Genomic DNA, 288,358 nt, shown 5'->3' on the forward strand with positions numbered 1-288,358 from the left:
TCCCTATTTTTCCTGCTGTTGTGTAGTGAAAATCTTTTTTTATTTGTTGAACTTTTTGCCACACAGCTATTCACCTCTCCTTCTGAACAACTCTAAGATGTTCCTTTTTTTTTTTTAAACACAACTCTTCTACTCATTAACCTCATTAGCAGTGAGATGTTTGACCAGTTTGAATGATTTTTGGTAATACGATTCTTCTGTTAAACTTACGCAGCATCCCAACTGAAGAAAAACATAACGGTGAGACTTTAACAGAGCCAGGCTTCCTGTTTCCAACACTTCTAGTCTGTGTGACCCTCTGCTGTTTGTGTACAAAGAATGAATCTAATCATCCACATGCTGCAGAGAGCCTGCTCCCATTTGGGTGGTAGCAGCTGCACAGTGAAGATCACCTCCTTTAACATGATTCAGCTGCTGAAAAAGAAGCTATAGGAAATCTCAGTAAACATGTTGACCAGCTCATACATCAATGACCACCTGACAGACAGGGTGCAGTATATAAGACTGTTGCTCTGTCTGCATTCCTGTTCACAGTGTACAGCTCAGATTTACAGTACTACTACGGGGTCGTGCCACCTACCTACAGTACTGACAGTTCTGCAGTGGTTGGTTGAATGTGTTAGTGGGGTGGAGGCACTAGTGGATGAGTTTGTGAAGTGGTTTGGAAAGAATCAGAGACAATCCATGTCTACCCCGGGGCAGGATCTTGATGTAATGGAGGAACGCAAGTGCGTCCACATCAACAACAGGCTGAAGGGGATAAGTGGTCTCTATTTCCTAAGAAAACCGAGATCCTTCAGAAGCCAACCCACACAACCCACAAGATCTGCTTCCTGTCCTGTATCCATGCCCTGAGGGGGCTCTACATATTATTAGGTTTTAAAGTTATAGCTTATTGGTTAATACTCCTTAATACTTTATCTGAGCTTGTGTTCTACAGTCATATTTAGGAGACGTCGTGTGGCACTACACTACACGCTAAACCACTTAATTTTTATTCAGCACACAAATGCACAGCATGAGCAGTCCTTTTGAAAAGAAAAAAAAATCTCTCATTAGTTTCCAGGCTACGTTGGTGTGATGTCAAAAAGGAAGTTTTCTCCCTCCGAGGCATTGATTCATGTGTCATCTCTGCACCAGCTAATAGATCTTAATCTGTAATTAACATTTTCCCCGTGAGCTGTCTCTTCCTGACTTCCAATGTGATGCTCTACCTGTAATTACAGCCAATAAAATCCCTCAATCACCGTGCTCTCTGCTCAGATCGGGGTCATCACAGTTAATCACAGGTTGAGACTTAATAATGGTCATTTGCTCATGCAGGGCAGATGACGTGCAGAGAGATGGAGAGCTTAAATGTTATTTTTTATTAGATACTTTGAGATCCACATTATCCAGCGAATGACTGAGTCTCTCTGATAAGACTTTATTTAGAAATTCTAAAATTCTATTCTGTCCACTCAGATCTATGAAACACAGAGAGGAGCCAGGTTCATTGCACAGGTGAGATGTTTTATTATTGCATGCCATTTTCCCATCACATCTTTAGGCCTCAAACATACAAACGCGCTGGCAAAAATGGCATCTGAAAATGAGAACATTACCTACCAAGCTTACACTGGCTCCAGGAAAAGAGCTGGAGAGTAAAACCATAAGGAGAAAAAAAATTTTTTTTAGCTGCTTTACTTTGTTTATCATGTAATAGAAAGGCACAGGAGCATTTCTAGAACACATTACTGAGCAGTTAAACACAATCAACCCTACTGAGTATAGTCTGGCTTAAGCATTCGCTGTAACTGCATCAAATAACGCTTTTTATTCTATGACAAATGTGAGCGTGTTTGAATTTAAAGTAAAGGTTACTGTTTACTGCAAAATTACCATGTCACTGCAGATCAACTGAAGCACACAATGTTGATATAAAGCAGGGGGGTCCATAAAAGAAAAAAAATATGTACTGCCTTGCTAAACAGCTCACATACGACTTGCTCCTGATGCTCTACCACAGATGATGTTTGGCACTCTTTAACTTCTCTTAAGCTCCAGAGAGCCCCTGTGATGTAGCCTGGACACATTCTGTGTGGCCTGGAACGTCTCACATTTTCACTTCTTTGACAACTTCAACTTCACATCACTAATAATATTCATTTGTAAGAGTTGTTTAGTTTTTATGCCATTGTTTTTGCTGAGTAAAGAGTACATCAAAAGAAAAAAAAACATGCACAACTCATCCCAGTCCCAGTACTGTATTCAATTGTGGGAAAAACACTCATTCTTTCACACACAAACAAAATGCTGAGCAGCAATAAAACAAATTAAACCTAAAACTGCAGAGAGAAGCGAGCTTCGCATCACACTCCTCTTAAACTAGGATGATGAGTCCCAAGTACGTCTTAGTATGGACTGATGGATCTTGAGGAAACTGCCTGAAGTATAGAGTGACTATGGGATGAGATGTTCTCACATTGATGGTATGTAGCGGTTGTGGTGAACATCACTGGCGTTAAACATCAGTGTTTGTTCCAGGTCGGGACTGCTATGGGACCTCTGGAAGACCTCTCCACCACTATCAGCTCATCTGGGTTGTCATGGGCTTTATAGTGGAACAGAAGATCCTGGATGGCCCGCTCTTCAATCTATAAAGACAGAAAATAACAAGGAAAAAACTGAAAAAAAACAACAACAAAAAACAAACTTCAATTGAGAGGGAAAAGAACAAAATGCTGACGCTGAAAGCTTAATGGTAATAAGTGTTTTACTTAATAGCAACCAGAAAACCTCACAGGGAAAAAGTGTTTTTGTGAAGGCTCTGACAGAAGTCTGGCAACCAGCTGGAGAGGAGAAGAATGTGCTGTCAAAGAGACAAACCTGGAGACACCTCATTTCTAACCAGCACTGTACAGAGTGCAATGCTGATTAGGTAAAAGTCAGTCAGATAAGGCAAGACAGGAGACACAAGAAGCATCTTCTGATGGACCACTGCCATGTTTTCCATACCGACGCTGTGCACAGAAGCTATCCAATCAGTGATGCCAAGGGTGTGTGTGCGTGCTTGTGACACACAGACACAATGTGTTACCTGGATGAGCGCCAGCGGCTTCTCTCGGCTGCGGATCAGCGCGGCTTCCTGCTGCTTCTCTTCCTCCACGATGGAAGCAAAGGTCACCAGGGAGGAGAGGGGAGGGCTGCCCACTGCACCCAGCACCCACGGCCTGAGGGGATAGATGGTTCACACACACACACACACGCACACACGTTGGTATCCAGTGCTGCAACAAGAGTCTGAGTCAGTGGACAAAGGTTGAGTCAACCACTACTGACAAGCTCCGGTGTGTGAATGGCCACCTGTCCACCCGGCTTTAACAAGCCTCTGCCACTACTGCACAACAGTACTGAAGTTAAAATGCTTTGCTGAAGACTTTAACATGATTGCTGCACATGCTACAATAAAAAGTCAAGCTACAACCCTTTCTGATCTCTGCTGCATTTGACACAGCACTCTTCCTAGGTGTGCTGTGTCAAATATCATGGTATTTATTTGGGTCTGGGTCAGGGACACAGGGATGGATGGGAAGAGACAGAGGACATAGCGACATTCCCAAGCCAGCCAGACAATAGACATAATCTCTCTGGGGTTTCCTGGGTCTGCCCCAGAGTCCTCTCTAAGTAGGATGTGCCTGAAACACCTGATCTAAAAGGGATTCAGGAGTTATATCCCTCAACCACCTCAGCTGGTTCATTTTAATGTAGAGGAGTGTCTGCTCTACTCTGAGCCACACCAAAATGACTGAGCTCCTCATCTCTGAGGGACAGCCTAGAAACCACTCGGAGGAACTTGTTTGTTCCTTCACTTGTATCTGCAATCCAGTTCTATCACTACCCACACCTCGAGGCCATAGGTGAGGGTAAGAATGTAGACTCACCAGTGAGATGATAACTTGGCTCTGATGTTTGGCCCTCACTTTACCAAAACAGACTTGGTAAAGCGTCTTCATTACTGCAGACCACATCATCCGCAAAAAACTTTTTGCAAATTCAATTTCAAATTTCTAGTTTCACCTCTTGGCTGAAACTAGAAATTCTGTTCATAAAGATATGAGCAGAATTGATGACGAGGGGCACAAACCACTGGAGTCTGACTTACTGCTGAAGTTTAAAAATACCAGCATATTCTAATGCTGCCTTGTGTAATGCATTTATAGAGTAAAGCTGTGTCAGAGTTTGCAGTTCTCACTGCACTCTCCCACTCATTCAGTCCCCCCCAAAGCTATTCTGATAGACCAAGTTAATAGCTACATGTTTCATTACATTCAGCAGCTCAGTGGGGTTTCTGATAGCATGCAGCACACTGTTCAGTCTGTTAATCTTCCCTTGTCAGAGGAATGAAGGTAAGAACAGTCACAAGCTATATCCATTTACACACCGAGGACATACACAGCAACATTTTTTGGGATTTGCGTTCGCAAACACATTGTTTAGACTTTTATATTCAGCATCCTTGTTGACTCTAAAAATTGTAGAAAAACAGACTCCAAAACGTGACGGCTCACACATCAGTGTCCAAATGGATTAGCCTAAAAATAAAATGCAGACCTTGCTCCAACAGTATAAGAAAAGTCACATCTGTTATCATTTGTAAACATGAGGCGAGTTACTGCAACAGCAGGAAAAAAAAAAGCTGTCAGAGGATTCAAAGTGTGCACAAAGGTTGACTGAAAGCCGACTTAAACCCCTTTCCTGCTGCTTATAGATGGTGTTTTTCCCTTGAAACACCATGTATATATATATTCACATTTCTAAATCCTCCTAAAATACTTGTACAACAACTTAGAGAAGAGGGTATAAATATATAATGTTTGTTAAAGAATACATCTATTCAACACAGTGGGTAAAATATGACCTGACTCATACAAATGAGCTACCTTTAGACTGATTTGTGTGTGCTTTAAGTGATTTTTTTTAGTTTGTAGGTCGTTTATATAGCGGGTTGTTACAAATCCTGCCAAAAACACTCCATTATGGCGCACGCTAATGTCGTATGGAAAGAGGGGCCTCCGTTTGTCTGATCGTTCATCTGGACGAGAGACAACGCTGGAAATATTTCCACAAGACATAAGCAGAGGAAAAAATGTCTGACATTCAATCACAGCGCAGATTATAAAGGCATCTCTATTAAATCTGATTTGGGATGTGGAAACTGTGTCCCAGAAGGCAGACACAAGAGCGTGCACGGCTGCTTCCTGAGCCTTGAACTCGTCCGTGTCTGCTCATCCAAATACCCGGGCGAACCTGAAACCTGCTCCCGTTTCTGTGTGATCTGCTGTGACACAAGGGCTGCCCTTATCAATTCTGATTAACATCACTGATTTCACTTGACTTACTTTCACAGCTGTTTAATATCTAGCAGTCTGCTCTTAACAGCATGAAGCATGGCCAAACATACAGCAGAGGAGGATGAAATCAGATAAGAGATGTGCTTACATACAGATAGACAAGATTAACTTGACTTTGCGGACGTGAAAGGAATTAAAAGCTGCAAAGGTGGCCAAACATAGAGGATTTCATTGCTTCCGAGCTACCCAACGTCAGAAAGAAGAGCACGCCACTTACTACAGCTAGGAATATCTTCTGTGCATGCCGTGTTTATCCAGCTGTTGAGGAACATTGTAAAGGTCAGGGTGACTCAGTCAAGGGCAGGTCAACCCAGCAGCACTGGGTCATTCAGAGCCGTTCACCTCACACAACAAAGAGCTTAATGCGTTTCTCAGGCTGTCAGCCTATCCAACTACAGCACATCTTATCAGTGCCCTGGCACTAGTTAGCGTTATGGTTAGTTACAATCACAGCTTTTATTTTTGCGTTTCCTGAACAATAAGTCTAAACAATCACTATCACTTCCTCTTTTATATGTCTTAGCTGCGAAACAGTGCCTGCTTGTGTTACGTATATACTGTCTTCCTGTTTTGGGGGCCAAGTTTGATGTTCAGGCTGCAGAAATTAGAAGTAAAAATAATGGGAGATTACTGCTAAGACAATTGGTTATCTACAGGGCTGCAGACTGCTGGAAAAAAAAAAACACAACAGCTGATACATGATGAAACCTCAATAGTGCCTCCAAGTGGAAATCAGCAGCACAAGTCAGAAACACTCAATCTTACTGCAGCAGCAACCTATAATATGTTTTATGTAACAGATGAGGTACTCTTTGGCCATCTCAAAATATTTGGCACAGATTCGAGTCTCAATTCAGGACTATTTCTATCTCCTTAAAAAGAGAGGCTATTTTGGCTCTACCTCCAGTGTGTAAGGAAGAAACCCTTACTCCTGTACGCTACACTTTGACTTCTGCTTACCCCGCGGGTCTCTCTGACTCGCTGCCTTCAGCACACTTGAATGTGACCCTTCTGGCAGCAGGTGCAGCAACGATGGGGGATCCCAGGGTGCTCTGGCCCCTTTGCGTTCCGGTTTGCCCTGCTCGGATCAAATGGTTCTCTTCCTCCTCCAGCAGAGCCCGAAATGAACACGAGGAGGGTGGGGACTGGACAGCAGTTACCCTGCAGGTGGAAAGAAATCATAGAAGGGAAGAAGAAGTTCACAATTAAAAGCAAAAGGTGGCTACCCTTTCTGTAGCTGCTGGTGCGTTTAAGACATTACATAGTGGCTCACAACTTTCTTCATCTTGTCCCTTTTTGAGTAATTTAACCACAGATTCAGGTTTCAAATGCCCAAGCTCAAAGGGGACCTATACTGTAAGCATGCCCAACTTTGAGGGTAAAAACAAATAAATAAATACTAAAATCATAGTGTAGGGTAGATCACAAGGCAGATGACTGTGGCACATCTTATAACCTGTTTCAGAAACAGAATGCAAATTGATCATATTGCTAGTATAGTTAGTGTTACCTAATCCAAGCACAGCAACAAATATCCACCACAAGTATTCTCCAAGCCTTTTAACTAAACACTGGATGCAACATAAGCCTTCTGCTGTCAAACCATCAACAAGCAGGCAAACAATCACAATGATGCATTTTCACTAAGCCAACTTTTATCTGTTGTACAATGTAAACAAATATTTTTCTTAATAAAGCAGATCTACTTTACAAATAGGAAATATAAAGCTTTTGTAGCTGTTTGTACTTGTATTAGCTGTAAACCTGCTTTGACACACACACACACACACACACACTTTCTGTGGAAGGGATTAACAGTAGCATTTTAGCTAAGAGGAGAAGGGAGATTTCCACTCTTGATATTTTCTACATGCTACACAATTTCACAAATACTTGTCCCATCCAGAGTAGGAATGTGTGGGCTCACTGCACAAAATGCATTTTGTCTCTTTTGAGATTTCCTGAAATATATCAGGAACACAAAGGTATTCCATGACAGTAGCGGTATTCGTATTTGGGCTCACTCACCAGGCCTTTCCACTGCTTTTGGATGGAGTGGCTGTGGGGGTTGGTTTGGATGCTGTGGACTCCGCACTGGCCTCCTTGTTAGCCATGGCCAGCATCTTCCTCTGTTTCTGGGACAGTTTAGTGGAAAGAGGGGAGTGCTTAATGCTGGTGCTGACACTGTGGACAGGTGGGAAAATAAGCAGAGCTCAAGTAAGCAACAGTTCTCATTTCCAGACAGTGGATTAAGAACTGAAAGATACATGTGTAATGTACAGATATTAGTCATTAATTAAACCCATCACTCCCTTCTATTGACTGGAATAAGTGGTATAAATCATTTTTTCATTGAAGATTTCTCAGTTAAACACTGTAGACCACCCGCCCACCTTCCAGGGCTTTTAGGAGTTGCTCCAAGAGTCTGCAGAGAGTTGGCTTCCATGTCCATGATGGTTCTCAGATCCAAGACTGGAGGTGCACGAGCAGGACTGCAAATTGAAAAAACAGAGTCAAACTTAATATGAAAGATATACTGCTCAGATTTCAGTGGTTATTCATTTATCAGGGCTGAAAATGCTTCCTTTCTGTTAACCACCCCCTCAACATAAAGTGGGTGGATATAAGGATAAAATGACATCCTCTCAAGATAGCCTTTGTTCAATCTTAAACCTGCATTTCTCAGCTGAGGAGATGTGGGAAAAACAAATTAATAAGACAACAAAAATGTTGATAAATTTCAGACCATCAAAGTTACCCTACCAGGGAAGGACCTTTGGGATGGTTTGCGGAGCAGAGTTGGGGGGAGTTGGGAGGCAGTTCTTAATAGATGTTGGGGTGCTGGGTGGGGTCTTCAGCCTCTGGCTAAAGGTTTTCTCATCCTGCAGATAAAAAAAATAATAAAACTCACAAACACTTCAACTCTAACTTAACAGTGTTAACTCGACCATCTTTGCAGTCTTGATTTTAATCTAGCAATTCATCTAATTATTTCACACTTCTAACTACACGCAATGTGCAACATATTAAAGATGTAAAATTAACCTCAGCTCTCTCATGGAAAACAGGTGACTGCATGTCTCTGGGACTGCCGACCCCCATGTAGCTGCCTTCAGAGTCTGATGTGAGGAGCTCCTGCAGAGACTCAGTCGAGTTCACCTTACCTGACTTCACCAGGCATGGGGAGACCACTGAGCAAAAAAAGAAGCATGTGTTAGGTAACGTCATAAATTCAATAACAACAAGATCCAACTTCACAAAGAAGCTGACAGCCACATACCAGCAGCAGGAGGGCTTTGGATGATATCAGAGAGAGTATAGCCCCCTGAGCTATCAGAGCGCCTCCTTGGTTTCTTCTTAGCCTTCATTTTAGCTTTTTTTAACAGGATTTCCCTGAAAAAGACAATGTGTGAAATTATTATCAGATTATTGTTAGGCTGACACACTGAAGACATTTAATAGACGTCTTTAAAGGTATCACAGATAATTCCCTGCCTTTTAGCTATAAACCGTTAGAAATTAACATAGTGATACTGTGTACCAAGTTAATACCATATTTGACTGTACCTGCAAGAGTGATCCAAATCTGCTTCTGGTTTAGGGCTGAATGTGGAGTCCAAATCCTCATCCTCATACATACTGAGGTCTGGTGCACCAGGATATGGTGTGATAACACGCTTCTGCATTGCTGGGATCTGAAATCAAATGGAGAAAAAGAAAGAAAAACTTATGAAAAACTCTATGCAATAGACAAATAAATCTAAGTATGGCTGTCTTAGAAAACATTACATCACCTACAGTTAATCAATGAATCAATCGACAAACATGTTTTCAGTCTGCAGAGGCAGGAGAAACTCTCTACAGCTCAATCTCTACATTGTGTAGATAATTTTAAGATTTATCAGTGAAAGTCAGAACAACAGGATGATTTCTGTGACAAAAGACTGGAAGTAAAAGGCAGATGTAGCGACATCACTTCAGACTAGGTGAAGCCCCACCTGTTGATAATAATGTACAAAGTGAACTTTATGTTGTGTTCAGTGTAACTTTAACCTAGCAACTGAGCCCATAAAGTCATCAGGAAACTGAAGCCAAGGGTTGCTCCCCTATAGGCTTTTATACAACTGCATGTCTTTCTACAACTACAAGAGCTGCCCCCTGCTGTTCACTTTAAAGAATTATTTTATTTCACTGGGGGGGAAAAGAAAAAAAAGAAATCAAGTTAAACAATGAGCATCTTTAAAAAGAAATTCTGACACAGACTGGGGTGTTTTTAAGGGTGGAAGGGGACTCACCATCTTCCTGTAGGCTGCAGAAAGCTCCACCAGCACTTCATCACTGAGAATATCCAGAGCTCTGAGGACACCAAAGTAACACAAAACAAAAACATATTGATTAGAAAACACTTCTCCTGTTTGCTCTGCTCTATGGATCCATATTTACATGCACACGTTCTACTAAACATATTCATGATCTTGAACACACCACTTTGAATCCAAAATGCTACACTGGCTTTAAGTTCTCACTTTGATTCCAGCAGAGCGGCCATGTTGAGCACAATGAACTGGAGGCAGGACAGTTTTAACTGTTCTGCATTGTACATGATGGCAAACTCCAGGAGCTCTGCAGCGTTCTTCAGAGTCACTGAGGGCAGAAAAGCAGCGGTTTGAAACGATGCAGCTGTGTGTGCTTATTGTTTTCATGAGTTCTATGTATAAAATTATTCAGAATCAAGATGACACGAGGACAATGTGAACTTAACTTTAAACAGATGCCCCAAGGCTAATGCTGAGAATTAGATACTCTAGATTAGATTTCAGTCCTGGATAGAGAGTGGACTAACAACATTCCATTCCTTCACACATAAAGGGACACTACAGAGTTTCCAGTCTTTACAAATAAGAAACGGCTTAAGACAAGTAGATTTCTTCAGGTTTCTTCAAATGAGGGATTACTTTAATAAACACTGCAATATCCCAAACCCAAATATGGTTGAGTCAGAAATTTTTAAGATAGTTAAATTAGCATATGATAGTTCTCTGAGAAAGGCAATCTCCAAACTATATGATGTGCTCCTTCAAGCAAGGAAGGATACTACTCAAAATGTTAAGATTAAATGGGAATTGGAATCGGGGATGGGTATAACAAACGAGAACTGGGAGAGGATTTGTAATTTTCATTGGTACTCAACAAGTTCTTTATCTTGGAGAGACCACTGTTGGAAGAACATTATTAGATTTTTCAAAACCCCTCATCAAACTAAATATAAAAATGGGACAGCAGAATGCTGGAGAAGATGTGGATCAGAAGAGGCACATCATTATCATATCTTTTGGGACTGCCCTAACTTAAAAAATTACTGGCTGGGAATCCATAAAACTTTGTGTGAGGTTTTTAAGATAAAATTTGACATCAATTTTGTAAATTTGTACTTGGGCTTGGTTGTTGACTCGGTCCGGGGAGGGGACACAAAACTCTTACAAGCGCTATTAGCGGCCAGCAAAAAAAAAAAAAAAAAAATCACTAACCAGAAAGTGGTTAAATCCAACTCCGCCAACACTTGAGGACTGGTTTAATGTGGTTTTCGAAATATTTAAAATGGAAAAACTGACATTCTTTTTAAAAATTCGGAAAGACAAATTCTACAAAATATGGAATAAATGGCAGGTTGACCCTCAACTTCATAATATGTACCTAATGTAGTTTTTGTAAATAAGTTAAACATGCTGCATTATGTAACACATTGTCAAGCCAATGAGTTAATTTTATTTTTTTGCTATCAGAATGTAAAACAAAAGGACTAAGAAAAAGGGTTGTTTTTTTTTTTCCTTTTCTCTTTTTTTTGACTAAATAATGTCAATGCACTTTATTGTAACAAGTCCTTTTTTTTTTTCTTCAATAAAAATATAATAAAAAAAAAAAAAAGAAGAGAGAATTAGATACTCTCAAATGAAGGGGGCTACTAAAAGAAAAAGAAAAGTGCAAGTGCAAGAAGTTATGTCACAAACTGGAGTAAGAGAACGTACGGTTCTCCGTGATGACGACCTCGCACATCTCCTTTAGCCGTGTGATGAGGAGCTGGTCAGCGACAACCAACACGTTGCAGACAAACTCTACATTCAGAGACTCTGGCAGGGAAAAGTGAGAGAACAGTATGATCAGTGTGGGGTTTTCCCCCACAGTCATCTAAATTTGGAGAGCACATGACCATAAAAAACAATTCAAAATGTGTTTTCATTAGGAAAAAAAACCCAAACTTGTTAGGTTACCTTTAATCGTGGGTGACTCATCTGTGTAAATGTACTCAAGAATGACCTGCAGGATCTCTGAGCTAGTGGGCATCTCAAGTGCAGAACAAGACGTGGCCTGAAGGGTTGCAAGACAATATTATCAGAGTACCAGTACGAAACTGTATGACTTTAGAGCTGTGACTGGTTTAAAAAAAAAAAAAAATTATATATATCACAACAGAAGGATGGGGGACTTGGCATACCTCAATCCAGGGGTTACCGAGCATACTGTTGAAGTACTCTGCAGAAGGACAGAAACAAGAGAACAATTGAAGTACATTTTTCCAAAAAAAAAGAAAGAAAAAAAAAAAGTGTTTCTAATCAACACTAAAATTTGGCTACTCACGTGAAGCGAACATTTACATAAAATACAGGTTTCAATTTTGGTCAAACTGGATGACTATCGAAAACATGTTACTAGGTTTTCTCACGTGTACTTCTGGAGAATATTGTCTCCAAAAAGGCCTACAATAATTAAGGAAGAACTGGATGTGGAACTGCCTCGATTGCATTTGCAGAATTTTGGGTTGGGGGATTTATTTATATAGACAGCTGATGTTGGGACAGAACATGGACCAATATTAAGTACCCTAGGAATGTCAGAACGGTTGGCTGCAAAACTGCAGCCAACCCCACAGTCTTCTAAGAAATACTGTTAATTACAATCCTACTGCTTGAACAGAAACTCTGCATTTACATTCAACTGGGTTTTTATCTTAAAAACAAACCCATTTTAAAACATCTGGTTCACTTTACAGGTATTGTATTTTGTGAGGTTCATTTTTTACACGCCTCTTTGTTACCTCAGCTAAGGAGAATATGGTGTACGGGATTACCGAAAAAGTCATTCTGGATCCAGGAGGGGGGTAGCATGTGTATCTAGATGACATGCATGATAAAAACTCATCTTTTCAGTAACAGTATTTGAACCTACAGACTACCTTTGCATGCTCTCTTACAGGCAAAAGGAAGGAAAACCAGTTGTGCTACAAAAGGTAATGAGTTACTTTCTTAAGCGGTTAGCCCTTTTAGAATTAAATGGTGCAAATGATATGTTATGCCATACACAGCTGTGCAAAACAAACTGAAGTTACAGTTTTTATTGATTTGAATGCTACCTGATTCATCTTACCTAGTCTGGCACAGAGGACACTTTTATGACAAGAAAACTCTTTCCCATCTTCAGATTTCAGAGTGACATCACAAAGATAAGAGCTGCACAGACATAGAAAGAACAAAATATACAAACAGTTAAGTTGTGTCTGACAAGTTTGCAGTTTATTCAGTAACTAAAGCTGATTATAGACACACATACGTACCATTTCTTCTGGTAGAATTTTGGTTTGTTGCCTGTTTTCTTGTTTGTAACATTAATTTTTCCATTTTCGTATTTGACACCATCCAGTCTGTGCAGAAATAAAAAAAAATGGATGAAAACAAAGGACACGAAATCTGTATTGCCCTTGAGCTTAAAGTGCGCTCGGCTTCTCACCGTGCCGACAGGCTGCCCAGGCCGAGTTTTTTTGCAACACCCTGTAAGGTTTTCACTGGGTTGGCACCTCCCTCGTTGGCTCCGGCCTTGTCACCTTTGCTTCCTTTCCCCTTTTTGCCAGGCTTGGAGCCTTTGCCCTTGGCCTTGTCACTGTTGCCTTTGGCTGCAGGTGGAAGGGAACGGTACACCTCGAGGGCTGAACGACCACTCAGACCCAAGTCCTGCAGGCTACTGATAAGCCTGCCCTCCTCTGAATCCTGGCCAAGGCAATGGATACAGCAGAAGACAGTCTTCATGAATCAACACAGCCGAGTCAGAGCTAACAGACCTCCCAGGTCAATGAAAATGAAATTATTGTGGAGTTAAAAATCAATGTAGCATAAAGAAAAAGCTACATTACAGTACAGCGTAATCAAGCACATATGATTTTCCTTTTTTTTCCCCCCTCACCTGGTTTGGGACTGTAATGACCCCCGACACTCTCGGCCTCGCCCCGTGTACCAGCAGCTCACAAGAGTCTGTGTAGATGAAGTGAAGAGCGTATTCCATCATGTCCGGTGGGATTTTTTCCAGAATGAGCAAATCGCACCCCACGGCATCTTCGCTCTTCCTCACTTCCTTATCGAGCTCCTCATCGACCCCACAGTGCTCAGACATGAACTGCTTCCGGAAGAACTCGGACCTCATGGACAGAATGTACTTGTGAGCCGGAAAAGTGCGATCACCAGCCTGAAGCGTCACATCGTGGATGCTGTCCATTTCGTCCGCCTCATCCAGAAGGCTCCCGAAGTGCTGGGAGAAGGATGACGGAGAAATGCTGGGAACCTCGTACAGGCTGGAGTACATATACACAGGGAACATGATTGAGGTTTAAATGATAAAAACTCATTCATTACAAACACACACACAAAAACCCAACTGGATTTAATCTTTCAAATCCAGTTTAATCAGAAATGATATAACATAGCTTTTGAATAACAAGAGAAGAATGATAGCAAGTAGCTTAGCCCTTAAAGAGACAAGAATCTTCCCAGCTGACTCCTAATAAAGCAATGAATGTAATGAGCAGAGAGGAGATCTAAAAATAAAAAATAAGGCACGAGCTGCTCAGAGAAACAGTCCACTCTCCTGATTCATGCCTAAGCAGCTGCAGTGTGAATCCAAAACACATCATTTAGTGACCTTTTTAAGTATGAAGGGGGGGGGGGGGGGGGACTTTAAAGTACCTCTTTTTAAGTATTTAACATTTAAGATTTTACCGAAGTGTGGATAGTAGGGCTGGGTATCGTCACTCATTTCTAGAATCGATTCGCTTCTGATTCACAAGGTCCCGAATCGATTTGATCCACAATTCGATTTAATTCGATTAGATTCAATTCAATTTGAATCTGGGAAATTTTGACAGTCAGAAATATTATAATTCAGATCAGTAGATTTACATATTTTTGTATCTATAAAAAGGAAGCTGACACTCGCAAGACTTTATCAAAGGTGTGAGCATCACAGCAGATGCCTTTGTGTCAAAGTAGCTGAAGATAAAACACAGAAAAACATGAAGGTGATTTTCCTGGCCTGGATTTTATAAAAATATTCTGCAGTACATCAAAAACGAAAGAAAATCATTAATCAACATATGAACATTACCTCTGACGTTACAGCGGTTTTATTAGAGACACGGCTAAGCGTTTTGCATTTTGCATAATTTTAAAAAGTTTAAATTTGTTCAGTATTGAACAGCAGAAATGAGGGTGGTTGTTGAAATTTTGTGAGGTTTAACCTGAGATTCTGGCATTTCGGGCAAAATAAATTTATATTTATATAAATTTATATTAAAGAAATCGATTCAGGATTTTAATGAATCGATTTCACGTTATCCAAGCCAGAATCGATTTTAATCGATAAATCGATTATAAAAACACACCCCTAGTGGATAGTTATAACCATGTTTTTATTGCGGATGGAAGAACTTATTACACTAGTGATTATTATTAGTAAAGATCAGAATATTAAACCTCTTCTTTTTACTTAAGTTTAGATATCATACTTCATAGACATAAAGAACTAAGATTTTAAGACTTTACTTCTTCATGTCAGTTGTTCCTTAGGTGTTAGTCATTTCATTATCTACGCCTTGTTCGCAGAGGCTGTGTTTAAGCTGCTTTCTTTCTCAAGCTTTAAGTGGATAACCGATCCAAAAGTGGCTCTCTAGGCAATAATAATTGAATTTTATCCAAAATGTTTAAGATAAAACTACCTTACAATCATTCTGGACAGTGTACCTTCTGGTGCTGCATTGTTGCCTTCATACTGGGAAGTAGTCTGTGCTCACTGGCACACACAAAAAACTTTTTCATGGCCATTTCACCTACAGTGGGTTACCTAACAGAGATGTATAAACTATTGCATGTGTGGGCTGCTGGATTAGGCAATTTTTTAGGTTTGTGTACCTTTATATAATATTTTGTTTTTTTTTGTACACGACATTTATTTTTTCTAATCCATCTCTAATTCACTTTTTCTTCCTGACCTTGTACTCCTGTAACAACTGTATTTTCCCAGCGTGGGATGAGCAAAGTCTCTATCTACAGCTCTACTAAAGTGTCCGTCCCTTATTGTAGTGCCTTTTCTTCACTTGAGGGTATGTGTACCTGGTTTTTGGGTCAGCCTGGAGAACTCCAAAATTCCGGCCCTTTGAGTCCATGGTAATGCTGACAGCTCTGTGGACATAGGGGAGTTTCTCCAGGCGGATTCGTTCATACAGTGTCCCAACATCCGAGTGGCCACACACCTCCACACTGCCCTCTGTAACACAGAAGGAAAACATTTACCACATACTGTAATAATCCATTTCAAGGCACTCCTCTTAACTTTCATTGAAATGTATTTTATAGATAGGCCACAATATAACAAAGTCTAATCCCAGCACGGATAAAAAAAGTGTGGAGGAAAAATAAATAAATCAATTGCCAACTTAACACACCTTTCTCCCCCCTAAATTCCTCACCTTTCTTTTCCCCGTACTTCTTATATTCTCCAGCCCACACACCACTGAAGCCCTCTCCATCCTGAGTCACAAACATCATGCTGTTCTTGCTGAGAGCGATGTCCGCCATGAAGACCTGACGCGCGTACGCCCACCGGCACTGTCTCACCGAGCTGCCAGTGGAACGCCAGCAAAACACCTGACAGAGACAAGAGAAAAACTAGTCTTACTCACCATTTTTATCTATAGGCTGTCACACAGGTAAGGCAGATTTTGGATTGTGTAACCGTGTAGCATAGGTTAGATAAGAATAGGAAAAGTAAAGTGATGATAAAAATAACAGGATGTATTTCTTTCCATGTACCAGAATTTAATAAGTGAAGCACAAGTGAACTACAGCTTTACTGTTGTACATCCCTCTTCTGTTGAAGATACAGGAACTAAATGGTGCTTGTCTTGTGGTTTTTAAAGCACCTCTAAAGTAGAACAAAAAGCACAGCGCTGCATAACAGTGCACTTACCCTCCCAGCTGTATCCAACGCCAGAATGACCACCTTTTCCGCTCCTCCCTCGTTCAAGATCTGTGGAGCTACTCGATGGTCCAGACTCCCCCCACTGACCAGGACCTTCCTGATGTTGAGCTGCCTGTAAGAGACCCATCAAAATCAATAATCGGAAAAGAAAGAAGAGCAGGAATGTATTTACAAATACATACATTTGTATGTACGACACTAAACTACAGAACTCACAGAATAGACAACTATTTCCAATCTAGGGGATGATATTTAATACAATAAAATCAAACTTCTAATAAAGCTGTTCTCAAATATTTTTTGTCAGACACAGAGCAGTGCCTGAAATGCAGTTCATTAAGACTACACGTTAAACAAGCAGCAACTTCTGAGCTGCAGTGAAAGAGACTTATATTTATAGAGAAAACAATCGCTCGAAAACAAAATAAATGAGAAAATTGCTGTGCTTGTAAAAAAATCTTCACATCTGGCTCTAACATAATGACAGATAAAAGCGCTGCGTTTTTTGCCAGAGTATGAGCAATTTTCAGTAGAAAAATATGAGAAGGTTGGAGCAAAGTGAAGACTGTCCATTAGTTATTTGATTCCAGATGGTATTGTTCTATCAAATTAAAAGATGGGCCATTTAACATAGCTTAATCTAAAAGCTATTTATTGATTCGGGTATAGGATTATGGTCTAGTCTAACACAATAATAATATGGCAATGTGAAACCTTTGAGTCTCTCATAGTGATGAACCGACAGAAAATTATCAGCCGATTCTGCAGCTACGCTTGGCTTTGCTACGAAGATCAATTTAACCCTTTAGCCAGCCAATTTTAACCCTTTTTTTTTTCAACTTTTGTTTAGCAGTGAGTATAAGCACAGAAACACAGTTAGCAAACCACTGCCAAACTGAGTATATCATCTAGCAATCAGGAGTCAGTGGAAACAACAGCGGCGAACAAAACCAAAGCTAAAGGAGACTGAATACTAGATGCAAGCTTGCCAAATAGCCAGACAGATGACTCAGAATAAGTTACTGCTCAATGTGTAAATGATTAATTATTTGATCACAACACCAATCTAAATGGGGATCATGATAATGTTGAGCTCATACTTTGTTTCTGCTGCCCCCACATGGCCCAAATATACATTTTTGCAGGTTTAAGAGCGCTAAACTTTAAGGTTGGCACGATATCCTACTGATTTATTCACCTTGAAGCCATCTTCTTGCATTGGTAGTCAGCTAAGAGGTACACATCCCCCTTCTCGGTCACAACTACCGTTGCACCATCACTAGCTGCTGCCATAGATATGGCTACATCCTTGTGGTACAGAGCTGACACCTGCCGGGGGGCTGTTACGCACTTTTCTCCATTTGGATCCAGCAAGTAACCTGGAAAAGAGGACAAAACATACCAGAAAGGAAGTGATTATTAAAGAGTTTTTTCAAAACATGGAATGATTTTATTTTATTTTTTAAATCTCCTTATTATCTTATTAATGGCATTTTACAAAAATAAAACGTCTCTCCTACAATAAGTAAACTGGAAATTGTGCAAAGCTACTTTTGCAATACAATCATTATTCATGAATTTGTGCTAAATATACTGGCTCTGTTCTCTGGCATGGTCACACATGACCCCTTGCTGTGTGTTTCATCTTAAACTGACTGATCTAAACTGTTAAATCATATCATGTAACTGAAAAGTGTTTATTTTTTTATTTTGTGGTAATATTTTGGCTGACTTTAAGGATGAGGACTTACCCAGTTGGCCTCCATTGAGTCCCATTGTATAGACAGCCTCCCTGGTCCACAGCACTGTGTGGAACCTTCCTGCTGCAACTCCAATCACAGTCCTACCTTTGAGCATCTTGGAGAAAACCTTTATGAAAAGCAAATATTACATCATAAAAAAACAAAAAACAAAACAGATAACATCAATTCATAAGGTCCTTTTATATACTAATAATGACCAAATTAATTAAAGGTAAGCCAAAGCTTGATTGATTCACTGCAAAACATCAGCAGCTCCCACTGCTACCGCCTACCTGTTTAGGTACAAATGCAGAGGCGGGAGGAGGAACTAGGCCCAGCTGGTGGAATGTGTTGAGACCAAACGTATAAACATAGCCTTCCTCTGTCAGGACCACTGTGTGGTCTTTAGCTGCTGCCACCTGGGAGCAGTGATGGGACATCAGGCCTTCTACCATTCCAGGAACCTGAAAAAAAGCAAAAAAAGGAATGAGACAAAAGAAATATAGCCAAAAATATAAAACAAGATAAAGAGAGAGAAGCAGAGGGTTTAACAACTGTTTCCAAGCCCATCTGAAGTACACGAAAGAAGTGTTAAATTCGTATCAGCAGAAGGCTGATACCACAGCTCTACATTTCATTGGTTAAACCATTAAAAGCTCAGAAAGCAAATGAGACTGTGCATTTAGCGTAACAGACTTAAAGACATTTCTGTACCGTATATCTGTGTAGTTGGGATCTTAAGTTACAGATGCGATACAAGCATCTCTCTCACTTACCATCCCCGTCTCCAAGTCCCACAGACAACCATAATCCTCTAGTGAACACAATTATTGTACTTCCTGTGGCTTTATTGAACACAAATTTTTCAGCATGTACTGAAAAGTGTCAACTTAAACAACAAAACAACTTAAACATAAACAATCACAAAGAAAGAACAATACAGTATCCACATCTGAACCAAAGAGTAAAACAGTGAAATGTGGATTATTAAATATTAGGTCTCTCTCCTCCAAGTCTCTGTTAGTACATGACTTAATAATTGATCAACAAATTGATTTACTCTGCCTTACAGAAACCTGGTTGCAGCAGGATGATTATGTTAGTTTAAATGAATCAACACCCCCGAGCCATTCTAACTACCAGAAATCTCGAAGCACAGGCCGAGGGGGCGGTGTGGCAGCAATTTTTCACACCAGCCTATTAATTAATGAAAGACCAAGACAGACTTTTAATTCATTTGAAAGCCTGATGCTTAACATTGTCCACCCCAGCTGTGAAACTCAGAAACCAGTCTTACTTGTTATCATCTATCGTCCACCTGGGCCTTACACAGAGTTTCTGTCTGATTTCTCAGACTTTATATCTAATTTAGTTCTGAGCTCAGATAAAATAATTATTGTGGGTGATTTTAACATCCATGTAGATGCTAAAAATGACAGCCTCAACATGGCATTTAATCTGTTATTAGACTCAATTGGTTTCTCTCAAAATGTAAAAGAACCCACCCACCACTTTAATCACACTCTAGATCTTGTTTTAACATATGGCATCGAACCTGAACATTTAACAGTGTTTCCTGAAAACCCTCTCCTGTCTGATCATTTCCTGATAACATTTACTTTTACAATAATTGATTACACAGCGGTGAAGAGTAGACTTTATCAAAGTAGATGTCTTTCTGAAAGCACTGTAACTAAGTTTAAGAATATAATCCACCCACTGTTATCATCTCCAATGCCCTGTACCAACACAGAGCAAAGCAGCTATCTGAACGCTACCCCAACAGAGGTCGATTATCTTGTTAATAATTTCACCTCCTCACTACGTACGACTCTGGATACTGTAGCTCCTGTGAAAACTAAGGCCTCAAATCAGAAGTACCTGACTCCGTGGTATAATTCTGAAACACGTACCCTAAAGCAGATGACTCGTAATCTGGAGAGGAAATGGCGTGTCACAAATTTAGAGGATCATCATTTAGCCTGGAGAAATAGTTTGCTGCTTTATAAGAAAGCCCTCCGCAAAGCCAGAACATCTTACTATTCATCACTGATTGAAGAAAATAAGAACAACCCCAGGTTTCTCTTCAGCACTGTAGCCAGGCTGACAAAAAGTCAGAGCTCTTTTGAGCCAACCATCCCTTTAACGTTAACTAGTAATGACTTCATGAACTTCTTCACAAATAAAATTTTTATCATTAGAGAAAAAATTACCAATAATCATCCCACAGATGTAATATTATCTACAGCTACTCTTAGTACCATTGATATTAAGTTAGACTCTTTTTCTCCAATTGATCTTTCTGAGTTAACTTCAATAATTACTTCCTCCAAACCCTCAACGTGTCTTTTAGACCCCATTCCTACAAAACTGCTCAAAGAAGTCCTGCCATTAATTAATTCTTCGATCTTAAATATGATCAACCTATCTCTAATAATCGGCTATGTACCACAGGCCTTCAAGCTGGCTGTAGTTAAACCTTTACTCAAAAAGCCATCTCTAGACCCAGCAGTCTTAGCTAATTATAGGCCAATCTCCAACCTTCCTTTCATATCAAAAATCCTTGAAAGAGTAGTTGTCAAACAGCTAACAGATCATCTGCAGAGGAATGGTTTATTTGAAGAGTTTCAGTCAGGTTTCAGAGCTCAGCACAGCACAGAAACAGCTTTAGTGAAGGTTACAAATGATCTTCTTATGGCCTCTGACAGTGGACTCATCTCTGTGCTTGTCCTGCTAGACCTCAGTGCAGCGTTCGATACTGTTGATCATAATATCCTATTAGAGCGATTAGAACATGCTGTAGGTATTACAAGTACTGCACTGCAGTGGTTTGTATCATATCTATCTAATAGACTCCAATTCGTGCATGTAAATGGAGAGTCCTCTTCACACACTGAGGTTAATTATGGAGTTCCACAGGGTTCAGTGCTAGGACCAATTCTGTTTACATTATACATGCTTCCCTTAGGCAGTATCATTAGAAGACATAGCATACATTTTCACTGCTATGCAGATGACACCCAGCTCTATCTGTCCATGAAGCCAGATAACACACACCAATTAGTTAAACTGCAGGAATGTCTTAAAGACATAAAGACCTGGATGGCCGCTAACTTTCTGCTTCTTAATTCAGATAAAACTGAGGTTATTGTACTCGGCCCTGAAAATCTTAGAAATATGGTATCTAATCAGATTCTTACTCTGGATGGCATTACCTTGGCCTCCAGTAACGCGGTGAGGAACCTTGGAGTCATTTTTGACCAGGACATGTCCTTCAATGCACATATTAAACAAATATGTAAGACTGCTTTCTTCCATTTGCGCAACATCTCTAAAATTAGAAATATCCTGTCTCAGAGTGACGCTGAAAAACTAGTTCATGCATTTATTACTTCCAGGCTGGACTACTGTAATTCATTATTATCAGGATGTCCAAAAAACTCACTGAAAAGCCTTCAGCTAATCCAAAATGCTGCAGCAAGAGTCCTGACAGGGACTAGAAAGAGAGAGCATATTTCTCCTGTTTTGGCTTCCCTTCATTGGCTTCCTGTTAAATCCAGAATTGAATTCAAAATCCTGCTCCTCACATACAAGGTCTTAAATAATCAGGCCCCATCTTATCTTAATGACCTTGTAGTACCATATCACCCTATTAGAGCGCTCCGCTCTCGCTCTGCAGGCCTACTTGTTGTTCCTAGAGTATTTAAAAGTAGAATGGGAGGGAGAGCCTTCAGTTTTCAGGCCCCTCTTCTGTGGAACCAGCTTCCAGTTTGGATTCGGGAGACAGACACTATCTCTACTTTTAAGATTAGGCTTAAAACTTTCCTTTTTTCTAAAGCATATAGTTAGGGCTGGACCAGGTGACCCTGAATCCTCCCTTTGTTATGCTGCAATAGATGTAGGCTGCCGGGGGATTCCCATGATGCATTGAGTTTTTCCTTTCCAGTCACCTTTCTCACTCACTATGTATTAATAGACCTCTCTGCATTGAATCATATCTGTTATTAACCTCTGTCTCTCTTCCACAGCATGTCTTTATCCTGTCTTCCTTCTCTCACCCCAACCGGTCGCAGCAGATGGCCGCCCCTCCCTGAGCCTGGTTCTGCCGGAGGTTTCTTCCTGTTAAAAGGGAGTTTTTCCTTCCCACTGTCGCCAAAGTGCTTGCTCATAGGGGGTCATATGATTGTTGGGTTTTTCTCTGTATCTATGAAGCGCCTTGAGGCGACTTTTGTTGTGATTTGGCGCTATATAAATAAAATTGAATTGAATTGAATTGAATTGAACTGAACAAAGTAAGTGAACCTTTGTGCTGACAGCTTTTAAAAATCTCCTTAAAATATGTGTTTTGAGTCAAGGAGATATTGAGCGCCCCTCCAGTTTGGCAACTGACAAAATCTGCTTTTCTACAGAAAAGAAAGGAAAAAAACGTTGGTGGGAATAATCACGTCACTAGAGTGATGTGGACACCCAAGATTGTGAACTCGAGGACGAAGTGGAGTGACAAAAATAACCCATCAGCCTTTTACGGCTGAAGAGTAAAAATAGAGGATTTTCAAGACTGTAGATGCTCACAAGATCAAACAACAATGTGATGTATGAAGTTAAGTTTTGTTAAGCTTTGTGCATTAAATCTCATGACTAATATTTAATTCTGCAGGATTAATCTAATTTTATTTTTAAAAATGCTACATTTTACTGACATTTTTGTATTATTTATATATTTTTTTAATCACTATTTTATAATCATCATCATCATCTAAAAACATTTCTGACTGGAGGAGGCACTCATAGGGATCATTTTGTATGTGAGCACACATGGAGACCAAAGCAGAAAGCTTGGCTTACCAGAGAAAGCTGATAACCACCGTTTAAGGTTTAAGGTTTTCCCAAGCCAGCAAGCACAAAGAAAACCTGGCTGTTTTGAACTTCATTTATAATAGATTAAAATAGATTGTGTTTGTCTAGAATTATGATTTAAATGAATATCAAATCCAGATCAAGTTTCAAAACCACTTTTTTTTTTTAACCTAAATTTTCTGTAACTGAAGCAATAAAATGCACAAGCACATGATTATGATTATAATGCATTGATATATTTGTTCATTAAAGAGGAAGGAATTCTTCATTTCGTTTTAAATATATTTTGACATGATGACCAGATCTCACCAGATAAGTCTGTTCATCTCCATGGCCAAGTCTGCCTCCCTGTCCATGCCCGCAGGTGAACACCTGGCCTTTCTGAGACAAGAACACAGAGTGGAACTTGCACAGCACCACCTGCAAAAAGAAGAAACAAACGTAATTGTGGTATCCCCTTGTTGCTTTCAGTTTTAATAGCCTGCATATCCCACTACAGGAAAATTACAAGGTGCTTGGTTGTGCTGATTAATGCTCTTGTCATTATAATTTTGACCTCACGTACGAGGCTGCAATGCATCTCTTTCCATGTCCCTGGGCCAACCCTTCTTGTAGCGATAGTAAAACACTACGGCAATAAAAGGCCAGGGCACAGGTGGAAAAGCAAACATCATTACTAATACATCGCTCCCCTCAAGCCTTCAATAGAGCACAGGGATGTCTCCTGAAGTATCGCATTGATGTGGACATCCACACACATGCGTACACATGAGTATAGCTCATTTAATTAAAAACATGTCATTGTGGAATTAATATTTAACCTCTGGCACCTGCTGGATTGGACTAGGTAGACAAAGACTACACTGAGTCTCACAGGGTCATGAAATGGTCATGAAATCAGATCCACCTGTCCTCGACTAGCTTTATGAAATGACTCCTGCAGGTTAGAGGAAAAAAAAGAAAAAGAACAACCCTCACACTTTCAGCTGTAAACAGCAATTACACAACATTGGGCACAGATAAATTATTAGTCAACAGATAAACAGAAAGTGAAAATATAGCAAACGCAGTCTTATCTTATTCCGACACCCATTGGGTACACAGACCACTGGGGGTAATTGAACTGGTTCCAGGAGCTATATTAATCACACTAAGAGCCTAGACATGACAAACGCATGAAATTGTAGCCTGGCTTGGCACAGTTTAGCTAGCAGGGGTTAACAATGTACAGACCAGCTCCACTAAGTCACAAATGAAGGTTGTACAAGAGATGGTAGACCACGCCTGATGATACAGAAACAATGCTGTATTAGACTCAAATAACATTACTGATCCAGCCACCTCCTAGATGAACCGGGAAATGAGGCCATGACTCACTACAATATGCCCCATTATAGTATGTAATATGCTTTAATGTATAACTTAATACATTTATCGCAGGTACAGTTTGAAGCTCTCCAGCATAAGCATTATTTCAGCTGCTGTGGACTAAACAGTACTGGACAGCTGAAAGGGGGAGGAAAAAAAAAAAAAAACATTGCAAATTTTCATGTGCCCTGAGGAGAAGGTGGTGTAATACAGGGCTCTGGGGATAGGAGTGTTTTACTGGTTTTACCCAAGTGATGTGGCTTATCTGAAACACCCATGTGCACTGGCTTTTTTCTTTTTTCTTTTTTTTTAATTTAATGTAATATCTTGGTACTCAGTCAAAACACGGAGCTATTACAGCATTCCTGGTGCTACAGGGATACACATGAGTTGGGTTTTGAGGGTGTGAGGTAGAAAAACACTTTCCCACTCCCTTGAGAAATGTTAAGACAGCAATGCGTTGTTAGCCTACCTGCTTGATGTAAACTCCAGTCCTGGCAAAGACATCGACAAGCTCAGGGTGCTGTCGGCTCTCCTGATTGCCATGACCGAGGCTGAAATTTGTATTGTTTCCCCACGTGTAAACTTCAGTTGGGTCTAAGGTGAAGAAAGAAACACTATTTCAAAAAAGAAAAAAAAAAAAAAGCCAAAACACTGTCTCCACCTAATGTTCGATTTAACTACAGAGGCCTGTAGTGCAAAACTGGATTTGGGGTTCAGTGAGACAGCACATATGCTGCAAACCTAGCCTGCTCTTGACAGACGGCCTAGGTTTGCAGCCTGCCAGTCCAGAGCAGTCCTAGGCTGCTCTGGACTGTTCTGTTCCACAAAGGAGATCAACGCATACCAATCAATTCCCTGGAAAATAACATAACTATTCCTAGAAAAGCCTGGAAACCTACTACATACACAATGAGGTCCACAATGCGCAGGTAGGAACTTTTGCAGACTTTTGAAGCCTCAATATAGCAATATGAAACTAAAGTGGAGAATTTTAGCTCTTGACTTGGTGATTTTGAATCAAATCGAGCACACTAAACATGGTTACTGGTTTAAATTCTGTTTTTGTAGTTTGCCATCACCAGTGTGTGAATGTGTGGATGACTGAATGTGTAAAGCGCTTTGGGGTCCTTAGGGACTAGTAAAGCGCTATACAAATACAGCCCATTTACCATTTTTATATTTATTCTTTATTTGTTTTCAGACCTTTTAAACACCGCAGGGGCTTCAGCTGCAAGAATAACACAAACACGTCACACAACACAGACTGTTTAACAGAAAACGCAATTGTAATTATATGTCTGAATCGCCTGTGTTCCAGTGATACAGCTATGATAATGATAAGTCTGTTACCTGACACAGTGAGCTTTTCTGGTCTCACTGAGCAAAGCTCAGAGTGCACTTAAACACATTTACACAGAGCTTTTCAACACTGAACTACTCTGCAGCACTTTGCCTATCACACACACTTGCATTTTGCTTATTTGACTGCAGCAGCCGTGTTGCTTTCAGCAGGTGGTTGTATTTTTGTACTATTACAATCTGATCATCATAAAATAGACTGCTCGGTTGCCATCGGACCTGTCCCTATTTGTGGTTAGTCATATGCTGCCAACACAGCCTCTTCAATGTGGGCTACATTTGACTGATCCAGCCGATAACCACTTGCCTATTACCAGTGATATGATAAGGGAAGGCAGAAAAGACAAAGATATCACATATATATTGAATCGTAGTATATGCCCAAGCTTTGTTCTTTTTTGAACAAGCGAAGTGACATATCTCCAAACCAAAGCATTAAAAGCAGCGTCTGAGGGGGTCGGCTTTTCTTACCAGTGTTTCTAAACAAGACATGTGATGGGCGGTCCTTCATGGTCAAGTCCAGGACTGAAAGACCCTCCTTGTCTTGGGTGGAGAGAAGTCCCCCATGCTGCAATTCAAAATTCAAATGTAGGTCAAAGTTTGAGTCTCTTCAGAATAAGGTTTGTCATTTTACAGTACTAAAAGCTTTGATTGGACTGTTTCTTCTTGGTAATAATTTGAATTTTGATGGCACTCCATCAACACACACCTTGACCAGTGATATGAGACAGTGGATCTGTCCATAGAAGGCGCTGCGGTGCAGAGCGGTCCAGCCGGACTCCTTATCTTTAAGCATCAGGTCAGCACTTTTGATTTCCAGCAGCCACTCCAGCAGGGCCTTCTTACCCAGTGAGGCTGCCAGGTGCAGGGCTGTACGACCGAAGGCATCCCGCAAAGTGGCTGCATTGTGGCAGTGTGAAGTCAGGAAAGCCCGGAGCTGCCCCTCAGAGCCGCTTGTTAGTGCAGCAACCACCTGGTCTGCATGCTGCTGTGAGCGGCATTTGGGGGTGCAGTCCAGCGGTGCCTGATTCATCCTGACCTCTGACAAATCTTCACAGTGAAGCCCTTGTCCTCTTGGCAAAGACCTTCTGCCAGCCCACCACCAATAATGGCAAACACACTCAAAAACAATGTAATGTGTGGCAACAAACAACAGAAACAATCGGGAAAAAAATAGGACAAAAATAAAACAGCCGAGGTAGATTGGAGTGCTAGAATTGTGCTTGTGTTGAGGTTCCACCGCACCCTAGCGACTCCAGAGCTCTGCGTGACTCGTTTCAGTCCACCATTTCGACCAAGGACCGCACACAAGGCTGGGTGCTCGCAGTGTACAATGGCATCAGGACTTTAATAAATACAAAACTTCTTTATGAATTTATACAAAAGAAATTGTACAACATCTGCAAAAATAGTCTTCCCTCTAATTATGTACAAAAGGCAACAACTTCACCAGCCCTCTGACCTTCTCCTCCTGCAGTCCCAACCATCAAATCTGAGGGGAAAGGCCACCTTCCCCCCCAAATTTTGACACCTCTTTTTCACAACTCCATAATTGTAGAGTGTACCTAAAGGAGAAAGTTGAAGCACACATTAGTGACAAAACAGCGTCCTCATTTTGATTACATGTAATCACGTGTGCAATAGTCAAATACAAAAGTGTAAACTTCAGAACAAGTCTGCCCTAAAATCAGTCTGAAGTAGCTCGAGTCAGCTGAGTTTACAAGGTTTAATGTTGACTAATCACCACGATTATGTAACAGGCTAACTTAGCTTAGCTTAATGTTAACTGCTGTTATTGTCCACTCACCATTTGGTCTCGCTAATGGTCAGCTAAAACACCCTTGATGTTAAGGCCTAGTGGCCCCATTTCTTTAATAGAAACAGTCGTATCTCCTTTATTGCTTATCTAACTTGCTGCAGAAGCAGGCTGTGCACAGCAGCTACTTCACCCAGTAATATTAGCTCATCCTGCCTAACAGGGTACTGCAACATAGATAATTTCAAAGCGGGATAAACGCACGGATTTGGACAAGTTTGAAAATCAGCCCAGTATAGTTAATTAAAGACAGTTACCTAATACTACTTTGATAGCTCCCTTAGCTGACACATCATCGCAAGCTAACGTTAGCAAGCTAACGTCGGGGTATTGCTTACCTTCCGCTAGTGAAAGAAAAAAGAGGACATGGAGAAAGTAGCATCAACGACGTAAATCCACTTTGTCATTACTACAAATGGAAAACGCAATGTATTTTTTCGCCGGTACGAATTTTGGACAGGTATGAGCCCCTGCAGGTTAGGTAAGAGAGCTTGCATCAATGTCAAGACTTCTGATTGGCCACGGCTCCTGCATCCTGATGTCCTATTGGCGGATTTTTGGGGCGGTCAGTCGCTCTGTGGGTGATGTCATAGGATGCGATTTTGACATTTAGTTTCCTATACCAAAATTATTCTGGTTAACTAACACAAAATGAAAAACTAAAACTGCATAAAAATTTTTTTTTAGGTAGCTACAATAAAAATAAAATATTCTGGGGAAAAAATAAAGCTAACTGAAACGATTTTGTGACCTCAAAATTAACTAAAATATAATAAAAAAAATATAGAGGAAAACCTTAGTTTTAGTATTTCTTAGTTTGATGAAAATAAAATAAATAATAATAACTATTATTATTATTATTATTATTATTATTATTATTATTATTATTATCATAGTTACAGTTTGGCTGATGACTCTGTGTGTCTACAAGACTGTTAAAAAATTTTAAAAGTTCAAAAAGTAAACTGAAACAAGAAAACCCAGTATGGAACCAAACTAAAACTAAACTGAATTAAAAACAAAAAGTCAAAAAGAAATAAAAACAAAAAATGATCAGAAAATACAAAACTCAAATAACTGTACCTTGTACATATGTTAATGAATAATAACATAATAAAAACAAAAAATGAAAACATAAATACCATAAATATTACATCTTAACAAGCTTGCAGATTAATCAAGAGAAAAGACAATAATAAGCGTTCCATAGAAGCAAGAATTCATTATTGAATATTTTTTAAATGACTAATGCTATTCACACTTAAATATAAACTTTGAGGATAAACTAATAGGATAGAAAAGGTTTTAAAAACCATCTCTGATCATTGTTTTGTTTCTTCAACGGTGAATAAAACTTATGTGATGATCAACATTTTGAGTTTACCACATTTAGCGTTAATATAACAAGAAGATGTAAAGTTTCTAGGTTCTCCAGAAAAGCATCATGTAGTTAGATATTCAGAATCCAGGTTTCATGGAATTACACAGATGACTGGCATATTTGCCAGGACTATAGCAGAGGGTCAAAGGAGGGTAAAGCTAAGATTACGCTCAGATACACACTAGGGGCTGCTCCCAAATATGCCATATTAATGAGCACTCCCTCCCTCACCGTTCAATCTTATGACTCTTGTTCAATTGCCCAGACGATGCTTCTACAAGGCCGCAGTCAGGTACAATTACAGCCAAACAGTTTTGCCATAATTAATGGGGATCAAAACCATGTTTAGAAATTACACATATAGTACTATATTAATACACAATATCCAGGCACTTTTTGTGTTTTCTTTACTGTTATTTAATTTAGTATTTCGCTGACATGTAATAAATCTTCACGGTGTTCCTCGTTTATCTTCATAGCTTCATCATGTAAGCAAACTGTCCCCAGTTTGAGACCAGGAGGAGACACACGAACCCAGACTCAGGAGGACACAAGCTGGTGTATTCCCAGTGCTGGTCCCAAGTCTGAGAAATTCGGATGAGTGGGTAAGCAAGGGCATCTGGTGACCCTTTGACATAAGAGACCACATGAAAGCGCCCTTTTCCTTTTAACTAAACAGTGCAAAATACTGATTTATGGTCTGTTGCTTAGTAAAAACTACAATTCATAAAAATGCAATAAGGACTGATAATCCTTTACCTTCCCTCCCTTTCCTCATGCAGGGTCACCTCCTCTTTTTGTAGAATATCAAGTACCGCTTCCGTTTTATTCATGAGTTATTAGAGCTTCATTACATTTATTTTTAACTTATGTTTGACAAGTCATTCAATCCAAACGCTACAGTTATTTATAAAAGGAAATCTAGACTCCTGTAGGGTAGAACAGTGACATATTAAAATTTAAAATATAAGAAAACTGAAGTGTGCATGAGCACAAAACCCTTCCATCTCTCTTCATAATGTCTTCACATCATAATACTAATAATGACAGTGCTGTGTCTCGTTCTTTCTAATATATAACACTTAATCCAACAGCCAGACTGGCTTGCTTCTTTAAATCTGTTCTTGATTTCTTTGAGACTATATAGAACATTTTATTATTTAATACAGAAAGTAACTGCGATTTTCAGGAATAAAATGAATGTTAACACTTCCACACTAAACTATCCATAAGCCCATGTCCCATTTAAGATGAACTATTCAGCCCTCTTCATACATACTGCGAGCCAATTTATGAATACTGCAAGAGTTTCAGGTTAGGTTTATAAAAAAAAATAAACCACTTATAAGCAAAAGCATAAGAAATAAAACTGAAGGCCGAAGAAAACTTGTGGGAGTTTTCTGTTCACCCCCTCTTTTCTTGAATAATGGTACGCTCCCTCCTTGCAATGGTCTGCACTGTGTTGCTGCGGTTGGTCTTTCCCTCTTGACGCGCAACGATTAGGAGGAGCGGAATGCTGGAAATACGTTTGTAATATATGGCACCTCTGGGAGAACGAGAGTTTTGTCTGTTTGGAAACCGGCAGCCGGAATAAGTAACTGGATGTAAAAAAAAAAAACGAAGAAGAAGAAAAAGAAGAAATAAATATTCTGGATTTGCTTGTTTTGCTAAGGAAAGGGGGGAAAATATCGTGTACCTCTAATGTTCCGAAAAGCCTGAGACTGGGAAGACAAAGAAACAGGATCGGAGAAGTTTGCCTGCTTCACTGAAATGTAGACTCATCCTAAACAAGGATGGTGTGGCGGTAGTTGTATGGAGTTGGAACTGGGGGCATTTTTCGAAAGGATAAACGTGGGAAACGGTGTTAGAAAAACTTTCCTTTGTTCCCCACACCGCGGACGAATAACGAAGCAGGGGTCGCACGCTTGGATTGTTTTAAAAACGATTTCCTTACGCACGCTCTGCGCACACTGATTTCCAAACTCCAAGAGGCGCATGTCAAGCACGTTGTGCGATAGTGACTGCGGAGGCACGCGAGGGAGACTCCGAAAGTCCGGCGTGATGTTTTTACTTTTCCTCCTCGCGATCGTGCCGTCCGGTCACGGGTGCCCGGAGGAATGCTTGTGCTCCTCACAAACTGTGAAATGCCAAAACAAGGACTTGGACAGGATCCCGCATTTCATACCAAACAACACCAAAATTCTATTTGTGTCAGGAAACAGCATTTCCCGTATTAGTGGGGACTCCTTCCCAACCCGCCTGGAGCTATTAACAGAGCTCCATCTCAGTGGGAATGAGCTGGAGTATGTGGATACAATGGCATTTAACAACTTGCCAAACCTTGTGTGGCTGGACTTGAGCAACAACACACTCCAGCATTTCAGTGAAAGCGCTTTCCCCAGTGACAATAAACTGCAACACTTGAACCTCAGTAGGTCTTTGCACAATCACTCCACCACAGATGAGCTTCTAAATTTCCTGCACAGCAGGAACCTCGTCCAGCTGACAGTCTTGGATCTGTCCAACAATGACCTTGTGATTCTTCCCAGTGATATATTCACTGGTCTTTCCAGCCTGGTCAGCCTCAGCCTGCAGAACAGCTCCATCATCAACATCCACAACGGGACTCTCAGAGTGCCCCCATTGCGTGACCTTGACCTGAGGAACAACAGCCTGAAAGATCTGTCCAGCATCATGATGGCAGAGTTCAGCCTTAAGCCCGACCTCCGCATCCAGCTGGCAGGGAACCCCTGGCATTGCAACTGCTTTATCGAGGACACGCTGATGTGGCTGAAGAACTCCACTCAGGTCGTCGACGTCCAGAACCTGACCTGCACGAACCCCAAGGACCTGAGACGCCAGCCACTTCTGCAGTTGGAGAAGTACGAGCTGAAGTGCTCGATGGAGATGAAGGGCGTGCTGGGGACTTCTTACGTGTTCCTGGGACTGGTGCTGGCCCTGATCGGTGTCATATTCCTGCTGGTGCTCTACCTGAACAGAAAGGGCATCAAACGGTGGATGTACAACATCCGGGATGCTTGTAGGGACCACATGGAGGGGTATCATTACAGGTATGAGATAAACTCTGACCCACGTTTGGCCAACCTGAGCATCAATTCAGATGTGTGAAGAGGGGGCGTACAGCGTGGCACCAGCCTGGGACCGTGTAGTGAGATAATAAATGACTTTATACTATTAAGATTTGCATGAAAGTCTTCCTCCCCCACACCCCATGATGATACTCAGACTTCGCACCTGTCGCCGCTCCTTTTTACCCACCCCTTAGTGACTTCCCCATCAGCCACTGCCGCATGTCCCGTACCAGTCACCTGGCAGCTGCAATGTCAGCAGCATTGTCTCTGTGTAACAGTGCATGGACAATGAGTCATGGGAAAGGTTTTTTTATGGACAGTTGCAAAGAGTGATATGTTCTATTTTTACTTTCCCCTAAAGGATAAACGAATGAAGGGAACTGACTTGTAACTAAAAGAATAGTTGGTGAAAACACACTGCCAGTCGTTGCATCCTTCTCGTAAAGCCTCAGCTGCAGACAAATGTTACACTGCTTGAGTTTGTTTTTTAAACGTGAACATGTGTAATACAGTATGCCTTCTTTTGAATGATTATAGTGCACACTGCATTAGCTCTTCGGATTTATTAGGTGGATGTGATTGCTCTTTTTTTTTTCTCCTGTGATGATATTGAGCTGAATAAAATGCCTCTGGATTGCTGGTATCTGTCTCGACTGAGGGCTTTTTAATTGTAAGACTGAGGAATGTGATCCCAAAGCTGTGATGAAGGAGTTCACGGGCACACACACACACTTACATTCCTGAGGCAGGGCCACAACTCGGCTAAAAACCACATGACAAACACTAAATCTCACTCCAGCTGTCAGCGAGCTCAGCAATGTGTGAAACTTTTGCCACTTATAGTATCTCCAGGGTAACAGTGTACGGCTGTGTTCTCATTAACAAGCAACTTTCTGTGGAAAGAAGTCAAATTCTGATGTTGAATAGAGGACACGTCCTGAATTCAAATGAGCTTCTGTCTGCGGGTTTAAAGGTGATGAGAGTAGCCCAACTGTTATCTCCGGTCCAATTTACTTCACGCTGTGTGTCTGATAAAGAACCACTGGCTCTGCTGTGACCCCGTCCCCTCCCAGAATAATGTCTGTGAGCCTGCACTGCAGCCAGAAGACTAATCTCACTACTAACAGCTCCTACCAGCGTTTACTGTAAGCATTTCAATATGCTCCAGCTGCAAAAACCCGGGAAAAAAATCAGTATTCGTGTCGCTCCATGGCACATGCAAATGAAGAAAAACCAAACCAGAGATGCTGGCGCTCATGGGGGCACACGGAGGTATTATGGAAATGAGCCCAAGCAGCTTTTCTTTTCATGTAACCCTTCTTTAGGTGAACTTGCATCCCTGGAAGTAAGTCATTAGTGTTTTTACTCATCTGTCAGTTGCTGTTGTATTGGGGGGAGGGTTATTTCTTTTTTTTCATGTTGTCCACTATAGTATGGATTAATAATTTAATAATGCGTGGTATTCCTTTGAAGGGATGCCATGCGTGTTGCCATCTAGCAGTACAAAATAATGATGTTTGTTGTGTCTGCATGCAGGAACAACTGTGAACTTCCTTGGCCTTTAAAAAAAGAAGAGATTACAGATAATCATCTCCCTATTCCTCAGTTTCTTTAATGAAGGGGCTCACGTTGCCCGCAGCATGCTATTTCCAGTGCACGCAGCGTGCCTCTTGCACAGATTTCCTTCACAGTTTTGCCAGGCCTGCGTGTTTCTGCACATCTGTGTGTTTCAGGGTAGGGGGGAAAAATAAGAGCTTTTGTCATCAGCTGCGGCTGCTGTAGTTGGGACTGTCTCTGGATGTGTCTGATTAGACTTGTTGGATATCAGAAAGGGAAGTCATGTGGAACGCTGTCTGTGTTATCTGGTGCTCCAGTTAGTGTTGATGCTTTGTGTGTCTCCTGCAGGTGCAGCAGGTAGTGCTGTGTGATACTGCAAATTTTGCTATCAATGTGATACCAAGTAAATACGGGGCCAGCGCTGATGATATCCATACCAATGCTTTTGACTTATTAAGGCTGCTTATGGAGGGGAGAGCAGTGTGTCATGATTTCTGAAATGAATCGTTATCAGGTTGCAAATTCTGAACACATTTCAGTGATCACTGAATCATTGCGATTTTTACTTTTCACAATAATAACACAACAAAACACACCTTTCAGCTTTGCAGAAAAAATAATGAATTTCATAGAATTCATAGAATAGGTTACATATTGAACTTGGTAGATAGAAACAAAGTGTCAATCCAGTCATGCTATTATCAATCTGATACCAATATCAGTGGTGTTATCTATACTATCGGTATCTTTAGCTTTGTGCGTACCACGTGGAACTCTTGCATCTCTCAAGACATTGGTTCAAACAACAGCTTTGCCAGTTTTAGAGATGGGGAGGGTACTTTTGTGTGTAATGTGTGTGTCCTCTAATTCAACAATGTCACCTTTGATTTATACCTTCCTCATGCACGCTTTAGCACTGAAGTTTTAGCCCATTAAACAAGCCCTTACCCAACTGTGCATTCGAAATTGTTGCCGGCTGATTTTTGAAAGCAGATGGTCTCATTCTACACGCACACTTTATTCCCCAAAGTGAGGCTTCTCACTTGGCCTTCCCAGGAGGGGCGTACAGGTGCAGGCTGCTTACAGCCTAATGTTTCCACAGAGACCATCAGTAAGTAGCTCTCCTCCTCGCACACTATCTGCAGATTCATATTAACAAGTGATTTTTGCCCAGCCACGCCTCAAGCTACGCTTGGCAGAGCAGGTGTAATTACAGTGAGAGAGAAAAGGGAGAGAATGAATGGCTGAAGGGGAAGCAGAATAAAATAGATGAGTGAGGGGAGGGCTTTCTTTTCTTTAAGCATGACGACACCGTCTCTGAACCCTTTGTGATCGTTAACTCTAGTCTCCAAGCAGCCTGGATGTCTAAATAGCTGGCCGCTGACTTGTGGTGTCAAGTGAGGTCCAGTGAGGAGGTGGTGTCTCGGGCAGCTCTCTGGACTCCCTCAGCAGTCTGTTAGGGCCGTCGGCTAAAGCTCATTTCCAGACAGGGGCAGGACTGATGGTTGTACTTGTTAGTAAGCAGATAATGTTACAGATATTGGCACCAGAGGCTCAACTGGTACATATATTACCTACTTGTTGCCTCTTGTATGAATACTTACCAACAAAGGTTTCTACTCAAACCTCTGTACGTGCTTGAGAGGTCATTTTTTAAATTAATATTAATTCTTTGTTATAAATGAGTGCTTTTCATGTTTAAGAACACATATATAAGAAACTATGTCTTTTTATACTTTGGTACTGTACAGATTGTATTTATGGTAATATGTTTAATTATGTTCAGTATGCTTAATTACTATGACCCACCCTTTAAAATGTGGTTTTCTTTTAGTTCCTTTCTACACAAGTGCCCATATTTATGTTATGTTACACAAATTTTGGTAGACAAATCAGGTAAACTTCTTCCCTAGAGACACATGTTCTAGGCCCAGGTCATATTTATTATAAAAACCATGGAGTATGTTTTATTTCTTTTTTTAAAATCTCCCTAGAATGGCACATGACCCAAAAATAATAGAGAAAAAAAAAACAAAAATCAGACAACCCCCTATGAGCAAGCACTTGGCAATAGTGGGAAGGAAAAACTCCCCTATAACAGCAAGAAATCTCCAGCAGAATCAGGGTGAGGAGAGAAAGACAGGACAAAAACAATGTGGAAGAGAGGCAGAGAATCATAACTAATTGTTAAATGCAGAGTGGTGTATAAACACACAGAAAGTGAAACGAGGTGAGTGAAGAACAAGTGCATCATGGAAAGCCCCCAGCAGCCTAGGCCTGCCAATGTGATTAAGGGATGGTTCGAGTTCACCAAGAGTGTTAACTTGCAATTTCCTAAATGTTAGTAAGTTGGGGATTGTTGCTAGCAATTAGAAAACTGAATGGTAACACTCACCTACCTCCTAAGTTATGACCTCATAACCTACAAAAAATGTCCTTTAATGTAAATAAGTTTCATCTGAGAACATTTAATAAACCATAAATTTACAAACCTAATAACAAACAGCCTGAGATGTTTTTTAAGTGTCTTCCTGTGAGCAGGAAGTGGAAGTTTAAGTGGGATTAAATAAATGTGCAAAAGTAGAGACTTTGTCCCATAATTAAACATGCAGAAATTATCTGTATGTAATTTCTCTGATAGCTCCAATTGCTTAGCAAGCCTTTTAAAGCATTAAAAGGGAATGTTGGTACCCTGCTCTCGAAGACCCCCACTTTATTCACCCAACACGCAGCTGAAGCCACATCTTAGCATTCAGCAAGACACAGAGCCACTATCACAGCTGATAATGGAGATCAAGGCTGCAGCTGATTATGTAACAGTCATCTTACCTGTCCTTTAGTGCTCACAGGAGACTTTTGTTCCCTGACTTTTGCTGTTAAGGTAGTGCATCCTTCTAGACAACAGACATAACTCCCAGGGGGCAAACCCAGCCTTGTGCATAAACCCGAGGAAGAAAAGTGCCTCCCTTGTTACTGTCAGCCATTCCCATAACCTGGGTGTACACAGTATAGCCTCCTAGCAAAGAGAAACTGAAGTTGCAATGCATTAGTTTTTATATATCAGAAGGTCTGAAATTTGTCAGTGTTTTGAGAACTGAATAATAAAACACCTACAGATGAAAACTCCTGAAAATCCGACAGAACACTTACCCCATTATACTGCCCACACACACACACACACACACACACACACACACACACACACACACACACACACACACACACACACACACACACACTGTTCCCTGTTTGTTAAGCCACATTTAATATGCCAGTGCACTTTCCTACTGTTGAGAGACAGGCTGGCAGGTTATCAGATTGCCAGAGTGCCGTAATTACATTCACCACACTGCACTGGTCTGCTGCTCCGCAAACACCTGGCATGTTGCCCCAGCTGCTGACCTTTCCCTTAGTAAAAAAACAGAAAAAATCAGACTATGTAAATGGCGGTTGTGAGTGTGGGGGCATGCTTTGTAGATATTTTAAACAAAGCAACACGAGGTACAGAAATCACCAACACTGATCCTCATCCTTAAAGGTTGTGTAGCAGTTTTTATGAGGTCTTTACGCGTACGTTGGGGCATTGCTGGTCCTGGAGTATTTGTTATCGGCCCAGCCTCTTTCCTTCCCCCTTACGATGTCTTGTCCTTCTCTAATGTGGATTTATGATGCCACGCTTGAGCCTCCCGCTGAGCCACACCAGGGCTTGACGACCACAAGCCTCCATAAATGAAGACGGATCTGAGCTGGCAGTGCCGCGGCCTTTTCCAGCAACCGGAAGCATCTGCCACATCTGCTTGAGGGACACAAATGCAGGGATGAGTGAGAAAAGGACACAAATGCTGTGAAGCTATCCGGCGGCTCCAAGAAAAATAAATATAAAAGGTGGAACTCAGTAGGATGCTTGTAAGATGCTAAAATGCATATTTGCAGTGACCTTTATGTGTAGATTAGCTGGGGTTATGTCATATGTCACTGGGTTTTTGGGTTTGTTTTTTTTATAGAAGCTTGGGTAACAGCATGATGGTTGCAAAATGTTAATAATAGTCTAGCCTTTCCTGTGACCTTTGTCTGTTTGGATGATGGATTTGATCTTCAATAGGTTTTTCATAGAACATCAAAAATTCACTCTTAAACACATCAGAAAGCTCTTGATATTCAACAAACGGGGCCAAGAACATTTGATTCTTATTGCACCCTGGTAGATCATATGCTCCTGTGTTTTTTCAAGTGATTTTTTTGTGGAAATTCTGCAGATAAACATGGTTTAGATGCCCCATGAGTAACCCTGGTTGCCTGGCTGTATTATTTCACATTTCAGTTTGATGAAGCTCACACCTCTGATGAGTCTACTGCAGGAATATCTTGACGTAAAAGTACTTCAGTGTCACCACCGCGGCTACGAAAACAGACTGATCCACGCACCGAACGCCTCCCGTGTAAAGATTTATTTAGCTGTGCAACTCTTTCTCACTCCGCTGAAAATTACCTGTGCGCCTAACAATCTATCAGGCGCACGTGGCTGATTCTCGTGTTGATTTCTCAGCGCTCAATAACATGGCTGATCAATGGGCCGGTCTCAAAAGGAGCCCCGTGTTTTTCCATCGATATGTTTTCTGTGAACTTGGACTTGAAAGCTGCCCGATTCTAGCAATGTCAGTAACTCAAAGGCAGCCTTTCCAACACTTAAAAAAACCCACCAGAAGCTGATTAATGTATGGCCTCAACCAAGTGCTTGAAAGTGACATGTTGGAGTGTTTTCACACTCATTTGTTTCTTGAATGAAGTGGTAGCAGGCAGACGTGTTTAAAAGGTGACAGGGGGTTTCTAAGAATCACCCCGCAGTTCTTCAGCTTGAGACACCTGAGTTAGAAAACACAAACACTGCAGCTGTCTTTCACTAGCGAGGGCAGTCATGGAACGCAAGACCTGCGTCTCATCACTGTCTGCGTGCTTTATTTATACTTTTCTGTGTGCTCCTCTCCCTTCAAACTGACTGTCTTCTGATTTCCTGCCCCTCTCAAACAAAAGGTTTCAGCAGAATGTGGGCGCATCGTGACCATCTATTATCACAGTTTCCCTGTTATTAAAAAGAGAAGTAAGAGTTCTCAAAAAAATCACAAACCTTTCAGATCAGGTGTCAGAATGGTGTCTAGGAAGAGTTATTAATGATCAAGAGACAATAGGACAACATATTGAGACATGTTGATGTTTTTATTTAAAACAAAATGAAGGGATTGTAAAATGAGTCTCATGATGACTTCACAGAGGGTCTGCCCTCAGGTGGTGCCACAATACTGAAGTTTAATGATAATCCAATTCTACATAGAGTAATACTGACGATTCTTTCTTATTTAGCTGCCATGAATTACTCTTTGATTCTCACCAACAGTGACAACGAGGTAGAAATAAAGGGATTTAAATTACCGCAGGAAGTGTTACCACCTGATTGGTAGTCTGGAAACCTGATCTGGACTAGGTAACACCCTTACACCTTTAGCCCTGAGCTCATGGAAACATGTTGCTCTACAGTCCACTTATACAAACAACATGTTTACACTGACTCGCAATCAGGACCTCACAGCTCCGAGTTGCTGTTGAAAGCATTAGGTGAAGCTGTATGAGCACAGTCTTGGCAAATAATGTGTGTTTTATAAATGTATTATAGAGATTTACAGAAATGCATGCCAGCTTTTTTTTTGTACTGTGATGTTTGAGATATTGTGTTCATAGATGGAATTAAAATGACGAATGTAAAATGTAGTTTGAGTTTGAAGTGAAATTTTGTGATTATAAAAATTAAAATCAGATTTTGACATCAGAGCTTTGGTTCAGTGTGGGATTATTTACCTTTTCTGCCATCTGGTGACTCACTCCTGTGGAGAATTTCAAGTGCATTCCTGTTCCTGACGATGAGACTAAAATCTCATTACAGAGAAAGCAGTCTGGAACTTTAGATCTTATCATGTAATCTGAACACAACTGTAAAAGTTCATGCTTTTTTTTCTCAGATTACAATCAGATTTCCTGGCAGAGACTGAAAGGAGGTCAAAAGTCCAATATTACCTTTTTAGGCAGCAGTTGGAAACAATAATCTCTACAAGCTCCATTATAGTGGTTTCAGTCACAGCATGCTATCAGCTTTTAAGCCGGGACTTCTCATTTCCACATGGACAAACTCCAACCACGTACACAAACGCGGTTAGGCAGAAAAATAAAGATTAAAACGAAACCCATTCACAATCTAATCTAAAGCAATATTTCCCTAATGTGCAAATACAGCACAACCTTTCTGAGGCACATTTGTGCTGTATGGTAAAGTAGTTCTTATGAAATCTTAGCTACAGTATGTACCATCTCAGAGCAAGAAATGAATCAAATTTAGAGAAGAGCAGGAAAAATAGGGGATTGTTAGATGGAAAGTCATCTTTTTTCTTCTTGTCTTTGTGCAGTTTCCAGTTTTGCAGTGGGGGGTGGAACTGAAGACAACAGGAGTGGAAAACAAATGCAAGCTCAGAATTGTTTGTTATGCTGGGCTGAACACATAACACCTCAGGAGGTAAAATGTGAAAAGGTTTTGATTGCATAGTGTGTGCATTTTCTCACATAAGGCGATCAATTGCTAATCAACCAGAATGTCAAACCAAAGTTGCGAAGCAAAACTTAAAAAAGTTTTGCAAGACACGAGAAGGATTTGCTGAGGAAAGAAGTACTGAAACTATCGTGATGATGTATTTAATTTGGCTTTTTGGTGCTTGTTTTGCGAGGCCACGCGTTCAACACGGAACAATATTAAACGCTTTGTAATATGATGTAGACCAGCAGAGGGTGTCACAATGAGTAATGACCTCAGCGGAACAGTAGCAAGCAACGGGAGCAGAGACAGCCAGAAGGAGCTTGATCGCGCCATCCAGTACTGCTTTTACAAGGTCATGTGGTGCAAAACCCATTTAAAAACATGTACGTTTCTTTCCGTATCCAAATTAGAGTGCTCAGCAGGCCTTGAAGAATCAGTATAACAAGGTCCGCACAGAATATGAAAACTGTGTTCCTGCCATTAATCTGCTGGTACAAGAGGTGCTAAAGTGGATGCTGTGTCAACTCCTCCAGCTACAGCACTTAGAGAAGAAACAAGAATTTATGCTGCCTAAAATTATCTTCTTTTTCATGGCTCTTTACACATGGCAGCCACATCGGATTAACTTGCACTTCTTTGCTCGTTTTATGCTTGGTTTAAAAACACATGCTCTTCCTGTTTACGATAATGTAAAAGTTGATCTTACACGATATTTCTGGCCGCCACAGGCGACTATTACACAGGATCAATTGCAAAACATCACAAAAACATCACAGAGGAGAACCGGTGCAGTATGGCCGCTGGATTATCACCTGGATTAAACTGTGTGCAGTGTGTAATACGGTTTTAGTATTTAGTAAGTTTAAAATTGATTGTGTCTTTGGAGTTAAATTTGTTCAAACTAGCTGCTGATCATTGTTACCATCTAAAATCACTGCTGCAAATATTGTATATGCTACTGCTGCTGCTACTTTTTAACTGCAGCAAATACAGGGGAATGGCTATATTAAAGATATAACATGTATAAAAGGGATAAAGATGCATTAAAATGAATAGATTTGTGTTTTCGATAATTTGGTGACTTTTGTACTTACATTATACTGCATATCTGCAAGAATTCCTAAACTTGATATGTTAAGTTGGACTGTTTTGAACACAGTGATAATTGTTTTTCAACCGAGTTACGTTAAAAGTTATTATTTTATTTCCTAATGTAGAGGAAATAAGTGCCAGTCTTGTTGCTTATGGCCACACATAAACAAAGCACGGGACCGTAATAGTTAAATTACATAATAATGCATATCCACAACAAATATATTTTATTTTTGTGACGCAATTGATAAAGTTCTGTAAGGTTATTTTTACCTAATTCAAAAGTTATTGTATAATTTTGTGTCTGAACATGAAACTGAACATTTTTTTATCTAATGTGATGCATTTTTACAAAGAAAAAATTAACCTTGTCCAACAAAAGTAATGTTTGGACATCCAATAATTTCCCAAGTGTATTCAGGAATATTTTACCCCCATACACATCACTCTGAGTGCTGCATGAGTACTATCATGTAGAATGATGCTGATATTAAAATAAAGGTGCTTCCAAGGAACTGTCCATGAAAAAAAACATACATTCCATGTTACTTTTAGACACCATTTTGAAAATTACAGTTTTTATAGCAGCATTCAGCTATAACTTGGACTTTTTCCTGCACTTTGTCAGTTTTAGTGCCCCACACCTTGTTAAAATTTCATACATGTGCATATTCAAGACATCAAGTGAAGCCTTTTCTCTCAGCAGCTTCAGTGCACGTGGAAATACTTACATTCACATTTCTCCTGTTACAATCTCTGCCCCCAGTTGTCAAGTGTGCCGTTCCGCCCCTTTGCACACCATCTTGTCATTTTCTATTCTCTGTATGAAATGAGACGAGTCTCCACACCAGAAAGGTCTGACAGCAGCGCTTGAGAATAATGAAACCGGCTTCAGATAGAGCCACAGACAGCCCCCACCCCGCCCGACAGATGACATGCAGCATTCTTAAAGTGCTGTGTAACATGAGCTTCATATGTAGACATCAGATAGTACTTGACGATGCCTCCATTACCATTCACAAGCCAACGCTTTGGGCAAGCTAGATTTCTCCGGTTACCCTTCTGTACACAAGCCAATCTGAGATGAGAAGGATAGAAACTCAATTAGCTTTTGTAAAGTGCTGATCGCTCACATACCTGCTGACATATTCCATACTATACTTGCTAAGCTACGACCTTTCTTATTTCCTTCTTGTCACTACTTTGCATTTTGAGATGAATTTCCAGGCCCCCCTCATAGCAGCAAAATTTCTAAATTCACTGGAGTTTACAAAAAGCACAGCTCAAGGAGGATTAATCCATCACACTCCCTCACAAATCCCTTTAACAATGTGAGGATAAACATGAACAGAATATTTGATCTGACAACTGGTCCTCCGGTTTATACGTCATTGAGTGGGCAGTCTAAAGAGGCGTCGGTTCAGTAACTATAAAGGTATGCGGCGAAGTCACGGCCTTCTTAGTCGTCAGAATGAAGGAGCTCAGACAAAAAGTAACGTTTCTCCTCATACTGTCTCCCTCCCCCTTATCTTTCCCTCAACTTCTATTTTCTCCTCGCCCCGCAGAGACACACTTTGTCAAAGATTCATTTATTTGAGATGAATCGTTGTAAATCAGAAATATGGGGATTGCAGCCAAAAAAGCAGACAAAGTTCTGAAATGATGTCTGTGGGGCATTGTAACTCCACAAATATCTCTTTGATTTGATGGAGAATATGTAAATTAATGAAATGAGGCGAGCTTCGTGTTAATGGTAAAAAAAAATAAAAATTCCTCTGCTCCAATCCAGCCAGGTCACATTGAGTTTAAAATGTGACTCACAATCTCCTGGCTTCCTAAAAACTCGTTTTCTCCCTTAAATCTTTTATATCTGCAAGTAATGAAGCTGCAACAGAAGCACGCTCGTTTACTGAAGTGCAGTAACACAATAATGTCACTTTATTCTTTTTCTAACAGAAATGTCCCTACTGAACTTTCAATTAAAACAAGGTCATAAAAAGAGCTGAGCGTTTATAGTTGGGCATTTATTTAACAAGGACAGTATGAACATTTATCACATCACACTTTGCATAAAAACACAATCAGTCAATACCATAGCTGAATGTATAAAATACATTATATGTACATGCATACAGGCCAAATCTTTTATATCTACTATAGATTTAATATAGACCTTTATCACTATGATGGTATATTAGGAGAGATAAGTATGATATGCATATAGCAAAAATCAGGTGAGGGAATAACTAAATCACTTTACCTTTAATGGATTTTATTTTATTTTGCTGGCTTTTGATTAGTTCTTTTACGGTTATTATCAGTTCAATGTTTTACTAAGAAATGCATTGTCCATTAATTTACTGTCGTAAACCATGATTGTGATCATTCAGATCATAATCAAAACAGGTTTGGTTTCCAAACAAAAAGTTCTACCAGCTCGTGTACACTATTGGTTCTCGACTGTAAATTAAAGCACAATTAAAATAGTTCAAACATGTTTTTTCCAAATATGATGTAGCATTTTTGCATGTCATTTTCTACAAGATTTACAACAATATTTACATTTTTAAATGTAAATCTAAATCGTAAATTAAATCTAAAATTATCAAAATTAAATCTAAAATTAATCATGTATTTTAAATATAAATGCTAAATATTAAAAATAAAATAGGACGTAAATGTGACAGGTAATTAGTAAATATGTATATTTACAGAGTTCAGTCAGCAGCATTATGATCTTGTTAGATCATAATGCTGATCAAAGCCCATAGAGTGCTTTGAGTACTCCAAGAAAGTAGAAAAGCACTTTTGTTTGGCAACAAAGTTTTCATAAAGCTTTCTTTTGATGCTTCTCTGATCAGCAGTTTAAATTTGTATAACAGATAATTATTTACTTTTAACCATGACATTTAGGTGTACTATTTAAATGTAACATTTAAAAAAAATTAGATTTGATATTTGTATTTAAAATTTAGATTTAAATTTTATATTTAAATATTAGTAGTGAGGTTCTGGATTTGAATTCACCGGCGCTGGTTTTGCGTGTTCTCTCCGTGGCTCCGTACGTTCTCTCCATGTCCTCTGACTTGTTAGGCTGAATGGTGAATGTAAAGTTGCTATAGGTGTGACTGTGAGTTTTGATTGATTTTCTGTCTCTCTGTATTAGATTTTTCATAGACTGGTGCTGGGACCTGTCCGGGGCCTTGCCTCTTGTTTCATGACAGGTTGGATATGCCCCAGGCCCCCCTGCCACCCTGAATCGGATAAGCAGAAGGGAATGTATGGATGGAGGATGAAAGCATTGTATAATATATATTATTTTATTTTAAATTATAAACCTAAACTTAACTTTTTCCCTTTTTTCTAAATTTTGGAGCTAAATGTAGTAACATGTTGCAATTAATTTGGAGCTTTGATTTACAATCTATGTCCTAAGTTAACCTATTTCCCAAAGTGTAACTGGTGAATGTAACATTTATCAGATAATCATAATACATGATGCGACACGTCTTGCTCCTTCATGAAACTCCAAAAATCTGTTTAATGAAATACATTTGAAGCTACAAATCATATTTGTAATTGTAAAGTAAGGTGCTATAAATTTAGAGTAGGATCTGAATCTCTCTCAACATAACCATTTATCATTTCCTTAACAGGAAGAAGACGGCCTTTAGAGCTGGCAATAGGGAGGAGGTGAGAACAGTTCAAAGTGAACTGAATACATCAATCAAGGAGGCTAAGGGCAATTACAGGAGGAAGCCGGAATACAAACTACAGTGGAACAATGCAAGGGAGGGCTGGAGGGGCATGAAGACCATCACTAGTTTCAGGACAACCAGCAGCAGTGGAGGTGAAGCCTGCGATCACCAACTACCTTCTGTTCCTTCTCTCCTCTTCACAGTCCTTGTGTCTGGAACTCAGGAGTGATGTCACTCCCAGGTTAGTGCATTCGGGGGGGAAAGTGAGGAGCTAGGTACAGCCATTCATGTCACTTACAAAGCCAAGAAAATATTGATTTTTGTGCTTAGAAATAGCACTGTAGAGCATTCATGGATAGAGCCTGGTCAGTAGTCTGTGTATGGTTTATTCAGTTAGTCACAAATACACAAAAAAATTCCCACAGCGAACTGAGAATTTCAGATTTAAGCCTACTGTTTCAAGCCTATTTCACACCTGCTCCCCAGGTTCCCAGATACATCGCACTCTCGACACTCTAGATCAGGACACCACCACTCTCTCCGCTCCAGCCACCTTCACTGTTGACTAAATTAGGAGACAGCTGTTAAGAAATCACTCAGGCAAGTCTGCGGGGCGTGACAACATGAGCCTTGGAGTTCTGGTTCTGTGCCCAACAACTTTGAGAACCAGGCAGATGAAAAAGCCTGAATATGCAAAAGAATCCCCATGATATCATATCCCAGTGGCCCTAAGGAATACAGAGCTGTGGCACTCACATCACGCATCACGGTGTGGAGAGACTCAACCTCTTTCTTATGGTTAGCCCACCGATAGATTCCACCCAGTTCAGGTTCAGACCTGTGGGCGTGTCTACACCCAACTGGATAAGCCAGTGTGCGCTGTGAGAGTCGTGTTTTTTGACTTCTTCAACACCATCAGAGTGTCTCTAGTAGGTGAACAACTCACAGTGATGCAGGTGGCTGCCTCTCTAGTGTGCACCTACAGCAACGTGTTTCAAACAGTGTGGTCAAAAACACAGGAGCCCTGCAGGAGATCATCATCTCTCCCTATCTCTTCACACCACGCAATTCAGCTACTGCAGAAAGACCTGCCACCTTCAGACGTTTTCTGATGACTCTGCAGTAGTGGGAGGAAGAGTACAGGGCTGTGGTGGACAACTTTGCTGTGTGGTGCGAGCAGAACCATCTGCAGTTTAACGTGGCAAAGACTAAGGAACTGCTTATAGACATGAGAGCAACCCGAACACCAGTGGCCAAGTGAGAACAGCCCATGATCATGATGTTTCATGAGTTAGTTACTATTGCTGTTGTTACATGTTACTGTCAGTATTGGACAGCTTCTATAGCTAATGCTGAATAGCCACAGAAGCACATTCAGCAAAAGACTAATTCCAACATGATGCACCACAGAACGCCATCAAACTGTCCAACTCTTCCTTATGACTTATGAAATATATTGTTTATACAGTACATCTTATTTTTTAACTTTTTATTAAAAATAAATTAATATTATTATGCAATAATATTAAAGTATTCTTATTCAGATAACCAGTTCATTTTGGCATTGGTCTCATTGTATCTCATTAAACCTTAAAATGTACATATAGCATATATAGCATTTTACAAGTGCTGTGTATATATGTAATTATATAATGATGGTGTTTTAATAAGCAACTTGAAAGGGAAGAACTGCAGACTGTGAGCTCATTTACCTTCACAGACTCAGGTAAACTCCATCTTTAATTAGTGAGAGAGAGAGAGACCAGATAGGTGTGGCTGTGTTTGCGTTTGTGTGTGTGTGCGAGCGCGTGCATGAGGGGTACAAAGTCAAACAGACAGCTGTTGAGAAAAAATGAAACGCTTCTTCCTTGTTGTTCCCATTAAGGGAGTTTTCAAACAGTTTCCTTTTATCAGCAGTGATCCTGAACAAGGCTGGCAGGGTTACGGCGAGGCCAAGGCTGCAGGCAATAATGCTGTGCTACACTGACATTACAAAGAGGAGCGTAAAATGTTAATGACAACAGATCGACTGGGCATGCACACACTCTGTAATCACATCATCCTCCCTATTGGCCAGTTAGTCAGCATCCTTAAGTAGGAGCTGCGCTTTCACCATGAACGCTGGTGAAGATGCCCTATAAGCTCCACAACCGTGTGACATAAGCCCAGTCCTCGAGGCCTGCCGCTCTCCTCCGCAGCGACTCTGAACTATGATGATGGGGCTGTTCGAGTGATAAAGGAGCTATTGGATAACAAGCACAGACGGGAAGATCAGAGGAAAAGGGCTGCTGTAATAACATCCCCTGCTTGAGACGCTGACATCCCTGAGAGGCATCATTTAGTGGTGTGAAAACAACAGAGATGCATGGCTCACAGACAAACGCTGCACATTAAGCTTAAGTTCAAACTGCTCTTTTGAAATGTTCCCAGGAATTAAAGTCCAGAAGAGCTGATTTTGGGTCAACTTACTTTCCTCTACCAGAACAACATTAATGCTAATTATACAGACGGGCAGAGGAAACTAAGGGGTGATTGTTACCTTTAAAATATACCATAAAGCATAAGAACAGAATAAGAAAAGTATCATTAATTTAAAAAAACTGTAGGGTGCTTTATTGTGTTTAAACTTTTCCTTTTCTTTTTCAGGTGGAATATATTCCAGGGCCTCTCGAAAGTTGTATAGAAACTCTTTAACAGTGTAATATAAACGAAAGTAAAGCATTTTTTCTTGTTGTTATGGCGGGCTGAGGGTAGAACATACAGGGCAGGCATCAAGCCTACATTATTCTTTGTATTCCCTTGTGCTGCAGCCAAACTTCCACCCAGAAGCAGCGCAGATAGGTCACAGTGCAGATCGCCCATCATAGATGTGGCATCATGTTCCTCACTCTTCTCATGCTAAGAACCGATGGCTCAAATCACCTTATGTGATGAATTAAATAAACAACCAGAATAATATAATATGATCCCAGCAACTAAAGAAACTATGTGATATTGTTTCAATTGTGCTACATGTGAGAGGCAAACTGTCTCATTTTCTTCTGTTTTCCCAACATAACCACGCTGAATATGCACTTGTTCTCTGACTGCTGCCAAAACACTGCTCATTCTGTTTCTGACTACTCCCTGAACAGATGCTGGAGCTGTTGCTTCTGCTTTCTTACAGCGTTTTTTTACACTAAGTCTCCTTTATACACACAGTATAAAGGGCAGCTCCTTATAGTTAATTTAAAGGTTGTTAAATCTATGTCGAGTCTATGACATAACATACTCAAGTACGTCCTTGAAAGATTGGAAGTGTGGAGTTTGGTATTATTATTGCCTAAAGTTTATGTTGAAAACCTGTAAGAATCAAAATCAGACATTTGGTGCTAGGTTTGACTCATTTCTTGTTGCTAATTGCAGTAAAATCATTCCCAGCATTTATACTTGTGCGTTATGTGCCTGTGTTGTTCTGCAGTTTCACCATCAACATCAAAGCTAGCAGCAGGCTTTCTCTGTTCAGCTTCATCCATTCTCTCCAGTCAATTTAGTAAAAAGTAATGACAGAAGAAGAAGCAGCAGGCAATAGGTAGGGGAAAAAATGATGCTACTGAACTGGAGCTGGCACTGATGCCACATGTAGTTGTATTTCTAGAGACATACGCGTACGTATATTATGGCGTACGTTACAGCACAGGGTTTCAGAAAGGTTGGAACAGCTTGAAGACTGAATGGGCAAGTGCCGTAGGTATTTCTCTCATATTTCAGGTTGGCTTTTTGTATTGTTTGGTTGGCCACAATGGATTTTGAGTTAGATGAGTTTGCCAGAAATCCTACATTACAGCAGCTAAATAAGTGTAGAAAAGTAGATTTGATGCTAATTGCAAATTCTGAAGCTTAGATTATGATGTGGCTAAGGCTACAGTGTTGGATGGTTATGAGTTGGTGCCTGAAGCATATGGACAGAAATTCCAAAATTGTGAAAAAAAAAGATCAACCTGGGTTGCTTTTTCATAAATGTTGTCAAGCTAGCAAAGTCAAGGATTTTGCAAAGCTGAAAGAACTAGTGCTTTTCGAAGCTTTTAAGAAATGCATGTGGTAGTCTATTTAAATGAACAAAAAGTTGAGTGTTTTGCAAACACTGATGTCCTAGCTGATGAGTTTGCCCTGACTCACAAGGGTGCTTTTTCATCTCCGACGTGGCATGACACTATGGTTTCACCTGGTGTGGATATAGCACGATCACCTCAGGTTTCCCAGTGGAACCTCATAGTGGCTGGAGGTGTTTCTATTGTCAGGAACTTGGTAATTTCTTTGCTTTTTGCCTGGTGCTAAGAAAGAAAGAAATGTTGAAGGATAAAACTTCTGCTGTAGGGTCAATCTACTGTTGATTAACATAAACCAGTGTCTGCCAGAGTGCCAGCAGTAGAGATAGATAAGGTGTTCAAGCCTTTTATGTCTAAAGGCTTTCTTTCACTGACTGGGAGTGAGGGGGACCAAGTTCCAGTCACAATTTTAAGGGATCCCAGTGCAAAGCATTCTGTGGCACGATGTGGTGTAGTGCCTTTTTCTGACCAGTCATACTGTGGCTCAGATTTGTTGGTGTGGGGAGTAAGAATGAATATGTTTGGCATGCCGCTTCATTCATTTACCCTATTTCCCCCCTTTCGGGTGCGAGTGGGGGTGCAAGATCAGCTGCCAGTTGCTGGTATTGATCTTATTCTTGGAAATGATTTGCCTCGGGGAAAGGGGTTTCCTGCCACACCCAAAGTCACTGAAAATCCTGCTGCAGATGTTTTCGTTCATACCCCCTCTGGGCTCAGTGTCTCTTCAGTTTTACCGGCATGCGTGGTTACTCGTGCCCAGGCCGTCACCTTGGTGATGTGGTGGACATTTCCAATAGGTTCTTGAAGTTTAAAACTGCTGTTAAGCTTTCTCCTGGGATAAAAAAAAATAAATCTAGATCATTTAATGTGCTACCAAATGACTTGTGTTTAGCAACAGACAGAGAGCAGTTCATTAAAACTCAGCAGTCTGATGCTACTTTGTCTGGGTCCCTGTCTGCTGCCAGGCAACAAGCGCATGTAACCCAACCTGTGTTGTACTATTTGACCACAGTGTATTGCTACGTAAGTGGTGGTCTCCGGTGTCTGGAAGAGGTGTGATGTGGTCACTAAGGCTGCGATGCCAAAAGATTACCAACTACAAGTTTTAGGCCTTGCCCATGATGATCCTCTATCTGGCTAGTTAGGAAATAAGGAAACTTATGACAGAGTTTGTCGCCTGCTTCCAAACAAGCTGTGCATTTAGCCCTGTACTTTGTGTTTAGCTGTGTGTTACTGAGTGTGATTATGGCTAGAACTAGATGGTTGTTTTTGTATATATTGTAAATAGTGTAACTAGACCGTTGTTGATTGATCTGGTAGCTGTAGGGGTGGGAAGCCTTTTTCTTTCAAAACTTTGTTTCTCCTGTTTAGGTTAGGGACACAGGTAAGAGGCCTGTGTTTCATTTCTAGAGCGTTTTATTGGTTGTTTTGTTCATGCCTACTGCTATAACCTCACGATAAAAATGCTTGGAAACTCAGGTGCCACTTTTAGGACGTTTACTGACCACTTTTAGAAACAACCACAGCTAGTCGCAACACATACAGGAATGTTTTTCACATAACATTCCAACAGGGAAAACCCTGAAAAACCTCTGAAGGTTCCGGGGTGCAACGCCCCCAAACATGCATTAACAACAACACGGTCTACAACACCCACCCTGACATTTCCTACCTTCAAAGAAAAATAAAATATTCGGTTGTAAAACTGCAAACTTTGTGGCATCATTGGTCCTTCCTTGGGAGCAAGGAGCAGGGGAGTTAGCTTTTTGTGTTCTTGGACTGTTTGTACGACACTATAGGCCATATCATTAAATGAATAATTAATTTTAAATGCTCCAAAAGGCACAAAGAGCACAAACAGAAATCCGGTTCAAGTGGCTGTTTGAGGAGCTACAGCTTTTGGTCCCTTTCACATTGGCTTACTTTTTCATCCTGAGGTATTACAGCTTGGTTCATTATGCTTGAAATTAAATACCAGTTCTTTTTGGATGATATCAGCGGTACTGCAAAAAAGCTGATAAAATCATCTGGGTTATTTCTTTACAAAGGTCAGTTAGAGTTGCATAGGACTGTTTCCACTGGCAGAACAGCATATCTTATAACTACAGGTCCTTTAAGACATACACTCTTCTCCATTAATCATAGAGCACCGTGGTTACTTTTCAATATTGCAAAATCTCATCCCTTTTAAAACTGAGCTAGGCATGTGTTTGTCAAGATTAGGTAAAAACATATTGCTTGTTTGTGACCTAATGCTGGAAAGAGGAAAACTTTAACAACTAGCTGATTATGAATTTAATTGGCCTTTTCTACTCAGTGTGGGTGACAAATGACATTCCTCCTACTTTCTTACAATGGTTCGATTTGTCAGTGTGCTAAAATGATCATTTTATAAAAATGTGCAGAGGCCACTGTATGGTACTGCCAAGGGTGACAGTCAAACCTGCTGTATAGTAATTATAAAGCCATCACTGTTGAAAAAGTCCCTGCTAACTGCTCTTGATAATAACGTGCACTGCAATTAAAGTAGATATAAAAACCTCTCCCTCGCCCTCTTTCCTCCACAAAAATTACATTAAATGCTGCGTGTCGTGGCCGTGATTCATTCACCGCATACAGCACAGTACAACGCATGTAGCCTTCAGCAAATTGAAGTGAATCATTTCTTACTTTGTTACAGGAGCTATTACAGTCGACACAATGCACTGCAAGATCCCCAGCCAGAGGCACAGCACGGACAGGCTCTCTTATAGATGAGAAGCAGTGGAGACAAGCAGGTCCAACATTCAAATGTGCTTTTTTTTCTTTGAGAGAACAATGCAAAGATATGCTCTGTGTCCAAAATGTAACAGGAATTGTTTTTCTCATGATTGTGGAATTACGAGGTTTTCTTTCGAGTGAAGCAACCTGCATTTTAACCATTACTAAAAACTTTAGAAGGGGCTAGTTAAGTCAAATCCCACATATCCTCTATGATTTCAAGGTCTTTCGCTTGAACTTCTGTCACCCTCCATTGCTGAAAATAGACAAAGAAAGGTAAGCACACTTAAAGAAATATTATACTCACGTTTTCTCTCTGGAAGGTATGAAAGTGTTGCAAAAGAAAAGGAAAGCGGCACTTTGACAGAGAGGAAATGAAATGACTTTCTCAACTTGTCAAACTGTCCTCCCCTCCAACTCAGTGGATACGAGGGTCGTTGTTCAGTCTCAGCGATAACCCCCCCCCCAACTGAATAAAGGCTTCTGTCTGATGTAGCAGGCCGCCTAGGGACACCTGCATGTGGAAGGTAGTATAATTTGGGAGAGGTACCAGGAAATGGGAATCTTGAACCTCAAAACATCAATGCCTCAAGAGGCTCATAATGTGCACAATCCTGGAACCATTCAGAAAACCGGACTCATCAAACTGAATGCCATCTAAAGATAGATTGTCGGAAATATATTGGAACAGACAAAAAGCCTCGCTTTGGCAAGAAGCAATGGGTAACACACAAACTGGCATGAAGGCACACACAGAAACCGTGGAGACCATCCTGGTTGGCCAGTGGGAATGTGTCTCTGCCTATTATTTGCTTTGGTTCCAGGTTTCCACTTTTCTTGGGTTCATCATGTGAAGGATGTGTTGCTGCAGGGTTTCAGAGGTCAGGTCTGCTACACAAACAGAAGGCCTCTTTATCCTGAGGCTAGAATCAGCTAAAACTCCTGGAGAAAAAGAGGGGGAGGACAGCAGAGAAATGTGCTGAGCAATATTGCAATTTCGTATGTGCCCTATTCTTTTCTTCTCTCCTTGGCTACAGATTTTCTGGTGTCCTAGAACTGCTGAAAAGATGAATGCTTCAATTTTGTCTACAGTTTTGTTTTGTTTGTTTTTTAAAAAAATATGTTTTAGTCAAGACTGAAATATCGAGGCTTATGGTTTTGGTTTTCATTGAAACATCTCCAGAACTATTGGGTGGAATTCCAATGAATTAAGTCGTTTCCCTGAGGCCTAATTATAATATCATTGATGTTCCTGACTTTTCAGCTAGAAGAGTCAAAGTACATGTAAATTTTTTTGTTTTGTTTTTGGAGTGAGGTCTGGGTTTAGATGAATTTGAAGGTTTTACATACCATAGGTTAATAATTTATTTTGGAAATTGCATTTTTGTTTATAAAAGTTGCATTAATTGTGGAGACTATCTGGCAAAATAGAACTACAAGGGTAATAAACATTTGTTTGCCAGGACTTATTTTCTGCAGTAATAAGGTATTAGCAATGCTAACTTTCAGATTGGCCCACAAAAAAGAGCCATTGCTGCAGCAGTGTATTTGTGTTTCTTGCCAAATGTTAGCAGGTTAGCATTAACCAATACCATAATCAATGTGGAGTGTGAGTAGCATTCATCTCAAGGAAGCAGACTTACCTATTTGGTCAAAATATGGTCATTTTTTCCTCGCTTATGGACAAGGAAAAAGTTGAGATAGTTGGTAGCTTACTATAAGGACAGTTCACTTGAACACAGTTATGTGAGGCAAACCTTTGCAAAGCTTTCTGTTTTGATCCCAACATCCCAGAAAAATTCCCTACTTATTTGTTGTCTATCATGAATAAAAAGACAAGATCAAATTTGTGGGCAGATTGGAACGTTTTAAGTCTGACAGATTGTTCTGTCATTATTGTCCCTCCCTCTGTTTCTTTCTGTTCTGCACCTCCTTCGTTCAGGTCCTCCCACCAGTTCACGTAGCTATCATTCTCATGCTCATCTTTACTAAATACAAGAATGAGTTCATTTAAGACCAGAAGTCTATTATCAGCCAAATGTGGTCTGGAACTAAACTCCATCGACATCCAGGAGCAACCTCTAAAAATAGTCATGTTTCGTTTTCATTTGTGTGAACCCTTGATTTTATGCCCTGTTTCTACCTGGTAAACAAACTCGTTCCTTTTGAATTGGGATTTTAGAGCACACTGTGCAGCTACCCCTGGAGTGCAGATTAGCAGCAACAGGAAACTTAACTGCTTATTTTACCATAATACATCTGAACATAACCACTGATAAGCATTTTGCCCCCGACAGTGAGGCAAAAGCTCCTCTGTCTCCAAACTGAGAAGCAACAGACGATTTATCTTCCCTCGGGCTGGAGGAGATATCAAGCTGCAGCGGCAGCAGAAGCAGCATCCTAACACCCCACTTCCAGCAGGGCTTCCATCTCCTCTGCCAGCTGTCAGCTCAAAATGTCTTCTGCCTGTCACACCACAGCTTTCAGCTCAATCTGTATCTGTCTGCCCACCTACCACCTCACTTTCTTTCCAAAGTTAGAAATGAGGTTTTGCATTATGGCTGAATATCAATGTGTATCCTGGAACCCCAACAACTGAAATATTGCTGATGCATTTGACAAGCGTCATTCTCACCACTGTATTCTCACTCTGGACCCACTGCTCATGACAGTAAGCACTTTTCCGTTTGTCATTGCGCTGTCACAAGCATTATAACTTCTAAAAGTGCTTTCTGTTTGTCTGTTTTGAGATGGGGTTTTTTTATGCTTGCTGAAGCAGCTGCATCCTTCTTCCCCGGGAGCATGTTGACTTTGTGGCCTTAGCCTGCTTTAAGGCTTGGTGTAGGCTTGCTCCAAGGTTAGCACTGAAGCTTGTTGAGACCGATGGACAAACTAATGAGCCCCTGAAGAGTCATGGATATGACCCAAGGTTTGATTAGATCACAGAGATGGGGAAGTTGCAGAGGGAGATGTATGGATGCAAAGGTTGGGTGGTTTATATGAATGGGGTCAGGAAAGCCAGAGGGAAAGACAGTTTGACTTTGAAATTAGGATCACAGAAACGACTAAGAAACGACAGTTATGCCAGTGGCTCTTTGTGGTCATTACTTAAGTGCAGCAGTGTTTGGAACACTAACATAAGATTACTGACATGCTCACAGTGACGGTAATTTTTTTGAGAACTATGAATTAGCATGCTAAGATACTAACACAAATGTATGAGCTAAGACTTAAAGTCTTGCAGGTATTTAGTTAGAAACCAAAAATACTGGAAAAATGTCACAGAAGTTAAACAGCTATAGCTGTCGAAACATTTTACTCAAATAAGTAAATTCAGCCTCATTGTAGCATATGAGGAAGATTAAACACCACACTAACATGTGCTATGGCATTCAGAAGTACTAATCCTGAAGACTACTTATATAAGAAAGCTACCTAACACAGTTCAGGCTGTGTTGAAGAAAATAAAGATAGTCATAATGTATACTGTATATCCATGTGTGTTTGTGCATGTTTCGATAAACTGCTGCACATATTTCCCATTTTCCTAGTACATTATAAAGAAATAAAGTGTTGTTATTGTGGTCGTCAAACACATTATCCTGCTAAAAGAGGCCACGGCCACCAGAGAATATCGTTTCTATGTAAGGGTCTAAACTAACATCCACATGGTTGGGAGAATTCAAGGTTTTCCAGCAGAACATTGCCAAAATATCACACTGCCTCAGCCAGCTTGCCTTCTTCCAATAATGCATTCTGATGCTGGGTGTTCCCCAGGTAAGCAACACATGCACCCAGCCATCCATGTAAGAAAATGTGATTCATTAGAGCAGGACACCTTCTTCCATTGGTCCTCCGTTCAGTTCCGATGTTCACTAGCTCACCGTTGGTGCTTTCAGCGGTAAACAGGGGTCACCATATTCACCCTGACTGCTCTGCAGCTATGCAGAGAAAAGCACTGTATATTCTGTTCTGTCAAAACCAGGATTAACTTTTTCTTTTCGGCATTTTGAACTGCAGTCGGCTGTCTGTTAAATGAGACCACATGGGCCTTTGGGACCACATGCATCAATGAGCCTTGGCCAGCCATGACCATGTTATTGTTGTTACTGTTCCTTCCTTGGACCACTTTTGGTAGATTTTGACCACTGCAGACTGGGAACACCCCACAAGAGCTGCAGTTCTGAACTCCTCACACTTGCCCATTTTTTCTGTTTCTAATTCTTTAGCTTTAAGGACTAAATATTCACTTGCTCCATAACATAGCCCACCTTCTTAAAGGTGCCACGATGAAGAGATAGTCAGTGTTATTCACCTCGAGTGTCCATGGTCATAATTTTATGCTTGATCGGTGGATATGAGTCTAAGTTCGCAGTTAAATGGTACTGCCTTCTGCAGTAGAGGATGAATGATCCAGTGGGTGATGTAGGGTCAAATTCTGTATTAGTGCAATATTTTCAAATCCAATAACAATCTGTCACCATCCCATTGGAATCCTATGAAAACTACAGATGGACATCACTTGACTGTTTCAAGATGTTTTTCTCTTTACTTGGTCACCTTCACAGTGACTCAGACAAAAAAGAGAGAGAGAGGAGAAGCAAAGCTTGTGTGATTCCTCTTTGGCAGAACAACTCCAAGATTCTCAGGATAGATGACCCATTAGGACTGGGTGACTAAAACGGGAACTCAATCTAATGCCTCATTGCCCCTCAGAGATGAGACAAGCTTTATGGCTTGAACTCTCCCAAAGGGATCTCTTTCTTTTTACACTGGTCATACTCTAATCTCACACATCGCTGTCTCGCTTAATCCGAAAATAATATCAACACCCATTAGCAGAGGCACAGACCTGGAAAATCCAATTTGAAATTCATACTGTGGTGTTTGCAGACCTGATGATTCCACACGTGTGATGTCACGTGTCAATTTACTGGACATTTATTCCGGACGGGTGAAGCAGTTCTGGACGAAGAAATGTATTAATTTCTACTTCTCAGTCCCAGTCTAAGAACATCAATGACTTTGATGAGCCTCTAACTTTTATTTAGTCCCACTGTCAGGTCAACATTTTCACTTATCTAGTAACAGGTCAATATCCAGATAGATTACCTCAAAACGGAAGACAAACACATAATTCTGAGACTGTGAATCTTCATCTTAATTAGTGATCCCAGACTTCTTCTCTAGCACCAGCCTGAGGTTGATATTTTTTATTTTCAGTGAAGTGTCTGGACAGCTATAGCCAATGAGCCCTTCTAGATAAATTCAGCACTACATTTTTATATATCGTAATCATCAGGCTAATTTGTTTTCTTGCTCACTACTGATGAATATTTGCAAAACTAATTCTATTTCTAATTAGCAAATATGTGTCATGGTCCGGGTGTGTGCCAGTGTGTCTCCCTCCGAGCCGGCATCTCCACCCCTGGGAGGGGCCTCGGTGTTCTGCTGATTGCTCACACCTGTGGGTAATTTAGCCGGGGACTCATAAGGCCAGCGCACTTAACCTCTCTTCGCCAGATTCTCAGCTAACTCTAGTTAGTGCAGGCCACCACTGTGATTTCGCACTTGCTTTGTGAATTACCTTGTCTCATTGTGTGTTTCTCTCATAGCCACACCAAGCTGCCAAACACTAATCTCTGCCGAAGAGCTCCAACCCGGACACTGGACCACCTGACAGTCCCACAGGCTGTTCACCCGAACCACCTCCCTGCCTCCACGCCAGGAATTTCGGACCACACACCCGGACCACTCACCCCTCCACGTCACCACCGGCCACCCGCGTGACTCTGACCCTTTCCCTGGACCTAGTCTGACTCTCCCTCCAGCCCAATCCCCGGAACTGCTGTTTCCACTGACCAAGACCAGATTGCTTACTTAGCCCAGGCTGCTTAAGACCCCTTTGATTCAGTTGTGGCACTTTGCACTTGTTAACCTCACTTTCCAGTTTATGAACACTTACTGAGTAAATAAACATCGTCTCTAAAACTACTTACATGCTGTTCGGCGTCCTGCATTTGAGTCCTTTCACCTTTGAGGCAGCCTCGGCCGTGACAATACGAGCATTTCCAGTGGTTGAAAAAAGACTTTGCTAGGATGATTGTTTTTGATTCCCTGCTGTGCAAAACACAGCCTAACCAAACCACTAGAACGCCTGAAGATGTTTATGAAGCATTTTACTATGATTTTATTTTATTTATTTTGGTCACATCGCTTCTCGGTGAGTCTGGCGCCCTTGAAATAATCAAAGCATCAGAGTGTGGACATATTGAGAGAAGTTCATAAATGTATTATAAAAGATTTGCACATAAAAACATCATGTGCTTATGCTATGCACCATCACTCACAAGGCACACTACCACAGCTAGCTCCCTGTTGCTAACTTTACTAACTCAATTACCACAGAGTGATTACTTACTGAAATAATCAGGTTTAGTTTTATGGACAGGACACATAAGCAGCTACTTTGGTTTCTCTGGACATTTTTGTAAGGTGATTAGTTTGGCCAGGAGCACCAATGGAGCATTTTAATAAACCAAATTTGATTGGTTGGCACTTGAAAAGTTCATTTTTACACCCCACAATACGATATTAACTTATCAAAATACTACATGATTGCGACTTTTAACATTATGTGAGTACTGCAATGAAATATTCCAATTTATCACAGTTTTTAAACTGCAATTTAAGTCCTCAAATGTTACATTTTGAGGACATAAATTGGGACGAATGATGTATCAGAATAATACAAAGTGACCGGTGTCAGTCAGTAACCTTCCTGTTCTGTATGAATATAACCAAAATACAGTCAGCTGGCAGCTAATTGACTTGAGCCCCTGGGAGATGTCCTTACTGATAAAGACTCATTTAGACTGATGGCAACATATTGGCAATCTGTCTGCAAAGCAATTATTTGTAAACTGATTGCAGTCGGTCCAAGTCAGACTGTGACTGTTTGCAGGACAGTTCCTATCACGCGATCTCTGTGTTGCCTTAATATCAAAAGTACAGCTTGAGGTGCAACAACCTCAAGCTCTGGGCAACCATTTAGTTACTCATGTGACTGAGCTGTTAGCTTGCTCTGATTTAAGAGTTTGCTTTGTCAAGCTAAGCATGTCCAGTGTTGGCTAACGTTATCTCAGGATAGTGGCACATGAGGTGAGCCCTCTTGTTCATAGTATTCCCAGAGTTTTCAGTTTATTTCATAAAATACTGATATTTGGTGTCCCTGCACCCATACAATACTGCTACGCAAAATATTTAGATACACTGCTGTATCATTACCCCCCACCCCTAATGCTGATTTTGATATTGTTTATATTAAAACCTGGTGACAGGTGGTTATAGTGCAATGTTCTGCTGGGGAATGGTGGGAATCAAGTGGATCTTACTCACAGAAACACTCGTACAGAGCAAGGCTGATCTCTGAAAATGTTTTAGTAACGTTCCAGTAAAACTGGTCAGTAAATTATCCTAAGATGCCACATGACTCCAACCCATCCAAGAAAACAAAAAGCGGTGGGGTCATGTGGGCTGCCCCGGGCTCTGTGGGGCTTGGCGATGCTGCTATCGGCCCCAGTCCGGATGGGCCTGGGCCCCCTGCTCTTGGTGGATTCCAGGAAATGGGGGTGCTCACGGAAGGGGTGCTTATCCACATGGGAAAATAAATCTGTTGGGCATTTTCTTGGCCTTCAATAATAACAATAATTCTGATTATACTGTGCCCAATGGGACAGGCAAAAAAAAGAAGAAGAATATTATGGGCATGGTAATATCAGTTGGGCTGTAATAATGACAGTGATATCTCTGCAAAGAGCCAGAACTATCCCACAGGAAAATTTTGCACCTGGAACAATGCACAACAATGTCAGTTTATTACAATCCTTGCCAGCTGCAGCTGAGTCTCGTCTTCTTTTCTTCCTTAAATCTACTGCACACGTAAAAGAAGAGCAACCATTAAAAAAAAAAAGCCCTCCAACATGGACATGTAATTAATTAGTCAGAATATGTAGTAGACCTTTGTTCAGGCTGATATTATTCATGGGATAACTGCCTGAAAAGGCTAATGAGCCACACAGTGTCAACAGACGGTGGTGTACTGGCCAAAAAAAACTTTTAATTTGACAGTTCTATTGTCTATCATCAAGAGGGGGGAAGACGGAGAATTCCTCAAGGCTTCTGGGTGACTGTGTCTGTTGGCATGTTCAAAACAGCGGCAGTAGCCAGTAATGTGGAGTAGCTCCGTCTGCTCAGCGGGCTTGAAACAAATGGGTTATTTAGAGCCTACTTCATTTGCACTTGTGGAGAAAGGGCAGAAAGGAAATGAGAACCCCTTGACGGTTCAGTGTTGGATGTATTTAATTAGCCAATTCACTCTCTGCTTTGCTGCCTCGGTGGGCACAATGCTTCTTTGTATTATAAAAAGTAATTGTCACTTGCCGCATCAGCATTAAGCAGATCCAGGCATGCAGTGAGGAGAAGGAAGGAGAAAAAGTCCCCTTGTCCTCACTAGGAGCCTGTAAAAATAGACGTGCAGGCAGATATTATGCTGCACTGTTGGTCGGAGATAACCTATGCACACTGGGTGCCATGTTCATGAGCCGTGAAGTAGAGGTGTGTGCATCACATGCTTCAGTGGTAATCTGTAATAGATCATTTTGCTTTACTCATCTGGCTGGCCTCTGGAGGCAGTTTTGCTCATAAGCAGGAAGGAAAAGTATTTCTCTCCTGATTTATGGGGCAAGTTCAAGCATTCAAATGCGACACTGATGACATGCTCTCCATACAACATTTGAAAATATGAATTAAATGTGTCAAATTAATAAATCACCTTTTTTTTCACAGGCAAAAAAAAAAGGAGTCGAGGGATGAACAGTGACTGGTAGTGATGACAGGTAGAATAACTGTTGGTGACACAGAGTGGGTACATGAGTTAAACTAGCGTCAACTTTGAGGTGAGCAGTTGAAGTGACAGCTAAGTGAAAGATATGGCTTTCTGACATTACATAAGGGAGAATATACAGCTAGGTCTATATGTTTTTGGACAAGGACAGTTTTTCTAGGTTTCTTATTCACAACACCACAGTGAATTTTAAATCAAGACAATCAAGACTTGGTTGGAGTGCAGTGTTTCAGTTTTAATTCATGGGGTCTAACAAAAGTTTTGCATTAAATGTTCAGGAGTTATAGATATATTTTATTTACAGTTAACCATTTTTAGAAGCTCAAATTTAATTGGACAGTTAACTGCTAAACAGTTTCATGGACAGGTGAGGCAGGTTCCCTTGTTATTCAGTAACAAATTAAGCAGACAAAAGAGCTTAAGTCGATTGCACATGTTGGACTTGTATTTCGTAGCTGTTCATTGGAGGTATCAAGAGGAGGCCCAACCTGACGTTGATGTAAATGACGGAGGACATCAAAACAAAACAAAACAAAACATAAAATCTAAATAAAAAAAGTAAGATGAAAGTGCCAAAAACTGCAGTTCCTTCACTGGCCACTTGACGCTGCATCAAAAAGAGAGTAAGTCCCCATAGACTGCCATGTTAAAATTCTGAACTTTACAGGATTAATAAACATGTTTTACAACCTAATAACAAATATGGTTCCAGCGTCTATGGACAGTTTTCCCTTTCATAACAACTGTATAGCTAGTTGCCAGTCGCAGGAACCCAAAACATGGTAGGTGTGTTTTATCATGATTCATATAATACTGATGATGGATTTTTAGGCTAATAGTTAGACTAACACACTTACCTCTCATCTTTTCTTTCCTCACAAAACCAATCGATCCTCCACTTCTTTAAAGTGTCTCCCAGCGCAATTCTTAGTATATTTTGGTTCCTGCAACTGGTCCATCGGGTTATTGTCTCCCCAGAAACACTTCCGTTGTGCTTTTGGAAATCTGTTTTTTCCTATTTCCGTTGTCATTTTTCCTATTTCCGTTGTGTTTTGTGTGCTTTTGCAGTGTTTTTCTTATTGCTGGTGTTTTCTTAAGTTGCAGTCCGTTTGGCCTCTCAGGGCCACCATACTTTGCCCTTGTCTCTCCTCATTTCTTGCAAGCTTGTGTCTTTGCTAAATAAAAATGAATGCAGCCAGTGAGGACTCCTTCTCACTGTCAGACCCTTCTATACTGTTTGCCTTCAGCGTGTAAAAGCTGGGCTATGGGAACTACTCCTCGCTTTGGCAAGTGAAGTGAATAACACTGATTATCTCTTCATCATCATGGCACCTGTTAGTCAGTGAGATATTTTAGGGCGCAAGTGAATATAAAAAAAATGGGCAAGTTTGACAAGGGCCAGATTGTGATGGCTAGACGACTGGGCCAGAGTGTCTGTTTCTGGTCTGCAGTGGTCAGTATCTATCAAAAGTGGTTAAAAGAAGGAACAGTGGTGAACCAGCAACAGGCTCATCCAACAGCCAAGTTGATACACACATAGAGAGAAGGCTAGCCTTTGTAGTCTCATCCAACAGACAAGCTACTGTAGCTCAGATTTCAGAAAAAGTTCATCCTGGCTCTGATAGAAAAGTGTCAGAATACACAGTGCATCACAGTTTTTTGTCTATGGGGGGCTTCATAGCTGCAGACCAGTCATGGTGTCCATGTTCACTCCTGTACACCTCCAAGAGCACCAACAATGAGCATGTGAGCATCAGAACTGGACAACAGAGAAATCACATTTTATGTACATCACATAGATGGCCTGGTGCATGGGCTCCACCATACCCAGGGAACATGTGACACCAGGATGCACTGTGGGAAGAAAGCAAGTTGGTGCAGGCAGTGTGTGTGAACCTTTAGGGGTTTAGTTGAGTCCATGCCTCAGTGGGTCAGGGCTGGGCAACAAAAGGGTGACCAACAGTGTTGGTCAAGTTACTTGAAAAAAGTAATCAGTAACTAATTACAAACAAAATGTAATCAAATGGAAAAAATCTTTTTTTAACTTGTTTTATCAGTTTTAATCTTTTAACTTTATGCATCAAGCAAAAATTTAATTATATCCAACATTCTCTGAGTTGAATAAATTAGTTTAACATTTAAACCTATTTTCTGCACATTCCAGCACATAAAATTAAATTTTTTTTGTGTTTACACTCAGTCTTTCAAATAGATGCAAGTAAAACACAGCAGAACATAAATAAAGTCAAAGACTCAGCGGTCCTGTTGCTCTATTTTCACCTATTAAGCAGCACTGCGGTAGGCGGAGGTTTACCCTGGTGCAGGTGTGCCGCGGTCAGTTGAAGAATCCGCGACTTTCTCTGTGAGTTTCCCATCATGTCATAGCGCACTCGGTACTTGCTTGGAAGTTTAGGGTTTTTTTTCACTGTAAAAAGAAGTTTTCTTCCCACGCACAACGGACACTAATGTAACGCGTTACTGCCCATCTCTGGTGACCAATACAATATTAGGCAGGTGTTAGTAAATCCCAAGTTAAATGTCATTCATGGAATCCCTGATTGTTACTTATCCTTACTTGACATGCCGACAACCTTTTAATTATGTTCAGCATCTTAATTTTAAAATGCTAGCATGTTAAGAGGAATGAGGTTTATGGGAGTGTTATTAGTTTTGAAGGCGTTTGATCATAAACCAAAATGATGGACATAACTAACACATGTCTAGGCTACATGGTAATCCTTGTGATAGTAAAACATTTTTGTCAAAGCTATAAACATCACACCATCTGTGGGACCACCAAAGATTTCTCTGTTGGAAATCCTGACCGTCTGCATGAATTTCCATCCATCTGGAAGTAGAGCAATTATTTCAAACGAAAAGGACCACTTTCAAAGTATAAACATCCTTTTTGACAATAATTCCTCATATTACGCACATTATATAAATACTATCAATAACTGGTACACACTCCCAAACAAACCCACAACAAGACAAAAAAAAAAAAAAAAAAAAAAAAAAATCACCTAGCTCCATGAGCTGTAATTACTCTCAAGTGGAAGATGTGCTGCTGTGCCCTGGGGCTGAAGTGTTCCCATAATAAGCCTTCATCAAGAGCCAACTGAAGAACAATGTCCCACATATCAACCAGCAGTCATCTCAGGGAGGTAAGACAAAAAAAGAGAGGTGATTCTTTTAGGCAAATGTTTATTCAGGTTCTTTGCTAAGAATTGTCAAAAAAAACAAACAAACCCAACACATATACACAGGCTTTTGTACCATTGTGATACATTTCAAGATCATTGGAACTACAAATGTAGTGTGCCATCATCCTGTTTCAACATGAATCTAAGTGCAGGTGATGACACACTAAAATATTCTGACAGAAGCAACCGCAATCCACAACTTGACGTGCTTAACAAGCTACAGCCTGCTTGGTGCACTTCTCCCCCTCCTGCAGTAAATTCCATTCCCATTCTCTCAGTGCACTGGGGGGATGTTAACTTAAAGAAACGGCACATGTAATCCTGGCTGTTCCCAGTAGTTCTTGAAATATGTAACCAAGAGTGATGAGTGGGAGTCCTGACCACCTAGCCTTCTGACCTGCGATCTCACAGCCTTAAGTACGCCACCTAGAAATGACAAGCACAAGTTTAGTAAAGAGTGAAAATCTATGCAGAAACTCACAACATGGAAAAATAAATGGAACTTCAGCATTTGGTCAAATTCCAGTTTGCAATGGGCAAGTGTACAGTTTTCTTTTTCTGTTGTTGGCCAAACCACAGATGTACTCAATCTCTACAGTCCACTGATCAGCTCAGGAGCACATTATCTGCAATTACTGTCTTCAAACAGCAAAAAAACAAAAAACACAGGTGGTAGAGATTTAATCAACTTCAAAAACACACATTCAGATAAACAAAGCCCAGAAAACAAATCAGCTCGCCCCATCCTCCCTCCATCTGCTATTCCTGGGTGTGTGCCTGCTGCAGACAATGGTTGTGCTCCACTGAGGGCTCTATATTGGGATGATAGATGAGGGCATTTGCCTCACTCAAGGCCCTGTCTTCTCCGTCCCTGTGCCAATGTCTGCTCACTGCTCAAGCGCATCAGTGGTAATTCATACAAATGATAAGAAATGGCAACGAGAGGTGAGCTGCTGCTGCTAAGTCCAAGAAAAAGGAGACGAAGCAGAGACAGACTTGTGATTGGAAGGGCGCCATCCCTCAGTGTGAGAAGCTGATTAAAACCACTGGTTTTCAGAACGTTTAAAGAAAAAGCTGCAGGTTTCTTCCCTTCTGCAACATTAAATTAAATGCTTAAATGTTTCCCCTGCTTGGACAAAACACGTACATTAACTTTTATTAATCTGTGAGATTCCTCATTTACTATTTGAGAAAATAACACATCTTTCAGAAAGACTCCACACATAATAGGAACCCTGAAATATGCAACCCACATGAAGAAAACAAACCTACCACATGCGTCAAATTCAGTCTGAGGGACTCAATGATTGCTCACATATAGATAACAAAGGTAAGCTGCCAGCATTACCAGTTTTCTGGCCCACAGCTTGTTGTTATTCATCTTTGGCATCAACTATGAAGTGGGTTGAAAACCTGGTAACCAAGTCGAGGTAAATAGATTTGACTTTTTCTTCCCCCTTTTAAAGTCACTTGTCTATATTGTTAGAATTTAAATTTTTATTATTAGAATTATTGGAATTTGAAAAACAAAAAGCTTCTCCAAAGTCTTTTGGGATGCTGACAGCAGATCTGCCTCATTAATATACTTAAGGGTGTTTTTGATCTATCAGAATTCAGATTTTATACATCATCGCACAGCAAATCCTTCAGAGTAATACACCTAGCTGTGGTGAGAGACCACCTTTTCTAGTTTTAGTTTTCATCTCTACACGACAGCTCTTTAGTTCAGCGGCTTTTACAGTTAAAGTGTGGGTATTAAAGGTAGTGAGACAATGACAGGAGCCTGGTTTAAGGAAGTCACTCGAGTAAACACGCTCTTTGATTCTTGGTGCCAGAGCTCTACTATCATAACACTCCAAACTTGGCCAGCAGCACTGAGGACATGTCTTTGCCTGTGAAGAACTGAAAGAGGTCTGGAAGAGTAGAAGGTGATGAAAGAAACACAGCGAGTTCCCAGCAGTTAAAACTGATAAATAAATAATAATGATGTGTTTTTCTTTATCGCTTCAGATTATAGCTGCTATCAAGTTATTACTAGCCCGAATACAGGATACTCTTAACCTGTCATAGAAAATGCCATTCATGAGTTACTAGAGAACTAAGGGATTTCATTAAAAAAAAGAAAAACTGGGGGGGGGGGGGGGGGGCATGTGAGGAAGTATAAGACAAAGCACTTCTTTAGAGTCTCATCTATTAGGTCTCCAATAAAGTTTGGAGGTAACCAACATATAATCAACTTTATTCATATCTTCATGTTTAGAACAGAGTCCAGTGATGTAAACATTTAACTGAGAACAGGGTCACACCCCCCGTGTGTTAATTAATTCCCTGTTCAATGAATCACTACGCGTGCAACTCGGATGAAGTCATTTCTTTCAAAGTGTGCAGCTGTGTTCCTGATGTGATGGCATGTGGACTGCAGAAACACTGCACGATCGATGGATCTTCCCGCTTCTCCATTGTTCAACACTGGATCACTTTTCTGTCTGAGCTACATGCCATCTCAGTGTGTGTGAGAGGGAGATTAATGAAGCAGAGGGGGAGGAGGGAGGCGTTGTCTGTTTGCAGGCTCAAGAGTGACACTCCGAGCTCGATCTACTTTACACCCCATTACGCTGGCAGGCCCAGGGACGCAAGGCGGGGAACCCAGCAGTCCACACATTCCACATGTAGCATAATAATGGGCACAGCTACGGTGCAGACTTTGATCTGGTCACACTGACTGAAATTAAACAAAGAAACTCAGATCTAGAAACACAACTGATTCAACACAGTTAGCTGCAAACAATGCTGTGGTAGTGATAAGAGGCTGTTGTGGTTGCTACTCATTCATATATGTTAAATGTAGGCCTGACTTGTTTTAATCCGATTGAACATTGTCTTTTCAGTCTGTAAAGAACGTTTCTTTTTTCATGGCACAGATTTTGGCATCATCACAGAAAAAAAAACAAAGGTGTAATTAATGACAATGGCCCTGTAAAAAGCTTTTTCACAGCGAACATTTTCACTTGTCATATCACAAGAAGTGCTGTCACTAATCACATTAACAATGGCTCAGTTCTATTCAAGTGTCCCAGTCAGCCTTGACAGGGTGACAGTGAGCCAACATGCACAATATCAGAACTTTGAAAGTGAGCTCAGTAAATGGAAGCCAGTGTAGGTAAAAGTTAGTAATCTGCTGAGAAGTTAAATGTAGGCACGACACATGAAAGAATGACTACTAACTTTAATGAAGTTTCAATTAAGCGTCGTGATAAGTCATTCCAAAGATCCAGCATGTGTACTCCCACAGTATATTCAGTAGTTACCTGTACTTGTACAACTATGACTTGCTGAAAAGGTCTTTTATTAGCTCCTAAGCTCAGCATGAGTGAATACATTGAGTTTTAAGAGCCATTATTATTTCCTATAGTCACACAAATGTAAGTACATGCTATGAGTCAGTAACTTGTAAAACCAACATTTAGCACTATTAACTTGCAGTGATGGTTTTCTGTATGACTTTATCAGTCTTGATTTTATCAATCATTGGGGAGTAATTTTGGTCCATTCTTCTTTACAACATTACTTTAGTCCATCACAGCATTTCAGTCAGGTTAAGGTCTGGACTTTGACTTGGTGACTGCGACCCCTTCATTCTTTTCTTTTTCAGAGGTTCTGTTGTAGATTTGCTGCTGCATGACCTAATTACAGCCAAGCTTTAGCTGTCAGGACAGACGACCTAACGTGGAATACTTTGGTATAGAGTTCATGGTTAACTAAGTGAGTGCTTCACTGAGTGCAGATCACGTGGCTGCACAACAAGCTCAAAAGACATCACCACTCCACCACTGTGCTTAACAGCTTAACAGGAGGTTCTTGTGCTGCTATGCTGGTGTTCAGTTTAAGGTAATTATACTCCATGTCATCTGTCCATTAGACACTGTTCCAGAAGTCTTGCAACTTTCTAAATCCAACCCATGCTACCATATTCTTTTTATAGACAAGGGACTTACTCCTTGAAACTCTTGCAAACATGCCGTACTTGTTCAGTCGTTTTCTAATTGTTCTGTCATGAACTTTAATATTTAACATGCTCACTGTGGCCTGTAGAGTCTGAGATGTAAATCTTTGGGTTTGTTGCAATTTCTCTGAGTATTGTACAACTTGGGGGTGAATTTGCTGGGAAGTCTACTCCTTTGGAAATACTGGCATTCTGTTAACACACTTAACACAATGCACCCATCTTCGTAGGACATGCATGCTTCAGACCAGTAAACTGCCAAAACTTCTGCCTTTATAGGCTTGCTTATCCTCTTACTTTCTATATAAAGAGTAGACGGAGCAAAAGTAGACTTAGTTTTTCTCAGAGCTACCTAAAGGCTTGTGAAATATCCATTTTTCAAATGACTACAGACTTTCATTTACATAAGTAACAGCAGGAAGTCAGACACAGGGACGGGACAAGAGAGAATCTGGTCAATTTTCAAAATAAAAGACCCAGTACAAACTACATCTCTGCTTCAAGATGTTGCTGTTACGATTAAAGCCATGCCATGAACGGAACACAGCTGCACTGGAAACAACATTACAGACACTACATATTATATGGTTTTGTAATATATTACCTGAAAAGTAGCCATTACATATACTGACCAAGATCATGAACACAACACAAAATTCACTTTATTTAATTTACTTTAAATATAGTCAAAATCTACTTTTGTCTGTCATAGCAGGTAGGTCCACATATGCAATACCATATCTGGCTGGAATTGAACCAGTGACCCTCCATTTGCCAAGTGTATGTTACTATAACTATAACAGTAAGCCTTTTACTCACTCAACAGTCTAAGCAGCAGAAATAATTCTTCAGATCATTGGTGGATGCCACACTACATGCTTTGATACTCTGTTGTGTTTTCAAACAGTGAGTCTCACATACTCTTCTCAGACAGTCTCCGGTAATTCTAGATAACCCTATGATCACATTACCTTCCCGTACTCTGCCGCCTGCAGCACAAGAGGCTCCTACTATCAGGAAATGTTTGAGTGTGTCAATTTATCACACTCTCTTTACTGTTACAACCGCTTCCACCACCAGACAGATACTGTGTCTCTTGTCTGGGTCGCTCTCTCTGCAACCTTCTCCATTTCAACAGGGCCCAATTTCCCTCCGCTCCACCCGCCGCTGTCATGTTGTTACCAGAGAAAGCAAAAATACTGCTCATTATTGTACCACAATATGTGTGTGTGTGTGTGTGTGCGCGCGCGCACCCGGGGGGGTGAGAGACAGAGCTGACCTTTTATTAGTGTCTCACCCTTAAGGATTGTGGCGAGACGGCAATTCCATAGTGAGGAATGTTTAAGCTTTAAAGACCACTACCCTCATAAGAAGGAAGAAGGAAAAGAGGCTTCATCTAAGTTTATCATTATGTTAGTGTTGATGTAAACTGGTGGACTTCAGTTTTTATGCGTGAGGAATGAAAGCAGACGAGTCAAATTCAGATCTTAGTCAAAATAATATAGCAGAGTCTTAAGATTTCCCTCCCAGCGCATTTCATTAGGGAGCCTGGGACAAACAGCAGCCATCAAAGAGAACAAAAGAGTGGGCTTCCTTATGCCTTAAGGGGATATCCTTATTATGGCATATGCCATAAGAGACTAGCACAAAATTGAAGAGCAGAGCTTGTGGAATCACTATAAAGTTTGGTAGCTAGTGAGGAGAAGTGGACAGGTAGCAGTTTAAACTAATCTTCATTTGAGGAAAGCAACTAGAGAACATATTAGTAGTAGCAAAGGAGGCTGGTAACTGACATAACAGAGTGTGGGGTACCTACAAACCCAGCGTCTGGGTTCCAGTAGTGCCCATGTATCAGCCACAAAGGGATAAGTGCTGAGCGGATTGTTTTATATGTGGATGATGGGAATTTAATGTGGTTTACATGGACAGGGCCAGAGAGCGATCTGGTCCTTTGCCATGGCATTTCCATTTCCTGAGCTAGGGGAAGAAAAAAAAAGTGTAAACATCCACTTGTAAATTCCCAAGTCTATTAGCTTATCTTAAAGTAGCGCTGAAATACCACAACCTATCACGTAGGCAATAAGCAGAGATTTGAGTGTGTGAAATTACAAGTTCCTAATTATATCTTCATCAGTGCTTATACTCAGTTCTTCAGTTCTCCACTGGTTCTCCAAGTCACAAATCAGTTGGTCATTGATGACTTTGATGATTATTTCTTTAAACCTTACCTTATCTGGGTCTCATCTTAATTATCAGGCTGTGTTAGAAATAAATGGAATATAAAGACGTTCACTTTCTTAGGTACACCTGTTCAACTGCTAATGAAAATATTTATTCAGCCAATCAAAGCATTCTGGCATTGAGGCATATATGCTTATAGTCACAGTAATCTGCTCAAGCTCAAACCAAGCATCAGAATGAGATTTAGAATGTGGATTTTGAGGCTCAAATCTAGCCTTTGTAATTTTTAGCAGACTTGTTTAAGAGGTAGGAGTCCCAAACTTTCTGAGAAGTAAGTGGAGGATAATGGCACTAATTACCCCATCACTGTTTAAAGCCTCAGAGAGAATAGACTTGTCAGCAAAGTTAACGCCTCCCGTTTTCTAGTCGCATGGCTTTCCTTGGCAACTCGGGCTAAATATACACATTTTGCACAATTACAGGTGTATAGGAGCTGAAATAAGGCTGACAAAAGAAAAGTCTTACATTTGACCCACATAATCCCTAAAGCGAGGCTGTTAACTGAAAGCTCTGAATCATGAAATTAATTAAGGCGGGATAAAAACACTGTCAAGCACTACTGAATAATGGAGAAACAAGGCGCTGTATGGAAAAAGGGGGAGCAGTAAGCAAGCGCTGTCAACTAAAACAAAGCCTGTGGTGCTGCTAATACAGCTTTTTACAAAAGGTAGAAAGCTAAAAGGTACATGAAGTTCCCTCTCTCTTTGCTTATGTAATAAAGATAAGCAACCAATGAATATGGCTTTACAATACATGGTAAACGTCTCACCTCATAGGACCTCATGCAACGCATCGACGCGGGAAGTGTTGAGTTGCTGTCATCCATCACTTGCAGCAGCTCCTCACACACCTTTAGTGGCAGCACCACAGGATGTCCTATGACACTGACCTCCCAACTAGTTACAGTGCTGAAAACACAGAGAGAAGCAATGATTTATTGTGACTGCCTTAGCATTTTACGACCAAAATGAAGTCCAGAAAAGCTACCGTAAATCTCAAGTTGAAGTGGTCGTCCTGCCATTTTAATTGACTAGTTTTAAACTGTAAACTGATAACCACATATCCAAACACATGGATTTATAACCTGTGTGAGCGCGTGTCGCTATATGTGTCTGTGAGGCTGATGAAGTGTGTGTTCAAGACAAGGACAAAAAGAAAGGGGAAGGGCTGAAGAGAGAAGAGGAAGAGTGATTGAGAGAACCAAGATTGATGGTCTGTCAGCGTGAGGTGCTGATCCAGTTTGTTTGGGTGACATTTAGCCGTCTGTGCAGTTTCTGAAAGGGTAAAGTCTCCTCAAAGTTTTGGCAGTTGTACTTAAGATGAAAGACAGTCAAAAAAAAAAAAAAAGGCAACTGTGGCTGTACTGAACCCCAACCAGCCAACATCATAACGCTTTGTAGGAGTTGATTAGACATTATGAACAAGTTGTGCATGTGTGTTTTTCATTAGACTCACTTTCCACATCTATTAGACCTCCTGTTTCTCTATTGTACCGGGACAGTGATGGTGCCTGCGACTTTCACTCAATTTATAATCAAATAACTGCCATTAGTGACAAGCCTAATCCACTTAGGCACTGGCTCACTGATTCTCTAGCCAATTATTGGCAGTTTTAACAACGCGTACTGCAACCACTGGCTGCACTCAACTGTAACCAGCTGTATCCTGAATAAGAGGGCCGTCATCCCGGGACTTCAGCTCCCCAGGCATAACATTTAATTTAAAAATGTCAGAGATGAGTGATGAAGGGTGAATGGTAAATTATGTGGGGGGGATGGAAGTGTGAGTCACACTGGCATTTAGCTTCGCTAAACTTCAAAAATTCAAATTGCAGAAATGGGTAAAATTCTAAAAAGCAGCCCACCAACGTGAAGCTTATTCTCTAAGAAGACGTGGAGTTCACGGCAGGATTAAACACAGAACAATTGAAAAGGGAAAAAAGAAAAATAAAGACAGACCCAAACTGGCTGGGCTGATGTTGCCCAATAGGTGACTGCAGTCAAAAATAAAGCATGTTTAAAACTGTTCAGATACAGTTTCACTATGATAAATAGTAGTTTCACAACCAGAGGGTTGTGACATGTTTACTTTAAGAACAAAATATCTTGTTTAGCCTATTTCTTGGCAAGTTTGCCACAACAAAAAAGATCCTTTTTAAAATAATCTTTATTTGTGATGGGTTCCTGTAATATCTGGTATCTGCTGAAGCCATGTTACATAAACAACATGTCAATAAAAAAGGAGTACGTGTGTGACACAATGAAACGCCTTGTCACTTTTGTTACCTTATTTTTTGTAATTAATATGGTGCACAAGCCACTTAATAAGCATAAAAATGAGAAACTGATGGATCAGCAGTAAGTATCGAGGTTTCTTTGGCGCTATATAAATAAAACTGAATTGAATTGAAAATCGCCATGTCCTCAAATGGCCACTTGAGGCATCTGCCAAAAGTGAGTAAAAACTGTGAGTAATAACTATTTCCCCATCTGTGACAACTCTAAGCGAGGTAAACTGTCGTATTAATTACCAGTTTCACTTGTGTTATATCCTAAATGTACAGAGTTTAGTGACATTAAGTGAAAAATGGCGGCAAATTTGCCGTGCTCACCACACTAACATAGCTAAGCAGTATGATGGTCCCTGCCTGAATCTGTAAAAGCATACGTGACTTACAACTCCACATTTTTGGGTGTCTCAGAATGTAGGAATTCAACTCTTAGCTGATGTACCTACTGGTCTAGGATGAAGCCTCTCTAGCTCACAACTCTTTCTCTCGGATATGGACTTCCTGTCGGCATGTGTATGCTTACTGATATCACTGAAGAAACTTGCTTTCTTGTTTACTCCCCTCTTCTACCCTTTTCTCAGGATATGGTTAAGTTTTGCTTCAAAGAAACAAAGACAGCAGCAGTCAAAATGGAGGCTTCAAAATGGAAGTCTATAAACCACTTAGTGATGTCACAGTGGCAGTGTTGATCTTTTATTTACAGTCTATGATTGCTACCTATAATTAGGTCTTAAAGTTAAGCGCCATTTTAAGACTGTGAGTGAGTAAATATAAATTGTGCTGACAAAGCGTGAGCTCTCCAACATGACTGCAATGTTATGAAAGGGTGTATTTTTAACTGAAACCGTGATCTTTTCCTAAAACAAAACAATCAGGACGTTGTCTAGACTTAACCACACCACTCTTCTTGTGAAAGGTTAGCTGTGTTTGTGCCTCAGCCTCCAACACTTGCTTTGTTTTTCTTTTGTTTTTTTAAATAAAGTGAATCACTAATATTTCTATTGAGGAGTGCTTACATGGGCTGTTTGAGAGAGTGTTATTTATTTGTAGGAGTTATTGGGTAAACTCGAGGTGGACAAAGTACAGCACAATAAAGAAAGGAGCAGATTGTTTTGAAAGTATGTCCTAGTCTCTCACTTCCCCTGAAGATGCATTCATAGCTTGTGTAAGAGGAATCAACTCTCTGTACCCATGCATCACTCAGCTTAACAGTACATTACAGTATTCCTCTTAACTCTTACTACTATGGCTGAGAAGACCAGCCTTATTTCTCCTTTGGGTTAGTGTTGTCTCTAATTATCGTTTCTCCATCATAACTTGTCAAAACGGATGAAACAACAAAACCTGTTCTGTTCTGCTTTCACTCTTCCCCGGCAGCGGGAATGAAAAAGGGAAGAAAGAGGAGGGTGGGGGGGGGGGGAAAAAACTGCTGAGCTCTGATTCTGTTGAAAATAATGAGGGTGGAAGGCTCTTCCAGTGGGGTGCTGCTGTACTGAGCATGGAGAACCACATGCAGCACATCCACCTACACTTCTCTAATGCATCACAGCAAGGCACACAGAGCCTCAATACAGTCAAAACAACATAACAACCCCTTATGCGTGCAACAAACATGCTGCTGACAACTTTGAGGCAGCTTTGATGGGAAGCTCATTCGCAGGATAACAGACAATTATATCCGAGCAGGGACCCTTAGAGCAACGTGTTCTATTAACACCTAGAGTCTGTTCACCAACAAAGTAGGCTTTCATCCCTCACAGTGAGCCAAGAGAGATGGTGATTGAGAAGGTGCGCAAGAGAGATGAAAGGATAAGATTAGGAGGAGGAAAACAAAGATTGAAGGGGAAGGGGGGGGGATATGTTAAGTGTCCTCTCTTACTCTCTCTGCTGGATGCCCGTGTCAGAGCAGGCTATGTAGAGGAGTTTCAGGGCTCTCGTAGCTCTGGGTGATGGACTGTGAAGAGCAGGGGAGCCATTGGACCTCTCAGTCCCGACACGTGTCTCCGGGACTGATGCTATGATGGAGTCGCTGTTCAAGAGCCAGAGCTGCAGGAGGAGCAGACAGGTCACTTAACACTTGAGACATATGGGTATATGTGATATGTGGGTGAGGAGTCACACATCACAAAGCAGAGAGATGATATACATTCATTAGTTTGATTTTCAGAAATAAAATGGTCTATTCTGGTACAGCTGATTCAACATGAAAGATGAAAATATTTCTTTATTCTGTAGGATAACACAGGTTTAAGTTCTATTCTCTAAGTTCAGTGTAAATCAAGGGTTACTACTGCAATATGATTCCTCATACTGATGTGTAATAATGGGAGAACAGAGGTGGAAACGTTGATTTTTCCAATCATTTTTTTCTCATTTGGAATATGCTCCTTTTCAGCCCAGTTTCACACAAGATTAATTATACTGTTACTGCCATCCTGAGTTTTACTGATGAGTTTTAATGTGCTGCTGTTTAATATCTGCCAAGAACACAACCAGAACACTGGAATAGTTTTTGGACATTTTTACTGTGAAAATGTTTCAACTCCAACATCAGGTAAAACTGAGAAAACAAAAACACAATTTTATGAATAAACCTGTTCACATGTCAGATACACATTTTCCACTGACATGATGCCTGATCTGGAACCAGCTGCACTCATTTCCACCAAACAAGACTATTAGAAGCTATGACAAGAAATTTACTAGCATAAGGAGTCTGTCCGCCACGATTTTCTTACAATGGATTAGGAACAAAATGATAGCACAACAGATATTATTCCAAAAACTAGAAGAATATTACAAAGACAGAACAGTGCATTGTTGGAGAAGAGCAAAATGCATCCTTGGGCAAGACAATAAACTGATTATAGCACCTTACTACTCAACTTGAGTATTCTGTGTTTTCTACTATAATCCTCATTCACAAAAATAAATAAATAACCCCAAAAACCTTATATAACCAAGCATTTTTATCTAAAATTTACTCACTCACTCTGTTGGACGCACCGGGGGAATGCTACACACGACACAATCACAGTCAATCTTTTTCCGTTTCTTAAATAATAGAGTACTTGATTTGTATTTAGAAGTCATTTATTTTTCTGATTATGCTGGGTGGTTCTTACCAACAGGAAGGCTTTTCCATCGGGAGTCTGGACAGAGAAGTGGTAGGTGCTCAATGAGTTTGACAGCTCCAGCAACCTAACAGCTACCGTCCTCTCCACAAACAGAGATCTGTCCAAGAGAGACACGATGTTCATTCACTTTACATATTCTGTCCTGAAAAGGCAACAGATTGGAGCAAACACTATCTTAGGAGATGATTCTGCCTGATCAAAGTTTACAAAAACAAACAAAAAAACAAAAATAAAATATGTCTGGTAAAAGTTGGTTTTTATGAGCCGGTTAATCAAATGATGAGGCCGTAGACGAGAAACGCTTATGTGCAGATTTTTGAATTATTCAGACTGGTGCAGTGGGAGATATGGTTATTAAAGTGTTTAATTCAGACCTAGACTGCAATCATTTTTGAAGAAGCCTGAACACAGTGCTGATATGCCTCATTCACCCCCAAGACCCAGTAAAATCCAATCAGCGGTGTGTCAGATACTTGAGAAAAACATACAAATGGACCTGAACTGATTTATAGTCATCGTACTGATTTTATTGTGAAGGGCTAAAAATATCCAACAGCAGTCATAATGATGAAACTATAGAGAAAGTAAAGCCTGACTAGAGCTTGTGTGACTCGACCCCCCCCCACCAAATAACCTGAAATGAAAAAAAAAAAAAAAAAAGGGATTATTTTCTATAAAATAGTGTAATTTAAAAGCAACAGATGCCTTCTTGTCATCTGTGGAATATGAGGTTCCATTTGTGCCAAGAATTCACATCCACACTGCACTGCAAACATTTTTCATGCTTTAAACACTAGTTCAGTTTTATACAGCATGGGACAATAACAAAGACAGTGCCTTCAGGGTGGCAATTGCAATAACGTAGCCAAAGAACGCACCGACACAAGATTCACAACAACGTGGATAAAATGAAAGGAAGCTCAGAAGTAAAGTTGCACTGGCATCAACAAATGTTCTGTCACGTGTTCAGTCGACATGTGCATGCGAACAGAATCTTTGGCACCGACAGTACCTCGTATGGATTTGAAAGGATAAAAAAAACAAAACAAAAACCTGCCTGTTCAGTGAAGCTTCTGGCTTTCTGTCTCCCACAGCAGGCTCCACCACCACCTGTGTGACGTACAGCTTCAGCGTTTCTGGAAGACACCACACGGGAGAGGGCTCGCACATGCTTGTTGAAATGCTGTTTATTTATAAAAACTTGCAACAATCATCCCCTACCTGGTGCGACGGCCTCTCCGAGCACTGACGAACAGCTCGCACAGGAGATGAGGGCCAGTCTGCGGCAAGGTTTCTGTGCACACCATAGATAGAGACATCCAGAAACGGATCACCACAAAGCAGCCACCTATAACTCAGCAGTTTTAAAATTTAGTAGCTGCTATAGCTAGGTTGGAAGACAGAAAAGGATGTGACACAGAGAGAGAATTACAGCAGCCCGATTGTTTTTCCTGCACTTTGTCTCTCAGCTTTAGTCATGCAGTTGTGCCTGTGTTGAGCGGGTTGTGTGGAGAATGACTAATGGACGAAGAGGGGGATCAATCTTCATCTGCACAGTCTGATTTTGCTTGGTCTAAGAAGAGAGTGTCTGGATGGATAGATGAATGGATGGAAAATCTACTGAAATCTTTTTGTACTAATTGCATAAACAGGAGCCATTTCTGTTGCACGTCCCTCACCTTTGGATCTTGGCTGTCCTGTGTGCCAACAGGACTCACTTCCTCAGTCAGAGTCTGCTCACAGCTGCCATCACGGGCTAACAGCACAAAGGAATCGCCCATTAAACAATCTTCTGCTCGGGGTAACAGTTTCTTGTTAGCAAACGGGTCTGGGTGACAACACCAGTCATCCACGATGGCGTTCCAGTTACCATTAGGGAGAGGAAGAACTCGCTTAAACACTCTGAAAAAGAGGAAAAATAATAAGAAAAAAAAGCAATTACAGTGTTTATTGTTCAGCAATATTTAAACACGGTGCTAATTGGTTCTTGTCTTAGTGAGAGGCGTTATCTCTCAATAAGCACAGAGATCCCAGAGAGCTGGCAAAAAATCAAAATACAGAAGAGTATAATTAGCTAAAAAAAAAAAAAAAATGATGATGATAGGTCATCCAACTACATTTTTTTTTCCCAGGAGTTTCTTAAATGTAGTCAATATCCTTCCTCAGAGCACAGGCACTTCCTGGTTGTAGCAGCATCTTCCAGTGGCAGCTCAAGGAATATGACAAAGACCCGAAAGAGCTGACCCAGGTTCCAAAGTCTCCAGATCCCACAGGGTGGCAAGAGGACAAGCTTGAGCCATGGAAATGGCTCAAAAGGAGGAAATATTTGGCCTTTAGTTGTAAAAAACTGGAACTACACCAGTTACTAACAATCAAACACTGGCTTTGGACTCTGCATATTATAATATTAATGTTGGTTTGGCCATATTTGGAAAGGGTGGCATGCCAAGTTAGCAGCTAAAGCATGGTAAACTGTAGGGGTTTAATGCACAAATAAATAATGGCTAATTAATAACAGACAAAAAAACAACAACATAAAAACACAATTTCACAAACCAAATTTAAGCCCAAACTTCTTGGGACAGCAAGTCATAATATTAGTCACATAATTCCAGCACAATAATCCAAAAGGCACAAACATCACAATCACAGCAGAAAGATGCAGTTGAGTGACTCGAATTAAGTGATGTGTAGCCTCGCGGAGAGCAATGTGCTCCACCTGTCACACACCCCCTGACTCCAGTAACCAGATGGCTTCATTTTGTAACTACAGAGTTTTCCAACTGGGGTAAATAAATGACAATGATTGTAAGCAACATTTACAGTAAATTGAGCACACATTACAGCTCATTGGATGAGTGGTGTTTACCTCGCCCTTTTCCTTTTTCCACTGTCCACTAACTTGTAAATTGCTGTTGGGTGCTGGAGTGGCAGGACCCAGAACTTTTGTTTTTCTGTTTGTTTGTTTTTTTTTTTAATAAATAAAAACACCTGGCAACTGCAACTGGAAAAAGACTGAAGCCAGCAGAGACGCTATGCACCCTAAACACCTAAAGCTACAAGATACTACTCTTTATTTTATTCCAGCCCAGTTTTATTACACAGAAGTCTTTTATGTGGCAAGTCCAGCCATTAATACCTGAGAGCAGACATATAAAATAGAACATTTTGTTACAAAGCACAATGAGCCATAATGCTGTGGAAATTATAACTTTTCATTTTGCACTGAGTTCTTCCCCTGATGTTTCAACCTTTGCTGACATCTTGTTGCAAAAAAAGAGAAAAAAAGTATATATATATGTTTTTGCCAACTTTTAGTGAGTTACAGCTGAGAAACATAGCCTGAGGGCAAGGGTCTCCATAATGCAGCTATTGCAATTTTCAGCATGTCACATTGCTGACCAGAGAAAGCTACAAGGCAATAAGAACAATACCGCTGTCCAGTCGAACCACCTCAAGGTAAGAAACACAATTGTGTTTTTAATGGCTAGCACAGACCTTTACATCACACAGACTCTATAACTCTAACCCAGTCAAGCTGTCAGCTGTGCTCTCCGCAGAGGCTCCCATCTAGGGCTGCCACGATTTGTCGACTAGTCACGATTACGTCGACTATCAAAATCGTCGACGACTGATTTAATAGTCGACGCGTCGTTTGAAACTTTGTACGATCACAAAAGACGCAGGAATAAGTGGCAGGATTTAAGAGTGTAATAACGGACTGAAACAGAAGATGGCAGCATTGCATGTACAAGGATGTCAGCTACCGTTAAACCCCGAAGAAGAAGAAGAAGAAGAAGCAGCTGTGTCCCAGAATTCATAGCGCGGCCCAGCGCAGTTTCCAACAATGGCGGCAGCTAGTTAGTTTTAATGTTACTCTTATTATTCTTTCTGGGTCACAAAATAAACGTTTAACATATTTTCAGGCGAGAATGTAGCTGTGTAAACCTCAAATATCTGCTCAGTTTATCAGGACACCACATATTTTCAAAAGCGCTCCGACGTTTTCGGAGACATCTGTTACCCACTAGCTCGTTAGCGAGCCGGGGGCTAGGCTCACTAGCGCCGTGAGAACACCGGACTCCCCGCAAATCGTTTTCAAACCCACCGCCGTCTTTTGCTACTCAGGTTAAATATATATGAGTCACTTAGATAACTTAAAATGTTATTGTTTGGCTTTTTTTTTAGTGTTTTATTTGTTCCTGAGTAAATCAGTTTGTCTGAGATTAAAGTTATAGTTTTTACACAGCTGAATAAACGTCAAGCAGACAGCTGATTATCAGAAGTGTGAGATGCTCCAGAATATACTCCAGTGTCCTGTTATATTTTAGATAGCAAGGAGTTTATTAAACTTCACCGAAACAATCTGCAAATTTCATTAAAATTTAATAAACTATCATCTTGTCTTTATTTTTAGTTAGCACAGACCTTAAACACTTAAAGCTGTAAGCTAATGATAGTTATATAAGAGCAGATGCTGCTGGTGCAATAAGCTGTAGTTTTACGTCTAATGGATGATGATCTGATTAGTCGACTAATCGCAAAAATAATCGGTGACTAGTCGACTATCAAAATAATCGTTTGTGGCAGCCCTACTCCCATCCATCAATTTTTCCCCTCTCTCTCCGACTATCACTCCTACAGCTGGGTCACGCCATCAATAAAGAATCACTCCTCTTCCTACACAGGAGGGAGTAAATAAAAACCCATTTCCACCAGTGCCCTTCCTCGTCCCGTCTTCTCCTCACCTGTCCTCGAGCAGCCTTGTCATGCAGCCTTGGCAGTAGAAACAATAAGCCTTTTTTGCCCGGAGCATCTTCATCATGCTGACAGAAGAATCTGTGGGAAGTGGGTGGGGAACGAAAGGCAAAAAACAAACAAACAAATGAGGCAGATTTGGTGAGAGGGTGGTAACCTTCTACGACTTGGCACAAAAATCGATGAAACACTGGGTGGTGAAGGTGGCTGGATAGAGAGCGGGCGATCAATCCGAGTTTGATTGGACTGTCACTGATGGGGCTTGGCTGTAAATTTCTGTTACAATGGCAAAAACAAACAGAACGCCAAAAGATGGGAGTTTGGGGATATTATGAAACGGCTTTGGGGTTTGCTTTAGATGAGTCCGTTCAAACCACTTAAAGGGAGCTTTCCTGGGCTGATGATTAGCTGCCTGTGTGCTGCTAAGGATCCTGAGAGGAAAATTTACACCTTCACTCTCTCAGATGACCAAGTGACTCAGCCCAATTAAATCAGAATAGACAGCAAGGCTCTAAATAGCTACCAAAAGACTTTGTTCTTGTCTTGGCACGTAGGAGCGCAGCTACTCAGAGGGAGGTCTCCCTGGGCATTACCTTCATCCATGCTTCGTTCCACGCTGATGCGCAGTCTGAAATGAAGCTCTTCTCCACACGATTCTCCCGCAGGTGTCGGAATGCAGGATCCCTGCTCGAAGGTGACTCCTGCTGGCAGAGTCAGGTACAGCACCCCTCTGGGAGTGCGGATGTGGAGGGATGAATCTCCACTTGTTATGGCCACATCTGCAGGCGTCTGGGCCACATCTTTCCTGAAGAGCAGATGGTTTGTAAGTGTAAATAAACACAAACTGTTTGGACTCCTGTAGAGGTTTTAAGGTAAAGACCCTACAATAACAGACAGACAACACAATCAAACAACCTCCTTTGAGAAAGCATGTGGTGACAGTGGGAAGGAAAAACTCCTTTTTACCAAGAAACCTCTGAGAGAACCGGACTCAGGGAAAGGCGGCCATCTGCTGTGACCAATCACATCTATAGCCCATATTACCATAATTAGTTAGCAACTTTGAAAAATTCATTTTCCAAGTAAAAATGATAACTATTTGGGATTTGGGGCTGTTGATAATATAACAGGCTTTCTTCACTTATTCTGACATTTTTAAAAGTCAAAGTAATCAAAACAATACTTTCATTAAGTCATGTACTATAATACATTTTCCTTGTATTTATGGTCACCGCATACCGCAACAAAAAGAAAAAAAAATAATTCTGGTGATCTTTCTTCAGGAGGGAGGCCAAATCATCTTTTGGAGCACCATTTGTCTTTTTTTTTTTTGAATGAAAGAAAAACTCCAAAGGCTGACTCCTTTTGTACTTTCTGTTCTTGTCACATAATGTGTACATAAAACAACCCATAAACTTCACACAATCCAGCATAAATTAATCTTTTTCCCTTGTTCAAAACATATGGACTCAGAATTAGCCTCACTCAGTGAGAAATGAGCGAGCCTTTGTTGCACAACAGAAATCAGGTACGTTAAATGATGAGAATTATATATGAAGTGGCACAGTTAGGAGCTATTACTATGAACACTACTGCAGTAATAAACACCAATAAAAACAGTTCAAAGTCAAAAGCCTGAGCATTTCCTGAGTCACATGGATATACAACCATTTTATGGACTTTTTTTCTTTAGAGGCAAACACTGGAGAGAGGGTAGCTCTGCTGTTACTGATCACAGGTCTGTACAGTGCTACATAATGTAGTTATATGTAAAACCACACAATTGAACAGCCTGTCAACCATTATTTGAATACTATGAAAGACAGCAAAGGACTAGGGCTCTTGTTGCTGAATTTCAAATCTCATTAGCCCCATCTAGTGGCTTTTGTAGTATATACTCAGGTGTATACCACCTCAAGGTAAGAAACACCACTTCTTAATACTCACCTCTTTTCACTGGCCATAGTATGACAGTTGGTTTTAATTTTTAATTATTTTATTGTAATTTTTTTATTTGCTTTTTCTGTGTTTTAAGCAGCATATAATTTTATTGTTTGATTTATGAATAATAATAATAATAATAATAATAATAATAATAATATTCTTTTTTTTTTTAAATTCTATTCTGTGTGTATAACACCAGTGGTGGAATTTGACGCTATCACTCATTAAATATAATATATTAAAACTTCAGTGTATTTGTGCTTTAAGTATTTCTATATTACACTGTCATCTATTTGTACTCCACAGTAACTTTAAATGTTATACTTGTTACCCTGAATCGCTAATCTGAAAGCTTTAGTATATACATATGGCAGCACAGTGGTACACTGTTGCCTCACAGGATCGAACCTCCTGGTTGGCTGGGGCATCTGTGTACAGGTTGCATGTTATCTCACTCCCTATGTTGGCTCTATCAAGGCACTCTGGCTTTTTCCATTAGTCCAAAAACATGCTACTTAGGTTAACTGTCTGCTACACCCTGGACACTCCTGTCCAGGTGTACCCTGCCTCTCGTGCTAGGACTGCTCAGACGGACTCCAGTGTCTGTACAACTCTAGGCCAGACAAACAGCTAAGAGAATGGAAGAAATGATAATGGATTATTCTAGATAACACTACCCAACATTATATAGGCAATTAAACTCATTCAGCCCATCTAACTAAAACATTAATGGATGGATGGATTATGATTCAATAATACATAATACAATTAACTATATTTTGATACTAAAATGTTTGCAGTTTTACTTAAATAAGATTATGAATTAGAGAACTATAGAAAACTGCAATAGAGTACCTTCTATAGAAGGTATAATAGAGTACCTTCTATAGAATAGAGTACCTTCTATAGAATAGAGTACCTTCTATAGAATAGAGTACCTTCTATAGAAGGTACTCTATTGCAATGTAACTGTAATGTAACACACGGATTTGTTACAGCACTTTTTCAGTTTCACTGGTTATTCAAAGTGTTAGACTTCAAGCCACATTTCTAACCACGCATTCATAGGGTTTTAGTCTAGACAACAACAATAAAGTTAATTCATTTTCAAAACACTATCTTACACGGGTGAGTTACTTTAAGCACTTACTTTAAAACGGCGTTTCACAGTACAATTTGCTACTTTCTACGATCGTTTCTTTTAAAGTTCTTGTTCTTTGTATTAATTTCAAATTCAAACATTAGTAAACGTTAGCGTATCTCGCTGAAACACTGAATTGCATTTAGCCTGCCTGCTCTCGGTGCTATGGTGAAGCTGTAGCATCACCTAAGTTAGCTAATGTTAGCTAGGCTTGCTTGTACTTGCCAAAGAAACATGCATTTCTGACTACTTGGTACTTACGATATCTGCTACATACTTACCCCACAATAAGCAGTCCACTCTGAAGCCTTCTCCTCAGCTCCAAGAAGACTCCAACTCCATGTGTCTTGGCTGGCACCTCGTTTGCCATTCGCTTTGTTTAGGAGGAATCCAGAAGAGATGACACGCTTATCGAAACACGAGCGTGGCTGGGTGACGCTAATCAGAAACACAGAATCCAAAGCAGAGTAAACACAAAACCCTATCTGCCTGATTTACCAAACTGAATGTACAGGGTTTTATGTTTATCCGCGGCGTGACGGCACCACGAGTACGTAAAACCAAGAGCAATAGAGTGACAAGGCAGGAACAACATCCTGTAAAGATTTCAAAATAAAGGTTAAGCGTTTTTAAAACACCACGCCCATAATGAACACCTTTTTTCGTGTAGTCTTTGGGTTTTAGGGTAAATTATCAGCTGTATGATTAGGAGATGATGTTTAAAGATTCTGTCTAATTCTTTTTATTTTTCGGCAGCCACAGTAGATCATCTGCCTCCCTCTCACCCTAGTCCTCTCACTACATTCATGAACCTCCTCTGAGGTCTTCCCCCTTTCTTCCTGCCTAGACGTTCCATCTTCAGCAGCCTTTGTGCAGTATACTTACTATGTAAGTATACTGCAGTGTTTGAAGAGTTTCAGTCAGGTTTCAGAGCTCAGCACAGCACAGAAACAGCTTTAGTGAAGGTTACAAATGATCTTCTTATGGCCTCTGACAGTGGACTCATCTCTGTGCTTGTCCTGCTAGACCTCAGTGCAGCGTTCGATACTGTTGATCATAATATCCTATTAGAGCGATTAGAACATGCTGTAGGTATTACAGGTACTGCACTGCAGTGGTTTGTATCATATCTATCTAATAGACTCCAATTCGTGCATGTAAATGGAGAGTCCTCTTCACACACTGAGGTTAATTATGGAGTTCCACAGGGTTCAGTGCTAGGACCAATTCTGTTTACATTATACATGCTTCCCTTAGGCAGCATCATTAGAAGACATAGCATACATTTTCACTGCTATGCAGATGACACCCAGCTCTATCTGTCCATGAAGCCAGATAACACACACCAATTAGTTAAACTGCAGGAATGTCTTAAAGACATAAAGACCTGGATGGCCGCTAACTTTCTGCTTCTTAATTCAGATAAAACTGAGGTTATTGTACTTGGCCCTGAAAATCTTAGAAATATGGTATCTAATCAGATTCTTACTCTGGATGGCATTACCTTGGCCTCCAGTAACGCTGTGAGGAACCTTGGAGTCATTTTTGACCAGGACATGTCCTTCAACGCACATATTAAACAAATATGTAAGACTGCTTTCTTCCATTTGCGCAACATCTCTAAAATTAGAAATATCCTGTCTCAGAGTGACGCTGAAAAACTAGTTCATGCATTTATTACTTCCAGGCTGGACTACTGTAATTCATTATTATCAGGATGTCCAAAAAACTCACTGAAAAGCCTTCAGCTAATCCAAAATGCTGCAGCAAGAGTCCTGACAGGGACTAGAAAGAGAGAGCATATTTCTCCTGTTTTGGCTTCCCTTCATTGGCTTCCTGTTAAATCCAGAATTGAATTCAAAATCCTGCTCCTCACATACAAGGTCTTAAATAATCAGGCCCCATCTTATCTTAATGACCTTGTAGTACCATATCACCCTATTAGAGCGCTCCGCTCTTGCTCTGCAGGCCTACTTGTTGTTCCTAGAGTATTTAAAAGTAGAATGGGAGGGAGAGCCTTCAGTTTTCAGGCCCCTCTTCTGTGGAACCAGCTTCCAGTTTGGATTCGGGAGACAGACACTATCTCTACTTTTAAGATTAGGCTTAAAACTTTCCTTTTTTCTAAAGCATATAGTTAGGGCTGGACCAGGTGACCCTGAATCCTCCCTTTGTTATGCTGCAATAGATGTAGGCTGCCGGGGGATTCCCATGATGCATTGAGTTTTTCCTTTCCAGTCACCTTTCTCACTCACTATGTATTAATAGACCTCTCTGCATTGAATCATATCTGTTATTAACCTCTGTCTCTCTTCCACAGCATGTCTTTATCCTGTCTTCCTTCTCTCACCCCAACCGGTCGCAGCAGATGGCCGCCCCTCCCTGAGCCTGGTTCTGCCGGAGGTTTCTTCCTGTTAAAAGGGAGTTTTTCCTTCCCACTGTCGCCAAAGTGCTTGCTCATAGGGGGTCATATGATTGTTGGGTTTTTCTCTGTATCTATGAAGCGCCTTGAGGCGACTTTTGTTGTGATTTGGCGCTATATAAATAAAATTGAATTGAATTGAATTGAATGTATGTTTCTGTTCTGCGTCCTGTTCTGTTTGTATATATGCTTTTATTCTGCTGCTGTTACAACCAAATTTCCCCTTGTGGGACAATTAAAGGATTATTCTATTCTATTCTATTACCCCAAACTGTACTCATTTCTAATCTTGTCCATCCTGGTCACTCTCCCAAGGAAAATCCTAGTATTTTCAGCTTTAGTGCCTCCAGCTCTGTCACAAATCACCTCTGACACTCACCTGAACCCACTCTACCCTGCCTGTACTCTTCTTCACCAAACTTTGTATTTCATTTAATTGAAATGAAACTTTTATTATTTCTATTTTTATTTATTTTACATTTCTTATCTTTCTATTCACGCAACACTGCCACTGCCCAATTCATTGTATCAATATGAATTAATGAGCAAAATCTAAATTTGGAGACGTGGTATAGTGTGAATTATAAATATTTTCCCTCCATTTTTAAACTTGCACTAGTGGAAATGTTTGTGTACAGTTATTAGAGGGAGAAAATGTGCTCTAAGGAGCTGTTTGGAAGTCAACGTAAGTTGTGTGTACTCTACATGCACAAATGCCATATACTTTGTTCAAATGATACAATACTACGCTTTTAATTTGAAAACAAAGCTTGCATACTTCCTGGATTTTTCGTCGTGACGGCTGGTGACTCCACAGAGCCGAGAGGCGGAAGATGTCCATGCGGAAGAGCAGTTGGACGCCCTGGGTTGGACGTACAGCTAATCTGCAGTGCAGTCTGGGAACTGTCAGTCGTTTAGCTTTGTATCTGTGGCTCTGGGAGCTCACCGATGCGCTCGCCGCTGTTATATTCACACAGCAACCCTAAGAGAAAAAAAAAGAATATGTAGAATATAATTGCCTATTGTCTGCTTCCAAAGCCATCTTGTCAACGGGTCTGATTTGTTGTTCGCATGAACGGCTGATACAGTAGCCGGGCCCATCATTTAAAACAACCTGCTACCAACATTAGCTAGCTTTCGACTCATTATTGATGCTGTCAGCTGGGTTTTCCTCGTTTAACGGGATACACGAATGAATGACAGTCGTTTGTCAGTGCCCTACAAAGGTAAGCTTCTTATGTGTTCTTCAATTTCAACGTTATAAAGTGTCACACGACCTGCGCTGGCTGAAATAACCTCACCTGGCTAATGACGTTGTGGCTGCAAGCAGGAATGTTACTGTAACAGGCAGTAACGGTACTGGGGTTAGTTATAATGTTTCGGGAATATTCCGTGTGTAAAAGGGTAGTTATTCAGGTAGCATTACGTTGTCATACTTTGGTAGCAGCAACCATCGCACAGGAGAGAGGTACTGCTCCACTGTGGGGGTGTTGTTGTTGTTTTCATTGCTGAAAGCTGTACTGAAGTCTGAGAGCACAGCTGCCAGGTTTCAGAGCTAGCTCCTTATCGTAACTTTACATTTCCCTGAAATTTAAACTACACAGCCACCTCAGCCCAAGTGAAAGTTTGCTTCTCCTAGGTGGAGAAAAACGGCTATACTTGGTTCGTTTTTTTACGGAGGGCATTTTGACGTGACGTCAGAAGAAACACAGGTGTGATTAATAACATTAATTAGTAATGACCGCATTGTGGAGGAAGGCTCACCGATACGCCTATATTGCTACTTGTGTCACGATCCCTCCTCTAACAAGACAAGAGGGCCTGGTCTAGAAAAAGTCTGTGGCTTTAAACCCACTATAGATGTAAATAAACAAGTGCAGATAGCCATATAGTACACATGTAATATGTGACTTGTCTAACATCAGTTTCTCCCACTGATTCCACTTGTCACTTTTAGCTGCTACACTACAAATTTCAGAGGAAAAAACACAGGATGTCACTCAGAAGATGAGTATTATTGCGCAGGTATTGGCATATTGCAGTGTTATTAGTGTATACAGCTTTGTCAGCATATGTATAAATGTGTATACTGACGACATTGTTGTTTTACATTTTTTCCAAACTATTCAGATTAGTTATATGATGAATGTGTGCGTCAGATGCATTCATATCCAAATTTAAGTAGAGTGTGATCAGCAGCTTTGGTGTATTCTAAGAAAGAGGGGATGCGCTTATTAATGTTGCGATGCATTTTGAATGTTATTAGGGTTTTTAGGAATTTTTATGTATAAAATGCCATATAAAGAGAAGGGAATTTTCCCCAGTCTAACAGTATTTATGGATTTAATGGTGGTTTGTCAGCCTGTATAGTGCTTTGTAACACAGGGAGCAGACCTGACAGCTGCTTGTGTGTAAACAAAAGGCCATTTCACGGTTAGGCCGTTACTCATAAATTTCTAGTCAGACTCATCCCTCTCCTGTTAACCAGCCTCAGGAATCTGCTTATTGGAACCCCATTCCTTTTAGACAATAGGATTTCTTGAACTATTGCCTTGTAGGACTCACAGCAGCAGCGTCATCTCCTTCTCTAAACTCTGCAGATGTTTGTGGGAAGGTCACCGTGTCTGCTGCCGTGTTTCATTCCTAAGAGTAAATACGATAATGGCTACTCATGTCAGACTGATTCGATAAAATGGCTCCAGCTCCACTCTGGAGCTATCTGAACATTTAATTGATACTGCAGGCTCAGGCTTCTTGTTTCATGATAAGGCACGCAGAGGATAACACTTTGGCTTAATATCACCATTCGTGTTGTCTTTCTTTTATTGCAGGTGTGATGTACATATGTGTGGCTGGTGTTTTACATTAGCATAACATTACCATCCAGGAGAATGAATGCAGAGGAACTGGAGCTGCTCGGTGACTCCAAGTACAGGAATTATGGCGCAGCAGTGGACAAGGCCCTCAAGAACTTTGAGTACTCCAGTGAGTGGGCAGACCTCATCTCTGCACTGGGCAAACTCAATAAGGTAAGAGTTCTATAGGCTCAGCTTCTTCTAAAGATTGCTTTGTTGCCTAACTGCATCTGTATAAGTAACAGTAATGCAGACAGGTCTGTACAATGGCCTTAGTTTCACTTGTTTTGGTTCTATGATTTGTACGGAAAAGCCTTCCAGCTGTCAGTTTTCAAATCCTGTCTCAGGTTCTGCAGAATAATGCAAAATACCAAGTGGTTCCTAAGAAGCTGACAATAGGCAAACGGTTGGCCCAATGCCTCCACCCTGCCCTACCTAGCGGGGTCCACCGCAAGGCCTTGGAGACCTATGAAGTCATCTTCAAGATCATAGGACCTAAGAGGCTGGCCAAAGACCTTTTTCTTTATAGGTAATACTGCACTGTCAGATCTCAAAAAGCAAGATAGTCACAAGGTTTTTAGGTGGGTAGCAATAAACATCTGCCGTTTCCCTCCACAGTGCTGGGCTTTTCCCTTTACTTTCCAATGCTGCTATGTCAGTGAAGCCTGTTCTACTGGGGCTGTATGAGACCTACTACCTGCCCCTGGGAAAGACCCTGAAGCCAGGCCTGCAGGGACTATTGACTGGGGTCCTACCTGGTCTGGAGGAGGGCTCTGAGTACTATGACAGGTGAGAATAGGAACACAAAAAGTAACACTTGGAATGATGGTGACGTGCACAGTAGCCCTTAACTAAACCATGAAATAACTGCCAGAAATCTTAAATTTTTTGATAATGGAGTGTTTGTTGAACCTTTTAGACAAACTATATGAAAATATGTTAAATTTCAATCTGCATATACAGTGGGGCAAAAAAGTATTTAGTCAGCCACCGATTGTGCAAGTTCCCCCACTTAAAATGATGACAGAGGTCAGTAATTTGCACCAGAGGTACACTTCAACTGTGAGAGACAGAATGTGAAAAAAAAATCCATGAATCCACATGGTAGGATTTGTAAAGAATTTATTCGTAAATCAGGGTGGAAAATAAGTATTTGGTCACCTCAAACAAGGAAAATCTCTGGCTCTCACAGACCTGTAACGTCTTCTGTAAGACGCTTTTCTGTCCCCCACTCGTTACCTGTATGAATGGCACCTGTTTGAACTCATCATCTGTATAAAAGACACCTGTCCACAGCCTCAAACAGTCAGACTCCAAACTCCGCCATGGCCAAGACCAAAGAGCTTTCGAAGGACACCAGGAAAAGTATTGTAGACCTGCACCAGACTGGGAAGAGTGAATCTACAATAGGCAAGCAGCTTGGTGTGAAAAAATCAACTGTGGGAGCAATCATCAGAAAATGGAAGACATACAAGACCACTGATAATCCCCCACGATCTGGGGCTCCACGCAAGATCTCATCTCGTGGGGTCAAAATGATCATGAGAACGGTGAGCAAAGATCCCAGAACCACACGGGGGGACCTGGTGAATGACCTGCAGAGAGCTGGGACCAAAGTAACAAAGGTCACCATCAGTAACACACTACAACGGCAGGGAATCAAATCCCGCAGTGCCAGACGTGTTCCGCTGCTGAAGCCAGTGCATGTCCAGGCCCGTCTGAAGTTTGCCAGAGAGCACATGGATGATACAGCAGAGGATTGGGAGAATGTCATGTGGTCAGATGAAACCAAAGTAGAACTTTTTGGTATAAACTCAACTCGTCGTGTTTGGAGGACGAAGAATACTGAGTTGCATCCCAAGAACACCATACCTACTGTGAAGCATGGGGGTGGAAACATCATGCTATGGGGCTGTTTTTCTGCCAAGGGGACAGGACGACTGATCCGTGTTAAGGACAGAATGAATGGGGCCATGTATCGTGAGATTTTGAGCCAAAACCTCCTTCCATCAGTGAGAACTTTGAAGATGAAACGAGGCTGGGTCTTCCAACATGACAATGATCCAAAACACACCGCCCGGGCAACAAAGGAGTGGCTCCGTAAGAAGCATTTGAAAGTCCTGGAGTGGCCTAGCCAGTCTCCAGACCTCAACCCCATAGAAAATCTGTGGCGGGAGTTGAAAGTCCGTGTTGCTCGGCGACAGCCCCAAAACATCACTGCTCTCGAGAAGATCTGCATGGAGGAATGGGCCAAAATACCAGCTACTGTGTGTGCAAACCTGGTAAAGACCTATAGTAAACGTTTGACCTCTGTTATTGCCAACAAAGGTTATGTTACAAAGTATTGAGTTGTATTTTTGTTATTGACCAAATACTTATTTTCCACCCTGATTTACGAATAAATTCTTTACAAATCTTACCATGTGAATTCATGGATTTTTTTTTCACATTCTGTCTCTCACAGTTGAAGTGTACCTCTGGTGCAAATTACTGACCTCTGTCATCATTTTAAGTGGGGGAACTTGCACAATCGGTGGCTGACTAAATACTTTTTTGCCCCACTGTATATGAGTTTTAATTTGTGTAACATTTGCTACACAAGGCATATTTTTGCAATTTAGTCATTAAAATGTGTCATGCAAATTATGTCATTTTTTTAGGGTACAAAAAAGTCACGCTGATGCTATAGAAGTCTCAAAAACTCTCAAAGACACACATATCAAATACGATACAGTGGGCTTTAAAGAGTTAAATTGTTGTGATAGCCCATTACAAGAATGCATTTTATTGCCTAATGTGGAAAGGAAGTGATAATAGATCATATGAATGATAAATGAGGTATGTGAGTCATTGCAACATCACTATTACTAACAGAGGATAGCCTGAGACTTGGTGTGGACTTTAGACCGATGTATTTTCATGTCTCATAATGATCACTGAAACAGTCTAAGATTGTCCTGAAAACTGAAAGTAGGCATCTATTCTTTTCATTTGTTCAATCAAATCAAAAGACTATCTTAGCATTTATTGGCAAATGATAGGCCAGGTAGTCAGAAATGTATTCATCCTGTGCAAAGTAAACCCTAGGGGGCGCTCCAGTTCCAGTTAAACTATGATGGTACTACTGGCCTACAGTATATATAGTAGACTTTCAGCATGCTCTAGTAGGAAACGCATAGGTGTTTCTAATGCAAACGGTGGTGCCATTTTGTTACAGTGTCTCAGTTAGTAATACCGTATGGAATTAATATTTGTGAATATAAATGTGCCTATTTATGGCATATCTGAATGTTGGCTGTCTTTTCAGCCTGTAATTGTATAGTAATTGTATATACATTATCATTGTGATTCCTTTCTGAACAGATTTTGCTTCTGTCAAATTACTTTTAAAAGGAGGTTGTTTTATGTGTTTATTTTTGTTGTTGTTTCAGTATTTTCTTTCTCATTCAAAGGACTTTCATGTTGCATTATAACCTAAGAACTAACTTATGTCTTATAAACCTTGTGTGCAAGGTTATTATAGTTAAATTATATTTTACCTAAAATTAAACAAAAAAATAATTTTTTTAAATGTTTTGGTTACCTGAAATAAAATAAAAAAAGCTTTCAAAATAAACAAAATTTACTGTAGTCATAACTTTAACATATCTTCATTCTTTGTTATTATGGTTAAATCTGTGAAAACAGATTTCACAGATTTATCAGTAGGCTATGGTGGATATATTTATGCATATAGTTTAAAAAAAAAGTTTTGTAAAGCAAAAAATAAGATATGCATCTTAATGTGGCTCTTACAATTCATATTTGTCTACATGATTATAAATTATTTCCACAGTGTTGTGTTGGCACTTTAATATTTATTCAGAACTTCATGTATCTTGCCCCTGATACATACCAGCTATTTTAGAATAATTAAAAAGACTAAAATCTAACAATGAGGCTGTTTTCAGCTACTCTAAAGAAATATTTTTTTCAGAGTACTTAACAATGTAATAACAATGAAAGCTAAACTGAACGATGCAAGCCGTAACATTTGAAACTAACTGAAACAAAACTGAAGTGAAACACAAACATACTGCCTTCTTGTTAGTTCAGTAGACGTTACACCACTATTGGGCCGTGTTATCTGCTGTGTCTCAGTGAATGCTCTCTTCAGAGAAGACTCGGTAATGACTAATAAATTATGATGGTTTGTTATTTAACTTGGATTGTTTCTCAGTTAAATCTTGTTGGAAAAATAGCAATAACATTATCAATACTACTATGTATATAGTTGCATTAGTAATACATATATCTTATTTCTTGATTGGCAATATGATAATTAAGGTGTAGTGTGAGAATGTGAACACTTGCTTTCTGGAGTTCTCAGATTCCTGGTTGTGGTGGATCTCATATAAACCCCCTTTACTTTGGGATTTTTAGATGCTCATGTAGACAAAGACTTTTACTTCTTAGTACCAGCTGTGCATTGTGGACTGTATCATTTCTAGCGCCAGGCCAGTTAGAGGTAAAGGTTGGTATGTGCTTACTAAGGCTGGTCCCTGTGACCCATCTGTGCTTCCTGTAGAACCAACACCCTGTTGGAAAAGGTGGCTGCAGCCGTGGAACAGTCGGCTTTCTACAGTGCCTTGTGGGGCAGCATCCTGACCAGCCCCTCTGTGCGTCTCCCCGGGGTATCCTTTGTACTTCTGCACCTCAACCGTAAGCTCTCCATGGAGGACCAGCTTTATGTCATGGGTAGTGACATCGAGCTCATGGTACGTGGCAGATAATTCCTCATGACAGCATTGCATGTCCTTCAATTAAAAATATAGGTCTTGACCCTTTCAGTGAGAGCACTAGTTAAAAAAATGCACTACAGCTTAGAGTGGATTGGGCTGGCTGGATAATATTCTGTTTCTGTTCTTGCCAGGTGGAAGCAGTCAGTACGTCAGTCCAGGACTCCAGTGTTTTAGTACAGAGGAGCACTCTGGACCTGATCCTCTTCTGCTTCCCCTTTCATATGAGCCAGGTAGGGGGAAGTAGCGTGGTCTGTGCAGTATGATAACAGTGTTTCCCTGAGTCTGCTTTAGACTGAAGTATCTATGGACTTCTCATAATAAGATATCCGTTGTAACATTAGTATTATTGTTCTTGTTTTTTGTTGTTTCAAATCTAAAGGTGTTTCTTTGGGTCTTTCTGTGCATCTGCACATGCATGCGTGTGTGTGTATCTGATCACAAGGAGGCTGTTTAGGCAGCTAGCTTGGTGACTGTTGCTGGCTGCTTGTTAAATTCTTCACCTCAAAAACATTTCTGGATCTGGCAGGGCTAGGATGGCCTTGATTGTCTTTGTGTTTGTGTGTAAAACCATATAATCTGTGCAAAAAGGACAAATACACAATGACAAATATTGTGGTCTGTTGTGTGTTGTGTTCAGGCAACTCGCCCTGACATGATCCGGATCCTGTCAGCAGCTTTGCATGTGGTTTTGAGAAGAGACATGTCCCTCAACCGCAGACTCTACGCCTGGCTCCTGGGTGCGAAATCCACGCTCAGACACAGTACTGACACTCGGATGCATCACTGTTTGTACTCATCATGTCAGTTGTGGAATATTGTAGAAATAAGGGGATATTTTCCAGATTTTCCTGTATTTGTCAAAGTGCGTGGTTCTTAAGAATTGGTTACTTTTACTATTTACTCTTAGCCTTAAATCCACTTTCATGTAAATACAAGAGGACTAACAGACAAGTTTCACAGACCGTGGCAGGAATCCTGAGACACAAAGCTTTAAACACACTCTCCTTCTGTGTGCACACTATGTTTCTGCTGTTTTTAACAAAATACATTAAGCTTGTATCTGCTTTGGCTGTTGTCTTACTTTATTTTTTCTTGTTTGCAACTTACTGCTGGCAAACACACTGGTAAGTATCAGCATGATTAAAAGGCGACACTAAGTGAATCTGCCCACTCTTTTTAAGTAAAGCACTGTGCAAGCTTACAATGTTAAATGCATTAAATACAAACATTTCTGAATGACAGAAATGATGAAGGAACAAATCAGGCTGAGAGTGTGATTAGTATTCAGTCAGCAGCACCTATGTTGTTTTGGTTTTATTATTCAGTCATTTTGGAGATTGACCCAGTCTAATCTAGTCACACTTAGTAAATCTTGATCTGCATTTGAGGCTGAAATATTACTAATGCTTGAGCAGCCACTAACTGTAAAAGAAGCTATAAAACACACAGGTTTATCTCAGCGAGAGACTCAACCTCTATTTGTTCCTCTTTTAACAAAGGGTTTACACCTTTTCCTGTGCTTGAGTGTTATAGAATTTTTTCTGAATGTTAATGTGAATCTAAGTATACGACTTTTTTCTTTAAAGGCTTTGACAACAATGGGGTGATAATAGGCCCCCGTAGCACTCGACAGAGCAACCCGGAGGAGCACGCTAGCCACTACTTCAACACCTTCTCTAAGGACATGCTGGTCCAGGTGAGCTTTCAGGCTGACTGCATAATCAGGTCACCAATGGAAAAATTGTTTTTTGTGTAAAACTGATTTTCGAAATATTCCCCAAACAATGTCTCTTGAGACTAGACATGTCTGCAGTATGGTGGGGGGGGGAAATCTTTTGTTGTTGTTTTTTGTGTGCTACACAGTTTTTTCAACCCCCTTTATCCTTATCCCACACCTCTCCCTAGCTGTGCAGATACTGTATGTCCTGCTACTATTCCCAGCAGCCAGCACTTTGAAGACAGCTCAGTTCTTGTGTAATCTGCCCTGCCATGCTAAAAACAACTCAGTGATGTGCTCACAGTGGGCACAGAGAGCAGCCAGCAGCAGTTTTATTTTTACATTTTATTTAATTTTTTTAATTTATTTTTTTGTCTCTTTTTTATATATATATATATATACATATACATATATATATACATATTTCCTCCTTCGCCATCTGCTCAGATAGTTAATCAGAGCTCCCTCCGTAGGGATACGGTCAGTACTACAGGGACCGTCTGTTCCACGGCTTTGCCAGTGATGTGGCAGACGAAGCGTGAAACACACACGTCACATACAGAAAGAGAAAAAAATGAGAGGGCGACACTGTGAAGACAAAATTGGTTCTGACAAACATAATGGAAAAAAAACAAATATGAAAATCAAATGAATATAAATTATATTTTATGATTCTTGCAGTAATAAAGTGTGTGTGTGTGTGTGTGTGGATGCGTGGGGTTATTTTTTCAGGCAATGGTGGGGATTTTGCAGGGTAAGGCTCGAGGCGGAGAGGAGGAGAGCATCCTCATGCATGACCTCAAGCCATTTCGCATCCTGATCAGTCTACTGGACAAACCAGAGCTTGGTAACCAGTTTATTAGTGTTGAGATAATAGAAGTCTAATTAGTGTCCTATATGCACTATGTGTTATATAAATAGTCTGATTTTTGAATGTGTCCACACACTCTGCTTGTGTGTCATCCAAGGGCCTGCTATCCTGGAAGACGTTCTGATCGAGGTGTTTCGAACTTTGCACACACAGTGCAGAACAGAGCTGGACCTCCAAAACCAGAGTCCCTTCAGCAAAGATCACACACACCTCAGCAGGTCTGTCTGATCCACTACTCGACCTTCTTTACTGTTGAGACATGAGGGATGATAAATAAAGCCTCATTTATTTGTCAGCTCATTTAACAGTGACGGTGGACTCTGGTATAGTGAAATATGGACTTACAATATAAAGCTTACGCAGCAAAAGTAGTACATTAAATACATAAATCACTTTAAACCATCCAGTCAGATACATTAGGTCAGACTGTTAATGGCAAGACAGTGACAGGAGCACATTAGTTAACTTTGGCTGAAAGGACTTTTGTCAGTGAGATCCCCTCTGTGAGTATACGGTATTTTTTTTTTTCCAAGCTGGACAATGAATGACAAATAGAATTTACTACAGAGCGTACTGGACCTTTTATTGAATATTCTTATTTGCGGAGTTAATACATTTACTCTAACACTGGCATGCTGTATTGTGCTGGAGCTGCATGATGATAATTTTGACTTCTTTCTCAGTAAACTGCGGGAGAACAAGAAGACGGCAGAACTGATTAAAACAGCCAATTTGCTGTTTAATTCGTTTGAGCCGTACTACATGTGGGACTACATTGCTCACTGGTTTGAGGAGTGCTGCAGGTTTGTATATTAAGATAAATGTTGACATACAAAATACAATTAAGGCAATTGAGGCACATCTTGCTGATATCAAAAAGTGTAAATCTGTTAAAAACTAAATTTGCTCTCTTGCTTTTGATGCTTCATTCTTGTTTGGTTTTCATTGTGGTGGTAAAGCTCTCTTCAGTCAGTAGTGGGAGCTAATTCAGTTCATAACAGCTGTTGTTTCAAGGTGCTTAATACTGGAGGATGTGCAATATTAGATTTAAAAAAACATTTATTTTTTTTTGGGGGGGGGGGAGTAAGCGCCCATAGCAGCATAACTAAGAGACGGTTCAGGGTCACCTACTCTCCAGTCCTAACTATATGCTTTATCAAAAAGCATTATCTTTAAATTAGAGAGGGTTTCTGTCTCCTAAATTCAAACTACAAGCTGGTTCAAAAGGAGAAAAGCCTAAAAAGAGCTCTTTAAGATATGATGAGATAAATCTGGTCATTCAGGACCAGTTAGGAAGTTCAATTTAAATTCAATTCTGGATTTCACAGGGAGCCAACAAAAAAAAGACTCTATCTCTCTTTCTCGTCCTCAATAGTACTCTCACTGTGACATTTTGGATCAGCACGAGTCTTTTTCAGGGTGTTTTATTAACTGAAACTAAAGGAACTACAGTCCAGTCTAAAAGTGACAAATGCTTTCTTAGTTTTTCAGCTTCACTCAGAGACAGGATGTTTCTCATTTTAGCAAAAAAATGTTCCTAACATTTAAGTAGATATGTTTCCCTGTTGCAGGCGGACAGTGAACAGCAGTGCAACTGCAACACGGCATGTTGCGAGTGCAGATCCTCCTGAGCTCTTATTGGTTGAGTTCTGTCAGCTGGTAGATTTTCTGCTGGATATTGTTTCCCTGGTGAGTCTGTCTTTCTTTCTTTCTTTCTTTCTTTCTTTCTTTCTTTCTTTCTTTCTTTCTTTCTTTCTTTCTTTCTTCACTCATTTCTAAGCATTTTCATGCTTTCTTATCAATTGTATTATTTTCTGTGTGCTACTTTGTCATTTACAGATTTATTTATTTAACACTACAAAACTTCAGTGATCTGAGGTTTTGTAGTCCGTACCAATATCATTGAAATTAAATGAGTGTTGACACCACATACAATTTCAAGGTTTTAATTTAAACAAATTTGTTAGTGACTTTGCTCTCTTAACGTTAGGAGCAGCACCCAGCTCATATTTGGAGCCGACTCTGATAGATGGCAGAAACATTGCAGTTTGAAGTGTGTCTTCCTTTTGTATAGAGTGTGTTCCTATTATTGCAGGTAGCAGCAGACCTGTAGCTGTACATGCATTTCTACATGTTATTTTCATTGTCCAGTATCTCCATTGTCTGCGTCATACTACAGCAGTGTTAGGTTCCTTTGACGCCCTGTGCTCTTCATGTTTTAGTTTCTGTCTTTAATAGGTTTTTTCTTTGGTGTTGCATCTCTAGCACAACCTGTCGTCTCTCTCCTACAGTACTTTGTCACCCTGCTGGGCTTTGAGTCTCAGTCTCTCTCTCTTGGCTCACATACTTTCTTTTTATCCAGTATGTCCCCTACAAGTACTTTCGCCATTAACAATTCTGCACTCATGTTGTCAGATTTGTCCTTCAGATCTGTTTCTGTAACATCCAGTCTGTGGGATGTTACGGCCACCACTCGGGTGTGTGCCTTCCTCCTGTCTGTTCTGTGTGTTTGTGTGCCATCACTGCACAGGTTCAAAAAGCCTGTGTGTTTCATTTTCCTGCCAAAACTATTGTTTGCATCTTTGTAAAATTATGCTTGTCTAGACTGAATTTCCAATCTGAATGGTTTGGAAATCCCACACTCTTTTATTACCCTGTTTAAAAGCTTGTGCGTGTGTGTGTGTGTGCGTGTGTGTACGCACGTGTGTGTGTGTGTGTGTGCGTGCGTGCGTGCGTGCGTGCGTGCGTGCGTGCGTGCGTGCGTGCGTGCGTGCGTGCGTGCGTACAGGTGTATTTGTATAAAGAGAGAATGTGAGAGTGCTGTGTTGCCCGTTCTCTGCTCGCTCCTGTCTGTTCAAACTATCTGCTCTTTCTCCTTGAAGCCTACTAGAAGCATGAGGGTAATCTGCCAGGTAAAGTACTGCTCTTTCCTGCTTTTTCACCTCACCCTGCTTCACTGAGGCTACGATAACATTTCTGCAACGTCCTGCCAACATCCCTCAGGCCGTCTTTGTTGCCTCCCTGCTTTGACTGATCATTTCAAATTGACTGACTTGTTGTCACTTAATGTCATTTTAATCCCAAATGAAATAAACATGATCCCAATGGATTATGACATACCATCACATGTGTTGCAAGCTTAACATGGCTGTTTGGTGTGGATCTTGTGAAAATGAAATCACTGCCCAGTGTGTATGTGCTTTTTTTTTTTTTTCTTAAGCATGCAAGCAGTTATATGCTACTGCAGTGCTGACATATTTATTAAGAAATATGACCCTTTTATTTTACTCTTTGAGTTAATGCTTGTGCTATAATATGTTTTGTTAGCCTTTTTTGTTTTATAAAATCTCTGTGTTGCATAGATTTAATACATTTAATGACAAAACTACAATTTTCTTCCATTTGAACTATTGAACTAAAGGTAAAGAAAAGAAAGTTAATAATAAGCAGCTCTTAAAACTGGGTAAATGTAATCTTAGATGAGTAAAATCTAACCCAAAATGCAGAAGCAAACAAAGTACCCATTTACTGTTTTTGCCATCAAAAGAACTATGATGGCGAAAACAGGGGTCTAGGGCTGGATGTCCCAGAAAATTGACAACAATGTCAGACCGTGCAGTGCTCAGAGAAACTGCAAAAAATTGCAAAAAACCCCCAAAACCACGCAGCACATATAATAAAAAACAAATACAGTGGTCCCTCACTATAACACGGTTCACCTTTAAAATAAAAAATAAAGTTGGCTGATTTGCGGATTTCACCTATCGCGGGTCATTTTTAGAACGCGATAAACGAGGGACCACTGTACAGCAAATCAGCAAAAACACCTCAAACCAACTTTCAACCACGATGGTGGAGGGGTGATGATTTGATTTTGCAGCTACAGGACCTGGACACCTTACAGTCATTGAGTCCACCATGAATTCCTCTGTATAACAAAGTATTCTTGAGTCAAACGTGAGTAACCAGCAATTTTTTCTGGCACAACTGCACCTACTTCCAAGGTGCATGGAGAATACAAATATCTGATGACGTGAAGACTCCAACGAAACTTAAATTATTAGTGAACAACTTTATTGGTTGACAAATGTGTTTCTGCTTTCGACCTTCATCAGGGTCATTACAAAATATCAAACAATTTGTGTTTAAATAAAAAAACAGGAAACAGAAGAAATCCAAGTGGACCAATCACACATTCACAAATAAACAAGCTGACCAATTAGCATTTAACAGGTTAAGCCAAGGCCAAACAGGCTCTGGACTAAACCACTACAGATTAAAAAAGGGGGTGGGGGGGATTTACCACGTCCTAAAGTAGTTCATATTCCAAATTACACAGAAAAATGCAAACGAGTTAAAATAAAAATAAAGTACACTCTGGAAAGTCAAATGTGAGGCCATCTGTCCGACAGCTAAAGCCTGACTGAAACTGGGGCATGTAATAGAATAATGATCCCCCCCCAAAATACAACAGACTGGCTGAAAAAGAAAAGAATCAAGGTGTTGCAATGGCCCGATCACAGTCTGATCTCAACCTGATTGAAATGCTTTTGCATGACTTTAAGAGAGCTGTACATAAATAGATGCCTCCAAACCTTAACAACCTAGGGCAACATTATGAATAAGAGTGGGCCAAATTCCTCCACATTTTGATAGACAGATGAGACAAAAAAATATTTCTTCATGTTTTTTCTTCTAAAGGGGACTAGCTTACAAGCTGTTAAAAATTAGAATATACTTTGGCTTTCACACTGCTTCTGTATTTTGGCTTATTTGCTTGTAAAATAAATAAATGACATCATGTGTTGTTCATATCCGGTTGTGTTTACCCAATTCTGTCCTGTTCTGATGTGTAAAAAAAAATTTAGAATTGATAGTTTTATTTTCTTATTTAGACTTTATATAAGATGCACACACATAAACAGATAAACAGTATCAAATAGCATTTTCCACTTCTTTCTTCTTTAGAATTAGCACATGGTCATTCACTGAAACGATACAACACTAAATTTATTGATTCAAGGTGTGATCATAAACAAATAGGAACATTCAAATTTTCTGGTCTAAAATGTTTTTTTTCCCTGCTCTTCCAGACTGTTTTTAGTGCTGCTGCTATTTTTAGGTCCCTCAGAGGAAGACCTGTTCTCTCCCTTTGCACTTGTGCCTCTGTGATGTACTGGATCTCCTCCAGTGTGTCAAAACAGTGATTTCTTGCCATAATGTGGCATGTAGTGCCAGTTGTGAGCGAAGATTGTGTTGCAGTGGTAAACAAACATTACGATGTGGTGGGTGGTTCCACTGAATGTCCCTTTTCAGATGTCTCAGGTCGGTAGTCAAACTCTAAATTAACAACAATCATAACAATCCTGCTCCTGGTTCCTGAATACTGCTCAGCTTAGCTCGATGTTTGACGTACACGGTCGTCATTATGGGATTTCCATACAGCCAATAAAAATAGCAGCAGCAGTGGAAGTGGTGCACAAGAAGATGAACGAGCTCAGACAAATTAAATCGGGTACTTTTTTTGATATTTGTGGGCCTGTAACTTTTTTTGGTCACACCTCATGTAAGTTAAAAAGAAAGCACACAAAAATTCCACTGACTTGCCCTTTGATACTCAGTCGTATATATGAATTTGTATTTAACAATATTTAATCAAGCAAACTGTCTTCTTTTAACAATTTTGTAGAGTTAAAGCCCAGCATCAGCATAGCTAACAGGCGTAATAACTTCATATCACGTTCCCCTCTAAGGCCTTCAAATGCACAGTAATTATATTCAGTTCCACAACTCAGTTCTGTTTTGGTCCCTTGCACCTTTTTAGGAGACGTACATAGAAATCCAGACAGAGCATCTCCCTCAACTGCTGTTGCGGATGGTAGCAGCCCTGACCTGTCACCTGCAGGCCCTGGGCCTCGGCGAGCTCACCCACTGCCTCCGTCTGTGCTCCAAGATTCTCAGCAAGGTGCAACCTCCACTGGTCTCCCCTCTGGCCCTGCCATCTGGCCCTCAAGCTCAGGGCCTCTCCAGCTCTATCGGCAAGCCATCAAACTCAGCAAGGGACAAAAACAGAGACACGGAGGACAAACAGGTGATTACAATGTCTCAAAATGTTTCAGGGGTGTAAAAGGGAGTTGGAGTTCCTGATAAAGGGAAAAAGATAATAATTGGAAAGTGTCGGGGTTAATGACAGTAAAGAGATTGAAAGTTAAAAATAAAGTACTAAAAGAGAAGTCAGTGTTCTGCCAAGCTCTGTTGATCATTTAGTTTAGTCTCTGATCCTTTAAAAAAAACAGACCCTGTTGCTGCCAAACACAAGGATCAAACCTTAATTTGACTGGCTTTCCCTACAAGTTATTGGCCAAAAACTCATCAGCTTAGGCTCTGATGGTGTGTCCTGGTCCATGAACAGGGCCTCTTGGTGCCTCCTGCCAGCCCTCTGGCCTGTGCTGTCTTTGGCTGGGTGGCCCTGCCATTCCACGCTCCCTCGACACAAGTCATTTGAAGATTATTCAGAACAAATGCTGCTTTCGGCTGTTGAGGTCCTTCTGGTCCCTGTCCAACAACCTGGTTGTTTTAAGTGTTTGTAAGTCTAGTGAGCCATGATTTAAAGTTCAGTCAGTCCAGTGCTCAGAGCTGGAGAGGGCCATGACTGTTGAGAGAGCGAGAGAGAAAGAGAGAGAGAGAGACCCATGAGGGGCTTGAAAGAGGACAAGTAGAAAGGCAGAAGATGGTTCCCCAACAGCTGAGCCCAGCTCGCTTTTTCCTCTGAGGAAGTAGAGGAATAAACTAGCTCGCGATGCCTCTGGGGTTTGCCATATCCATCAGAGTGGAAACATTCTGCATACATCCATTGAATACTGTTAACACCCCACCCCTACACCCACTCTGAGGGGCATATAGAGAACGTTCTAGCAAACATGCCATCTGAGTCCAAGCTCCATAATGTACACGCTACCTCACTCAAAATATATCCCAGGAAGCCTCGAGGCCCCCAAAGGTTGGCCGGAATAAAGAAATGTAAGAACTTCAGTCTGTCAGTCTCGCTGCAGCAGGATGCTCCCTCAGATCAGGCCCAGCAGCTGTGTACGCAGCCTTACTATATAAAGACCAGTGTAGTCATAAACTTTATGTGTCTGCTGCAAGGCTAACACTATTTTAACTAATAGCTAAGCACATAGTGATTATTTACTGAACAGAGTGCATATTTCTTATGGACAAAGGCTGTAAATTTCTGCTCAAGTCACTATATGAACGATACACTGCACTTCCTGGAAGTGTCTTCAGATTATATTATAGGTGGAGATTGAGTTACTTGAGCAGTGTTATATCAGTAATAAACCAAGTTATATCAGTAAGTTGCAAATGAGAAACAAATTCTGTAACTTGCAGCAAAAACTGCAACTTCAACAAATTTTGCCATATGGTGTCTTACCATTTCCTGCAATGCCTTATGGAGTAAAAAATGCTATTAGATAAATTTGTGATGTCCTATTTTAGATGTAATTTCTAATTATACTTCAAAGGGTCTGCTGTGACAGTGTCCATGATGATGCTTCAAAACATCTCTACACCCTTCATTCAGCTTAATACCTTTGTTTTGGTTTTGTATAGAAAAAAAAATCATTAATAAGAAATCTGAGAGTTTTTCAGAAAATAATCCACTTACAGATGGATAATGCCTGCATTTTTGCCGATCTTTCTTCCTTTGTCTTTTTTTTTTGATAGACTCTCCCTTCCACTCTGGAGGGCCCTGGCACTGAGGATGTCTTCGAGGATGTGGAAAACACTCCCAGCTGTCGCTCTGAGAGTGGCTTCACAGAGTTTGTCCAATACCAAGGAGACGTTCCTGAAGAGGCAGAGCACACCCCTCATCCGCACTCCACAGTCAGAACAGGCCGTCGCTCCTCAGGCCCGTGTCATTCTAAACCTCTGGACAAACCAGTCATGCAATGCTGTCTGGAGCACTTCCAGCAGTTTCTCTCCCGCCTCATTACCTTATACATTATCCCAGGGCAGGTGAACAAAGTCGAGGGTCACAGAGGCGAAGTGACACAATCAGGGCTCCTGGTTTCAGAGAGCTCCCAGAATGGTGATCATGCAGAGGTTTGCTCGGGCTCTGGGAGGGTCCAGAAAGAGTGCATTGCTGCCTTCACGGCTGCCTGCCAACTCTTCCTTGAATGCTCCAGTTTCCCCGTCTACATCGCAGAGGGGAATCTCAAGTCTTCACCCAGACAGGAAGAACTGCTTGGTAGGTGCAGTCTATGTTAATAAATGCACGAATGGGTGCATACAGTTGTACATCATTGTAAATAAGAACAAGGAAAGTTTGTTGACACGAATTCATGTTAAGTCTTTAACATGTTTTCTGTCCCTCCTGCATCCATCCAGAGAGTGAGCAGGTCCGGCTCCCGCTGTGGCTCCAGACGCTGATGGATGCCTGTTGCCTGGCCAGTGACTTCAGCCTGCAATGTGTAGCCATATCCCTCCTCATGGACCTAGTTGGGCTTACCCAGTCTGTTGCCATGGTTACTGCTGAAAGTGTGGCATCTGGCGCCAGCTCCGAGTCCACCCAGCCCATGAGTCCAAGCCAGGGTCGAGTGGCTGTAGTCATCAGGCCGCCGCTCACTCAGGGAATCCTAAAGCACATTGCTGACAAGACAGACTTCTTCAAGGTAGAGATCTGGTTCCAGATTGCAGTGGAACTATTTGGCTTTTTTTTCTTTATTTTTTTTAACCCCATTTAATGTTTTGCTCAGTCGGTGGCTCTGATTTTGTGGGACCAGCTGAATGAGGGAACCCCTCAGCACCATCAGCGCAGTGTGGAACTTTTCTACCAGCTTCACAACCTCGTTCCTTCCTCCAGCATCTGCGAGGATGTCATCAGCCAGCAACTCATGCACAGGGACAAGGTCAGCATAGTGCTCACATTACCAGGCAAAAATCAGATAAAAGAAATCCATGCTGAAGCATGTTTCTGTTTCAGCAAATTCATCTGGAGGCCCACGTTAAATTCTCTGTGCTGTGGCATTTAACGCGAGATTTGAACATCACCAAGTCTTCTCCGTTTAGTCGCACATTTGACAGGTACATGTGAAACTGCTGATCATATGGAAATTGTGCTGATGAAAGTATCCACCATTAGTAGATTTGATGACCCCTTTTTCTTAAATTCCTTTTCTTACCTTTTTTGTCTTACTGTTGTCTTTATCCCTCAGATCTCTCTTCATAATGCTGGACTGCCTGAGCTACTGGGATCCATGTACCAGTGCAGTTGGTCGGGCTTGGCTGAATCAGGTCCTTCAAAGACATGACATTGCCCGGGTCCTTGAACCACTCCTCCTCCTCTTGCTCCATCCCAAGACCCACCGAGTCTCCATTCAGAGGGTGCAGGCGCAGCGCCACTTAGCCCAAGTATTCCCTGAACCGCCTGAACGGGAGCCATCAGAACCCATTTACAACAGAGACTCTGGCTTCTCAGACAGTGAGCACTAACCTTTAACTGTCTTTTTGAACTTTGGCTTCACTTTGGTTCTTTATGTAAATATTCCTTTTATCTCCTCCTTACTTTTCCTTAGACTTCAGTCAGATCCAGAGTGAGAGGGTTGGACAAGAGGATCTCCGAGGTTTGACAGTGGGTGACATGGAGCCATTCTGCCTGACTGTAAACCCATTGAGTGACAGCCTGTCCATAATGAGTCTGAGCAGTGAGAACTTGCATCTAGCTGGTGAATATCAGCCTGCTCACCAACAGGGGGAGCCTCAGAGTTCAGACTCCACTGGTTCTCATTCTTCTACAGTGGAAAATGGCAGCTTTGAGGAACCAGAGGGAGTCAAATGCATGATAAATGGCTCAGACCCACAACCTGGATCCTCAGATGACCCCTCTGAGGATTCTATAGAGGAAGTTGTGTCTTGTGTTTTAGGTGAACTCATCGACAGAGTTCTACAGCTAGTTGATGACGGCTCTCTTGAAGTATCATATCCACCTGAAAACTGGCCCCAAACTGACACTGACAGCACCTCCTCGGATATATCCATTGGTACCCGCCTGGACTCTGGGCTTCCGCATTGTTCCAACCACCAGACTGTGCCGGAGATGTTGGCTGAAGGCACACTGGAATTTCTCACCATCACACCAGCTGTTGCGTCAGTAGACGGACAGCACAAAGAGGGCATTACCCGCCATAGTTCCTCTCCTTCCATTGTCACTTTGCCAGACAGCTCTAACCCGGCCACCCCAGACCACACCCTTCAGGTGGATGACTCTCAGGCCCGCAAACGTAGCCATAGCAGCATCCAGCTTAGCCTTAAAGGGAAAATTATGGAGAAGCTGGCAGACAAGTCTCCAGGGGCAAAGCCAAAGATCAAGAAGATTAAGAGGAAGGAAGAGGAGAGACAGAGGAAGGCAAATCAAGCAGACAAACTGCGCCCACCCAGTATTTTCTTTGGTGATAGTTTAGATCTAGAAAACTGGTACAGCTGCGGGGAAGGTGAGGTGTCAGAGATAGAGAGCGACACAGGCTCTCCCAGCGGGGGCTCTGGGATGACTGTTGGGGGTGTCAGCGTTACAGGACGCAGATCATCCTCTGCCCCACCTCGTTTTAACATCCACCCCCTCTACCAGCACGTCCTCCTCTACCTCCAGCTTTATGACTCTTCCCGGGCACTCCACGCCCTGTCAGCCATTGCAGCCATGCTTAGAGCTGCTCCCTCCGGGTTTGTGAGCGCCATCTCCACCACCAGCATCAACAACACCTACACCCCACAGCTGTCTTTGCTTCAAAACCTCCTAGCCCGTCACCGTGTTTCTGTCATGGGCAAAGACTTTTACTGCCCCATTTCCCAGGACTCCCACTCCCATTCATTCCGCAGTGCCATGTACCTGGAGATCATCATCTCACTCTGTCTCTACTTCCTAAGAAGTTATTACTCTGCTCATGTGCCTGCAGGCCCTCAGGACTTGGCAGGGAACCGGGCCATGCAGTTAACCAGTGTGGAGGTTTTAACTCTCCTTTTCAGCGAGCTAGCCAAAGTCACAGGTGGCTCAGCGAAGGGCTTTGCTAGTTTTATAAGCGATGTCCTCTCTAAGTGCAAAGTTCAGAAGGTGGTTCTACACTGCCTTCTCTCTTCCATATTCAGTGCTCAGAAATGGCACGAACAGAGGGTGGCAGGGGTCAACATGGCCACAGTGGAAGAAGGTCTATCTGAGGACAGCGTTATCAACCTGTCAGAAGACCAGATAGACAGCTGTAGTGCAGTCCAGGCCCAGCTGCTCAGACTGCTGCAGAGTCTTGTTGTGCTTGAGCACAGGGTCCTTCTGCCAGCTGATGAAGGAGCAGAACCTGTAGTAGGAGGGGTAGGAGGTGGAGGGACTGGAGGCAGTGTTGGAGCAGGGTTTGAGATATTGGGTGGGGAAGTGGAGCATGTCAACCCTCAGCAGCCAATGACATCACTGCAGTACCTCCATGGACAGCCTATCACAGCACAGGGTATGTTCCTTTGTTCGGTCATCAGGGCCTTGCATCAGCACCACGCGTGCAAGATGCACCCACAGTGGATCGGACTCATCACAGCCACACTACCCTACATGGGGAGAGTCCTAAGGAGGGTTGTGGCCTCGGTCACTCTGCAGCTGTGCAGGAACCTGGATAATCTTCTCCAGCAGTACCGCTATGAGACCGGGATCACTGACACCAGGTATTAATGTCTAGATGGATCTTGTTAACTAAGTAACAGATCAGCAGTACAGTGCATTAAAATGCCATGGCATGGCTTGGTCACCAGAGGGCAGCCTTGACCATCTTATGTAGTGATTCACTTGCAAGTAATTTTCTCTAAAATGCCTCTATAATTGTGTAAAATGTTGTGCTTTTTTGTTCATTTGAAATATTTCATGTTTAAACTGCTTATTCTCTGTGCTTTTTAGACCACAGTGGATGGCTCTCTGCATTCCTCCTGACCTGATTCTGACTTTGCTAGAGGGCGTGACAGCCATCATCCATTACTGCCTACTGGATCCCACCTCCCAGTACCACCAGGTGAGGGCATCATGCACCACATGATTGCAGCAGACTGCATTCTGATACCTCAGTGAACATTTACACAGACTTTACATAGACTCATTTACACAAAGCAATGCCTCCCCTATATTTTAGAATAGTGGTTTCCTTATTTGATACATTAGTGAGGATAATCATAATGAGGTTTTACACATTTTTTGTTTCATTGTCTAAAGCTTTGCAGTATACCAGCATTCAGTGTCTTGCTGTATGTTCTGCTGTTTAGTTACAAGTGAGTGTTGATCAGAAGCACCTGGCTGAGGCTCGATCAGGCATTTTGTCCATCCTCCACACCATCATGTCTTCTGTCACCCTCCTTTGGAGTGTCCTCCACCAGGCTGATAACTCTGACAAGCCAGCTGCTGCCTCTGCTGCTTCCACATCTAACATCAACCTTGGCTCCACTAAGGTATATAAGTTGAAATGTATTCATGGTTGTCTAGTCAGTCTGGTCTCATAGTTAGACTGCTCAAATTGACTGAATTGGGTGAAAGGAGCCTCTAATATTAAGACTTTTAGAAGATTTCCATTAATAGATTTTATTTCAGATAACTTACCTTCAGAAGTGTTTTTTCTTTCACAGATGATCTGAAATGCCTTTGGCATCAGCACAGACACAGAGACCAAGTATCGACCAGAAACTTGAATAATGGAGTTTTATCTTGGTCTTGTTCTCCTTAGTTATCTGACTACTCAAGAACTGGCTCTATTGATTCTTGGTTTACCCGTTCAACTCATGTGGGAAAGAAGTAGAGCTGTTACAGTGATCTGATTATTTAGTATCTGGTCTGTCGACAGGTCTGGAGCAAGCACTGTAAGTTAATGTGGTGATCTATCCCAGTGAAGTGATGCTGCTCTTAATAGTTGGTTTAAATCGAAACAATGATTTGTAGGCATGAGCAAAGACGCAGTAAATTCTGCAAGTTGGGCCCAGATAAAGCCAGATAGCCTGTTAACCTTATGTTGTTACCTAACCTGAAGAGTTGCTGCTTGGCTCTATAACTCATAAAGCAATACTAAAACAGAATCTCATTATTGGTGCTTAAGGATTTTCTTTCTGCAGTTATAGATAATTATTTGCCCCTTGCAGATAACATTTCATGTTTTACTGAGGTGGGATGGAAAATGTAATTTCGCAGAGATATCGTGGTGAATCGTATCCTGCAATTGAAATAACTTGTAACTATTACAGGCCCCGAGTCCCTGATGGAGGAATAATTAGGACTAAATAACTTGGTTACTTTTGTAACCGACTTTACATATCCGAAGTGCAAGGCCCAGTTTAAATGTTCTTTAACAGTTTATTGTGTCACTTATATGCTCACTGTGGAAAGTTGCGTGTTATACATATTTGAATATGACATGTGAGCCAAGAACTTTTAGGGAAGTAAACTGTTTGCAGCTGTATCATGGAGAAATCAGAGCTCTGCAAGATAGACTGAAATTATAGGATGTTGATGGTAGAAGTATGGTTAATGTTTGTGCATTGTTCCTGCAGAACCTCCGTCAGCAGATCCTAGAGCTGCTGGGTCCAATCTCCATGAATCATGGCGCTCATTTCATGGCAGCTATAGCCTACGTTTGGAATGAGAGGAAACAGGTCAAGACTCCAGTCAGAAATAAGGTATACACAATTAAAATGTGGACGATTGTCTCAATGCCCCCATTTGAAGCTATTTAAATAACACAAAATATTTTTCCTATTTGCTGTAGTAAATGGAAAAAGTGTGGTTATTTCTAAAAGCATGCTGAAGTTATATATTTTCACATTTGTTCTCTTTCTCTTAATAGGAGTGTTTAACCAGGGTCCAGTATGCCTCAATTTGATTACACTCTTGAAATCATTGTATTTCTTCCATTGAGTCTGAATGACTTTCTTTCAGGTGATTCCTGTAGCCAGTGAAGAGCAGCTGCTGCTAGTTGAACTGGTTCGCTCTGTCAGCGCCATGCGCACTGAGACTGTTATGCAAACAGTCAAAGAGGTCCTGAAACAGCCGCCTGCTATCGCCAAGGACAAGGTTGGTGTTTTGGTGTTTGTTGCTCAAGCCAGTCTTTATCTGTTTTTGTCTCACTTCTAAATTTTGCATAACAATGCTAGGACAGGAATGTACTCGTGTGAATATCAAGAGACTATTATGATTTATGTCAGTAAAAATGAAGAACTGTGGTAATTGTTGCCATGATTTTCTGCTTCAGAGGCTTTACAGTTTGTTTTAGAGGGGCGCTTTTTAATTTTGATACCTTTTCTCATAGGATAACTTGAAGTCTTTCAGTTAGAGTTCAGTCATTACAATAACTGTTTTTTCTGCTTTCCAGAAGCACCTCTCTCTAGAGGTCTGCATGCTGCAGTTCTTCTATTCTTATGTCCAGAGGTGAGTACACAGCTTCTCACATAATTCTATAATTAGACACCATATCTGTTGAATTCCGATATACATAGAATACACTCTTTCCTTGTGTGTATAATTACAACAACTAACCACTCTGAATTTATGATGTTGCCTCTTTCTGTGTTAGGATTCCTGTTTCCAGTTTGGTTGATAGCTGGCCATCTCTGTTGGCACTGCTGAAGGACTCTATACAGCTGGGCCTGCCCGCTCCAGGACAGTTTCTCATATTGGGGTACGTTTCTCTCCTGGGTGTTACAGTAGTCCAGTAAACATAAACTGAGTAAACAGTGGTATGATTCACTTTGCTTTGTCATTCTTTGTATAAAGCTGTTTTCTGTGTTTCTGTCCAGTTTAGCTCTAGAAGGCTTTTATTTTGAAATAGTTAAAGAAAGTCTTAATGCTATAAATTTAACAGGGCAAGTAGAACCAGTTATACTAAGCAAACAAGATACAGCTTACTCTGATAGAGTCCTGCTTCAACAAAATGTCTCTTTTATTTTGTAACTGGGGTAAATAAAGGTCTCTGTCAGGATTTTCCAAAATACAGTTTTTAATTTTAACTTATTTAATACCTTTGCTCCTTTGTTTTTCTTCTCCAGAGTTCTAAACGAGTTCATTTTGAAGAACCCTAATCTGGAGAGCAAGAAGGACCAGAGAGAGCTGCAGGTAGGTACTGCAGCCAGATTGTAGATAATAATGTGACAAGTCCATGCTCTACAGACATGCCGGATTATAACGTGCTGGATACAATCAAATTAAGCACAACAAGAACACTGAGGGAATCAAAATCATTTGTATGTTCAGGACGTGACCCATAAAGTGGTGGAGGCTATTGGGACGATTGCAGGCTCCTCGTTGGAGCAAACCACGTGGCTGAGGAGGAACCTGGAGGTGAAACCTTCTCCTCAGATCGTTGTGGATGGAACCAACCTGGAAGCTGATGTAGAAGGTGCGCTGCCTGAACTTTACGATCATACATGAAAAGGCTGTTAGCTATGTTGCTTGATAGTCACACTAAACATGTCTGGCCTTGACACCAACTACATTCTCTGCTTCTGCCATGGATGGTTTAATGTGTTTCTTGGTTTTCCTTTTCACGTCTTGATTTTTTTTTTTAAAGATGATTTCGGTAATTCTGTGAATTCAGATAGCAGAGTCATAAATGTAGCTAACATTTTCGGGTTTAATCTGAATGCCAGACAATAATTCTTAACGTAACTCAGCTCAAGCAAAGCACGTATAAACTTGTGTTCACAGGAGCTAACATGTCTGAAAACATGTGAAATGTGAATAGTTTTGGGGTGCTTCAGCGTGGATGTGTTATTATCTGTTGTGTAGCTGCTGCTAATGTTTGGTATGTGTGTTTTGTAGATTTAATGCTCACAGTGATGGAGGCCTCCAGCTTCACTCCATCAGTGTACAGTGTGCACGCCCTCACGCTATTGGCCGAGGTAAAACACCTGAGTGTCTGTGACTCAGTTCAACCCTGTCTTTGTTTCTCAAGCCATCAGTCAGTGCCATCAGTCATTCCACTGTTCGTCTTGATTATGCTTCAAACTGCTCTCGCTCATATTTACCAGCAATGTTTAGGCCTGTCGTTATCAAGCACACCCCCACGGTCCATCTGAACTTCTTAGAGCTGATTTATAACCACCTCTCAAACTCTTAAACCATTATTAATGAACCAATAAATTCATGTGCTGAGTTAAGTGTTATGCTTTGGAGGAGGTGGATAATTGAAATCGGTGGCCACCTCCAATGTTTTGGCTGTTTTAGCTCAGAGTGGAGCTCATTACGCAGATATTGCCCATGCTTCATGGATGCAGTTTATAGATGGATGGATGCATATAAGGCAGTTCATCAAATATGTCCTGCACTGCAGTCTATGCATCTGGTAGCTGGTGAGTAGTGTGATGGTCATTTCTTATTTTTCACTCTTTGGATAAAAGTACCTAATGGCAGAAAGAATGTGACAAAATGTGGAGTGTACATGACTTTTGTAAAAAACACATTTATTTAAGCAAAAAGAAAGTTAGTATGCAGTCAAATATGTATCATATCAGTAACATGTTTGATGTGTGATGTGGTTTGTAAATAAAGAGCCAAAGAGCGGGAAACTGTGCGAGAAAAGAGTGCTGTTTAGCATGCTACTATGTCCAAAACCTTAATATGCACAAATGAATGAGAAACTTACTGTTTCAAGAAGAATATTAAGGTGTGCAAGCACTGGAAACTATGACAGCATAAAAAACGCACAATGCAGTGGTTGGATGGTGTTCAAGGATGCTTCAGTTTAAGTCTCTTTGGTGTGATGTGGTTTTTACAACTTCTTTTGGAAGCATCACTCAGCAGTTAATTGAGCAGTCATTTTAAAGCATTATCATAATCAACTTTAGCTTCTGTACTCATCAGAACATGCATGTTATTTAAAAATGTTTGCTCACCTGGGTGGATATCCCCCCCCCCCCCCCCCCCCTGTCTCTGTCTTATGGCTTTTTTTTTTCCTACAACCAAACAACACAGGAAGCAGGTGTTGAGGCTCAGTGGCCGCAACTATCTGCTCTCTACTTTTGAAAAATGTTGCTTGGTTTTGTCCCATTTACTAAGATTTTGATGTAAACAACACAATGAATGTTGGCTGTATCCGCCAGGTGCTGGCTCATCTGTTGGACATGGTGTTCTACAGTGATGAGAAGGAGAAGGTGATTCCGCTGCTGGTTAATATCATGCACTACGTAGTTCCCTACCTCCGCAACCACAGGTGTGGATGAGCTTCTTTGTATTGTGTGCTGCTTTTGTCCTCATTGAGAAATAACACTATGTAAATTCTTCTTTAAAAAAAAAAAAAAAATTTAGTAATGATAATCAATAATAAAACGCATTGAATGTCTGCATGGATGCTTCACATCCTGGTCATTCCTAATTTTTCTCTGACAGCGCTCACAACGCCCCCAGCTACCGGGCTTGTATCCAACTGTTGAGCAGTCTAAGTGGGTATCAGTACACCCGGCGTGCCTGGAAGAAGGAGGCCTTCGACCTCTTCATGGACCACACCTTCTTCCAGATGGACTCCTCCTGCGTCAGCCAGTGAGTAGGAAGGAGAGGAAACTAACTGTGTGTGGGTGAAGACTTGTACAGCTGTAATGCAAGTTATTACAAGAGAGAAATGCACTTAAGAGATCACAATTGAAGGGGGATAGAATTATAAACAAAGACACTTCATCTACATAAGAGAGAGATTTTAAAGTAAAAGCTTCACTATGTTTAGTTTTGCATCTGTTGCCAAATATAACAAAGCTGTGCTTGTAGAAATTATTCCATAATTTTCCTCATTTTTGCAGCTGGAGAGCGATCATTGACCACTTGATGACTCATGACAAGACCACATTCAGAGACCTCATGAGTAAGCTAGTTTCCCTATTAGAATTTGGAGATGTATCACTGGGTGCAGTCACAGATCATTTATCAGACCACTCCCCCCTCCCTCCACTTACTGACGGCTCAAAACATTCTAATATGTTACAGATATTAAAAGCTAAAAGACTGTGGCAGGTGAAGTAATAACACGTCACATTTGTGTGTGTGTGTGTTCCTGTTAGCTCGGGTGGCTGTAGCCCAGAGCAGTTCCCTGAGTCTGTTCACCAACAGAGATGCTGAGCTGGAGCAGAGGGCCATGCTGCTTAAACGTCTGGCCTTCACCATCTACAGCAGCGAAGTGGACCAGTATCAGAAATATCTGCCTGACATACAAGGTAACCTCACACAGAAAACACCACTCTGAAGTTCCTTAATATTATCTGTCGCCTGAAAGCCCAGCTGAAGTTATTAGGTATTTTTTCTTCTAACGTGTGTGTCCACAGAGCGTCTCGTGGAGAGCTTGCGTCTGCCTCAGGTGCCCATCCTTCATGCTCAGGTGTTCCTGTTCTTCAGAGTGCTGCTGCTGCGCATGTCACCTCAGCACCTCACCTCTCTGTGGCCCACCATGATCACTGAGCTGGTTAGCAATACAGGCTACATAAAATCTGACCCCTGCTGCAGCTGTGCCTGTGTTTTACCCAAACTGATGCACTCACACATTTGTATGTTGCAGGTTCAGGTGTTTCTACTGATGGAGCAGGAGCTGACAGCAGATGAGGACATATCAAGGTATACAATGTCTTGTTATAACAAACTGGTCTGTGATAGTAAATGTACATCACAGACAACTCACTCCTGTCTTCCTGTTTTTTTGTTTTTTAAACAAAACCCTGTTCACCTGTAGGACATCCGGGCCATCTGTGGCTGGGCTAGAGACCACCTATTCTGGAGGGAACGGCTTCTCCACCTCCTACAACAGTCAACGCTGGCTCAACCTCTATCTCTCTGCCTGCAAGCTTCTGGATCTGGCCTTGGCGCTGCCTCCCGAGAGCCTGCCTCAGTTTCAGATGTCAGTACAGACACTAGCTTGCATGTCATCATCAGGGACTCAATAACAGACATACAGTGGGGCAAAAAAGTATTTAGTCAGCCACCGATTGTGCAAGTTCCCCCACCTAAAATGATGACAGAGGTCAGTAATTTGCACCAGAGGTACACTTCAACTGTGAGAGACAGAATATGAAAAAAAAATCCATGAATTCACATGGTAGGATTTGTAAAGAATTTATTCGTAAATTAGGGTGGAAAATAAGTATTTGGTCACCTCAAACAAGGAAAATCTCTGGCTCTCACAGACCTGTAACGTCTTCTGTAAGACGCTTTTCTGTCCCCCACTTGTTACCTGTATGAATGGCACCTGTTTGAACTCATCATCTGTATAAAAGACACCTGTCCACAGCCTCAAACAGTCAGACTCCAAACTCCGTCATGGCCAAGACCAAAGAGCTTTCGAAGGACACCAGGAAAAGTATTGTAGACCTGCACCAGACTGGGAAGAGTGAATCTACAATAGGCAAGCAGCTTGGTGTGAAAAAATCAACTGTGGGAGCAATCATCAGAAAATGGAAGACATACATGACCACTGATAATCTCCCTTGATCTGGGGCTCCACGCAAGATCTCATCCCGTGGGGTCAAAATGATCATGAGAACGGTGAGCAACGATCCCAGAACCACACGGGGGGACCTGGTGAATGACCTGCAGAGAGCTGGGACCAAAGTAACAAAGGTCACCATCAGTAACACACTACAACGGCAGGGAATCAAATCCCGCAGTGCCAGACGTGTTCCGCTGCTGAAGCCAGTGCATGTCCAGGCCCGTCTGAAGTTTGCCAGAGAGCACATGGATGATACAGCAGAGGATTGGGAGAATGTCATGTGGTCAGATGAAACCAAAGTAGAACTTTTTGGTATAAACTCAACTCGTCGTGTTTGGAGGAAGAAGAATACTGAGTTGCATCCCAAGAACACCATACCTACTGTGAAGCATGGGGGTGGAAACATCATGCTATGGGGCTGTTTTTCTGCCAAGGGGACAGGACGACTGATCCGTGTTAAGGACAGAATGAATGGGGCCATGTATCGTGAGATTTTGAGCCAAAACCTCCTTCCATCAGTGAGAACTTTGAAAATGAAACGAGGCTGGGTCTTCCAACATGACAATGATCCAAAACACACCGCCCGGGCAACAAAGGAGTGGCTCCGTAAGAAGCATTTGAAAGTCCTGGAGTGGCCTAGCCAGTCTCCAGACCTCAACCCCATAGAAAATCTGTGGTGGGAGTTGAAAGTCCGTGTTGCTCGGCGACAGCCCCAAAACATCACTGCTCTCCAGAAGATCTGCATGGAGGAATGGGCCAAAATACCAGCTACTGTGTGTGCAAACCTGGTAAAGACCTATAGTAAACGTTTGACCTCTGTTATTGCCAACAAAGGTTATGTTACAAAGTATTGAGTTGTATTTTTGTTATTGACCAAATACTTATTTTCCACCCTGATTTACGAATAAATTCTTTACAAATCCTACCATGTAGATTCATGGATTTTTTTTTCACATTCTGTCTCTCACAGTTGAAGTGTACCTCTGGTGCAAATTACTGACCTCTGTCATCATTTTAAGTGGGGGAACTTGCACAATCGGTGGCTGACTAAATACTTTTTTGCCCCACTGTAATTTGTTTAGGTAGAAGTGTGTGCCTGTGTGTCAGTATTTGAGATGTGGAAGGGTACATTGTGATAATTGATTATGTGAATTTCACTCCTTTAAAGCTGTTCTGAGTCAATCTGAGTATGTCACGCCTCATTACAGGTATCGCTGGGCCTTCATCCCAGAGGCGTCAGACGATTCAGGGTTGGAAGTGAGACGTCAGGGGATTCACCAGAGAGAGTTTAAGCCCTACATTGTCCGACTAGTGAAGCTGCTGAGGAAACGAGCCAAGGTATCTCATCTTCTCTTGTCTGCACAGGTTATTAAATAATGAAGATAAATGAGTGCCTTTTACAAAGAGGAAAGTGCTTGTTAAAAGAGGCTGTTTTGCAAATTGTAGTTTTTGCGGGTTGGCAGGTGAATATTCAGCTTCAGTAAATTATTTGCCTCCTCCTCATAGAAAAACCCAGAAGAGGACTGCTCCACCCAAACCCTGTCCTGGGAGCCAGGTCACCTAATGCTGACCCTCTACGTGATCCGCAGTATGGAGCAGCTGCTGCCCTTCTTCAACTTGCTCAGCCAGGTGTTCAGCAGCAAGGCCAGCAGCCGCTCAGGCCCCGCCTACGCTCACAACCGCACAGATGCCTCTTTCCCCAGCCACAAGGAGGGCCACAAACTGGAGAGCCAGAAAGTGTTCTGGAGTCGAGCTCGACAAAACATTGAGGAGATGGTTGAAAAAGACTTTCTAGAGGGGCTCATCAAGACGTGAGGTCAAAACAAGCGGAGGGAGAGGGAACTAACACACAACTGATCAACACTAGTGAACCTCAACCTGTACATTAAAAAAACTATATGGGACTATAAACTTGGGGAGGAGTTTGTACATTCTTTTTTTTTTTTTTTTTATAATGATTTTTCTTTTAAAAGCTACTTTATTGATTTTAATTATTTGTATATATGGAGCAGCTTTGATGACTTTCAACATTTCATGTGAGTCCTTTAGGATAAAGTGAAAATGCTGTGCCATTCCATATCGATGTGACTTAATAAAGATTTCTAATGAGAAGTTTACATCAGCTATGTTGTTCTCTTTCTAAATATTAAGAAAGAACTTACACTACGCCCCTGCCATTCAGTCTAAGTCTCTTCAGTCTCTTCTCCATTCTCATCTGAGCAGGTGTAGACTGTGTATAAAAGATAGACAGCCACTACCGCATTGCCCGTTGGTTTCCACATTAGCTTTGTCGTCATCGGAATCTTGTTTTTCTGGAGCCAGCCATGACTACAGTTACTCAAAAAGGGTCGAGTCCTAAGTTATCAGCTGATGCTAGAGAACATAGAAAAATGTGTGAGCGCAATACACAGACACACCTACCTGCTGTTTAGTGCAGTAACGGGGTAATAAAATACTAGAAAATGCCTAAAACCAAAACTGAAGCAAAGACTTCTCTACTGCACAGAAAGCCATTCTTGTCAGATAATTCCATTTAAGATGCAAAGCAGCGACACCACAAAGGCAGTCAAGAGGTCAGTTTGTCTCTGAGATGACCATATCAGTATGGACTTTAGATGGTACCCTTTTAAGTTCCTGTTGGTCAACTCCACCTACATTGAGTAGACACTCAGCAGGAGAGGAGCAAAACAAACATTGTCTGCAAGGGAGTCCTAACAACAGTAGCCTGAGCAGCTACGTACAGTGGCTTGCAAAAGTATTCGGCCCCCTTGAACTTTTCCACATTTTGTCACATTACAGCCACAAACATGAATCAATTTTATTGGAATTCCACGTGAAAGACCAATACAAAGTGGTGTACACGTGAGAAGTGGAACGAAAATCATACATGATTCCAAACATTTTTTACAAGTAAATAACTGAAAAGTGGGGTGTGGGTAATTATTCAGCCCCCTGAGTCAATACTTTGTAGAACCACCAATTACAGCTGCCAGTCTTTTAGGGTATGTCTCTACCAGCTTTGCACATCTACAGACTGAAATCCTTGCCCATTTTTTCTCCAGAGTAGTCTGATTTGATAACTGAGAGATGAGCGCTGTCAGATGGGAGAGAGGTCACAGCTGTTATTATACCCTATTAAAAATAAATATATTTAAAATACATTTCTAAGTGCCATGAACAAGTATTGTATTTTATATGTAGGTCTTTCCAATGTACATTAACACATTTTAATGTACATTTTTATGAAAAACGACTGATAGAACTGCATAATGCTGATCAGAAAATGTGATTGAGAGCACGACGCCAGAAGACTTCAGCACCACGGACAGGGCCGAATCCGCTGATTGGCTGCGCGTGGTTATATAAAATCGTGCTCCCTGAAGCTGCACGCTTCTTATGACCTTCGTAGTACGGAAGCAGCATGACAGGCACCAAAACCCTGTAGAGTAGCTGTATTAACCCTTCACATCCTCACGCAGCAACCCCATTCGCCCACCTCCCCACCTCGCTCGCTTCTCCCTTGAGCTCTCGCGATAAAAGAGGCTGCAGTGGGGTTGGTAACACTGCGTCACCTGACTCAAAGGAGGGGGCAGGGCGTGTTGAGAAATATAAATAAAATAATAATTAAATAAACGGAAGGATGTAAGTCCACCGAAAGCACCGCCATCCAACGACCCGGTTTGAAGCGCGCATCCCCGGAGCTGACGGTGAGGAAGGCGCAGAGGAAGCGTAGGGCTGCAGAAGGAGAAGGAGAGAGTGAGAAAAACAAACAAACAGAGAAAAAAAACGCTGCACTGGATGGTGTGGGATGAAGATGATGATGTTCCCCTGCACGCCCCGCTGATACTCAGGGACTATCAGACTGGTGGTGGTGGTAAGGATTATCCAGGAGACAAGCGGAAGGAAGACAGGGAGGAGGGGAGGCAAGAGAGAAGCATCATCCAGGGAGGACGGCATTGTGAGGGAGGCTGTCCGACCATAACGCGGAACAGTAAGAAATTCATTAAAAAACGGAGGGGAAAACACTGAATTAAAACCTGGATTAGCGTTTTACTTTTTTGCCCTCTCCTTTTTTCCCCTTCCCCCCTTTTTTTGCATATAGACTGTAGTTATCACCGGATACTGGAATTCAGGGAAGAAAGTCAGTTCATGATTGTTCCAGAAACGCATGCAGATCCAGCAGATCTGAGTGGGAATACCAGCTCTCCGCTTGTTATGCAACTCAAATCAATTGCGGCTCTTTAGAAAGTGCCCTAATATTTCTTTTCCTGGAGCCTGTGTCTGTGTGGTGTTCTCGAGGGCGGCTGGGATTACTGAGGCTGCTCGCTCATTCCGGCGTGCGTGTGCGTGTGTGTGTGTGAGTAGGGGGGGGTAGGACCATATTGGAGGCTTGCTGGTTGTACTCCGCGGAGAGAAGATGTCGGGGCAGACGCTGACGGACCGCATCGCCGCGGCTCAGTACAGCCTGACGGGATCCGAGGTGTGCCGAGCGGTGTGCAAAGCCACCACGCACGAACAGACAGCCCCGAAGAAGAAACACTTGGAGTGTGAGTACATCTACGTCTAAGTAACCCCTCCATCTATCCTTGTCATGCACAACTAGGCCTTGCACCAAAGCCATGATGGTTGCCCCCCACCCCCACATCCGTTACTCCAGCGTGTCTTAATATGCTTGGATGGGTTTCAAGTCATAGTATATACTCACGTGTATGAACACACACACACACACACGCATACACACACGTACTACCGAAAGACCACCAACAGGAACTGCTTTCAGTCTTAACTGACCAAGCCAAAGTTAATATATAATTACATGGCCTCTCACCCGCTGACTGTGCATTAGTGTAGAGCCAGAATAGGGAAACCACAAAGTCTCCAACCAGATACTTACAGATAAAAGTCCCTCTGATTGCATGCTATCTCTCCCTCCAATGCTGCTCTTATGCTAGTTACTGCATAATTAAAAGGCTAAAAGTAGTTTCAGTACTACTAAGCACACAGGTGGGGTTGTTGCCTGAGACCTTGTCCTCTATGGTAGCACTGAAAAAACTGCCAACATATTTATCACAGATTTCTTTTTTCGTTTCTTGGTGCAGTTTCTAGATGTCTTTCATTGCACGAACAGGGTTGTCAAATGAAGGAGCAGGCGGTGCCAATTCAATAAAAAAAAAAAAGGCTATTAGCTTTTTGGAAAGGATGGAATGGGGCTGTATTTACTGATAACACACAATTTCAGGGACAGTCAATATCCCCAGTGGTCATCCATACATAAAGTAGATTGAACTCTCCAATGACTCATGTGCAGAATAGATAATAGTGAACACAGCAAAGGTGGAGGTTTCAGTTAGAGTGGGTTTTTTTCAGGATGCAAATGAATGACACAAGGCCTTTAAGTATTTTTGCCAATAAATATGCAAAAAACAGACCAAGCTTGTGCATTTGATCTGAACACATACATGTGAATAACACAGCCTTTTGCTTTTTCTGCACAATGATATAATACAGCTTGTATTAAGATATTCAACACACAAAATCAATTTGTCTATAATATAAACACCATCCATGCATCACATCTGGGAAACATAAAGACTTGGCATAAATAGAAATACATGGAATGTCCTCAGTCCTCTTCCTACACCAATGAAATCCGTGATCCCTGACTGGATTTTTATCCAAGGAACCTTTTGCCCCCAAAATGAACGATTTAGTGCATTTATTTGGTTTTGGAATAATTGGAAACATTAGGAAGTTATTGAAACAAGCTGGTGAGAGGTCAGTGAGTGCAAGTCACTGAATTGTTGAGGTTATAGGCATCTATATAGACAGAAACTAATGGAGGAAGAGTTACGGCCGGGATGGCCGATGTGTTTGAGGTGTGGACCCAAAAACAGACATGTGAGAGAAAAACGAAGTATAACAAAAAGCAAGCCGTTTATTAAGGGTGATATCAAACAGAAAACAAGGCAAGGTGAGCTGGGGAAAAACTAAACTAAAACCTAAACTGGGATGAACTAAAACTAACATGAAAACTATGCCATGGTACCTGAACATGAATCGGAACAGGTACATCTGAAAACTGTGACAAGAAACATGAACCTGAACCGAAGCATGAAAATAATCCTGAGACCGGAAGTACATGACGCGAGACAAAGAGACGACCCAACAGAGGGGGAACAGAGGGAGATAGAGGACACAGAAGGGTAATGAGGGAAGTGGAAACACCTGGGGAAACACAGCTGACACAATGAACCTGACGCCACAGGGGAAGCAAAACTAAACACACTGAACATGGAAACACAGACTTTCAAAGTAAAACAGGAAACATGGAGAGATGTGAACTGGGACACACTGATACAAGAGACAGAGAGTCGGAGTGAGAGAGGGACAAAGAGGAGAGAGACGCAAGGGGAACCTACCTAGACAAGGAGATAACATACGACAAACAGAAAAAGACTCATAAATAAGGAGACATGGACGATAACATAAACTACACTAAACTTCAACTACGATGAACTAATACAAAATAACCCAAAATACTCTGTCACAGACCCCGCCCCCTGACAGGGAAATTATTGTTTGTGTAATTTTAAACAGGCAGAATCACCAGGGTTGGAAATATAACGGTGAAATCATTGTCTATCAGTGTCCAGGCATACATGCCCATGCCATGATGCTTCCTCCGCCGTGTTTGACAGATAGTGTTGCTTTGGATCATGAGGTGTTTCTCTCTTTCGCAATACTTCTCCCATCATTCAGCTGCAAGTTCATCTTGGTTTCACCATCCACTTTTTTTGTCTTCTTCTTCTTCTTCATTTTTTTTTGTTGCAGATTTTCCTTTAGATGTTTTCTGGCAAAGTCTAATCTGCTCTTCCTGTTCTTGAGTGTAACCAGAGGTTTGCACCTTGTTGTAATCTCTGCATATATCTGTTTATGAAGGTGTCTCTTTATTATAGACTATGTGACAGTGATACCTCTTCCTGTGTGAGGATGTTCTTGACTGGGTTAGATGTTGTGAAAATGTTTTTTTTTTTAATAATGGAAATAATTTGCCACTTCAGTTGTCTTCTGTGGTCTTTCAGGTCTTTTGGTGTTGCTGAGCTGCCAGGTCCTTGTTTTTAAGAATAATTCAGATTGTTGATTCGGCTGCGTCCATAAAGTTTTTCCTAGTTTCTCTTTCTAATAGGTTTATTTTGATTTTTCAGCCTTATTATGTCTTGTGCTTTTGGCATCATATTGAAATACAGTGATAAGCTATCAAATACAAATTCAACACTTTAAACCAACTTCAGACGTCTGCTTCACTGGGAACAGGCCTCACCTCAACTAATCGTCACTCAATTGTCCAATTAATTTTCAGTCTTTATTAAAAGTCTGCAAAGCCTACACTTCAGTCACATATTGATTGTTTGAATCTACCATGTTGGTGTATAGGCAAAAAAAATACAAAAATGTGTCTTTTTCCAACAGCTTGTGGACCTAACTGCACACATAAAAACCTGTCTGTAGCCATTCACAGAAGTAAAACACCTAGCTTGCTCCTACACTAAGCTAACAGCCTTGTTAGGTTATTTTATCTTATGTTAAAGTTAAACATTTCATTTTAAACATGCTTCCCCCACGATATTAAAAATAAATAAAAACTATATATTAAAAGGAATTTGGCAGTGACAGGCAGAACATGCATGGAGGTAAAACTCCTTGTTTCAACTCTTACAAATAAGTTGCATTAGCATAGCTTACTGTAACTTTAAGCTAGTACCATTTAGCTTTTAAAATCTCTGCTACAAGTGCCAACATGCTAAAGAAAAAAAAAAAAAAGAAGACCTGAAAATCTTTTAGCTGAACTTATTTTAATTTAACATTTTAAATTCATGGAGCTCTTGAGTTCATACTGTTTTTTTCAATCAAACTGCTTCATTGTATGTGACAAAGGTAATTTGATCTGCAGGAGAAGCAGCCTTAGGTTAAATTGTTTGACATTACATCCTGTTTTACCCATAGCTGACATTTACCCAGTGTGCTGCTTGGAGAAAAAAATGTCTACTTTTACCGCTAGCAGAAAGATGCATCATAATCATCAGTGAAACTTGTTGCCAAGATCCTCCAACACCGCTGTAGTCCTGTTTTATATCGACATGCTTGGCATCCATTAATACCCCTGGAAATACACTCTGTCATCCACACAATCACATGGATTTATGTATGTGTATTTGGCTCTAGGATACTCTATTACTGAAGCAATTTACATATTTTAATAACATAAAGATGCTGCAATGATATAACTGATTGCCTTCTTGCATATCAAATCCTTGTTGTATTTCATTTTGGGAGCTTTTTGGCTTGTAATGTGACGCGCTGCTTCTCACTCTGCCTGAAACCTGACAGCAGCACATTTTTTGTCCCTCTCCAAGTGAATAGATAATGTTTGTAGTTGGTCAGTCTGTTGTCAGTGCAAAATGATACACTAAACATGTACTAACTTCACTCTGCAAGTCATTTAAAAAGGGAGGGGAGAAAACATGCTGAATTGTAAAAGGGCACTTTGTGTTAGGAGCTGTGTGCTCAAGGTCTAAAAATATCTCTCATGGATTGTTCCACTGACAGCCAAATGTGTGTTCGTTTGGTTCAAGTGACATCCAGGGGAGTAAGCTCCACAAGCTGTGATCCCCAAACCGTGCAGTGAGATAGAGAGACAGGAGAAAATTAGAAGTTACTGTATTCAGACTGAATCAGGTGCTGTAGTGTTTCTGAGGATGAAAAGCACAATAAATAGATGGTATTAGAAAAGAGTGGGATGAGAATATAAGCAGACATGTCTCCAGGTTCATGCCTCTTTACCTTGGGTTTTTAAAAGGCTGGAGAAAACAAAACAATGATGAATAGTTCAGTAAAGTGTGTCTGTGGAGGCTTAGCAACTATTTGATATCACTTTAAAAAAAAAAAAAAATTTTAAGAGCCTGACAGATGACTGAGATGCAGATCGGAAGTCTTTTAAACTCTTAAAAGATTAGTGCTCAGGCAGCAGCACAGATTGCCCGACACCCCACATGCTATGAGTGTGTCTTACAGATGGATCTTGATATCCTCCACATGTCTGCATGTGTGCATTCACAAACCTTTGGCAGCATCCCAGCATGAATAGACTTGCATGTGGATCCAAGTGAGGAGGTGCAGCTGGGAGTCAAGTGCTTTAATGGGCCAAAGTTTTAAAGGGGATGAGGATTATAGCAGTGTACAAAGATCACTTCTAAAAAGTCTGGTAGTTTGTGTCAGTCGCACAAAATCTTAAATATGCACTGAACGTGTGCCATAAACAAAGAGTCACTGCAAACACGCTTAAGAGATTTCAAGCTAATTTAAAATCCAGCTTTTATGAGGAAGGAAATATGCTCACCAGAATTTCTGGCATTTTTTTATAAACAGCAGAAAAGTCAAGCAGGCACATTTAATGTTCCCCTCACCCCCAACCAGTCATGGCAGATGGCTGCCCCTCCCTGAGCTTGGTTCTCTTGGAAGTTTCTTCCTGTTAAGTGGGAGTTTTTCCTTCCCACCATCGACATGTGCTTGCTCATAGGGGGTTGTCTGACTGTTGGGGTTTTCTCTGTATTATCATAGAGTCTGTTCCTTACAGTATAAAGCACCTTGAGACGACGGTTGTTGTGATTCGGTGCTATATAAATAAACTTAATAAAAATGAATTAATATCAGGTGTTCTCATTGTTTTGGTGTGAAGATGAGGACATCTGTGTGAAAGCACAATTCCTGAACTATATGTGCACAATTAGGGGTTAAATGTATTTTTTTTTACAAATGTGTTAATGTTTCAGTAAATTACATAGGCTAACTTTAAGTTTAAATGAATCAGTAGAAATGTTATTAGTGTGGCCATCTGCCATGCTGGCACGCACGTACGCTCAGAGGTTCACAGTGGAGTGAGAAATGACACAAGCAAGCCATGTTCACCACACTTATCAATGTATGAAACAGAGATGTGTGGGATGACGGTGAGATGCTGCTGTTTTGAAATATTAGAATTTTAAAGAGGCGGCGGCTGAGTAGAGAAATGCCACCGCATCTGATGCTGCTCCTCCATTGTGGGCGTGTTCGAGATGCCGCTTTGGTTCTTTCTGCCTAGATTGATTGGAGTCAGTGGATTACTCAACATCTGCCACCGTAGCACATTGAAACAGCAACTGCGACAAAACTACTTCAACCATCAGGTCCGTTTTGTTATTACCTGCAAAGACAGTTTTCTTTTTCACTGCCTTAGAAATTAGGAGTTTATGAGCAGTGCTTCAATGCCTCTCTTTGCGCAGTTGGTCAACAATTTCAACTAGATACAGGCCTAGCGTGTGGATCAGAGGACACACAGGGTTTCTGCAGCCTGAAGGGAAGCAACTAGATAACTAGTGTAACAGGATTTTAACATCTGCTAAATGAAGATTTCTTTGTTTTCAGGGACGGGCACCACAACTCCTGCTGCTGTTCCTAATAGCCTCCATCTCTAGCTGCCACTGCTTATGTTGCCCCTCACCTCTTAATCCTCATGCTGTTTAGGGAGCTATAACAGGTTTACAGTTTGAAGGTTATATTTTCAGAAATGTATGGCATCATGTTCCACCTGCTCTTCTCTTTGCTTCTCTATATCTACACAATATTTAAACCTTTGCAATGTTGATTATAATGACCTGATTAAGCGTCACAGCTGACATTCTGTCCATTTTTTTCTGCAATCATTATCACCAGCTCTCCGACCGCTCTAAATCCAGTCACTCTGATGAACAGGGGGTTTTTCATTTTTTTACCCAGAGACACGATTATACTCTGCTTAGAGCAAACACAGGATACAATACCTTCTGTGTGTGTGTTGGAGGCGGGGAGAAACGTAAACAGCGTGCTGAGTCCCCTTTGGCTGCTATGGTGCTGTTACCACAACATGAGTCACCATCAATGTGTTACCATGTTTGAGAGGCCTCCTGCCTCCTCATAGGATGGAGGATGGGGGAAGGGGCTTGAAGCGTGTCTGTATTCGTTTACATGGTCAATGTTCAACTTTATTTGCCCTAAATAAAGGCGGTCTAGTGCAGACAATATCTCTGTAAAATATCCATCTTATGGATATTTGTTTTTATGATTTTCCATGTGCAAATGTGATAGAATGGCAACCCTGAACAAGTCACTAGCCTTTCACAGGGCAAACATGGAGAGACAGGCGATCCTTCACACCTACAATTTAGATTCATGTCTCTGCACTGAGGGATTAATCCAGAGTGAGCATTCTGGGAAGCACACTTTCCCGCATAGCATTAGATGCAAAGAGTGATATTACTTCTGTATCTGTAGCAAATATGAAGCCACAGGCAGGTTAGCATGGCTTAGCTTATCTTCAGTGGGATTCAGAGACTTGGCCTTCATTCCAAGCATGGTGGAAATGCTGAAGACATGCCCAGTTTTCTCTGTAACAGCAGAGGCTTGGCATGCCTGAAATATGTCAGTAAAGCTGACACAAAGTGACATCTTTTTAAGCACCTCCACTTGTTGACCCTGTGCTGTCAGTGTGGATATCGTCACAGAAAGTGCTGGCTGCTTCTGCAGTGTACATTTTCATGCTGCTTCGGTTAGATCCTGTGAGCTACGAGTACAATCTAGTGCTGTAATCTTACTGTTTTTGACACCTGCGACAGCTTGCTGTTGTCACAGTGTGTGAGTGTGTGTGTGCACGTTTGTTGAAAAAACTTTGTGGTGACCAAAAATTGGCATGCCACTATACCTGTTGGGACGAACCGTCACCAATTTGGGGACAAAATGCCGGTCCTGAAAAATTTGAAGGCATTTTTGAGACTCAAAATGTGGTTTTAGGGTTCTGGTTATTACCAGGTATTACTGCCTAATGGAAAACCCCAAATACGTTTCAAGCTGTGCAGAACCAACCGGAGTACAAACTAATGTAAAAGGGCTAAAAGTTGCCTGTTTAGCAATTTAAAATTTTTTAATTATGAAATTTTGTCCAAAGCATTTGCCACATTTGGCTGAACACAGCATGTCAGCATGTTCCCGTATACCTCTACATCCGTCCCGTGGCTTTCGTCCGCAGTGCAATCACCCAAAAGTGCCAACATGCTGGCAGTTCCATTGGCAGCCAGACGTACCCAAGCCTTGAGCCTGCTTCATCTCAAGAATTGTTCCTTCTTTTTAACCACACTTTCTTCTTTCTATCAAGTTTAACAGTGTTTACATTTTGTTTACCTGCTTCGTTTTTGCTTTTTTACTCAGCAATACTCATTCTCCATGGTTTCATTATCAACTTCACTCCTAATTTCACTGTATTTCAAAGCTAAAAAACAACAAAAGCTTTCTGATTTCTACCTGCAAGCTTGCCATTCTGTATTCTTGTGCTTGGAAATTGTGATGGACCAGTTCCCTTTATAACTCTTAAAGATTTTTGCTTAAAATGGTGCAGCTGGGGAAGAATTCTTCCTTTTCTTATACTGACGCAATGTCCAAATAGTTATGGACTGTGATATTCATTTTATTTATTCAGACTCTCCTGCATCATCTCTACTCCCACTCGTTCTTCTTCTCTTCTGTATACTGTTCGAGTGCAGTGTTTGCCTAATGATGAGCTTCAGAGAACAAGTGCAAGAGTAAAAGGAGGTTGTTGAGAAGGCTGGCCATGTACTGCTGCGCTGATCGCACAGCGGGGCTCTGCAAAAGCCTCCGAAAGTCTTTCTAATGTCAAGCAATGTGTGGGAGGTGCACTCTTCTACCAACAGTGTGTGTCCAGATTAATGAGCCGGGTTATGGATCCCCCATGCCGCTGTTATCCGACCATCTACTCTAAATGTGAGCACCAGATTGAAAGTATTTGCTCCTTTTCTCTTAATTCCTCCCACCTCTTACCCTCCCTCTCAGGCCTATTACTCATATTCTTTAGAGGTCGCAGTGCCCTTGAGTTTGCTAGCCTGAGAATGAAAACATGCCGATTACAGTGAAGATGAATCTTTTGGGGCAGAGGGGGTTATTGTGCTTAAATGGGCAGGACTGGATGCAAGCGTACACTCCTTTGTTCTGGTATGCAGGTAAACAACAGCAGAATCTCCCACAGTAAAGGGGCATGTCTGTACCCAGGGCTGCATATCAATAATGCAGGGAGGCTAGGGTTTCCTGCTGTTTTATTAGGCTGCTCCTTCTATCTGCTTCAGGATCTGACATTTGCAATAAAAAGCAAAGTGTCACAAGAAAATGTGACTCTACTTCAAAACTACTTCAAGGCTAGATTGTTTTCAGTAGTTTGTTACTGCTTCTGTTGATTCTTAAGAGTTTAGTTGAACCCACTAAGTTCAATGTTATCATTGATAATGGCCCTAACCCTGACCAAAACTCTAACCTTTGGTAATCATGTTAGTTATTATTAAACTGTTCTCCTAAATCTTGACAATGAAGTTGCATAATAATAATAATGATAATAATAATCTTACTATAATTATCATATGTACGTATGTAGTCCGTTCCTTAAGTCCTTGTTAGTGAATCTTGATTAAACTTAATATATGAATTGCTTAGGGTATCAGTATCTATATAGCTTTTGGGAATTATTTTATTAACATTCAAATCCTTACAAATATTGTATACTACAAGCACTACTAGCTGATCTCCGCTAACAACCTGTCACCTTACGTGTACGTTACATCACATGTATATTATGTGTACATTGTGGTTTATAACTAAATGTTCCTAAACAAATTGTAGCACAGATGCAGTTTGAGGTCACTGAAATGTTTTGCCTTGCAAGTCTGTAAATAAGTGTTTATCAGACAGTGATGCTAATAGTAACTGATTACTTTGTTCTGCAGAAGGAATATCTAGCTTGCAAAGAAAAAGAAGAAAAAACACATATAGTGATATAATGAGGATATAAAGAATAACATGATTAGTTAACATACATGTCTGCCTTAATACCTTAATGAAGCGCCACAGACTTAGGCGTAGGCGAAGAAAGATGCCCAACGGATTTACTTTACCAAATGGACCATCCCAGCCTTGCCGTAATGGTCTATTTGATTCACCTTTTATTGTTTATTTTATTTTATTTTCACTTGCTAAATACGGGACAGACTTGACTGGGGAGAAAGAAAGAGGGAAAGAAAAACAGCGGAGAAGAGGGCAAAAAACAAAAACCAACAAAATAAGCAGACAAAAAATACATGTATCAATCACCTGGATCACCTGTTGAGAACGAAAAAAAAATGGAAAACAAGCAGAAGAAAACGAGAGCAATAGAATAAACAACATCACGATGATCTATGGGAATATAACAGTAAATACTAAATATTAAACATTATTGTGCAGCACGTAAGATCGACGGCGCACAGTGTGCTTTGAGGTAGGAGCCAAAAAGGGTGTAGTTTGTGTGTGTGTGAGCACCCGTGTGCACACCTGTGAGCATGAACGCGCTTGTATTTAAAAGTATGTAGTAGTTCATGTTAGGGCTGGGCCATATTATACCGTTCACGGTAATACCGGTATAATGTTAAGCAACGATAGGAAAATGAAATATCGCGATAGAATGGGAGTAAAACGCGCATGCGCAGTGCCTTTGTTTTCATGCGCACATGGCCGATTGTTGAGTGAAACAGATGAACCAGAATTGGTTTGTAAAAATGGTGCAACTTCAGTGATGCGGAACTGGTTTGGTGTTTGTCCGTCAGATACACAACAAAGCACATTTCTTTGCAGAACATGCAAGCGGGCGTTGTTATTGTCGTATTTGTCGGACTAAGATGCTCTTAAATCTGGGAGTAATCTGGGTCCTAAACTCCGTATGCTTCAGGTCAAACAACACTGCAGCATCACTGAGAGTTAAAAACTGTCTAAATTCTTTCATCTTTAATAAAACGATCAGCGTTGCTGCTTTACCAGGTGTAACTATAAAGTTTAACTTCCAGGCATCCATGAAAACAAAAGTTATTACATTTAAGAAGTTAGCAGGAAGCTAGCGGAAGTTAGCTCGCTAGTTTCGCTAGTTACCTAAGCATGATATAGCATGTTCTGACTGAGAGATTTCTGAAAAAAATCAAACGTACAGCTCTGCTATCACTTCCAACATAAATGAAGACAGGAAACTAAACAGCAGTGACGTTTGTAGGGTTACTGAAGTTGGGCTAGCTGGTATGTAATTATGTGCTACGTGATCGCTAGCGACACAGCTATGTTAGCATAACATAAACAGTGAAGCTGGGGGACGAACACTAACACTTTTCCACTTATAAAAGTTAACGTGAAGGTTCCTGATGGTTAGAGACAAATGCAATCGCATGGCAGGATGCTGTAAACGGACCAAACTTCAGTCAGGAGAACAACTGAGATAATCCATCCATAATACGAGGTTAGTCATTAATATACTGCAACAACATGGGAATAGAGCAGCTGTGATAGAATACAGCATTAATGAATCAATGGTACAGAAGTGGAGGAAGCAAGAAGAATGAGTTTAATAAAGTTTGATTTATCTGACTGCTTTGTTTCGCTTAATGTGCCTTATAATCCCGTGCACCTTATGTGGTCTGAAAAATGCGTACTGCACACTGCAGTTTAATGTTGTAAAGCACCTCTTTTTAACTTCAGTGGATATTATACATGGTTATGCTCAGGATATGTCAGCCCATTTCTACTGGAAATGCCTTTTGGTTAAACTTTCAGCAAGGAATTTGCATTTGCACTGTTACATTTTTATAAAGCTTTAATGTACATAAAAACCAGCTTCCTGTTTAAGTGAAAATAAATGGAAGGTTGTCTTTTTGCGCTAGTAATGTTGTGGAGTTGTATTTTGTCTCGCATCAATTATATCGTCGGTTATATCGTTATCGCAAATTTTCAAATATATATCGTGATAAATATTTTTGGCCATATCGCCCTGCTCTAGTTCATGTAATGATCTGCTAAAGGGTGCCATCTATGTTGAATTAGACCTCAGAGAGTAAATAACATCACCAGGTGCTATGTGCACACTTATGTGTGGTGTACCATGTTTCTTCTGTACTTCCTCACCTCTGGGCACACGTTCTGTAACAAACACACAGATAAATGTTTCTTTGTCAGAAAAACAAGTGCAACAACCCCCTAAAAAAGTCAACAACAAAAAATGTCTTGGCTGCAGCACATGGTTCAGCACACAGATGTTTGTCTTTGTCTGCTGAACCTTCCTCAGAGCACAACTTGCTGCACCCAAGAGAAATCCACAAGCTAGACAATTTTCTGTTTACACAGGGAAGACCCTCATACTTAGGGGAAATAAACAGCTAATACACTGACTAGTGTAGCAAAGGCCCACAGCAAGACAGAAGGCAGAACTGATTTAATATAAGTAAGTTTTTCTTTTGTTGTTTAATTTAAATCTCAGATAGCAACAGCAGTTTTCAGATACAGGGGATGTGGGCAAGAGGAAGGACAATTAGAGTAATTAGAGGAAGACTAATCAGTAAATATAGCTGGCAAAAACAGATCTGTTCACCGACAGAAAAGATTAGTCATATGATGAGCGATGAACCAGTCCAGTGAACAGTGAAGGTTCATTTCAAACTATATTATCATCACAGTAAATCAGGCTGTTCAAGGTCTATGGGCACATTTATATTGTACTGTGTAAACATGTATCTGGTACGGCTTTTCTGGGGCAAAATAATAGGTGTGACCCCCCCCCCAAAAAAATCCTTGGTATGGATGCTATCGATATTTAAATTGATCCGCCACCTTTACTGAGCGCACACCTTTAATGAGTGCCAGTCAGGCTAAAAAAGGTAATATCACTAACTAATACACCATGTTAGTTAACCATGCTAATACCTACTAATCGCCACCAAGCCAAGTGCCTGTCTCCCACTCTAACTGTGCTTGATCACATTTTCTTAAACTTCTTCTCTTTTATTCCAAATCGTATCATAACATAAGAATATAGCAGGACTTTTTTGCCTTTTTTTTTTGTAAGTGTCAACACAAATGTAGATATTTCTACACAAGCTAAGTGCGACAAGCCACTATACAGGATATAGCAGATAAGATCAGGACATTAATGCCAGATCAAAATAAGTTTTTCCAATTATTAAAAAACACTAATATACAGAAACAAATGAATGTGGGATCCTGAAAAAACAAATCTACAAACTCCACCAGCAGCGGGGTGAAGTGTCACCAAAAGCCAAAGCGTCCATATGGCGCTGCTATCTGTGTCCACCAGCAGTAACTGCAACATTATATGGGATGCCTGCTTGCTGCTTCCAGCCTCCACAGCGTCTGAATCCCAATGGCTTCCTCTTTGTTTGGCTGCCACACCGCATTGGTGCCATGCTACTATGGAGCGCAGTGCATTGTGGGTACAACCCCCCCCCCCCCCCCCCCTCCCCTTACATGTTGCTGAAGGGTGAAAGGAGCTATAAATAACCACTGCGCTCTCGTGGTCCATTCATGTGTAAACTCATGCAGCATGGCTTGTATCACGCTCTGCACACTCAAACACGCGTACACACACACATACATGCACACACTCACACTGCTTACTGAATAAACCAATATTCATGTTTATGTATCATCTGTTCAAATGTGGAGCTACTGTATATGGATATGACAAGATAAAATAACCACTGGTTATATGAAGGGTAAAGCTGAGTATTTATGTGGATTCAGAGCCGCTTCTGCTCTCAGCCATGTTCAGGCTGGTATGACTCACATGCATCTGGCTTTGGCTAGATAACCCCTATCATTTTGCTACTGTGAAGATGATTTCAAAGAAATTTCACCGCATCCTCGATGTCACTGCAAACACCAGAGCCTGTTGCCTAGGAAACCACCTTGGCATGTCCCAAGTGTCTCTCGACACATTGGTAAAAAATAATCTATGAAAAAGAACAGAAAAATGTCGAGGGTGTTGTTGGTGCAGGAGGCCTCGCTATGGCACATATATGTGTGCATCTTGTGGTGCACTCATGCTTGGTGGTGTGCCTTCAGTTGCACTCACATGCAGTGGTTTTGATATCGCTTACAGTTATTGATGCGTTAAAGGAAGAGCTAGTTGAAATCCGAGTCCTGCCACTTGAGAGTTATTGGGTGTGGCAGATGCTGCGAACATCCTGATAAAGCATTCTGTGACAGTTATCTGAACATTTAGGTCAACAGAGCACATGTTAAGTTCCAAGTGTGAGAAGATCGAGCCCAGTCAATATAATCCAGCAGCACCACCTGCTCAGGGAACACCTTTGCAACAGAAGTCTGCTATCATTTTTGCTGCATGTATACGCGCGTCATTTAGAGCTCCTGTTTGAATGAGCTCCTCTTATTCAAACAGGTGCGGATCTCTTGTTTTCTCTCCTCCTGTTTTGAAACAACATGATCATGTATCTCCCGTCTTTGTTCGGTACATTGCACAAAGGCGGCTCAGGTGCTGTGGTTGTAAAATAGAGCAGGAAAAATCTGTGTTTGTGTGCGCATGCACATTTGCGAACAAAATAAAATAATAAATGTGCGAAATAGTGTAGAGGCTATTATAATCTTCATGTCACAAATAACCTTGTGTAACGGCTAAACTGTTCCCTAGGCTTTAAATGAAGGACACAAGCTGTATGCTGATAAGGTATACTGTGGCCACAGTACAAGACTGACCCTCCTGTTTTTAAGCTATAATGGATGTTTTACATTTATTTTTCAGGAACAATCAATAAAACCAAAATTGGGGTTGTAATTCGCAAAATACCACAGAATGAAGCCTCCCAACTGTACTTTAAGCATTTCAGGTGCCTGAGTGTGTCCATGCTACTGCAGGCCATCACACGAGAATCCGCCTCACAAATATGTGTGTTTGCTACACTATATTGCCAAATGTATTCACTCGGCCACCATAATCATTGAATTCAAGTGTTTCACTTCCATGGCCACAGGTGTATATCAAGCACCTAGGCATGCAGACTGCTTGCTCAAACATTTTCAAAAGAATGGGTCGCTCTCAGGAGCTCACAGTGAATATTGTGATAGGATTTGCACTGTGATAGTGCAACAAGTCCAGTGGTTAAATTGCCTCACTACTAAATATTTCACGGTCAGCTGTTAGTAGTATTATAACAAACTGGAATGGAATAGGAGAGACAGTAGCTCAGCCACGAAGTTGTAGGGCACATGAAATCACAGACCAGGGTCAATGGATGCTGAAGGTCACCAACTTTCACCAGAGTCAATCGCTTCAGACCTCTAAACTTCATGTGGTCTTCAGATTAGCTCAACAACAGCACATAGAAAACTTCATGGAATGATTTTCCATGGCTGAGCAGCTGCATCCAAGCCTTACATCACCAAGCACAATGGAAAGCGTCGGATGCAGTGGTGTATAGCACGCTGCCGAGCTCAATCAACGGAGTCGTGAGCCTAACTGATTTTAACATAACCTGGATTATGTGGAGAGTTTTGGAATTTGGTGGACCTGACTACTAATAATTAACAGCAAACCTGGGAATTCATTTTTACACATAAAAGTAAAATTTCACTGTTGCAACAGGTGAACTATGACAAAAGATTTGAACCAGAATCTGGACTAGAAGCTAGGACTGTGCTGGTGTTTCCCATGCAGAGAGGGTGCAGACAGGCAGCCATGCCATAAAAATATTTATGATTCCATCTGCTGCATATTTCTGCACACAGTACACGGAACGTGGATCGAAACATGCAAATAGTTGTTAGTCAGGGTGATTATATCTGTGCGTGCTAGCACTCAGCTACGCTGGGTCCCCAGTGTCACTCGTTCCTACTCATACTCGCACGTATAAATAATTAAAAGGGAAGAGGAGGGGAGACAATGAGTCAGGAGTTCCTGCTGAATTGCTGCTAAGAATCTTAATCTGAACTGAGACTCTACCCACGTTCCTATCCTGCAGTACGATTGGGATTCGCTTCTCATGCCTTTTTGAAATATTTCCTTCGACTTTATCCTGCACAGTTTCACACAAGCAGATCTGACCAGATTCTTTATTTAATGTTCACAACCTGCAGCTAGAATCTGACATGCTGATTAGGGTAGATTTAAGCAAAATCTTTATGGAGATAGTAGATGTAGTAGCTTTGTATTTTGCATCACTGTCTTACAGCAGCACTGACCCTCACAGGAGGAAATACAGAGAGAGAGAGACTGACAGACAGAGATGAAAAGCGTAGGATGACGCAGGCTGCTGACTCATCAGCCCTGTAGGGATTATCCTTCACACACTTTACATGTTTGTGTGTTCGTGCGTGTGCTGTGGGCATGTGCACCGCCTTACTATTTGAGAGGACGTGCGCAGTCATCATTGCTGCATGATGAAAGCATGACAGAGGAAGCAAAAAAGCCAGCGGACTTGTAACACGACTGTCAAAGACAAAACGCCCTTGAACGCAATTTTTACATCATTATTCATTCATTTTCTCTCCCACCTACTCATACCGATGAATACAGGTTTTGATTTATTCATGGGATGAGGAAAAATTAACAGCAGTCCATAAATAAATAATTTTATCGAGAGAAGGTGCAGAGATACGTTTGTCTACACCGCTTGTGGTTCTCGCTGGAATGTCAATGAAAATTTTACTTTTGCTCAAAGCAGACTTACACGATGTCTCCAAACATCATGTCAAGGATGCTGAGTAAAGCCAGAGTCTCCATGAACAAAGACAAAGTCTAAATCCAGAAGATTCTTGTCTGACAAACATTCAGCAAGGTGCAGGAAACATTCCTTTGAGATTTTGGTCCACAACCTGAAAGCATGACATAGTTGCTGCAGATCTGTTGGCAGCTCATCTATGATGCTAATCTGTGTACCGTCACGTCCACATCACTGATTTCAAATGATGCTCAGGTGGTATTAGGGGGCTTAAAGTGTGCCAAAACAATGTCCCCCACATTATTATACCACCACTAGGAGTCTAAACCCTTGATACAAGCTGGATTGATCCATGCTTTCATGTTCTTTATGCCTAACTCTGACCCTACCATTCAAATGCCACAGCAGAAATTGAGACTCATCATACCAGGCAACATTTTTCAGTCTTCCATTGTCCATTTGTGAAAACTGCAGCCTCAGTTTCATGCTCTTAGCTGACAGGTGTGGCACTCAGTTTGGTCTTCTGCTGCTGCGGCTCATCTGCTTCAAGGCACAACATTGTGTCCATTCAGAGATGCTCTTCTGCATACCTTGGTATTGACGAGGGATTAGTCGAGTTACTGTTGTCTTCCTTTCATCTTGAAGAAGTCTGATCATTCTGCTGTGACCTCTAGCAGCATTAAGACTTTTTCTCCCAGAGAACTGCTGTTCTTTGGATATTTTCTCTTTTTCAGACTATTCTCTATAAATCAACCATGTGACCATTCAAGGAAAGGCAGTTTGGGCACTCCATTGAGCATTTACATGACTCTAGATGTTGGTGTCCACTTCAGTTTTCTGTTGATTAAAAAAAATAATAGATATGGAAACAAAAACATTTTATACTATTATACTAGCAATACAAAAGTTAACAAAACAATCTTCTATATAACTTTTTGAAACATTCAGTCTTATTTTTAAAGTAAAACTTACAAGTTCCCAATACTGGTTGCAGATTGTTCCTACTGTACGATGTACCAGGTGCAGATGCAGTGGCATTTAGTCAATAATAAGCCAAAGAGGAAAATTGAATGGACACCTCTCAGCTTTCCCCCCAGTGTGCTGCCATTAAGTGTGCAGACATAGATATGACACTGTTAATGAATCGACAAGACTCAACGGAAATATTTGGTGTCTGGCTTGCTCTGCTGTATCAAGGCTATTAAAATGACAGCGGTCATCTTTTCTCTGCCTTTCTGTCCATCACTTTGAGCACACATCTAGTTATCTCGTTCCTCACGCTTTCGCTGAAGGTATGCCTCTCCTGTCTGCCAGTGAATAGATTTCCTGCACAGAGGCTTTTCCGTTATCTCTAAAATGCTGATAAACAGGAGGGAGGAAACACAGCTAAACACTGGTCTTATTTTTGGGTGGATATTCGAAGCTTTTCGTGCTTTGTCCTCTTTATCAGCTTTATTTTTGAGCAACAAACATTTAATATTCAAGTGGAAAATGTAGGAGTTAGCTAACGTTATTTGATTGAAAATGTGTTTAAGAAATTAAAATGACCTTTAAAGTTGCTTTAATTAATTAAAATATAAGAGTTTTGTTAAGAAGAATGTCTCATGACAGTGACGTAAGCGAGTGCGACGTTCGTGACAACAGCTGTGTGCAGATCAACAATGGATAATATATTGAGTACGGGAGAGAGTATGAGCGTGCAGCGTTTAAAGCGTGGAAGTACTGACCTTACTTTGAGTTTGATTCCATAAAAAGTGACAAAAACATTAGTGTCCATTATGCGTGGGAAGAAAACTTCTTTTTACAGCGAAAAAAACCCCTAAACTTCCAAGCAAGCACCGAGTGCACAACGACGTAATGGGAAACTCACAGAGAAACTCGCGGATTCTTCCACTGACCGCGCGGCACACCTGCACCAGGGTAAACCTCTGCCTACCCCACTCCTGCTTTACAGGTGAAAATAGAGCAACAGGACCGCTAGTCTTTGACTTTATTTGTTTTCTGCTGTGTTTTACTTGCATCTATTTGAAAGACTGAGTGTAAACACAAAAAATATTTTATTTTATGTGCTGGAATGTGTAGAAAATAGGTTTAAATGTTAAACTAATTTCTTCCAGTCAGAGAATGTTGGATATAATTAAATTTTTGCTTGATGCATAAAGTTAAAAGATTAAAACTGATAAAACAAGTTTAAAAAAAAGAGACTTTTCCATTTGATTACATTTTATATGATGGATTATGCAGAAAAAGTAGAATTGGGCTAAAAGATCTATCGCTTTATCACCTATTCAGGTTGTAAATCGTGTTTTTAAAAAAGTAACTAAGTAATTAATTACTTTTGAAAATAAGTAATCAGTAAAGTAACTTTTTGGGGGAAGTAATCAGTAATTAGTTACTGATTACTTTTTTCAAGTAACTTGACCAACACTGGGCCAGAGGCTAGTAGATAGGTGGAATCTGTTAAATGACTCAAGAACATCAGCAGCTTAAAGTCAAATAGATACTACAGTCTTTCTAGAAGCAGGACCTGTTATTCAGGAGCCATATTGGAAGCACTTATTGGGAAGCTTTTTGAAAGATTCTTTCAATTAATTTTCTATTAAGTAGACATAAAGACTGCATTTATGGAGAGTCTGATAAAGAGAAAACATGTAAAGGTTTGCAGACTTTGTCCAAAAATAAAGTTGTACAGGAAAGAGTATCTCTCTTATAATGTCTACTGCTACGCAGGTCCTCACCTAGCTGAGACCAAGGATACCACACATTTTATTTAAGTTGAACCCAAATGTGTTCTGTCTTTAAAGAAAGTATCATCTACTCAATCATAGAATGATTACAATATTGAAAAAAACAAATGCCTGAATCCTAAATTGTGGATATCCTATTGTTGTGATCTAAAATGTAACACTAAATGCGATTAAAACACTAAAAATCTGGACTCCTGGGCTCAACGACTGCAAGGATCACCAGCCCGAGGAAAACACAAAATACACATGACCCCGTGACAAAGACAATTCATTCTTGAATGAAGACATTGATCTGACTTTTTAAAATTTTGCCAATTGTGTTTATTATTAATTTGGGAAATAGAAAGGGGGGGGGGGGGGGGGTTTGTAAAGAAGAAGGTAAAGGAAAGGGATAGAAAGAAGGAAAGAGATAGAGGAGAGAAAACCCCAACAATCCCCTCTGAGCAAGCACTAGGTGTGACAGTGGATAGGAAAAACTCCCTATAAAGGAAGAAACCTATGACAGAACCAGGCTCTAGAGGGGGCAGTCAACTGTCGGGACTGGTTGGGGGGTGAGGGTGAAAAGAGAGAGGGGGGGAGATGGGACAGGTGTTAGGAGTTAAAGGGAGACAGGGGAGGGAGAGGTGTCAGGAGAGAAAGGGAGAGGAGAGGTGAAAATTAAGATGGAACAGAGGTGGAGGAAGACGAGGTGACATCAGCAGTAGAAAAAGTAGAAAAAGAAGAAAAAGCAGGAGTGTTCTTCCTCCAGAAGAAGCGGAAGCGTTTTTTCTTCTTTTCCATGAGCTTTTGCACGAGCACTTTTTTGTCTAGGATGAGGGTTCGCAGCTGATCGATTGTCTCTGCATTCTCCTGCTCAAGTCTCTTGCATGTTTTCTCCACTTCTTCTAATTTGGCTTGTTTGTCTTCAAGCCTTTCTTTCATTTCTCTAGATGTTGCCTCCTGCGTTAGCTTTCCCTTGTGCAGCTCTGTATAACTCTGTTGTAATTTCTTGTGCGTGTCTTCCAACTGCTGACTGCTCCTCTCGATTTCTTGAAGTGTACACTGCAGGTCTTTGTTTGTTTTCTCTAGTTGTTGCTTTAGCACCTGCATCTCAGTGTTTTTGCACTTCAAGTTGTCTGAAAGTTCCTCGAGTTCTGTGTTTTTTCTCAGCATGTCATTGAGCTTACTCTGCATCTCTGAGCATTGGTTTTGCAGTTTTTCCTTTTCCCCTTCCAGTTCAGTTGTTTTGTAGTTCAGTTTGTTATAAAGTTCTTCCTAACTGGCAGACCACAGGCAGTAAGGATGGGCGGACATGTCTCAGCCTCCACCACTCTCAGCACTGGAGCCCCCCAGGGGTGTGTTCTGAGCCCCCTGCTGTACTCTTTGTACACATATGACTGTGTGGCCACTACCAGCTCCACCACCATCATCAAGTTTGCTGACGACACCGTCGTGGTGGGCCTGATCTCTGATAACAACGAGACGGCCTACCTGAAGGAGATTAGGAATCTGGAGAACTGGTGCCAGAGGAACAACCTCCTTCTAAACGTCAGTAAGACAAAGGAGCTGATAGTGGACTTCAGCACTAAGCAGGAGAGGAACTACCAGACCCCGTCATCAACGAGTGCCCAGTGGAGAGAGTGGACAGCTTCAAATACCTCGGAGTTCACATCACGCAGGACCTGTCATGGTCCTGTCACATCAACACTGTGGTGAAAAAGGCCCGACAGCATCTCTACCACCTCAGACGCTTGAGAGACTTCCAACTGCCCTCCAAGGTGCTCAGGAACTTTTACTCGTGCACCATAGAGAGCATCCTGGCGGGAAACATCTTAACCTGGTTCGGGAACAGCACCATGCAGGACAGACGAGCTCTACAGAGGGTTGTGCGGTCAGCTGAGCGCACCATCCGCTCCGAGCTCCCTGACCTGCACTCAATCTACAGCAGGCGGTGCTGGACCAAGGCCAGGAAGATCGTGAAGGACCTCAGCCATCCCAACAACAGACTGTTCTCTCTGTTGAGGTCAAGAAAGCGATTCCGCTCCCTGAAGACCAACACAGAGAGACTGAGGAGGAGCTTCTTCCCGCAGGCGATACGGTCTCTCAATCACACCACCACACAGTACTGACCCACACATATGGTTCTTGCACACACACTGGACTTTCTGGACTTTGTTTTTGCACAACACTGGTCACTATATTCTTCATTTCCGGTTAATACTTGTACAGCTGCTGTTATTGTGTATATATTTATTTAGATTTAGATTTCTTCATACATTCTTATATAGTTCTATATTGTGTATTTTGTTGTACAGTTATTTTATTTTCAACTTTAATTTATATATTTTATCTTATTCTTCCCAGTTAAATTTACCCTTCATTCTAAATTTGTGTTGTACAGTTATTTCATTTTTAACCTTAATTTATATTTTATTCCTTCCTAGTTAAATTTACCCTTTTTAATTTTTCATATTTATTTCATATCTTATTCATAGCCTTTCCTTTTTTGTTTTCTTTAGGTCACGAGCAGTTGTCCAAGCATTTCACTACATATCGTACTGTGTATGACTGTGTACGTGACAAATAAAATTTGAATTTGAATTTGAAATGTATTTAATTATTAACATGGATTATTGATATCGGTAATTTATGATTTAATATCGCTCAGCTACTTAACAACTCTAAAAACTTTTTTTCCTTCCTGGTGGTGCACTGACTGCCCTCCATAGGTCCACACGTCTGATTGAAAGTGCAGTTCTTGCTTCATTTTCTTCTCTGTGTCTTTCTGCTGTGGAATATTCCACTGCCTTCCTCTCCACGCTCTGCCTGCTGGTGTTAATGACTGGTTGCAGAAACGAAACAAAGCAGCAGCCAGTGTGACTCACACCATGCTCTAGTGGCATAATGTGAAGAGCTCATCTAAGTACATTTCAATATGATGGAAATCAGCAGCTTCCCAACGCAGCTCTGCTCACACAGATAAGCTCTTCTTGCTTGCACAGATGAGCCTGCTGCAGACTAAAAATGGACACTCGATTGGCAAAATAAGAGTTCACAGAGATCAATATCTAATTATAGCCCTAAAAGATGGTATTCAATGATGACAATGTGTTGTGTGGCCAAGGCAGTTTAGTTTATAAAAGTGGCAGCTCCTTAATATGATTCTGAGAACAAGACCATTTGAAAAAAGGTTGTATAAAATCTCTTTCCATTTGAAGGTGTTTTTAAATTTGAGGGAGTGCTTTGCATGCGAAACTGTTCAGTCAGTTTAAGTGACAACTGTGAGAGTGTGACTGTGAAATGTAGCAGCAGCCAGATGCAGTGTCATTGTATTTATTCAAGTGCACTCTTATTCGTCACTTCTCGCCCATCTCCCTTCTTTCAGTGTAGCAGTTTGAGTTGCCATTACCTCCTAAAATGAAAAGGCTTTCAGCACAGTCTGTACCTGTGCTGCTTTTGTCCCTTGCTAGTATCCATGAACTGACCTCTTGTTCCATCTTTCCCTTGTGCTTCTCAGACCTGATCCAGGCCACCCAAGAAACCAACGTGAACGTCCCCCAGATGGCCGACACGCTGATAGAGAGGGCTGGCAATGCCAGCTGGGTGGTGGTTTTCAAAGCCCTGATCACCACACACCACCTTATGGTGCATGGCAATGAGGTGAGATCACAATACACGCAAACTTAGTTTCCACTTTGAGTCTTTTTGTGGCCATTAATGTGGGTTTAGCCCCCCCGCAGACACAACAGAGGCCTGTAGTTGTTCAGGAATAGCCTTGTTTATGTAGGTTTGGTTTTGATCTCAGTTCATCCAGCAATATAAAGACATAACAACAGGTAAAATCTGCAGCAGTTATGTTTTTCCCTGTGAAAATGTAACCAGAAAAGATGAATCAGTAGTTTTCTTAGTTCTGCCAGCCTAGTGAACTGATATTTTCATTTTTTGTGTGTGTGAATAGTTTTAAACTTTAGGTGTGAATCTAAATATTGATCCACTCCAGAGAAAAAGATGCACAGTGCATGCAGTACTTTCTGTCAGCTCTATAAGGTGTCTATAGGCCTCAAGTGGCCAAAATAAATGGAAGTTCAAATCTCTTTAAGGGGAACTGAAAGAAAAAATGGGATTTTACAGGTTTAACACAGATGAAAGTTACAGTCAAGGGAGTAACATTGTGAAAAAAAACTGCACAGAGGCAATGAAAATCTGTTTGGCACCGTATATGTTCAGACAGACGAAAAGCTCTGTGAATATGAGGATGAATTGGCTCGGTAAATATAGTGTTTGGCTTTTTTGTGCTGTCGAGTCATCCAGATACCACTATTGTCCATTATTATTGTCATGTGTACATGTCTCTGTCAATATCGACAGCCTGCATAAAGTTTAGTTTGTGCTTTTCTTCGTATTTATATGAGGCGGTAGAGCTTGATAGGTGTTAGACTTCTACCTGCTCTTTGGACTTAATACATTTATTTACACCACCATGAGTTTGTGTATGTCTGACGCCAAAAATCATTGCTGTATTTTGTTTTGTGCTTAATTTTTATTTGTTTGTTGGAAATGTAACTATCAGTGAGAGCACCAGCATTTCTTCACCTATGGCCGTGGATGTCCCCACTCCCAACCATAAAGAAAGAGAAACAGCAAAACCCATTCATAATCCCATTCATTCAATGGCAGTTGTGCTTTAGCCGAGGGACTGGCCTGGCCCTGACCCCCTGACCCAAATGTTGTCCTGATACATGAAGAAAGCCGAAGGCTCTGATGGGGAACTCGTAGAAATAAACAGCAGATGACACAAAGCAGAGAGAGAAATACTGATACACAAATATTCTTCAGAAAAGCAAACACACTGTGGCTAATTGGGGAATAAGCCATTACTTTCTCTGCCCTAACGTTTCCTATTTATTATTATGAGGTAGGGGATTGCATTTCCCGGCATGAGCTGACAGGAAGCAGATGAGATTTAGCAACTGGAAGATAACAGCATTGACCCTTGCAGTCCCCACAGCAGATGTCAGAGGAAAGGACAAGTGTAATTGCTTTATCATGGGCCACAATGGGATGCTGTGGCACTGCACATGCATCTTTTAATAATGGATCTCAGTGTGTACATAATGTCACGAGGGGAATTTTTCCCCATGTTTTTACTCTAATCTGCCGGATGTGGATGTGAATGTGGGCACAAGACTTCTGTATGATTTAATCGTAAAGTTTGCCTTATGGAAACTAGTTGTTCTGAATAACCAGGTTAAAAAAAACAAAAACATAAAATAAGAAATAAATAAATCTAAATATCTTTTTTTTCTAGACTTGGTTAACTTCACATTTTCAGTTATTTTCATTTTGTTTGAGCTTTAACAGATATACAGTAATAAGCTCTTTCAGGCCACAATTGCTGGCCATCTGCAAGCTGCTTTACAACCCACTTCAACCCAGCTTCTCCTTTCATGGTTTCTTTGATTTGATTGATGCCTTATCTGCAGTCATTGATGCCTCCTTTGACTTTCCATGGAAGCACATAAAAAAGAGGGAGATCCAAGAGCAGATACAGCTTACTTTGTTATTTTCATCCAAAGGATTCAAACGTCTTTAAATTATTGTTTCAGGCACGGAAAAGCCCCCCAAAAACCCCAAAACCCAAACCAAACCAAAAATCTTTGTTTACTTGAGGACTAGATTATTTGTTGGGTAAAATATTGCTTTTTTTGCACATTTACAGCATTTTAGAAAGCCTTAGAAAGCCTTTCTGAGCAGATTTCTCTTTATTACATGAAACTTTATTTCCCAGCCCTCTCCTTGATATTCACACCCTCCCACTCATAAAGCTGCAGCACTGCTCCTTCAATGCTGATTTTCTGTTCAAGAAAATCAAAAAAGTATAGAGTCACACCTTTTATGTCTATTCTCAGAGGGCCTTACTGCATCTGTACCGAACAGCTCCTTAGAGATTCAACCATCTGTTTAAAAATGATAATCAGCTATAGAATTAACAGTGAATATGCCATGTGTTCATTACTGAAGTCTCTTAGGATGATTCGCTAACCTTGTGTGTGCATATTTTCCTGCAGAGATTCCTCCAGTTCCTGGCATCTAGAAACACCTTGTTCAACCTCAGCAACTTCCTGGACAGAACTGGCTCCCATGGTGCGTGGCGTTCCCTTCCCTCTGTCCAGTTTCTGACACACCTGCCCATGTTCCCTAACTTTAAGTAATCCTGGATCCCACCACTAATTGATTCAACCCATTTCTGCATCTCTATTAGCTCAGTTTAGGATGTTTGAAGATACAAAAGCAGAACAAACTTGAATTTTAAAAGCAAGCAGCAGCAACACTTCCAGTAACCCCCGTTCCTTTCAGTCAATTTTGTTCCAGTCACGTTATTTCTGTCTTTTTGTGATGAATTGTAGGTCCAAAAGCTGTTCTTATGAGCTTTTTGCCTGCTAGTTGAACTACATAATGTGGAAAGCCATTTTTAAGACTATTTAAAATCTAAATTAGTTTAATAGGAGGATTATGTAATCTGGGTTTACTGAGGTAAGCACTGTTATGGTGATTCTACACTGACAAAATCCCCATTAAATTTATCCCTTTAAAAGTGGTTTAGGAAGGTTAAGTCAGAAGCTCTGTACTACTCTTTTGGTTGGCTGTCTTTACTTCAAAGTCAAAGTCAAAGTCAACTTTATTGTCAATTCTGCCACATGTACAGGACATACAGAGAATAGAAACTACGTTACTCTCAATCCCTAGATAAAATAGCAAATGAACATTTAAATATAAGAGTGATTAAAAAATGCAGGTAAAATAATTAAAAAGTAAAAATTTAAATAAATACAATACAATTTTACATATAACAAGAAAGCTATACAATATACAATATAATGGGTAAATGACATTGGGTGTAAACCAGGCAGAGTAGTGCAAATAGGCAAATAGTGCAAATGGAGATCTAGTAATATACGGTTAGAGATAGTATAACAACAAAGTCTTATGAGGTAATGGCAGTCCAATGCTCCACAAAGTGACTGGTAACTGGTGCAGGCCAGTGAGTGAGTCAGAGTGTGTGTGTGTGTGTGTGACAGAGTTCAGTGAGACCGTGGAGGAGAGAGGGGAGAGGGGGCAGAATCGGGAGGGAGTTACTTGTAATCAAAATGAGACTAGCTTTCATACTTTTAGTCCTTAACAGAGTACAGCTCATCAGCTGCTGACACTAGCTCATATTCTTTGTAGTACAAATACAAAGTTTAGCTTTAGATTGCGATAACTCTATATAAAGCTAAAGCTAAGTGCTAAGTTTAGCGTAGCATAACTAACGGCACAAGCTTTGTAAAACTAAAACTGGTCATTTGTACACATTTTGTATCATTTTGTTTGTTATTAGAGACGAAATATAATTACATAAGAGATAAAAACTTACATGCATCCAATTTCTATAAAACCATAAAAAAATACAAATATTCAACTTAATTCACATTAAGAGGAAATGGAAAAGTAAATGAACTGATTAAAAAAAAACGCAAAGTGAAACAAAACAGAACAATTTCAAACCAAAAAGTTTTTCCATGTCATGATTTACACAATATAGGCCCACAGCTTCTCCAGCACACACCCTGCTCCTTGAAATATTTAAGTGCTGGGGTTATGGAGCTAGGTATGCCCCACTTAGATCTTAAATGCCCTTTTAATGTTAGAGCTAATTTTAAGACTTGTTTAACTCTGTATATTGAAATAAGCATTATTTATAGGCCAAGGGCAGACTTAACTTTCCCTGGATCATCTTTATTAAACATTAAATCTGTGACTTGGCTAACCAGGCCACAGTCAGAAGCTTTTATTTAAGTATTTTCCATAGAAGCCTATGTGAGGCCTACCACCTGTCATTAGTTTTAACAAGATACCTCCGCCCTATTATGAGTAGATTTGGAATCATAAGCCCCTTAAGAGATCAGTTGTCCTTCTTTTTGAAACACATATAACACATATATATGTGTTTGAAACACATATATATGTTAAATAATGTTGTAATTGCTCAATTTTACAGTCATGCTAACTTTCCCTCGCTGTTTACAGCCATTATGCTAGCCTAAGCTAAAATCTCTTAGCTTCACTTTTATAATTTGCATACAGACATGTAGGTTGAATGAAGATTGAAGCGACAGGCATTTAGCTGATTCTAGCATAACTGGAAGTGTGTGGAAAAAGCTAGTCTGACTTTGGTGTCATTTTTGATATATACAACCTTTCAACACTTTGCTAATGTCTTTCTTGCACTGGGAGCTGTGCATGTGGATGCTTATGCGTATTTTGTCCTCAGGCCTCGACATGTCCACATTTATCAGACGCTACAGCCGCTATCTCAACGAGAAGGCCTTCTCCTACAGACAGATGTCTTTTGACTTTGGCCGTGTCAAGAAAGGGTGCAGTATCTATTTCTCAAATGGCCTTGCTGCATGATTAATTCAGCTCTGTTATTGATTTTTCATCTTTTAACATGCTTTTCCTACCCAAGATCAGAAATATACACTTTATGCAAGTCGGTGTCCATATCAGTCAGAATAGCACATATCCCAAAGCCACAAAGGTCATGTTTATGAGTAGGATTGGCTCCATCACCTCCAGCCTGGCACTGAACCACGTGCATTGCTTTACTGGCATGTAGAGATGAATACAGAGAGGGGTAACACTCATGCTTATGGATGGGACTGCTCTATTTAGCTGGCAGTCACAAGGTCCCTCTAGCTAGATAAACTGGCACTGAGAAATAGACTTCAGAATAAAGACAAAATACAGATGAGACACAGTGGCGGATACTTGTGTGTGACAGGTTCAGAGGCTGGATTCATTTCAGTGGTTAGTAGACCATGTCTTCCCCAATAATCAAGGGAGTGGGGTTTGTTCATAGTAGCTTTTTCCCCAGGCTCTGTTTTACAGAGCTGCTGCTTAAACCTCACAATTTCCATTTCTTTCTGTCTCAGAGCTGAGGGTGTGATGAGGACCATGTCAGTAGAGAAGCTGCTGAAAGGAATGCCTACTCTGCAGAGCCAGATCGACGCACTGCTGGAATTTGATGTGAGTGACACTCGCTAATAGGCGACAATGTCACACTGCAAGGCATCCTGACATTGCCCTAGAGATACTGAACAGCTGTAACAAAACTGTGTACTGTAGCAGCATCTATGAAGAAGTGATACATGATATCAGGCCACATTGTTTGGAGTCATAGTTTAGCTTTACGTCTAACATTAGAAGGGTAAAGACCTACAAGATGACAACATGACCGCTACAAAACTGAACGTGGAGGTACATCCACTCGTACGGAACGAGTAAACCTGACTGTGTGCTGGGTAACTTGCCAGACCATTTTGAAGAAGGATATTAAACTTTTCTCAAGTATACATACTAATTTGACTATGTTAAATGAAGACGCTGATCATAGGAAACATTTTACGAAGATTTTGACTTCAGCTATATTTGTCCCCTCAGGTGCATCCAAAGGATCTCAACAATGGAGTGATAAATGCCTGCTTTCTCCTGCTCTTCAAAGATCTGATCAAGTTATATGCCTGCTATAATGACGGCATCATCAACCTGTTAGGTAAAGAGTCACCACTGAACTTTACCTTTATGAGTCGGTATTTACACCACTGTCTTGATGGGTGAGCAGATGGATTTCATTTCTAACACTACTCCTGAAAGAAAAAACGGGTGGCAAATACTTTTTGTCTGTGGAAACGGTTGGATATGTATACCGCAGAGTAATAGGAAAAGCTTTGGGTGAAATTCAGGGGGATAGGGTGTCACATTTCAACCTCTTTTCTTTCTAGAAAAATTTTTTCAAATGAAGAGAAGCCAGTGTAAAGATGGGCTTGAGATCTACAAGCGGTTCCTGACAAGAATGACTCGAGTTTCCGAATTCTTCAAAATTGCTGAGGTAACCTTCTGAGCAGCAGGTGTCACTGATTGGCTGGGAGCTGAAGTACATTCTGGCAGTTGTTGTCTTACCTCTTGTTGTTTTCTTTTAAAGGAAGTGGGAATAGACAAAAATGACATACCTGAGCTTACTAAGGTAAGACTGTCAAATTTGGGTTTTGGGCCATTTTGGGAGATATAATATTCTTTTAGACTACAAGCTAACAGACTAACTAACAGTGGTGTGGTCTTTCTAACCATATTGCATGTAATATGAATGTCTAAAGCTACTATTTGTTTTTTCTGCTGTGTCCACCACAACTGCTCCCACTTGACAATGATCAGAAATTCACAAACAGGAACCACACAACCGCCACACAACCAATAAGCTGTGTTCATTTGTTGATTGACGGTCCCCGTGGCTTCCCTTCTCTTTTTACTTTCAGAGATGCAGATCGATCATTCAGGCTGAGAGTGTGAGTAGTTAGCAGTGCACAGAGCTAGCTTTGGGAGCAAGCAGGTTAGGGAAAGTAGTCATTTAAACTCTCGTTGAGTGCACTGAATTGAAGCACACTGCACAGTGAGTGCAGACCCAGCAGACATACACCAGGCGCTCTGACAAAGTGGGATGATGTGACTAGCCAGCTGGATGAAACCTAGGACATGCTGAGCAATGCTGCTGATCAGGTGGCTGATTTTAGCATAGCTAGCTTTCGTTCAACAACTGTATAAAACAGCAGATTGTTATCCTCAGAATGTGCTGCAGTTTCCATGACAGCTATAGGGTCACATGATTAATTTTTCCTAATCTGATTCCTGATTTATTTATAATAAGCAATCCCCAGGATGAGAAACCTAATTTTCCAGCTGTTTCCTGAATCAGTTGCAGTTATTAAAGCTCTGTTCTGCTGTGGAAACTCTGTGGCTAAGGTTGTTCCTTTCAGACATGGCAGCCTTGCATGAAAAGTGTGCTGTAGTGCTGTCTGAAGCTTGTTAGGTCATTGCTGAGCAAGTTGCAAAAAAACATTTGAACTGAAACAGAACACCTTTTTCTGGAGATACAGGTTGGATGGCTGTGAAATATATCAGCTCACATAAGAGTTAAAAGAAGTTAGCTGTGTTAGCTTTAACCTTCTGTTTCTGCATTTCAGGTACTGTCTGTTTACATAAAGTTAGCTGAGAATTTCAAAACCAGTGTCATGTCTGTGTGCTAAAAATGAGGCGTTTCTTATGTGCGTCTTCTCATTCCTAGAAACATGGAATTAAATTAGTTTTACTATTTTTAATAAAGACAAAAAAGAGCAGGTTATGTTTTTTCTGGTGAAATATTTAATGGATAGACTAAGCTAAATAAGAACTTCCTAGCACTAGCTTCATATTTATCTAAACCTGAAACATCTTACACATGTCAATCATCAAAAAAAAAACTTCTTCATTAAATGTTTCAATGTTGTATTTTCCTCAGGTTTTTCCCTATTAATCTGTACACTATGTTACATTCTTCTATTGTCCCTCAATTAAAATATAGTCAGTTATTTCTTTTATTTTATTTAATAGAAAAAAAGTGTTATTGTACTCATAAATATACATCGATTTGTGTGTAATTAGTAGAGCTGGGCGATATGAGATTTTTTCATATCACGATATGTTTTTTTCATTTCAGGCGATAACGATATCTATCACGATATCAGCCAAATAACTATATTTGTAAGATTTAAATGTGCCGTTGCTCACAAGTGAAATGTGAAATAATCAGCAGCTTGCTTTTATTTAAATATTTATTTCCCATAATAGGTTCAACAGGGTAGATGTGCTTAAGGAACATGAGACTTTTTCAGATAAAGGCAAATATTGCAAACTACACAAAAGGCAGCCGCTAAAGCGTTTAAGTTTCAAAATAGAACAAACGAAACAGACGACTAAATTGTCAATTCCACTTAGAAACAAAATATTAATTCTAAAAATAAATCTTAGTTTGTTTTACAGAAGAACAGACAAAACTGACTAACTTTTGTCAATATCAAATAAACTGAGAACTAAAAGGAAATTCTCAATCTCTCCTTGTTGTATAGCTTAGCTTTTCAAACAGTTTTAACAGTTACTTTAGTCTGACAAAAGCCGAATGACGAATTAGCGCTTCCAGTCAGAGACTGAGGCTACGTCCACACGTACACGGGTATTTTTGAAAACAGAGATTTTCCGTTTTCGTTTTAAAAAATAATCCCGTTCACACGTAAAGGCAGAAATGAAGGAAAACGCTGCCATGAACATGCCAAAGCAGCAGGTGGAGCTAGATTCCTAACCGTGCAGAAATGTTGGCCAATCAGAAGTCTAGAAGCCACGGTGGGAAAAAGTAAACAAAGCTGGGGCATAGAAGCAGAACCGAGTCGTATGTGTGGACGGACAGTAACTGTGTGTATATGTAAGCATTTAAACACTGCAGAGAGTAGAATTAACAGTAACAGTATTGTAGAAATTCATTTCACCGAAACAATAACGTGGCGCACAGTGTGACGCATGCACCAGTTTATTGTATTTCCAGACTTGCTTTCGGCACAATTTACAGTGCACGCTACTCTGTTTTTTGTCAGACTTGAAATAGCCGAAATACCTTCAAACTACGGAACTTCTATGGCTCTTCCGTTCGACAATCTCTCCGGCATTGGAACCATCATCTGTTTTCTCTTCGGTCACGCTCGGTTGATTTTTCTAGTCGGCACACTCATTTCCTCCATTACGCGCTGGCTCCATTACCCGCTGGCTGCTTCCCAAACAAACACACGTGCGGCTTGGCACTTGTGCTGTACGTAACAAGTCACGCGACGTGACGCTGCGGCTGTGATTGGTTCGGCTCTGCGCTACTTAATTTGGATTGGCTGACCTTTTTTTTTTTATTTAAGAGGACAAGAGCGGCGAGGTCTATCGCGATAGTTTAATTTCTCTATCGAGTAAAAGTTATATCGCGATACATATCGTTATCGTTCTATCGCCCAGCTCTAGTAATTAGGTCACAAACTTATAATTAACTCAGGTAAAATACAAAGGAGTGTGCGTCAGTCTGTGCGAGCTGCCATGGTGTCCAGCCATATTAAAAATACAGTGGCCGAGATGGACATCGTTGTTCCGCCAAGTCATGTTTTATTTATTTGGCCACATATATTGTACAGCAGAGGTGTAGAATAAGAGAACTCGTAGGTGTTCATTTAAAGGAAAGAGATGACATGACCGGCATCTGGATAAAATGTGATTCTCTTCAACCTTCAAACCTTGGAACACATGGAAATGTGCATAAACATATTTTTTTCCCTGATATTGTTGCAAGTACTGATTGTCGGCAGATTAGAGTTTTAACCCTCCTGTCTCTGGACAGCTGACAAGAGCTGGCTAAAAAACAACAACAGTTGGTTATAATTTAACATTGTGCCAACTAATGTTAGGCTTGAGTGTCTTAAAAATCACACTTTCCCTCTAATAAACAGTTTGATTGCATTTGCACATCATATGAGATATATATTTTTTTTTTTTTGCTAAGTGTCCAAGTCCAACAATATTAGATCCACTCGAAATAAAATTTTACTAATGTCGGCTAACAGCAGCTGGCAGCAGCTGAGAGAAACTAACACCATCTTACTGACTCATCGACTCCTATCACTAACATGGCAGCTAACAGCAGCTAACAGTGGCTAACAGCAGTGTTCACCAACAGAAAAGTTCAAGATATCCTCAACAACTCACCCCAGTATTGCTGCCATCAGTCAGAATTGAGCTTCTCTGTCTCATCGACTCACATCAGACCCCTTTCACAAAGTTTTATGGCTTCCTCCAGAGCAAATAAATGTAGAGACGTAGACTCATTTTGCCAGCTGAGGTAAACAGCCGAGTGACAGCATACACTTGCTACAGATGATTGACGGCTAGAGTTGTTTTACCTATAGCGGCCACAGTAGGAAGTTTTAGGAACTTAAATTGGGAAGGGTAAGAAAACAGAATTCAGTTGACTGCAATCTGCAATCTACTGGCCTCTAGTGGTAAATTTTACACAATAACTTATGAAGGAAGTTTGGGAAGCATATAAACATGGCGTTCTAGCAACATCTGGCCCCAACATGGCATGCTGATGTTCTGCTTATAGAGAAATTCTTTATTCTTTGCTTCCTTTGGGTTGGATTTCTTGACTTTTCTGACAATGCCATTCAGATGGTGGCCATATTGTAATATGAGGAAAATTTGATACAGAGTTAAGAGTCCAGAGACTGACTGTTTATGACTGTTTCTGAGCAGGAGAAAAGAAAACTAAACAAATCTCTTTCTGTTATTTTGATAAAACAAGCTATAAATATTAAATGGTACTAGATCAGCTATCCAAACTGCCACAGTTTCCTTTACCAGCTACTGTTAAAAACTATCAGCAATAAATTGTCATAACAGCATCACTGATCATTACAGACTAACCTACAGACAGTAAATTCTCTCAGAATATTGTGATAAAATGCAGTTGATGAGTGCAGGAGAAAAAACTATCAGTCTTACAGAGCCTTGAAACCTTTATTTCAGTATCTAATACAGATTTCTATTCTCATCCCTTCTAGGAGGATTTACATCAGCACAAACAAGACAGAATAATTTTAGCATTGACTAACTTGCTGTGTTGTTATGTCATCACTCATGCACACTTTGTGTTGTTTTGTTGTTGTTGTTTTTGTTAGAGCAACAAGTAGATGTAGAAATTATCCTTCCAGTGATGGCAGTGTCAGCCATACGTTCATACGTTATCCTGGAAGCTTTTTGCTATCACAGAGATTTGGGTCAGAAGCTTTTCGTATTGGCTTCCTAAAACGAGAGCCATTATTGCATTTGTCTAAGCTTTGCAATAATGGAGTTAAACAGTTAAAACGTCCTCTGTACAGAGAACAGTTTGTACTGAGTAGTGAGGACAGACACTTTAAAGTCCCAGGGTGATAATGATCTATCTATTCCTCTCAGTGTCAAGACAAAATTATCTGCCTTGTAAGTCTTCAGTTTTAAAAGGGAGCTATAAATAAACAGACCCAGAAAACTGTGCAGAGAATTAAATAAAGTGTTATAGGAAGAACAAAAACCTTTTCTGAGATTCTTAAGAATTTTTCTAAATATCATACTATCCTTTTTACTGCACATCATTAGGTGATCATGTTGAGTTTAGCTTGATTGAGCATGCAGCTCCGCATCGTGGCTGTTATTAGCATGAAGATGCTTCTGTATCTGCTCTATTCTGAATGTGGTGTCCCGGTGCTTGTGTAACAGTTATTGTTTATTGTCCATTTTAGTATGTATAATGCTATGAAAGCCTCCCCTTATTTCTTTATCATTTACTTCCAAGAACCCAGTGATTTTTCTTTAGACATTGGCTGCTTTTTTTACTCATTTTCAGTTCAGTCTTTGTACAGGATTTTTTTTTTGTTTTAGTTATGTTTTGTTTTTTGTTTAGGCACTTAATACTGCTCCTTGAATCATTCAAGTATATAAAAAAAACCAACTTAAGGCATTGAATAGTGATGTGTCCTCAGAAAGAAACAGTTTTCCATGATATATTTAGGCATTTTGTTACTAGCAGCTTTTACTAAAACAAAGTTTGTTCTTTAGTTGTATGAAAGCAACATAGTTTGACCAGCATAAGCATTCCTATTTTTACACCAACAAGCTGATTCCCAAAGAGCTATTAGCCAAGAACTTTATATATTATGATATTTTGATACCCTCAGACTTTAATTCACTATGTAATAGCAATGGGAAAGCATCTGATTGTCAACAGCTTCACTTTTCAGTGTGACAGTGATCCCAAACCTATGGAACGCCAGGACTGCCATAATGAATTAATTAAATACACCATTAAATAATTAATTAAATGTGGCAATAATTAATTAAAATTGGAATTAATTAATTAAATAAATAGTTATGACACATGTAATTAATTAATTATTGACACATTTAATTAATTATTTATGTATTTCACATTTTAATTAATTATTGACACATTTAATTAATTAATTATTGACACATTTAATTAATTATTTATGTATTTCACATTTTAATTAATTATTGACACATTTAATTAATTATTTAATGATATATTTATTTATTTCATTTTGGCAGTCCTGACGCCTGGCTCTCATCATGAAATAATTTTATCTGTCAGCCTCACCCATCAAACTCAGGGGGCGGGGTTAACGCTGATCGAGTCAAAACCATTGCTTTGGCCTGGTGGCCATTGTTTCTAGCACACAACAACCGGCATGTGGAAGCTAACAGAACTGAGCTTTGAAAAACCCTGTTTGTGTGTTACCAAATACCGTTTTAATATTTTTTTAGCCGAGAATGTAGTGGTTTAATCTTCATGTGTCTGGTCAGTTTGTCAAGATACAGCCTCTTTGCAAAAGTGTTTCGATGATTTCGGAGATGTCTGCCCAGTCTCACGGCAAAGCGTGGGATAGACCCGCTCGCCTCGCAAGCAATCCCACCGACAAAGCGCAGGCCCCGGTACACAGCTGTAGTAACCCCCGCTGACTTCTTTTACTGAGGTTATATTTATCGATGTTTTATTTCCTGATGTTCTTATGTGTCCTACGTGTTTCAGTCGCCAATTCTGAATTATAACTAACATTAAAAACATGTTTAAGGAGGAGAGAGAGCAAATAAATCTGTTTAACATCTGATCTTTGGGTTTTTGTTCAGTAATCAGCGTGACCTGTGTATAAACACATAAAAGAGATAACGTTGGTGTTTCCGTCATGTAGTAACTGCTGGCTTTAACTGTACAAAGGTTGTTCGACACTATGAAACACATACAGACTTCATGATGTTCGGCTAATATTTTTATTGTGAATATTAATCATGCTGACCTCGCTCTGTACACCACGCAGCGAGGTCAGCATATCCACGATATCCTCAGCTCCATGAGTTAACACAAAGTTTCCCAGCTGACTATCTAACTGCCAACTATTCCAGAGACGTGAAAATATACAGCATAAAGAAAAGTGTAAGAGACTCAGCAGCAGATTAGAATAACAGTTATACATTTAATAAATCACCAAATGAATCCAAGAAACGAGCAAACCTGTTCCGACAATTTGAATTTGTATCCCCTCAGCTGCAGACTCGCTGCTGTTTAAATGTTTGAAAAGGAAGATTAGATATAAAAAACGTCAAACATAGACTCAGTCTGCCTTCACATTTGATATGAGGCCAGCACGTATAGTGGCCTCAGCAGGCTATTACTGAAATACACGTGCTATATCATAAACTATGATATAAACAGGGAGGTCCTATTAACATGTTTAGTTTTAAAGGACACCTTCCTGCCTTTAGTCTCATTCATGAGCAGTATTAGTTTTCTTCTAACATCCAGAAGTCTGCACAATGTGTTTCATAGTTTGTAACAAGCCTTTGACAGGTAAACATAACATGACCGAAAAAGCAAAAAAAAAGGAAAAAAAAAAAGAGAGAGAGTGTTGACATAAGAAGAGAAAATTCTCTCAATTATGGAGACAGACAAATGGTTCATTTATGTTTGATGTGTGTTTATTCCTCCCTAAATATCGTCGGTGAAGTTCGCCATGCATGTCAGATTTTCCTGCGCATTTTTATACCTCTGCCAACAGAGAGAGAAAAAAAATCACATTCTAACAGACAGCTGGTGCTTAGAATACAGTTGAATAACTATTAAAAAACAGATGATATTTAGATGATAGTTCAGTCTAACACATGTGCCAGTGAACCATTAAACGTCTGTGAAACTATGCAGTTATGAAACGTAACTTTAACCTCAGCCAAACCGATTTGCTCAGTTGTAAATAAAACAGCGAAGTAAACGTGACCCGACAGACAGAACCTGAGTGAATGAAGTCCAGCGTTTAACCACTGAGAGCTAAAACTCAGCTGAGGTTTGAAAGCTGTGTGCCGGTGATTGGACATCAGCCGCTGATAAGGAAACGAGCTCCAGCAGCTCTGCGCTCGGGGAAAACACTATATTTACTTATCTTGTGCAGAAAAATGCGCTGACATTGCGTTATATCGAGCACCGGCTGCCCAGTTAAACTGTGACTATCACCAGGTAACTAGGCGTGTTTCTTGAATTAGCAGCAGGTGTTAAACAGCTGACAGATGAGGAGGAGGATGCATGCAGGTAAACTGAGGGTCTGCTGAGCTGATCGCTGGTTTCGTGAGAAAAATGTCAGCTCGTTCTTTATGTTACAGAAGCACAGAGACACAAGACCAGGCGGAAAGAGACGATCGTTCGGTGAAAATGAGAATCTGCGAATGCAACATGTGGAACACGGAGAGTGGAATATGTAAACAAACCGGTTAACGTAACCCCCTCGGTGCGCTCTGCATGCTAACTGTTAGCAGAGCTAGTGAAATCTCTGAAAACATCTGAGCACTTTTGCAAACATGTTCTATGTTGACAACCTGACCAGACATACGTCGCGACATTCGCGGCTAAAACACTGTTAAAAGTGTAGCTGGTGACAGAAAAACGGGGTATTTTAAAACTACACCACCACCATTGCTGCTTGTGATTTGATCTGCATTCTGGGATACCTGGCTGCCCCAAGTCTACACAAGCAATCGATTATCTAGGATCGACCTGTTTTGACTTACTTTGCACGGCAACCAATCAAATGTTAGAGAAGCTGCATGGGCAGCGTTAACCCCGCCCCCTGAGTTTGATGGGTGAGGCTGACAGATAAAATTATTTCATGATGAGAGCCAGGCGCCAGGACTGCCAAAATGAAATAAATAAATATATCATTAAATAATTAATTAAATGTGTCAATAATTAATTAAATGTGTCAATAATTAATTAAAATGTGAAATACATAAATAATTAATTAAATGTGTCAATAATTAATTAATTACATGTGTCAATAATTAATTAAAATGTGAAATACATAAATAATTAATTAAATGTGTCAATAATTAATTATTTACATGTGTCATAACTATTTATTTAATTAATTAATTCCAATTTTAATTAATTATTGCCACATTTAATTAATTATTTAATGGTGTATTTAATTAATTCATTATGGCAGTCCTGGCGTTCCATACAAACCCACACTGCCAATGCAGTAAAACCATACCTGAAAAACAAATAATAAAACACTATCAATCATGGATTGGTCTCCTCAGATTTAGGACCTCAGCATTACTGAAGCAGCGTCAGATCATCTTGAAAGAGAACAGAACAATGAATGAGTGCTTAGATTCCATTAAAGTTGAGAACTTCCTCCAACTCCCAGCTCCCCATTGAATTCAGAGTCCACTTCAAGATTCTGGTACTGACTTATAGAGCTCCTCATGGACAAGCTCCTGCCTACATCATTGAACTTCTACAGCCCTATGTCCCTAGCAGGTCTCGTAGGTCAAGTAATCAGGGTCTACTTGTCATTCATCATACAAGCCTGAGAACTAAGGGAGACAGAGCTTTTGCCACTTTTGCTCCCAGACTGTGGAACTCTCTCCCACTGAGCTTAAGATCTCTGGACTCAGTAGCTTCTTGAAAAAACCCAACTAAAACACATTGTTTTAAAATTGCATTTTGTTAACTGTTGTCTGTTTTGTTTTATACTTTGTTATTCTTGTGTGAAGCACTTTGTGATCTTTTATCTAGAAAGGTGCTATATAAATGAAGTTTTAATAAAGTTTACTTACTTACAAAAGGCAGCCAACATCCAAAGAACAGCTTTGAATACGCTTCAAGAAACCTGGAGAACGATTGTGGAAGAAGGCATGCCTAAATCTGTGTCCACTGTGTGACAGAAGGTCAATTAAAATACTGTATATCAAAAACCAAAGATCAATTTACAATATTGTGAGGGTTAAAAAAGAAAAGAAAATGGATGTAAAGACCCAACAGACAACCAGCACAGAGCAGAGCTGTCTATTTGTGCCTGAATATATTTTATACATTATAAAAAATATATTTTGGATAGCAGCAGTTTCACATTTGTTATTTTTCCTGGTTTGCATGTTTTTATCGTAAGAAATTTCCATTTCTAAAAAAGCAAACAAAAGACAAAACAAAAAGGAGAAGAAGCTAGCACTCCAAAAGAGCATGTTTCTTTTATGGATTTAATTAAGTGCTGGACGAAGGAGCCAGTCAGGATATTTTGCAGCCCTAATGTGTTAAAACTCAAGTCACAGTTAAGGCAATGTGCCAGCCTAAGGTTCACTTTGGAGCGGTGCATTCAGAGATGTAGTAAAATGAAAATAGAGTGAGGTGTTCCAAGAGTCAGTGCTGCTGAGTCAATGTTGATTAGATTAGACAGAGAAAATAAAACTGAGCAGGGAGGACAATTATCAGAGCATCATGCAGGAATACGAGAAGGCAGAACAGCCATCAGGATATTAGCCAGTCTGCAGCCTATCAGCGTATTAGAAAAAAGGCACTTAAGTAATCTCCTCAGCTGCTGTCCTTCTATTTCATAGCCACCACGAAGAAGCCCTTGTTAAAGAGGCATTCGCACAATCCAAATGTGATCTATAAATTACCCTGTGCACCCTGGTCTGCTCTTATGCCTTTCTGTCTAACTGTACTCAACATGCTGTCTGTGTTTGAGTAATTAGCAGCCCCTCTCTGTGTATTTGTCTGCAGGCCCCCGAAAGCCTTCTGGCGTCTCTGGAGACCCACCTCAACACTTTGGAGGGGAAGAAACCGTAAGTAGATCGAACAAAACACCAATTTAGTGGGTTTTTTAACGCTTAACATCAACGTTTTTGCAGGGGTTTTGCTCATCTGTAGTAAAACTCACTAATACTTCTCCAACTTGTCATTTCTTCTTATCTTTACACAATTCAGAGAGGATAAGTAAGTAATCTCTGTCCATAAGAGTAGGACTTGTAAATGTTATTTCACCACCACCATTGTTTTCCCTTATTCATCAGTGTTTTGCCTTATTCAGGTTATACATTATTTTTATATTATTACTCAGTGATTGAATAGACACAGCGTCTGAATATCCTGCATCTTTCAGAATCATCATTTCATCATCAAATCATTTGGAGTGATGACAGGCCTTGCCTTTTCGCACATGTCATCACTAACCTAACACCTTTGTATCATCCTACTGTAGAGTCAGCCCCAACTTTTACAAAGCTTCAGTCACATGTCAGTCATTACTTTCTATGTGTAATGTCAAAATAAAAAAGCTTTGTTCAAGTGGCGCTGGGGCCAAGAAGTTGTAACTCATCAATGCAGCATATATCCATTAATTGAAGATGCTTGCTTAATGGATTTGCTTTGAAATGCTTCCTGCCTGAAAACGACAAAGGGATATTTAAGCCGTCACTTTGCCTCCTGTCTCAGTAGCAGCCATTAGCTTCCATTGTGTACAGCGTTAAACTCGTTAACTCATGTGCTGTTGTTGTTCTTGCAGGTCGCCCACAAAGGTAAGCTATGCTTCATGATAATCACAATGTAGCTATGATAACAGGACTCTGTATTTATGTGTGACAACTTTCAGAGTCAAAATACAGTTGAGAACTTGAATCAAGGGCTTCACCCTTACTAGTTTTTACTTTAGATGGGTAGTGATTTATTGTTATTCATCTGTTTAGAAAGCTCGTGAATCACATTAGCTTACATGAATATATTGGTCATCATCTAACGGGGGTTGTCCTCTGCGGCAGGATGCTACCGCTAACAATAGCATGCCGGCAGCAGCAGCACCTGCTGCGCCAGCCAAGCCCGCGCCTCCCGCTGCTCCCGGTGGGCCTCCAGCCCGCCCCGTGCCGCCTGCCAAGCCCCCTCCACCCTCTGTCACTCCCACTGCACCAGTCCCCACCACTGCCAGCAAGTAAGAATTACTCATCAATATAACAGATTGTTGTAACTTATCTGCATCGATACCACATTTTAAATGGATTCCTCTGTCAACACACCCTTACTGTCTTTTTTCCCCTGTGTTCAGTGCACTTGATGATGGGTTCCTCTTGGATCTAGATCCCATGTCCTCCTCATCAGCAGGGGGCACTGCAGCGGCTTCCTCCACAACTGGATGGGGAGGTAAGGTCATTTTGATATACCAAATGAAATGTTTGAAACTCCCGTCATTTTCTGATTTGAGTACAAGCTGATATTCCCACATTTTTAGGCACTAATTGTTTATTTAGCAGCTTTGATTGACTAACATTAGCTAAAATGTTAAAAAAAAAGGGGCTTTATAAATGAATGCCTACAAAGATATCATGCTAAATGCTGTTAGAGACAGGTCTGACCCCAGAGTAGTCCCACAACCCATTCAATCATGCTGCATTTCATTTACCTCGGAAGTTGGATGTCAGAGCCGGGACTGATGTCACTCCCAAGTTGGGTTCATTCAAGTAATAAAAGCAAAGAAAAGTAGGATTTGTTTTGCTTCTTCGGAGGTGGAGGCAGCCATACATAATTAGAAAGCAGCACAATAATAGTTTTTTTCTTGCACTTTAAATTAACGGTGCATCAAGTTCATAGATAGAGCTGGGTCAGTGCACTGTATATGGCTTATTTAACCAGTCACAAAGACACAGCAGTGGCGGCACAGATTAGAAGTTTTATTATCGTTTACATGCACTGGGGCCATTTTGGATTATGAAGTCGGGGTTGGCGGGGCTGCCCTAACTCTCTGAGTTGTAAGTAAGGGGATGTTTCAGTTAAAAATGACTGACTGGGAATTTTGGAACTTCTGACTTCTGATTTTAAATGTAATACAACATTAGTCCCAAAGATCAAGTGTTTTAGGGAAATTATGTTCGTCATATCAGATTGCTTGTCCAATACAGAACAATACAGACTCACATGACACTGTTTCAAGGCTGTATTTTGAATTCTTAGAATAGTCAGTGTAGCTCCTGATACAATGTTCAAATCAACTGGATTCATAATTTTCAGGCAAAAAGTCAGCATCCCTATAAGCTAATGATCCATGTAGGTAAACAATCAGATCCCTGGTATTATAGAGTGTTATGAATTAAACTGTGAGATCAGCTTTTTGTTTCTAACACACTCAGCTTATTTGCTTATATATCAGACAGATCAACATCAATCTTTTTCAATGTGAGAAAAACACAGAGGAAAGAAAATTTAGATCAGATCTTCTAGTTATGAATATAGATTTTTTTTTATAGAATTTTGGAAAGCTAACAAGATAATATATATTAATTAGTATTTTACTCTTTTAAAAGACAAAGATAGAATTTATTAAAAATATGAAATGGACAGAAGGGAAGATTCAATTAAACTGGAATCTAAACATTACAAAATAAGGAGATCAGAGACATTAACGAAACATAAAAAGCAGTAAATTTATTTTAGCATCAAACACAATTAGTTAGGAAAATCAAGTTTATTGGGTGTTATTGTCATGGAAACGGTTGTAACCGCCACTTTGCCCAGCACGTCTTGGCTTCAGATATAACCCTTTGCTACTGCTGTGAGAAGTTTCTGCTAAAAGTTGTAGCTTATGTTAAACCAGACCTCCTGAAGTGTAAAGTACTGTGTATCTCTTGTCCTACAGCCTTATGCCCAGCTCTTTAACATGCTGTTATGTTTAGTTTAACAGACTCACACTGTCACATTATGGTCGCTCAGCTGTGACAGGGGAGAGTTTTAGTGATATTTAATGACCTTAACTTAATGTACTTCAGTGAAAGAGCACATTTTACACACTTACATCAACTTCTTCAATAAATCTGTTGTTTTTTAATGATTCAGTTACTAAACTACTCGCCGCCAGCTTTACTTTAAATTATTTGCAACCTTTTTTCAAAGCACACAGTGTGGTGAGGTGACTGCTGAGTGATTTTTCTTGCCAAAATAGAATAAATGAAAACCAAGAAGGAGAAAGAAGAAACTAAACGGAAAAACCTGCCTGTATGCTTCGGCTGGCAGCAGCATCAGTTATTTATAGTTTGTAATAAATGTGCAGAAACAAACAAACTCTTTTATTCTTCTTAAACTTTTACTGAAAATCATCGGCTTTAACAGAAAGAGAAATGGGACTCTCCTCTTTAACATTGTGAAACTTCTTGTGGTTTTAATCGCAATTTTAACGATTTTTTTCCTACATGTCCTCTGATACCTTAACCATGGCTGTGGTCCAGCCTTAGCCTTTTTAAAGCCTCAGTTATATTAATGACCCTTTCACTCAATTGGATTTGCTTTTGTCCCATCTCTGCTTTTCTGACTTTTCCTGTAAAAGGTTGGAAGCTCTCAAATTAACCAAAAAAAATCATTACTTGGAGCATCTGCATAATTTCAAAGTATATCTCTTTCTTAACTCAGTCATTCACTGTCTCTGACCTCTCTCTCTCTCTCTCTCTTTGTTTTGGTTTGTGCTGTCATGAAGATCTCTTGGGTAAGTATTCTGTTGACAGCGTCGCCTGCAGTCGCCTGTTCAACTTGTCTCTCAACCTGCAGTTCTGAATTTTCTTTTTTCTTTTTGAACTTTTCACTCACTTTGACGTCTTTGACTCTGCCGTCTTGCTCTTTCTTCCCTATTTTCTCTCCTGCTGTTTCTTCCTCTCTTTTGGGGGTTGTGACTGGGTCGTGGCGTTTGGATTGCGGGGTTTATCTGCGTAGCGACTCCGGCCGCTACCGACGGAGCCTCTGAATCTCTCCTGGCAAAGAAAGAGTCTGCTGATGCCAATGCTGCGGCTGCTTCTGCCCCCGTGGCTGCCCCGCCCATAGCCCCTGCTCGTTCCACCACTGCTGCAGCTGCGCAGGCGCCCACCTCGCTGCCCATCTCTGCTCCTGCCTCCACCACCTCAGCCACAGACATCGACCTTTTCGGAGGTCAGTGTAGGTGGAGGGTAGGATGCAGACACGGCCTGCCTGTTTTTCTGCAACAAGCCCATTCATTGTTTAGTTACATAATGATAGATTTCCTTTGTTATGAAGCTTGGATTTACTTTTGGAAACACAGGAGTGCAATATCATAACCTGACAAAAAGCATACAGGCTTTTGTCTCATCAGGTTAACCACTGAGCTTAAATGTTCTACATACTCTTTTTGATGCGAAAAACAACATCAAATGCATATTCTAACAGTAGGCAGATGAGAAATGCATTACCAAAGCTTTTCGAGGATAGAAATGTTGTTTAGCAGCACTCACAGCTCTTTTTGAAGAATGTTTCCTTAATCTGAATTAAGAATCTTTTTAACATATTTTTTTGATCTTTTCTCAAGTTGCAGCTTTATTTCCAAGCCTTATTTTATCTAATATAAAATACCAAAATTAAACGGATATTTCTTCATTCTATAGCTAGAAATGTTTGAGAGTTTTGGGGGGGGGGGGGGGGGGGCTGTTGATGTACAGATGTACTTCATTTTTGGAAAAAAAATAATGCTTAGTGATGTGACTAAACATGTTTTTACGTCCTGCTTTGTGACTGCCATGCACGTACTGTTGTGCTGGCTTTGTGTCCAGCTATCACGCATCATGTTTTTCACTCGGCGGGGGAAAAACCTTTACCATTTCAAATCCGCCCCCCAAAAATTAACCAGTACCGTACAGCATTATTTCATTCCCCTGCAATGTGCAAAATCATGATGCATATATTTGAGATTTGTCAATTTGTGCTTTTTGTTATCGCCCTGAATTATTTTCTTCCTATGAGTTACTAACAGTTTCTTAAATATGCCAAGACGAAAACTGGCTGAGTGCTATTTAATGATAATTTGGCATATTAGTTAATACTAACAAACATTCAGAGTACTACTAAAACACCAAAGAGAAACGACCTTTGTCCATCCCTGACCTTGACATTTCCCCTCTTGTCACAGAGTGCAAGTAACTTGTGACAACATGCCTCATTTCACGAGCCTGCACTGGTGGTGCACTCACTGAATGCAGCATTATGCAGCCCCATCAAAACAAAACTCATCATGTGACTGATGATACAATGAGATCAATCATTGCAGTTACTGGGCTGCATATTTCTTGTATTCTCTGCTTTTTCCTGATGCTGACCTCTCATTTTTCTTCCCTGTCCATTTCATCTGTTTATTCATCTTCTGTTCTATACATCCATGTGTGTGTTGGTGTGTTGGTCCGGGTGTTACGTTTTGTGTTCGCGTTCCGGCTGTTTTTCGTCTGCAATACCCTAGATGCGTTTGCACCTTCCCCAGGAGATGGTCCTGCTGCCGTGGCCGCGGGCCCTGCTGCTGATGCATTTGGTGGATCTGGTGGGTGACAAAACAGCTTTCTGTGCAAACGTGTGTGCATGGAGGTACGAGTGCGTGTGCGAATGTGAAGGCTGTTGCTTTAATTATATTAATAAAGCTGCTTCTGCTTTCATAGAAGACAGTAGAACAAACCTGCCCTCAGGTCCCACTGTCTCACCCCAAATCCTACTCCAATGCCCAAGTCATGGACCCTCTCCTCCTAATATTCATCCAGTGAATACTGCAGTAAAAAGCACAGCACAGCTATTATCTTCTCAGTATTCCAGAAATAAATGTCTTTTTTAACACCACTAACCATGACACAACTGGATTATGATGGTTATACTAATCATATTTTATTTTGGTTTTTAATAACTTGCATTCAGCTGTTCTCTTTGGCCTGCAGCAGCTTACATAGCAGAGAAACTGAAGCAACCTACATAATGTCCATTCAATAAGCAAAAATGTTACTTTACATTATAATTACCCCTACTGTAATCACAGAGTATTTAATATTTATGTGTGATTAACCTTAAAAATAACTTTATCCTGCATCCACACTTTATCTTCTGTGTAAAAGGGAAGCACCAGCTTTTGACAACTTTGTGCATTGGTTAGCTTAGTTTTTCAACAATGAGAAGACTGGAGTGATTCCATGACTTTTTTCCAATTTTGCCACAACGTACCCCAGTACTGCTCAAAATACATTAATCGCCAAGCTTAGGTTCTAATAACTTTGTAAAATACTTAAATAAAACAAATAATTTTGTTCCTTACTTTGTCAATTGTGTTATGAACCTTGATGTTCACTATAACACCATTGCTAGGCCAAAATACATCTGTGCTTTGTTAGCTTTTCTAAGCTTCAGTTGTTGTTTTAAGTTCATGATTAGCATGTTGCCTTGCTAACTTTAAATCATTACTTGCCAAACATTAGCAAGTCACTAGTGTCAGTGTGAGCATGTTAGCATTTAGCTTATTTACAAGTGCACTGCCAAAGTTATTTACTTCAAGAATGAAGATCAAGGCCATTTACGTAGATTGATTAAGAAGTACTATATATAGTTAACTATTTTGATAAAGAAGAAGAAAACTTAATACTTAATACTTTTACTAACTTGTATACTTGACTAGACCCAGAATTACTTAATGCTAACTAGGAACCCACCCGACGGATTAATAAAGTTTTATCTTATCTTATCTCTAATTTTCTAGGTTCTTTGCTCCATGTATTGATAGGTGTCCTGCTCTTATTGATAAACCAGAAAAAAACAAAAACAACCAACAAACAAAAACTAATGCTAACTAGCAAATGGTTGACTGTGTAGTAGTTCTTTTGTAATAAGTAATATTTAATCCCCCCCCCCCCCCTTTTTTTTTTTGTCAACCCAAGTTAGAAAGACTTGTCACTCTAGGACAGAAAAAACAGTTTAAATTGATTTTTAATAGATACAAGGTATTTATAGCATGTCCTTTCATTCTTATATACTGCTAGCAGTGTTCACAGAGCCGGCTGTTTCCTGGACACATGGATGGTTTGGATTAGGCTTGCATGTTTGAGACAAATTGGGCATCATGGAATTATTCCACTACTAACTATAGTCCATAATTACTGTTTTTTCTTTCTATTGTATTTTCTGCTGAAGTTTGTGGATGGAGCACTGAAGTTAAAGAGTTACCATGTATTGTTTTACTTTCTTTGACCCTAACTTGACACTTCTGAGGTATTTAGCCTCACAAAAATGCTTTTTGCAGTTTTTGTCACTTTAACAAATCCTTAATCCCTCCCTTCCTCATCCCCTCTCCACTGACCCATTCCCTTCTTTTCTAATCATTACCCCCTCCCTAACTCCTGAACGCCACCAACCTGCTGCTCTTTGCGAAGACCCCTTCGCTACGACGGAGGGCAGTGCGGACATTGCTCCAGAACTGGACCTGTTTGCTATGAAGCCCACCGACACGGGGGCGGATGCTGCTGCCATTACTCCTCCCACCTCTAGTGATGCGCCGACTATCATCGCTCCCATTGCTGCCCCCACCCCTTCTTCCACTAATACCACCACCACAACTACTACTGCCACAACCTCCACCGACACCACCACAGAGTCTGCAGCTGCCCCGACTCTAGATCTCTTTGGTGGTAAAGTCTTCTCGCTCTCATTATGCCTCTCACTGCATTGCCCTGCATTATGACAATGGTGATGATGATGGTATTAATAATTATGATGATTGTGTTGCTCTTGGTATTGATGATGATGATGGTGAAAATTACAATAACTTGCCCAGTCCCTACATTCTGATTTGTTTTTATATTTTTCCATGATACCTTTCCTTTAGATTGTTTATAATCAATCAAGCATTTTGACCTCTTCTGTTAAAAAACCCCCAAAAAACATGAATATAGCGAATTAGAAAAAATCTCCAAAGCCAGTTTTAAAATTGAATATTATTTACCGACCGGGGACCAAAACTTGTACTTATTTGATCTCTGTGGATAAAAGAAAATTTTGTTTTGTGTTTATTAACAGAGGTGGCTCAAATTGTGTTGATTTTTTTAATATTACTAACAGTCTCCCAAACTTGGAGGGAAGAAAAGTGTTTTCTTCTCCTGCTTGTGGCCAGAGTTTTTAGATACTGGTGGATGGGAATGCTGTATTGTAGCTTATGCATCTGAGTTAAAAGGGAATATCGCTAAATGTCAGAATTAAAGAACAGAATTTGTCTATGTTTGTTTTTCAGTGTGTGGAAAGGTCTAATAACCCAAAGGCCTTAAGAAGCCCAAATAAGAATTGTTTTTGCTGTATATCTTTGCCAAGCTAGCGATAGTACACTGATTCTGATATTCATGATAAGTATACTTTGGTCATCTGCTGAGCTTTCTCAAACTCAGCAGAGCTGAGCCATTGATTTCTAAGTTTTGTTGAACCTTTAGGTTTTTTAAAATTACCAGTGGATTGCTTGTTATGAATTTTAGTGCACTCGTTTTTAAATTAATTATAATAACTCATCTAGTCTCAGCATGAAGGTTAAGTAATTTTAGTTAATCTATGACAACTTAGACCTGCCAGGGCACAAGGGACATGGGCCCACCCTCCTGTCAGCCCGCCACCTGCAGGAGATGCCGTAGGGGTCGGGTGCAGTGTGCACTGAGTGGCGACCCAGGGCAGAGACCCTGGCAGACTGATCCCCATCTACCAAGACTAACAACTGGGACATTTAATGTCGTCTCTCTGGTGGTGAAGAAGCCTGAGCTAGTGTGAAAGGTTGAGAGGTACCAACTAGATATATTCAGGCTCACCTCAATGCATGGCTTGGGCTCCAGAACCAGTCTCTTGGAAAACGGCTGGACTGTCTAACTCTGGAGTTGCCCTTGGTGAGAGACGGCAGGCTGGGTGGGTATCTTAATATCCCATCTGGTTGCTGCCTGTACATTGGAGTTTTTGAATGAGAGGGTTTGTTCCCTGTGCCTTCGGGTCGGGGAACGGGTCCTGACTGTTGTTTGTGCCTACGCACTGAACGACAGCTCAGAGTACCCGACATTCCTGTAGGAGCTTGATTTGGAGGAACGGCCTGCCAGATCTGAACCCAACCAGTGTTCTCTTACTGGACTTATGTATAAACCACAGTCTGTCCATAGCAAAAACCATGTTCGAACATAAGGGTGTCTACAAGTGCATGTGGCACCAGCAGGTCGATGATCAATTATTTAATCGTATCTTCAGATCTGCAGCCATATGTTCTGGATACCTGGGTGAAGAGAGGCACTGAGCTGTCAACTGATTACCACCTGGCGGGGAGTTGGATCAGGTATTGGGGGAGGATGCTGGACAGACGTGGGGTGCCTAAACATATAGTGAGATCTTCAACTCCCTTGACAGCATAGCTTAGACAGCATTTCGAGGTAGACTGGGGACATTGAGTCAGAATGAACCATTTTCAACGCCTCCATTGCTGAAGCAGCTGCACCGATGCAGGCGCAAGGTGGTTGGTGCCTGTCATGGTGGTAACCCCCTAACTAGATGGTTGACACTGGAGGTGAAGGGAACTGTCAGGCTGAAGAAGGAGTCCTATTGTGCTTGGTTAGCCTGTGGGACTTCTGAGGCAGTCGATAGGTACTGACAGGCCAAGCGGAACGTGGCTAAAGCAAAAACTTGGGTGTGTGTAAAGAAGCCATTGAAAAAGAATTTTGAACTAATCATACTCCCTCCAAAATCAACTTGGTAGTTTGATTGATATATATATAAATTTTTTTTTTTTTTTTTTTTTTTTTTGTTTAGCATCAGAAGGGATCAAACACATTTTGTTTTATCCAACAAATGTAGCAAATGTACAAAGGTAAATGACAGTCCTCTTCGGAGTTTTTGTTTGTTGCTAATTATTAGCATACTAACATGCTAACATGAAATTAACTGAAGAAGCCAGATATCAGAATATTGTCATGCCAACATTACTGTTTAGCTCAGAATGCCACACAGCTACAAACAGGATTTTCTAAATGAAAGTATGTTTATATATGTTTTATTGGAGGGCAAAGGAAATGCCAGGTGTTGAAAACCTCTCCCGTTAGTCTTCTTATCTCTTAGCTCTTGAATTTTGAACATGGCAGATTGTAGTGATTATTATATAGAAAATATGTAAGTTTGTCTTCATGCTTAACTTTGGCAATATTTCCCTTTTAACTCTCATTCTGCATTGCACTGGATAGATACACAGCAACTTATCCATTTAATAATCAAAATATCTGCTCTCTCTGCTTTCCCCTCATCTCTCTTCTGAATCCATTTTGTATGCACTGGACTTTGGACTCTGAATGTACATATGATTGTGTGTCCTTGTTCGTAGATATGTTTGATTCTATGCCTGAGCAAAGCCCTACCACTGAATCCAAAGCTGCTACCACTCCTAGCGTAGACCTTTTTGGTGCAGGTACAGGAGTTGATATCCATTTCTCTGTCTATGGAACCTCTTCATCTCCTCTGGTTTCTATATGTCCACTCCTCTGTCAGCTGTTCTTTTTCCTCACCTCTTGGTTTGTCCCCCCATAGTGGTATGTGACAACTGTGCATGCATCCCACTCGTCAATTACCGGATAATCGTTGTGGCTGCTTTCTTTCTATGCTTTATCTTTCTACCTGCCACGCTAATGCTTTTTTTTTTTTTTTTTTTTGCCCAACCTCCATGGTTTTCTTCTTTCTCGTATTCTGCCTCTTGCTTGCGTTGGTAAATTAGACCTTCCTGCTGTTTCACGCGGGCCCTCTCCTTTGCCCGAGCCGGCTCCGGCTGGAGACATTGTGACGGGTGAGTCAAGCTGCTTTACCTTTACTGCATCACTGTTTTCCTTCCTTTTTTATGAGGGGTGCAGCCAGACAAGTTTTTGCATGGTACTGGGGTCTGCATGCACATGCAGACCAGACCTCTACTTCCAAAGGATGCACGCTTCAAGGATGTGGATACACAGTTAAGATGCAGGGATGCTTGCTTCCTCCTTCTGCTTCTTCTTCTCTGCATGTCTGCTTTAGTCTTTTTAGAACAGGCAGGAAAAAAAACCCTACATGAGCAGAGGAGTCTGTCACTGGAACTGAAGCAGTGATTAATAAAACTGATTTAATTAAATCTCTTTTTCTATCTCTTCTGTCCAGATTCGTTTTCATCTCCTGCTCCTACCCCTGCCGCTGCCCCGGCTCCTGCTTCTGTTCCTGCGGCAGGGACCTCATCTCCACCTAAAGCAGAGCCAGAGCCTGTCATTGACCTGTTGGGTACTGTACATACAACACCAACTGACAGATATATACGATTTGCGAGGGATTTGTTAAGAGTTGTAGAGTTTGTTAGAGTTAATAAAGTGTAAACCCACTTTATTAATGTCTCAAATACACTCACATTCGGTAAGCATCAGTGTCCTGATACCATAAAGCATATGTACGCTCACTCAATAGATGTTATTTAAGTACTGACTTGACATCCCACACTGGTATATCACTTCTACAATAAAATGTGACATATAATTGATGTTGATGTACTTTGTGCCTCATATTATTTGACTCTTCCGTATCTTTCTTTTGTTTGTTTGTTTTTTGTGGGTTTGTTTTGTTTTGGGTTTTTTAATTGGGGAGGGGGGGGGGGTGTATCCTAGAGCAATTATTTCTCTATGTCAGGGGTGGGGAACTCCAGGCCTCAAGTGCCGGTGTCCTGCAGGTTTTAGATGTGTCCTTGAACCAACACAGATGTTTTCCTTGTATTTTCTGTTAAAACAATTCTTGGATGGATTGCCTTAAAATCTGATTTAATTTAACCTTTTTTGTTCACACTTTTTCTTTTTCTTTTATAAAGATAATTTTGTGTCCTACCCACCCCTTCATTGTGTCTCATTTTGTGTACCAGGGCTGACCTCTCACCCTTTTCTGCCCTCCATGCTGCCTTGTGGATAACTGGATGCTCCCGTAGACTCTTTCGGGGGCCCTGTGGAGGAAACGCAGAGTTCTGCTCCTGTAGGACTTGAAGACGACCTGCTGGGAGGTGAGTCTCTTCTAGTTGTCACTCTTTGGAGTTCCATCACAGTGTTTCATGCGAATCAAAAGACTGAATGGACAGAAAACTTTAAGTAAGTTGTGCTGAAAAGTCTTTTAAAAACTTTTCATTTTGGCAAATGGTTGATTGGAGAGTCTTACGCTGATTAAGATGTCGTCAATAAAGTAATGACTTGGCAGCTCTAGTTGAATTAATTGCACAGCTGTTCCAGAGTGACTTAGGACTCATTTGGAATATGTCTTTCCTCCACGACCTCCCAATGACATCATGGCTATGTCTTGCCCATCTCATTTAGATCTTTATTGAATAGTTGATGAACCTACTGGGAGGTGCAGTTGTGCATTAGCTACATTGAAACTACAAAACCTTTAGAAGTAGATGATGATACCCAGACACTTGGCAAGCATTTATTTGGCTCTGTGTATGTCACTGTAAAAAGAAAACTGTGCAGATCTGGCCCAGTAAATGTTTCAGTGCATTACAGAAATAGTCAATTTAAGTGAAAGTCTTGCTTTCAGAACTGTCATAATAAGACTAATGCAGAGTGTATTGGCAGCATACACTGTTATAACTCATCAACCCCAACGCTTCAACATTACACAGTTTTTTCTCTTCTTTCAGCTGTTAAATACTGCTGAATGCCTTTATAACTGAAACATCTAGAAATAAATTTTGTCAGGTAACTGTGGAAGAAAAAAGGTATTTATTTAAATCATTATCAGCATCAGTTCAATCTTCTCAAGACACTTTACATCAGAAGGTAAAGATCTACCATAATAGTGAGAGATCTATCCCTATGACCAAGCACTTGGCTATAGCAGGGAGGAAAGCTTCCTTTTTTAACAGGAAGAGCCCTCCACCAGAACCAGGCTCAGGGAGGGGAAATCATCTCCTGCAACCAGATGTTGGGATTAGTGTAAACAGGAGACCGTTCATGGAAAGCCCACTAGCAGCCTGAGGCCAGCAGCAAAACTAAGGGATGGTTCAGGGTTTCCTGATTCAGCGTCAACTCCAAGTTTTATGAAACAGGGAAGTTGGAAGTCTGATCTTTAAAGTAGATTGGTATCTGCCTTCTGAACCATAAACTAATAGCTTGTTCCACAGGAGAGGAATCTGATAGTTGAAGGCTTCGTCTCTCATTATACATTTGGAGACTGTGAATGACAAGTCAGCCTTCAGTCTGACAGCAAAGTGCTCTGTTGGGACATTATGATACTATGAATTCTAAAGATATGTTGGAACATGAATATTTTATCTGTTTTCCTTTCGGAGGGATGATCTGTTCCTGTTTATTTCACTGTGCTGATGCAGTACTCGGTATGATTCTACAGTCCTGTTGTTTATATCCTTCAGGATTAATGTCCCCCACCCTCACCCCTGCTGCCGCTCCAGCCCTGGCTCCAGCTCTGGTGCAGAATGACCTCCTAGAGACGGGTTTTGATGCCTTGGGCGCGCTTCCTTCGCCAGCTCCACCAGTACCTGCTGTAGTGGCAGTAGTACCAATAGTTCCAGCTCCAGCAGCAGCAGTAGAACCTCCATCCACTACATCAGCACCCTCTGGTGGCTTTGATGCTTCAAGTAAGTGGTTGTTATGTTGCTTCATTTTAGTGATTGATGTCATTGTCTTGTGAGTTAAGAGAATTTTATGAAATATTTTGTTGATATTTGCACAGGTCTTGCTTGATGTGCATTAATCTCGGTTTGCTTTATTAAAGCCGGGCGCTCTTAACAGCTGACCTAGTTATTGTTACCTGCTGACAGCTTGATTTCTGCATGAATGAGACGCTGACGTGCTGGGGTCACAGTCTGACGTAAAACTCTTGTTCCTGCTGACTGCTTTATTCCTCAACACCGCTGCTTCTTTTGCACTGGTCTTTCTCTCTTAGTCTCCTCTATTTTACTTCTTTAACTTTCACAAATGCTGTGCTTTCTTCACCTCCCCACTCACCCCTCCACTCTCCCTTCTTTCTATTTTCTTGCTTTCTTTCTGTGTTTCTCCTCTGCTTTACACATCTTGTTCCCTCATCACCCTCCTTCCACTCTGCTGGGTCATTGCTTGCTTCTTCTAATCTGTAACTGGTGAGTTAAACCCTGCGGTGGATAACAGCATGCCCTTTGGACAACTCTCCCTTACTGTTTTCTTTACCAAAGCTGTTCCCAAGTTGCATGTTGTCTCCTGCATGAGACACGATTGGTGCTTACCCTTAATGCATCTACGTTTCCCTTCAGTCTTTTGGATTTTAGCCTCTTGGAGTAACCACATGCCATCAAGGCTTCAGCGACATCTTTCAAACCTTCCTTTTTTTTAAAGCATTACTCTGATGAAACCTAATAGATTGGCATCGTATGATTAAACCTACTGCAAGCATTAGTCAAAGACTAAAGGTTATGGTCTACTTCCTGCAGTTACAGTTCATTCAGATCCACTACAGACTAAAGAAGATTAATGGTTCCACCTGTAAGATTTTTATATTTTGCTGTATGGCTCTGTTTTAGGACTTCCCCACCCTTTCACACACATACAGGGAAAGCTAGAGGCAGGGAGATCAGTAGAAAGTGGAAAAGAGGAGCTAGGTGGAGGCAGATTGCAAAGTGACTTGCAGATGGGCAGCTTCTTTGGGTAGGATATACCAGCTTAAAGGTACAGTCCGTCATTTTTTTTATTTAATTTAATTTAAAAAATGTACTCATAAATATATATTGATTTGTTTGCAACTACATTTTCCAACAACTTGATGCATTCTCATAAACTTAGAATTAATACATTAAAAATACACTGCAGCAGATGGTGGTTTGTCGAAGGATGTTATGTATGTGGCAAGACTGGCCATAGAGATGAGAACTCATAGGTGTTCGTGTGTTACAGAGGCAAATTTTCTGAACCTTCACACTTGAGATATGAAGGATAGTACACATGGGGGGGTTTTTTCATCAGAGAAGGGGTCTCCTGGGGGACTTCCGGTAATGGCGTTTACTGAGTAGATGTGTTTTTGGTCCACTCTGCTACACGGTTCAGTATTTACCTTGCTAACCTACCTCTATGAGATTTTGAATCCCAGTTTTGGATGTCTCTTGCCGTTGTCGACTACCCATGATCCAAAGAATGTCAAAGGGTAAACAAGAGAAGGGGTCTCCTTTACCAAAGAAGTGAAAACTCAAGAGACAAGCCTCTAAAACATGCAAAAACAGCAGATTAGGAATGTGGCTTTCCCGTCTCTGGACAGCTGAGAACAAGCCAGCTAAACAGCAACTGCAGATGGTTAAGCTAACATTGTACCAGCTAATGTTAGGTCAAAGTATCAACTGTTTCTCTCTCTGATAAACAGATGGATGACCCTGTCACATTGCATGAGAGTTTATTTACTAAATGTCTGAGTCCAGCAATGTTAGATACACTTCAAAGAAAGTTTCACTAACACTGGCTAATAGCAGCTAACAGCTGCTAACACTGGCTAACAGCAGATAACAAAGGCTAACACCAGTGCTTAAAAACAGGAAAGTTCAGGATATCCTCAGCAACTCACCTCAGACAGAAGTGAACTTCTCTGTCTCATCGACTTGTACTTTCACAAAATTTCAGAGCATGGTCTATATGAGATATTACAAAGAATTTGTAGCCGAACAATCAGCTGAAGAGGACTGGCATTTCTGGAGCAAATGTTATATCCAATTTTTGCCAAAGCTGTTACTTCTGCTTGCCTGCTTATACACTGTGAAGCTGTTAATAAAATTAAAATTGATCGTTTGTACATGCATATATACCACAACAAACAGCCAACTTGTAACAATACAGTACTTCTGTAATTGTTAGTTGGAATTAAACCAGCTGGCCTTGATGACACCTGGTTTAGAACATGTCCTCCAGATGTTGCTGGTTTTTAAGTTCTGAGATGTGACAATCTTAACTGGTTGAGCAGCTGACCAAGTGAGTTCAATTGGTGCAGTTTTGCCCTCAAATGTATTACCAGACATTGTGCATGTGATACACAACTGAATACTTATGCTGTCACAGCCAGATTGTCCCACTCATCATACTGTCTGCTCTGTGTTCGTTAACGTAGGGATTGACAGGTTTGTAATCTATGTTGTTTTATCCCACCTTCCCACCATCAAGTGTTTGATGGATTAGGTGACTTGCTGATGCCTAGTGTAACGCCCCAGAGCACTGGGGGCAGCACTACTGGAAGCACTGCAGGAAGCATGGGAACTCCTGTTGCAATGGGGGGTATTGCAGCCGCTCCATCCGCCACCCCTCCTGCTACCAAAACCATTGTAGGAGATCTGGACACATCGCTGGCCAACCTGGTTGGAGGTAAACTGTAGCTTTCCCTGTATGGAGTTCTATTATTTGTCTTCTTACATAGAAAGGTAACTCATTCTTCCTTCTTTTTCCTGTTCAGACCTTGGAGTAAAGAAAAAGTAAGTGTGTGAATTCTATAAAAATTAGTTAATCATTAGATTTGCAAACCCTTTCTTTCTTTTTGCTCATTTGGCCCAAAAAGACAGAGATTGAAGTGACATTAATTGCATATATCTTGACTTGTATCCTACATTTAAACTCCTTTAGGGACTCACAGAGTGAGAAGAAGCTAACAGGAGGCGCAAACTGGATGCCACAGGTAGCCCCCACAAGCTGGGCTACACCAGGAGCCCCCATGGTAAGAACAGTATTCATTCCATCAGGATCAGAATACGCTTTATATGAAAAGCAGCCTTTTTGAAAACTAAGTTTAGAAGTGTGCGTTTGTACTGCCACGGGTTTATCAGTAACTACATTTCTTTTAATCTGTACTTTCATTTAATCTGAACAGTAAAATCAGGTCACTTAGGCAGCCACTGTGCAGACACTTCCTGAACCAAGATGTGTTATTGTGACCTGTTCACCTGTTTGTTCTCTTTAGACCGGTGCCACCCCTGGAGCTCCTGGGGTGCCAGGAGCAGCTCCCCCTGGTGCAGCCATGGTGCCACCAATGAGTGCACAACCTGGCTTTGGCATGGTAAGCTTAATTTAATTTATAATTAATCTTTTCTGAGGATTGTAGAGAGCTTCTAAACTAAGAAATGTTTTTTTCCTTATGCTTAACTTTGTTTAACTGACTGAATGCATATTTTTGAAAACAGACATCCAAAAACTACACCCCTTTGACCTGCTTTTCTATCTTATTGCATTTTTTGGGAATTGGGGAATTGTATCGCTCCAAGACTGATGTCCTTCCCTTATCTTACCAGCCTCCTGCAGCAGGGCCTGGAGCTCCTGTGATGCAGCCCATGATGGGACAGTCCATGATGAGACCTCCCTTCACTGGGGTGGCCGGAGTTGCACCTGGAGCCGCTGCACCAGGAGCACCGGTAACACATCACAGTCTTTCCCTCAAAATTAGGCTGTATTTTCGCATGCTTGTTTAAGTGGGAAACTCAGGATAGCTAAATGAAATAAAGAGCTGCTATAACAGCAACTTGACCAGTCTGCTAATATGGAAACATTAGGTGAGAAGGGCTAAAGGTAGCTGGTTAGCAGGGGCTAAACTTTTAAAAACACATCGATTGGGTTGTCTGACAGTAAATTAATTGTGCCGTGATCTGTGCATATATATGTATATTTATACTGGCTTTTATGTATCAATTTAATAGTTCTGGTTTTCATATAGATCTATAGAGATATTCCTTACAAGCATTGCTTATATTATTAAGAATCATAATAAGAAAACAATTTTTTGTCCATTACAAAGCTGTGGGACTTCGTCCTAGCAAACAGCAAAACTACAACATAAAGTACAGTATATAAGCTCCAGTAAACTTCTCTGTGAATGTGCTACAAAAACGCATTAAAAAGCACATAAAAACAATGTAAAACAACATAAATGAGCTACAGTACATGTTGGGAGTCAATCTAAAAAAATGTTACTTAATTTTGAATTTAATTAGTTATATCTTCTTATCTAAAATATTTGTGGTCAATTTAAGAAGATCTGTGTGTCCTGTTTCTCCAGCTTTCTCCAGGACCTGCGAGCCAGAGCCCCAAGAAGCCCAAGGACCCATTGGCAGAACTTGACCTCAAGGACTTCTTATAACGCTCCAGGTGGGAGCTCATGAAAGAATTCTTGTTGTACGTTTGTTGGAATCATGTGACTTGGCAGTGCCACTGCAAATCTGAGTTCAGAGCTTAAAAAAGTCATCAACAAACAATAAAGCCATATACAGCATCTTCAGGTTTTTTTCTGCTTTTAGCTGAAGTTAAATAAATATTTTATTTCTGTGCTTTTATATCCACAAAAATAAAATGACTAAGAATGAGCTTTGGATTAAATAAAACCCAGGTGGAATTGAGCGTCTTCAGCTAGGATTAATACTAGTGTGATTAAGGTTGTAATCCTGTTGGTTTAGATATTTTATAGATTGCTGTGGTTGAATGTACGTAATTGAAAACACACATATACACACAGGTAGTAAACTTGATTTTAATGTTTGGTAGTTTTCAATCTGCATCTTTAATGTCAGGTATTTGGTCTTCAAAAGGATACTCATGAACTTCTTGAATATAAGAAACATGAAAATCAGCTGGTTTCAGATCATCGCTTTGCAAAACAAAAATCACAGTCAGCTTCCAGTACAGACCTTTTCATTTGCCTCCAGAACAAAATGACTTTTATATTAAAAATGCTCTCTATTTCCTGTCTTCCAGCTGCTTCCCTCTTTGGATGAGAGCCCCCTCACCTTTTTACCTGGTGTCTGTCAACATCTCAGAACACCAGCGATGTTCAGCTATTCAACCTTATTAAGAGCCTCTTTTCTCCACCCTACTCCAGCCCAGCCCTTCTCCTGTGTGATGTTGTAGCACAAACTGTGAAAGTGAACCATAGCGGATTACATATAAATATACGAGAAAAAAATAAAAGCGTGTGCTTATGTCGATGTACCAAACTTTTGTCTAAACAAAATCACTTAAAAAAGAAAATTAAGCGTGAGAAAGCGAAGGCGTACGTGTTCGGATTCATTTCTAGTACTAAGTCGAATGATGGATGTGCTTTGGTGTCCTGAGCTCCTCCCCTTATTTGTCTCCACCCCTTTCTTTGTCTGTACCTCCTTGTAAAGGGGGAGGGGCTCTCCTTTTGTCCCACTCTGATTGGATGAGAGTGGGAAAAACAAACAAAGCCCCGGGAGATTTTTCTGAGAAACATGCTGTGTGTTGTTTACAGAAAGGTCCTCTTTGATGTACATAGATTTCTCCGGGCGAGGATTTCGTCTCTATTCTGTACGTGTGTTGAAGAGAAATATAAATGTGAGTCAGACATGAAGTTGTAAGAAGTGGTGTGAGTATCCTTCTATTTACCATCATCTTTCAACACTATTTGGAAGCAAATATGACTACCGCTACATGATTAATATACTGTGTATTTAGAAACCTCTTCTATGGGCTTCTGAGTCATACAAGACCAGCAAGTGATCCTTTTGTTTGTTTCTCTTGTTTTTCTTGTTTTTAACTGGTGGCTTATTTTTCTACATTTCTTCTTTTGTGTTTTTGTTTTATGTTATTCATTTGTATATGTTCTCTTTGTTTTAGAATAATCCTCCATACTGCTACTGATATTTGCTGGTATTGCTATTACAGGACATATCTTAAAATGTACTTCTTCAGCACGGAGGTAAATTCAGACTATTCCTGTCTAACTGTCTACGTAAGTCTGCTTTTGACACTTCTCACACGGGGAATGTCTGGTGCCTGTTCTTTCTTTCAGACTTTCTCAATAGCAATGCCATACCAAACCCTGTGTTCAGCCAGCCCAAATTAATCAATCTGACATCCAGTTGATTTAAGGATTGAAATTTATATTGAGTCATTTCTAAGAACAGCAGTTAATCAACATGGTAACCTAGCAACAACTAGAAAATCCCATCACTGACTTGGGTGCGGATTAAAGGTACATTATGGAGTTTGCATACGATATTCTGCTTGCATTCAATATTTCACACCAAAGAAAGCTGTTTAAGTATCCCCGATCCGTTGATTATGGTTATGAATACGAAGCATTTACTTCATGTAAAGAAAAACCTTTGAAATGTACAGTGTTTACACCTCCTCATCAAAACCTTACTCCTGTTAGCAGTGGAAAACTCCACATGGTACCTTTAACTTCAGTGTTATCTAGCAGTATGCACCCACTGAGCAAACGTGGCCAAGTTATAATGTGAAGAAAAAAATCCGATCCTGCTGCTGTCTGAACACTGCGTTTGAGTTCTTCATATGATCAGTACTGACGATCGGCCAATTTTTAGTGGAACTGTATGTAATTCTGTATGTGGCCACATGAGGAACAGTGTGTAGAGAAACCCACAGGAGGTCACTGTCGAACCTTCTGAACGTGTTACCCAAAGCACTTCTGTTCCTGCTTACTTACATTGAAATGTGTATGTTTTCAGTGTTGACATATGCATATGTTTGGACATTGTTTAACACCGGTCCCCCTCTCCTGTGCTGTAAACTACAGACAGTTATCAAGCTTACTCTGTGTGTTGTCCTCTTAGTGGATTGGTTGTGTGAATCAGATGTGATTCAGAGAAAATAATGGGAGATTATTAACATTTTTCATGACTAAATTATGAAAATTGTATTTTTGTTTAGTTGTAAATTTATTTTATTTACAATGGCCCTCCCCATGTGCATGTAAGCCCTTTGAGATGCAATAAATTCAATGATGGATTGAACTGTCTGGCTCCAAAATGACTGCTTTTATTTCAGTTTCACCACATGAAAACGCTACATTATAGGTTTTTTTTCTTATAACTGTCTTTTGCTGTGGCTCTGTCCTCCAAAAGAGGTCTAAAAGAGTAGAGTTGAAAAACATGTGTATGTCAAAATTTGAAATGATCACAAAATAATCAAGAAACACACATCCTAGGCCGGTGTCTCTTCCCAGTTATTCCAATCTAGATGTGGGGTTGTACAGTCTGGGTGTAGAACGAAGCATGTGTAGTCTGTACTGACTATTATGATTTCATTCTGAGCATGAATGCTTCAGTGTTAGTATTTTGTTTGCTGGCATTTTTGTCTTATGTCTTAGCCAGAAGTGACCATATTTGAATGAAATGGAGTGATATCAGCAAGTCATTTTTTGTGCTGTTTTTTGTTTTTGTTTTTTGCTCAATTGTTTTGTCTTTTTTTAATTTAACTTTATTTCTCTAAGCCATATGTTGATAAAAAAAATTTTTTTTCCTTTACTCATTCAGAACCTAAACTCCACAGTGTCCAAATTTAATTGAATACTTTTCTGCAAGTTTTTTAAACAAGAAAACAGATCCAATGTGAAATGTGTCATTTTCAGTTTAAAAAATTTCAGCTTTTTCAATCATTTACGCAATAAAAACCTATTAACCTGTAAGGTTCTCCACATTAGTCTGTGGATAAACTAAGTTTACCTTTGACTGGAGAAGCCAGTGCAACCCCATACATCTGAGAGAATTTTCTTCATCCCTGTTCTTCCATGAAAAAAATAACTTTTTTGCATGTGCTGCCAGTTTTTAAATCTCACTAGAGTGATTCACATCTGGGCTTATAATCTTGATCCAATAACACTCTGTTTCTTCTTTTTTATTGTCTCAGTAGATTTGCTAAAGTGCTTAAGGTTGTAATCCTGTTTAAAGGTTCATATGAAGCAGAATTCAGAGCTTAATCAATGATATCAAGCTGCACGGTCGCATCAAACTATCACATTTCCAAAGCTATACTTCACAGTTGATATGAAGCTACTCTGGAGAAGTTTTTCGTAATTTAATTTAAATTTTATGGATTAAACATCCAATAAACTGTGTGCAACTGATCGGTTTTCTTAATTTAAAAGATGAAAGCACTTTTAAAGTTTGATTTTACATTATACTTGGTTAAATATGTCATCACTAGCTGCGGGTTTCAAAGCCGGCGGTGTTGTTTAATGGTTTAGATATTTTATAGATCGCTGTGGTTGAATGTACGTAATTGAAAACACACATATACACACAGGTAGTAAACTTGATTTAATGTTTGGTAGTTTTCAATCTGCATCTTTAATGTCAGGTATTTGGTCTTCAAAAGGATACTCATGAACTTTTTGAATATAAGCAACATGAAAATCTAAAAAATCCCCCCCCCCCCCCCCAAGAAAAACCTTCCATTACACAACAATATTATAGCATTATAGCAAATCCAATATCCTTTAGATTTGGAAAAATATATGCAGCTCAAGTAAATTGTTGGATTGTTCGGATCCATCTTAATGCAACCCAAATCTGTAGCCTCACATTAAATATATAGTTACAGTATGTGGCTAACAAAACATCTTTTAAAAGCCTTCTACTTTTTCATAAATTAGCACCACATCTTCTGGATAAGCACCAACACAGTTATGTTCACAATAATGAAACCACATTTCACTGTGTTGCAAGAACAGAGAAAAAGATTGCAAGACTCACAGAGAAAAAAAAACTATTTTCTATAAGGACCCTTTCTCTATTTAGACAGACGATTTGTCTTCAAAAGGTAGTTTGAAAAAACAAAACAAAAAAACAAGATAGATACACACAGTGGAACATGTTCAATTAAAAATGTTTATAAAAAAGTTATTTCCATATCTCCATATAGTTCAATTGCGAAACAAGAGTTACAATAATTTTTCCTGGGTCTTTTGTCAAACTTGATGCGCACTAGTGGAGAAGACTTGTAGTGCAGTCTTTTCATACAGGGAATAAATGTACCAGGGATAATATAATATACACACTTTTCAACCTTCCAAAGAGGTCATATCTTTAAAAAAAAAAAAGGTCAAATTAGAAACAGCAGATCAGAATGATCTGAAAAATACATATAATATATATGATTTTTCTCAGTTGTTTTTTTTTCTTTTTAGCAAATAAATTAGAAAAGCTGAAGAGCCACAGTTCTGATGCGCTGACGAGTTTCTCTTGTCAACACAGAGTCTGAATGGCTGTGTGTGTGTGTGTGTGTGTGTGTGTGTGTGTGTGTGTGTGTGTGTGTGTGGACCAGTGTAGCAGGAGCCACTGGGAGGCACAGGAGGTCACAGGAAGGCAGTTGTTGGGCCCCTGATTGATGATTAAAAACGAGGAGTGTGTAGAGGTTGGGGGGATCGTGTGTTTTTTAGGCTACCTGGCACGCGCTTGAGTCCCCATGGACCCAGTTGCAGATCTGAGCATATTTCAGGGGTGTTATCCTCACTGCCACGTTGTAATCCTGCTGCGTCCCGTCCCCATTAACATCCACCCACTGGTGACCGGAGAAGACTCCAATGATCTTTCTCTTCCACTTCTTCTTGCCTGGTTCTTTGAGGCGGATGTAGACCCCAGAGCCACTGGAGCCAGGTTTGGCATCGCAGTATTGGTACAACAAATCACTGGATTCCTCAGACACGGAGCAGAACCGGTACACCAAGTTACCAGGTCGGTCATCATCGAAGCCGGAGAAGTGGATCCTCCCAGCAGGAAGCTTCTTGACTGAGGAGATCACACCCAGATCCATGTGCTTGACTTTTGAGGATTTCTTCAGCTCCAGAACAGCATAGTCGTAATCCGCAGCCAGTCCACCCGACACGCCTTTGAACCAACCCTTAGGAACCTGGGTCTTTTTGACTCTTGTCCACCTAAATGATGGTTTCTCAGATTCCACGCTTCGCCTATTCCGGTTCTTCCTACTTTTCCCTTTTCCCCTCCCTTTACCGCCATTCTCATCCTTTTCCTGTCCGTCTTCTTGAGCTGTGTCTCCCTTTCTTCTTCTACCTTTTCGTCGTCCTCCTCTCTCTCTGCCTCCTTTCCCTCGCCTGGATTTCTCCTTCAGAATCCCGACACGTAGTTTCTGCGCTCCATCTAGATAATCCTTTCCATCATGGATGCAGTGGGCAGCAGTCAGCACATGTTTAGGGGATACCAGAACCCCAGAACAGCCTGTGGACACCTTCACAGAGCTGGAAAACGGATATTTGGTAGAGAACTGCTTATCAGCGATGGTGAAGCGGGTATCTGTGCCATACACCTCTCGTTTGTGGCGAGAGCTAGACGAGGCATTTCTGGACCATGCAGTCATCTCGTTGAGACCCTGCACAGAAATGGAAGTAAACGTGCGTGTGCCATTTTCGTAGACTGTCTCGTAAGACAAGAACTGCTCCAAGTCTTCCAGGGAAGGTGAAGGAAGGCGACGCTGGCACTCGATCCCACAAGTCCCACTTAGCTCTGGCTGTGGATGAGCTGAGAAGCTTGGGCTGCTGAGAGGCACAGTACGTCTTTTCCTCACCAGAGGAACTTTCCACTGCGGCCAGGTGTACTCATCATCTACAGCAGCTACAGCCACCACAGCCAGCACTGTCACTGGGACCAGGACACAGAAGGGTATGAGGCCCATTGTTAAGTTGGGCCTGGCTCTGAAAAATAAGAACATATGAGGGAATTATTATTATTATTATTATTATTATTATTATTATTATACTTTCTTTAGCCACACATGATACTAATTGTAGCATTGATGGTTGCTCACTCCACTCTTAAAACTCTATGCTAAAATAGCTCAACATCAGTACATCATTTGCCATATATTTATGGCATAAATATATTTATGGCATAGAGGATATATCCTACTGACTTTGATGACATCCTGCCTTTTCCTTTGTCACCTGCTAGCATTACCACAAGCGTGAACTGTTGGATGGATTCCCATAAATCTTGCCCATTTAATCCTTTGCTAACATCAAAACACCAAAAGAACAATTGCCATAAAACTCTCTGCACATATTCGTGGTCCCAACAGGATGTACACTGCTGACTATGGTGACTCTCTTAGTTTTTCTCTAGCAGACACTCACACCATCGTGAGGGTGACACTTAGCCTCCTAGGACCTGGCGTCCACATATGTGGACATTACATTTTGGGTCATTTAGACCAAAATACTAAATCTTGCTCAACAAGGGCCTGATATCCACTTACGAGGACATTATATTGCAACTGTTCTATCGAAATTTCAAATGAATATCCTCATATGTGGCTCTCATTTTTCTCAGAAACAAAAATTAGACCAAAAAAAATCTGGTAATTCTTTGTTTTTATATTCATCAGGTCCCAATCAGCCCAAATATCAAAGGGAAATTAAAAAATGCATGCCATGTAAGAGTTCGGGTCTTAGGAGGTTAAGGTTGGTGTAATCTTTAGTCATCTGTGTTCCCCAGAGGGTGAACCATAAAGATTCTTGCAATGACAAGCTTTTCATGTGGGACCACAAATTTGTCAACATTTCCCCCTTTTCCTGAAATACACTCAACAAAAATATAAACGCAACACCTTTGTTACTGCTCCCATTCCCCATGGGATGGACGTAGAGACCTAAAATTCATTCCAGATACACAATATAACCATCCCTCCCAAACAGTGGTCACAAATCAGTCCAAATGTGTGGTAGTGGGCACATCTGCCATATTGAGATAATCCATCCCACCTCACAGGTGTGCCACATCAGGATGCTGATCTGACATCATGAGTAGTGCACAGGTGTACCTCAGACTGCCCACAACAAAAGGCCACCCTGGAATGTGCAGTTTCTTGCGCTATTGGGGGTCTGGGGACCCAGAACCGGTCAGTATCTGGTGTGACCACCATTTGCCTCATGCAGTGCAACACATCGTCGCATGGAGTCTATCAGATTGTCAATTGTGGCCTGTGGAATGTTGGTCCACTCCACTTCAATGGCTGTGCGAGGTTGTTGGATATTCGTGGGAACTGGTACACGCTGTCGTATACGCCGGTCAAGCACATCCCGAACATGCTCAATGGGTGACATGTCCGGTGAGTATGCTGGCCATGCAAGAACTGGGACATTCTCAGCTGCCATCTGCCCTGAACAATGTGAACCATGATTCATCCGTGAAGCGCACACCTCTCCAACGTGCCAGACGCCATCGAATGTGAGCATTTGCCCACACAAGTCTGTTACGGCGACGAGCTGGAGTCAGGTCAAGACCCCGATGAGGACGACGGGCATGCAGTTGAGCGTCCCTGAGACGGTTTCTGACAGTTTGTGCAGAAATTGTTTGGTTGTGCAAACCAATTGTTCCAGCAGCTGTCTGGGTGGCTGGTCTCAGACGATCTTGGAGGTGAACCTGCTGGATGTGGAGGTCCTGGGCTGGTGTGGTTACACGAGGTCTGCGGTTGTGAGGCCGGTTGGATGTGCTGCCATATTCTCTGAAACGCCTGTGGAGACGGCTTATGGTTGAGAAATGAACATTCAATGCACGGGCGACAGATCTGGTTGACATTCCTGCTGTCAGCATGCCAATTGCACGCTCCCTCATTGCTTGTGGCATCTGTGGCATTTTGCTGTGAGACAAAAGTGCACATTCCAGGGTGGCCTTTTGTTGTGGGCAGTCTGAGGTACACCTGTGCACTACTCATGATGTCAGATCAGCATCCTGATGTGGCACACCTGTGAGGTGGGATGGATTATCTCAATATAGCAGATGTGCCCACTACCACACATTTGGACTGATTTGTGACCACTGTTTGGGAGGGATGGTTATATTGTGTATCTGGAATGAATTTTAGGTCTCTACGTCCATCCCATGGGGAATGGGAGCAGTAACAAAGGTGTTGCGTTTATATTTTTGTTGAGTGTATATAAACATTCACGACATGGACACGCTAAAAAAAAAAAAAAAAGAGACCATTAGTCATCCTGATATGACAAATCATAATAATCCTCTAGCTGTAGCCAACAGGTTGTTCCTCTGAGAACTATTGGACAGAATGAATTTTGGTTGGTTCAGACTAAAACACCTCAATATCACGAGATCATTTGCCATGCAATTTTTTTACATGCCATTGTAGTGCATGGAGGACATATTCCACTGACTAGCGATTCCCTGCTAGTCGTCCTGAGCTTCAACTTAAGAAGGCTGAAACCTATTGGATGGTTTCCCATAAATATTAGTGCAGAGATCCATGGTTCCCAGATGCTTAACCATAATGACACTGGCAATGCCTTGGCTTTTCATGTAGGACTACAAACTGTCAAAATTTCCCATTTATTAATTGTAATATCTAAACATCCACAACATGAATTAGCATAACAATTTAAAGTTGGTGGTTCCCCAAATTATGAACCACAATAACTTTGGTCACCCCAAGGTTCATGTTTGTGGTTTTGAAGTGAAATGTCTCAACACTTTTTGTACTGTTTGCCAGGGATTTTTTTCCCCAGACACTAATAATTAAGTATGTTCAGAATATAGGAACACTCTGATTTCCCTGGAATGAAAAGGTCCAATGTTAAGACCCCTGGATCACAATATGCACAGTCCCAATACAGCCACAGGGAGGCAATATAGCCCAAAACATTAGAGATGTCCAACAGACTTGCAGTTCTGCAGCACTACAGTTGGCTGTACAGCAGTGTGACAGCACATCACACTTATGTATTTAAATGCTTGCCAAAAATGGTTGCAAATTGGTGCAGTTTTATTTTTATTAGAAGCAATGGCACTCAGTTTAAAGTAGTCTTGTGCTCCTCAGACATGTCTCTGGAGCTGTTACATTAGCTGTGTGGTTGAAAGATTTATATCCTCTGAATCTTGCTGGAGGCTGCGGGGAGAGAAAAGGATAAGATGAACCCTGATCCTCCGAATGGGCTGAGACATTGGCTTGGAGGTTCGCCACAATGGTTAACCTTCTCTTTCTGTAATGACAGTATCTGGTTTCCTTAGCTGCACTCGACTCTTTGCATGCACACGAATGACATCAAACACTGAGACTGTGCAGTCTGCACACAGCCTGCTGGCTCGTGCTTCTACTGTACGACTGTGACGTTGCCAACAGCCCTGATAAACCTAAAAAGAAAATTACAATTTGTGTGCGTTTTAATAGATTCAGCAGACCGTCACTTCACTGCAGAGCAGTTTCGTCAGCGTGGCTGTGGCGATGAAGTCACACGTATGCAAGGAGAGAGAATGATTTGGCACAAAAGTGCAAATCCAAAAGTTAATTTTAAACAGAAGTCAGGGGTGAAAATATACAGGGTTGAAACTGAGTATGACAGACCAGCTGGAACACAAACCTTTAAGATGGGGCAAGGGAGGTGGGGGGTTCCAAAGACACACTGCCTTTCAATTAGATGCTGATGTGTTGTGAAAAAGGCATGCTGCCTGGTTTGGTACAGTTCCCAGGAGACTCAGCTGAGACAGAGAACCTCACTGGTCAAGGAGTCAACCCTCCAGCTGATAAACTTGTCATTAAGCACACTGTCCTTCAAGTAAGTATAACTGTAGTTGGGACTTTTTGGCTTCAGCTTACCATAAATCTTCTAATAAAACTTACCCATTGGCCATCATTTAGCCACCCTACAACAGACAGCAATAAACTACAAGCCCACAAGAGCTGTAAAACTCTCTCAATAAATGAGAAGACAAAAATGACGTTTAGTTTTGTGTTTAACTTCACACTCTTGCTGCCAGACTCAGACACAAACACACAATCTAGGAGAAAGCCTGCAATTATTCGACAGAGAGTGGAAACTGATATGCTGCCATGGTGGCTCTCGGTCTTAGCAGAAGGCCCTCATTTCAGGCTGTGCCCTCTTCCTCCCTCCATGGAAGAAGTCACAGGAAAGTATCGGGGGCGCCCGGGAGATAAACGTCACCAAGGGGTGGCGCTGTGGCACAATGGTGTATAATGAAATCAGTAAGCGTTAGCATTCACTGAAGCCTTTTTTCTTAATATTAGATCCACTTCTGTCAGTCAGGTGGTAAAGAGATAAAAGATTCAGAAATCTGACAAAAATCTGACATTTTTACTTTGATTAAAAAAATCAAAGTAAAAATGTGAGGCGTGTGTTTTCATTGGCAACACTAAAATGTAAATAAATCTACAATTAAATCCCATATTTAGCACATATTCAGTAATTCCACATCTGCATCACCTGTACGTGGAGAGTAAATTGACAACGTGTCTATTTAAGAATGCACTGAAAGTATTTCAGTGTGCCCTAAGGGAATAACATCGCACAACAATAGTAATTATACTCAAAATTACTGAAGCCCGTGTGTGTGTTTGTGTTTGCACTCTAATCCAATTAAATCAACTTTTAAAACATCAACAGGTCGGAGTAAAACGAAAAGAAAATCTATTAAAAATGTAAATAAGTTTTAAAGAAAGAAAGAAAGAAAGAAAGAAAGAAAGAAAGAAAGAAAGAAAGAAAGAAAGAAAGAAAGAGACTGAATAAAGTCAGTCATTCCCCGCGTTCCCCATCGGGACACAATAATAATGGGTAAGTGTGCACAATAGCGCTTCCTACCTGCTCGCATTCGATTGATGGATCTGCCAAATCCGCAACGTTATTGTTTGTTTTCCCAGGACCTACACAAATGAACTGGAAAACAAACGGGACTTCACTGCATCCCAGACCTTCTGCTATCAGCAGGGCGATGGCTGCCTTCTCCTCATTGCTCCTTCAAAGAGGCTGAGAGACAAGTCGCTCCGCTCACACTGCACTTGATGCTGAGGAGGGAGGGAGGGAAGGAGGTAGGAAGGGAGGACTGAGGAGGGAGGAAGGGAGGCAAGGGGGGAAAATGTGAAAGGGACTTCTTTTTTTTTCACTTGTGACAAAAGCTGTTCACATATGGGTGGGACCAGACCTTGCGATCTAACTAAAAGGCTGAATCGGGAGTGTCAGTGGTCTATTCACCAGCAAACCCGGTCTGCGTGGAGGAGGTGGAGGAGGGGAAAAATAAAAATGAAACGCACCTCAGTCTGTAGAACTGTGGAGGAATTAATTCAAGCGGTCGCTACAGAGTGTGGGGCGTTTCTGTTGTGGTGCGTGTGAGTCTCCACATCTGCAGCGCTCTTATTCTACAGCGTGAGGTGTAAACGCCACAAAAATATCATAAGCAGCTGCTATTAACACGTTTTTTTCCTTCTTCACCTTAATATATCAAACATATTCACCGATTACCGATATAGTTTTATATTTTTTGACCCTTCAAATCGAATTCCACACCTTTTGATTTAGTGAGGCCACTGTTGTTGTGACTTAGCGCTATATAAATTAAACTGAACAGAGCTGGATAGATTTGTTACCCCTTAAAAGATCCATCTGTTACTTATATTTAAGTTAATTCTGTCCTCTAAGCATCTAATCTTTGAGATTTGAGGTTCCAACTCAGGTATGGGACTCTTATTATCTATCAGTGACTCCATTTATTTACGTTTAAGTACACAAAAAGATACACATATGTGTGCAGGAAGCCATAAAGCTTGACACTTTACTTATATATTTCGTCCATGCTTTTTCTTCCATGTAATTCATGAGGTACTTTGGTAAATATGGATGCTGACGACCTCGCTCTGCTGGTTGACTTGGCAGGCTCGTCTGCTGCCTTCATTATGCAGCAACCCACTCAAATAACTCTGCTTGTTTAGTCTTTGCATTATACAATCTGGAAACCAAACGGGACAAAATGAGAGGAGGTCTCAACGCCACTGTGACTATATGGTTGAAGTCTCAATGAGCCAAGAAAAATATGTGTGTAATGAGAGGGAGAGAGAGAAAGAGGACGGATTGGAGGGGAGAGTGATGATACGCATGTGGCTCAGGAGGGAGTGCAGGGAGTGCAGCATGCCATTAGGGACAGAGAGTGATCTTTGAGTAAGCTCCGCTGTCACTCACTCTGATGTACAGCAGGAGCTTTCAGTCTTCTTCTACTGGTTATAGAATTACACCTGCTCCTGAAACTGGAAGCAGAGGAGACTTGGGTGGCCCACAACACCTGACAATGTTAATGATCATGATGGGTGTTTGTCTCTGGTGGTGGTGATCACACACGCGTGTACAACTACAAAGCCTGATGTTTTCCAAGCAGGATGCACAGCAATAGTTGTATTAACCATGCCCGTGGTATCTGGGTGTGGTCCTCACTTCTCTTTCAGACTCCGTAGCTACATTTTGAGAGAAGTCAAGTCAAGTCAAGTCAAGTCAAGTTTATTTATAAAGCACATTTAAAAACAACCGAGGCTGACCAAAGTGCTGTACAATAAAATACAAATATAAAAATACAATAAAACACAAGTACATAAAACACCTCACTGATAAAACAATAAATTAAAACAATAAGTTAAACCTTGCTAAAAGCCAATGAGAAGAGGTGAGTTTTAAGAGCAGTTTTAAAAGTTCCAAGGCTTGTGGAGAATCTGATGTGAGGAGGTAAACTGTTCCACAGTCTGGGTGCAGCCACAGCAAAAGCCCTCTCTCCCCTAGTCTTTAGTCTGTACCTGGGAACATCTAAAAGCATCAGGTCTGCTGACCTCAAAGATCTCCTGGGGCGGTAAATGCTAAGAAGCTCTGCCAGGTAAGGAGGTGCAGTACCGTTAAGAACCTTAAAAACCAGCAGTAAAATTTTAAAATCAATCCTAAAAGCAACTGGGAGCCAGTGGAGAGAGCAGAGGACCGGAGTGATGTGGTCTCTCTTTTTGGAACCGAGAAGAGATTGATCCACTGGCCAGTGACTCCTACAGTTCCACAATGATTTTGCATAGTCATGCTCACGCCCAGCATATTAAGTTAAGCAGAAGGCTGCACAGACAGTGGAAAAACATAGTGCATGTGACATCACTCAAGAGGAACTTTTTTTTTAACGGTTAAGTTGGGTTACCGCTCATCATCTCTCTCAGATCACTGAAGCCACAGTATGTAAATCATTTTGGTAATTAGCTGGGAGGAGCAGTAAAATGAGACATGAAAAAAGGAAGAATTTGGATTTTGAGAAAAAAATAGTACAAAAAAAAATGAATCAGAGAATTCTTGTGCTCATGAAGGATACTGTCAGTTTCTATAAATCTTGTATGTTGATGGTTATTCTGTGTCTCTCTCTATTTTAACCTTATCAAGGGTGTTCCCGGTGACCCTGGTTTGGCAAGTGGTGGATGAATGAATGGATGGAAAATTTTATTTGTTCACATTTGCATCCTTTAATCTGCTTTAATCAGCCTACAAATTGAAAATTTGTATTATAAAAAGAGAGTAAGACCGATGCAATGGGACTGCATGGCTGTGCAGCCGATGCCTCTGAGTGTCAGTTTTCTCAGCATCGTCTCACATACCAAAGACGTGCACGTTAAGTGATTCTAAATGGGTTTAGAGTTTGATCATGGTCTGATTTCTGGCCGGGCACCCTGCTCAGGATTTTATCCATTGTCAGCTTGGATAGGCTCCAGCCCCTCACTACCCTGTCCAGGATAAGACAAGGTATAGTTAATAAATGTGAAATACATGAAACACAGGAATTTTGAACCCCAAACTGATCATCTGCAACACAGCATACACTTAAAACGTGACAGGCTGTCAGAAGGCTCAAAGGTTGAATGGTCAGAAAAGTGACTTTGCACTCTCACCCACCGACCTGCCCCAAAGTGCATCTCAACACAAACTGTTTCTAAAATTAGTCACAGGCAAATATTTATGTGTCAGTCCACACAGAGTCTGGTTGAATGGTCAAGGTGAAATGTGGTTGACTCTTTAGTAACTAAAAGTGGCTGGCAGCAGTTTCCACTGGGTGTTGTGGAAGTAAAGTTCAGCTATGGCAAAATGCTTTTCGGTATCAGATGTGATGTAAATGTGGGCTTACAATAGCAAAGTGTGCACACTGCACAAATATTTGCTCAACTCATATTTCAAACAACCATCCTTGCTTGCATGAGGCAGATGTTAGTACAGGTGCAAATGTTAAACTATAATGCTTCTTTTTTTTTCCTTATGAGGCTTGTTCATTTAAGTGGCCCCACTTCGTCAAACTGGACAAACTTGTAATGAACTGCTTCTCTCAGACTGATGATTCAATTCAGGTTAATTTATATAGCTGCAAATTAGAAAAACAGTCACCTCAGGGTGCTTTATATTGTGAGGTAAACACCCTACTGTATTCTGGAGAAAAATCCCAAGAATCAAACAACCCCCTATAAGCAAGCGCTTTGTGATGGTGGGAAGGCAAAACTCCCTTTTAGCAGGAAGAACGAGGCTCGTCTGCTCAGGCTGGTTGGGGGTTGAGGGGAAAGACAAGAAGAGAAAAGAAAAGGAAAAAAATGAAGAGGGAGAAAGGTCAAAACACAGACTAAAGGAGAGAAAGGACAAATATAATGACATGCTGCAATGGTGTATAAACATGTGGGAGTGAAAAGAGGTGAGTGGAGACTAAGTGCTCAGTGCCTGACAGTGCATCCACGTGAAGTCACGCAGCAGTCTGAGCCAATAGCAGTGTAACTAAGGGATGGTTTGAGGTCACCTGATCCAGCTCTAACTATAAGCTTTATCAAAAAAGAAAGTTTTAAGCCTAATCTTAAAAGTAAAGAGGCTTTCTCTCTGTAGAATCCAAACTGGGAGCTGGTTCCACAGTAGAGACGTTTGATAACAGAAGACTCTGCTACTTTTAAAAACCCTAGGAGCCACAAGTAAGCCTGCAGACTGAGAGTGATGTGCTCTATTGGGCTCACACAGTACTATAAGGTCTTTAAGATAAGATGGAGCCTCATTATTTATGTAGTTTTTTCTTTTGAGATTGCCTAAGGAAAGCATATATTAAGTAAAAAGTGCTTGACCTAGCACAGAGCCCTGTGGTACTCTCTGACCAACTTTCATGTGTGAAGAAGACGCATCATTTACATGAACAAACTGGAGTCTATCAGATAGGTATGATTCAAAGAATTGCACTGCATTTCCTTTGATAGTAACAGTGTGTTCTGCTCTCTGCAGTAATATGATCGGCAGCACTGAATACTGCAATGAGATTCAACAGGACAAGCACACAGATGAGTCTACCATCAGAGGCCATAGGAAGGTTATTCCTAAGCTTTACCAATGCTGTTTCTGTGCTATGATGAAACCGTATTGAAACACATCAAGTAGGCAATTCATCTACACATGATCATTCAGCTGTTTTAAAACAGCTCTTTCAAGAGTTTTTGAAATAAGTGGAAGGTTGGAAATTGGCCTATAATTAGCTAAGACAGCCGGACCAGGTTTTCATATCTGACTACAGAATATTAGAGTTTACAGCAAATTAGAGCGCTGTGCCCTTTGCACCACAAAATGAAACCTATCTGTTCATGAATTTGCTTGTGGATTATGTTAGCAGCAGAAAAGCTAGTGAAAGCCACGGTTTCTAAAGAACTCCTCCTAGGTGCCACTTAAGAACAAATCTGTTTGTAGAACTGCATCTTGCATAATTATAATTGTGTATTTGGGAGGCCGCTCAACACCATAACAAACTGGGACCGCTGTTATTGTAATCTGAACACAGGAAGACAAAGACACACAGAAAATGTTCCTGTTTTCAGTAAAAGTCAAGGTCAAAGGTCAAAGAAGATCAAGGAAAAACACTCACACACACAGAGAGAGAGTTAGAGCTTTATGTACCCTGTTCTGTATCTTCCAAACAGAAAAGCAGGGAGTGATATTCCTGGTCAGGGCTGCACTGTGGGGACAGAGGTTCTTTTGTGTTGTGTGTCACACCCTGACAGGAAGTACTCTCTTTGCACTTGGACTACTAGATGGGTTCTTAGTGGTGTGCCTGAGCGCTCAGGATCAGACATTACAAACCTCTACAGCAGTAAACCAGTATATGGGTGCGGTTCTTAAAGTTGTACACAAAGTTTTGTGGAGACATTCCTTCTTATTGACTTTGATCCCTGAGCAAATATTTACCTTTATTCATACACAGTAATTTAAGAGACTGCCAGTGATTTCCTGCTCTTAGTGACTTATTGTCTTGAAGAGATAAAACAAAAGCAGCACAAAGATTTGTTTCCTGTCCAAACAAAGCAGTCTGAAAGCTTGAAATGCTGGAAACTGCAGTTCCTCCAGTGGCCACTTGAGGCTGGATCCAAAATTGGGTAAATCCTCATAGACTCCCATGTTAACATACCAAGCTTCAGTGTTGAAATGAAAACATTAGCAGTCTGATGTATAAAACTATTTTTGCCCTTCATAAAAATCTGCAGGATGACCTATCACCTGTTTGCATTGTCTTAAAGCTTAAGGTTTGGCTGTCTTGATTGACAGGTTAATGCAAGTTAGATAACCCTGTCTGGCCTCCAGTTTTTTTCATTGAATAATAATTTTTGCCATAGTTTTAACCAACAGCAAGATAATGGTAACTAAAAAGTATGATGAGAGACGCTTTTGTCAGTGAATAAAAACGAGATAAAAAATATTCTGAAGAGACGAGAGCCAATCAGAACAAATTAAGTTGTGTAGAAAGGCGGGACGAGTTTGGAAGCGTTCCAGTCAAAAGTAATTTCTTGTCAGTAAGGAGAGACACGCACATTTGATCATTTATTTATTGAATAATTTGGGAAACAGTACAAGTAGTTCCCTGTTTCTCAAGAAAATGCAACAAAATATCAAGGCTCGGGAGGAAGACAAGAGTAGACATATTTTGCATGGATGCCAATGAAAATAAGACTTTGTAAACCGCGTGGAGCAACTCTCACCTGTAACAACACAACTAACTTTCATACTTTGTATGAGTGCATCAATTTTAGATTTTAACCTTATAATGATTAGCTGACTAAAACTAGACTAAAATTAAAAGAATTTTGATGACTAAATTTTGACTAAAACTAAATGACTGAATCAAAATTTGATGTCAATACTTACACTGCTGCCCCGAACTGAACCCAATTTGTATTGACAACTTTTGCAGCATTTACTCAGAGTTTATAGATACAGTTTGCTAACCAAGCTTGCTAGCATTAGCCGACAAATCCTCACCTCACCCTTTCATCTAAATATGTATCTTCTGGTTCCGGAAAAGACAGCGGATGTGGCCAAAATGCCAACACTGAAGATTCAAAATGTGGACTCCAGAAACCAGTGAGCAGAGATGAGAAGTAATGAAATACTAATACTTTGTTACTATACTTAAGTAGAATTTTCAGGTATCTGTACTTTTTTCTGACAACTTTTTACTTTTACTTCTTACATTTTCACACATTTTTAAAACAGGCGTGTTACTTTAGATTTGACAGTATCATTTATAGCGTTTATACCACGGGTTTAAAATTGGGGCCGATTGTAGGAGCCAGTGCAGGTGTCCGTAAGTTGCGGCTGCGGTACTTTAGAATCTAGCCAGTGCTACCCAAGATGAGGAAGCATAAAGGGAGTGACGTTCTTTTAAGTGTCATGTTTTTTCAAATGCGGCTTTCCATCAGCTCAGCAAACATCAGCAAACACGGAAAATGTTCGTGTTTGCTGATGTTTGCTAGCTTAAAATTCATTTTGAGGGAGATGGAGAAAGATAAGAAAGACCAGAGAGGAAGAAGAGAGGTTAGATTTAAAGGTAAGGACTGCGCAGTGACACTTGATAAAGTTTACATGTGATGTCATCATTTTAATTACATATTGGATTTGAATATGATGTGTTTTGATAAATTAGATATTTTCATATTGTGAAACTTCCTGCAAAACAAACTAAGCTAACCTAATTTTGTGTTATTCAAATGTTTAATGAAAATATCGCTTTGTCCAGGATAGACACAGTTTGCAGTACTGTGGTGGATTTGCAGTAAAGCACTGTGTTGCACAGTGGCTGTGGTACTCATGGTCAGAGTTAGGTTACATCAGGTGTAGCAGCAATGAATCTGCATTTCAGCTTGATGCTAAGATTCAGTCCCTTAATTCCAATTGATATCAAGTCCATATTGCTGAGTACAAAGATAGTATAAACAGTATAGTGCCAGTGTAGGAGATAGAAAAAAAAAGCCAAGATAGCTTGTGAAGCATTTGATAACATCTTGTTGAATTCAGTTGTGTAAATCCACAAAGAGCAACAGGTCACCATTAGAAATTATTGTTACTGAATTGTGATTCTTTTCCCTAAGCTGAGCCACTATGACAGATCTTTAGGTTCCCCCACCTTCTAAATCCCACTGACTCATGTACTAATATTGCTTTATTATTATATTAATCCAGCCTGTACTTTTTCACTTTTACTTAAGTAAAGAAAGTCTGTACTTCTGCCAGTGAGTGATGCACATTGGCTTCCTCCATATTTCACAGAGAACTTTGTTGCCCTTTTTGCTGTATATAGCGGCACACATTAAAGGTGCCCTACTCCTCCACGTAAACCACACTAATAAACAAACTCACTGACCCACAGTTCACTTCCACAGCTTTTATTTTGACAACTGAACGCCCTTTTAGCACTGCAGCAGAGTAAACAGACCACCATTGATCTGATAGGGTTCGCTGCCTGACTGACTGCCTCTCTCTCTCTTTCACACACACATGAAAACGCTAATACTGTATACATGTATAGTAACAGGTCAGTTAGTCAAAGGTCTCTCTTAGATCTCCATTCAGTTTATAACCTTTTTAATAGTAAATATTTGGATAAATGGTCAGCCCGCTTTCAGAGTCCAGACTGTACACGTTGAAAGGCTCAGTGCAGTCGCACGTGCTCCTTTAAATATCGTGCAAATGAACAGGCAGCTGCAGTTTTACTGCAAACTTGTGAAGGCAGGTCACATACTATACAGCTCACTCTTTCATATTGTTGTCACAAAAGAATTTGTAATGCTATTTTTCAGCGAGTCTGGAAGTCTTTGCTCATTTTATTGTTTTCACAAATATCATCGATTCTTTTACTCTTGGTCTAATGCCAGGGTACTGATTTTGTGAGCTGTAATGGATGCTGTAAAGAAGAAGAAGAAGACAAATCACAAAGAACATGAATGTTTGCACCAGACTGTGTGACAAACTGTGTTTTGTTTGCACCAAGAACCACAACCTGTCAACCTGACGATGGCATGAGAGGAAGTCAGGGCAAAACAAGAACCGCTGCCAATGATCTTTGTATTGCATTTCTTTTTGGTTCGTCCGGTTTGCGTTGAGTGATTTTTCAGAATGACAGATTGGTTTTGCCTCTGTTAGTCTGCCCAGTTCCCAGATTGACAACAAAACCGCACTAATTTTTTTCTCAAAGACATTAAGGACATTTAGATCTGCAGTCTTGTCATTAGCATCTGTGCCAGGAGTGCTGCTGTGTGTGGCCTCACATTTGTACTGACTGCTCATAATCTGTTCCTGCAGAAAGAAAAAAAGAAGAAGAAAAAAGTCCATGGCATGCCTGAAACATCCAATTTGAATGTCCTTAATCCCCTCTCCACTGAAAAAAAATCAAATGTGCCCTGAGGGTAGGAAACAGAGCTCCTTTTGCTTTTTGCATAGTATTTGGACACTTGAGGTTTCCAGCTGTGACTGATGATCTTGTAATTTGTGCTCCTGTGCAGTCATGGTTAGTTCGTCAGCCCCAAAGAGCATGAACAGAATCGCATTTAAGGTTCCAAGTCTCCTTTGAAAAGGGCAACCAAAAATAGGGCGGTGCTTTTACTGACCTCTCTTGCACGGTTACCTCACAGAGATGATGGACTTTCAGCCCCTTCAGACAGGCAAGTTTAAGAAAACTTCTTTAGAAATGACTTCAGTCCTTATCCACAGTGTCAATACACAGAGTACAGCTGAGAAATCTGAACTCACAAAGAGGAAGTAAAACAAATACAAACAGAAACCTTATCTCCTATTGTTATAGCGTGTATGAAAAACGTGGAGTAGGCTTTATAGTTTTCACAAAATGTTGGCTTGAAATCACTCACCTACACTGTGCAATAACCTTGACAGCAAACATATATTTTGCAGATTATAGTGCATCACCAGTGAAGATTATTTGGCAGCACGGGGGAAAATGGAACCAACAATTCATGCTTGTTGTTGAGCTGAGGGTAACAGATCTGTGACGCGTCCCGCTCGGATGAAGCTGTTTAGACATGCAGAGACAAACAAGGCGAGATGTGAAGTTTATCTCTGACAGACCTCTTGTTAAGAGAAGAGATTTGGACTGAGGAGGTGTTTTCATTTCCCAACACACTGCCAGAGATTGAGACATTTGAGAGGCAGGAGAAAACAGGCAGAAAAAGGTATTTGTGTTGCAGATTGGGGCTATTATTATTCAGAAGGACCGATCTGATCAAAGAAGGACCCATTCATAGCTTCGGATGTGAAAGTGTGCTGGTAAAGTCTACCTAACAACTAAAATAAACTGGAGTGTTTTTTGTCATTGAATACATTGCTGTGGCATGCAATGTTTAAAGAAGACAGACTCTCACAAAGGGAAGGTTTAGAGTGTTAACACTGTCATTTTCAAAATTTTAAAAGCCATTGTTATTCCTCTGAGTAGTTGCTTAGCACAAATGAAGACAATCAGTCTTTGCCACCAGTGCAGGACAAGGCTATGAGAAGATAGGAAAGCAATTTTAGTCGAAATAACTGTTACCAGGGAAAGATGAAGGAACATCTGGAAGTCCAAGGAAATTTTTCCTGACAACAGCTTGGTAGATTTTCTAGAAAGGGGAATCAAACCCCTTTTTGATTGCAAAGCACCTTCTGGACGATTTAGTAGCCCTTTAAATGATGGTGCATTAATCTGCTGTGCAGCCACACCTGCACAAATATGATGCTCATGGAAGAGTGACCAGTACACAGCTTTTCCTGTATCCTTAGTCATTTGCATCTTAAAGAGACAGTTGTATATTGAAAAGTTCTTTTCATTGTTGAAGTTAGAATAGGACATTTTTAGTTACGGTGAGCAAAGGTATGAAAACTTCTATGGAACACTTCTAACTGTTTGGCAGAGGATGGGTTTATAGAAGCCAGTATAATTCGGGATATTTGAAGAGAAGAAGTAAATTGGATCAATTCTGTAATCCAATATCATGTAATAAAAAAAAAAAAAGAGGGTTAAAAATGAAAAGAGGTTTTACAGCAACATAATGATCCTAAAACAACTCAAAAGCCTACATCGCATGATCCCAGAAGGCACAGTCTGGCTTTACACGGTCAAGTAAAATATGCATGTTTATATTTATCCCTCTTTAAAATTTACTCAACCAATGATGCCCAGAATTTCCATGTCACTGTATATGCACTTTTTAAAACACTTTATAAAAAGTGCAAACGGGATCTTGTTTCCATCCAAGGAGTCAGACTTTCTTGTAATCTTTTGAAGTTGAGAAATGTTTCTGAGGACTACTTAAAGAAATTAAAAGAAAGCTTGCCTAAGACAGTTCAATATGTGTTGAAGAATAAAGCTGATGTTACAAAATATTGACTTTCAAGCTTGTTAGAATTCTACAAACTCAAAGGAAGGGGTTGTTGAAGTCTTTTGCACATTACTGTAAATATGCAATGATATGCAAATACCTTCAGAGTAAGAAAGAAAATAGGGGAATTAGAAAAGATTTTTTATGTTGATGGAAGGAGACTCGGACATTATGCAGGAACAAAAAGGTTATATAAACACACCGTGTGAGTAGTGTAATGCACTAATCTCTGCTGTCTTTCCTGGAGAATAAAGGGGGTTTTGTTGAAATGCATGATGGATCTTTGGATCATTCTGTCCAATCCCATTTAGCAGTTTGACTCTTGAGCTGGAGCTTCATTTGCTTCTGTTCACTTGTTTATGAGAAACATTGGCCTCGCTTCTGCATGCCTGTTTTAAATCCTGCAGTCACACTGAGTTCAATAGTACTCCTCGTTGTATTAGTGTGAAATGATCAGGACCCACACAGCAATCGAGTGTCAATCTGAGTGCCTTTATTTTTAAGTACAGTGTTTCCTAGCGCTTCTGCACGGTACATGTTCAACTGGGAAGCCAGCTTTCCAGCTCCTTCCCACACCACACACACTCTGACTCCAGACACTAAAAAGGGCAGAGTTCATTTGTTGTAATCCCTCTTACCTGTCCCCTCTGTCCTCCCCGCACAGCCCTATGAGCTTACCATACCCCCCTCCATTGCAGCAGAACCAAAGACCACACCCTTGCCACAGTCAGTAAAGTCATTATTAAGGAGGCAAAACCCTATTCACATGTTCCTGCATGCAAACACACACACATACAGACAGAAACACACAGAGAGAGCCAGAGTGTGCCAGAAACAGTCTCTGTTTAGCAGTGGTTTGTTAGAAATTGTAAAATGCAATAATCTAAATTTTCAGCAGAAAATGTTCTCACCCTGCAAGACATTTTTATTTCAACTTCTTAAACAAACACACAAGGCACAGCATCAGGTTAAGCTGTTATAAAAAAAGGAAGTCGTTACAGGGTTTAAAAAGTAAAGCATATGCAAAAGTGCAATACTACTTAGTTCTGCCTGCCAAAATCCAAAAAAGGAAATAAAATAAGGAACAAGTCACCTACTTGTTAGATAACTAAATGTTGCATTTAAAAATGCATGTAAATGGATATTAAAACGAAATGTAGGTATTAATAAATCAATATGTTGTGAATAAAAAATTATTATTATTTTTATCTCTGTATCTAATTTGCAACTGTATCCATTGAGTTGTCTATTGTTTGTAATATTTGTGTGCTTTCCAATTTATGTATTTTTTTATTTATCAAATTGTCGTTTTAAATCCATACATTTTTTAGTTTGTTTTCTTATAGACATTAAACATTTGGAGTAGCAAGTGATCAAATTAGCATCTGATATGGGTGATAGCAAGCATGCTAAGTAGCATTTACACTCATTGGCCACTTTGTTAGGTACACCTATTCAATTGCTTGTTTTATGCAAATATCTAATAAGCCATTCACATTGCAGCATCTCAATGCACATGGTCAAGGCGACCTGCTTGAGGTTAAACTGAGCATGAACATAAAGGACAACAGTAATATAAGTGAATCTGGTTGGTTGTTCTTGGCAAATGGGCTGGTCTGAGTACTTCAGAAACTGCAGATCACACAACCATCTCTAGGGCTTAGAGAGAATAGCCTGAAAGGACAGAAAATATCCAGTGAGCAGTGTTTCACTGAGAGAAAATGCCTTGCAGATGCCAGAGGTAAGGGTAGAATAGCCAGACTTCTTTGAGCTGAGAGAGACAGCAATAACTCAAATAACCACTTGTTACAACATACGTACGTAGAAGGTCACCTCTGAATGTGTAAGATGTCAAACAATGCCAACCCTGCAGCAAAAGACCACACTGGGTGCCACTTCCGTCAGCTATGAACAGGAAACTGAAGCTACAATTCACACAGACTCAGCAAAAGTGGGCAATAGAAGATGATGTTGGATTTATGTTTTCTGGTCTGATGAGTCTCGATTCCTGTTGTGACATTTGGAAGTGTAAAAAACAGGAAAGCATTGATTCATCCTGAGACACATTCATAGAGTATGTTATCTGTAAGGCTCAGTAATATGTTCCTCAGGATCTGTTCAGGGCCAACTTGAAACGGAATGATGTATTAAGATCAACTCCTTCTTGAAGTATATGCATGTCCCTTCAGCCCTTTCTAATAATACAAAACAGAAAGGCTGCAGCTTAAAGCTCTCTCTTTTTCCACATCCCCAAAAATCCATGGAACCAAACAGTGGGTCATTATGAAGCGTGATCAGTGAAAGGGCCCATTGATTTGCGGGATTGGGGGAAGGTCATGTATGGACTCAAAGGAGAGGGAGTAGAAGCGAAGGAAAGCAGTCATGTATGTATGTAGCATACTTGGAAGTGCAGCGTCCCTCGGGAACCCCTTGAAAGCATCCACCCATTTCCTCTGCTGTTGCTGAAGGTGCGCAGCAGGCCCGACGCCTCTGAGCTGTTCTGTTCAGAGTCCAAACAACAACAGTTATAGCTTATTAAACGTACCTCAAAGGAGGAAATGTGGTTCTTGTTCAGACTTTCCTCTAAAATGTTGGCATTTTAAAAAAAGCGGAATGGCTTCTGGGAGTTATGGAACGGTTAATTATGGGAAAAGTTGTTCTTCATGTTAAACAAACCACACAAAGGTCATTGTAGGTAGAGTTAATTGGCCCAGGCCTCTAAATATTCAAAGAGGAGAGAAAGGTCAACATGATTTTGAGGCCTCACACAACGGACTAACATTTTCACCTGAAGCTCTCATGTCGCCTTGCACTTTGACCTTTGCATTTTTCATCTGTTGGCTAAAGCGATCCCTTGTTTTAATATGTTCAGTGATCCATTTCTCATTTTTAGAAGTTGTGTCTTTTAACATCGATATCAATTTTGAGCATTTTTACACAGTCTCTTCTTAAAAGGATTCATGAAAGGTCACACCCACTGAATTTTGCTGCTCAATAAAAATCTAATACACCTAACTAAAATGAAATGTACTGACAGTTTTGTTGACAAAAACAAGATTTTAAAAAATTATGAAAATATTCTTGAGAGATGAGATCCAATCAAACCTAATGAAGCTGTGTAGAAAGGCGGGACAAGTTTGGAAGTGATCCAATCAGAAGTAAACTCCTTGCGTGGTAAGTTTAGGTTAGACACACACATTTGATCTGCTCTTACCACTTCTCTTTAAAAAGGAGAAAAATAATCATGGGTGAAAAATAATCATCTTCAGCATATGGAAATCTGAGAGAAAACTACACTTCTGCCTTTTTTAGGCTTTTTAAAAACATGTTTTTTTAAGGTGAGTAGTAATAGAAATGGAAATGGATTGGCATGTACACAGACTCTACCTCCCACAAACCCAGTCGATGTCAACATGCAGAGTCTGATATGCATGAGCTCCTCACCACCATGAAGGCAGTGGGTAAAAAAAGGGAAAAAGGAAAAAGAAAGAGTGTGTGTGGTTCATATCATCTTTGATATAAGATCTGTATAATCCTCCAACATGTTTATTGGTAAAGGCACTTGCAGCATTTAAATTTTATATCTGCCGCTTCTATGACGACCTTTCTGCCAGGAGAAATCCTACAAGTGATCTTACCTTCAAAATAAATGACTTGGAACTCATCTGTATCTCTATTGTCTACTTTAAAAAGGTGTCCACCCGTTAGATCAGTCTTACAGACACTGTGATTAAACTTGATCTGAGCTCTCTTTTCTACAGTATATGCAGACAAGTAGATATCGTTTTCCCACTCCATGAGTCTGCCTCTAATTACATTTAATGGACATGTCTGTGAATGCTTTACCATCAGCTACTGTGCAGGAAGTATGGCCAGGTGTTGATGTCAGTGTGCAGTCGAATTAATGGAGGTAAGTGAGAAAACCATGGGTTTCTGACTGATTGGATTGCTAGTAACTGTATTTGTCTTTGTCTGCTGTCTTATCCTTTTCCTGCACAGAAAAGTCCCTTAGGGATAAACTAGAATTAAAACACACACAAAAAGGGGCTACTGTGTATAATGCACACTGCATGATTTCACAGTGACTATTAAGGCAGCTCTTCAAAACAAGCCCATTATTAAGATGCTTTAACAAGGGGTTATATTCTTAAAACAGCTGGCACAGCAGGGTCATAGAGTTGGAAGGTGTTGCAACTGAAATCAAAGGTAAACTGCATACAATCATTCTGTTAATGATGTAACAAGTTATTGTTGGAAGGAGCACTTTTTATGATGTTACATCACAAGCAGTCATTATTCTTTGTCTTTCATTATCTGCAAAGCCTGTGTGCTTAAAGTAATCTTTCATTCTCACAGATCTGTCTGACCGCCATTTATCTAACGCTTGCATCATTAGCCGAGGTGCAATTTAAGCCTTATCATTGGTCAACATGTTGCCCAGTCAGCTGCTATTTCCAACACTTTCCAGATATCACAATATCTATTGGATGGACTGGTATGACATTTTATGGCATCTCATTATTTGTAATGCTGACTCTAGACTTTTATCATTGCAGACTTTAAATACACTTTAAATAGACTTTTACTAAAAAAATCTATCCACATGTCAGTGGTCACCCAGCTTTGGTGGTCTCTTGGCCTTTCATCTAACCTAACAATAAATGGCAGTCTTTCCTTATGCTTTGGTTTATAACAGGTATTAGGCTGAAGACACTCCAATCCAAATCAGCTGTATTTATTTATTTATTTATTAAGTGCTAAAAAATGAAAGCATGCATAACCTCACGAGCTTCTTTCCAGTGGAACAAAAGCTTTGTTAGATCTCAAAGAAATTTATTCACCACATCTGTTGCTGGATGCTAATTTCCAGCAACAGTCATTCTTCTGTGATGTTCTCAGAATTCACAGCATTTCTACTTGGGGTATTTGTTTAAAGAAAATCATTTGTGCATGCATACTTGTGGATAAAAAAAACAAGCCAGTAGAGCTGCAAGAGTAGCTGTGCACTGTATTGAATTATACGGTGTTATATCAGACAGGCAAAGGCACAAGCTCGGGTGCTAAGTTAAAAAATGTAAATAAATAATTAAACCTGTCTTCAACACACACGCAAAATCCTGTCTTACTCTCTCTTCTGTGTGAAGTGTTAGCTTGTCCAACTCAAGAAGGCCTTATTTGTGGTACAGAAACACCAAAAAAAGTTTTGTACCAAAGGGTAAAAGTCTTTCTTTGTCTGTTGAGTTCTGTTTTTTTTCTCCTTTTGTCTTCTCTCTATTAAGTTTGGCTCTAATAACTCATAATACCTGCAAGCAGGGGCAGGACAGTGAACCACAGACTGTATATATAAAACGGACACGGAAGTACCATAAATTTGCATTATCTCTAATGACCAGCAGGGGGCGAGTCCTCTGGTTTCAAAAAGAACTGTACAGACGTCTAAGTGGCCCCACTCACTAGTGGCAAAGTCTTGCTTAATACAACACGAGTTTGTAAGTTGTGTTCGCTGGTAGGGTCAAGGAGGATAATACAGGCCATGATTTAGGGCCCTACAGGTTGCGACCCTATAAACAAACACTGTATCTCACTCTTTGTGACCAGTTTAAACAGCAGCAAAATGGCAGCACCATAGCTAAACAGCAAGATGCCCAGTTTGAGACTTTGTAACGGAACCATGCCAACCACTGGGTGACAGAACAGTGAGTACTTCTATCTTTTATATACTGTCTATGTGTTCAATCAACAACTGGATCTGTAACTTGCTACCAACAATCCTTTATGAAATGGGAGGCTGGCACTATTTTTTAACTATGTGTAACTGATGTACACTATAGTGACACAATCCTCCATTTAAAAAAAAGCCTTTAATCCACACATGGCTTCCTTAACGCTTGTTGCTTGGTAATTTTAGGACGTTGGGCTATTATATATACTTCCATTACAAGTGGCAGAATTGAAATAAACAGAGGAAATTGGCACAGGCATTTACAGTGTGTGTATGTTTACAACTAAAGTGTAAAAGCACATCACAAGCACATATTTCTTTTTGATGTTGGATTAGAAAAAATTATATTGTAGGCTTTCTTTCTCTGTTTATTCATAAACACATCCAGCCAGGTGGATGACTTCCTGAAGAACATCCAGCTGTTCCAGCACTGCGATTACCTTTAATGGGTGGGCTCTTGGTACGTCCCATATTCTCTCATGCATTCCTCATGCCTCACACTGCCAACTGGCGTCCTGCCTGACCCTCCAAATAACTTCCAGCCGGATACAGAAACAGACGGCAGATGTTTGCTAAACAGATTAGCTCCTCAAACATAGAGTGTAAGTCTGATTTAAAAAAAAAAAAAGGAGGTTTTTATCAGTTTGGAAACACTTTGGCTGCAGACACTGATCAATATCAAGCGCTGACCCATGTGATAGACATGACGCCAGTTTCGGTTTTTCAACACCTGCACAGCTGATTTTTCTGCATTTCTATATTTAGCCAAAAATAATATTTCTGTTTTATCAGTATCAAATTTGGCATTTAAAACCTGAACTCAAAGACACTTTTTAAAAGGTCATTTTATATCCTCTGGAATCTTATTTGTCTTCAAATACTCATGACGCAAAATCTTGTCTTCATTAATATCTTACTACAAGTGATGGAATCATACACAAACAGGAGCAATTTAAATTAAAATGTGATGACGGATGGTGGCATTATGCAAGCTGATTTGTGTGATCCGCCACACCTACAGTCCTAATTAAGCATCTATGCATTAAACTCTTTCTGTTAAGGTTGTTTTTTCTTCAAACTCTTTGGCTTGTTTCATTATCAGTACTTAATTAATGATGGAATGACAGAGAAATACAAATGCATTGTGTCACAGAGCTCAGCCAGGTTTGTCCAAGTTTATAGTTGACATTGATTTGATGAAAACACTGCCTGCAACACTGTGTGACCTCAGGTGAACCCCAGTAGCCTGATCATGAACATATTTTGAGTGCAGCTGAAACTGATTTAAGATTAATTACCATGTGACTCAACTGATGAGAGGAATATGTAGCAGAAAGCCAATAGTTTTTACCACTCTACCCAGGTATTCTTGGGATACTGCAGACAAACATTTCGGGGGTTATAAAGCACTACAAAATCTGCAGTTTCCATTATCTTAAGTTGACATTAGAGCCTTAAATGATCAGGGCAACTGGTGTAAAATCTGTGCCAAATCAGATGTGCAGGTACATCCACTGTACCTATCATTTAAGTTAAAACCTAACCTTGCTGGGATATATTATTGGGTGCTGCAGGGGCCTGGGTCTGAGTGTGCCCCAAACCATTTCCTGCAAGTCATTCTCCCCAGCCTCTTTCAGCCAAATGCCAAAAATGCATCTTCAAAAAAGAAAAACTAACTTTTCTCACGTTACAGTGCAGATCTGGTAAAGTTCACTCAATTTGTGATTCATTACAGACTAGAAGACAGGAAAACCATTTTTCCATAATAAAGTATATTAAGTTATTATGGGGGAAAATGGTTATATAAGTCATATTAAATAAACCTATTCCGAATAAGGAACAGGGAACAAGGGTAATGTGCAGAGCTGAAGTAACTACAGAGGGATCAAGTTGATGAGCCATGACATGAAGCCATGGGAAAGAGTTGTTGAAGCTCGGTTCAGAAGGTGAGATGAGCAGCAGTATGGGTTCATGTGGAGAAAGAGCACTACAGTTGTGTGTTGATGCAGAAATATATGGAAGGTCTGAAGGAGCTTCACTTTGGACGTAGAGAAAGCATATGATAGCGTGCTAAGAGAGGATCTGTGGCACAGGAGTCGCAGAGAAATATGGGAGGGTAGTGCAGGACATGTATGAGAACAGTGGTGGAACAGAGACTGGAGAAGTGGTTGCGTGCTCTACAGAGAAGAAGAATGAAAGTCAGTTGAAGTGAGAGAGAATGCATGTGTGTGAATGAGAGGGAGACAGGTGGAAAGGTGAAGAAGCAAGGAGTAGTTCGCGAAGGTGGATGACTTTAAATATGTGGGATCAACAGTCCAAGGTAACGGAGAGTGCACAAGAGAGGTGAAGAAGAGAGTGCAGGCAGGGTGGAGAGGTTGGAAACGAGTGTCAGGGATGATTTGTGACAGAATGACAGCAGCATTAGTGAAAGGAAAGGTTTGTGACACCTGCTTTCATGCATGGTTTGGTGACAGTAGCTGAAGATGTTAAGATTTTCAGCCAGAGCAACCAGGAAGGACAGAATTAGAAACTAGTACGTCAGAGAGACAGCTCGGGTTGGCATTTTGGAGGCAAAGTTTGAGAGACAAGGCTGAGATAGTCTAGAAATGTACAGAGGAGGGGTAGTGGATACACTAGACCAGGGGTGACCAACTCCAAGCCTCGACGGCTTGTGTCCTGCAGGTTTTAGACGTGTCCTTGATCCAACACAGCTGATTTAAATGGTTAAATTACCTCCTCAACATGTCTTGAAGTTCTCCAGAGGCCGAACTAGTCATTTGATTCAGGTGTACTGACCCGGGGTGATATCTAAAACCTGCAGGACACTGGTCCTTGAGGCCTGGAGTTGGACACCCCTGCTTTAGACAAAGGCTGTTGAGCTGTTTAAACTGTCCAAGCTTTAATTGTTTAATTGTTTCAGCTGAATAAGGTGCAATAATAATCTTCTTTTAACTTAAGTAATTAAAAATCATTCTTAGCTGATCCATATGTACCTCTGGGCATGCAGCATTTTAAAGTTCAAATTCATGGAAATAGCCTTTATCTATATTTCAGACTAATTTTGCACTACTATCCTCAATATTTCTGGCCTTAAAGTGACTGCAAGCAATGCAGTGTTAACTATAAGCTAATCCCATAACTATAAGCACATCCTTTTTTTTGTCTTTAAAACCTTACACCAATATACAAGACACCAATACTGTTCATAAGGCTCAAGAAGTTTTCTCCTCCTGCACTTCATACTCACCTGAGGTTTTTCACTTTCCATTCTGCAGGCATTTTAAGATAACTTTATCAGTCTGATAGTCTTTAGACCTGCAACATGAGCGAAACACTGTGCCATAAAAACCAGCCTCAGTTGTGCAACACCTCAACGTTCAGTCACATGCACTAGCAGTCACGTGAAAAAAAAATATATATATATAACTTTAAAACTTTTTTTGTTAAGGAACAAAAATTTATGTGTTGTGTTTGTGTAAATGGGTCCAATTTCCAAATCCCTACTAGGATAAAGTTCACCAACCCGGACAAATCATCCGGTTGTGGGTAAAGTCTGCTCTGGTTTGTTAGCAGTCACACCATAAACACCAGACATATGGAGTGAGGGTTGAATAACCTCGCTTTCACTCCAGGAATGCCGGTGTATTCCTGACTGTCAGACATCATTGGTGCTTGCTGTTACATAACTCTGTGACTGTGTCAAGGCTGGAGGTTGACTTTGGCTTCAAATGTCTGTGCTGTCATGGGCCTCAGACTCACCGTGCTGGAAAATGATCTTAGCTATGTGTTTGTAAGAAATACTACAACTCATCAGAGACTTGTTGGGCAGTCTGAAATAATCCAAGGCAATATCTATACTGAATATTTTATGCTAGTTTATGAACTGACAGTATTTTTCTGAGAAACTATTTGCTCAGTGCAACACTTATTGTTGCAGAAGCATTGTTACGACAAGGCCTACTAACAGGGGCCTACTGCTGTGACTACTTCAGTCAAGCAAAACTTTATTTATACAGCAATTCACTTAATTCCTTTCACTACACCCTCTCTTCACCCCACCAGCCTAACCCCCCTACCTGGATATTAAAAATCTCAACAATCTCAGCAGCCCTCTGGTCGTCGGGCAGGCTGTTCCATAAACACTGAGCATAATAACTAAAAGTAAGGAGTTTTACATATATTCTGCTATCAATGGGCTAGTGCACTAAGTAATAATAATAATGCATTGGATTTATATAGCGCTTTTCAAGGCACCCAAAGCGCTTTACAATACCACTATTCATTCACTCTCACACTGGTGGAGGCAGCTACAGTTGTAGCCACAGCTGCCCTGGGGTAGACTGACAGAAGCGAGGCTGCCATATCACGCCATCGGCCCCTCTGGCCAACACCAGTAGGCAAGTAGGGTAAAGTGTCTTGCCCAGGGACACAACGACCAGGACAGAGAGCCCGGGGATCGAACCGGCGACCTTCCGGTTACAGATGCGATTTCCAACCCCCTGAGCCACGGTCGCCCACAAGTGCATTTATCATATAAACCACGTGCAAATAATAACTACTTATATGAACTGTTTTGCCTGAACTCTATGGCTAATGTATTCTTTACAAAAGGGGAGGTATATCTAACCTTTTTACTGATTTATAAAGAAATGGTCGCATGACTATATGGCTACATTAATAACCTTGCAGTCTTTCCTTAAATAGCCTAATATCGCCTTTATACATAGTCTTAAGATGTGTCACTACGCCAGTTATAAGGGATTACATGATGTCTTCTTATGAGAGTCTGTAACTTTGTTCATGTAACCTGGTAACGGTTGCCAGGTCAGGTAACACGGAGGCACTTTGCTCATAACGAGACCTTCGGTTAATTACGATAAAACACTGATAAAAGAGACTTTGGCTCTTGTTGGGCTGAGAGATTCCCCGAGCGGCAGACGTGAAGACCAGATCTCTGCGGCTGGACCTGCGCATCCACTTGTTGAGTAAACAGCAGTTCACGGGGCTCGCTCTATTTAAAGCGACAACAACATGACACACGGACTAGTCAGACGAGAGTCAGTGGAAACGGAGATGCACAGGTCCGAGGACAAGGGGAAGAACTTCGTTCACACCAAGAAGAGGGGCTACGATGTGACGCGAAACCCCCACCTGAACAAGGTGAGCGCTCGTGCCCCGCGCGCGAGGTTTCAGTTTTCCTGAATGAACAAGGTTAACAAGTTAGCTGATGCCTTCGGGGGCTACGGGAAATATTAGCACCCTAAATACAGCGGGAAAGTTCATTCTCAAAAATCGATATGAACGGGGCGAGGAAACACGGCAACTTATTATTATTATTATTATTATTATTATTATTATTATTATTATTATTATTATTATTATTTTATTGTGGCAGTGATTTGGTACAAACCCACAACGACTTTTTGGTATTGAGTAATCAAGCTGCTAATATAAAGTTTCACACCTAGCTTAATTGTTTTCTACAATTCGTGTGTCGTTGTTATTTTACTACAAAAGCTCCAGTGTATTTGATATATTTATTTAGTCATATAACAATCTTCGTGATGTGACAGAACCCATGTCGGAGCCATAGGCGAGTAAGTGAATGTAACAGCGGCTAGGCGCTTTAGGTATCAGCTTTAGACGCGGTTATATTTAGATTTAAAGAGACCAAAGGCTTCGCTTACACGGAGAGCCTGGCCTTTTGTTATACTGCCCTGTCACATATCGCTTTACCCGGACAGCCATGGCGGGATATTGCATATATAAGAGTGACTCAGCTCATCCCATTTACTGTAACACTAAAACGTGATTCAGCACATAGTCACAGAAGCTGACACCATGTAACGAGACATCAAGTTGAAAGCTTGTTTTTTCTTCTTTGTTTTAAAGTAAAATGAGGAACAGAAAGCTATTGGAAGTTGCTTACTCTTGAAATAATTTGTGCTGAGTTGCTTCTTTTCAGGTCATGAGAAAAAGGGATGACTTTACATTTTAAAGTTTGAAAAACATACCTAACTCAAGCCTTATGACCACCCTTTTGCTGTATCATCAGTAGGATGTACTTGTGTCCATTCCTCCCATAAACACAGTAAACAATGAGGGTCTGGCAGCTTTTGAGCCTTTCCAGTGTTTTCTCCTGGTGTTTGTGGTGAGATGGGGCCCCAGAGGTCAGGCTGTGATGACAGGATCTCTGTCCATGGTGCTGACTGACCTTCAGAATGACTGGCTAAATTCAGGTTCGCTCTTATGTCAAGTGTGCCCCACAACCACTTGACCTTTTTCAGGCTAATTTTAGAACGCTCTTGCTGTCTGTTTTTTCTCTCTGACCTGTTTTTTCTGGCCTCTCAGTAGACGAATATGTCTGACTCTTGGAAACTATCTGAAAATATTCAAAACAGTAGGCCTATCTGAGGTTGACATCTGGGCTGTTTGGATTTATTTGACCAGAATTACAGATACAATATACATAATACACACTGTAAATACGAACACTGCCTGTTTTCTAAATACAAGCTGCTCCGGGCTGATAAACGTTGCAGTTGGTTTACTGCAGATGAAGGAGATGCCAGCCTGGCAACTGATAAGTGAGATAGTGGAGGTCAAACAGGCCAGTGTGTGTGTGTGTGTGTGTGTGTGTGTGTGTGTGTGTGTGTGTGTGTGTGTGTGTGTGTGTGTGTGTGGTTGTGTGAAGTGAGGGGTGGAGAAATGGTGGCTGCACAGAGGCCTGTTTGTTAGGCAGGTTAATCACTCCACTCCTGATAGCACCTCGCGCTGCATGTCAACCCTGTGTATGTGTGTTTAAGTGTGTATAGAGTGGCTGGGCAAAATGAAATGTGTATACACAAATGCAATATGACTAATAAGAATAAATTATGGCACCTTTTGTAATGTGGGTGTGTCCAGCGAGACTCATAAAGGCCATCCTTTGTTGTGTGGTGGTTGTGAGCTTTGAAATAAAGACACAGATTGATCATGTTAGTCTTCCTTTATAAAAGTCCTGTTTGTATATATGTAACCCTGACTGATCTCTGCATGAATGTCAAACAGTGTTTGATAAAATAAACCAGACTGCTGCAGAGTAAACAGGCAACCTTTGTGTCATTTTATGCAGTGTCATGCTTAGTATGAAATCTGTTCAACTGCAATAAATATACTGACATCCTCCTTGTGACAGCAAGTTATATGGTTTATGGGAAATGCTGTGTTGCACAGCTTAATTATAGATCACTTTACCTGCTAAAGGAATAGAAAGTGACAGTCTAAGGTAAAGAACAGGGATGCCAAACTCATTTACGTTGTGGGCTACATTGTCCAGCCCACATAGATCTTAAGTGTCCTGAACCAGTGAAACTCCCCTTTCTGTCAGTGTAAATAAACTTCACTGAAATAAATGTGTAAAATTATAGGTCATTGCAAAGGATGTCCTGTAATTATAAAATGGGTAATATTTGTGAATTGACAGAATATGTGCTTTAAAAAACAAAACTGTAAAGTCATTGGGGGAAAAATCATGCATTTCCACAGTAAATTAGCTGATTTCAAAACAAAAACACCATGAAGGGTGAGGGTGGAAACGGTGTCACTAATCTCGGAGTGATGTCACTAGGCTACTTTCATCTCATATTAATGAAATAGTGACTTGATGTATATTGAGATATATATTACTATCGACTGATGTGAAAAAAATTGTCATGAATAGATTTTTCCCTTATTGCCCAGTCTTGTGTTTAGTTTTGATACATAAAGCTGCTCAAGCAGGAAGTGGACACCAAATTTAACAATGCTTGAAAGTCGAACAAAAGTTTAACAATGACACAAAATTAAAAGTAATGGTTCCACCAATGAGTCAACCCCTAGTCTCCACTTTACCTCCTCAAGTGGACTTTGCGAGCAGTTTAAAATGTAATATAAGTCATAATCTTTACATCTATACAAGAAAATACATGACACTAATGAAGCTGTTATGAAGTATGAATTGTAGGGGAAAAACATATTTTTGGAGAAAGTCACCAAGCGACCAGACCCACCCGCCTCCTCTCACCAGTTTCCTGTTTGATACTGTCACTACAAATACAAGCCTAAAAGCCAAAAATACAACTTCAGGAGAAATTAAAGTTATAGCTTTCTACACAAAAAGAAGACGGGGACTGCCAGGATAGCTCCCGAGTGGCAACTTTGGTGCTGTCACTGTTGGCCAGCATGCTGTCTGTGTGCTTTACCAAATAGGCATCAAATATTAACATCAGTCCTGGCAGCAATCGACGTGACCAGGGTGAGTCTTGGTTCAGAAATGCTGATTAAATCAGTGGCTCACAAAGCAAACTCTGTTAATACCACAGACATATTGAGGAGATCTTGTGCTGCATTCAAATTGTCAGCCAATTCATTCAAAAACATTTCCACAAAATAAAAAAAAGTGTCAGCCATATTTCCGCAGGTTTTCTAACAACTTTAGCCAACTCTTCCTTATATCCCAGATATTATTGTACAGAAAGAATAAAACCTTAGTGTGTGAAGTGTCCCTGTGTTTTAAATATACTCCTTCTTACAATACTACTTCTATGTACTACTAATATATTACTTACAACCATTACGTGTCCATTGCCAAGTTCTGCACTGTTTCTCAGGGCGTCATTATTACCAACAACATCTTGAACATCCAGTTTCATTTTCTCTTACAAAAAATTGAATTTTATTGGTTGAATTTCTCAGAGAACTAATTTGAAATTGTGTGTGTGAGTGTGTGTGTTTTAACCCTTTCTTTATAGTAAGAGGACTGTCATAGAGACCATTGTGGATGCCTGACCCTGTGTTTAGAGCTGACCCAGTAAACTGTTTGACTCAGTTTACACATGTGGGTCTTAAATGGTCGCAGTGTAGGGGAAGGATCGTAAAGAAGGCTGTCTGTCACTTAGCTTGTGGCACTAGTTTGTCTCTTTAAATAAAGGATATGCAAAGACCTTAAACATAGAAATCCAGGCTAAAGTAACACAGAAACACACTTATCTCCATTTTAAAATAATTTCTCTCTCACACTCTTTGCCTACTGCCCTTGTCTTCTTCTTTCTGCACTCTTTCTTTGCAGTGGTGTCAAGGAGGAATGTAACAAGCAGCCCAGTCCTTTGTTCTTTATTTTACTAGATGGCTTTTCATCTCATTTTAAAGTTAGCCATCCCGAATGAGCTCACAGTTTGTGGCGTTATATTGTTTTGGAAGAAAGAATTAATAAGATTCATTATGTGAACACAAAACTTTCAGAAGCAAGCACTGGCAGAGCCTGCTGTGAATGTACTCAGCACAAACATTTTCTCAGAGAGAACTGTTTGGACAAATGTAAACGTTTCAGTTTTAAAATGTTCTTTGCTTGGTGGTTTGGGGAGAAGATAGGACACAAATGCTCCCATACATCATGGTTATAATCTTGGTTAATCTTAATTGGTGGTTGTATGAGGTCAAAGTAACCTTCCCATCAGCTGTCTAACGTTAACCCAAGCACACAAACGCTCAGGTTAGAGTAATATCAGAAAAGAAAATGATGCAGACAGCTAAACTTTTCTCAGTGCTGTACATGACCCGGGGGTCGAGGAAATTGGAGGAAAATCTAGGAAATGACTGTTAAAGCGTGTTAGTGGCCATACACAGGCGTGCTTCTGTGGTTAAGGCAGTGGCACCTTGTTGCCCTCCTCCTGATTTGAGCAAGCCCTGGGGATGAGGTGTGTTTACCTCCCTCAGCTGGCCTGCTTCACCCCAAACAGGAGGCAGTCACTGCACAACCTGTTAATTGATGCTGAGGGGACGTAGCGCTGAAAGCAGCCTGTCCTCACATCGACAGGCTTCGATTTCCTTTTAATCTCCCCATACATGCACGTAAGCCTGCGCAGCTGATGTATGGACATACAAACACACACACGCACACACACGCACAAACACGCACAAACACGGCTTCAACTTACTTCATGGTTAATGTTCTCTCTCCAGAGGTGGAACCGGATATTATAGGTGTGTTTTGTGTGTGCGCACCACGCAATAATGAGATGAAGTGGGGTGCGAGAGGTAGAAAGGGTCCTCTGTGGCAGTGAAGAGAGCGCTGGCCTCGCTCCACAGAAGTTCTCTGTCTCTCTGCTTGAACACACTTAAATGAGGCATCTGTGTGAATCTCAGGCACTCAGTGCGTCTCTCTATGACGCTGGTTCCGTCTGCTGCTGCCTCAAAAAAAAAAAAAAAAACCCAACCCAAAAAAACACAACAACTACATCCCTAAAAATGCTCTTAGCGCCTAATCAGGGATGCTGTTCCTAACAGATCCTCATTCACGGGATCTGAACGGTCTTTACCTTGTCTGCATAAAAAAACCATCAACCTTAGCAATAGCAGACTCACAAAGACTTGCATTCAAATACAGTTAGCTTCTGAGAGAGAAATTGTGCGCTAAACTTGACGTAAACCTACACTTATCCCCTCGATTAAACAATAATGTTTTGTTTGTTAAGTTCATTAAGATCACTAACATTCTGCATCATTTGAGCCCATGAATACTGAGCAAAATGGAAAGTCCATGTGGATGCCTCATTTGTAACCACAGCCTCCACATATAATGTTGCAAGATGGCCGCTCAGATGGCTGCTGTTTGCTGCTCGCTCAGATTTGGCGAGCAGCAAACAGCAGTCTATCTGATTGGGCATTGAAGATGTCCTGGTATGCCAAAATGGAAACCTTTCTGATAACCCTCAAGCAACTGGAAGTCATTAAGCTCTCATGTTAGATTTTCTCCCATTTGGCTGTAACTTTGTTTCAGCAAAGGATTTTGTTTTTTCCTTCGCCGGGTTTGCATTTTCCTCAAACTGAGACATAAATAAATTTAGCAACTAACGAACAAATGGCAACAAATAAAAACTGCCTTTAATTCGGAAGTGGGAATATTGCTGCTGTTGTCTGGTTCTAAATCCTCTCCTTTGGGCATTTGTCTTGTGCTTTGGTGTTTGTTCCATTTGAAACATAATGAGCTCCAGCTGCTCTGCATCTATATCAAAACCTGATGAGGTTTTCATAAGCCTGCATGCTCTCTAACTGAGTTGTGTCACAGTTCCTTAAAAGAAAACACAGTAATGACATGGCACTGATTTTAGCCAGTGGAGTCTGGAACTTTGATGGCTGCTGATTCACCGTGCCAGTGAGACACGAGGACAGAGTTTGTTTTCTGCACCGTCACGACTTGGAAAAGTTTCATGCTGACAGTTTGCTGTTTTGGGGAAGCATTAGTGTAATGCTTTGTTTGTGCTGCTAGCCAAGGTTCCCATGGACCTTGGGAATTTTTGTGCATTTATCATTACCATAGCTTTCTAGCACCCACCTATTGTAGAATCAACATTTCACATCCTAGGGGAAATCCTTGAGTGTTTGTGATGATAGTGCATTAGGTTTAAATTAGAGCATTTCATGAGGATCTCTTGATGGAAGCAGGAATGAACAAGGAGTACTTACTGTGTTGCCAAATTCTGACAAATGTTAAGTTTTTGCAACATGAGGAGTTCAGAAGTATGGGAATTGCACTGTTTTGCTTCTGTGGATGAGCAGATTGACGGCACCCAGAGTCAAAGACATAAATAAAAGACAAATAAAGACAGCAATGTTTTCCTAGGATGAAGATGAAGAACTCTTAACATCATTTGATTTCTACTCTAGTACGTTTGTATGGTTTGAGGATAGACGGACACAGGATAAATAACTATGTTCTTATTGGTATTATTATGATAATAATACCACCAAAACAAAAATCCCATAAGCCACAGCTGTAATTTTAGCACTAATTAGCAAATGTTAGCATGCTTAAAAGTTAAACCAAGCAAGATGGTAAATAAGCTGATATTAGTGTTTAGCTCAAGCTAAAGTGTTTTAGATGGCAGAATAAGCTACTAGCTGGGCTGTCTCAGGCTTGTTTCTGCATTTTGTAAGACCCAGATAAACTAAGCTTCCTCTAACCATACACAGTATATCAAAGATGGACATAGCTACTGGTTTACAAAGTCCTGGTTTACAAAGTCCTCTTCTGTATCCAGATTAGCATCATAGCTATCATAACTGTCTTTGCTTCTATATTTTTTTCATTTTAATCCTGATCGTATTGTGTGTGAGAAAGTTTGTTGCGTCAATTTGTGTGTGTGTGTGTGTGTGTGTGTGTGTGTGTGTGTGTATGGGAGGGGGGTGTTACAAGCTGTTTAGTGCCTATCTGTGGTTAAACTAGGGATGATGTTGTCAGTCAGATTACAAGCCTAAGCACTGAAAATAATACAAGAGTTTCAGTGCTAAACTCCATAGTGAGCAGCTACACTTGTTAATGCGCTTCGCTATGCAGATGTGCGTGTGACATGCATGTGTGTGAGTTGTCCCAGGTGTGGCCAGGTGTTTAAGGTCACATCACGGGTGAACAGACATTCCTCTGATAGACTGGAGTGGATCGGGCAGCGAGAGAGAAAGTGGACCCTCGTTTCCCCTCCAGTGATCACCCCGCTAACCTGAGCTTTACACACTCACACGCACACATGTGTGCACACGCAGGGGCGAACACACATGTCTATGCTGTGCTGTTAACCTGCTGCACCATGAGTGCTTTAATCAGTGTTTTCTCCAGGGCTGGCTCAAATAAACTTCGTGTAACGTGATCAGACTGTCAATTCAACTGTCTGCACGCACACACATACACTTCTCGTGTGTGTTTAACAGCAATTCCTTCCAACTAGCGGTCCCTCCTCAGCTCACTTTTTTATGGGGGGGGAGGGTGTTTGTGTTACTCATTCACATGAGTGCAACGGAGAAGCCATTAGCTTGTCCCAGACAGAAAGAGGGAGACTGTCTGAGCCTCATCACCCTCCTATGAAGCTCATCCCTCCTCTTTCAGCCTGTCGTTTTCCCCTCGCCTCCTCAATGCTGCTTTTGTCTGTTATATTAGCACGCTGGAGGTCTTGTCATGACTTAACAAAGATGCATTAGAATTTAAGAGTAGTGTTTGGTTTCAGTGTTCTGCAGCTTGTGAGTGTATGACCATTATGTGCAAATGTTTTTTTCCAGAGACAGAAGAGATGGCTATCATTATGACTGATGGCATGCAGACTGACAGGCTCTGTGATGTTGCAGCTTCATGAAAAAGGAGGTGCTTAGTTTTAATGCCCTTCAATCAATAGGGTAAAGGCCTGGTCACGCCTGCAGATAGAGTGGTGAAATTGAGCAGCAAAGTCAGTTGATTCCAAAGGAATTGCTGACTTCGCTCAGCAATCAGTGGGTTTCCTCACAAGGGCAAATCCCTTCATACACAGAACAAACTTGATGACACATAAAGTTTACAAAAACTTTGAGTAATTGTGAAATTTATGTGAATTTCCTAAAATTTATTCCACCCTTGATTAAAAAAAACTATGACATTTTTTTAAATGGAAAGACATGTGTTACCTCTGACATCTGACCATGATATATAGCATTATTGATGACCCAATTTTTTTTTAACTGTATCAGTGTTTTTATAGTAAAGAGAGAGGTTAATTACTTTTAGATTTTTTTAAATTTACTAGAGCAGTAGATTCACAGGTGTTTTTTCCCAAAAACAAAAAATGCAAATTCAGGCAGACACTACAAAGGAAACTCAGATCAATAAATAGACCTTAAAATAAATAAAGAGGACACAAATATATGTGACACAGTGACTCACCCAGAGTATACCGTTCTTGTATTTATGACTGCTTTAATTGACTGTTCACAATCTGCTTTTAAAATATATTTGTTCTTCCTTCTGGGTATTGACGGACGAATTAGACAGTTATTTTAGGACAGACTCTGAAATTGGATTGGCCGTCTGTGGGAGATTTCCTGTTCCATTAAGACAGGTCAGCCATCGGACTCTTCAGTAAGACATGTGTCTTATTTGTGTTTTCCTGTCTGCATTAATCAGCTTGAGGGTATTACTTGCTTTTTATGGCAGAAAATAAACAGTACAAATGAAGTTTCATAACAGGAGAGTGGCAACACTTGCAGAGTTGCACATTGCTGTCAAGGCTCATGCTGTCACCCAAACGTGTCCGATGAATGCTGCAGTACTAGCTGAAAGTGAACATTTGGACCACAGAGCTGATTTTCTTAAGGGCCTTGGGCATTTTTCCAGGAACTCTCTGGCTCCTAAGGGACCTGGGCTCTGCAGCATGAAAAGGGCTGTCTCAAGGGAACTGGATGTGTTTAAGGAACTCTGCATGTCTGCTGCCTCCACCCACTTTAAGGCTGCCCTCCTTAGGTCAATAGCGGCTCCGCTTTCAAGACTGTTTGACCAACATGTCTCTGCATTCGCAAGTTGGCACCTCCTGATTTAAGGAACTCTGCTTTTGCATATTTGCTTGAGATGGAGGATTTAAGACGACCTTGTTGATCAGTCTCAGAACTCAGGGTTGCTCGGCGGAGTACATGACCCATCAAAGTAAGGAGTGACTCAGAGCTCAGAATTTGTCTGCAGATTTGGGCAAGAGAAATATGTTACTTTACTCCATTTTTAAAAGCTGTGCAATACAGTCCGGTGAAGCCAGTGGAATTAAAAATTAAATTAAAATCGCATATTGCATATGAGAGCATAAGGGTGGGAATGGATGTTTGTATCTGTGTGTGCCTGTTTGTCTGTGTCTATATGTCAGGTCGGGTATCAGACGCCACCTCTTTGGGGACATCCCAGGTCCTCCAAGGTATGGAGGCCTATCTCCCCCACCACTTCCCCTACCAGTGACAGATGCCCTCAGACATCGGTGCGTTGGTGGTTCTTTGTGTCCGGGGATACACCGGTACACACCGGCTCACTCCTTGGTGGCTGCTTATCGGGGCCTGCAGCCTGGGGCTCACTCGGGCCACTTCGGGGGTGGGGTGCCCTCGGCCTCTCTGCCTGGGGCTCGGTCACTCTGGCACAGCTGGTTGCCGGCGGAGCTCACGGGCACTGCAACCCCTCCTGGCTTCTGCTCCGCGGCTGCTGAGTGACCCCTCATCTGGGACTCTCGTCAGCTCCTTCTGGGATAGTGGCACAGCTGCCCCTCTGTTGGTCTTCCGTGGTCTCTTGTGTTCTGGGGGCCTCTGGATGTCTGGAGTCTTGATCTCCTCCATACCTGCTTCATGCCCTGGTGGACGGGGCAGTGGCTCCCCCACACCCTCTAGCAGATCATTACATGAAGGAACCTTTTAAATACAAGCGTGCTCATGCTCACAGGTGTACACACGGGTGCTCACACACACAAACTACACCCTTTTTGGCTCCTACCTCAAAGCACACTGTGCACTGTCGATCTTACGTGCTGCACAATAATGTTTAATATTTAGTATTTATTATTATTTATTATTATATTCCCATATATCATCGTGATGTTGTTTATTCTATTGCTCTCGTTTTCTTCTGCTAGTTTTCTTTTTTCATTCTCAACAGGTGAAATTAAAAAAGTATCTACTATTAGAAAGAAAAAAAAGAAAAAAGAATTACATTAAAATCGAAATATCCAAGGAACCACAAGTAAGCCAGCAGTCGCTGACATAGTACTATGGGGATTTTAAGTTTTCTGAAAGAGTCTGAAAACCTGCATTCTCTTTAGTAGCCAGCGGTGGGTGACTCCCCTGGTTGCAGAAATATTTCCAGTTGTATAGTTTTTTTTTTCCTTCTTACTAGTAGTTTTATTTGAGCACATAAAACCCATACCCAGTGCAAAGTTGCCATTACCCTGCCATTGTCCTTTAGATTAAGGTTTTGATATTAAGTAACGCAACAATTGTTATATGTTTTATATTTTAAAAAAATAAAAATAAAAATCATGGCAGGCATCATGGTTCTATGGGTTTCATTGTGATTTTTACCAAGCACATAACAAACAATCCAATTCCAGCTTATGTCAACAATTTAAGAACATTTTCACATAATAAACTTCTGGTTGTGTAGTGAGGACTCCACCTGTGTCCATTAATTCCTCATTTTCTTTTCTCAGTCTGCTTTTTCCTCATTGCTTTTCTTTGACAGTATTATTAACAACATGTGGCTAAAATGTTGATATAGAAATCACTAGTTAGCTTTCTGATGGATGCATTTGGGCCACTGAACAAAGTTCGATTGCTAATGAGCAGATCTGATTAGGTGCACATGCATGCCTGACATGGCACATTTGCTGCAAGGTATTTTTTAGGAAAAGCTTAGTCAGGCTGTAAGATCCTGAGAGGAGACAGCTGGGCGCTGATGTGTACGTTTTGTCTTCCTCCTGAGAGGAAAGGATGGATTTAAAGGGCTTTATTCAGAGGGTAATCCTCTTGAACTCTGCTATGGCTTCCAGTTTAGCAGGAAACAGATGGGGGTATCTGGCCTTTGCTTAGAAACTCAAATGGTAAAGAAAGCTGGTAATGCTCTCTCTACCTTCACACTGAATACAGACATTCAAAAGTGAGAACTTAGATGGGCATAAAAATGACACTGCAGTCTTTAATTTTGGACATTCGCATCTACAACATCAGGTGTTAAAGGTAGTATTTGTTCAAGTCACTGCTCAGTTTTATAAGGCATTGTACAGTCTTTATTTCCACACACTTGCTGCTATGCTCTACAAGTTATGAACTGTCCTTTGGTGTGTTTTAAATTATGTCCATCACCTACACCTTGCTGCAGATTGTCCTGTTGCTTTGATGGAACATGGACAAATAGTGGATGTAAATTTTAGACACGAGCTATAAATTCTAAGCATAGCTGACAGCTGAAAGTAGAGAATTATGAGATACTTTACTTTTTAAACCCAGTCCCACATTTATCTAAAAAGATGTGTATGTTTAAAAAAGACATTATTGTGTCATACAGGTAGGTTCAAGGGTATTTGGACAGTGAAATTTCTTATTTTTTTGTAATTTTGGGTCTGTACACCAGCACAGCATATTTAAGATTAAGCAGCGATAGAAGTGCAAACTTTCATCTTTAATGCAAATGGTTTACAAACATTTTTTGCATTAACTGTTTAGGAATTACAGCTATCTTTATGTATAGTTCCACATTTTCAGAGGCTCAAAAGTAATTGAACAAACTAACATTATTTTATGAATAATTGTTGTTTTTTAATAATTAGATAGAAACCCTTTTCATTTGTTCTGGACTTCTGCCTGAGGTCTAGCTCGCATCACCAAATCTTCCCTTGAGAAGCTCTGCAAGCCTTCCCTGCAGTCACCTTCAGTTGCTGCTTGTTTGTTAGTCTCACTGCCTTCAGTTTTATCTTCAGCTGAAAGTCCTGCTCTGTGAGGTGCTGGTTACTAGTAACTGGGTGCTGTCCAAACAGTTTGGCAGCTTTTGGCTGAACCTGAGCAGATTGTACAGGTCTGTACACTTCAGAAAACTTCACATCATCAATAAACTAGTGGCCCAGTTCCTCTGGAAGCCATACGTGGCCATGCCATAACACTGCCTCCCCCATGTTTGAAAGATGGTGTGGTATGCTGTGGATCATGAGCTGTTCCTCTCATTCTCCATACTTTTCTCTTCTCTGCTACAAAGTCATCATGGTTTCATCTATTTTTTTTTTCAGAGTTGTGCAGGTTTTATTAGAAGTTTGTTGGGCTTTCCTGTTTCCAGTTGTGGCACAGGGGTCATATAGTTTGTTATTAAGGTGTCTCTTGATTGTGGGCAATTATACTCTTGCTTCCTTGAAAGTGTTCTTGATTTGGTTAGATGTTGTGACGTTGTTTTTCTGAACCATATGAATAACTTTGTCATCATGCACTTTAATTGTCTTCTCTGGTTGTTCAGACCCTTTGGTGCTGCTGAGCAGATCAGTGCATTCCTTGTTTTTAACAATGTAGCAGACTGCTGATTTGAAGGGGTTTTTTTTAGGACCAACATCAACTATATTATGTATGTGATTTTTTTTCAACCTGTAAGTTGTAGAAGCTGCCTGTTGTGATTGGGTCCATTCTGTATATTTTGTGGATATACATGGCTCATTGGTCTAGGGGTACAAGTGGTCCCGGGTTCAAATCCCAGACAAGCCTAGCTGAAACTGAGGTAAAATTCTACCTCTCTACCCTGAACAGCTGTAGAAACAAAGATCCTGATAATGGTGTTGTTGGTGAATTAAACTGGGAAAGACAGAACAAAAGGACTGCTGTTCTTGTAAAACCTTAACTTGGTCTAAATTGAAATTTTTATGTAAAATGTCATAAATTTAAACACCACAGAAACCAGAAACAATGAGCTAACTGAGTAAAGTGAGTCTAAATAAAATTTCTGAAATGTAGGAAATGTTACTTCATTTAAAAATAAAAAGGATGTCAACAATTAATTTTTGTGTAGTTTGTGTATTATGTACAGATATAATGTAAAGTGCGCTCAATTTTTGTAAAATTAAAAAAAAAAACGTACAAAACCAAAGAAAGTACCTTACATAAGCCTTATTATGTCCTGCTAAATTAAGCACCTGCAAAGGGATTATAAATATTGTGGTACAGGTCTTATTGGTCTAGGGGTGTGATGAGCACCCCGTGGAACAGTCAGGACTGAAGTGAATCCTGTGTAGAGTCTGTGGAAATCTCTTCCCTCGGCTGTCGAGTATTTTCACAGACACCCAAACAGGAAAAAAATACAATGAGCAGCAGAAACATAAATGTCTTTTCTCTTCACTTTCATGTGGTCAACTTTATGGCACTTGGAGCAAACAATTGTGTTAACATGAAGTGCTCACATAGGATTGATCATGACTATTTGTAATGAAAATTCTACTAAAAGAGGAAACCCCTAACATAGTGTTCACCATACTCAAGATCCTTCTGGAGAGTTTCAGTATTTCCCTCGCTATGCCAAGTTGACACATTTTACCTTTCACTTTTCTTACATGGACTCAAATTCATGCACATGCACTCGTTCATACATGCACACACATTCAAGCTTAAATTTCTGCAAGATTTTCCATCCATCAGTGTTACACCTGCAAGTGCAAGGCAGAAGCCATAAATACACTTCCCATTTACACTCTGTGTACTTTTTTATAACCATTTAAGAAACCCTTCACTTTTACTTTTCAGAGGGAGGAAACACTTTAGTGGTCCTCGGGGTGGCCTTTATAAAATGCAGGAAAAGACTGTTACACCTGCTATGTGCTTAACAGAAACCCACTCCTATTTATTGAAGTCCACGGTCGGTCCAGTTAGCCTATAATTATCTGCCATGTGTGGAGTTCTGAAATGAACGAGTGAGCTTTAACTCCACACAGACATCTCTGACCTTTGCCATCACATTCCTGCCTCAGACTTGTTAACTGTCTCCCTGTCCTTTGTTTATTGAGACTAACAGTTTAGCTTGACTGAAGCAAATGTCTAACCACACAGGCTTTTGATGCACTGTGTACATTCTCCAAAATGTACAGGCATTTTAGTAGCTGTTTTCCCCCCCCTAAACCCAGTGAACATGTGCTAACCTTGTGTCAGTCAAAGTGTTTATGCTTCCCTTCATTTCAGTGGATTCTTTGATTGATTTTTTTTCTTTTGTTTTTCCGAAGCCACACAGGTAATTACAGCTCCTCAGTCAGTCCACTGTCTGAAACAACTTATTTTGGAGCTTTTTAAAACGTACTTTTGGGGCAACGCCAGTCTTCTAATCCAGATTATTTTAAGAGGCATGTTTTAGAGACACATTTAACACATGATGCAGGTTACTGATATGTGCTGCTGCTTATATCAGTGATGAAACAAACATGGACTTATTGGAATTGAGTTAAATAGCAGCACAGACTTCCAGCAATCATCCGGCACGCTTTGTTTTTAGAACAGGCCACTTTCAGCCCTTTTCAGTTTTTGCTCGTGTGTGTTCTAGAAGGACTTTTTGTATATTCACCCACAGCTGAGAATAGTCCTCAGCAAATAAGCTGAGTTTGAGCAATGTGTAGTTAAAAATTCAGCCGGTTTCACAGATGCTTGTTAAAAATTGTTTCTTAAAAAGCAAACTGTAAAGTGCAGACAGTCCTTTTTGAGGACATCTACCAAGGTTTAGTGAGGATCAGGGTGTGGCGTGGTTTTCAGACACAGCTTAGGTCACATTTCTCTAAGAGCAGGCCTTTGTTTCAGGATGCAAGGTTTTCTAATATTGCTGGTGTTTCCACTTGATTGCTGATGCTTATAGAATTTATATGGAAAAGGATGACTTCCCTGGCCATTTTGAACAATGGGTGCAGTGATGCAAGTAGCCTTGCTTCCTCAGAATCAGGAAAGGTATTCTTGTGAAGTATGTTTCCAGTATCCAGCAGGTTTAGGTTTACACTGAGACCTACATCACTTTCCCTTTCTGAAACCCTAGACCATTTATATGCCAACTCCATATGGAGTTTAAATGATGTTCATGCTCTAAAACAGACACACATGCATACACAGACTGCTTGCTTTTTCTAAGACACGCATAGATAAGAAAGAGGAGTCAGATGGGAGGTAAGAGAGAAAGTATGAGTGAGGAGGAGGAATGTTTCTAATATTTTTAAAGGAGCCTAGAGTTACAGGGAAAAGGTCATCAGTAGAGTATAAGGGGTCATTATTTGTGTTGGCCAAGAACCAGTCAGTGCACACCTCAATCCAAATTTATTGTGAGCAAAAACACACATGCATGCACACGGTGGCATGAATGAATGCATTCATTTAGCCCTTCACTCCTTCTTTCTCTTTTCCTTCTCTTTCATCCCTCATCAATCACACACTTACGCTCTTACAGTGGTGTAAAATATACACAAGAACACCATCACACACCTCTACAGTGCCCCACAGGTTGTTGGCTGTGCACTGCTAGATGCTGAAGACTGCACTATGAAAGGGTATTAACACTTGTTTTTGTTCTCTTTTTCCACCTGCTTCCTTTCCAGCTCTAATACTTAAGATCAAAGCTACAGACTACTGTTGAAGTTATAGTGATTAATGCCACAAAGCTTGGGAAAAAAGCTAAATCAGAGAAAGAATGCAGGGCTCACACATTATGTATACATGTTAGTGAGCCTGCCTAATTTCTTTTAGCTTATTGTCTTCAGTGTAAGTACCATAGGGACAACAGCCAAAGCAAGCTAACAGATTAACATTTAGCAAGATGTCTGCTGAAAATGACTGAAAGAAAGTTACATAAAACTATAGTTTACAAAATGCAAAATACATCTTGTCACATTCCTGGGTCTGTTGACCCAGCGTTTTAAGCTTTAGTTTATTTTAATGTTGATGTTTAAGTTCATTACGTTAGCTAAGTTCATTTGTTTTTTAGATTCCTCTTGTGTTTTCTTCCCCTGTATTTAAGTTTCCTTCACCCTTTATGTGCTTCATGCTGCTTGTCTTATGTTATCACGTTCGTGTTATGTCTGCTTTCCATTCTGTTTCCTGTTTTATTGTGAAAGTCCTTGTCCTATGTACGGTGTGTCTAGTTTTGCTTCCCCCGTCTCGTTAGGTCTGATTTGTCCCAGCTGTGGTCCCACCTGTTCCCATCCCCTCATTATCTCTCTGTGTACTTAAGTGCTCTGTCCTCCTTTGTTCAGTGTCAGGTCGTCTGTTGGGCTCCATGCTCCATGCTCCATGCTCCATGCTCCATGCTCCTTTTTAGTTTCGCCAGTTTAGATTACTGTTTATTCTCATCTTTGTTTGCCCCATGTATTATTTTGTGTTTCTCTATCAGCCATATTAAACGACTTGCTTTTTGTTAATTCAAGTTATTTACGCTTATCTTGGTGTCTGCATTTTGGGCCCTTTTTCGTCATCCATACAGTCTGCCTCCCACAGACTGTGACAGAATGACCTGACCATGTTGGACCCAGCGAACATTTATTTCAGTGACTTTTTTTGAATTTAAGATTCGTGTTCCGCAACTTCGCGGACTTTGGATTATTTCCTGTGCAGGGAAGCAGGAGGAGGAGAAGGAGGCTATTCAGGCTCAGCTGACCCAGATAGCCACGGCTAACCCAAGATTTTTGGATTTTCTTTTTGCCTGAGGATATAAAGAACTCTGAAACCCTAGACCATTTATGAGCCAACTCCATATGGAGTTTAAATGATGATCATGCTCTAAAACAGACACACATACATACACAGACTACTTGCTTTTTCTAAGATATGCATAGATAAGAAAGAGGAGTCAGATGGGAGGTAAGAGAGAAATTATGAGTGAGGAGGAGGAATGTTTGTAATATTTTTAAAGGGACTGGAGTTTGGATTTTTATATCAAAATTTGCCCCATGACAGCCTAAGGATGCTTTTGCCACTAACAAGCAGAAGTTTGATGAGTTCAGTTCTGCTTACAGCTCAGCTTATTATAAAATTTCTTTCTCTTTTCCTACGTGGCAGCACCAGAGAGAGGCTGAGCTGAGTGTGTCGGTGTTGGTGGTGGTTAGCTTTGCTGTTATATAACAATCCTGGTCGGCTGACTGATCACAGACTTAAATAGCTGCGACTACTGGCCCATTACATCCAGTGAGCCAGTCACCCCACCAGCCAAACGCTGGCTGCCCCAGCACTCTGCCTTTGACCTCATAAAACAGCAGCCGTGCCCCCTACGTTCTTTCTTTCTTTTCCCGCTCTTTTCCTTGTTTTTGTCACTTTTCCTTGTTTTTCTAATCTTTGGATTCTATCTGCTAATCCCAGCTATGATAACAATGGGATAAATCTGTCATTCCACTGGGATATCTACTGTCTTACCCCCACCAGCTGTTTTCACAGCGTCTAGACATACATGCCGCTATTGATTAAACAAGAGGATGGCACGATGATGACAATGACAATGACAATGACAATGACGACGTCATGCGGCGTGGTTCTTCTCTTGTGGCGAGATTAAACTGACTCACTGCTCATGTTTTTGGGCCTCAAAACCAGGTCTTAGGACAGTTTTGAGTGTGGTGTGTGTGTTTGTGAAGTACGTACAAAACCCTGTGCACATTGTCTGCACAAGCTGTACGTGCTTATGATGATTTTACTTAAATTTGCATTAAAAATCACTATTTCTTTATAGTGTGTGTGTGTATGTGTGTGTTTCTAAACACTGCAACTGTGATGGAGGAAAAGGAGGCGTATGACTCAGTCTTTCCCTCAGCTGTTAGCCAGAGTCTCCCCCGGTGTGGGTCACAGTCAGCCAACCGAATGAACTCATCAGGACGCTTCCCGTGATAGCAAGTTTCTAATTCAGTTTCAGCTGACTCTTGATATTTACCAGTCTCCTGCATGTGTTTTGGAGTCTGAATGGGATTACTCGGCACGTCTGGGGCACATATTGTATTCAGGTTCAGGAATTGAGATGTCTACGTGGGTATTTCTTAAGCTTCAAGGCAACTTTTTTTTTTTTATGCAAGGAAAAGAAACATTGTTTTTGGCTTAGCAGACACATTGACATAGTTAACTAAGGTCCTACTTGCTACTGTAGGCTTCACATCTAACTGTATGAGTCTAAGCTGCATTGTGGGGCGCACACGTGGCAGTAATAGAGGGGTAGAGTAGATGGCGCTGGTGGTGGTGTTTATGGGAACAACCTCAGCAGTCCTCTGTTCCCTGTTTGGTCAGCTGCAGCGAGATCGCTGGTCTGAGGAGCTCTGACATCACCAGCCGAAGTGAATCCAGATCCACTGGTCTATGGTGTAATAGCAGTGTGGGTGAACTTAACCGCTGTAGATGACTTTCTCACAGTGCCGTTTAATGTTACGCAAATGTTACCCCCCTCTGCAGTTTTATTTCAGGTCTATTCAAAGTCAACTTTTGTATTGCCAGCCATTTAAAAAGGGTGTCTTCTTTTTGCCAGGATAAAGTTTTTCTGCTTTTTGCTTTCCAAGTTGTGAAATATATCCTACCACTCTCGCCCACTCACTCACTAAAATGCTAGCAGGGTTCAGGGAAGCAAACCATCCAGCCCAGAACTCTCTAAAAGAAGGAGTTCTGTAAGGGAAACCAGACAAGTTATTGAATGCTTTTCTTGCATTAAAATAATAATTTAGAGAATTTTGAAATTAGTCGATTTGATATTATTATGAGTAAATGCAAATGCGTTTTTTAAATAATGATGTTGTTTATTACAGGACAAAAGCTATCCAAACCTACCTGAACCCTTTTTAAGTAATTGTAAGTAAGTAATTGTCCCCCTTGTGAAGTATTTAATTATTTCATTTTTTTTAGTAAGCTAAATTCAAATAGGATCAGTTAGGTTTGGATAGCTTTTTCCCTTGATAAATAAAATCATAATTTAAAAACTGCATTTTGTGATCTTAACCATCTAAGTGTAACAAATAAGAAAACTTGAAAGGGCCAAATACTTTTTAACAGCACCGTAGTCTCTGAGACAGTCTTTTAAAAGGATTTGAAACTCTACTTTTCAATGACTTGTGGCAAATGAAATGTTATTGACATGTTTAAAAATAGCTCCAGTATTTATTTTATTAAAGGGTCAAATAGTGCCAAAACATCAAACCTTTGAGGATCCTGAATACATGCAATTAAAAGATTACTTGATTCCCAGCCCAACCCTCAGATTAGAGACTTACTGTACTTATGACTTGCAAATCAAGCTTACTCTGCCTTAGTTTTCTTTTAAAGACATGCATTAACACCCCATAAACCTCTTTGCCTTTATAGCTTTACAGTGTATATGATGTGGTTTACCTGTTATTATGTACAAACCCTTTTCTGCTCTATTTTTTTTCACTCTACATTTGCAGCTCTCATAAATACTGCTGAATCATTGCAACAGCAAGAAAAACATTTTTTTTAAAAGGCAGAAAAAAGGATGCAACAGATGGATGAGAGGAAGTGGGGTTAAGATGTCTATCACTATACACCACCTTCATCCAGCAGTTTATGCTGTGCTATGTGCTAAACATGTTGTACATGAAGGCCATGTTGTGTATTGCCTTGGCTCTCCCACACTCCCTCTCCCACACAGCCCTGAATAGAGAAGTGCTCTGTGACCACACACATCTCTGCCAGGTCTTATCTCAGTGCCAAACATTTGAGCCCTTTCCCTGTCGAAGGCCTGTGGGCTTTTGTCCCCCTGTCTGATCTGTGATTGTGGTTGAGAGAGGCTCAATGGGGAAAGGCCTCCGTTTCGTGCTAGGCTCTGGTCACTTTCAATAGGGGCTGTCTCTGCAAGAGAAACATTGAAGCTCAGGGAGCACAATAAGAAATGGAGAAAAATGAAACTCAGTCTGTGTGGCTGGCTATTATTTAAAAATAAAACGTGCGTCTATGATATTAAATGGTGTCGGTACTTGCTACAGCAGATCATCAGCCTCCGTCTCAGCCTGTCCCTAGCATCCTCTTCTGACACACCAATCCTCTGCATGTCATCTTTCACTACATCCGTGAATCTTCTCTGTGGCCTTCCTCTTTTTCTCCAGCCTGACAGCTTCATATTTGAAAAAAATGCCAGTAAAAACAATAACACCACAGGCATGGTTGTGAGATTGTGTTCCGCTACACTGAAATATGGGAAAGAGCTGGTGGCACTAACCTGTTACTCAAGCAGTCACATTACTAAAAATGCAGCTTTAACCTGTAATGCAAGTTAAATAAGAGAGTTAAAAAGTCTCCCACATGTACAGATGTCAGAAGGGAGAATTGTTTTTCCTTGTTTGTTTGTTTCTTTGCGTAACATAACTGGATCTGATGTTTGTTTATACCTCGGAATATAAGTTAGTTCAAATCAAGTTATCCTTGATGACTCTGTTAAGCTTTAAAATGCTTCGCCTGTCCCAGCAGATACAGCCCTTTTATCAGCCCCATGAGGAAACAGTTGTTTCATATCACACTGCATTGAATGCATGACAGTCATATACTTGTTTCACTCATGTTTGTAATTTGTCATCGTGTGCAGGAAATTCCATCATACAGCATTCACTGCATGCTTTTCACAGTGAAATATCAGTGTGAGAAAGTGTTTCTGGACCGTGTTATTGTTGGGATAAGAAGCCCTCTCCTCTCGTGACATTAAAGAATTTCTACATGAAGGAATAGTTGAAGGCTGTATTGAAGGGAGTGGCTTTACTGTCAACCTTAAAAGCTCAATGTTAGACTGAACTCTGTGTGGTAGTGGCCTGAAGGAAATTAAAAGGCTGAGACAGCAGAATGTTTAGGTTTCTAAATCTTCATGCTGAAAAGTTGCACCAAGCCCACCCTTTGAACTCCATAGGAAGAACAGAAAGGCATTTTATCAGCTTCAAAGGACTTGTACTTTCATCTCTGTTGTTTAGCCTTCTGGCATCTAATTAGATGTTTCCTCTATCCACTGAGTGTTTAGGGGTGGGCATGGCACCAGTCCAAGGTTAAGAGCTGGCACTGCCCAGTGGGTAGATTACAGGTTAAGGTTGCTACTGCGGCTTCTGGAACATGAGGCTGCGGGCATCACATGTGTTGGCACAGGGTGCGGGCACTTCAGATGTGGTTAGGGCCATGTGGAAGCTTTCTAGGGTTTATCCTGCCCAGCCCAGTTTAGGGCTCCCGAACAGCAGCAGTGAAACTCAGAAACCTGTGTTTAGACAAACAAACATAGAGATGGTTTGTGTGTATACACAAGTGTCTACGTTTGTCACTGTACTTTCATTTTAAAGAATATAAACCAAGAAAATATAGTGAAGACAAATGCTGATATTTGTTCTATTAAGAATATGTGGATCTTTTGTTAGCATGCTGCGTCATTTAGTTTGAGACTTTCTTACATAATTAACTGAGCTATATATGTGAGTGACGGTTGAAATTCTTCTGCAAACTTTCGGTTGGACTAAAGGAGAGCAATGGTCCACATTTTTCTCCATGTGCAGCTATCTTAACTTTTCCGCTGTTAGATGAAAGCTCAGGCCACCATTCCTTAAATGTATTTACCCTGGCTCGTGTTGAGAGAACGGTCTTCTTTATACATTATTAGGTCGATCGACAAGCATGTTGAGGGAAAGACAAACAAGACGCCAGGACTGAAGAGATTGGCAGTTCTTGTTGTCATGCTGACAACACGGGTGGTGCAGAGTCAATATTCAAGTCATGAGTCAAAAAGATGTCAAATCTGGTGTTAGTGGTTCCCATGCTTTGCCCTGCCAAACTCTCTGAACCATGTACTGCTAATCCTTCTTACCATAAAGCCATCTTATGCACCCCACCCCTGCACTCTTCTTCTGTTGTCCCAAGTGGCTAGGTCTGACCCGGCCGCTAGGTTTTATCTTTAATCATGAAATGATTCTGGAGCACAGTGTTTCCCCTCTCTGGACTGCTGAGCTGCTCGATCCTTTGTCAGGGATGTTAATTGGTCATTTAAGGCCAGACTTAGTGGATGGTATCTGTTTCACATGTGAAACTGGTTGCCTCTGAACCATGTCGGTAATTATTCTTAATGAAGCGTGGCAATGGGCAAGAGCTGTGATATATTGTACAGTGTAAATTCAATATTTGCTTTTTTCTGGTGTATTTTTCTTTTTCTGTTCTTTTCTCTTTAGACCCTGAGACCTAAAGCGAACAGATTAAGACATTATGCGAAAATTATATTTGATGACCTACTTTTTTATATTTAATTTTATTATCCACCTTAGTAAAGTACGCCGTGCACATCTGACTGCAAAGTTTCCTTCCACACTATTATATCTCTGTCTTTTGTTTCCCTGTCTGCGAACTAGACGAGATGTGGCGGTCTCAACTGCTGTTTCAGCCTGAACCATGCTGAAGTAGTCTTCCAGTAGGTGGACAACTGGTTCATGTGCTGCTTTGCAAAGCTCACCAAGGCAGCAGAGCAGAGTAAGGCAAACATTTATCCTATCCCTCCCTGAGCCTGGTTCTGCTACAGGTTTCTTCCTTTTAAAAGGGAGTTTTCCTTCCCACTGTTGCCAAGTGCGGGCTCATAGGTGGCTGTTCCATTATTGGGGCTTTTCTCTGTATTATTTTTGGCTCTGTGATATAAATAAAACTCAAATGAATTGAACTGGATTAAGTATGCCCATGATAAGCTTGCTGGCTGCCATCAACAGCTGCAGTTCAGTGGAGATACATGCACCAGATTCAACACAAGACTATAAGCACAACTGCTCTGTTACTTTCTAACATTGGAAGTTGTGGAGATACAGAAATTCTTTTATTGCTGCCATATAATCTGCATCATACCCCACTGCTTTATAAGTGTCCACAACATGTATTTTGGTCAAAAGACATATGTTGATGTTTTCTCCAGGCTGTTAATAAACTCAATGTTTGATTGCACTTTTCTGGGGCCTCCGTGGTTTGTGACACTGCTCTACATTGATCGATTTCGCGACAAAGTGCATGCAGGAATGGAGTGCATCCTTTATTAATGTCCACAGTGGTTAGCATTCCTCGTACTAAAGGAACAATCAGCTTACTTTAGCATGTAAAAAAAGTTCTTTAGAAGTACCAAAAATAGGTGTCGCTGGGTTTAAGTGCACTAATATGTTGGCTCTTTAAAGTACAGTCTCATGACTGATGTGTATCTGTTGTAAACTGAGGTAAAAATAGAACATGCGTATTGTAAATAGCCTGAAATGAACAACAGCAGAAATGTCCTCAGTCAGGACAAGTTTTGGGCGTGTTTGATTTGAGTCATTAAGCAGCCAAAAACATCACTCAGTTAGCATGCAAATGCTGTTTTAAAACCCTTCCTGCACATACAATCTGACAGTGTGAAAGTGAAATCTAATGAGTCTGAGAGCTGTGAAAGCACTGTGAAAGTAGGACGTAAGCGCACAATTGGGCAGGCTAATTATAGAGCTAGACGTGTGCAAATCTGCTCAGTTAATCTGTGCAAGAAAACCATTTCTCCCAAAGGAAGTGTAAGCCAGCGCAAATAAAGCGTGTTTCGGCTAATTAAAGGCTCCCGTTTGTCTGTTTATGTGGGTGTGTGTTGAGTGTTTTTTAACTTTAGTGTTCAAATGTGAGTTGTGTCTAAAGCAGCCAGTCCCCAGAGGACACCAGTGTGTGCTGCAGCCAGTGAATCTCAGCTAATGGAGGAACATTGTGAGGAATCTGATTTTATAGGCTCATATTAAGCTCATTTTGCCGTGTGTATTTTAAGACTCTCGCATAGTCTGCTGCTGCAGACATGTCCAGCTGCTGCTCCAAACTCACATAGAGTCTGATGAGAACAGCTGGCTCTCTGAAAAATAGAAAATCTCTTTTGATAATTGGGGAAGGTTGTAATTCAGAACTGCTTCTGTCCTTTTGAGGTCCGTTAAGTACAGGCTACACAGAGCCTCGGCTAACGACGGACGGATTGGGGTGCATAATTCAGTATCTCAAATGACTGATGCCTTGTTTTTCCCTGAGTCAAGTTTAGATTTAGTACTGTCACTAAAAAAAAGAAAACAGATTTATGAGACTTCATGTTTACATGCTGTTAACTTATGTAGTTACATACAGTAATTCCTGCTTGCTGGTAGGTAATTAAGAAAACACAAAATCCTTTTCTTTCAGATCTCCCGCCAAAAAGGGCAAAGGCGTGTCTTTGCTTGTTTCTTTCACCTCATTACCCAGAATCATTTAGATTAAATCTAAAACCAACAGTTTGGAAACCATCTGCTTTTTTATTCAAATAATGCAAAGCTAATTTGAAGCGTGTCTGTGGTCAGCACTGATGGTTCACGTGACGTCAAAATTGCAGAATTTTATTATTCTGTGTCTCATGCTTTGCTGCTTTTCTTTAGCAGCGGGTCCTGTGATCAAGTACCTTTTTTTAACAACTTCAGAACCATTTTAACATAACCAGAAACATAAATGTGCCAGAGGTTTGGCAGGGTTGCATGTAAATAGTTGGTGGCCCGGGGATGGAAACCAGCACAGGGACGTTTACAGCCGGGCTTCGCTTCTGTCTTACTAGTCAGCAACAGTAGCTGGCGTGCTGAAGCTGAGGTTTCTGAGGTCGCTGCACTTTTATGGATTGAAAATGCTCGACGTATCATGCCTCACTTGCAGAGAATAGTCAAAGCTGTTCCAGTCTTAAACGTGGGCTTGATGCTTGTTATGGGTTTTTTGGGGACAGCCATCCTTTCAGAGGAGCTGAAGTATCCAAAGTACCCCACCTCTTTCTACTGTCACTTTAAGATGCATTACTTCTCCTGAGTGTGATCAGTCTCTTCTTTGTATGCTCCACTCATGCATGTTTTTCCAGTATTCCAGTTCAGGTCAGGGGGTGAACAAGATAAAAGCCAACGCAGAGGTCAAAGTTGAAACAGGTCATTAGCCTGAGCCCCGTTATGTACGTGGCTTTGTCAGTAAATGTTGACATCACACCAGAATGTGAGTTAGCAGCGGCATATCTGAGAGTGAGGAGCCCGTCTGAGAGCAAGCAGTCAGCCGGAGCTGAGGACAAGTTTAACCCACCTTAACACAAATAAGTGGTGAATGTGTTCCATAAAATATTCATTTATTCACATTTCACAGCAGTATTGCAACACACACCATGATGATTAGTGCTGCTTTAATTGCAGGACATGCAGAAAAACACAAATAATTCTATCATTTAAAGAAAGTAATTAAGGTTGAACCAATCGATCTACACTCATCTGCTGTTTCAAATGTAATCCATTTCAATTTTTCGGTGCTGCAGAAAGCTGCCTCTGCCTCATACACACAGGTTCCCCAGAGTGAGCTCTCTTTTGGATTAGGAACAGCCATCACGGATCATAGCTAAATATCTTAATCCAAAACTAGAAACAGAGACCATGGCATAAAATGTTTTTATATACACAGTATTGCTGTTTAGGGTCAACAGTAACAGTGTAACAGACACGCACAGTGACTGGTAAGTAAATGTTATTGGAAAAGTTGCTGAGGGTAATGAAAAGTGACAGAGGAGCTGAGTCAGACATGAAGCTCACACATAGGGATGCACTCAGACTGATGCATGAGTGTGTGTCTAAATGGTTCTTATGATTCATTTAGAAAATTCCAAAAATGCCTACCTGCCATTAACGGAGAGTCAAATACTAAGAGCTCAGTAAAACAGACTTTTGCATTCCTGTATGCTTACTATACCAGATAGTTGGGACTCAGTCAGTGGTTTCGCCCAGTCTGAAGGTCATGTGTGTGTGTTATTTTGATGGCAGACAGTGGATTTTGATTGTGTGTTTATTTTGTGCCTGTGTGTTTGTAGGGCATGGCTTTCTCCCTGGAGGAGCGTCTCCAGGTGGGGATCCACGGCCTGCTGCCTCCCTGCTTCGCCAGTCAGGACATGCAGCTGCTGCGAGTGCTCAAGAACTATGACATGAAGAGAGATGATCTGGACAGGTGAGACTGGCACAGTCTAACACAGATGGGAAATCTCTTCACAGTCAAGCTGCAATGACTTACCCACCTTACCTTCTATCAGCTTCGAATCAGCAGTCCATGAAGGGTTGAATTTCAACTAATCCTCCTAGTGCACGCACAGAGTTCCACATCTGGAAGCCTTCAAGACACGGAAGGGATTAGTGATCCACCCCTCTAAAGTCCACATCCATCTCCTAACCCCATAGATGTTACCTAACAAACCTGCACGCTATTCTCCCCATCTCTCCTGCCAGATCTTCTTGTTGTCATACCCTCCATGTGGTCCAAATGAAAAGTGCAGACAGTTTTACATGCTTCATTAGACTCAATGCTGTTACCATTGTGCAATGAAAGTGCCATTTGCAAACATTTCAGTTCGAGCTCTTTGATCAGTCAAAGTCATCGTCTGGTTTACTGTTTTGAATTATCTGCAGCGCACTGAATAATATGTGTTTGTGAAGCTTCCCCTTGCTCTAGTTAGCTGTCACTATAATGCTTGTGAGACAGGATTCAGGGTCAGCAGGAATTACTGTAGATAGCTTCTTAACAGCCTCCTCATTTCTCACCATAGCAACAGTGCAGCGTCAGCATATAAAATCAGTTATTACAAGCCTGACATTGCCATTCCCATGCCCTATCGGTGTCATTTACAATCTCTCCGGGACTTGAGCATCTTCCAAACTATGAGTTTTGCTCTCGTAGATCACAGACTGCTTTTGCCTGTCGTTGCTCGAGCATGCTGTGTTTACATACAGTCTGTCCTGTGACTCTGAATCCTTCTTTGGTGTTTAACGCTAGACGTTGTCATTCATTTTTTTATTGAGCATAACTCAAAATGTCATCTTCCCATACTATTTTAATCCCACGTGTGGAATTTGTCTTGGTTTTGAATTTTTTGAAAAAAGAGAAACGGCACTGTGAGCACATGCGTTTGCCATTTGAGATGATGGAGCGACTCGAATGCTTGCTGTGACTGCACCGTCAACACAGGAAATGGATGTTCAAAGCCTTCGCCAAGCACAATACTGCAGGACATAAAATGGTACAGCTGAAGGGGAACTTCACATCCAGTGATGTTGTTAAAAGGCATTAATAGATTTAAAATGAGCCAAGGCTGAGCAGAGCTTGTTGATCACTCATGCTAAGACAGATAAAGGAAGAGATAGATGAGGTCCTAAGTCAGCTGCCCCACTAGGTTGACTTTAAAGGAAACAATGCATCCAATAAGTCAGCAGGGATACTGCTTTATAAAGCAGTGTGTACTGTAAATATTGCTGTTTCCTGGGTGTGGGAGTGTGCTCCCTTTTAAGGTTAAAAATGGATAAAGAATTTTTTCTTAACATTTGCCAGCATCAGATCAAACCATATCACCCCACAGGAAATTATTAGGATTTTCTATGGAGACGTAACTAGTTGTGTGGTTCTGTTTGATGACTGACAGTCACAATTGAAGTCATTAAAATGTTGAAGAAAAATGTAAAATGTCTATTATTGTGCTCAACTGAAGCTACGTGTCGACGCAGTTTCCACCTTTTTTCTCAGTCGTGCCCTTCTTTGTGTTTCGGGATCTCTGTTGATTTTACTCATGAAGACCAGTTTACTTTCAAATCTTTTACTTTTCTCTCAGCCCACCAAAGAAAGAAAGGATTATATTGTGAAAAGTAACAAATGTGATCATCCCATCTCACTTTTGCCTCTCTTTAAATTCCACACACAATGAAACATACAGTGGGGCAAAAAAGTATTTAGTCAGCCACCGATTGTGCAAGTTCCCCCACCTAAAATGATGACAGAGGTCAGTAATTTGCACCAGAGGTACACTTCAACTGTGAGAGACAGAATGTGAAAAGAAAATCCATGAATTCACATGGTAGGATTTGTAAAGAATTTATTCGTAAATTAGGGTGGAAAATAAGTATTTGGTCACCTCAAACATGGAAAATCTCTGACTCTCACAGACCTGTAACGTCTTCTGTAAGAAGCTTTTCTGTCCCCCACTCGTTACCTGTATGAATGGCACCTGTTTGAACTCATCATCTGTATAAAAGACACCTGTCCACAGCCTCAAACAGTCAGACTCCAAACTCCGCCATGGCCAAGACCAAAGAGCTTTCGAAGGACACCAGGAAAAGTATTGTAGACCTGCACCAGACTGGGAAGAGTGAATCTACAATAGGCAAGCAGCTTGGTGTGAAAAAATCAACTGTGGGAGCAATCATCAGAAAATGGAAGACATACAAGACCACTGATAATCTCCCACAATCTGGGGCTCCACGCAAGATCTCATCCCGTGGGGTCAAAATGATCATGAGAACGGTGAGCAAAGATCCCAGAACCACACGGGGGGACCTGGTGAATGACCTGCAGAGAGCTGGGACCAAAGTAACAAAGGTCACCATCAGTAACACACTACAACGGCAGGGAATCAAATCCCACAGTGCCAGACGTGTTCCGCTGCTGAAGCCAGTGCATGTCCAGGCCCGTCTGAAGTTTGCCAGAGAGCACATGGATGATACAGCAGAGGATTGGGAGAATGTCATGTGGTCAGATGAAACCAAAGTAGAACTTTTTGGTATAAACTCAACTCGTCGTGTTTGGAGGAAGAAGAATACTGAGTTGCATCCCAAGAACACCATACCTACTGTGAAGCATGGGGGTGGAAACATCATGCTATGGGGCTGTTTTTCTGCCAAGGGGACAGGACGACTGATCCGTGTTAAGGACAGAATAAATGGGGCCATGTATCGTGAGATTTTGAGCCAAAACCTCCTTCCATCAGTGAGAACTTTGAAAATGAAACGAGGCTGGGTCTTCCAACATGACAATGATCCAAAACACACCGCCCGGGCAACAAAGGAGTGGCTCCGTAAGAAGCATTTGAAAGTCCTGGAGTGGCCTAGCCAGTCTCCAGACCTCAACCCCATAGAAAATCTGTGGCGGGAGTTGAAAGTCCGTGTTGCTCGGCGACAGCCCCAAAACATGACTGCTCTCCAGAAGATCTGCATGGAGGAATGGGCCAAAATACCAGCTACTGTGTGTGCAAACCTGGTAAAGACCTATAGTAAACGTTTGACCTCTGTTATTGCCAACAAAGGTTATGTTACAAAGTATTGAGTTGTATTTTTGTTATTGACCAAATACTTATTTTCCACCCTGATTTACGAATAAATTCTTTACAAATCCTACCATGTGGATTCATGGATTTTTTTTTTCACATTCTGTCTCTCACAGTTGAAGTGTACCTCTGGTGCAAATTACTGACCTCTGTCATCATTTTAGGTGGGGGAACTTGCACAATCGGTGGCTGACTAAATACTTTTTTGCCCCACTGTACATGGAAATACAGTGTATAAGGCAAAAGCAGAACTTGAGAGTCAATATTTTGCATGAACTTTATTCAACACCTGAACTCTCTGAGGCAGCTTTCTTGTCATTTCTTTAAGTAGTCTTGAGGAATAGTTCACCGGGCTTCTTGAAGGACATTTAAAACTCTTCATTAGCTGCTTTTTGTTCTGTTCTCTGTCAAGATCCAACACTGCTTTAATAATGTCGAGCTCCGGGCTCTGGGGAGGCCCATCCATGACTGACAGTGCTCCATTGTGTGTTTTTCTACCCAGGTATGCTCTTACTGCAGGGCCAGTGGGTTTGTGTTGATGAAAACTGGAGCCAATTAGACACTTTCTAGAAAGCTTTCTAGAAAAGAATAATAATAATAATAATGATAATAACTTTATTGACTCCAGAGGGAAATTTATATATCTGACACAGCTTATCTGCTATTTGCATGAAACTGAAAAACCTGATGAGTGTGAATGATTTTCTGTAACTCTAAAAACTAATTTACATAGCTTTAATCTCAGCCATTGCTTAAATTTTCTTTTAAAAGGAAATCTTTTAATTTCCTTTTTTACAAGTCCATAATTTACTCTCTACTTTTCCCCCTGGCACTGATGTGGGTTCTGTACTGTTCCATAGCAGCTTTTGAAGGTAAAAATAAATATTCACATGTTATCAGCAAATGACATTACTAACGGCTATTTATATGAGTATAAAAACATTTCAGTGTCTTTTAAGTGTGGACCATAGACTGTGTCAGCACACCTGCCAATTAATGAATTGCAGTTGGTAACCTCTGGGTACCAACCGGTCACCCATCATGCAACACCCTCAGGCTGTGGGTGACTTGCTTTAAATTGCAAGGCGATAAAGCAAGTCACCTGGTGGGAAGCAACCTGTCTTCAGTTAGTCAAGGTCAAATTGGACTGACTGCAATCATTCTCAAAGAGATTGGTGAAAGGTTGCCAATGTTTCAACCAGTCTGCTAAGCAGGAAATCATTTTGCAGAAACTGTCACTATTTATGGAGGAATTTCTGTTGCAAATCTGTGAGCTTTTACGTGAAAGTCTGTTGGAATCAGCTCTTCTGGAATTGCAGCTTTTGGCACTTCCAAGTTCTCTTCATTTTCAGCCCTAGAGATTGCCATTAGTATAAACTAGAACAAACCATTCACAACTGTTTTGTCACCATTTCCTTTTCCCTTTAAAAAGACAGACTCTCTTTCTAGTGTTTCAGCAACAGAGACAAGCTTTCATCATGCCACTCTGGCCAGACAAAGAGCCCCAGAGTAACATTTTCCACTCTCTTTTTTTAGTACTGTGAGTTTTGAAGTTTTGAATCTGTCATTTCGCCTGAAACAAATCCATTGAGCAAAAACCCCCAGAAAACCTCAAGGGCAGCTTTTTTTCCTGTAGTTTTTGGTTCTCCTCAGCAGATCATGTTTGCTCAGGTGTCATGGACACGGTTTCATCACTTTGGTTCTTACTGTAGGAAACAGATACATACGGTTTTTGAGTCTTCAGTAAATAACACATTGAAGGCTACATTAATTAAACTTTTTTTAATTATATGATACTGCAAAAGCAAGCCGTTCTATGGTTATATTTGGGTTAATCAATATGAAAACACATCTCTTCAAGAGCAGCTGTCAGCACCGTGCATTGTGCAGGTGCTGTGGCCTAACCTATAGCAGAGAGGCCATGCATGCTTTTTATCGTCTCAACAAGAGGCACCCTTGTGCTCTTGACTTCATGGAAACTTCTGTGATCAGGAGTAGAGCCCTTTCAGGCATGCTCTGCTTAATTTGGTTCAAATGCAAACCTTCAGTTCCCAGTAAATCTATAATCACAGTCAAAAGCTTGTGTAGGTTATCTGAGAACTATTTTTTATTCTCTTTATTTGTTTCAGTCATTTGGAACACAAGTAAAAAATTTCTTCACAAATCAGGTTTTAGGGGGAATACTTCTCTTCTTTTCCTTCTTTCTCGATTTTTTTCAGTAGCTTCAGTTCCTTTAATCTCCCTGGTTTGTGCACTGTTGCAGCCAGGTGAACACAGTGTTCTCTCATCCCTCAGTCTCCTTGATAGTCTCTCGCAAACATCCAGGATTTAACATCTGACTTCAATAAGCTTAGGTTAGCAGCTACCATTTGTCAAGATGCTTAAGATTAACATGCTCTGTTTTCTTCTCTGTCACTCCCAGATATGTGTTCCTAATGGGGCTCCAGGACCACAACGAGAAGCTCTTCTATCGGGTGCTCTTGTCAGACATCGAAAGGTTTATGCCCATCATTTACACCCCCACTGTGGGTCTGGCCTGCCAACAGTATAGCCTCATATTCCAAAGGCCTAGGTGAGTCACTCTCACAGTGTTTTTCTTCCTCTTATATTGTGAAATGGTACATTCCTAAACCAATAAACCCACTTAACATTACATTTATTATCAGCTTATTTCAGGCAATGTTGTTATCCCTCAGTTGGTCTTTTAACACTCAGTTATTAAGTGTTTTATGGTACTGGTTGTTGTGCTCAGTATCAGCCAGTATTTCTTTCTGTCTTTTTCTTACTGCTGGCTGTGTGGCATCTATATTTCACTGCTTCAGGCTGCCCTTTTACACCGAGTCCCACTGAAAAGAAGTGCTTGGTCACAGGTGTCAGCTAGTAACATACCATAGACTGATGGTATAAGGATAAAGGCAAAATGCAATCTAAATGTACATGGCAGATAGATTATGGTGTTCAAAAAGGATGAGAGATTCACTGGAGAGACAATATGCTAAAAAAGTTGACAGGCAGCAACAATAATATTGTTGAATAGCACAATCTGGGATTTAATCAATTGTGTAGATCATTATTTCACCCAAGGCTAAAAGCCATATAAATGTTCAAGCATGTGTGCCAACAAATGACTGGTTGTACTGTAACAAAACCAGAAGCTCAAAGACTCTTAACCTATGTGTATGCTATGTTGGAACTGGACTCTTTGATGCTATAAAATCTGAAACAAACTTGGAGGTTGCGGTAGGCCTTAAAGTTGTAGTTTGGTTGGACTGCTCAGCTTGAGGCAAAACCGCAGTAAGCTGTTGAAATCAGTCCAGCATTTACCTTGACTGGATCTCTGCTCCTTGCAGACAGACATTCACAGGTTTCCCTTTCTTCTCTACTGTAAACGCACACACGCACATGCACACACATTTCTCTGATTGTATCTGTTTTCTTTCACCTAGGTTCATCTGGTCCAAGTCTCTCACTATCTGACAAATAAATTCCCTGAGCAGCTACTACTAGATATTGAGCTGATACTGCTTTCACTCTCGTTCTGTTTTTCTTGGATCCTTCTCCTTGCATTTAACCTTTTTCAGGTGGTTACAAGTGCTCTGTTTGCTTCCCACTGAAAAAGGCCACCATTTTACTGTCCTCCACAGGCCCTTAACCTCACTTAACTGGAATTATAATTATTGACTCTGTTCAGCCTCAAGCAACCAAGCAATTTTAACTACTAAAATGACAGGAGTGGGGTCATTTATGACAGTTTATATTTTCAAGTGGAATGCTTCTCAATGGCTTTATTTGTGTTTATCAAAGCTCTAGCCATTCTTACAACACATGTTGTAACTGTTCTGTTTTCCATGATTTCAGTCATTTTTAAGGCAAAACAAATTCACTTAATTGACTCCTTTCCATCGGTTGAACTATTTTCATCGTTGCTAATTTAGGTATTAAGTAGCTACCTCTCTGCAGCTGCAAATCTTGTGCTCTTTATCTGTTAGCCATGGTCACTGCAAAACATTACAAGGCAACAGTTAGAAGTAGAAAATTACAATAAAATCCAAATCTGTAATGTACAAAACATATGTATAATTCTTGAGTCATAAAAAACCCCATCACACCAATGGTCCAATCACAAGACTTATGAAAACGTCTGGAATTAGACTAACAAATGCATGGTTGGAAACAGCTTGGCAATTTTAAAATATCACAGTGGCACATGTAAATATGGACCTCGGGTCATAAATGATATCAACTGGTCACTTTAAGGTGAAAGAATTAATAGTATTTATGTAATCCTAAATATAGACATATAAACCTACTCTTTGTTAGTAAACTACTGTCAGGAGCTGTAAAAAAATATAAACCTTCATAATATACATGAATCTTCATCAATGATGACCTTAATCTTAGGAACCTACATTTAGAAAAAAATGTTATCCCAAGTCTAGGCCATCATGGGTGAAAATACAATCATTCTAAGTGACACACAAAAACCATTTGCATATTTCCAAAAGAGACTTTCTTGTCTCCAAAACATAGGGTTAGGGTTTGATATCACTGATAACTAACTAACAGGGTTAACTAAAGGTGACTACTAAAATAGTTTAACAAAGAAGCTGGAGTTAGACAGTTAACCTGATAGAATGGTAAAACTTACGCTGCTCTTACATTACTTCCTTCCATACTTACACATGCTTTGTCCGATGGAGAGATGTGTCCTCAATGTCAACTACAGCCACACGTGCTCCAGAAGTACTTGGTTTGAGTACTCATAATAGTCATTTGCTGAACATGAAATGCTGTACATTGCTCACTTTCAAAGGTCGCCATTTTGGCTGTGCAGTTGGAAGTAAAAGGAGGATATGTTGTCTACACCAATGATTGTGCCAATATAAGCTACCTAGCTAACAGTGCCTGATTGCACTTGAAACCACATATTACATTTATCCTAGAATTGTTATGTGTGTTAAATTGTCACCTTTATTGTAGAACTGTCTAGTTTTATGTGTGGTCAGAAGCACAACATGTACAGCTGATAATCACGCTGCAGTAGCTACCACAACAGTTATAGTCATGTGTTACAAGTGTTACAATCATGTCTTGGAAGCAGCTACTTTCTGCTACTCCAAAGTTACAAAGGATAACTCCACAAACTTCATTCAGGAGATTACCACAGATACCCTCACTGACATAACCCCATTCACTCAATCTAAGACAACACTAAACTTTCAAAAAGTCTTATTCTACATAGCTACATATGTAGTGTACTAACAGAACTGACCTAAACTGAAACACAGTAATAACCTTAGAAATCAAAGAATGATGTCAGAAGGGGAGTGTATATTTTAAAGATACCAAGTAGCAATGGGGATCTACCAGTATTCCCTGCTATCAGGAATCTGGTCTGCAGCAGCGGGAGAATTTTGCTTTGAGCCCTGGTTTCATACAAACTCTTCGGATTCTTTGGATGAGCTGTGAAACCGCAGTTTTCCAAATTGTGTCCAAACAGTTTTATTTTAAACACTTACCTCTGGTACATTTAAGGTGCTTGGAAACCAAAATTCTCCCAGGCACATAACATTATCCAACATCTTGCTGTTTCCCCATCCTTGCAAAACTATTTGGAAAATATTCCTAGCATGCTTGCCTTCTTCTCACACTGAGCTGCCTGGAGGAGTCATTTTATACACTCCCTCTGTCTCAGAGCAGAGTGAGCCAGAACGTGCTGCCAGAGCCTCCGGGGTTGGGAGCTTGGCCTCTTTGAGTGCGCATCAGTGGGTCGATTAGCAGAATATACCGGGGACGAATCCGACTGCCTTTAAGAGGCTCTAAGAGATTTGGATTTTCAGCCAGGTTGCTGCTCTGTACTGACATAGCCTGAGAAAAGAACAATGATATCTAGATTGCTGCATTTTAAATCCCATGCTGACTGAAAGACTTGAAGTACTGAAGGACTTCTATAAAACAAATGTCTGTAGTTTTATAGAAGTCCTTCAGCAGAGGTTAATTAAGTGAACAGCATTTGCTATCCCAGTGAGCTTCTTTTTTTTTATTTTAACAGCTGCAGGTGGTTATATTGCATGATGATCTCATATAATCTGTGGTTCATATAAGTACCCTGAAAAAAGCTGCTGCTGAGGAGAAGTGATGCCTTTTGGAGAAACTTGGGTGATACATGTCCCTTTGCAGATCAAATAAAATTTAAATATGAACACTGATGAATTACAATGTCAACAAGAGGGGAAAAAGGTTTGCCAGAACTTATAATAATGATTGCTGTAAGCAACTAATCCTGGAGTCACACTTGTAAAAATAGTGGTCGAAGACCATGGCATGACCAAAATTACTCCAACTGTGCACAATGAGCTACAATATTGTTGCCTTTGAAGACAGGAGACCAGATCTGGGACAGTTTATGGTTAGCTGCTGTCTTGCTGTCTTGTGAATGGCAAACATAAATCATTTGCGAGGGTGATTTTTCCAGTCTACAAGCTGCAAAAGCATACTATCCATCCACTGGACAGACTTATGGTAACATGGGCTGTGCTTGTTTTAAAGATCCTTTGAATAAACTCTTCTTTCACCTGTTTTCCTCCAGCCCCTCTCCTGTTTTGTCTTTTCTCTGTAACGTTATGGAGCAAAAAGTGGACATCTTAGTTTAATGAACACGTCCTTTGTGTCATATTGAAAAACCACAAGCAAATATGAGTAATAGCATTTTCCATGGACTTGACTGTAAGGAACTACACCACCTTTACAATTTGCTATGTGTTACTGCTGAGGACGCGTGGCCGTCATTTTGGTGTTTGGTTTTTTTTTTCTATGATCCTGAAGGATAAGGTCAGGTTTCAGATTTGTTCTGGGTACATCTGGTGTAAAAATCCATGCTTCTGTTTTTGCTTTTTACTCAAAGGAAATTTGAGAAATCTTCATAATGGATTACTGATGTCACCATGCATCCATGTGTGTGAGTGCATATGTACACGAATGTCTTCTATACTGACCACCCTGGCAGCAGATTAGGTTCTAATCACTGGCATTCAGGTATAAAGACTTTCTGTGTGGAAGCAGGAACCCCTCTTTGTCTCATCTGATTAGCAGCTAATCTACCTCTTGGACTAAACACTCTGACACCAGGACTTGTAGCAGAGGCTCAAAGTTGAACACTATTAACTGTCAAACCAAGGCTTTTTTCACTGATCTTAAGATAGGAGAGAGACAGTCGGACAAAGGAATACATTCACATCATGAGAAGATTTGTGCTTCTGCTTACTTTTGTTGGTTTGTAAGCTTGTGAGCAGATAGTGTTTAGCAGATAATGTTAGCCTGTCTTCATCACACAAAGTTTGTTTCTGTTCTCACCATAAATATAGGTTGTGTACTTTTGTTTGACAGTTGAAAGAGCCCACTTGTGATAAATGAAAATGTTTTTCAGCAGAAACATGATTCCAAGTGTAGTTTGAAAATAATTACCTCTAGCTGAGCCATTTCCAGTGCTCCTGTGACCTCTTTGGTGTGTCTAAAAAAAATCCTCATAGGCCCTTTTACCACTACCAACCGTGCCTTTTCAAGGGGCCCTTGTCATAAACGATACGAACCAATCCATTATCCTGATGGAGATGGAGTGGATTCCACTTTGAGGAGATCTGTATAGTTTTATCTGTCAGAAGCTGGAGGCTTTCTTAAAACTAAGAGGCATTCTTGAAGGCAAGGTGAAGAACCTTTTTTTCTTCTTAGCACCAGTGTGCACCATGTGATATTATATATAGAAACTATTTTTCCTATACATTTAGCCCTTAGGCCCTTTCACTGAGCTCTTTCAAAGATGGATTGTGTTATTATTTTCAATGAACAATGTAAAAATGAGTTTATTGTAATGAAATTATTCTTTTTTTTCACATTTCTTTTTCCTCTGACACTCTCATTTTGACTTAAGTTGGAAGGTAACTGCACTTTTCATCAGTCCTTGATAGCCCAAACTCACTCACACTGAATTTCAACTTAAAAAAGATCTGTCTAGAAGATTTACAAATCGTAAAAGGTTTCTGTAGGTAAACCTATCGATCACTAACAGTTGTCCACAGTTGGTTGTGTCACCAAATCTCTGAGTTTCTCATGTGCTTTTGCATTGTGCTCTCGATCAAGATTGTTTTTGCCATGACTGGACAGAATGAGGTTAGCAGGGACAGAAGTGGTTTAAAGTATTAAAATGTAAACCTGAAAGCTGAGGTTTGTGTCTTAATTATGCTTTGTGTTTTAAATCTAATTGTGTGTATACATTTTCTTTATAATAAAAACTGTACTGTAGCATCACTTCAACAGACCCAAGCTAAGTCTTGAGTGGCTGTTCTTTGATTAAGTCAGAAGTCGAGCTACAGGAGGTTATAATGAAAGGCATCAGCTGAAGACTTAAAGCCGCCCCTAAAGGGACACGTGCTGAATGATGAAGTGTTCCAACATCGCAGATTATGGGCTTTTGAGCTGTGACTTCACATTATTCAGGCCCACACACAGTGTTACACTGCAAGCGTGTGCATTTAGATTGATAAGCATGCAGGACAAATTAAAAAAAAGAACTACATTCTTCTTCTGAATTGTTAATCCACACAGGACTACTGAACCGTGATGAACCACAAGTAAAAGAAATTTCACTTACCCCACATATGTGAGTCTAAGGGAATTTCTTTCAAGATTTTGAGTGATTGCAAGACTTTTAATGATGAGTTTATTTACTGCATTTTTTTCTTTTTGGTAGACCATGAGAGAACTCAGAATATGCTTTGTTTGATCGGGAGAAGTAATGAAGAAGTGGGGAGCAGAGAAATGGTTTGGAATTACACTGACCTCATGAAGAAAGTGGCAAACATTTGGAAATAATTCCACTCTGGACTTTGAGGACTTTGTATAACAATATAGAGCTTATGTCCAAGGAAATGTTCAAGCCAGTGAAAGCAAAGAAATTTTCGGACACAGCAGACCTAACTCCTTTTTTCCTGCACTATCCCTTTTTATGATTTCATATACAGTTTAAATACACTTTAGTGTTACAATTTACTGTGTAAACATGGAAAGTAATCAGACTAAATATATCTTTTGAATAACTGTGTGTACTGGACTAAGACTACCTGGCTGAATCGTCTTTGACCTGCATTATCAGGGACCATTGCTAATTTAAACTGCCATAACGTTCCACGACTGAGAGCAGTGTAGCCTGCCTGAAAACCCAGGTGGTTGGATTTGGCCTTTTCTTTTCTTTTTTTCTTTTTTTAGAAAGTATGCTTGCTGTCCTGTGTCTTTAAGAAATGACCATGAAATCATTGTGATATTAAGTTGGGGTTTGGTTTGGCTAATGGCTGTCAGCCTAAAAGCCTGCCTGGCCAGTTCTGTCCAAGTCTCACCTCAAGTTTGGCTATAGTCTCACACTCTCTGTTGGTTTACATCCAGTCACGGTCTGAACTCACTGCTTTTCAGATTCTGACTTTGTTTAAAAAAAATCTGCTTAAAATGCCCAAATTTCAAACCTCAGAAACTGCTTTGAGCAACATTACACAAACCCAAAGAACAACACACTACTGCCAGTGTATCGTGATATGTCTGAAAATCATCAGCAGTTTTTTGTTCTACACGTTGCTATGTATATAGATGGCATCAGAATAAACTGACATATGGTCAGTTTTTCAGTTCAGTCTCTCAATGCATAACCACCTTCAGTAAAATTATGTGGACATTGACGGCTGCTGGTGTTTACAGTGCTAATATTAGACACAAACTAGTATGAGTAACTGCATTTTGAATAGTGTTGAAACCTGTGCCATATTCAACACAGACAGAGACAGGATGGATCAGGAGATAACAGTAGGTGATGATTTTTCTTTAGCTCTACTATATGATGTGACATTCTCTATGCAGTGTATATGTTTATATGTTCCTAAACAGTTAATGCAATACGTTTGTTAAACCTCTTGAATTAAGGCTGAAAGTCTGCACTTCAATCACATTTTGATGGCTTGGTTTAAAATGAACAGTGTCTTTTCCCAAAAACACAGGAACCACAGTACAGGTGTCTTGCAGGCAATCGTTTTGATTTGAAATAGCAGGTAAATGCAAGTGTTACTGATGATTAGATTAGATGAAACTTTATTAATCCCTCGGGTGGGTTCCTCCAGGAAATTCAGTTTCCAGTAGCAAAGCACCGAAAGAAGTCTTTTGATGATGTCCATCAAAAGACAGCCAGTTCCTAGCTCATCAGTAGTGAAGTGTACACACAGCTCCAAAGGAGCTGAATAAAAAAAAATCAATTTCAGTCCGACCTTACTGGAACTGCCAAATGACATATTAGTAAAAGTCCCTATTCTTCTAAACACAAAAATTACAGACCATAGTTGTGTTTGGCATTTATCCCCCCCACATCATCTCCACAGTTCAGATTTTGGCGCAGAGTAGTAATATTTCACCAGCCCACACTGGAAAACACGACTTGCTGACCATCCCCATGAAACTTATCTGATACTCTTTGTAAATCACACTCGGCCTGGTTTGCAGTTTTAAAGCATACCCAGTGGTGCCTTAGCAGCATGCAGCAGAAAATGTATTGAGCATATGTCACACAAACTGAAAGGTCAGATCTTCTCTCACAGCTTTAATGGGAATTTCACAGAGCCTTGGGATGAGAGAAAAAAAATGCAATAATAAATCTGATGACAGTGAGTCAAAGAAGTTGCGCAAATGGCTAAATGCAGCCCAGCTAGAACAAAGTTGATGCAGCTGTCATCTCTTTAAGAAAACGTGATGGAACTATAAAAGTGAAAAGCAGCAGAAGGTGACGAGTTATATACGACGCCTTATGGGATAGCCCGATTTTTCACTGTTGCCCACATCCTCCACTTCTTACTTAGCACTCTGTTTTAACAATGTTATGTTTTCTCTAAGCCTGCTGTCGCAGAGCTCCTATAAACAGACAGACGGCAAACTGAAACAAAACTATATCATTTCTTTATTATACCTGTCAAGACTCAAATGTGTGTGTATTGCTTGGATGCCCAAATAGATGTTGGAGGGGTCCAAAGCTAGTATACGAGGGTTGCCCAGACCTCAGCAGAGTTGATTTACACAGCTGGCTTGCACAAGCCTCACTGTTGTGTAATGTATAATGACAGGTGTGTTATCTAATGCAGTACCTTATCAAGAGCCAACCCATGACGGATTAGATTTGTGGAAATGAGTGGGGTATCTTTATCTATTTCATTACTATTTTCTATATTATTTTCTGAAAATGAAAATGGTCCAAGGAATCTCCACAGCCACACTTCAGAGTGAAAAATGCAGTCAGCTTTAAAATAAGCTTGAATTAAAAATTATACTTAAGATTTTTAATGTTAAGGGTTAAAATACATAGAGAATACACTGTAAACAGACTGGTGTTGTATCTTAGAGGTGGTACATAGAAATCTTTAGCGTCACACATGGGAAAGTGTCTGAGAAGTTTGCTGAATCCACCTTTGTTTCCCCCTGGATTAAATGGAAATTCCAAAGCAAAATTTCCCAGACTCTGAATCCAAGCTCGCCTGCATTTTGTCACCTATAATCTCTGGTGTTCTCTTTCCCATTCTGTTCTGGTATTAAAAAAACAAAAAAAAACAACCCAAAAAAACATGTGACCAAATGGCATGATGCAAACACTGGGACACACCAAACAACATCAGAAGGATAGTGTCACTATATAACTTCAGTCTTGGTCTAATGGAGCTGGATTGAGTCTGCTTGACAGTTTGTGGACAGTACACCACAACTGCCTGTTTGATTTGCTATGATGCGAGTTTTTCCAGGTGTGGCAGAATTTCAGCTACATATACAGTTATTTTTCTGTGTTACCAAGAATTACTCTGTGTACGTCCTGCAACTAAGGATCATGTTTGTCATTTCCTGTCATGGTCTTAAATGACCCATTTTTCTTGAGCAATATATTCTGTTCACAATTGGAAAAAAACATGTGGGTTATGTGGGCAACTCTATGATGTGTTTACACCCCCTCATATGTCAATAAGCTGTATCCTTTCAAAGATGAGAACAGTTAAACTCAAAGTTTGCCTGCTTGTATTTTGCTTGTCATTGCTAAAGGTCACTGAATTTCATTCATATTCAGTGGTTTGTGGTTGCTACAACTCAGCTAGAATCTTCCTCTGTTGTTGCCCCTTAGTTATTCGGTGTGTACAGAATGGTATGAAATCTTAATTTAGAGCCGTGCAGCTTACGTCTGAAACTGGGTCAGCTTCATTCTGACATGGGACACCCTCCTTACTGATAAGAACTAAGTCAACAGATCAGTCATTAATCACTGCTTTCATATTTGCACTTAGAGAAGACCATTTGTCTTGAAATATGAGATGCTACGATATCTGACACCAATATATTTAAACAGCTCTGCTTCTTATTAGCCAGTTTAGCAGTCTCCTCTGCTTACTGTAGCTAATGGTGAGAAAACACTAAAGGCTAATTTCTCTCTGTTTTGACAGCTCCATCAGCTCTCAGCTCAACTTTGGCATTGAGCGCTTGTAGACCTGTCAGATATTTGGCCTGAAGTTAGAAATGGAAAATTTTGAAGATATCCATCTGCACTTATGGGCCATATTAGTTGTGGAATCAGTCAAACGGCTTCCAAACTTGGATTGCTTTGCACACACAATCACCGTACTGCATTTAAAGTGTGTTATTTGAGAGGATTAGGGAATGCTTTTTGGCTTTAGGTATTTCACTTTCAACTGAGACAGTCAGAACTCAGTTTATTTCAATAAAAAATACATTAATCTGTCCAAACTTTTGTCGCACAGTGGGAAACCTCTCTGTGAGTGTGCAGGAACGTGAACCGCTCTCCATGAACTGTCCCTGTTAGTTCCTGTGGTGCTTGTCCTGGAGAACATAGTATAATGTTAATATAAACACAGCCTTAAATGCAGCTCTTGGGAAATCAAACCATGTCATTTCAAACACTTGTGTTTGCAGAGGGCCTGAACTCACATCTTCCGGTACTTCCAGGCAGTGGGAATTGGAGATGATTCAGTCCATCTGACTGTGGATACAATAATGGATTCTACTAACACTCACGTCTATTAAATGTGTTAAGAATGGTCTAGTGTTAAGAATACATTGATTAAAGAGCATGCTTTGTGCAGCACATACAGAGTTTGGAGGTCTTTAGTGATTACAACAGCTTCATTTCTTTTTTTCAAAGCAAAGTCAAAATTCTCTAAATGATTAGCTTGAGAGTTGATGTCCTGGATATTGTCATCTCAGGCAAAACACAGCTGTAGTTATGAGCACAGAAGCCCCACCCTACCTGCTGTTCAAATATTCTGTTTGGGAAGGTCAACCAATCAGAAGAAAGTTGGCTTAAATGGAGCGGAAACCAGAGCGCTGCACCTCAGTCCAGTAAATAAATAATGATTATTCATTGTTCAGTGTGATTGCTGTAAGAATTATGGTAAGCACTCAAAGGCCCTGTGCAGTGAGCCAGAAACGTACAACAAGATTACTTGACATGAGAGGCAAAGGCATGCTTATTTTTGAGCGCCTAATGAGTCGACGTGCTTCTGCAAACCTGCTGCACAGTTTGTTGCATCTGCTGTTATAATTTATTTGTAGATAAAATAAATACAATAAACCTTGGTTTATCTTGCTCAAGCCTATTTGATCCCAGCCAATGTGTTGTAACACCAAGATGTATACTGTAAATACACATGACATGATTTACTTAGAGTGTATTTTTGCAGAGCTCATTGGAAGTCAATTGCCTGAAACCATCCTGCTGTTTCATACCGTTCATATTTCCTCTGGAGTGTGGCATAGAACACAGAAATGTTGCATAAAGTGTTTGTTATATTGATTGAATTTGTGTATGACATGGGCTATGACAGTGATATACATTCTTGTTAATACTTCAAGTGAGGTGTGTTGGGTTTCAGTGTCTACTTACAGGACACCAAATGCACTTTGACCTTGTGGTTATTACGACTAATCTTAGTAAGTAGTATTGCAGACACCTCACCTCTTCAGCATGCCGTGTGACCTCGGCAGTAACAAGGTTTGACCCCAGGTGACTCCCTTTCTTCCGTTTTAATTATCGGACACTTGAACTCTCCCCTGAACGTTCACTTTGATTTAGGGCTGAGCTCAGTTTCCTTCTTAGAGCATATTAACAGGGCACACATTCTTCTTTTGGGTAGACTTGCTCAAATGCTTCTTTAACACAAGTATAATCCATTCTACAATTCTGTCTGTAGATATGTTAAGTGAAATCAATTATAATCAAAATGTTAGTGACTTGGTTTAATATTTTACCTGTAGTTAAATCACACTGAGCTGAATGCTTCTTTTTATGTGAAATTACACAGAACAAAGATTTTATTATTTTTTAATTAGTTTCATTTAATGTAACCTAAAAGCTTAAGTGCTGCATCAATGTATTCCTTATGTTTTATAGTGAAACAACCCAAAACATCTGATTTTAACATGGGACATTTTAACCACATAATTATTGGTATAACCATGACAAGCAAAAGTATTGCAACTGTGTGCAATGTACTTGCAAACACAATGCTTTGAAATATTTGCTTCAAAGATGGGGATCAAGTCTACAGTCACTGGTAGCCAGTTGCTGTCTTCAAAACAAATTTAGTGCGTGAAGAATAGCACAGTTAGACAGTCTGCTATCAGTTTTCTTTGGAGTGGGATTAAGTTGGCAGTTACATGTAATCTGTTTTTAAAAATAGGGCAATTAACTGTGATAAATTATCCAAAATGTAAATCTGTGGATGTCTGCATGCACAGAAATTCACATTAACTCCTTACACTCAAAATCCAGCCAGAACCTCATAGATTTGAAAAACTAAACCAGGCTGACTTAGACTGATTGCAACATGTTGGCAATCTGTTTTTCGAAATTAGAGTGCAGTTATTTCCAAAAGTTTGACTATCTATCTGAGAGTGACGGCAGTCAGCCCAATTCAGACCGTGACTGGAGACCCGTGGGTGTCCAGAGATTGAAGGTGTTAGATGCTCAACCTCACGGTGGTCACTTAGTTGCTGCAACTGCTTGCAATTAGTCGCAGAATGTGAAAAGAATTCAGTGTCTGACAGTCACTGAGTAACTGCAGTTGTTCAACGAGCCATGCTTAATAACCTCAACAAGCAGAATTTTCCATCCTATTTTTGTTCTAGTTTCCTAAACCAAACCAAGATTTTTTTATTTTTGCCTTAGTCTAACCAAGGTACAAGCAGATACTGAAAATAATAGGCTCATTAAGTCTAAAAAGAAGTTCACATTTACTTGGGTTCAAATGGCACAAACCCATATCTCAGTAGTGAAAGTCAGGATGAACAGCTTTAGTATGCTTATATTGCCTCATGCGTCAGGTGAGCTGCTGCAGAACCACACAATCTCTTATTAACGTTCTCTAAAACCAGACAACCAGGTTTATGAACTATTTGAAGTTTCCAGTTAATTATCAAATGACAGTATGAATTTCACAGCACTGGACTGTCTTTTGGCTGACTTAAAAGCACCAGAGACCATGACTATGGAGAGAAAAACGCACCTTTCATTTAGCATTGACCTGTAATATTTTGTAAAATATACAGTAATGGCTTTACCTTCTCACTTCATGTCACATATTACATGAATTATCTTTGCAGCTCTAAGCCATGAAGAATTGGATACTCTGAAAGTACTTTCCCATCTGGTTAATAGTGAACACAATGGCATCTAGTCTGCCACCACCCCAGACATCCCTAAAATGCAATCCACATTTTTTCTGTGAAAGCCTGAGCATACAATAGGTCATAAATCATTGTCGTTCTATAGAGTGCTCAGTGATTTTAGAGCACTTCTGTCTAAACATCAGTCTGATTTTTCATGAAGCTATTCTTTATTTGAATTTTATATAGTTTAGGCTTCTTGCATACTTCACGTAACACAGTGTTGCTAAGACAGAGAATTTGCAAATAAACACAGTACACTTTGACCAGTTTCTACACTTTTTGGCCATGGCAAAACCAGTTGAATTTGAGTTTGCATCCCACATAAAACGTCATTGGCATGAATCAAATGTCAGGATGTGTGTGAAAAGTAGCAAATGAATGGAAAAGCTGGTTGCACAGGACTGAAACTCATCTAATAACCAGCTGGGTTCATCAGGTCTGTGCCTCTGATTCTTTTAGCAGGGCCTTTGTGCTGGAACAGGATTTTCCTGCTGTTTCTTGCCCTTTTAGTTATGTAAGCTTGGCAGACAAAGAAACTGGACAGTCCTTCACCCGGACAGTTAGAGCAGACGACTGGCTATGAAAGCCCAGATTCTCACACTGGCTGCTTGCTATTTTTGTCACCTGCAGGTTGGCCTTTGTCAGAGATTCCATGTCTTCTTATGTTTTGCCTCAGCACGATATCTGGAGTGATGAAAGGCTGATCAAATTGGCTGAGCTGTGTTCATTTTGGACTTGAGTTTCCTAGCGCTAACCCCCACATGCACAGCTCCCAAGTCGCGAAATCTTCATGACAGATTAGTTATACGAAGCCCCGGCTAACATCAGTGGGCTGCAGTGGAATGAAGCGGGGGCAGCCCCAGTGTCTGAGGCCAAACACTGGAGCTGGTTCTCACTTGTGGGCGAATCAGGCAGCGTGCTGAACACTCTTCATGTGATGGAATCCTGTCAAAGTGTGAGCGTGCCACGGAAAGTGGGAAGCATTAGAAGAGTGCATTGTCTTTGGAGAGTCACAGTGCCTCGAGAGATGGGTTTGAAGAGAAAGGGAAAAAAGAAGGAACTGGAAAGAGAATCCTTCCCATCACATTTCATTTTCGACTCATGAGAGAGGTGCTGAGCAAAAGTTCTGTGCACAGTTCACTTACTGCTATGATAAATTCCTCGAAGAAACACGACAAAACATTTTTTTCTGCTCTAACAACAACCGAGTGGCTGTACTAAGACAGGGAAATAGGAATTGTATTTGTTGAGCTGATTCGAATTTATTCATTATAATTCTAAACTATTCACCCACTGTGTGGATTCCATGTCCTGTTGTTTTTGTGTTTGCAAATTTCTCTTACCCATTCCCAGAGCGCTTTTGCTTTTTTTCCCTGCTTCATTGATGGTCATCATTTCCATTGCAATTAGTTATTTTAAAAGTGGACAGCATTGGCGTCAGCAGCAGCAGGAACATGGTTATTGATTGGGTCTGCCAGACCTGGTCTTCTCACAGTTTTCCTCTTTTGCGCTATTGGATTAGTCAGTTGCTTGGCTGCTCGAGGTGCTGCAGCATAAGGGTGTTATTTTAATACCGACAGCTTCACTCCTTTTGGCCTCACTTACTAAATTGCTCTGGAAATGACCAGTCAACCAAAACAAACAGCATGACCTCAGTTTTTAAGCATTAGAGATGATTTTTTTTTCTGTTTTGCTTTTACAGTATATGGATGCGGTAGTTAACTTACAGCTAAGGACAAAAATACATTTTGTCATAAAATAAAAAAACAATCTCTGCTGTGCAATGCTATTCTCCACAAAAATCTTCTTCTCTTTTCTTAGAAAGCCATTAACTTATTAAATACCTCTCAGCAAAGGAAGCGAGTAAGTCGAAACCGGCAGTTTTGCTCCTTAAGTATTGTGCTGTCTGTCCTTCTCTACAGCTTGTGGTGGTACCACATCCAGTAACAGAAATGCCTCTGTCCGCCTATGAGTGTGCCGTAGAAGATGCTGAACTCACTTACAGAGAAGGACGACTGTCTTTCTGGTCTAATTACAATAGGAGACTGATGTTCAATCCAAATTGAAACATGCAGAAAAATTCAAAACACTGTTATCTTCATGTCACAATCAGGACTGACTGTTTGGTTGACCCTGTGGCGAATGAGAAGCTGGAGGCTCAATTCCCTTTATGTCTCTGTGTTTTCCTCCTTTAATGTTGGTAAACCAAGGTGCAATGGAGGTTTGGTGGTGATTCACTGTGGCATTAAGTGCACACGCCCATGTCAGAAGAGCTACAACTAAAGCAAATTAAGCAGCTGGAGAGGAGGAAAATGTGTGTGTGGATTTCTGAATGTAATTTGGTTTGTTCAATAACTGCACAGTTCCTCGCTGGATTTTCAAGATGATGGATATGACCCCAGGATATCTGGAGTTGGATCACCATGAAATTTGGAGTCAAAAATTTAAATACCTGCAAAATTGTCATCAGCTGATTTCCTGTTTGGTACTGCCTTAAAATGTTGAAAATGGATGGTAGTCTTTTAGTATTTCAGCATTTAGTCTTGTTTTCATAGTCTCTTGTTTTATTTCTTAACATTACCTTATGTGGAACGGACCATTATATAAATGTAGTGTACTTGGCTTCCACGATACCTTCAAAATATTAACAAATCTGGTCAGTTTTTAAAGGACCAATTTTAATTAGTTGATAGTCCATTAATTTCTTTTCCTGAGTAGACCGGACTCCATATGTCAGTGTATTTGTAGAATATCTTCATTGCTCTGCATCAGTGTAAATCCAGTTTAATTTAAGCTCTGAACTGATTGCGCTGAAATAATAACTCCTTTCATACTGTTATTTTAACAGTTTTTCAAAAAAGCAGTGTTTTTGGTATCCAGTTGCATTACATTTAAATTTGTGGTTCATCTTTGTGTTTTTAACTCTTCATCTCTTGAACCCTTTGGCCAACTGATTAATCTATTCTGATGAAAAAATGGGAAATGGTTTGTTTTTGTTCCTGTGATCGTTTGTTGACCTTCCCAACTTTAATAAAATGATACCTTAAATATCTCAGCCATTGGTCTTTCAGAAATAAATACTCTGTCTTTGAATCTGTTTTGAAAAGCCAACGATATCAAGAGAATTCAAGCACTGAATAAATATTTTCCAGTGAAAAGTGTTTTTGGAGCGCCTTAGCTTTTGTATATTATAGGTTTCCCAATGTGCTAACTGCAGTTTAATGAATGACATGTTCATTCTCAATATGTACCCCAGCTATATAGACCGGGACAGAATTTTCAGGCCCCCTTTTATATTTTCCGAGTGCTTTTAAACAGAACAAGAAACTTTTATGACATCTTCTCAGTTATTTCCATTATTTTACTTTTCATACAAAAACACATTTATTTAACAATATTCAAAAACTACCAGTCATTAGTTCCCTGATGCTAATTGTTAATTGTGTATACTTTTTAATGGCTAGTTTTCAGCATTCTTCTTTTGTGAATCTCTCAAGAGAACAAAGGGGATCCAGAATTGACGGCCTTCTGGCATGGACATTGATCTTTAGATTTTCAGTGGGATCCAAGTTAGGGCTTTGTGCACGTCAGTCAACAAAGTTCTCACTGGCTCTCTGGAGGTAGTTCTGCATGAGAGAGATGTTTCCGCTTGTGTATTGTTAGAAGACAGCGAAGTGATGACCCAGACACAGCTTTGATGCTGACTGCTTGAGGCTTTCTTTCAAAATCTTCACACATCCTTTGTTCTTCACGGTTCCTTCCACCTTGATGAGATTCACAGTTCCAGATGTACTAAAGCGTTCCCACAGCATAATACTCCCACCTCTGTGTTTCACTGTGGCACACAGTTCTTTGGGTTGTATGCCCATTCCTCTGGCAAGAGAGCTCGTATTTGTTTTCTCTTCAGTCCAAAAGATGCACTTCCAGTATGCATATTCTTTCTCCAGGTTTTCCTCATCGTATGTCATTCATGCTCGAAGGTATTTCTTCTGCAGAATTGAAGATTGTCTTTGTCTGTAACCTCGCAGTCATTCCTGTGCAGGGTTCTAGTGAGTGTCTTCTTTGAAAATACAGTCCTAACTTGGCTAAGTTATTCATTCATGTCTTGGCAGTTGTTCTGGGGTCTTTAGACACATATTTTACTAGTTTTCCGGCTTTCCAGAATCTTTGAAATCTCGGGCTTCCCACCTCTGCCAGTTTTGTTATGTACTGTGTGGGTCGCTTTATGATACTCCAATTCTTGACACTTGGAAATGCTGTAGGAACCTTGTATCCATCTCCTGTTTTTTGAGCATCAACGATTCTTTTTCTCAAATCTAAACAGATTCTTTTGTTTTTGGCATGATGTCTTATTTACTGACAGTTCCAACACTTGCTAAAGTTTTTTTTTTTTTTTTTTTACTGTGTAAAGAGAAGCTGCTTTGAGCACAGCAGTGGTTTGTGGTACAGTATGGCTCAGTAAAAAGGTTAGTTTGTCAAGGGACAAATAGTACTGATCCTGGTATTTTTTGTTTATTTCTGAAATAATTCTGTTATTGGGTGCAAAGAAAAATAATGTATGCTTTCTAAAGAAAAGTAATATGCTGAGAAATGTTTGAAATTCGTGGGAAAGATGTTAGAAAAAAACTTTAACAAACATTTAAAATTTTATGCAGGGGGGCTAATAATTTTGTCCTCATCTGTGTATGAAGGATGCAAGTCATTGGTAATTAAGTGCATATGCAGCACCACTACAGTATGTGAAGGTGAAATGGAATTATGTCATTTAATGAGCTAAATGTGTTTTCCTTCTGTACCTCCCAGTGTGAATCTGTTGGTATGCAGTTACTGCTATACAACTTAGATACCTATTCTCATTACATAACCCTTAAGCTTTTGCATGTCAGTGATCTCAAGCAGCTCAGTACTAAATTGCATGACTAGCCTTCTAGTCATGCGATTTACAGTCTTTTGTATATAAAAATAAGCATCTAAAAACTAAAATAAAATTGGTATAGGCTCTAGCAACCCCAAGTTGGATAAGCAGTCTAGAAATTTATGGAATGCCATTTTGACCTGGTGCCATTTGTTTTTATCACAACTTTGGTTAAATACCAAATACAATTTTTGGTGAGCCCAGAATTTTCCATGATGCATATGCATATTACATTATGCACCTACTAGACAGTGTACACAGTTAAGGAAGGATCAGCTAGACTAAAATTCTAAAATATTGTGTATTATTATTTTTTTATCTTGTGGCCTAGAGACAGCAAAATAAATGCTAAAAAAGGTGGGGTCAGAAGTGAAACATAAGATTCGGTTTACATAGAGTTCTTTTAAAACTGTGCCCAATTTGTAAAACCTAACTCTAATCTCTAATTATTCTTTAATACCTTTTAAATAAACTTCTAATTGTTAAATGAATCAGTAGCCTTTATGCTGTGTGTTGTGTGTGTTTGAAGGCTCTGCCAAGAAAATCTCGTTAATTTAGTTTTGAAGTGAAAAACCTGAAGTCATACAGTCACCACTGGATCCTCTCGACTGAATGGACATTTACCTCCTGACTCTGGGCAAAGTCACACTAATAACATGCAGGCGCCATTCAGCTTCAGTTAGACTCTTCAAAGGAGTTTTTAAAATCAAGAACTAAATCCTGTCATATTGTTTTTCCTCAGTCGCCAGAGACAAACCATAAAAAAGTTTTTCATGCTAGATTTGTTGCTTAATTAGTTGTCAAATTCTCATATTGCGCGGCTGTGACCTTTAACATTGTTTTCACACTCTTTCTCAGTGATTTGTGTCCATTGTGTCAGTTGAACCTTGCTAACTGAGGGCGTCCAGCACAGTGAAGATTAAGGTTACACAGCGGGAGAGAAGAATGGTGGCTGGTTTGGTGTGGACACGGGTCAAAGATTGGAGGTTGCTTTTCTCGTGGGGTTCTGGTGTGTTTTGGGGTCATGGTGAAGAAAGCAGCTTTCCCTCCCGACGGCGTCCAGCAGCCACAATCCCTGGGGTGTGTTTTGTATGGGGCTGCAGGTCAGCCGTTGGGTTGTTTCGGCCCATCAGGTTGTTTTCTTTACCTTCTGTGTTCACTCCACACTCTTACACTGGAGGAGCCAGACGTGGCTGCTCAATGCTTTGTGGCTGTCCTCTCATCTAGAAAATAGGGCGTCTGGTACTCATTGTGGTTATTATATGAGCAGCAGCCAGACACATGCACACACACAAACAGGCACATTAAAAAGCAAACTTTAAAAAAATGGAATATTGAAATCATTTAGTAGAAGCCAAAGCATCAATCCGAGGATGAAAATGTGCCTCTTAACCAGAGATATTTACTCCAGTGGTTGGGAATGGGCCTAAAGATTGTTCAACTACTGTGAAAATATTTTTAAAATGTTGTTTACTTACTGCTTCAGGTGTTACACCTAAACAACAGGAATTTATATTGTTGGAAAAACTACCCATTAAATAAGAATTGAAGTTATAGTTGCCAAGTTATTGTTAATCTTTTGGTGAAAACAATTGCTAAAGTTGCTTAGCTAAAAGTTAGCTAAAAGTTGGAGGAACCGTTAGGTAAAAAGTTAGAGGAAACATTTAATTGTTAAGCTTTAAATTGATAAGATAGATGGCCAGAATGGTTAACTTAAAGTAGGGAACAAACATACATTAGGGATGATCTTAGCTGTAGCTAGTCACCTACTGAACGGAAGGTTGGTGGTTCGATCCCTGGCTCCTCTAGTCTGCATGTCAAGTATCCTTGGGCAAGATACTAACCCCAAGTTGCTTTCCGATGCATTCATCGGAGTATGAATGTCTGAATTAGGATCACTCAGTTTAGAGGAAGTGCTTGTAAAATTGGGTGTGATTGGGTGAATATGGCATGTTGTATAGAGTGCTTTGAGTACTCCAAAAGAGTAGAAAAGCGCTATATAAGAATCAGTCCATTTAGCATTAATAGTGAAATAGCTAGATAAAATGAATAAAAGAGTAAAAAAGGGTACGCTGGTTATTCCTCAGCTGGAAATTATGGTAGAAAGACTAAATGTAGATAAGAATAAACATTAAAACTCCAGACTACATAAAACTTTCTATGAAAGGTTGATATAAATATGTATGAGCTATTCAAATAGGAAACGAATATAACAAAAAATGTGGTATAAATACACAGAATAAATAACTGCTGAAAGGTTTAGTTGCAAGACATTTTGAATTCATCTGACAGAGCAGCAGATTTACTTCTTACAAAGAAAGTTTGAAATCATTGTTGTAGGAAAAACAATATCAGTGTTGGCCACAAATCTTTATGGCCAAGAAATTATGCGGTTCACCTTATTTTTTCTTGTTAGCTAAGCAACGATCAAACTATCAGAGGGTGGAATTTTCCTTTACCCTCAACCCAAATCGGAACCTATAACTAGCAGCAATGACTTCATTCTGCAACAATGTTCTCACACAAATATGCAAGACACACTCTTTTCCCTTTTGTTTGTGTGTTGATGTCCACTGCACACACAGTTTACAGTACTGTTCCCTGATCTGTGGGTGAAAGGCTTCATATCGTACACAACTCCCTTACAGCTACCATATATTGACAGTGACTCATCCAGCTTGGTTTGTTCATGTAAAATCAGTGTTCCAGATGTATTATCCTAGATAGACAGTGATGATGGATTTAAAACACTATGACTTGTGACATTATGAGATACATTTATTTACTATTCTATGAGCTGTAATCCTGATTAAGCTCAAAGGAGTGGCTCAGGTCATGAGGTCTACAGCTCCCCGGAAAGTACAAAGTGTCAGAAAATTAGTATTGGAGGAAGAGAAATAATGAAAAACATGAACCTGAAATGTTTTTGGTAATATTCAGGTTGACAGAGGTTAGGAATTACTGCCGGCCAGCCTGTCTGCTTTGATTCATTGTATGAAATTGTTTTCCAACAGTCATATTTTGAGGTCAACCTTTCAGCTCCATCACCTCTCTTTTCCCAAAAATTCATCATAATGCTGTTGCTGGCAGTGGCTCATGTCCTTCTGGCCTCACATAAACACACACAGCAGGCCACTCCTTCTCCTCGCTCTTGTCCTGATCCCTACAGCCCCTTACAGCTGCAGACATTTTGCAGACTCTCTTAATGCGCTGCTTTTGAACCGGCTCTTAAGCATTTTTGTGCATAGATGTGCAGATGCGTGCAGATGTGCGTCAGAAGAGTTAAAACTTTTTGAATGCCAGATGTCTGTGGCCATGTGACCTTTATTTTACCTCCAGGCCTCTTTTTATTAGAGGAACCACTGCACTTTTTAAAGGCTTTGCAACAGGCAGTGTCTTAGGTCATTCATGCTGTTTGTTTTATTTAGAGCCTGACTGATTTATTATTTGTGTATCTGTTGTCCAATAAACTTTCTTTTTCCTGGACATAATGCAGAAACTCATCCATCAATCCAGGCCGCCTGTCACTGAAGCAGTTAAACAACTTCTAAGTGACAGGGTGCCTGGGGTGTATGACAGTTGTCCTGCTTTTTTTTAATGCTCTGGATGTTGTGGGGCTGTCCTGGCTGATGTTTCTTTCCAATATGACATGGAGGTCATGGCTGATAGGCTATGCTGTAACTTCAGGGGGATCTCACTCCTCACCCTCTCTGGGAAGCTCCCAGATACTGGAGAGGAGAATCTGTCCAATTAGGTGAACTAAGATTCAAGAGGAAGAATGTGTTTTTTGTTCTGGTTGTAGAACTCTATATCAGCTCTTTGTCCTCTTCATGATTATTAAGGGTGCATGGGAGTTTGATGATGTCATTCTTTTGGCTTCATCAGGTGGTGACTTCTAGCTTACACTGGGGCAGTCTGTAGCTGAGAAACGTGAAATGGTAAGAATGAGAACTACCAACTCCAGGTCTGAGGTTTTCAGCTGGTATAGGGTGGAGTGCTCACAGAGTTGGGTGTGACTGAGTTTTAATACATTGGGGTCTTGCTCAAAAAACATTTAAGAAAAATATGTATGACATTTTTGACATTTTACTTTCTTGCAAACGTATGGTCTCTTAATGTCAGCTTTTTCCATGCTACACAACAAAACACTACTGTCTACACTTGAAGTATCTGCTTCATGGAGTAGTTGCACTGCTGTATAGTAAATCCAATAGTCATGTTTAAAGGTGAGCCCTGTGTGTAGTGGCTATAAAATAAAACAAAGCAAAAAGCCTGAAAACAACAAGTTCAAAAAAGCGTTTTGTGTATGAGCCCGGCCTCCTCGATAACAGATTAAGAAGGACACGTGGAGAGCCAGGAGAGCCGCGGGACTACTGATGCTGTTTACCACTCAGCCTTAACACCTGGCTTTCCTTTGCCTGTGTCTCCCACGGCGTGGGTTTTATTAACAACTTTGATGCCTTCTGGGAGAGGAGGCATCTTTTTGGGGCAGACGGGCTCCACCTCAACGCCTGGGGACGCCGTTTGCTGTCCGCCAATTTGGCATTTGGCGTACAGCACTCCCGCACATCGCCACTGTCTGCCACTGACTGATGTTCCCCTGGTCCCAGCTCCTATATTTGTTCCACTTTTAACAGTAATACACAAAACTCTGGACTAGGACCTTTCTCTCCCACAGTCAACACAATACCCGTCATAATCACAAACAGAGAGCAACAGAATTATCATAAATCCAGTAACTCCAAAAACATTAATAACCTCCGGCCTCTTCAAAAATATCAACATCCATCCAACTCTATTGTCAATAATCCACCAGTCTCAATCAGTATGGCACTTTTAAATGTACGCTCTCTGTCGAACAAGTCTTTTATTATTAATGATTTAATTTTAGATAATAAACTTGACTGTTTATTTTTAACTGAAACATGGCTGGGTTCGGATGCACCAGTTGTTCTCACTGAGGCCTCCCCACCAAATTTTAGTTTCTCTTTTTCTATTAGAAGTGGTAAGAGAGGTGGTGGGACTGCATCTTTAGCCAACAACACACTCACCACCAAACAAATTCTATTTGATCATTTTACCACTTTTGAATTCCACGCTACACACAATTTATAGACCACCTAAAGACAGCGCTGCTTTTATCAAGGAATTCTCAGAATTTTTAACAAACATACATTCAAAATATAATATGATAATTTTAACCGGTGATTTTAACCTGCACATAGATAATCCTTCTGACCCTGCAGCAAAAGAATTCTTAAACATTCTTCACTGTTTGGATTTTATCCAGCACGTCACGCAGCCGACTCACAACAGAGGACACACTCTGGACCTGGTCATCACCCATGGGCTGTCCACCAGCGTGTCCTCTGTTGTTGACTTGGCTGTCTCTGACCACTACTGTGTGTTTTTTAACATCACCGGTTTTATTCAGCGGAAGACCTCAGTGCGAACTGTGAGGAGGCGCTATCTAACCTCTGAAGTGGCTGCAAATTTTACCAGGGTTTTAGTCAAATGCCCCCCTGTGATTTTACCTGCACCCTGCGATTTGATTTTTAGTTATTTCAACAGCAAACTGAAGAAAAGCCTTGACTCCGTTGCTCCACTCACCACCAAAAAGATTAACGTAAAACATGCATCACCCTGGAGAAACGAAGAAGTCAAAAAACTCAAAAGAAATTGCAGGGCAGCAGAAAGGAGATGGAGGAAAAATAAAAATACTATCAACCATCAAATATTTTCCGAGCAACTTAAAATGTACAATAATACATTAAGGAAGTCAAGAAATTCATACTTCGCCAAAATAATCAGTATTAACAAAAATAATCCCAAGGTCCTCTTTTCCACCATAGATCATTTATTTAACCCTGATTTTAAAAGCTCCAAAAGAACCCCCACAGACTCGCTCTGTGAGCAGTTTGCAGACCACTTCAGGGGAAAGATCAGCGCCATCAGATCTGATATTTTATCTAATCGTGATATGATTTTAAATACATCTGAGGGCTCGATTGTACCTGAGGAGACACTGGACAGCTTTGCCCTGGTTAATGCTGAGAACCTTCAGAAGGTTTTCTCCACAGTGAGACCCACCACATGTCCTTTAGATCCAATCCCTTCTTCACTCTTTAAAACACTTTATGGATTTTTTGAGGCTGAGCTTTTATACATGATGAATTGCTCTCTTCAGTTGGGTGTCTTCCCTGCTGCCTTTAAAACGGCGGTGGTGAGGCCCCTTCTGAAGAAGAGCAATTTGGATTGTAATGATTTTAATAACTACAGACCTGTATCCAACTTACCATTTTTAAGTAAAGTCTTAGAAAAACTTGTTTTTACTCAGATTACTGATTTTCTCAATGATAGACAGATCCTGGAGATATTCCAGTCTGGATTTAGGGTGAACCACAGCACAGAGACGGCTCTCCTAAAGGTTTTAAATGATCTTAGATGTAACTGGGACTCCCAAAAGCTCTCAGTCCTGGTGCTACTGGATCTAAGCGCAGCCTTTGATACAGTAGACCACGCTATTCTTTTAAACAGACTGAAACACATGGTGGGCCTCTCTGGTGCTGTACACAACTGGTTCACTTCATATCTCTCTGACAGAACTTTTATGGTGAGTATGGATACATGCTCCTCTAAGATCCATAAAATGACATGTGGTGTGCCTCAAGGGTCGGTTCTAGGCCCTGTACTTTTTAATTTGTATATGTTGCCTCTCGGCAGTGTCATCAGGAGGCATGGAGTGAACTTCCACAGTTACGCTGATGACACGCAGCTGTACATCTCCGTGTCTCCTGATGACACCAGACCAATGGATGCCCTTTTTAACTGTATCTTGGATATAAGATCTTGGATGGCAGAAAACTTTTTACAGCTTAACCAGGACAAGACTGAAGTTTTAATTGTCGGTCCTGAGGCTCAGAGAGAGAAACTCTTGTCTAAATTAGAGGCATTTTCACTATGTCCTTCGCTACAAGTGAAAAACCTGGGTGTTATTTTTGACTCTGAGCTTGGTTTTATCCCACATGTTAAACATGTAACCAAAATTGGATTTTATCATCTAAAAAATATAGCCAGAGTCCGCCCTATTCTCTCTCGGGCCAACACGGAGATGCTGATGCATGCTTTTATTACCAGTCGCATTGATTACTGTAATGCCCTGCTCTCTGGTCTTCCTAAGAAGAATATTTCAACTTTACAACTCTTGCAAAACTCGGCAGCTCGTGTGCTGACGAAGCCCACATTACACCGGTTTTAGAATCGCTGCACTGGCTCCCCGTGTGTTTCAGGATCGATTTTAAAGTTCTTTTATTGGTTTTTAAATGTCTTAATGGTCTTGGGCCTTCTTATCTCTCAGATCTGCTTTTACCATACGAACCCTCGCGGACCCTGAGGTCCTCTGGTACTGGCCTTTTGATTGTCCCTAAAGTCAGGACACATACTCACGGAGAGGCAGCTTTTCAGTGGTATGGTCCTCGTCTGTGGAACAGCCTGCCGGAGGAGCTCAGGGCCGCAGAGAACGTACATGTTTTTAAGAACAGGCTCAAGACCCACCTTTTTAATTTAGCTTTTACTTAGCGTTTATTTATTTTTTTATGCTTATTTATTCTATCCTGTTATTCTATTATTAATTTAGGATTTACCTAATATTTTTTGATTTTATTCTTATTCATTTTTTAATCTTCTTACTCTATTTATATTTATATTTATATTGTATCCTGTTCTTATTTATTTTATCATTTTACCCTGTATATATCGTATTGCGTCATATCTCCAGTGTTTCCTCGGAGGGCGCTCTCTGCACCGGGGCTGTTATTGACCGTGGCTGCTGGGTCTCTGGGGTCCTCTCAGCCTGGTTGGGGGGCTCCTTGGCCTCCCTCCTGCTGTGTGCCCAGCCCGGAGGCTGCGGTCTGTGACCGGCTCCCGGTGCAGACGGCTCCCTGTTATAATGTTTCCTCACTTGGCTCATGCGAGCCCAGCCCAATTTTTACTCTTTAAGTGTGCGCGTGTGTGTATGTGTGTGTGGGTGGGGGTGGGGGGATATATGTGTATTGAGAGTGTGGGGAGTGAGTTGGAGGGTGGGGTGGGCTGCTTTTAACTATGTAAAGCACTTTGTGCTACATTTTTTCTGTATGAAAAGTGCTTTATAAATAAAGATTGATTGATTGATTGATAAGCATCTCTTCCATTTAAATGTGGTCATCGCATGATCAGCTACCCTGCTCAAACCAAACACACACATCTTAATTCAGAAGTGGCTAAAGTTTATCCTAAAAGCTGATGGTTTGGTTTAAAAGATTTGCTATTGAGCATGTGGTTTTAAAGCTGTTTAAATTGAATCCATTTTGCTCATTTCCAGGACTCTGCTAGAGTACCTTTGATTCACAATTCAAAATATTGCATATTTATCTTATACTCTGCCACTTTGCCACTAACCCAACCTTCCTCTTATTGGCTGTCCCTGAGTCTGAGCTTTGTCCTCACAGATAGTACCAGAGTATTACACTAACTGATTCACAATTAGTATTACGCTCATTATTTGAAGATGGATCTATCTGTTTATCTACCTGTCTGCCTATAAATAAAACATATATAGATACATAGATAGAGTTTTAAAGTTTATTTTAAAATAAGGAAAACAACTATATCGAGTGCACTTAATTAAAGCATCTGTTTCAAGGCTGTTCACATGTGGGATATCCACTGAATTTTTAATATAATCTTTTCTGCTGTGTTTTTTTCCTGCCATATCACAGCCTTTTTTTTATTTGACACTTTTATGTCTTTCTCTTCATCTCACTCTGTTTTTTCTTAGATTTAACAGCGTCTCATACTGTTTGCATTTTCCTCCTGGTTTCCACCATAAGCACTGATCTGGGATGCTTTTTTTCATTTTATGAGCAGATCCTTATAAATAGTGATGTTTTTACTGTTGTTGGCATACGAGGGAGGTTTTGCCCTTACATACTATAACCAGATGGGTCAGTAAAATAGGAAAGGTACTATAGTGGGACCCCACACACTGAGGAGATCTCTTTATCCTTGTCCTGGAGCAAAGGACATTGATGTAAGTGAGAAAAAAACAAAGACGGAGGTTTGGTAAGGGAGGTAGGGTTGGGTGGGTTAGGTGGACTAAGATCAGTGAATATTTGGGGTCCAAAGCAAAGTCCCTGAAGAAGCCCTGGGCTTAACATTACTCCAATACTCAACATAGTTTTGTTCAGAAGAAAGGAAGCAGAAATGAAATAGCGGTTCACTTCAAACAGTTACTGAGGTAAAGATTTCAGGCTCGTTCTTTAAGCACAAAGTGTTGATGTGTTGCCATTCTTTTGCCAAGACTTTCTTAGTGACATTTTGCTTTGATAGAGCAGAAAGGTCAAAGTTAAAGACTGAGAAAGAGGATTTTCTGGTTAACTGTCTAATATCTAAAAATGTAAAATGTCTGCTTTTCTCTGTTCTAGGGGGCTGTTTATCACTATTCACGACCGTGGTCACATTGCTTCAATACTACAGAACTGGCCAGAAAAGGACATAAGGGTAAATAACTCAAACATAAGGTCAGCAGTGATAGAGTCATAAAAACACTGATGCAAAAATTATGTAATTATTTTTGGTGATCTTTGGCTCAGGTCTATTTTTCTGATGTCTTGTAGTCACCTGCTGTCATGTGTTCCAGATAGAGAAAAAGTCTGGTACGATTGTTATTATATTCTTTTGTTCGCACACAACGAGACCGGGGAAAGCAAAACTGAAAACACTAAGACTATCAAAGTAAAACAGGAAACACAAGAGATGCGCAGAGACACAGACTGACACTGAAACAATCTGAAGCACAGACATGAAAACATCCTTCTACTAGACGTGACACAAGGAACACAGGGGAAGCACAGAGACAGAAACCAAGAGACCAGAAACTATAAATAACAATGAAATCAGAGACTATTAATGATAATTCAGAACATAAAATGCTGGGTCACAGACCCAGGGCCATGTCAGTTTGAAATGCATGGAGATTTACAGCATAGCAAAAAACCACTACTTTCAAATGTGTAGTGCTTGTGTGCTGTGTTAACACTAAGGGGTGTGAAAACAGAAAGAGAGTAGTGCTGTAGTGTTGTGGTGATTGATGTAGAACAAGCTAATGGGTGGTGTGTTTAACTTTACTCAACTTGAAAGCCGGCGAAGTGATTACCAGCTGGACGGAAGAATACTGGTGACTGAAATAAGGCAAGATGTGAAATATTTACGAGGTATGGAAATGTGCATGACCATGTGTCAGCTACATTGTGTTTTATATGGAGATTTCATGATGAATGAAAGATGGGACTTGACATTATTACATGACAGGGTTGTGAAGCTGGGAAGTATTGGCTTTGGTCCTTTTATGCAATTAAATAAATACTGACTGTTTGCTAATGCAAAGAAAATAAAATACTGAACCGTTTACTAAAGTATACTGAAGGTGTTTCTTTTAAAAATAAGACCATATACAAACCATAAGATGGTGATATTTAATGGTGAGATGCATGATTATCCATTTAATACAGTATGACTACACTAAATATTTCAAGATGATTAGAGGGGCTCTCTCTAAATCCAGTAGTCTCTGGGGCTTGGAAGACTTTGGCATTGATTCCCTTGACCCGTCTTACTGGCCAATTTCCCAAAAACCTCAACTATTTCTTTAATCTTGTGTATAGCACAACTATGTGCAAGTCATAATCTAGCCATATTTAGAATGACGACACCAGAAGGCATTCTTGGCATGTCAAATATACCTGCAGCCTCAGCCACCTGTTCGCAGCTGTCAACAGCAGGGCATTTACCTCGGCACTGACATGCCGCCTCTCGTTGTCAGGGTGGTCTTATGATAAGCTCGCCTAATATGCCCTACTTTAACAGAGGGCACGCTGGAGCCAAGGTAGCCATCCACTGACAGGACTTGGCTGCTTTTCTGTCACATATTAACAAGTGATAGAAAAAACAAGCTGCTAATGGTATTTAGTAAGGGTGCTGTGGATTTTAAATTCAGAAAGCTAGCGGCACTTTTTAAACATTCAGATTATGGGAGAAAAAGGCTGTTAAATCCTTGGGCCAGAGTTTTCTGCGTCATAGCAATGCTGGAAAAAAGAACTGAAGAAAAAAAGAAAAACAGAAAAACGCTCCAAATTAGGAACATTTTGCATTAAACTGTTCTGCTGCTGATATTAAACATTAGACAACTGTTTTATATATAGATATATATACTGTGGAAACAACCCACTGAGAAACTTATCTCTTAATAAGTAAAGTGACTTGTGAGTGGAAAGCCAGGTGGTGTAGGAGTGCCTGGCTCACTCTGAGGAAAAAAACATGTTTTCTGGTAGTGGGGTGGACTTGTATTGATGAAGAAATTTGGAGTTGAAACAAAATAAGGTGAAGCAAAGTCATTTATTTAATCAGATTTAATGTGGCTAGCAAGAATCTGATATCCCCAATACGGGAAAAAAAGGTTTGAGTGATTTCTTCTAACCAGAATGTAGCTGAACCACGCACAGATTTTTAATAAAAATAATAAGATAATAAGATCTCTGGTGTGACCTCTGTATGCTGTTTTTATGGCTGACAGTTTAATCTATTAACAGGCTGTGTGCGTGACGGATGGAGAGAGGATCCTCGGGCTGGGGGACCTCGGCTGCAATGGCATGGGAATCCCAGTTGGCAAGCTGGCCCTTTACACAGCCTGTGGAGGTATGCCACCACAGCAGTGCCTACCTGTCATGCTGGACGTTGGAACAGACAATGAGGTAAGAGCTGAGCTCTGAATATGACTGAGTCCCTACAGCAGCATCTTTTCTATCTTTTCTGGTACTTTTATAATACTCTACTGAATTGAAAAGAACTTAAACAAACAGACAGACATGTTGATTTGTGAGCTTTAGAGGTACTGCGAGGTGCATTTTGTAACCTTTGAGTGAGATATTTAGTATTAAACCCTAAGCAGTGCAAAATATGGCACACTTGGCTGTCTACATGGTTATGATGAAGAATGACTTCTGTATCACGGGCTCATTAAGTTGTTGTCTCTTGAAGTATCTTGTATCTCTTTAGAAGTATTTGACCTCTTGAAGTTGTTTTCGTTTGTGGCCATGGTGAAAAACGTCTTTTAAACTTCTCTCCCGTGTCATTTATCCATAAAGCCCAAGATTGTTCACGTTGGTCCAACAGTGTGGGGCTTTTACAGATTAAATTAAGGTATGTTTTTTTCAGGCACTAATTCAATAAAATAGCCTTGGGCTAGAGCGGTTAATCCCCCCATTGGTGGGCAAGACTAGAAGTCAGCCGAGAAAGGAAAACAAATCTCACACTTTACAACCAGGAAATACCCTTTACCTAACCAAGGCTAGCAGCTCCATTGATGGGTGCCAGTTGGGAAAGCACCTTTCCTCTTTGCCAGTTTGTGGGAGTAGCAGCCAACAGAGCTGTAGTCATCCATCTATGGACCCTGTTCTGCATGTCAGCAGCTCTGAAAGACGATGCAAACCGGGCATGGAGCACGTGTTTGTGTAGCCTTAAACAGACTAAGAATAGTCTTCGTGTGCTTCTATATATACACAACTTTTGGCCTTGGCTAAGGGCGTGGCACACTCAGATGCTTGTGTGCCCAGCACAGCTGAGATCCATCCGTCAGTAGATATCCTTCATTTTTCCAAGACCATCTTTGGATGACTCAGTCCTGGGCTTTAGTTTCATTCCAAGCAGATGTCTCAAGTGGATTAAGGATGAGACGTTTCAAAGAGTAGTGGAGTGCGCAAATAAAGTGTAGGAAGAAATATTAAGCAGCAGGAAGAAATTCAAAGAGCAGTAAGACTGGACAGAGGCCAAGAAAACCTTTGAGAACATGCAGGTGATGTCTTCTTTGATGAACTGTAGACAACATTTTCTCAGTGCAGTCGTCATCAGAGAATTTAGGCTCACAGCAAAAATCCCCTGTATAAGAACAACAAAAACACTGCTCTCTTCCTAGAAACCTCATAAAAAAAATATTACATTAGTCTTTTTCCTGCCATTTTAACTGGAATAAGTCATTCTTCCAAGTCCTGCACCTCAGTTCTTTATCTTTATAAGCCTGCTCTACCTTTTGACCTTTTCCCGTACTGTCATCGCTACAGACTCTAGTTTTCCACATTGAATCTTCTGCTCTGTTTAAGTGATGTTTTAGGGTGATAATACTGTCTGCGGATCTTTGGGTACATGACAGCAGTTTTAGACATTTATGGGCATCACAGCACAGCTTTAACAGGTCTTTATAGAATGTCTTGATCCATACTTGCTCTTATCCCAGAGTGTCTTTTTACCTCATTCCAAAACAGTGACACAGTTTTTTGACTGCTTAAGTATGTGCCATCTTATAAAGTTCTTGTAGTACAGTGCTAATCTCAGTTCAGTTGGATGTTGATTATTTCAGAGATGCTTTGTTAGCTTGTACAAAGAGGAGAACTCAACATATCTCATATTTATATGTTCAGACTATTTTTATGTTTAAGATTGAAGGCCTTGTGAAACAGATGGATTTTTTTTGAGTGTTGCTGCTCCATGTTGAGTCACATACACTGATAAATGTATTGCTTTTTCAAGTGACTTCACCACCACTGAATATTAGATTTATATTAATCTTCTTAAATCTTGAAAAGGAGCTCAAGAGTCTTTCTTTGTCAGCACATTCCTTTAATGTTGTGTTAGATATAAGATTTACTATACATGTCTGACACTCACAAACATACAGATATATATTTCTGCTGCTCATTCAACCTATGCATAGCTGTACAAGAGCTTTTGCTGTGGTCTGCCTGGCCATGGGTGACTTCCATTTTTCTGTTATTCTAAAGAGATGACAGAATAAATGAGACGTAATAGGATAAATAGACTGCTATGTGAGTGTGTACATGTGTGGTTCTTCAGGACCAGTTTGATATGGAAGGGAGGCTTGCCTGCTGCCACTGGTAACTCGCTTCACTCTGCAGGAATGATGGGAGCAGATGGAGGTGGAAGGCTATGTGGTAGTGGTAGCACTAGCTAATTATTAAAATGGCTGTTATTATGGGATTATGTGTGTCCTTGAGTGGATGTAGGGGTAGAGAGAGGCAGGCATCCATCCAAACAGTCAAGAATGCAGGCCCCCACAAGCTAGACATACCTCTGTTTTTTCTTTAAACCAAAAGTTCACATTTTGTGACACTGACTTATTTTCTTTCATGCCAAGAGTTAGATGAAAAGATTGCTGCCACTGTAAGGCCAGCAGCTTTACTGTTTAGCATAGCTTAGCAAAACCAAAGCACGTCTCTGTCCAGAGGTAACACAGTCAACTCACACCACTCCAACACCTTACATGGTAATCCGTACCAGCGTGTAAATTTGGTGTTTTAATCTGTTTCCACCTTTTCTGCTTGAGCTAAGCTAACCAGCCTCTGACTATAGCTCCATATTTGTCTTGATAACAAACATCAGAGTGGCTTAGACTACTGTGGGGCGTAGTTCTTCTTCCCTTATCTCCTTTCACTTATTTAATCATTAGTTATTATTAATCTCTGGCTCTCTTCCACAGTACGTCTTTTGTCCTGTCTCAGTCCCCTCACCCCCAAACTGGTCATGGCAGACGGCTGAGCCTGGTTCGGTTGGAGGTTTCTCCTTCCCACTGTCTCCAAGTGCATGAGGATAGGGGGCTGTCTGATATTTGGACTTTCTTGTTAATACTGTATTCCACAATACAAAGCATCTTGAAGCAACTGTTGTTGTGATTTGAATGCTTTATAAATAAAACTGAATTTAACTAACATTATATTGATAGTTTCACCTTATGAGAGGTGCTGAATCTAGCTATTTTGGTGGGCAGCTAAAAACCCTAGGTGGGTGAAAAAATTGTGAGTGAAAAAAAGACCAGAGGTTAGAGCAGCCAACTAGTATGGTGGAGGTTTCCTGTAGCATCCCTGAGATGAGTGCTTTTTGTATATAATCCACGACACAAATAAGGATTGTAAAACAACCTACAAATATTAAGAACCCTATTATTAAGAACTGGAAGCCAAGACTTTTTCGAGTGTTTTTTTGCAATGTTTTTTCCACAAACTCTCAAGTTTTCAAACTGTCCCAACATCTCCCTCTGTATATCTGTATGTCTCTGAGCTTCTGTACAGCAAAATCATTGAAGCAACACGATTGTAAACTCATGTCTTCACCACGGCGCAGCGTACCAGTTTACAAAAATCGAGAGGTGCACGATTGGCCGAAGCACAAAGATTGTGGCGCGCAACACAGAATGTGATGCCAAATTCGGCACACGACACGGCGAGCACAATGGCTCCATTATTTATGTGTTGCAGCTGTATGTTGCTTTCTTTGGACTGAAGGACAGCAGTCACTGCAGGAATTAGAATGCACTTTTATTCTTTATATGTTAGATTTAGTTGGCCTGGTGGTGTGCTGGTTAGCACTGACATCTCACAGCAGTGCTGGTTGTAATCAAAACTGGAGTCTTTCTGTGTGAGGTTTGCATTTTGTCTATGTACTCCAGCTTCTTCTCACAGTCCCAAGACTTCCCCCAGTTAAGTGGTGATTCTAAAATGGCTGTAGGTGTGAGCGACTGTTATGATAGCTTGGCGACCAGTCGAGTGTGTACCCTGCCCTTACCCTAGAACAGATGGGATAGGCTCCAGCACCCTCTGTGACCCTGAACTTAAAAAGTGTTTAAGATAATGGATGGATTGCGAGGAAGTGTTGAGCCCGCTCCTCCTAATAACTAGAACTGGACTAGTTTATGAGCATGCTTTGTAGCTATCTTGCTATTATTTTTTAAGCAGCACATGTGTGAGCTGTGTAAACTATAGTGAGACCCGGCAATAAAATATCTGTATCTGGACAGTTCTTATTGCTTTCTCGCACAGAGAAGATGCGAACAAAGCAGCTTGAGCTTGCAGGGAGAGGGTTTCAGAAACAGATACACAGCATGAAGGAAAGTAAACAGTTTCTCCAGTAGTCTCATTTTTTTTTCTCTGCTTCACCCTGTTATCTCCCCTGATTGTGTCTGTCTGTCTGTTTCTGGGTCTGACTCATGCTGAAATGAGAGTGTGATGTCATCCTGAACAATATGCTGTTTGTGCGAGTCCTGGGTGGGCTATCAGACTTCAGCGCTTGGGTGTCTTCTGGCTCAGACAGGTAGAAGATGTGCAGTGTTAATGTTCAGTTTTGTTTCACCTCTTATTCAAAGTTTAATGTTGTATGCGACACGTATATAAACTCAACTAGGCACAACAAGTCATTTGAATATAGATCTATATTATTATCTTGAAGTTGAAGTCTTTAGTGTGGAAACGAGTGAAATAGGAGCTCCTGTGTCTCACAAGCACAGACTGTAAAGCCATACACGAGGACTAATCCCCTCTGAGAGAAGAGGGCCTGCGCAGCACAAAGGACAGCTTAGCCAATCAGCAGCAGATAATCTGGGACAGAAAGACAACTCATGTCAACAGTTCAGCACAGTGTCAACGGGGTCAGAACACTTGAAAATCACTCACGACTTCTTCTCTTTCACCTTAAAAAGCAGGGGTTTGATTTTTTTGCAGTTACTAAATGAACTGAGTGACACAAAAAACTTTTGCTGCTCCCTCGGATATCAGGGATATCAGAACTCTTGTGGGACCACATGAAAATGTTTTGCTTGTTTTGGTTACAGTTGAACTTGGCCACTACTGCCAGGAAATGACTTGTCAACTTCAAATAAATATTGTCTTAAATAAGCTTTTTGAGCTGTTCTTGGACATGGTGACTATTGACCCTGCCATGGAAAGGTGGCTTCTCCCTTCTCCAAGCCGCGTTGATCGTAGTGCCACCCTTTAATTATCCATTTCCATAAGTAAAGGTCGTCTGTCCCAGCGAGGCATGACTGCACTGTGGAGCAGTTCCCCCAAATTTGGACATCACAAATGAAGTCAGTGTTTATAGAGTGCAGCACGTGTAGATTTAGCTAGAAATTGTTTTTTGTATTATTAGACACTGCATGTGACAGGTGCACCATGCTGGAGGATGAAAGACCTGAATTTGTGCTTCAGGTTGTGTTCTGAAAACACTTGTTATCACAGGATATTATTATTACAAATGTCTTAAATTTTAGTTCTCTTCACCCATCATTATCTATCATCTGAAGCAGGTTGTAGATCAAGCCAGAATGGTGGTGGGTGTAACTCAGGCTTAAGTAAGCAAAACTAGATAGCTATCGTTTGCTGGACGACGAGATACAAAAAACAAACCATTAATGATAAAACGGTTTCTCACTGTCGCCATCTTGGTATTGAAATAGACTTCACAAATGGGGGAAACAAGACCATGAAAACAAGGACATTGCAAGCTGAAAAGTCGTTACCCAATAAGCAATTTTTTTTTTTATCTTATTTTGTATCGAAACACATTTTGTCATGTTTGTTCTTAAAAAGTACTACTTTACACATTTACTTGATCATTTACAAAATGAACTTCATGACCTGAAAACTTGCAACTGAGCTCATGAATTCTCCTGAAGAGTGTTTACAGAGGTTTTCCTGCCAATTAATTTTTGTGTGTGCACACACGAAAATCAGCTTTGTCACGGACATGAGAGCAATTGTAATTTGTTTCCTCCATCCCTGACCATGTCAGATTTCAGGTGAAATATGCCCTGATGCATCAAAGCAGACTTTGTGGGCACTCTGTCACTCTAGTGAGGAATTTTGGTTCACCTAACAAACAACAGTGTCCCCCTCGCTCCCCGTCTCTTAAACACACACTTGCTTTTATCACTTCACTCAAAGGTCAAAGGTCAATCCTTCATTTCCTCAGCCTGAAGGGTCCCTTTGACTGTTTAGTTGCTGTACATTTAGAAAACAGTTTTTTTTTTATAGCTCACGCAGTCACACGTTTACATTCTTAGTTTCATTTGTCTCTACCATCAGTTGTTATCTTTCATTGTAAATGATGGAAAAGTGGAAATTTTTAATTGGATTCACTTTACAATCTTTAGTTAGAAAAAACCCCAAAACTACTGCATAGTTTGACAAAGAATAGGGTAAAAAAAATAGGCAATATCTCTGCTTCTGCAGTATCAGTTTAGGAGTGCTATTTTGCATAGCTTCAGTCTTCCTAGGATTTTTACGTTCCTCTCTCATGTGTTGCCCTTTCCTCTCCTTCCTGTGATTTTACAGGCTCTGCTGAAAGACCCTCTCTACATTGGACTGAGACATAAGAGAGTGCGAGGCCAGGCCTACGATGACCTGCTGGATGAATTTATGAAGGCTGTATCAGACAGGTATGGTCATATTTACCTTCAATTTATTATTTGCCCACTTCCTCTTTGGGGCCTGCTATCGCCATTTCAGCGCGCTGCGCTCTTAAAGGGAAAACGTTAAGCAGTTTAGCATGGTCGGTGCATGCTTTACCATGCAGCCAAATTTCATGGGGTTCAGGGGTCTGGAATTTGAGTCACATTGATTCACCTTCTTTGAACTTTTCTGAAGTTTAGGTTGCTAAGAAATATTCATCAAAACTCTTGCTTACTGGCTGAGTGGTAGCATTGGCTTATTGAGAAGTGATCAGAGAGTCAGTGAAGCTTTTTATTTTATTGGCATGTTTCTTTCAGACAGATGACTGAAACCAGCTGACTAGCTATTGAGTAGGCAGCAACTATTCTGGACCTGTCCACAAACATTTGTTTCTTATTAATAAATCAAGATCGAGCTCTTTTCTTTCAAGGATAAAGGGAAAGCTTTGTTGTTTGTCATAAACTGGTTTATACTAAATGGTTGGAGAATGTGACAAAGAATGTGAAAGACGCACACACAACTGGTGGAGACCTCTGGTTTGTGGAGGAATGTGCCTTTTCTGTGTGTTTACCCCAGTAATCCAGTGCAGGGAAAGTATCTGGTCGTGTTATTCCCAATCAAAGAGAATTTGTAATTGAGATCTGTGATGTCATGTTGACATGCAAAACCTTATTAGTGGTTAACTTTGGCTTCTTTCACTTGGAGCCACAGTAAGGCACTGAACTATTTAGTGTCTTATATGGTCACTTACTTGATTTGTATTATCAGAGCTAAAGTTTATTGCTTTTCTGACCTAAAATTATTGTGGACGTGCTATTGCTTCTTGTTGGGACTGGTACCTCCTGTGTTTACTGGAGTCTCAGACATGTCTGTGTACCATGGAGCCATTACAACCACACACACACACACACACGGCTGGTAGAGCCTCATCCTAACCCAGGGAGGCTGGAGTCCAGAGGGAGAAGTCTGGGTCTGGGCCTCCTCCAGCTGGCAACAGCAAGCCACGACTCTAATAACCGGGTAGCTTCCCAACTACAGGGAACAGCAATGCTTTTTCCCCAAAGGAGCCAGATTGGCGGAAAATGAATAATTATGGGCTCAGAGATTCAATGAATGATTACAGCTCTGCAGTCTTTTAAGTAATATTCATGTTTAGTTTTCTAAGAAACTAAACGTGAACTAAAATACTCCAGATTGACTCATCATCAATAAGAAGAAGTCTTTTTAATCCGCTGTTTCAGAAATACTTCTTAGTTCGAAGGCAAATGGTTGGTGATGCAACCCGCTGTTTGATTTCAGGCCAGACTCCCAACTCCACAAAAGAATCAGGTTCAGTGGTGCTTTTGTCTGCTAGCAGAAATGAAAGTAATTATCTCATAATCTCATTGCTGCTGCACACACCCACAGCACAGGGTAAGCCACAGCTCTGCCGAGGTTCGGAAACTTTGAACTTCACATTTCTGCGCAGCATTTTGATAATTTACTTCAAACTTAGAAATCCACTTTCATTTCATTGCAACCGTCATTGCAGCGCTACAGGTTTTTTCCTTAAAAAGCTGGAAAATGATTTAAACTTTTTTAGACTCAAGTAAAAAAAGAATACCATTTTAAAAATGGCCATAAAAAGACCAAAACATAGGCTACCAGATTTAAATTTCTCTGCTTTCTACTTAAAGGTCAGCTCCTTTTGAACTACTGTGATTATTCAGGTACTGCTGTTACTTTTAGATGGCTACCTGCATACTCTGGTGTACCCTGGATTTCTTCCACTGTGTCAAAACAGTGCATCTCAATTTAAATATTAGTCCCACAGAGCCTAGTTTGGGGCAGACATCTTTTCTGTTGGATTTGTTAAGAATTATCTCAACTTTTTAGGTTGTTCTGTCTGTGGGTCATAGCCGCGTCCCATCACCAGTGGTGACCACCAGCACAAGGCCACGTGGGGTTGACACAAAAGAGTATCTTTGCCCTTTGTGCAAGTTTGTGGTCTATTGTGAAATCACAGTTGTCCACAGTGGTCTGAATGAGAAAGTTATCCAAACCCAGAGAGGTCACAATAAAGTGTTCATTACTTTAAAAGATAGATTTGGGCAAAAAATAATAATAAATAAATAAAAATCAGATGAAGCCAGTGAGATAAACAAGTAAATGGAAATTGTTTGATTTAGATGCCATCTGTGCCATTTTAGTATTAGACACAGGAATTCAAAAAGGAAAGGCCTAAAGTAAGCTGTATTCAAGAATTCAGTCCTGTACTGGACCAACACACTGAGATGATAATGAATTATATTAAATAATGTATAATTAATATAACAGATAGCCGACTGAAATACTCAATTCAATTCAATTTTATTTATATAGCGCCAAATCACAACAAAAGTCGCCTCAAGGTGCTTCATAGATACAGAGAAAAACCCAACAATCATATGACCCCCTATGAGCAAGCACTTTGGCGACAGTGGGAAGGAAAAACTCCCTTTTAACAGGAAGAAACCTCCGGCAGAACCAGGCTCGGGGAGGGGTGGGGCCATCTGCTGTGATTGGTTGGGGTGAGAGAAGGAAGACAGGATAAAAGACATGCTGTGGAAGAGAGACAGAGGTTAATAACAGATATGATTCAATGCAATGCACACACATCCACATCTGCTTTGTGTTGTCACTGACGCTGTTCTTGCTGCCGCTGTCCTTACCTGATGTTTTTCACATATGCTTAGAGTGAGAGGAGATCCCAGAACAGAGCCATACAGCCAAGCATAAATTATTGCAAATAGGGAAAACAATTTTCCTTTGATTGTTTCAGTTAGGGTGACAATAATCAGATAAAAGTCAGTTTATGGAAAGTAAAAACAGACTAATAACCAGAAGGCATGGATCGTAGGAGGGGGAGAAAGACAATGGATAGGCCAAAAGTATTTGAGCTCGATTTGGAGACCTGCAAGGTGTGCCCAAAAAAGTTTTAGGGCCCTACCTGGAGACTCCTGTATGAAGAAACCATGCAGAGAGCTGAAAGAGGAGAAATCAAAAACACCCTAGGTGAATAAATTTCATTAAAAGACCCTTGGAGGCCAAAGTACTCTCTGACATACTATATAGTGTTGTTCATTTCATAGGAAGGGCTGTGCTATATTTTACAGAAATAGACTTAAGGGTATTTCATGGATAATTCTGACTAGCATGCAAAAACTATAGAAGTGCAATCAAATGTATTAAAATTTTTGAAATGAGAGACTAAGGAACAGCCAGACAGACTGATGGATGTATATATGGATAAAAGGACCAACAGAGGAAAAGAGAAAGAATGCAGAATGTGCCTTTTTTTTAATGACGGCTCAGGGATTTGAGGAAATAATGTGTGCTGAGAGATGCTTGCTCTCTGGAGAGTGAGAAGGGGCTGGGAATTTATTAAGGCCTCAGCCACAAACCCCTGTAGGGACGGAGGGAGCAGACAGCCGTGTGTGTGTACACAAACACACGTGTATGTACACTGGTTCGACAGCTGTGTTTGGACAGAGCACCGTTGTCCGTGACCTTCTTTGCTGAGGTCCACCTTGGCTCTTGCAGCCATCATGAATGCACCAAAAGAAGTTCAAATCTTCTCCTCTGATTTCAGTCTCCCCCTCCTCGACCAGTGCGAGCATAAATGACTTCCACCTACTTCCTCTTAGTGGAGAGTCAAGTTTCATTAAGTCTCAGATGAAGCCAGATCACATTTCCTGTGGGAGCTGGGTCACTCGTTAACTCCTCAGAAATACAGACATAACACCAAACGTCTGAGTGATTCGCCACATGGGAATGCGTCTGTCGGCTCTTGTCTCTCTTTTTTTATACTGTCAAACATTAATATTATTGTCATAAGCACTTACTCTCAATATATTAGACTGCTTTCGCAGTAAGTGCCAAGAGACTATAAAATCTGAAAACAATGAGCCTGAGAGTCTTTCCTTTTCTTTTTCTGACAACATTTTGTCACAAATCACAGGGAAAAGAAGGTTTTAAGTAAAAATAGGACCTATTTTTTTCTAATCCACTAGCTCAGATTCCTGTCCCATGAAAGGAAAGCTTGGGCTGTAGGCTTTACTGCCTGTGTGGTTGTTTCCTGTTTTTATACATTTAAATTGACTAAAACACCTGCTTTCACATGATCATTTATATTGTTGAATTGGAGGATGAATGATTGGCTTACACTAAAAGCTAGCACTAATATAGCAGAATCTTCAAATAAGCTTTGAAAACCAGTTTTCTCAGTCAGCATCAGAAACCTCTAAGAGCATAATCAAGGAATAAAAGAGACAACCAGTGGTGTAGGATAAGGATGGTATATAAAATTTGAGGGCTGATGACTGTCCTTTGCTTAGTCTTACAGTTGAAAATGATGTATTGGTTTAAATAAAACAGTAACTTTCATATGAAACTCTATACCAGACTAAACAATGACTATGTGCCACAAGTTGCTGTTAGCTACTGTTCTGGTTCATGGTGTTAAAGTCCATCTTTTGTATACAGTCTTTGGTTTCAGCCATAGGAGAATTGACACTTTTCACTGTCTTGTTTTACATTCTTAAACAGCTGTTTGATTTTTCCTACCCTCTGTCCCATTTTGAGGGCTTTCCCACGAGGCCCTTTCTGGTACTCAGAAACTCTGTGAACAGACACCGCTGTTGACAATGCAAGGCTCCAAGACCAAACGTGACCTTTCACCCCTATCCAGAGAAAAAAAAAGTCACTGTTTTATATAATGTAGATGAGCATCAAGTCGCAAAACCTCCCAGCAAGTCCTGTTCTTCATTTTGAATTGTAAGGTTCTTACGCACTACATTTCAGCATTTCAAAGCTGAACTTTAAAGCAATAGTAAATGCAAGAAACATATAAATTATTTTACAGTATATTAGTAGGATTCATAATTATACTTCATACAAATAACTGTAAAACTAAATGACACTGAGATATTATCAACGTTACATTGACCCTTTTTTCTGTGTTGTTACCCAGGCAAAAAAGTACACATTAATTAAAACAACATGTGAGTTGCCCTCAAATACCAGCTTTTTCACTCCTTGTTCTCAGCATTTACTACTCTCCTGTTTCTTTTTACGGCTCTTTGTTCCAGTGCTGATGCCCACTGACTGTTTCATTGATGGTGTTACTTAAGTTTAAAGTGGACTTGAATGACTGATTAATTTAATTGCTGCCAACCCGTAACAACCGATGGCACAGGATCCACAGTGGAACCTTCTGTTTAAACGTCTGCATTTTGTTTTTGTACAATTACGGCTCATTCTGCGTTAGCACAGCCTGTGCACCTCTCCCCAGTTGTGCTCAGAGATTAATGCATTTTTCACAGCACAGTCAGGAGTATGGCGAATGTTTTTTCATCTTTTGGGTGGGCCTGGGCTTGGTTAGGTTTCTGCCCTTGATACTTTAAAGCAGACATAAAAGCAAATCCTGCTTCTTTGTCCAGTTTTTTTCCTCACTTTTTCAATTCAGTTGGAAAAGCAGTACATTGTCAGGTTTCAGCAGGTCATCAAGAAAAAAAAACAGATTTTCACAAACGGCCTCCAATGTGAGCTGTGTTTTAAGCAAGGCACACAAATATATGCTGTCAGAAACACTTCCCCTATCTTTATTGGAGCAGGAAGATGCTCGTTTCTTTCTGCCACAACCACAGAGAGTCAGTCTGTAGTTTATGGTCAGTGAATGCACATAAATATGCGTGTGTTTCCAGCTTAGTCATTCTGAAATATCTCTCAAAAGACCTGTCTTGAATTCAGATCTTGAATCCAGATCTGTCAGCGCTTTGACGGTTTTGCTGAGAATAGTTGCATTGAGTGTGCACTATTATCCCCTCACAGAGGACTACGCTCCCTCTGCTCTACGTGAACTGGTGTGACCTCTCCGGCAGAGAGTTACACCAAACCGTACCAGAGGGCGCTGTGCTGGCGATTGGGCAAGGCCACATCTATCCTCGCCCGTCGCCTGTCTCCTTTTTCCTGAAGCCCAAACACAATGAAAAGTTTATAGCTGCCTTCTTGGCCTCATTATCCCTCCTCTTTGCACAGGCTCTCAGTGCTTTAATGCTGCTCACTGCTTTATAGAAAACACATTTCTCTCTTCAGCACTGCTGTAGTCTTGGCAGTAAGTCAGCTACACTGTCAGTCTCTACACAAGACATTGGTGGCTGCAGCGAGGATTAACACTGACCAAGGAATGGCACTCTCTCACAAGGACATCAGGTTTTATTACAGCTGAACTCAGGTTGCTTCTCATGCGTTCTTTTACAGCCTCGCTTCCGCTCAGCTCCATCCTCCGCCGTCCTCCAAATCTAAGCAGTTTAGCAGCCACTGGAACAAGTGGGAAACAGCTTTAGTGAGACGTCTGCGTAACAGCGCAGACAATCTCACACCTTTGTGGTCCGAGATGGGAGTTTTATGAAATGACTGAAAAGGGAGAGAAAAAAGAAAGTGAGGAACTTGGATTTTAAAATGTCTGGCCTCTCTCTCTGCTCAGTTCACTGACAGGGCTGCAGGTGTTAGAAGAGACTCGCTCTGTTTGCTTGGCCTGTCCCCAATTTCCTCCATCACTCAGTTGCTGAAACATGAGCTCTGCTTTTCATACGAGTTTCGGACAAGCTCACCCTTTCCTAATGTTCCTATGGTCTTGAAACTGACTTAGAGCACAAGCAATTCTCTGCTGTTCTTGAATACTCTTAGAGAGTCGCATAACTTAAAGCACTTTGATGCAGTAATCTCACACATCTTTTGTTAATGTGAGAGTTTCAAAGTCTGCTGCAGGGTCTTACTTGTAACGTTACTTAGTGCAAGGCTTTTCTTCAAAGAGAAAAAGCTGCATGTTTGGAGCTAGTGGACATTCATGGATAGCAGCTACTAGCTTCATGTGCTACTGCTTCACAATCATTACTATAGATTCCAGCTGTCTTCATTAAAACACCATTACAAAATAAAATAGAATGGCAAAGCTCTCAGCTCTCTACCTGCGACTGTATACATCTGTATCTGTTTTAGTCTTCTTCCTCACAGAAGAACGGGGCAAAGCGAATGTCTGGGAGCAAATAAAAACACAGCTATTTACAGTGTGTGCTTAGGTAAGAGTGCCATCTCATTTAAAAATTCAGGAATCTGTGTTTAGGCAGGTGTGTGGTTTCTTGTTTTTTCACTTTTATGACATCGATTCATGCGATGTAACTCAAAGTTGGTGGGCTTGTTGCATTTGAGCCCAAGGAGTCTGAAGTTTTTTGGATGAGAGATGTGCTTTTTTTTTGCTTTTTTAAGAGAGTATAATTTGGTGTAAATTATTTAAAGACTGTATTTTACATAAAATGCTTTAAAAAGAAAGGATTAAGAGCCATTGTGACAGCTGTTTCTTACAAAATTAGAGAAGTTCGTGATTCTTGACTACAGAGCTATATCCTTGAAATTTCAGCATAGATGGACTTTTTAGCACTAGCTGGACCATCTAGAGCTGTCAATAAAGTTCAGCTTTGAATGCAGCATCATTCACCCAGTTTACTAAGTGATAAACACAGAGGAAACTCAGAATAAGAAATTGAACGTAATACTTCTTCTTCTTTTGGCTGCTCCCTTTAGGGGTCACCAAAGCGGCTTGTCCGCTAGTCAACAGAACCGGTGGTGTTCATTGTTAACCAGTGTATGGAAATCTTATTCTTCATGATCTGTATGTCTGCTTTAGTAAAGATTTTAGGGTAGATGCTAGAGCTGGGCGATAGAACGATAACGATATGTATCGCGATATAACTTTTACTCGATAGAGAAATTATGCTATCGCGATAGACCTCGCCGCTCTTGTCCTCAAAAAAAAAAAAGAAAAAGAAAAAGAAAAAAAAAAGGTCAGCCAATCCAAATTAAGTAGCGCAGAGCCGAACCAATCACAGCCGCAGCGTCACGTAGCGTGACTTGTTACGTACAGCACAAGTGCCAAGCCGCACGTGTGTTTGTTTGGGAAGCAGCCAGCGGGTAATGGAGGAAATGAGTGTGCCGACTAGAAAAATCAACCGAGCATGACCGAAGAGAAAACAGATGATGGTTCCAGTGCCGGAGAGATTGTCAAACGGAAGAGCCATAGAAGTTCCGTAGTGTGAAGGTATTTCGGCTATTTCAAGTCTGACAAAAAATAGAGTAGCGTGCACTGTAAATTGTGCCGAAAGCAAGTCTGGAAATACAATAAACTGGTGCATGCGTCACACTGTGCGCCACGTTATTGTTTCGGTGAAATGAATTTCTACAATACTGTTACTGTTAATTCTACTCTCTGCAGTGTTTAGATGCTTACATATACACACAGTTACTGTCCGTCCACACATACGACTCGGTTCTGCTTCTATGCCCCAGCTTTGTTTACTTTTTCCCACCGAGGCTTCTAGACTTCTGATTGGCCAACATTTCTGCACGGTTAGGAATCTAGCGCCACCTGCTGCTTTGGCATGTTCATAGCAGCGTTTTCCTTCATTTCTGCCTTTATGTGTGGACGGGATTATTTTTTAAAACGAAAACGGAAAATCTCCGTTTTCAAAAATACCCGTGTACGTGTGGACGTAGCCTCAGTCTCTGACTGGAAGCGCTAATTCGTCATTCGGCTTTTGTCAGACTAAAGTAACTGTTAAAACTGTTTGAAAAGCTCAGCTATACAACAAGGAGAGATTGAGATTTTCCTTTTAGTTCTCAGTTTATTTGATATTGACAAAAGTTAGTCAGTTTTGTCTGTTCTTCTGTAAAACAAACTAAGATTTATTTTTAGAATTAATATTTTGTTTCTAAGTGGAATTGACAATTTAGTCTGTTTCGTTTGTTCTATTTTGAAACTTAAACGCTTTAGCGGCTGCCTTGTGTGTAGTTTGCAATATTTGCCTTTATTTATCTGAAAAAGTCTCATGTTCCTTAAGTACATCTACCCTGTTGAACTTATTATGGGAAATAAATATTTAAATAAAAACAAGCTGCTGATTATTTCACATTTTACTTGTGAGCAACGGCACATTTAAATCTTACAAATATAGTTATTTGGCTTATATCGTGATAGATATCGTTATCGCCTGAAATGAAAAAAACATATCGTGATATGAAAAAATCTCATATCGCCCAGCTCTAGTAGATGCCCATCCTGATGCAAACCTCCACATTGTTACAGGCCTGGGCTCAATACTGCTGTAGGAGTACACTGGCTTGTAGCCCCTCATGGTTGGGTTAGGAACTGATGCTTAATGGAAACCAAGAATTTAAATACTAATTAAACTGGTACAAAAACCCTAGAAAACTAAAGAGGATCAGAACTCAAATAACATAGCAATAATGAAATATAAGCAGAAATAAAAAATTT

General features: G+C 40.6%; 8 protein-coding genes across 11 annotated transcripts in view; 5 read left to right on the top strand and 3 right to left on the bottom strand.

Moving 5' to 3' along the window:
* Positions 1-1,491: 1,491 nt before the first annotated feature.
* On the bottom strand, positions 1,492-28,374 carry ibtk (inhibitor of Bruton agammaglobulinemia tyrosine kinase). Its single transcript, XM_082552305.1, has 29 exons — positions 28,175-28,374; positions 26,730-27,585; positions 26,492-26,588; positions 25,131-25,255; positions 23,600-23,710; positions 18,727-18,897; positions 18,443-18,560; positions 17,890-18,070; positions 16,680-16,803; positions 16,180-16,357; positions 15,824-15,977; positions 13,626-14,010; positions 13,176-13,432; positions 13,003-13,089; positions 12,816-12,898; positions 11,887-11,924; positions 11,663-11,759; positions 11,420-11,521; positions 9,920-10,037; positions 9,689-9,749; positions 8,961-9,088; positions 8,674-8,786; positions 8,439-8,584; positions 8,157-8,275; positions 7,787-7,885; positions 7,422-7,577; positions 6,354-6,554; positions 3,080-3,212; positions 1,492-2,636 (listed from the first exon to the last, which is right to left on the bottom strand). The coding sequence occupies exons 2-29, from the start codon at positions 27,051-27,053 to the stop codon at positions 2,511-2,513; spliced, it is 4,032 nt and encodes a 1,343-aa protein (XP_082408431.1). The 5' UTR covers positions 27,054-27,585; positions 28,175-28,374; the 3' UTR covers positions 1,492-2,510.
* Positions 28,375-30,676: 2,302 nt separating this feature from the next.
* Positions 30,677-32,952, top strand: tpbg (trophoblast glycoprotein). The gene has a single exon (XM_082551684.1). The coding sequence runs from the start codon at positions 31,213-31,215 to the stop codon at positions 32,344-32,346; it is 1,134 nt and encodes a 377-aa protein (XP_082407810.1). The 5' UTR covers positions 30,677-31,212; the 3' UTR covers positions 32,347-32,952.
* A 31,221-nt stretch (positions 32,953-64,173) lies between these two features.
* On the bottom strand, positions 64,174-84,301 carry ube3d (ubiquitin protein ligase E3D). The gene is made up of 10 exons (XM_082550985.1): positions 83,985-84,301; positions 81,212-81,423; positions 80,609-80,699; positions 77,540-77,762; positions 77,082-77,154; positions 76,918-76,996; positions 75,849-75,957; positions 74,603-74,769; positions 71,203-71,341; positions 64,174-64,615 (listed from the first exon to the last, which is right to left on the bottom strand). Exons 1-10 carry the CDS (start codon positions 84,071-84,073, stop codon positions 64,595-64,597), a joined length of 1,203 nt encoding a protein of 400 aa, XP_082407111.1. The 5' UTR covers positions 84,074-84,301; the 3' UTR covers positions 64,174-64,594.
* A 2,796-nt stretch (positions 84,302-87,097) lies between these two features.
* dop1a (DOP1 leucine zipper like protein A) lies at positions 87,098-117,929 on the top strand. 2 transcript variants are annotated; one of them, XM_082551461.1, is made up of 38 exons: positions 87,098-87,348; positions 88,954-89,151; positions 89,325-89,506; positions 89,596-89,766; positions 93,545-93,734; positions 93,890-93,988; positions 94,396-94,495; positions 95,345-95,454; positions 96,208-96,322; positions 96,444-96,564; positions 97,030-97,149; positions 97,918-98,035; positions 99,229-99,258; positions 102,171-102,437; positions 104,075-104,597; positions 104,738-105,021; positions 105,106-105,258; positions 105,333-105,433; positions 105,565-105,830; positions 105,925-108,046; positions 108,276-108,387; positions 108,635-108,817; positions 109,907-110,032; positions 110,292-110,426; positions 110,725-110,780; positions 110,926-111,030; positions 111,398-111,464; positions 111,603-111,747; positions 112,170-112,249; positions 113,450-113,559; positions 113,736-113,885; positions 114,140-114,201; positions 114,398-114,550; positions 114,659-114,795; positions 114,889-114,944; positions 115,060-115,224; positions 117,021-117,150; positions 117,319-117,929. In XM_082551461.1, the coding sequence occupies exons 2-38, from the start codon at positions 89,014-89,016 to the stop codon at positions 117,625-117,627; spliced, it is 7,491 nt and encodes a 2,496-aa protein (XP_082407587.1). In that variant the 5' UTR covers positions 87,098-87,348; positions 88,954-89,013; the 3' UTR covers positions 117,628-117,929. The 2 variants fall into 2 exon arrangements, with proteins under 2 accessions (XP_082407587.1, XP_082407588.1); XM_082551462.1 differs by lacking the exon at positions 99,229-99,258.
* A 1,337-nt stretch (positions 117,930-119,266) lies between these two features.
* Positions 119,267-160,431, top strand: snap91a (synaptosome associated protein 91a; the record flags this gene model as incomplete). Of its 2 annotated transcripts, XM_082551463.1 has the most annotated exons (10): positions 119,267-119,803; positions 142,671-142,813; positions 145,222-145,297; positions 147,465-147,567; positions 148,126-148,219; positions 148,634-148,745; positions 148,975-149,081; positions 149,175-149,216; positions 159,693-159,754; positions 160,404-160,431. In XM_082551463.1, the coding sequence occupies exons 1-10, from the start codon at positions 119,611-119,613 to the stop codon at positions 160,414-160,416; spliced, it is 945 nt and encodes a 314-aa protein (XP_082407589.1). In that variant the 5' UTR covers positions 119,267-119,610. The 2 variants fall into 2 exon arrangements, with proteins under 2 accessions (XP_082407589.1, XP_082407590.1); XM_082551464.1 differs by lacking the exon at positions 160,404-160,431 and having other exon boundaries at positions 119,711-120,359; positions 159,693-159,758.
* Positions 160,432-160,747: 316 nt separating this feature from the next.
* LOC309718031 (clathrin coat assembly protein AP180-like) lies at positions 160,748-180,471 on the top strand (the record flags this gene model as incomplete). The annotated part of the gene is made up of 18 exons (XM_082552977.1): positions 160,748-160,893; positions 161,008-161,102; positions 163,423-163,431; positions 163,656-163,868; positions 165,184-165,261; positions 167,126-167,380; positions 170,083-170,166; positions 170,470-170,538; positions 170,880-170,996; positions 171,685-171,756; positions 173,122-173,346; positions 175,883-176,080; positions 176,169-176,187; positions 176,336-176,426; positions 176,670-176,765; positions 176,998-177,117; positions 177,759-177,847; positions 178,451-180,471. 17 exons carry the CDS (start codon positions 160,748-160,750, stop codon positions 177,837-177,839), a joined length of 1,968 nt encoding a protein of 655 aa, XP_082409103.1. The 3' UTR covers positions 177,840-177,847; positions 178,451-180,471.
* A 1,300-nt stretch (positions 180,472-181,771) lies between these two features.
* Positions 181,772-189,497, bottom strand: prss35 (serine protease 35). The gene is made up of 2 exons (XM_082552496.1): positions 189,078-189,497; positions 181,772-184,166 (listed from the first exon to the last, which is right to left on the bottom strand). Exon 2 carries the CDS (start codon positions 184,145-184,147, stop codon positions 182,894-182,896), a length of 1,254 nt encoding a protein of 417 aa, XP_082408622.1. The 5' UTR covers positions 184,148-184,166; positions 189,078-189,497; the 3' UTR covers positions 181,772-182,893.
* A 20,920-nt stretch (positions 189,498-210,417) lies between these two features.
* Positions 210,418-288,358, top strand: part of me1 (malic enzyme 1, NADP(+)-dependent, cytosolic) — an 82,445-nt gene continuing 4,504 nt past the window's right edge. The window contains exons 1-6 of one of the 2 annotated variants that reach the window (XM_082551224.1): positions 210,418-210,809; positions 236,755-236,888; positions 242,447-242,596; positions 270,145-270,220; positions 272,308-272,469; positions 278,893-278,996. In XM_082551224.1, the coding sequence (XP_082407350.1) occupies positions 210,681-210,809; positions 236,755-236,888; positions 242,447-242,596; positions 270,145-270,220; positions 272,308-272,469; positions 278,893-278,996 (755 nt within the window). In that variant the 5' untranslated portion in view covers positions 210,418-210,680. Of the gene's footprint in view, positions 210,810-219,966; positions 220,108-236,754; positions 236,889-242,446; positions 242,597-270,144; positions 270,221-272,307; positions 272,470-278,892; positions 278,997-288,358 lie in introns of those variants that run through there. The other variant, XM_082551225.1, reaches the window with a different exon arrangement.

The sequence above is a fragment of the Aulonocara stuartgranti genome (genome assembly GCF_965226115.1).
Source record: "Aulonocara stuartgranti genome assembly, chromosome: 11".
In the NCBI taxonomy this organism is placed as follows: domain Eukaryota; kingdom Metazoa; phylum Chordata; class Actinopteri; order Cichliformes; family Cichlidae; genus Aulonocara; species Aulonocara stuartgranti.

Coding starts and splice junctions, on each gene's coding strand:
- ube3d (XM_082550985.1), bottom strand. CDS start 84,073: ATGGCAAACGAGGTGCCAGCCAAGACACATGGAGTTGGAGTCTTCTTG. Junction 80,700..81,211: donor GGAACGAAGCATGGATGAAG/GTAATGCCCAGG, acceptor CACTTCCCACAG/ATTCTTCTGTCAGCATGATG. Junction 71,342..74,602: donor ACGGGCATCCAGCAGAGAGA/GTAAGAGAGGAC, acceptor CTGTGTTTTCAG/CACTGTAACTAGTTGGGAGG.
- prss35 (XM_082552496.1), bottom strand. CDS start 184,147: ATGGGCCTCATACCCTTCTGTGTCCTGGTCCCAGTGACAGTGCTGGCT.
- tpbg (XM_082551684.1), top strand. CDS start 31,213: ATGTCAAGCACGTTGTGCGATAGTGACTGCGGAGGCACGCGAGGGAGA.
- ibtk (XM_082552305.1), bottom strand. CDS start 27,053: ATGAATCAGGCACCGCTGGACTGCACCCCCAAATGCCGCTCACAGCAG. Junction 18,561..18,726: donor CTGCATTTGTACCTAAACAG/GTAGGCGGTAGC, acceptor CTTTTCATAAAG/GTTTTCTCCAAGATGCTCAA. Junction 16,358..16,679: donor CGTTGGATACAGCTGGGAGG/GTAAGTGCACTG, acceptor TGTCTCTGTCAG/GTGTTTTGCTGGCGTTCCAC.
- dop1a (XM_082551461.1), top strand. CDS start 89,014: ATGAATGCAGAGGAACTGGAGCTGCTCGGTGACTCCAAGTACAGGAAT. Junction 112,250..113,449: donor CCCTCACGCTATTGGCCGAG/GTAAAACACCTG, acceptor TGTATCCGCCAG/GTGCTGGCTCATCTGTTGGA. Junction 113,886..114,139: donor GACTCCTCCTGCGTCAGCCA/GTGAGTAGGAAG, acceptor TCATTTTTGCAG/CTGGAGAGCGATCATTGACC.